The sequence below is a fragment of the Rhinopithecus roxellana genome, chromosome 12 (genome assembly GCF_007565055.1).
Source record: "Rhinopithecus roxellana isolate Shanxi Qingling chromosome 12, ASM756505v1, whole genome shotgun sequence".
Taxonomy (NCBI): domain Eukaryota; kingdom Metazoa; phylum Chordata; class Mammalia; order Primates; family Cercopithecidae; genus Rhinopithecus; species Rhinopithecus roxellana.
The window spans coordinates 105,261,215-105,539,612 of record NC_044560.1 but is presented as its reverse complement, the minus strand read 5'-3'; the positions used below and the strand labels follow the sequence as shown (position 1 = coordinate 105,539,612).

Genomic DNA, 278,398 nt, shown 5'->3' with positions numbered 1-278,398 from the left:
CAAGGCCGGGCGCGGTGGCTCAAGCCTGTAATCCCAGCACTTTGGGAGGCCGAGACGGGCGGATCATGAGGTCAGGAGATCGAGACCATCCTGGCTAACATGGTGAAACCCCGTCTCTACTAAAAATACAAAAAACTAGCCGGGCGAGGTGGCGGGCGCCTGTAGTCCCAGCTACTCGGGAGGCTGAGGCAAGAGAATGGTGTAAACCCGGGAGGCGGAGCTTGCAGTGAGCTGAGATCCGGCCACTGCACTCCAGCCTGGGCGACAGAGCGAGACTCCGTCTCAACAAAAAAAAAAAAAAAAAAAAAAAAAAAAAAATTAGCCAGGCAGGCTGGGTGCAGTGGCTCATGCCTATAATCCCAGCACTTTAGGAGGCCAAGACGAGTGGATTGCTTGAGCCCAGGAGTTTGAGACCAGCCTGGGCAACATGGCGAGACTGCATCTTTACAAAAAATATATAAAAAATTAGCTGGGCATGGTGGTGCATGCCTGTAGTCTCAGCTATTTGGGAAGCGGAAGCAGGAGGATCACTTAAGCCCAGGAGATTGAGGTTGCCTCTTCTGTTGTTTATAAGGACACTTGTGATCGGATTTAGGGGTCACTCTGATAATCCAGGATGATCTCATCTTGAGATCTATAATTATATCTGCAAAGACCCATTTTCCTTGTAAGGTCACATTTGCAAGTTGAGGGGATTAAGAAACAGACATAGGCTGGGCTCAGTAGCTTACACCTAGAATCCCAGCACTTTGGGAGGCCAAGGCGGGCGGATCACCTGAGGTCGGGAGTTTAAGACCAGCCTGACCAATATGGAGAAATCCTGTCTCTACTAAAAATACAAAATTAGGCGGGCATGGTGGCGCATACCTGTAATCCCAGCTACTTGGGAGGCTGAGGCAGGAGAATCTCTTGAACCCAGGAGGCGGAGGTTGCCATGAGCCGAGATCACGCCATTGCACTCCAGGCTGGGCAACAAGAGCGAAACTCCATATCAAAAAAAAACAAAAAACAAAGGAAACAGACATGTTTTTTTTGGAGTGGGAGGGAACCATCAGCCCACTACAGGGGTGAGAGTGGAAACAGAAAAACCTCATTCCAATGAGCTTGTTGAGTCTGGTCCTCAGCCAGTGTGTGTGATGCAAAATACATTCCTTGGCTGGGCGCCAGTGGCTCATGCCTCTAATCCCAGCACTTTGGGAAACCAAGATGGGTGGATCACCTGAGGTCAGGAGTTGGAGACCACCCTGACCAATATGGTGAAACTCCATCTCTATTAAAAATATAAAAATTAGCCTGGCATGGTGGCATGTGCCTGTAGTCCCAGCTACTTGGGAGGCTGAGACAGGAAAATTGCTTGAACCCGGGAGGCGGAGGTTGCAGTGAGCTGGGATTATGCCACTGCACTCCAGCCTGGGCGACAGACTCCATCTTAAATAATCAAAACAGGCCGGGTGTGGTGGTGCACACCTGTAATCCCAGAACTTTGGGAGGCCGAGGCGGGTGCATCATGAGGTCAGGAGATCAAAACCATCCTGGCCAACATGGGGAAATCCCGTCTCTACTAAAAATATAAAAATTAGCTGGGCTTGGTGGCGTGTGTCTGTAATCCCAGATACTCAGGAGGCTGAGGCAGGAGAATCGCTTGAACCAGGGAGTCGGAGGTTGCAATGAGCTGAGACTGTGCCACTTTTCAAAACAAAAGAAAAAATAAATAAATAAACAGAAAACAAACAACAACAAAAAGACACATTCCTTAACCGGCCCCTGGGTGGCTCCAGCTATGGCTACCGTGGCCGAGACTGCCGGGCCAACCTTTATTTGCTGCCCACCGGGGAGATAGTGTACTTTGTGGCCTCCGTGGCTGTGCTATACAGCGTGGAGGAGCAGAGGCAGCGACACTACCTGGGACACAACGATGACATCAAATGGTGAGATGTGGGAGGGAGGGGACGGGAGGGGGCTGTGGCCGGAGGTGGAGCTCCAGCCCCTGCCCCTCTAGGCCTCTTTTCACATTGCTGCCCTGTGGGGTTTGGGGCGAGGCCAAGACTTGGCTCCCAGCTGCCCTCCAAAGCCACCAGCTGCCCTCAGGCTGAATTCAGTGGCAAAATGGATTGAATATCAATATTTCAATATTTCAGATGTTTTAGTTGGGTGTGGTGGTGAGCCCCTGTGGTCCCAGCTACTCGGGAGGCTGAAGCGAGAGGATTGCTTGAACTCAGGAGGTTTGCTTGCACTCCAGCCTGGGTGAAAGAGCCAGCCTTGTCTCAGAAAAAATTCAGACAGTGAATTCACTCAATTCCTGGATCTTTCCCTTCTTTTGAAAATCTGGGGCCGGGTACAGTGGCTCAAGCCTGTAATCCCAGCACTTTGGGAGGCCAAGACGGGTGGATCACTAGGTCAGGAGATGGAGACCATCCTGGCTAACATGGTGAAACCCCGTCTCTACTAAAAAAATTACAAAAAACTAGCCGGAGGTGGTGGCGGGCGCCTGTAGTCCCAGCTACTCCAGAGGCTGAGGCAGGAGAATGGCAGAAACCCAGGAGGCGGAGCTTGCAGTGAGCTGAGATCCGGCCACTGCACTCCAGTCTGGGTGACAGAGCGAGACTCTGTATGAAAAAAAAAAAAAGAAAAAGAAAAGAAAATCTGGGCAGCGAGGTGGCTCACACCTGTAAAACCAGCACTTTGGGAGGCCAAGGCGGAAGGATCGCTGAAGCCCAGGAGTTGGAGGCTGCAGTCAGCTTATGATCCTGCCACTGCACTCTAGCCTGGGGGACAGAGCGAGACTCCATCTTTTATTTTTTTATTTTTTATTTTTTTGAGAACTAGTCTCACTCCGTCTCCCAGGCTGGAGTCTAGTGGCACTATCTCCACTCACTGCAACCTCCGCCTTCTCGGTTCAAGCGATTCTCCTGCCTCAGCCTCCTGAGTAGCTGGAACTACAGATGCCCGCCACCACGCCGAGCTAATTTTTGTACTTTTAGTAGAGACAGGGTTTCCCCATGTTGGCCAGGCAGATCTCGAAGTCCTGACCTCAGGTAATCCGCCCGCCTTGGCCTCCCAAAGTGCTGGGAGACTCCGTCTCTTAAAAAACAAAAACAACAACAAACTGAATAGGCATTCCAGACAATTCCTGGTGGTTGGAGCAGGGTGGTGTAAGCCCCCTTAAATCAGTGTGCTCTCCTGGCCGCTATTTGAAGTACAGACCTGCGTCCTGCTGGCAGTTGAGTTAGAGACCCCAGGCCTGAGTCTTGCTTCTGAGCCAGCGTACCCGGAGGGCATCCGCTTACGGCTATTAATGGACTAAATAGATGTTTATTGACTAAACTGAACCAGTCAATTTGTGGAATGAATGTCCTGGGTAGCTGGGAGCCTCCTCTTTCCCACTGAGCCTTGGTCTGTCTGTCCCTTTCTGCAGCTTGGCCATCCACCCGGATATGGTCACCATCGCCACGGGACAGGTGGCGGGCACCACTAAGGAAGGGAAGGTAATGGAAGGGAGGGGAAAGCAGAAAAGAGTGCAGGACGCAGTTGTGGGGGACAGGCAGCTGGCCCCCTCAAGGTAACAAGCCTCTCTTCCCTGCAGCCGCTGCCACCCCACGTGCGCATCTGGGACTCAGTTTCCCTCTCCACCTTACACGTGCTGGGCTTGGGGGTGTTTGACAGAGCCGTGTGCTGTGTGGGCTTCTCCAAATCTGTAAGTCCTTCGCCCACCCTAACCCCGCCCCCTCACCCCCAAAAGGAGGGCAAGTGCCCGCACCGCAACGTTTCACCCGTCACTTGGGTTGAGAGCTAGGAATTCTGCTGGAGGCGTGGCCCGCCTCTGTGACGTCACAATGAGGGCGTGGCCTCATGCCAAGGGGCGGGTGAGTTACCGCGCCTGGCCAGCTCTCTCAGGCATTTTTAAACCCAGTACCTAGGGCCCAGCTGCTCCTTGCCCATGTGCAGGCGGGTTTTGGCATGTCCGGGCAGAGATAAGTACAGAAAGCGAGAGTAAGCCTTTAGGAATTTGGAGAGCAATTTGACAGCAGCACAACATCCAAGTGTGTGATTGTGGGCTTTTTTTAAAAAAATTGTATTTTGGCTGGGCATGGTGGCTTATGCCTGTAATCCCAGCACTTTGGGAGGCTGAGGTGGGAGGATCATTTGAAGTCAGGAGTTTGAGACCAGCCTAGCCAACACAGTGAAACCCGTCTCTACCAAAAAAATACAAAAATTAGCCTGATGTGGTGGCGGGCGCCTGTAGTCCCAGCTACTCGGGAGGCTGAGGCAGGAGAACCGCTTGAACCCGGGAGAGGGAGGTTGCAGTGAGCCGACATCACGCCACTGAACTCCAGCCTGGGCGACAGCGCGAGACTCCATCTTTAAAAAAAAAAAAAAAATTCTAATTAGCTGGGTGTACTAGTGTGGGCCTGTACTCCCAGCTACTTGGGAGGCTGAGGTGGGAGGATTGAATGAGCCCAGGCTGCAGTGAACTGTGATCACACCACTACACTCCAACCTGGGCAATATGGCAGGACCCTGACTTTAAAAAGTAAAAAATGAATAAAAATTGGTCAGATGCGGTTCATGCCTGTAATCCCAGCGCTTTGGCAGGCCAAGATGGGTGGATCATTTGAGGTCGGTGGATCATTTGAGGTCAGGAGTTCAAGACCAGCCTGGTCAACATGGTGAAGCTCCATCTCTACTAAAAATACACAAAAATTTTTATGTGTGATGGGCATCTGTAATCCCAGCTACTCAGGAAGCAGAGGCAGGAGAATCACTTGAACCTGGGAGGCAGAGGTTGCAGTGAGCTCAGATCCCACCACTGCACTCCCGCCTGGGGGACAGAGTGAGACTCTATCTAAAAATATATATGTATATATATATAAATCATGTTTTACATTTGTATCATTTTTGATTAAAATATTGGTCTTCAATGGATTAGGGAGTAAAAAATAGCCAGTCTCCTGCACAGATAACTTAAGAAGCACTGGATTGGAGCCTCACGGGTTTTCTGAGGCCTAAAGAAATGTTTAAGAGCTTGGGGTGGGGGTAAGCTATATTGTTACCAAAGGTGTGGGGAAAATAAAACCTTGCCAAATCAAAATTAACCTGTATTTAATGAAGGGTATAAAAACCCAACACTTGGCCGGGCGCGGTGGCTCAAGCCTGTAATCCCAGCACTTTGGGAGGCCGAGACGGGCGGATCACGAGGTCAGGAGATCGAGACCATCCTGGCTAACACGGTGAAACCCCGTCTCTACTAAAAATACAAAAACTAGCCGGGCAAGGTGGCGAGCGCCTGTAGTCCCAGCTACTTGGGAGGCTGAGGCAGGAGAATGGCGTGAACCCGGGAGGCGGAGCTTGCAGTGAGCTGAGATCCGGCCACTGCACTCCAGCCTGGGCGACAGAGCGAGACTCCGCCTCAAAAAAATAAAAAAATAAAAAATAAAAATAAAAAAATAAAAACCCAACACTGGCCGGGCGAGGTGGCTCATGACTGTAATCCCAGCACTTTGGGAGGTGGAAGTGGGTGTATCACCAGAGGTTAAGAGTTCAAGACCAGCCTGACCAACATGGTGAAACCCTGTCTCCACTAAAAATACAAAAATTAGCGGGGCATGAGGTGGCATATGCCAACTACTTGAGAGGCTGAGACAGGAGAATCACTTGAACCAGGGAGGTGGAGCTTGCAGTGAACCAAGATCGTGCAACTGCACTCCAGCCTGGGCAATAGAGTGAGACTCAGTCTCAAACAAAAAACAAACAAAAATAAAATTAAAATCAAAAACCCAACATAATACCAACTTGGTTAATTGCTGAATTTCACCTACATCAGTCATTCTATATATATGTAAACGCAAATGAAATGATGTCAGCAAGAATTCCTGGCTAGGGGTGCTGGCTGCAGAGAAACAATAGCTGAAGGCAAATGAGATGAGTTTCTTAGGGATGAGTCATTTCAAGGCATAGTATGAAAACCATTTCAGATGTCTTCACAGCTTCTAATGGAGGGTGTATTTTAATGTGTTTCCTGCGAAATGGCAGGGCCTTTGAAGGTCTTTTTTTTTTTTTTTTGAGACTGAGTCTCTCACTGTCGCCCAGGCTGGAGTGCAATGGCATGATCTTGGCTCACTGCATCCTCTGCTTCCCAGCTCAAGCGATTCTCCTGCCTCAGCCTCCTGAGTAGCTGGGATTACAGGCACCTGCCACCACGCCTGGCTAATTTTTTGTATTTTTAGTACAGACGGGGTTTTACTATGTTGGCCAGGCTGGTCTTGATCTCCTGCCCTTGTGATCCGCCTGCCTCGGCCTCCCAAAGTGCTGGGATTATAGGCGTGAGCCGCCATGCTCAGCTTTTTTTTTTTTTTTTTAATATTTAAATTTGTTTTAATTTAAGAGACAGGGTCTCCCTATGTTGCCCAGACTGGCCTCAAACTCCTGGGCTCAAGCGATCTTCCCACCTAGACACCTAGACCTCCCAAAGTGCTATGATTACAGGCATGAGCCACTGTGCCCAGCCTGAAGGTTTTAAAACAGGCCTGTGTGGTGAATGCCTTGATAGGCATGGGGGGGAGGATGGGTCCTGACTCCCCTTGCCTCTGTCCCCCTCCTCTCTCCTGCTCTTTAGAATGGGGGCAACCTGCTGTGCGCAGTGGACGAATCCAATGATCACATGCTCTCGGTGTGGGACTGGGCCAAGGAGACCAAGGTGGTGGATGTTAAGGTGAGGTGACTTTTCTCATCCTCTCCCCCTGGGTGCTACTGTGGGACTTGCCCAATCTCAGTGGTTAGGAATCTGCAATCAGATAGACCCGTGTTTAAGCCCTGGCTTTACTCCTTGCTGGCTACGTGACTTTGAGCAAGCTGCTTGCCATCTCAGAGCCTCGGTGGCCTCATCTGTAATATGGGGATAATAGGCTGGGCAAGGTGACTCGCACCTGTAATCCTAGCACTTTGGGAGGCCGACATGAGAGGATTGCTTCAGCTCAGAAGTTTGAGATCAGCCTGGGCAACATAAGGAGACCTATCTCTACTTAAAAAAAAAAAAAAAAAAAAGGCCAGGTGCAGTGGCTCATGCCTGTAATCCCAGCACTTTGGGAGGCCAAGGCATGCGGATCACCTGAGGTTGGGAGTTCGAGACCAGCCTGACCAACATGGAGAAACCCTGTCTCTACTAAAAATACAAAATTAGCCAGGCATGGTGGCGCATGCCTGTAATCCCAGCTACTTGGGAGGCTGAGGCAGGAGAATCTCTTAAACCCGGAGGTGGAGGTTGCGGTGAGCCAAGATCTCACCGTTGCACTCCAGCCTGGGCAACAAGAGCTAAACTCCGTCTCAAAAACAAAAAACAAAAAAACAAAAAAAACCCCTGGCACTTAAAAAAAAAATTAGCTGGATGTGGCGTGCACCTGTAGTCCCAGCTACTTGGGAGGCTAAGGTGGAAGGATCGCTTGAACCTGGTAGTTTGAGGCTGCAGTGAGCCATGATTGCACCATTACACTCCAGCCTGGGCAACAGAGTGAGATCCTGTCTCAAAAAAAATAAATAAATAGATAAAATAAAATGGGGATAATGGTAGCATCTTCCTCGTAGGGCCTTGGTGAGTAGCATCTTCCGCGTAGGGCCTTAGTGAGGATGTGGGGATATGCGGTGCGGTGGACCAGGCCCAACAGAAGGGTGGGTTTGAGGTGGCTGCTGACTCTGCAGTCCTGTGGTGTCTCGATTTGCCTCTCTGGAAGGTGACCTATTTTATGGATGAGGCATGGTGAGGGGAAGACATACTTGCCTCGGGTTGCACACTTATCCTGGCTGGGGGCAGGAAACCTGGGTTTTGTTCTATTTATTTACTAAAAAAAAAAAAAAAAAAAAGCCGGGCGCGGTGGCTCACACCTGTAATCACAACACTTTGGGAGGCTGAGGCAGGTGGACCACAAGGTCAAGAGTTCGAGACCAGCCTGGCCAACATGGTGAAATCCATCTCTACTAAGAATACAAAAATTAGTTGGGTGTGGTGGCACGTGCCTATAATCCCAGCTACTCGGGAGGCTGAGGCAGGAGAATTGCTTGAACTCAGGAGGCGGAGGTTGCATTGAGCCAAGATCATGCCACTGCATTCCAGTCTGGGTGACAGAGCAAGACTCCTTCTCGAAAAAAAAAAAGGAAAAGTTCACGTGTGCAGCATACAACCCAAACAGCTGTATAGGGCAGTCCTGTGAGGGGCGGGTATAGTAGCCTTGGGGACTTTGAGATCTTCATTCAGAATCTCCCCCACCCCCAAAGTGCTCCAACGAGGCTGTATTGGTGGCCACCTTCCACCCCACGGACCCTACTGTGCTTATCACCTGCGGGAAATCTCACATCTACTTCTGGACCTTGGAGGGGGGCAGCTTGAGCAAGCGGCAAGGCCTCTTTGAGGTGAGTGCCAGGGATTTGGGGGACAGGCTGGCCCTGAGAGAGGTAGTCAGGGACAGGCAGGGAGGTAGTAAGATCCCCCACAGGGTGGCAGGGGTTTGGGGTTACAGGGACGCTGAGATGTTGCCTGCTGGGGCCTCAGTTTCTTTCTCCATACCATGGTGATGATCCGCCTTAACTCTGGATTTAAGAGGTGGCCGGGCACCATGAGGTGGAAGGATCACCTGAGTTTGCGGCTGCAGTGAGCCGTGATCACTCCAGCCTGGGTGATAGAACGAGACCCTGTCTCAGAAAAAAAAAAAAAAAAGTCGTGAGAATTCAAAGGGATGAAGAGTATAGCAGCTCCTAGCAGATAGTAAATGCTCAACAAATGGGTACTGTGGCGAGGTGGCTCTCGCCTGTAATCCCAGCATTTTGGGAGGCTGAGGTGGGAGGATCCCTTGAGCCCAGGAGTTCAAGACCAAACTGGGAAACATGGTGAGACCTCATATCTACAAAAAATACAAAAATTAACCGGCATGGTGGTGCGCACCTGTAATCCCAGCTACCTGGGAGGCTGAGGTGGGAGGATTGCTTGAGTCAGGGAGGTTGACACTGCAATGAGCCATAATGGTGCCACCGCACTCCAGTCTGGGTAACAAAGCGAGACCCTGTCTCCAAAAAAAAACAAAAACAAAAAAAACTGGGGTGCTGCGGTTGTCAATATGAGGGATAATCAGGGAACTCAGAGGCTGCTGGCTGAGGGAGCCACAAGCTGAGGCAGACAAATTGAGTGGCAAGCAGAGGGTGGGAAGACACGGGGCTTCCTCCTATAGGGCTCATTGCCTTTGGTGAGAGATGGGGCTTCCACCCCACAAAGGGAAGCCCAGAGAACACTGGGCATGGGGATGAAACAGAGACACTGAGAAGGAGGACTGAGGCAGGGAAGAGGACGTAGAGAGACAGACTGAAGATGAGGAAGGAGGAGGAGAGACAGGACGAATGATGCGCCGACAGGAGTGGAGAAGTCAGGGGGACCAGGCCGGCCGCGGTGACTCACGCCTGTAATCCCAGCACTTTGGGAGGTGGAGGCAGGTGGATCACAAAGTCAGGAGTTCGAGACCAGCCTAGTCAACATGGTGAAACCCCCGTCTCTACTAAAAAAAAGTACAAAATTTAGCCGGGTGTGGTGGCGGGCGCCTGTAATCCCAGCTACTTGGGAGGCTATGGCAGGAGAATCGCTTGAACCCAGGAGGCGGAGGTTGCAGTGAGCCGAGATTGTGCCACTGCACTCCAGCCTGGCGACAGAGTGAGACTCCATCTCAAAAACAAAAACAAAAACAAAACAAAATTAGCCGGCCGTAATGGTGCAGGCCTGTAATCCCAGCTACTTGGGAGGCTGAAGCAGGAGAATTATTTGAACCCGGGAGGTGGAGGTTGCTGTGAGCCGATATGTACCACTGCATTCCAGTCTGGATGACAGGTGAGACTATGTCTCAAAAGAAAGAGTCAGGGGGACCAGAGAGAGGGCAGGAAGTGGGCCCAGGGGTAGGAAAGTGAGACAGTTGTGGTCAGAACCTCTAGGCCACCAGAGCACTGCAGGCGGGATGGAGGCAGGTGGGAGAAGTGATGCTCCACGCAGAGGCTTACACCCAAATGCATACAGGGGATTCCCTGGCCACGGTCCTGGGTGACAGATGACCTCTGGGAGGCTACCTGCTTCAGTGACGCTCTGAAACCTTCCTTTCCTCTCCCACCTTAGAAACATGAGAAACCGAAGTATGTGCTGTGTGTGACCTTTTTGGAAGGTGGCGACGTGGTCACGGGGGACTCTGGGGGGAACCTCTATGTTTGGGGCAAAGGTCAGTGTCACCCTATTTGTTTGGTCCCCAATCCAGTCTTCCTAAACACTCCTGGCTCTGCCTCCCTTCGTGGAATGCTGCTTGTGTGGAATGAGTGTAAACGGATGTCCAATTCTAACACCCCCGTCAAGGCTCAGCTCAAATATCCCCATCTCCAGGAAATCTTTATTGACTCCCCTCCGCCTTGACCTCTGGAAATCCCCTGTTAGGGATCAAGTCTAGATTATCAATGAATGGGTTAGTTCAGTTGTGGTTAGATGATGAATGGATGGATGGGCGGATGGAAGGAAGGACGGATGGGCAGATGAATGGATACATGGACAAGTGCTTTGTCCCAGAGTGTGGATCAATGAATGAGTGAATGAAGGAATGAATGAAGGTGTGATCCTAGGAAATGGATGGAAGAATAAGTAAATGAATGTGTCATCCTCCTTAAAGGGAGAGTGACTGGGTAAAGGAACAAATGAGTGGGTTGTTACCACTAATGGCTATGTTAGTGAATAGGTTTTGTCTCAGGCAGTGGATCTATACAGCAATGAATGAATGAGTGAATGAGTGAGTGAAGGAATGGATGGTTGTTTCAGCCAATGGAGTAATGTGTTATGAAGAACAGATTGTTCCAAGAAGTTAATCAATGATTGGATGAATAAATGACTTCATTGTCTTAGCCAATGGTTGGGTAAAGAAATGCTTGTTCCAACCAATGGATGACTTTATTAATAAACTAATGGATTGAGGCTAGGAGAGTGGCTCATGCCTGTAATGCTAGTACTTTGGGAGGCCGAGGCAGGAAGATTGCTTGAGCCCAGGAGTTCTAGACCAGCCTAGGCAACACAGTGAGACCCCATATCTACAAAAAATAAAAAAATAATAATAACATGCTGGGCGCAGTGGTTCATGCCTGTAATCCCAGCATTTTGGGAGGCCAAGACAGGTGGATCATCTGAGGTCAGGAGTTCGAGACCAGCCTGGCCAACATGGTGAAACCCTGTCTCTACTAAAAATACAAAAGAATTACCCAGGTGTGGTGGCATGTGCCTGTAATCCCAGCTAGTTGGGAGGCTGAGGCATGAGAATTGCTTGGACCTGGGAAGTGGAGGTTGTAGTGAGCTGAGATTGCACCACTGCACTCCAGCCTGGGTTACAGAACAAGACTCTGCTTAAAAAAAAAAAAAAATTAGCCAGACATGGTGGTGGGTGCCTGTAATCCTAGCTACACGGGGGCGGGGGGGTTGAAGTAGGAGAATCGCTTGAACCCTGGAGGCAGAGGTTGCAGTGAGCTGAGACACTGGCACTGCACTCCAGCCTGGGCAACAGGGCAAGACTTCATCTCAAAAAATAAAAAAATAAAAATAAAAAAGAGAGCCCAGCTCACCTGGAGGAAGTGAAACCACATTTGAGTCTTGAAGGATGGGAATTAAAGAGAATTATTGTTTCTTCCTCTCCTATCTCCGTCTCCTTCCTGACCTCACAGTCTTCAGCCTCGCCACCTCCAATTAGGTTTGTTCCCAGAAGCAAATGTAAATCTGACCCAATCCCTCCCCTTCCATTGCTCCCAGGTTCCCTTATGACAAGTCCATGCTCCTCACTGAGGCCTCCAGGACTCTGCCTGATCTGGCCCTGCTGTCTCCTGCCTCGACATGCATGCCCTTGTATGTTACACTTAATCACACCAAATCTCTATTAGTTCCCTCAGTTATCCATATTCTCACCTACTCTCTGCTTTTTGCAACAGAAACTTGTTCCTTCCACTTGGAGCATTTTCCCGTCCTCTCTTGTCCCAGCTGACTCCTACTCCACCTCCAGATCCTTGCTCAGCTATCTCCTCCTCCAGAAAGCCCTCCCTGACTCACCTGGCTGGGTGGAGCCCTCTATGGGATCTCACAGTCTCCTGGGTGTGCACCTGAGTCTTCTGGGCCTGAACACCTGGGGTTGGCGCTGATTTACAATGAGCCCTGCAAGGGTAGGGTGTGTGGTTGCCTTGGTCACCACTGTGTCCCCATATGAACCTGGGCCCAGAGCAAATACTGGTTAAAGAATTATTGATTGAATGGGTTAATGGATGAAAGAATGGATAGGCAGATTGCCAGATGGGTAGATAGAGGGGTGAATGGGTAGATAGATGGGAAAACAGAAAATGGGTGGATGTTTGTTTTTTGTGTTTTTTTGTTTGTTTGTTTTTGTTGTGTTTGTTTGCTTGTTTTTGAGATGGAGTCTTACTCTGTTGTGCAGGCTGGAATGCAGTGGCGCAATCTCAGCTCACTGTAATCTCCGCCTCCCGGATTCAAGCAATTCTCCTGCCTTAGCCTCCTGAGTAGCTGGGACTACAGGCCCGTGCCACCACACCCAACTAATTTTTGTATTTTTAGTAGAGAGGGGATTTCACCATGTTGCTCAGGCTGGTCTTGAACTCCTGACCTCAAGTGATCCACCCGCCTCGGCCTCCCAAAGTTCTGGGATTACAGACGTGAGCCACCGCACCTTGCCTAAAATGGGTAGATAGAAGCACGCATTAACTGGTGAATGGTAGTTGACTGAAAGAGAGGATGGGCTGGTTGAGGTGGCTAGCGCCTGTAATCCTAGCACTTTGAGGGGCTGAGGCAGGAGGACTGGTTGAGCCCAGGAGTTTGAGACCAGCCAGGGCAACATAGTGAGACCTCATCTTTACTTTTAAAAGTTTTTAGGCCAGGCACGGTGGCTCACACCTGTAATCCCAGCACTTTGGGAAGCCGAAGCAGGCAGATCACATGAGGTCAGAAGTTCAAGACCAGCCCGGCCAACATAGCAAAACCCCATCTCTACTAAAAATACAAAAATTCGCCTGGCATGGTGGCAAGCACCTGTAATCCCAGCTAGTCGGGAGGCTGAGGTGGGAGAATCGCTTGAACCCAGGAGGTGGAGGTTGCAGTGAGCAGAGATGGTACTATTGCACTCCAGCCTAGGGGCTAGAGTGACACCCTGTCTCAAACAAAAAAAAAATTTTTTTTAATAATTTTTTTTTTTTAAGACAGGGTCTCACTCTAGCGCCCAGGCTGGAGTGCAGTGGTGCCATCACAGCTCACTGCAACCTCTGCCTCCCAGTCTCAAGTGATCCTTCTCCCTCCCAAGTACCTGGGACTACAGGTGCCCACCACCAGGCCCAGGTAATTTTTGTATTTGTTATAGAGATGAGGTTTCGCTATGTGGTCCAGGCTGGTCTCGAACCCTTGAGCTCAAGTGATCCAACTGCCTCAGCCTGCCCTCTTTTTTTTTTTCTTTTTGAGATGGAGTCTCGCTCTGTGCCCAGGCTGGAGTGCAGTGGCATCATCTCGGCTCACTGCAAGCTCTGCCTCCTGGGTTCATGCCATTCTCCTGCCTCAGCCTCCCAAGTAGCTGGGACTACAGGCACCTGCCACCACACCCAGCTAATTTTTTGTATTTTTAGTAGAGACGGGGTTTCACCATGTTAGCCAGGATGGTCTCAATCTCCTGACCTCGTGATCTGCCCGCCTCTGCCTCCCAAAGTGCTGCGATTACCGGCATCAGCCACCGTGCTCAGCCAGCCTGCCCTCTCTTTTTAAAAAATTGTCTTTATTAGGTTGGGTGCCATAGTTCATGCCTGTAATCTTGGCACTTTGGGAGACTGAAGCGGGCAGATCACTTGAGTCAAAGAGTTTGAGACCAGCCCGGCCAACAGAGTGAAACCCTGTCTCTACTAAAAATATAAAAATTAGCCGGGTGTGGTGGCACATGCCTGTAATCCCAGCTACTCCAGAGGCTGAGACATGAGAATCACTTAAACCCAGGAGGCAGAGGTTGCAGTGAGCCAAGATCGTGCCACTACACTCCAGCCTGGTCAACAGAGCAAGACTTTGTCTCAAAAAACAAAACAAAAAACAAGAGAGGGCAAATGATTGGATGAGAGGTGGGTTGATGGATCGATGGCAGGGTGGCTGACTGGATGGATCAGTAGAGAGATGGGTGGATGAATGGGTAGGGTGATGAATGGATAGTCTGGTGGATGGATGGGTGATGAATGGATGAGTGGATAGTGTTCATCTAACAGACCAGTAGATAAGTGAGTGGATGGATGGATGGGTGGGTGTATGGGCCAAAGGGTGGATAGATGGATGGGTAGATGTTAGTTCAGATGGTTTAATGAATGGATGATAAGGTATTATATTTGAGTGGGTATGTGGCAGTCGCTTGGGTGGTTGGGTGGGTGGAAGAGCAGATAGAAAGGTGGAAAGGTGGGGCTGGGCATGGTGGCTCATGCCTGTAATCCCAGCACTTAGGGAGGCCGAGGAGGGTGGATCATTTGAGGTCAGGAGTTTGAGACCAGCCTGGCCAACATGGTGAAACCCATCTCTACTAGAAAAAAAATTAGCCAGGTGTGGTGGTGGGCACCTGTAATCCCAGCTACTTGGGAGGCTGAGGCAGGAGAGTCACTTGAACCTGGGAGGCAGAGGTTGAAGTGGTCTGAGGTAGCACCACTGCACTCCACTCCAGCCTGGGCGACAGAGACTCTGTCTCAAAAAAAAAAGAAAAGAAAAGAAAAGAAAAAGAAAGGTGGAAAGGTGGGTGAGAATGTATGGACATAGGCTTGAGAGTTCAAGATGCTTTCAGGGGTCAGCACAGGGGTCGCTTCTCCCTGTTGACCCTGCCCCTGGCCACCCTGCAGGTGGGAACCGTATCACACAGGCGGTGCTGGGCGCCCATGATGGTGGCGTGTTTGGGCTCTGCGCCCTGCGGGACGGGACGCTGGTGTCCGGAGGGGGCCGTGATCGGCGGGTGGTCCTCTGGGGTTCTGACTACAGCAAGCTGCAGGAAGTGGAGGTGAGGAGGGGCAGTGGGCTCAGATGGGGGTGAAGAGACCCCCCCATCTCACCAGGGCTGCCAACACCAGACCCCCCTCCCCACAGCATGTCACCCCACGCCCACCCCTGTGTGCATCCTACTCATCTTCCCTCTTATCTGCGCACCCAGGTCCCCGAGGACTTTGGCCCTGTGCGCACTGTGGCAGAGGGCCACGGTGACACACTGTACGTGGGGACCACCCGCAATTCCATCCTGCAGGGCTCCGTGCACACAGGCTTCTCGCTGCTGGTCCAGGTGCGCCTCCCTCCACTTCACCCCTCCCTCTTCCCAGCTCTTCCCCTTGTCTTCCCTGCATTATCCACTCCTCCTCCCCACTCCTAGTTCTCTTCACCTCCCTGCTCTGTCCCTTCTCTGACCTGGCCCTGACCCAGGACCCCTTCCCAGGATCCAGCAACCAAGAGTTTAACTCCGAGCACAGCAGAGGGGCCCCAGGCCCCTGCTCCAACTGTGCTGCCTCCTGCCACTCTGATTGGGGGTGGCATCCTTCAGGTTGGTGAGTGTCCCTACAGGTTGTCCCATGGCTGCAGACACCCTGGCCACACACCTCTCGGTCTCCAGCTCCACAGATTGGGGAAGGCCCTGCTGGAGTCTGCTTGCATTTCTTCTCGAAGCTCAAATGCCTGCTCCTCCCTTCCTGGCCTCCTCCCTCCCTCCCTTATCCCCGACCCAATTAAAGAACTCACCTACCAGGAAACACTATATTTATACTTTTTTTTTTTTTTTTTTTTTTTTAATTTTTGAGACAGAGTCTTACTCTGTCACCCAGGCTGGAGCACAGTGGTACAATCTTGGCACATTGCAACCTCTGCCTCCCAGGTTCAAGAGCTTCTCCTGCCTTAGCCTCCCGAGTAGCTGGAATTACAGGCATGTACCACCACACCCAGCTAATTTTTGTATTAGAAACAGGTTTTCACCATGTTGGCCAGGCTGTCTCAGACTCCTGACCTCAGGTGATCCACCCACGTCAGCCTCCCAAAGAGCTGGGATTACAGGCATGAACCACTGCACCCAGCCCACACTATTATATTGGCTATAATAATTATTAATTGTAATATTAATATTACTTTGGAACACCGAGGCAGGCAGATCACTTGACATCAGAAGTCGAGACCAGCCTGGGCAACATGGTGAAACACCATCTGTACTAAAAATACAAAACATTAGCTGGGCATGGTGGCGTGTGCCTGTAATCCCAGTTACTCAAGAGGCTGAGGCAGAAGAATTGCTTGAACCTGGGAGGTGGAGGTTGCAGTGAGCTGAGATCCTACCACTGCACTCCAGCCTGGGTAACAGAGTGAGATCCCGTCTCAAAAAAAAACTTGTTATAAATAATAATAGTTAGACATTTCCATTTTGTGACCACATTCTCTGAATTATCCTTATGTTTAGCATTTTATTTATTATATCACGCAGCCTGGAATGTAGTGGTGCCATTTCAGCTCACTGCAACCTCCATCTCCTGAGCTCAAGGGATCCTTCTGCCTCAGCTTCCGAAGTAGCTGGGACTACAGGTGTGCACCATCACACCTGGCAAATTTTTGTATTTTATGTAGAGATGGGGTTTTGCCATGTTGCCCAGGCTGGTCTCGAACTCCTGAGCTCAAACAATCTTCCTGCCTCAGCCTCCCAGAGTGCCGGGATTACCAGCCTGAGCCACCGCACCCGGCCAGCATTTTCCATCCATGATTTGCGTAAGCACAAGAATGCTATGAGGCACACACACCAATTGGCTCCATTTTACAGACAATCAAGCTGAGGTTCCAAGGAGATGTCACCTGCCTAGGTGACTGCCCTCGGTCAGTAATAGAAGGCCGAGGGTCAGAGCCATCAGGTTTAGTGCCCTCCATGAGGTCCCTCAGACCTCTGGGCTCTGTCTGGCTGCAGGCAGACTCCAGGAGGGCCTTCCCAGATCCTTGGAGCTGGAGACCTGGGAGATGTGTGGCCAGGGTGCAGCCTATTTGACACCTGAGATCAAGCTCTGAGCCACCATGCCCTCCTGCCTCCCATTGTGCAAAGAAGAAAGCAGAGGTCCCTGGAGAAGGGGCAGGGTTTGCCTTGAGTCACACACTAGGGCATGGGTTCAGATGCCCAATCGAGGCCCCCTTCAGACACACCGGGAAAGGTCTTCCCTGGGTCCCGCTGGGGCAGGGTGAGTTATCCAGCACTTGTTGGATTAGGGTTGGGTTGGATTAGGGTTGGGTGGGAAAAGGCCAGGGCTGCTGTCTCCATCCTGCTGTTCTCCCTTTCCACCAGGGCCACGTGGAAGAGCTGTGGGGCCTGGCCACACACCCCAGTCAGGCCCAGTTTGTGACCTGCGGGCAGGATAAGCTGGTGCATCTGTGGAGCTCAGAGTCCCACCAGCCCCTGTGGAGCAGGATCATTGAGGTGAGGGGCCCAGGGACTGGAAACGCACTGTTCTAACAGAACTACCTTTCTCCATGTATCAGAGCTCAGCACATTAGACTGAAACCAAACAAGGTCTTTTTTTTTTTTTTTTTTTTTCTCTTTGAGATGGAGTCTCACTCTGTCACCCAGGGTGGAAGGCAATGGCATGATTTTGGCCCACTGCAACCTCCGCCTCCCGGCTTCAAGCAATTCTTCTGCCTCAGCCTCCCGAGTAGCTGGGATTCCAGGCACACACCACCACACCCAGCTAATTTTTGTATTTTTAGTAGAGACGGGGGTTTCACCATGTTGGTGAGCCTGGTCTCGAACTGACCTCATGATCCGCCCACCTTGGCCTCCCAAAGTGCTGGGATTACAGACATGAGCCACCAAGCCTGGCCCAAACAAGGTCTTTTTAAGCAGGGTGGGGGTTTTGTCCAGGGAACTGGGTGCTTAGAAGCTCTCTCAGAAGGGTTGGAGGAGTAGGTTCCTGACTGGAAGGGAGCCCAGGATGACACAGAACCATCCTGTTGGGAGCTGCCATGAGGAGCGGGGAGTCAGGAGCCGCTGAGTTCAAGGAAGGTGTGACTACTGCAACAGTCAAGTGTAGAGCTACACTGTCCCATACGGTAACCACTGGCCACACATGGCTATTCACAATTAATTAAAATGTAAACAGAATAAAAATTTCAGCTGGGTGTGGTGGCTCACACCTGTAATCCCAGCACTTTAGGAGGCCGAGGCAGGTAGATTGTGTGAATCCAGGAGTTTGAGACCAACCTGGGCAACATGGCAAAACCCCATCTCTACAAAAGGTGAAAAAAAAAAAAAAAATCAGGCGGGCGTGGTGGTGGGTGCCTGTAATGTCAGCTACTTGGGAAGCTGAGGCAGGAGAATTGCTTGAACTTGGGAGGCAGAGGTTGTAGTGAGCTGAGACTGTGCCACTGCACTCCAGCCTGGGCGACAGAGCAAAACTCCATCTCAAAAAAATAAATAAAAATTAAAAAAATAAAAATAAAAATAAAAAGAGTCTTAAAATTCTGGATCCCCTTTGTCCCAGCATTCCCACATCTAGGAAATTATCTAAAGAAGTTGTCTTGGATGAATAAAGCTGTGGGAATTTAGGAGTAAGGAAGGATCCTGGGACAGTGGTGACAGGAGGAATGTTTTCTGTTCAGGCTAACATGTTACAGGAATGGAAAGAGGAATGGCTGCCATGGTGTCTCGGGTGGTGATGTCCCAAAGGGCAGCAGAGGGAGGGGAGAGCCCTCATCCCAAGATTAGACTTGGCCCTGAGGCAGGAGAATGGCCAGATGGACATGGGGCCCCAGCTCTGAGCCCTGCCTCTTCTCTCTCCCTTCTCAGGACCCTGCCCGCTCAGCCGGCTTCCACCCCAGTGGCTCTGTCCTAGCTGTGGGTACAGTGACTGGCAGGTAAAGCTGAGGAGGGCATTTCGGGAGGGCTTCTCTGCTCCCTGGCTAACTGGCCCTTCTTCCTTCTCTCCTATTTGCCCAAATCCCACTATTTAGTGAGCCCCGATCCCTCAATATTCCTCTGGCTCACTGCAGCCTCCGCCTCCCAGGTTCAAGGGATTCTCCTGCCTCAGCTTCCCAAGTAGCTGGGATTAGAGGTGGCCACCACTATGCCTGGCTAATTTTTTTGATTTTTAGTAGGGACGGGGTTTCACCATGTTGGCCAGGCTGGTCTCGAACTCCTGACCTCAAGTGATCCACCTGCCTCAGCCTCCCAAAGTGCTGGGATTACAGGCATGAGCCACTGCACCTGGCCTTGTTTTGTTTGGGATAGAATCTTGCTCTGTTGCCTAGGCTGGAGTCCTGTGGCACGATCCCAGCTCACGCCAACCTCTGCCTCCCAGGTTCAAGCAATTCTCGTGCCTCAGACCCCCGAGTAGCTGGGATTACAGGCACATGCGCCACCACGCCCGGCTAATTTTTGTATTTTTAGTAGAGACGGGGTTTCGCTATGTTGGCCAGACTGATTTTGAACTCTTGACCTCAAGTGATCCACCCGCCTCGGCCTCCCAAAGTGCTGGGATTATAGGCCTGAGCCACCGTGCCCAGCCCAGATCTTTTCTGGGGTCCTTCTGATCCCTCCCTCAGACCCCACAGATTGCGGCCCCTCTCTGTCAGATCATCTCACCCCTCCTCCCCCCACCACGCCCTCTCCTTCAAGATGGCTGCTGCTGGACACGGAGACCCATGACCTGGTGGCTATCCACACAGACGGCAATGAACAGATCTCAGTGGTCAAATTCTCCCCAGGTAAGCGGCAGGCCTGGGACACCCAAGCGGCAGGGTCAGGGGACAGAGGCTCAGAGTTCTTGGCAGGGGGAGGGGTGGAGCCTTCGAAGGGAGGCCTATGAGGGATGCAGTGGGGATGGAGCTGGGGACTGTTGAGGGGGCTGAGTCTGGGCGAGGAGGGGGCAGAGCCTGGGTGCCTCCTCATAGCCCCCCTCCCCCTCCCCCAGACGGGGCGTACCTGGCCGTGGGCTCCCACGACAACTTGGTGTACGTGTACACGGTGGACCAGGGCGGCCGCAAGGTCAGCCGCCTGGGCAAGTGCTCGGTGAGTGGGCAGTGGCCCCCAGCCCGCGCCGCCACCCCGCCCAGGGGGTGCAGAATTAACCAATTTTCTACCTCAAGGGAGCGCAGCTTTCAACACTCAACTGACTGCCCTGATCAGAGCAAGGAGTCTTGGCCCCGCCCACACATTCACCACCTCGTGTGTTCTAAGCCCGCCCCTTTGTGTAGCCCCGCCCCCACGTGCTAAGCTCCCCATCTGTGTAGCCCCGCCCCTCACGTTCCGAGACCGCCCCTCTGTGTAGCCCCGCCCCTCACATTCAAAGCCAGCTCCTCCGTGTCTAGCTCTGCCCACCTGTTCTAAACTCCCATTGTGTTCTAAGTGCTTTTTGTCTAGCCCTGCCCATCACAGTCTGGCCCCGCCCACAGTAGTCTGGCCCTGCCCCCACACTCCAAAGGCCTGTGGATCCTTCCTTTAGTCCCCTTGTGTTCTCGCCCTACCTCTGTATCTGACCTTCCACTTTCCTGATTTAATCCTGTCCCCCTCTCCTTGGTTCCGCCCTCTGCAGCTCTAACACCATCCCTTCCCTCCCCCGCAGGGCCATTCCAGTTTTATCACCCACCTGGATTGGGCCCAGGACAGCAGCTGCTTTGTCACCAACTCCGGGGACTATGAGATTCTGTACTGTGAGTTCTCCGGGACCCAGAGATATTTATTCCTCCGTCTCATTTGCAGACTTCCCTGAATTCTGGGACAGGAGGCAGGGGCTTCAGGTCTCGCTCCCTTAGTATTCAAGGCTGGTTCTGATTTGGAATTCAGGGACTGCTGGCTTATTTTCCCCCTGGTGTACCCCACTTTTAGTCAATTCCTCCGCTTTCTGGTTGGATGAGTAGGATGCAGGCATGCAGGTTTCTTTTTTACATTTTTTAATTTTTAATTTTTATTTATTATTATTATTGTTACATATTTTTTGAGACGGAGTCTTGCTCTGTCCCCCAGGCTGGAATGCAGTGGTGCGATCTCCGCTCACTGCAAGCTCCGCCTCCCGGGTTCAAGTGATTCTCCTGCTTCAGCCTCCCGAGTAGCTGAGATTATAGGCGCCTGCCACCACACCCGGCTAATTTTTTAGTAGAGACGGGGTTTCACCGTGTTAGCCAGGATGGTCTCAATCTCCTGACCTCGTGATCCGCCCACTTGGCCTCCCAAAGTGCTGGAATTACAGGTGTGAGCCACCGCGCCCAGCTGTTTAATTTTTATTTTTTGAGATGGAGTCTCACTGTGTTGCTCAGGCTGGAGGGCAGTGGCACCATTTTGGCTCACTGAAACCTCCACCTCCCAGGTTCAAACCATTCTCCTGCCTCAGCATCCCAAGTAGCTGGGATTACAGGAGCACACCACTATGCCCAGCTAATATTTCTGTTTGTATTTTTTTTTTTTTTCTGAGACGGAGTCTCGCTCTGTCGCCCAGGCTGGAGTGCAGTGGCCAGATCTCAGCTCACTGCAAGCTCCGCCTCCCGGGTTCACGCCATTCTCCTGCCTCAGCCTCCCGAGTAGCTGGGACTACAGGCGCCCGCCACCTCGCCCGGCTAGTTTTTTGTATTTTTTAGTAGAGACGGGGTTTCACCATGTTAGCCAGGATGGTCTCGATCTCCTGACCTCGTGATCCGCCTGTCTCGGCCTCCCAAAGTGCTGGGATTACAGGCTTGAGCCACCGCGCCCGGCCTGTATTTTTTTTTTTTTTTTTTTTTTTTGAAATGGAGTTTCCCTCTTGTCTCCCAGGCTGGAATGCAGTGGTGTGATCTCGGCTCACTGCAGCCACCATCTCCCAGGTTCAAGCGATTCTCCTGCCTCAGCCTCCTGAGTAGCTGGGATTACAGGTGTCTGCCACTACGCCCAGCTTTTTTTTTTTTTTTTTTTTTTTTGTATTTTTAGTAGAAATGGGGTTTCCCCATGTTGGCCAGGATGGTCTTAAACCCTGACCTCAGGTGATCTGCCTGCCTCGGCTTCCCAGAGTACTGGGATTACAGGCATGAGCCACCACACCCGGCCTAATTTTTGTATTTTTAGTAGAGATGGGATTTCAGCATCTAAGCCAGGCTGGTCTCGAACTCCTGACCTCAGGTGATCCAACGGGATGTGGTGGCTCATGCCGCCTCCTGGGATTACAGACATGAGCCACCACGCCCTGCCAGATGCAGCTTTCAAAGCAGATGCTCCCGCTTATGCTGCTGGCTGTGAAGACCCAGCATGCAGCCTTCTCAACCAGTCCTGACAGGTGGAATGAGCCCTGGGACCTTAGCCTCCTCTGTCTTGGACCTCAGCTCCCATTATCTAAGAAAGGGATGGGTTTACTGCATAGTTCTTCCAACTCTGAATGTCTCCTCCCATTTTCTGCCCCAGGGGACCCGGCTACCTGTAAGCAGATCACCAGTGCAGATGCTGTGAGGAACGTGGAATGGGCCACAGCTACTTGTGTCCTGGGGTTTGGGGTGTTTGGTGAGTTCTGGAATGAGAGAGGTCTCACTGAGGACAGGCGTTCTGAGAGACATCCCCGCTGGTGGTTTCCAGAGTCTTACTGCTTACCTCCAGTGTGGGAAGCTCACTCCTTTACTGCATGTGGGCTGTGTTTGTGTAAGAGGAAAGGGTAGGGTGAGATGACTGGTTAGAGCTGTAATAAAATGAAACCAAATGGGCGTGGTAACTGGCCAGGAGAGACCACACTGCCGGTGCCCTAGCCACCCATTCATTCAGGCACGAAATCAGCGAACACATACTCCCTGAGCAGTTCTGTGCCCGCCATGGGCTTGGCAGTGACCATGACTGAGGGCCCTGCTCTCCTGGGGCTCTCAGTCCAGTTGAGGAGGCAGACTTGTCCCCAGATGGTGATGACCCAGAGTGAGCAGGGCTGGGACAGGGAAACCCAGGGTAGGGCATCTGGCCTAGTCTTGGAGGGAATCAGGGAAGGCTTCCTGGAGGAAGAGACATCTGAGCTAGGACCTGGAGGATGAGCAGTTACTTTCCAGGGCAGTGAAGAAGGAAAGCAGTCTCTAGGCAAAGGGAATAGCACATACAAAAGCCCAGGCATAACACAGAGCTTGGCATTCGGAGAAATGCAGGGAGGCAGGGTGGCCATAACGGGAGCACTGATGAGGGATGAGGCTGGAGCAGTGCATGGAGCCCACTGAGGCTTAGAACCATAGACCTTTTTCTAAGGTCACCAGGGAGCCATGGAAGGGTTTTGAGCAGAGCAGGGGCAGGCTCAGATTCACATTTTAAGAAGGTCATTCTGAGTCGTATCCTTGGATAGATACAGGCTAGGTTGGAACAAATTAGGGTGGCTGGTGTGGCAGTCTGCTCCTCTTGGCAGTCCCTGGCTCCAGCTGACATCTTACAACTTACCTCCATCTCGCCCACAGGGATCTGGTCCGAGGGGGCGGACGGCACTGATATCAACGCTGTGGCCCGCTCCCATGATGGGAAGTTGCTGGCTTCAGCTGATGACTTTGGCAAAGTTCACCTGTTTAGCTACCCGTGCTGTCAGCCTCGAGTGAGTCCCTTGGGGAGATGGGGGTGGACAGGGGTCGCAAGCAGGGGTGGGGACAAGATTCAGGCAGCTCTGGTCCAACCCCACCCCTTCTCTAAGCCTCAGTTTCCCCATCTGTACAAGGAGGACAGTGGTCTTGATCCCAAGGGCCTTTCTTAATCCAAAGGTGGATGAATTTCAGAGTGTGCCATGCTGAAGACATGGTTCTCTTTTTTTTTTTTTTTTTGAGATGGAGTCTCGCGCTGTTGCCCAGGCTGGAGTGCAGTGGTGTGATCTCGGCTCCCTGCAAGCTCTGCCTCCCGGGTTCACGCCATTCTCCTGCCTCAGCCTCCCAAGTAGCTGGGACTACAGGCGCCCGCCACCACGCCTGGCTAATTTTTTGTATTTTTAGTAAAGACAGGGTTTCACCATGGTCTCGATCTCCTGACCTCGTGATCCACCCGCCTTGGCCTCCCAAAGTGCTGGGATTACAGGCGTGAGCCACTGTGCCCAGCCGAAGACGTGGTTCTCGAAAATTCAGAGCAACTGCAATTCTGAGCTCTTTGGTTCTTTTATCCTTGTTAACTCAGTAAATATTTATTGAGCACCTACTATGTACCTAGGGCACAGGATACACAACCAGATCTTACAAGTTTTTAAGGGAGGCCAAGGTCAGGTGCAGTGGCTCACACCTGTAATCGCAACACTTTGCAAGACTGAGGCAGGAGGATCGCTTGAGGCCAGGAGTTCAAGACCAGCCTGGGCAATAAAGTGAGACCCCCATCTCTATAAAACACACAAAATTAGCTGGGCATGGTGGTGCACGCCTGTAGTCCCAGCTACAAGAAAGTCTGAGGTGGGAGGATTGCTAGCCCAGGAGGTTGAGGCTGCAGTGAGCCATGATTGCACCACTGTACTCTAGCCTGGGCGACAGAGCAAGACTTTGTCTCAACACAAAGACGAAAACAAAACAAAAAAAGCTGGACGTTAATTTTACCATTCTCTGGTTCTAACAGAAGAGGGGTTGTTTCAGCATTTTCCTAGGAAATTTTCATGCATAAAAGCAGAAAGACTAGTACAGTGACCCCTCCTGTACCTGTTACCAATGTTCAACTATTACCAAATTTGGTATATTTATTTCATTTGTTTCTTCTTTCTTCTTTCTCTTCTTTTTTTATTTTTGAGACAGGGTCTCACTCTGTTGCCCAGGCTGGAGTGCAGTGGCATGGCACAATCTCGGCTCACTGCAGCCTTGACCTCCTGGACTCAAGTGGTCCTCCCACCTCAGCCTTTTGAGTACTTAGGACTACAGGCGTGCATCACCACACCTGGCCAATTTTTGTATTTTTGATAGAGATAGGGTCCCTGTTGCCCAGGCTGGTCTTGATCTCCTGGACTTGAGCAATCCTCCCCACCTTAGTTTCCCAAAGTGCTGGGATTACAGGAATGAGCCACAGCACCTGTCCTGGTCTGTAGTTTTAAGAAACTGCATATGTAGCTGGGTGTGGTGGCTCATGCCTGTAATCCCAGCATTTTGGGATGCCAAGGTGATGGACCACCTGAGGTCAGGAGTTTGAGACCAGCCTGACCAACATGGCGAAACCCCGTCTCTACTAAAAATACAAAAATTAGCTGGGCGTGGTGGCAGGTGCCTGTAATCCCAGCTACTCAGGAGGCTGAGGCAGGAGAATCGTTTGAACCCGGGAAGCGAAGGTTGCGGTGAGCCAGGATCACGCCACTGCTCTCCACTGAGCGACACTGCACTGAGCAACGGAGTGACAGAGTGAGACTCTGTCTCAAAAAAAAAAAAAAAAAAATACAAAAATTAGTCAAGCCTGGTGGTGCATGCCTGTAATCCCAGCTACTGGGGAGGGTGAGGCAGGAGAATTGCCTGAACCCAGGAGGCAGAAGCTGTAGTGAGCCAAGATCATGCCATTTTACTCTAGCCTGAGCGACAGCAAGGCTCTGTCTTAAAAAAAAAAAAAAAAAAAAAGACACCACACACACAAAAACACATAGATTATCTTTTTGCCCTCTGAATTGAGCATTCATGTCTAAAAAATTAAGGATAATTCTGGCCGGTCACGGTGGCTCATGCCTGAAATCCCAGCACTTTGGGAGGCCGAGGCAGGTGGATCATCTGAGGTCAAGAGTTCAAGACTAGCCTGGTCAACATGGTGAAACCCCGTCTCTACTAAAAATGCAAAAAAGGCCGGGCGCGGTGGCTCAAGCCTGTAATCCCAGCACTTTGGGAGGCCGAGACGGGCGGATCACGAGGTCAGGAGATCGAGACTATCCTGGCTAACACGGTGAAACCCCGTCTCTACTAAAAAATACAAAAAACTAGCCAGGCGAGGTGGCGGGCGCCTGTAGTCCCAGCTACTCGGGAGGCTGAGGCAGGAGAATGGCGTGAACCCAGGAGGCGGAGCTTGCAGTGAGCTGAGATCCGGTCACTGCACTCCAGCCCCGGCGACAGAGCGAGACTCCGTCTCAAAAAAAAAAAAAAAAAAAAAAAAAAGCAAAAAAATGAGTCGTGGGTGGTGGTGGGCGCCTGTGATCCCAGCTACACAGGAGGCTGAGGCATGAGAAATCACTTGAACTTGGGAGGCGGAGGTTGCAGTGAGCTGAGATTGCACCACTACACTCCAACCTGGGCAAAAGAGTGAGACTCTGTCTCAAAATAATAATAATAATAATAATAATAAAGAAGAAGAAGAAGAAGAAGAAGAAGAAGAAGAAGAAGAATTCTTACATATCCACAAGCCTCTGACCACTCCTACTCATTAACATTAATTTCTTCTTCTTCTTTTTTTTTTTTTTTTTGAGACAGAATTTCGCTCTTGTTGCCCAGGCTGGAGTGCAATGGCCCGATCTCAGCTTGCTGCAACCTCCGCCTCCCGGGTTCAAGCGATTCTCCTGCCTCAGCCTGCCAAGTAGCTGGGATTACAGGCTTGCGCCACCATGCCTGGCTAATTTTGTATTTTTTAAATAGAGACAGGGTTTCTCCACGTTGGTCAGGCTGGTCTTGAACTGCCAACCTCAGGCGATCCGCCTGTCTCGGCCTCCCAAAGTGCTGGGATTACAGGCGTGAGCCACCGCGCCCGGCAACATTAATTTCTTATATGCCTCATCCCTAGGGAGGCAAAAACAAAACATCAATTCCTAAATATGATCTCATAGCCAGTACATATTCACATGTCCCTGATGTGCCCCAGACTGGCCTTCTACGGTTGGTTTGTCTGAATCAGGGTCCAAACTGCATTTGCTTATGTCTCAAATCTCAGCATGTAGAACAGCCTTCCCTATGTGCATGCTGTTTCTTGCATTTATGCCATTAACTTGTTCAATAAACCAATTCAGTTGCCCTGCTGGGTTTTTTGTTGGTTTGTTTTTGTTTTTTTGACAGTCTCCCTCTGTCGCCCAGGCTGAAGTGCAGTGGCATGCTCTCGGCTCACTGCGACCTCCGCCGCCTGAGTTCAAGTGATTGTCATGCCTCAGCCTCCCAAGTAGTTGGGGCTACAGATGTGCGCCACCACACCCAGCTAATTTTTTGTATTTTTAGTAGAAACAGGGTTTCACCACATTGGCCAGGCTGGTCTCGAACTCATGACCTCAAGTAATCTACCTCCACCTCGGCCTCCCGAAGTGCTGGAATTGCAGGCGTGAGCCACCACACGCAGCTCTTCTGTTGGTTCTTTTTTTTTTTTTTTGAGATGGAGTCTGCCGCCAGGCTAGAGTGCAGTGTCACAATTTCGGCTCGCTGCAACCTCCGACTCCCTGGTTCAAGCGATTCTCCTGCCTCAGCCTCCGAAGTAGCTCAGATTACACCACGCCCAGCTAATTTTTATATTTTTAGTAGAGACGGGGTTTCACCATGTTGGCCAGGATGGTCTTGATCTCCTGACCTTGTGATCCTCCTGCCTCGGCCTCCCAAAGTGCTGGGATTACAGGCGTGAGCCACCGTGCCCGGCCTCCGTTGATTCTTCAAGGGCTTATTAGCCCTGGCAACATGGGGACACCCCATCGCTATGAAAGTGAAAAAAATTAGCCAGGTGTGGTGGCGCATATCTGTGATCCCAGCTACTCGGCAGACTGAGGTGGGAGGATCCCTTGAGCCCAGGAGGTCGAGGCTGCATTGAAGCTGTGCTCATGCCTCAGTGACTTCACTCTAACCTAAGTGATTTAAAAAAAAAAAAAAAAAAGGAAGAGCAGAGAAGAACTGGGTCAAGATAAGACGATCATGATGGAGTGGCATTGTCCTCACTGACCTTTCTTCACTTACTTCTTTCCTTGTAACAGGCCCTCAGCCACAAGTACGGTGGACACAGCAGCCACGTGACAAATGTGGCCTTCTTGTGGGATGACAGCATGGCCCTGACCACGGGGGGCAAGGACACCAGTGTGCTACAGTGGCGGGTGGTCTGATGAGGCCAGGGAAGAGTCAGGTGTCAGGGCAGGAATTCTATTTTCGGGAGATGTCTATTGCCGTGTAGAGTAATATATACCCAGAGTATGTCTATAGCAGAGGGGTTTATGGGGGCGGGAGGGTAGACTGACAGAAGTCTCTATTTATCCGGGTGGGATGAGGGAATCACATCGCTTTGGGGATCCACTGGTGTTTGGTTTGGGGTGTTTTTTAAGTTTTTTCTTTTATATCATCCAGAAATAAAGACACGTGCACTATGGTGTGTCCAGGTCTGTGTATTTGTATGGTGTGTGCCTACACAGTTGTGTATGTGTATGGATGTGTGTGTGTATTAGTGTATTAGCCCATTTTCATGCTGCTGATAAAGACACACCTGAGACTGGGTAATTTACAAAAAAAAAAAAAAAGAGGTCTATTGGACTTACAGTTCCATGTGCCTGGGGAGGCCTCACAATCATGGTGGACGATGAAAGGCACAGCTCACATGACGGCAGAGAAGAGAAGAGAAGAGATCTTGTGCAGAGAAACGCCACTCGTTTTTTGTTTTTTGTTTTTTTGAGACGGAATTTTGCTCTGTCACCCAGGCTGGAGTGCAGTAGTGCCATCTCGGCTCACTGCAGGCTCCGCCTCCCGGGTTTACTTATGCCATTCTCCTGCCTCAGCCTCCTGAGTAGCTGGGACTATAGGTGCCCACCACCACACCCAGCTAATTTTTTGTGTTTTTAGTAGAGACGGAATTTCACCATGTTAGCCAGAATGGTCTCAATCTCCTGACTTCGTGATCCGCCCACCTCGGCCTCCCAGAGTGCTGGGATTACAGGCATGAGCCACTGTGCCCGGCCAAAATGCCACTTTGTAAAACCATCAGATCTTGTGAGACTCATTCACTATCACAAGAACAGCATGTGAAAGACCGTCCCCAAGATTTAATTACCTCCCACCAGTTCCCTCCCACAACACCTGGGAATTCAAGATGAGATTTGGGTGGGGACCCCGCCAAACCATATCAGTGTGTTACAGTGCTTGTGATGAGGGACCATTGTTATTTAGGTCTTCATTGGAAGCAAGCAATAGAAACCATCTTGCTCTAACTTGGATTAAAATAAAACTTTCTGGCCTGGTGCGGTGGCCCACACCTGTAATCCCAGCACTCTGGGAAGACAAGGCAGGTGGATCACCTGAAGTTAGGAGTTCCAGACCAGCCTGGCCAACATGGTGAAACCCTATCTCTATTAAAAAATACAAAACAAGGCCGGGCGCGGTGGCTCAAGCCTGTAATCCCAGCACTTCGGGAGGCCGAGACGGGTGGATCACGAGGTCAGGAGATCGAGACCATCCTGGCTAACATGGTGAAACCCCGTCTCTACTAAAAAATACAAAAAACTAGCCGGGTGAGGTGGCGGGCGCCTGTAGTCCCAGCTACTCGGGAGGCTGAGGCAGGAGAATGGCGTGAACCCGGGAGGCGGAGCTTGTAGTGAGCTGAGATCTGGCCACTGCACTCCAGCCTGGGCCACAGAGCGAGACTCCGTCTCAAAAAAAAAAAAAAAAAAAAAAAAAAAAAAAAAAAAAACAATTATCCAGGTGTGGTGGCGGGCACCTGTAGTCCCAGCTATCCGGAGGCCGAGGCAGGAGAATTCCTTGAACCTGGGAGGCAGAGGTTGCAGTGAGCCGAGATCACGCCACTGCACTCCAGTCTGGGTAACAGAGTGAGACTCTGTCTCAAGAAAATTAAAATAACATAAAATGAAACTTTTTTTTTTTGAGATGGTGTTTTGCTCTGTCTCCCAGGGTGGGGTGCAGTGCCATGATCTCAGTTCACTGCAACTTCTGCCTCTCAGGTTCAAGTGATTCTTCTGCCTCAGCCTCCTGAGTAGCTGGGAACACAGGTGATTGCCACCACACCTGGCAAATTTTTGTATTTTTTTTTCTTTTTTTTTTTTCTTTTAGACAGAGTCTCACTCTGTCACCCAGGCTGGAGTGCAGTGGTGCGATCTCGGCTCTCTGCAAGGTCTGCTTCCTGGGTTCACGCCATTCTCCTGCCTCAGCCTCCGAAGTAGCTGAGACTACAGGCGCCTGCCACCGCGCCCGGCTAATTTTTTTTTTGTATTTTTAGACGAGGTTTCACTGTGTTAGTCAAGATGGTCTCGATCTCCTGACCTCGTGATCTGCCCACTTCGGCCTCCCAAAATGCTGGGATTACAAGCGCAAGCCACCATGCCCAGCCTGTGTTTTTTAATAAAGAGTTTTCACCATGTTGGCCAGGTTGGTCTCGAACTGACCTCAGGTGATCTGCCCGCCTTAGCCTCCCAGGGTGCTGGGAATACAGGTATGAGCCACCATACCCGGGCTGATCCTTCACTTTTTTTTAAAGCCAACACCCTCTACAGTCACATTGTCTTACATTTGAACCCTCCCTTTCTGAACTTGTCCACTGCGGAACTCCTATTCAGCCACCAGTGACCAGAGCTATGCTGGAGCTAGGACACCAGCCCCAGTGCGACCCAAGCCATCACAACCCTTAGGGCAGAAGGGACAGGGAGGGAATTTGTTACCCATCTCCAGGGACAGGCAGAGTTCCCAGAGGAGCTATGGTTCAGAGGAGGAGGCCACGGCCACTGTGGGACTAAGGGAAGCAGTAAGGGGCCCAGGAAGTGAACGTACCCTGACCTCTCTCCACCGACCCCGTGGATGGAGTTTGCACCAGCCTTATCCTATCACCCTTAGGTCTAGAAGACAGTTTTCTGCCGCTCTTGGGTCAAAGCCTCTTCTCCTCCTCCCTTCACTCCCTACCTTTCATCCCTTCACTACCTACCTTTCATCACTTCCCCATTGCCCAGGTTCTGGGAAAGTGGCCCAGCGCTGCGAAAGCGGCCCTTTCATTGGGAATCCGGGTGCTCTTTTGACCCCTCGTGGCCAGACTTGGACCTGCATGGAAAAATGCACCAAGAAAGTTCTGCTGGAAAAGTGCTGGTGATTCTCCACGTGACCCTCCTCCACCCCAGAGTCACTCTCAGCCTTCCCTCCCCAGCTCGGGGCCCTGGGAGAACGCCATGTGCAAACTCTATCCGCAGGGTCGGTGGAGAGAGGTCAGAGTATTTGCTTCCTGGGCCCCTCCCTGCATCCTGCACTCACAGTGGCTGTGGTTCCCCTCCTCTGAGCCGCAGCTCCTCTGGGAACTCGAGCAGTCCCTGGAGACAGTAATAGATTCCCTCCCTGTCCCTTCTGCCCTAGGCTGGCAATGGCTTCGTGCCCACTTCAGCTGGTCCCCTGGTGCCACCCCATCCTTTGTGGCTTTCTCCACTCTGCCCATCCCTCCATAAACTGCCCATAAACGCTCCCAGTTAAACTTGGGACTGGCCACTTGCTTCTCTCCAGGACCCTGATCAAGTCTCAGCATAAATTTAGGGTAAGCCAGAGAGAGAAGGGGACTGTAAGCCCACCAATGAACATTCAGAATTTATCTTTTTATTATTATTATTTTTTGAGTCATTCTCACTCTGTTGCCCAGGCTGTAGTGCAATGGCACGATCTTGGCTCACTGCAACCTCCACCTCCCAGGTTCAAGTGATTCTCCTGCCTCAGCCTGCCGAGTAGCTGGGATTACAGGCATGTGCCACCATGCTGGACTAATTTTGTATTTTTAGTAGAGATGGGGTTTCTTCATGTTGGTCAGGCTAGTCTCGAACTCCTGACCTCAGGTGATCCACCTGCCTTGGCCTTCCAAAGTGTTGGGATTACAGGCATGATCCACTGCACCCGGACTATTTATTTATTTATTGAGACGGAGTCTTGCTTTGTCGCTCAGGCTAGAGTGCAATGGCGCGATCTCGGCTCACTGCAACTTCCACCTCCTGGGTTCAAGCAATTCTCCTGCCTCAGCCTCCCAAGTAGCTGGGATTACCGGCATCCACCACCACACCCAACTAATTTTTATATTTCTACTAGAGACGGGGTTTTGCCATGTTGGCCAGTCTGGTTTGAACTCCTCGATTCAAGTGATCTGCCCACCTCAGCCTCCCAAAGTGCTGGGATTACAGATGTGAGCCACTGCACCTGGCCAATATCCTGCGTCTTGATTTGGGTGTTTAATTACATGGTGTATCCAATTTTCAGGATTCCTTATATTGTTCCCTTAAGATCTGAACATTTAAATTAAATTTTTTGAGACTAATTGTTAATTAAATGTAATTTTTAATTACATTTATATTTTAATCACGGTTAATTTTTAATTTTTTTTTTTTTTTTTTGTAGAGATGGGGGTCTCACTTTGTTGTCCAGGCTGGTCTCAAACTCCTGGGATCAAGTGATCCTCCCACCTCGGCCTCCCAAAGTGCTGGGATTATAAGCATGAGCCGCAGAGCTTGACTGCCCTTTTTTCCCTCTCTGTTTCCCAGGCTGTAGTGCAGTGGTGCGATCCTGGCTTACTGCAATCTCTGCCTCCTGGGTTCAGGTGATCCTCCCACCTTGGCCTGCGCAGTAGCTGGGACCACAGGCACGCACCACCACCCAGCTGGCTAGTTACATTTTTTTTCTGTAGAGACAGAGTCTTGCTATGTTGCCCAGGTTGATCTCAAACTCCTGGCTTCAAGTGATCCCCCTGCTTTGGCCTCCTAAAGTGATGGGATTACAGGCATGAACCACCATACCTGGCCTACATTTTAATTTTAATTTAAAAATAAACAAAAAAGAGCCAGGCATGATGGCTCACACCTGTAATCCCAGCACTTTGGGAGGCCAAGGCATGCTGATCACTTGAGGTCAGGAGTTCGAGACCAACCCGGCCAACATGGTGAAAACCTGTCTCTACTAAAAACACAAAAATTAGCCAGGTGTGGTGGCACGCACCTGTAGTCCCAGCTACTCAGGAGGCTGAGGCAGGATAATCACTTGAACCTGGGAGGTGGAGGTTGCAGTGAGCCGTGATGGCACAATGGCACTCCAGCCTGGGGGACAGAGCAAGACTCTGTCTCAAAAAAACAAAAAACAAGCTGGGCACCATGGCTCATGCATGTAATTCCAGCACTTTGGGAGGCCGAGGTGGGCAGATCACCTGAGGTCAGGAGTTCGAGACCAGCCTGGTCAACATGGTGAAACCCTGTCTCTACTAAAAAAAAAAAAAAAAAAAAGAAGCTGGGTGTGGTGGTACATGCTGATATTCCCAGCTGCCAGAGGCTGAGACAGGAGAATCACTTGTACCCGGGAGGAGGAGGTTGCAGTGAGCTGAGATCATGTCCTTGCACTCCAGCCTGGGCACAGCAAGACTGTCTCAAAAAAAAAAAAAAAAAAAAAAAAAATCAAACCCCGACAGCTATCATTTTTTAGTGTTGTATGCCACATCTATCTGCTGTCCCTTTACCAATAATGAATTCTCATGATTAGTTTATGAAAGATGTAATGTCAAAAATAAAAATAAGCTAATGTTTTAGGAGCACTTATCATTCATTTGTTCACTCCCTGAAAACAGTGTATTTTTTTCTTTTTTTTTTTTTCTTTGAGATGGAGTCTTGCTCTGTTGCCCAGGCTGCAGTGCAGTGGCGTGATCTCAGCTAACTGCAAGCTCCACCTCCTGGGTTCTTGCCATTCTCCTGCCTCGGCCTCTGGAGTAGCTGGGACTACAGGTGCCCACCACCACACCCGGCTAATTTTTTTTGTATTTTTAGTAGAGACGGGGTTTCACTGTTTAGCCAGGATGGTCTCGATCTCCTGACCTCGTGATCTGCCTGCCTTAGCCTCCCAAAGTGCTGGGATTATAGGCGTGAGCCACCGTGCCCAGCCCAAAAACAATGTATTTCACACCTGTCGCCTGCCCAGCTGTCTTGTAGGCAACAGACATGCAACAGTAAACAAGCCAGACACAAAAATGACACTCCTCCTAGTAGGAAGGCAGACAACTAGAAAAAAAAAAGGGAAACAGAGAATGTCACCTTCCCCAAAGGGTAGGGGGAAAATGAGGCAGAGAAAGATGGGGAGTGTTGAGGTTTGGCTGGCATATTTTACAGACTTGATAGCATTGACACAATGAAATGAAACCCCCACGAGAAAAGGACCATGATGACCAGCCTCGGTGGCTCAGTCTTATAATCCCAGCACTTTGGGAGGCCAAAGCAGGAGGATGGCTTGAGCCCAGGAGTTTGAGACCAGCCTAGACATACTGAGACCCCTGTCTGTAGAAAAATTTTTTTAAAAATTGGCCAGCTGTGGTGGCGCATGCCTGTGGTCCCAGCAACTCAGGAGGCTGAGGTGGGAGGATCACTTGAGCCTGGAAGGTTGAGGCTGCAGGGAACCATGATAGTGCCATTGCATTCCAGACTGGGCAACAGAGTGAAACTCTGTCTCAAAGAAAAAAAGACGTCAGGCACGGTGGCTCACACCTGTAATCCCAACACTTTTTGGAGGCTGAGGTGGGCAGATAGCTTGAGCTTAGGAGTTTGAGACCAACCTGGCCAACATGGTGAAACCCCATCTCTATTAAAAATACAAAAATTGGCCGGGCGCGGTGGCTCAAGCCTGTAATCCCAGCACTTTGGGAGGCCGAGACGGGTGGATCACGAGGTCAGGAGATCGAGACCATCCTGGCTAACACGGTGAAACCCCGTCTCTACTAAAAATACAAAAAAAAAAAAAAACTAGCCGGGCGAGGCGGCGGGCGCCTGTAGTCCCAGCTACTCCGGAGGCTGAGGCAGGAGAATGGCGTAAACCCGGGAGGCGGAGCTTGCAGTGAGCTGAGATCGGGCCACTGCACTCCAGACCGGGCGACAGAGCAAGACTCCGTCTCAAAAAAACAAAAAAAAACAAAAAAAACAAAAATTAGCCGGGCATGGTGGTGCACGCCTGTAATCCCAGCTACTCGGGAGGCCAAGGCAGGAGAATTGCTTGAACCTGGGAGGTGGAGATTGCAGTGAGCCAAGATTGTGCCACTGCACTCCAGTCCGGGCAACACAGCATGACTCCTTCTCAAAAGAAAGAAAAGAAAGAAAAAAGCAAAGCAAAGCAAAGCAAAGCAAAGAAAAGAAGGAAGGAAGCAAGCAGGCACCATGAGTGACCACCTTGATTCAAAGAGGAAACTGGGGCACGGAGATGTCACTAGCCTGAGGTCTGACCAAGAGGCAGGCTGGAAGTGCAACCCTAGAGCTCCTTCTAGGGGTGGCCCTGACTTTGGAGTTGGGGACCTAACAGAACCCTTTATCCTCCCCCTCCTAGCGGTGGAAGATGCAGAAGGTTAATGGCCAGAAGATGAATGACTGAGGCCTGGGGTCTCTAAGGGAGGAAATGGCTCAACTCAGGGAAGGTCAGTAGCGGGGGCCTCCTCTTCCCATAGCTGAGGGCCTGATAAAGTTGGGGGTGTGTGGTTCGAGAGAGGGGACCTTACAGCTGGGGACTTGGAAGGACTAGGGGGTGTTCCAGCAGCAGATGAGCCTCACCCGGGGCTGGAGGCGTTGAATGGGGTGAAGTCTGAAAGGGGTTAAGGGGCAGCGGCAGTGGTGGGGTTAATGGGGGCGGGCCTGGCCAGGGCGGGGCCTCAGCTTACGGCTCAGGCCCGGGGGCCGGGAGGAGTAGCCGCTGTTCTGCCCCGCGGGGGCATCCGCTGGGTCCCCGCGCCGTCGTTCAGACCGGAGATCCGGACGCAGCCGAGAGACGTGCCACCGCCCGCCCCGTCCAGCCGCCGCGCGCAGGTAAGTGCCGGGCCCTCCTCGGCCCCCGCGATGCTGCGAGGTCTCACTAGGTTGCCCTGTTCGCGGCGGGACCGCTCCTCCCCGCCCCTTCGGGGGCTGCCTCAGTCTCCCGCGCCATTTCGGTGCCCGCCCCCTCTGTTGCTCTCCCTGGCTCTGCGTCTGTCTCCAACTCCCGTCTGATGTCTCTGTGTCTGTGGTCCCTCTGCCTCTGGACGTGTCTTTCTTTCTGTGTCTCTGGATGTCTCTGTCAGTTTCTTGATCTCTGCCTCTCCAGTCTCCGTCTGTCTCTGTCTGTCTCTGTCTCTCTGTTTCTGGGTCCCACCTCCCTCTGCCCCTGCCTCTGCCTCTCCCCCATCTATTGTGGGACCTCTGTGGATGTCTCTGCCTCCATCTCCATCTCTCCCCGTCTCTGTGTATCTCTTTGCTCTCTCCCTTCATGTCTCTCTGTCTCTCTCTATTGCCCTGTCTCTGTCTCTCCATCTCTTATAACCCTGTTTTGGCACCTTCTGCTCTGTCTTCTCTCCTTCCAAATCCTCCGCATCCCGGAACTTTCCTCTGGACTGGGAAGCTGCTTGGGAGTCGGGTAGAGGGCAGGAGGCTTGTGACCTGGGGCAGGAGGACTCTAAGTGACACCATGACCCCAGCGCCCTCTTCCCGGAGCCACCCCACTGCCCCTGAAGTCGCACCCACCCCGCCCGCCAATTTCAGGAATTCCTGGCTGGGGGGTGAACTTCCTCCCCTACTTCCTCTCTTCCAGGATTTGGCTGGGTCACCGTTAACTCTTTCCTGCTTCCGCCTCACTCTCACCCCTGGAACTGGACAACCCCTCCTCCCAAACTAGGCTGAGGAACAACTCTAGAATGTCTGGGAGGCATCGGTTGTGGGATGTGTGTGTGCGCACTCGGGCTAGATGTGCATTGGGGAATTTGTTTGGGGCAGAAGTGGAGAAGATGGGGCCACACTCCCCAGTGCCCCCTCCAGAGCCCATCATCAGCCCCCCTCCTCCTGAACCCACCAAGGGGGCACCCGCCCCTAGATCTGTCTCTGTAGATGAACTTGACTTCAGATTTGGGGTGAGGATGAGGAGGTTTTCTTTTCTGGGGGAATCCCAGCTGAAGAGGATGAGAGACCCATGGGGGCCCCTGGAACCCTGGGAATCATATGATCAAGAACCTTGAACATGAACATCTTTTAATGGAAGGGCCCAGATGGAAGAAGGATCAGAGGGGAGGCCTGGAAATTCCAGATCCTTCCAATCAAAAGTCCTGGGGATACTGGAGTCCTTCAATCCAAAAAGAGGAGTGTTGAAATCTTGGTACATTTCAGTGATGGCAGTTGAGAGTTGGAAAGGGTTTGCAGAGCCACCTAGGCCAACTCCCCCTGCCCCCATTTTATAGATGGAGAAACTGAGGCCCAACAGCAGAAGTCCCCACAGTGAGTCAGTGCCAGGCTGGAGGGTTGGGACCCCAGTTTTCAACCAAAGCCCAAATCCGGAGAGCTGGCTGCTTCTTCTACCACTAAGTTGGATTAATTTGGGGAAAGAGGTCTTCTCAATGAGGAGGGAGAGATGCCAGGGTGAGTAGAAATGGCTGGAATCCAGAAGGGAGGGTTTTAGAAGCAGAGGAGAGAAAATATTTCTAAAACCATGGTGGTGGGGAGGGAGAGGGGCAAGAGTTGGTTTTGGTGGAAGGGGTGGAGTTTCGGGAAGAGAAGGAGGGAGGTGGAGGGGAACTGGGATTAACTCCAGCTTCAGTCTCCTGACCCTCCGCCTGGAGCCCACCGTTCCCTCGGGGACAGGGCCTATAATTTGGTTTGTGTCTAGACAAATAATAACTCAGCTGGTGTGAGCGGGGAGGGCTGAGGCTAGGCCCACTAGGGAAAGGGTAGAGAGGCGGCCTGGATATCTCATGTCACCCCCAGGTGGTGAGAATTTAGGAGCCAGGTGGAGGTGGTGACTAACACGCCCCTCTCTTCCCTCTGTGAATCCATAGTTTCTTAGAATTCTGCACAATCTTAGAAATTAGGCTGTTGGAATGTTCAAAAGCAGGCGAGAGAAGGGGGGAAAGAAACGGAAGTGGGGCTCACCGTATTTAGTGTACGTTCCCATTTCTGTAAAAGAGAAAAGGGAAATACGTATTCCTGTTTGCTGGGGAAAGATAAAAATCACTGACGGTTTAATAATAGATTATGAAAGTCATAGAATGCTTAAAAAAATCATAACGTGTTCTAACAATAGGACTTTCAAATCTTGGAATGTGACACTCCTAGAATATTGGAAACTTAGGGTAGGTACTTACAAAGCCACGATGTAATAAATAGAATGAAAGAAGAGTAACGCTCTAGAATGTTATAATAGAACATTCAACTGCGAAGTGAACTAAGGATAGAACCTGAAGATTGCAGAGCCGTAGGGACCTAGAACGTCAGAGAGACAGTCTAAGGACTGGTGTCCCTAATGGGCAGTGTGGGTGTGGGGGACACAGAGACCCCCTCGGTTGAAACGGGGATACTGAGGTGCAGTGGGGCGGTTAGGGTGGCCCGATTGCCCCCTGGTTTCCGCCGGCCGCCTGGGCACCAGGTGGGGAGCGAGGACCGGTGATCACATTTCGTCCCTAATGAGCAGACCGGAGCTGGCTGGTCCCCTGGGGCTGCTGGGGGAAGGCGGGGGAGCAGGAGCCCACAGAGGAGGAAAAGGGGGAGGTGAGATAGCCCTGGTGGCATCGGGGACAAGGCCGGTGAGTGAGCTGAGGGGTGCTGGGGGATGTCGGGGGCTGTAGCACTTCTCCCTCTTGTCCTGGAAATCCTCCAAGTTTTTCAGCTTTGCTGGGTTTTGGGGTGGCTGTCAGGATGCAGCAGCCGAGGCTGCTAAAGTGGGGCAGGGGGCTGGGTCTTCCTAGTCTTTCCTGTCCCACTATTGCTCCACTCGGGTATATTTCTCTTCCCCCCAACCCTCTGGAAGGGGCCAGCAGGGACCCAAGAAGTGGGGGCCTGTGGGACAGACAAGGGGAGCTTCTTGTGGACTGTGGGATTTGGGGGTTCACCCCCTCAACAGAGCCTAAGTAAGGGGCAGAACTTAGAACCAGAGAGGGTCCTGGAAGGGGAATGGGGTTATGGGGAGCAGGTGATGGAAGGTCGCTTGCTTTCTTTGTGGGGAGAAGGTCATACCTTCCAGTAGGTTCTCAGAGGGGCCAGAGATGCTCGGAAAGACTTGAGAAAAATTACAGAAGTTCAGAGAATGAAGAGAAAAACCTCAGGGGAAGGGAAGCTGTTTAGTTAAGAGCGACAGGAGGTGTGCCCAGTCTTGAGACATCAAGTGACTTAGACAACTGCCTTGCTACCGCGGGCCTCGGTTTCCCCATCTGTACCAGGAAGGGGTCAAAAATAGCCTCGCACCCCCAGCTGTCACATACACGTCGGCTGCACTGTGGCATTCTAAGAGTCTGACGTTCCATGTTGACTTTTGGGGTTTCCACGTTGGGCAGATCTCATGTGGGGAAGAAGAGAGGGCTGTCTGGGCACCCCTCCCCCCATGTCCACCGTCCCCAAGATGCCAGCAGGTTGGGGAGGAGGGGTGGGAGGAAGGAGTGGTGAGAGCTAGACCGGTTCCCCCTCGAGGAAATTAGCAATGGGAAGTGTATTTCCTCCGCTGGCTGGCGGAAATGTTTCCTGCCATGGTCCCCCAGTTAGGTCAGCAGAGCCCTGAGGGTTGACAGAAAGTAGGGCAAAGGGGACTTCTAGCCCTCGGTGGGTGCCTCCTGCCATGAAGAACTGGTTCATTTCTTGTCTCAACCCCCTAGTCCCGGTGGAATAATAATTGTTCAAATCCTGCACGCTATGGAGCTGATATCACATTCTTGCAAGGACGTTCCAGTCTGTGATGTGATGAGTATAAAGGCTGTGCCCCCTTTTACAGAAGGGGAAACTGAGGCTCCTAGAGACGTAATTCTCTAAATGTCACAGGAGGAAGGGAGAGACTAGGGGCAGAGAGATGGGGAGAGAGAGGGCAGAGGAGAGGGGAGGGAGATATTTTGAGTGACTTGGTCTGGGTGGGAGGTTTCTAATGGAAGGGAGGGACTGGATCGCACTGTTCCAGCCCAGAGTACGCCCCCACCCATTCCGTCTCCACAGGACCCACAAGCTTCTGCCCAGGAGTCTGAGGCGAGGGAGGCAGCTCGGCCGCTGAGGACCCCACAGGGGGCAGGAATTACTGAGCAGGACTCAGCCCTGACCTTTCAAAGTCAATTAAGAAGCGGATAGATCCTGCCCTTTCTAACTCTCCCCTGTCCACCTCTTCCCCTGGGAACTGACTCCTCCCCCTCCCTTCCCCCTCCTCCCCATGCCCTTGTTTGAGCCTGGGGTGGGGTGGGGCAGCCTCATGGGCAGAGAATGTGTTTTTACTCCATGCCTCTGGCCTCTACAAAGCTTCTGGAATGGTTTCTGCCATTGGCAAATGGCTCCGTGCTCCCTGACCATGACCTTGGTAATTTATTGAGCACCTACTGTATGCTGGGCCTATCCTGGGTGCTAGGGATACAACAGTCAACAAGACACACAGAGTCTCTGCTCTCCTGGAATACATATTCTAGACAGTCAGACACAAACAAGACACAAGGTGATGTGAGGAGAGGGTCCTGGGGCAGGGGAGATTCGGGGACTGAGTGGAGAGGCACTCCCAAGGAAGTGAAGGAGGGAACGGAGCTACTCAGGCTATCTGAAGGAAGAGGAGTGGCTCACATCTATAATCCTAGCACTTTGAGAGGCCAAGGTGGGTGGATCACTTGAGGCCAGGAGTTTGAGACCAGCCTGGCTAACATGGTAAAACCCCATCTCTACTAAAAACACAAAAATTAGCTGGGCATGCTGGTGCACACCTGTAATCCCAGCTACTCGAGAGGCCAAGGCAGGAGAATCACTTGAACTCAGGTGGCAGAGGTTGCAGTGAGCCGAGATTGTGCCACTGCGCTCCAGCCTGGGCAACAGAGGAAGACTCTGTTTCCAAAAAAAAAAAGCATTCCAGATGGAGAGTATGGTAAATGTGCAAAGGTTTGAGGCTGGAAAGAAGGTCAGTGGCCTTGAGCCTGCTGAGGCAGGAAGGAGAGGTGGGTGAGATGGCTAGGCTGCCCCAGCAGGTCAGACAGAGCCTTGTGACTCCAGATGAGGAGTCTAGATTTTACCCCAAGTCCATTTAGAAGCCACTGGAGGGTTCCAAGCAGGGAAGTAACAAGAACTAGGCCAGGTGCGGTGGCTCATGCCTGTAATCCCAGCAAGGCAGGAAGATCATTTGAGCCCAGGAGTTGTAGACTGGCTTGAGCAACATGGGGAAACCCCATCTCTATAAAAAATAGAAAAATTTGCCAGGTGTGGTGGCACACACCTGTAGTCCCAGCTACTTAGGAGCCTGAGGTAGGAGGACCACTTGAGCCCATGAAGTCAAGACTGCAATGAGTGAAGATTGCAACACTGCATGACAGAGTGAGACCCTGTCTCAAAAAAAAAAAAAAAAGAAAAAGAAAGAGCTGATTTTCATGTTAGAAAGATCTTGGCTGGGCGCGGTGGCTCACACCCGTAATCCCAGCACTTTGGGAGGCCAACACGGGCAGATTACCTGAGTTGGGAGTTGGAGACCAGCCTGACCAACATGGAGAAACCCTGTCTGCACTAAAAATACAAAATTAGCTCAGCGTGGTGGCTCATGCCTGTAATCCCACCTACTCTGGAGGAAGGGGCAGGAAAATCACTTGAACCCGGGAGGCAGAGGTTGCGGTGAGCCAAGATCAGGCCATTGCACTCCAGCCTGGGTGACAAGAGCGAAACTTCGTCTCAAAAAATAAAAAGAAAAGCTCTTTCTGGCTGCCATATGGGAAGTGATTTGAAGGAAGTCAGAGTAGCAGCCCAGAAAAGCAAGGGTAATGCTACTACAATGATCCCAGCGAGCGATGGCGCTGACACTGACGCAGAGTGGACAGTGGCAGGTGTTTGAGAGAGACACACACAGATTCAGGAAGCACTGGGGAGGTGGAGCCGAGAGGACTTTGCCATGGAAAGATGCTCTGGCATCTGGGAGGCTCCTATGGACCTCCTTCCTTCCCCTCTGTGGTGCTTGGTTTCCTCATCTGTCAATAGACTTCACCTTAAACTCCACTTTAAAAATGTTTTAAGGCCAGGTGTGGTGGCTCATGCCTGTAATCCCAGCACTTTGGGAGGCCGAGGCGGGTGGATCACGAGGTCAGGAGATCAAGACCATCCTGGCTAACAAGGTGAAATCCCGTCTCTACCAAAAATACAAAAAATTAGCCAGGCATGGTGGTGGGCGCCTGTAATCCCAGCTACTCAGGAGGCTGAGGCAGGAGAATGGCGTGAACCCGGGAGGCAGAGCTTTCAGTGAGCCAAGATCGCACCACTGCACTCCAGCCTGGGCGACTGAGCGAGACTCCATCTCAAAAAAAAAAAAAAAAAAATGTTTTAAAAGTGCATCCTGGGGATTCTTCAGAGGTGGCCACTCCACCCCCACCTCGTTTCACCAGAGCAGCTAGCAGCTCACCCTTTTCACTGTTTTAGATTGGTTTCTGGTTAAGATCTTGTTGGGAAAAAAAAAAAAAAACAGACTTCACATCCAAAATAACTAAACCAAATGATCCCTGGATGGAATGGCTCCTGAAGCTGCCTGTGACTCTGGACTTGGCTCCGCTTCTCTCTGGGGTTGATGACAGGGGCTTGGTCCATGAATATCCTTTACCCTGTGTGTGCAGATCTTCCCAGAACAAAGTGGGTGGCGGGCTCAAGGTTCTCACTCAGGAAAATTGGGGGGTGGAAGGGCAGAGACAGTGAAGGGAGTGGTCCCTGAGGGAGGAGTCTGCTGGCGCTAACCCCAGGGCTTCCCCATGCTCCCTGACCTTGACTGTTCCCAGCAACTCCTGACTCTCCCCTTTCCCTTACTCTTCTGCAGCTTTGGTTCCCAGTCCCCACTGGCAGCCCAGGACCCTTTTCTGTCCAGTTATTCTTTTTTTTTTTTTTTTGTGAGATGGAGTTCGCTCTTGTTGCCCAGGCTGCAGTGCAATGGCACCATCTCAGCACACTGCAACCTCCGCCTCCCAGGTTCAAGCAATTCTCCCACCTCCGCCTCCCAAGTAGCTGGGATTACAGGCATGCGCCACCACACCTGGCTAATTTTGTATTTTTAGTAGAGACAAGGCTTCTCCATGTTTCCATGTTGCTCAGGCTGGTCCTGAACTCCCGACCTCAGGTGATCCGCCTGCCTTGGCCTCCCAAAGGGCTGGGATTACAGGTGTGAGCCACCGTGCCAGGCCTTCTTTTTTTTTTTTTTTTTTTTTTTTTTTTTTTTTTTTTTATGAGACGGAGTCTCCTGTCTCCCAGGCTGGAGTGCAGTGGTGCTAGCTCACTGCAACCTCTACCTCCTGGGCCCAAGCAATCCTCTCGCCTCAGCGTCCCGAGTAGCTGGGATTACAAGCATGTGCCACCACACCCAGCTAGTTTTTGTATTTTTAGTAGAGACAGGGTTTCACCATGTTGGCCAGGCTGGTCTCGAACTCCTGACCTCAGGCGATCCTCCTGCCTTGGCCTCCCAAAGTGCTGGGATTACAGGCATGAGCCACTGTATCTAGCTAGTCCAGTTATTCTGGGGTGGAAACTGAAGCACAGGCTGGAGACGAGGACTGAGAGCGGCAATGGCCGCACTCTAGACATCAGGACCTTGGACAGGTCTCGGAACAGCTCTGTGCCTCAGTTTGTCAAAGAGGAAGAACAACTACTTTCCTCATGGGAGTCCTGAAAATTTCAGTGAAGTAATATCCATAAATCGGCCAGGCATGGTGGTTCACTGCTGTACTCCTAGCACTTTGGGAAGCCAAGGTGGGAGGATCTCTCTTTTCTTTTTTTTTTGAGATGGAGTCTGACTGTGTCACCCAGGCTGGAGTGCAGTGGTGTGATCTCGGCTCACTGCAACCTCCACCTCCCCCAGGTTCAAACGATTCTTCTGCCTCAGCCTACCAAGTAGCTGGGACTACAGGTGCGTGCCACCATGTTTAGCTAATTTTTGTATTTTTAGTAGAGACGGGGTTTCACCATTTTGGCCAGGATGGTTTCGATCTCTTGACCTCATGATCCACCCGCCTCGGCCTCCCAAAGTGCTGGGATTACAGGGGAGGATCTCTTGAGCTCAGGAGTTCAAGGCCTGCCTGGGCAACACAGGAAGACCTCTATCTACACTATGGTGGTGCATGCCTGTATTCCCAGCTACTTGGGAGGCTGAGGCAGGAGGATCACTGGGATCCCAGAAGGTCGAGGCTGCTGTGAGCTGTGATCATGCTATTGCATTCTAGTCTGGACAAAAGAGCAAGACCCTGTCTCAAAAAAATAAATAAATAAAAAGAAATAATATGCGTAAAAATGCCTGGAATGGGATCTGCTATGTAGTAGGGCTCGATTGACATTTGCTGTTATTATCCTTGTTGACAAGAATGGGATTCCTGGGTAAGGAGTGGGAGGCTGGCCCCAGCCCTGGTCCTATTGCTTCCATGCTGTGCATCCTTAGGAAGGTGACTCAGCCTCTCTGGGCCCCTTCTCTCTGTCTGTGACATGATAGAGTCAGACTAGTCTGGCATTTCCTGAAGCATGATGTGATACCTGTGCCAGTTTTACAGGGCTTCTGCAAGAAAGTGCTAAAATCTGAAATCTCTTTCTTTTTTTTTTTGAGACGGAGTCTCGCTCTATCACCGGGGCTGGAGTGCAGTGGCCGGATCTGAGCTCACTGCAAGCTCCGCCTCCCGGGTTCCCGCCATTCTCCTGCCTCAGCCTCCTGAGTAGCTGGGACTACAGGCGCCTGCCACCTCGCCCAGCTAGTTTTTTGTATTTTTTTAGTAGAGACAGGGTTTCACCGTGTTAGCCAGGATGGTCTCGATCTCCTGACCTCGTGATCCGCCCGTCTCGGCCTCCCAAAGTGCTGGGATTACAGGCTTGAGCCACCGCGCCCGGCCTCTCTCTCTTTCTTTCTTTCTTTTTTCTTTTTCTTTTTTTTCCTTTCTTTCTTTTTTTTTTTTTTTGACAGAGTTTCACTCTTTTGCCCAGGCTGGAGTGCAGTGGCATGATCTCGGCTCACTGCAACCTCCGCCTTTTGGTTTCAAGCAGTTCTTCTGCCTCAGCCTCCTGAGTAGCTGGGATTACAGGCACACACAACCACACCTGGCTAACTTTTGTATTTTTAGTGGAGACAGGGTTTCACCATGTTGGCCAGGCTGGTCTTGAACTCCTGACCTCGTGATCCACCCGCCTAGGCCTCCCAAAGTGCTGGGATTACAGGTGTGAGCCACTGCACCCAAACCTTTTTTTTTTTTTTTTTTTTTTTTTTTGAGACAGGGTCTCATTCTGTTGCCCAAGCTGGAGTGCAGTGGTGCGACTATAGCTCACTGCAGCCTGAATCCCCTGGGATCAAGTGATCCTCCTACCTCAGCCTCCCCAGTAGCTGAGACTACAGGTAAGCACCACCACGCCTGGCTAATATTTTTATTTTTCCTTTTTGTAGAGACTGGGTCTCACTGTGTTGCCCAGGCTGGTCTTGAACTCCTAGGCTCAAGCGATCCTCCCACCTCAGCCTCTCAAAGTGTTGAGATTACAGGCATGAGCCACTGTGCCTGGCCTGAGTTGAGTATTCTAACATCTATCAGGGGAAAAATATGCCTGATACCTCAAATCTGTGTTCTCAGAGAGTGGTTGCTTAGGGTGGGGCTCAAGTAGGCATTGTTGGGGTGTCCACTCTCTGCAGTCCACAGCAATTATGGTGAGGAGTGTGGGGAGAAGAAGGTCAGAGTGTCCGTAACTCCCTCACTGTTGTCCTCTCTCCCAACAGGCACTGCAAAGTCAGCGGTGAACCGACTTCATCCCAATCTCTCAGCCCCCACCAGGACCAATCTGGAGTCCCTCCCCCATTCAAATTTCCCTTCTGTCCCCAAACTCATCTCTGATCTAGACCTTACTCACCTGCTTCCTGTTTCCTAAGACTCCTTCCTGCAGTCCCCAAACTGAGCCTTTTGTCTTTGTCCACCCTGAGCCAGACATCTCCTTTTCCAGAACCTTCTCCTTACTAGTGACCTTGTCTCTGTTTCTTTCTGGGGTCCTAGGAAATGCCACCACTCCCACCCACATTGCCTGGACTTTTCAACACTCCCTAACTGCCCTGTGTCCTATCTCAACGCTGTCTCATGTATTTCCTGTGTCTTCTAGAACATCCCCCCGCCATTATTACTTCAGTATGGCTACACATACTTCCTAACTGCCCTGCAAACATCTCCTTCTCACTGTTGCCCAGCGATGCTTTCATCCCCTCCATAAACACTCCCCAAGACCAATTTTTGTGTCACCCCTATACTCCCTCATTGACACCCTGATTAACTCTATACATAACCTCCTTGACAAACCACTTTAGTAATCTCATCATCCTCCAGACTTCCTTCCTGTCATAATTCCATCCCTCCTCCAACTTTTCGCTCTCAAGCTCTGCCCTTCCCAGCCCAGCCCAGCCTGCCCAACCTCAACTCTTCCCTGTAGACTACATCCCACCATGTTCCCCTGAGCCTCCAAGGAAGGGGCTCGGGGGCCCCATGGCCTCCCGCTCCCCGTGGCCCCACAGCCCCCGTGGGCCAGGGGAAGCGCCCCAGAAGCCGAAGTGCCCACCATGGGCAACCACACGTGGGAGGGCTGCCACGTGGACTCACTTGTGGACCACCTCTTTCCGCCATCCCTCTACATCTTCGTCATCGGCGTGGGGCTGCCCACCAACTGCCTGGCTCTGTGGGCGGCCTACCGCCAGGTGCAACAGCGCAACGAGCTGGGCGTCTACCTGATGAACCTCAGCATCGCCGACCTGCTGTACATCTGCACCCTGCCGCTGTGGGTCGACTACTTCCTGCACCATGACAACTGGATCCACGGCCCCGGGTCCTGCAAGCTCTTCGGGTTCATCTTCTACACCAACATCTACATCAGCATCGCCTTCCTGTGCTGCATCTCGGTGGACCGCTACCTGGCCGTGGCCCACCCACTCCGCTTCGCCCGCCTGCGCCGCGTCAAGACCGCCGTGGCCGTGAGCTCCGTGGTCTGGGCCACCGAGCTGGGCGCCAACTCGGCGCCCCTGTTCCATGACGAGCTCTTCCGAGACCGCTACAATCACACCTTCTGCTTTGAGAAGTTCCCCATGGAAGGCTGGGTGGCCTGGATGAACCTCTATCGGGTCTTCGTGGGTTTCCTCTTCCCGTGGGCGCTCATGCTGCTGTCGTACCGGGGCATCCTGCGTGCAGTGCGAGGCAGCGTGTCCACCGAGCGCCAGGAGAAGGCCAAGATCAAGCGGCTGGCCCTCAGCCTCATCGCCATAGTGCTGGTCTGCTTTGCGCCCTATCACGTGCTCTTGCTGTCCCGCAGCGCCATCTACCTGGGCCGACCCTGGGACTGCGGCTTCGAGGAGCGCGTCTTTTCTGCATACCACAGCTCACTGGCTTTCACCAGCCTCAACTGTGTGGCGGACCCCATCCTCTACTGTCTGGTCAACGAGGGTGCCCGCAGCGACGTCGCCAAGGCTCTGCACAACCTGCTCCGCTTTCTGGCCAGCGACAAGCCCCAGGAGATGGCCAACGCCTCACTCACCCTGGAGACCCCACTCACCTCCAAGAGGAACAGCACAGCCAAGGCCATGACTGGCGGCTGGGCGGCCACTCCGCCCTCCCAGGGGGACCAGGTGCAGCTGAAGATGCTGCCACCAGCACAGTGAACCCCGCGTGGCACAGAACCCCCAGTTTTCCCCTCTCATCCTAGTCCCTTCTCTCCTGGTCTGGTGTATGCAAATTGTATGGAAAAAGGGCTGTGTTAATATAAGAATACAAGAACTTAGGAAGAGTGAGGTTGGTGTGTCGCTGGTCAACCTTTGTGCTCCCAGATGCCATCACAGTTTGGCAGTTGTGGAAGGCCTCCTGGATGAGGAGATGAGTAAATATTTTTTTTAGAGACAGGGTCTCGCTGTGTCGCCCAGGTTGGAGTGCAGTAGTGCAATCGTGGCTCACTGCAGCTTCCACCTCCTGGGCTCCAGAGATCCACATCAGCGTCCCAAGTAGCTGGGACCACAAATGTGCGCCAGCATGCCTGGCTAATTTTTGTACTTTTTGTAGAGACTGAGTCTCACTATGTTTCCCAGGCTGATCTTGAACTCCTGGGCTCAAGAGATCCTCCTGCCTTGGCCTCCCAAAGTGCTCGGAGTAGAGATGTGAGCCACCATGTCTGGCCAGATAAATTAAGTCAAACATTTGGTTTCCAGAAAATAAAGACAAATAGAGAAGGTTAGATTTTTTCTTTCCAACAAGTGGATAAAAGTCTGTGACTCCGGGAGAAAGTGGAAGGAGAAACACAGCGGATATAGAGTCATTATGTTTGTAAAGCCCCTGGTCATGCAGGGGAGAGAACGTAAGACAGCAATTCTCAGTTTCTGGATAAACAGCGATCTCCAAGTCAGGACTGAGGATGAAGACGGAGAATGTCAGAACTCAAGTGAAGGGCAATAAGGGCAGACTGCCTGGAGGAGTGATGCAGGAAGGTTTGGGAAGAAGGTTTGGGACAAGAGGAAAGGGTATTTATTTTATTTTATTTTATCTTATTTCTTGAGACGGAGTCTCGCTCTGTCGCCCAGGCTGGAGTGCAGTGGTGCGATCTCAGCTCACTGCAAGCACCGCCTCCCAGGTTCACACCATTCTCCTGCCTCAGCCTCCTGAGTAGCTGGGACTACAGGTGCCCGCCACCTCGCCCGGCTAATTTTTTTGTATTTTTAGTAGAAACATGGTTTCACCATGTTAGCCAGGATGGTCTCGATCTCCTGACGTCATGGTCCACCTGCCTCGGCCTCCCAAAGTGCTGGGATTACAAGCGTGAGTCACTGCGCCCGGCCGTGTATTTATTCATTCATTCAACAGAGGTTTATGTAGCGCACTGTGCTGGATGGGGCTGGGATACAGCAATGACTGAGGCAGCCTGGCCTTGCCTTCACAGGGCTCGCCATACACAAGTAAATAAAAAATATGTAATGTTTGGAATTGCTAAATGTGAAGGGGACATTTTTCTGTGTAAGGCCAGTTGAGGGGATAGAGGATGACTTGGAGTCTGATCTAAATAAGGAGGGCAGAGGAGGGCTTGTTGCGGTGGCTTTCCAGCAAAGACTTGAAGGATGTGCGGCACTCAGCCCTGTGGCTGTCGTGGGAAGAGCATTTCAGGCAGAGGGAACTGCAGGTGCAAGGGCCCTGGGGTTGGAGAGTGTCTGAATTTTCGGCCGGGCATGGTGGCTCACACCTATAATCCCAGCACTTTGGGAGGCCAAGGCTGGTGGATTACCTGAGGTCAGGAGTTTGAGACCAGCTGGTCAACATAGTGAAACCCTGTCTCTACTAAAATACAAAAAAAAAAAAAAAAAAAAAAAAATTAGCTGAGCATGGTGGTGGGTGCCTGTAATCCCAGCTACTCAGGAGGCTGAGGCAGGAGAATTGCTTGAACCCAGAAGGCAGAGGTTGCAGTGAGCTGAGATTGTGCCCCTGTACCCCAGCCTAAGCGACAAGAGCAAAACTCCAGCTCAAATAATAATAATAGACTGTCTGAATTTGAAAGATAGCAGGTATGGCAGTGTGGCTGCAGCGGAGGTGGGGAGGATAACAGGAAAGGAGAAATGAGACAGGAGAGGGGACAGCAGGTCATGTAGGGCCATGTAAGTCCCAGTGAGGACTCTGCCTTTTAATCTGAGATAAATGGGAGCTATGAGGGGTTTCTCAGTAGAGGATGAAGGTGATTTAACTTAAGTATTAACAGTATCCCATGGGCTGTTGAGTAGGGAATAGACTATGGGAGGTTGGCTGGACATGGTGGCTCAAGCTTGTAATCCCAGCACTTTGGGAGGCTGAGGCAGGAGGATTGCTTGAGGCCAGGAGTTTGGGACCAGCCTGGGCAACATAGGGAGACCCAGTTTCTACAAAAAATTTAAAAATTAGCCAGGCATGGTGGTGTGCGTCTACAGTCCCAGCTACTTGGGAGGCTGAGATGGGAGGATCACTTGAGTCAGGAGGTGGAGGCTGCGATGAGCAGTGATTGCACCACTGCACTCCAGCCTGGGCGACAGAGCAAAACCCTGTCTCAAAATGAAAAAGGAATATGGGAGACAAGGAGAGAAGCCGGGAGTTCAGTGAGGAGGTGACTGCAGGAGTCCAAGAGGGATGTGCTGTCAGTTGGGCCAGGTGGATTTAACAAGGAGCAGTGATCAGCTTTTGGAGTTTTATTTTTGTTCGTTTATTTTTTTTGAGACAGAATCTCACTCTGTCACCCAGGCTGGAGTGCAGTGTCAGGATCTCGGCTCACTGCAACCTCCGCCTCCTGGGATCAGGCAACTCTTGTGCCTCAGCTTCCTGAGTAGGTGGGATTACAGGTGCGCACCACCACGCCTGGCTAATTTTTGTATTTTTAGTAGAGACGGGGTTTTGCCATGTTGGCCAAGCTGGTCTTGAAATCCTGGCCTCAAGTGATCCTCCTACCTCAGCCTCTCAAAGTGCTGAGATTACAGGCTTCAGCCACCATGCCCAGCCTTGGATTTATTTTGAAGGATTCCTCTAATGGAAGAAGCACAGGGGCCAGCGGGATTATGAAACACAACTACCTCTCCCATTCCAGGAAAAGGGTGACTAGGGGGTCTGAGCAGAAAAAACTTCCAGGAAGGATCCCAGGCCCTAGTCTAGGGCGGTCACCAGAGAGGCCAGGCGACCAGTCCAAGGTCGCATGGCTGGTGAGTCAGCGCTGGAGCCAACTTGGGCTGCCTCTCCCCTCCCCATCTCTGCTTGTATTCCCACGCCCCAGGGTGGCCAAGGCTGCCCTCCCTCCCCTGGTCTCAGGGGTCACCAGGAATGGCCACTGTTCCGTAACTAGGCTGGAGGGCAGGAAGAAGCACCCAGCTCTGAACAGGCCTCGCCCTTCAGAGAAGGTCTCCTCTCCCTTTCCTCCTCACAGGTGTGTAAACAGACTCCTGAGGTGTGACGATCCACCCACAACCCTCCTACCCTCCCCCCTCCCGTGCCCTCCCCTCCCTCCACAGAGGTTCACAGAAGACTTTCCTGGGAACCATTCTCAGAGAAAGGAAGAAGGAGGAGAGAGAGGGGGAAAAAGTGCACTCAATGATTTTTCTGGGGTGGAGGGAGCACAGAGATGGGGGAAATCCAGGCTTTGGTGTTGGAGTGCTGGAGGGCTAGAGAAGAGAGGGAGGCCTGGGATCTGGGAGGCCTAGTAGTCTTCCCACCCTATCCCCCTGCCGTAGTAAAGCTACTGGAATGGAGATGTTGGGGCCAGAATATATATATATATATTTTGAGACCGAGTTTCGCTCTTGTCCCCCAGGCTGGAGTGCAATGGCACAATCTCGGCCCACCGCAACCTCTGCCTCCCGGGTTCAAGCAATTCTCCTGCCTCAGACTCTCGAGTAGCTGGGATTACAGACATGTACCACCACACTCTGCTAATTTTGTATTTTTGGTAGAGACCGGGTTTCTCCATGTTGGCCAGACTGGTCTCAAACTCCCGACCTCAGGTGATCCACCCGCCTCGGCCTCCCAAAGTGCTGGGATTACAGGCGTGAGCCACTGCACCCGGCTTGGGGACAGAAATTTTAATTTTTTTTTTTTGAGACAGGGTCTCGCTGTGTTGCCCAGGCTAGAGTGCAGTGGAGCTCATGGCTCACCACAGCTTCAACCTCCCAGGCTGAAACGATCCTTCCATCTCAGCCTCTTGAGTAGCAGGGACTACAGAAGCAAACCACCATGCCCGGCTAATTAAAAAAAATATATATATATTTTTGTAGAGATGGGGTCTCGTTATGTTCTCCAGGCTGGTCTCAAACTCCTGGCTTCAAGCAGTCCTCTTTCGTTGGCTTCCCATAGTGCTAGGATTACAGGTGCGAGCCACCATGGCCTGCCCCAGAAACTGAACACAGTTTCTTTGAAGAATCAGATGAAAACCTGCACACTACTCCTTCCCTCCAAATGCTCATTTGCATTCATTCAATAAAATTAATTAAGCACTAGGCCAGGCGTGGTGGCTCATGCCTGTAATCCCAACACTTTGGGAGGCCGAGGCAGGTGGATCGAGTAAGATCAGGAGTTCAAAACTAGCCTGTCCAACATGTTAAAATCCCATCTATACTGAAAACACAAAAATTAGCCAGGCGTGGTGGTGCGAACCTATAATCCCAACTACTCCAGAGGCTGAGGCAGGAGAATCACTTGAACCCGGGAGGCGGAGCTTGTAGTGAGCTGAGATCCCGCTACCTCACTCTAGCCTGGGCAACAGAGCCAGACTCCATCTCAAAAACGAAAACAAAAAAGGCCAGGCGCGGTGGCTCATGCTTGTAATCCCAGCACTCTGGGAGGCCGAGGAGGGTGAATCAGGAGGTCAGGAGGTCGAGACCATCCTGGCTAACATGGTGAAACTCCATCTCTACTAAAAATACAAAAAATTAGCCGGGCTTGGTGGCGGGTACCTGTAGTCCCAACTATTCGGGAGGCTGAGGCAGGCGAATGGTGTGAACCTGGGAGGAAGAGCTTGCAGTGAGCCAAGATCATGCCACTGCACTCCAACCTGGGCAGCAGAGCGAGACTCCATCTCAAAAAATAAAATAAAATAAATAAATCCCCATTTTAGCTCCACCCTGATTTCCTCTGGAACTGTGGGCAAATCCTTTTCATCCTCTGGCCTCACTTGACCAGTCTGTAAAATGGGAAGGGGGCTGGTCCCAAGTGAATGATGAACCTTAAGTAGTCCCAAGTTCCTGCATACCTTCAGTCTGGAAGGGACCCCGGGAAAGGTTGTTTTTATGGAATCGTGGCATTCTTTTTTTTTTTTTTTTTTTTTTGAGACGGAGTCTCGCTCTGTCGCCCGGGGCTGGAGTGCAGTGGCCGGTTCTCAACTCACTCCAAGCTCTGCCTCCCGGGTTTATGCCATTCTCCTGCCTCAGCCTCCGAGTAGCTGGGACTACAGGCGCCCGCCACCTCGCCCGGCTAGTTTTTTGTATTTTTTAGTAGAGACGGGGTTTCACCGTGTTAGCCAGGATGGTCTCGATCTCCTGACCTCGTGATCCGCCCGTCTCGGCCTCCCAAAGTGCTGGAATTACAGGCTTGAGCCACCGCGCCCGGCAGAATCGTGGCATTCTTAGCAATTCAGAATATCAGGGTTCACACACACCAGCACCATCATTACAGATGAGGAAACGCAGGTCCCTCAGTGCCAGGAGCTTGACAAAGGAAACTGAGAGAGTCAGAGTGGATACCAAGGAAGTCCAGAGCCCCCTGATTCTGTGTCCTGCATGTATGTTTCCTCCTGCACACCACTCCCCTGTTCCTGCTTTCTTTTTTTTTTTCTTTTTTTTTTTTTTGAGATGGAGTCTCACTCTGTCACCAACAAGACTGGAGTGCCGTGGCATGATCTCCACTCACTGCAACCTCCGCTTCCCAGGTTCAAGCAATTCTCCTGCCTCAGCCTCCGGAGTACCTGGGATTACAGGTGCCTGCCACCATGCCCGGCTAATTTTTTTTTTTTTTTTAGTAGAGATGGGATTTCACCGTGTTGGCCAGGGTGGTCTCAAACTCCTGACCTCAGGTGATCCACCCTCCTCAGCCTCCCAAAATGCAGAGATTACAGGCTTGAGCCATGGCGGCCAGTCCTGTTTCTGTTTTTCTTCTGTCCCTCTGCCTCCCAGAATCTCTCAATTACCCACCAGCACTCCATCATCCAGGAATTTCTCTCAACCCCTTCCTGACATTGTTTATATGATTTTACTCCCTGCTGGGTAAGAAAGGACAGTCTGGGACATGTCCTTAAACTTATTTCTGAACTAGCTCCCTGGGGACCCTACCTCCTAATGAAGGAAGTTGGGTTGCTTGAGAACGGGTATGGTTTTATTAGCCAAGATGCTAGGCTATCAACCTCTGCAGGAATCTTCTGCCACCCCCTGCCCCGCTGTGGGCCTCAGTTTCTTTGTCAGTTACTTGGGAAAGGGTTGTATTCGCTGCTTCTGGGGGCGAAATGCACCCTCACGCTGGAGTTAGGAATAATAATGCAATCATTACCTGTATAGTAAGACGGGCTATTTACTGAGTGCTTAACTATATGACTGGCACCATTCTAACCACTTCCCATGGTCTACTGTTTTACACTCAAGATTAGCGCAGAAGCCTCACAACAACCCAAAGAGGCAAGTGCTATTAGAATTCCCATTTGGTAGACGGTAATACTGAAGTCCAGAGAGGTTATGCTACTCATCTAATATTTCACAGCGAGGAAATGACAGAGCTGGGATCCCAACCAAGGTCTGTATGGCTACGTGGCTTCCTCTTAAACCCAATGAGAGCCCTAGCTTGCAGAGGACGATGTATTTGGGGCTCATAGGACTAATTAGGACTAATTAAGAGCCTCCTTTGGGTGGGGACGCCAACTCGTTACATGACATCACGAAGGAGCACAGTGACGTCGGCCAAGGCGGGCGTGGGAATCCACGCGCCTTCCAGCATCCGTTAACGGAACCGCCCCCCGACCCGTCTCATTTCCGTGTATATTTGCATATTCAGCGAAAGGACGTCGGTACGTCAGCGTCGACGGGGTGACGTCAGGGTGCGCCTCTGCAGTTTCCCCCCGAGCGTACGTACATACGTACTGACGCACGCATGGCCACGAGAGGGCGGGGGAGGAGTGAAGAGGTTGAGGCGCCCCGCCCAGTCAGCCGGGTTGCGCGTGCCCTGTGAGACCGCCAAGATGGTGGTGGGCGCGTTCCCTATGGCGAAGCTGCTATACTTGGGCATCCGGCAGGTCAGCAAGCCGCTTGCCAACCGCATTAAGGAGGCCGCCCGCCGAAGCGAGTTCTTCAAGACCTATATCTGCCTCCCGCCGGCTCAACGTGAGTCTGACCCGAATTCCCTCCAACCTTTTTCCTTTCTCCAACCCCTCTCAGGTGGTTGCTCAGGGGATGGACTTCTGTTTACGACCAATCACAGCCCGAACCGGCAAAGTCCAGTGGCCAATAGGGAGGGTTCCTGATAGAGGGGCGTGAGGGTGGCCCAATAGTGAGGGCGGGGCGTGGTGTAAGGGGCGGGTCAGGGCGCCGCCGCGTGGGTAGGAAATGCCAGCCAATAGCGGAAGAGAGCGCTTGGAGACTGATGCCCTGTTAAACCAATAGTGTGAGGGATGGGAGAAATTTGGACGAAGCTTTCCAGGGTAGAGGAACTAGGGGAGGGGCTGAGGAGAAACCTGACGGGGTCCTTTGCCCGGCCGTCCTTGAGCAACTTCGTTTCAAAAGTTGCACCCTGTGCCTCAGTTTCCCCTGATCTGGGAGGTGCTTGTATATCCTCCATTTAGGACGTCGACGTGCCTCAGTTTTACTGTAGGCAATAAGTCTGGATTAGGGGCATGGTTCGGGGGTGAAGTCTGGAGGCATGGCCTGGGAATCTGGAAAAGGACTTTGAACCAGAGAGGACATTCATCTGTGTACTCATTAATGCGCTCATACGCCGTCCTTTCATTCGGTAGACAGACTATGCGGCCTTTTTGCTCAGCACTGGGAGATACACTCCTGATCCATCACTGTCAACCCAGAGTGGTCGGGGAAGTGGGAGCCCCGGAGCTCAGAGGAGCTCCTGGCCCAAGGACCTGAGGCCAGCAGGGCTGCCTAGAGGGGGCCGCCTGAGCTCAGATCTAAAGGGCATAGTAAGGTCCGGCGCGGTGGCTCACACCTGTAATGCCAGCACTTTGGGAGGCCGAGGCGGGCGGATCACATGAGACCAGGAGTTCGAGACCAGCCTGGCTAACATAGTGAAATCCTGTATGTACAAAATATACTAAAATTAGCTGGGTGTGGTAGCGCACGCCTGTAGTTCCAGCTACTTGGGAGGCTGAAGCAGGAGAATCGCTTGAACCCGGTAGGTGGCGGCTGCAGTGAGCCTCGATTATGCCATTGCGTTCCAGCCTGGGCGACACAGCAAGACTGTCTCAAAAAATAATAAATAAATAGAAATAAAGGGCATAGTAAACACCCAAAATATAAACTACTTTAGAAAGGTGATCTGTGTGCTACGTGGGACATAACATAAGGGAATTTAGCATAATTGGCTGGGTCGGAGAACCACTGAAACCGCCTTTGCAAAATTATGACTGACACAGTGAAAGAGATTTAACTTAACTGGCTCCATCTTGCTTCTAACCTCCAAGCTGTCCTTGTTCATTCCTGGGCGAAGGCTGAACTCACTTTGAGAGAGATTTAGTTTCTAGTTTCTAGTTTAAACAAACATGGTAACAGCCCTTTCCCAAAGCAAACCTCCTTCTTGTCTGGGGACTAGATTGCCTTTGTAGGACTAACATTATCCACAAGATTAGAAATTATGGTTTAGGAGTCATGCAGTTGGAGGCTACAAGATTCTGACCCTCCCTAAACTGCTCCTAAGATCAGTGCTTGAGATATTCTGCAGACCCTGCACTTGATGGATCAGCTGGCCTTACCCAGATCAACAAACTGGCCCATCTGATCTTGTGGCCCCCACACACGGACTGACTGAGTGCTGGAAGACTGCTGGGACTCCCTATGATTTTATATCTGACCATATCCTGGCTCACTGGCTTCCCCCACCCACCAAGTTATTCTTAGAAACTCTGCTCCAGCTGGGCCCATGGGCTCAGGCCTGTAATCCCAGCACATTGGGAGGCTGATGCAGGTGGATCACCTGAGGTCAGGAGTTTGCGACCAGCCTGGCCAACATGGTGAAACCCCATCTCTACTAAAAATACAAAAGTTAGGCGGGCATGGTGGCAGGTGCCCATAATCCCAGCTACTTGGGAGGCTGGGGCATGAGAATCACTTGAACCCGGGGATGGAGGTTGCAGTTAGCCAAGATCACGTCGCTTCACTCCAGCCAAGGCGAAAGAGTGAAACTCCATCTAAAGAAAAAAATATATATGTATATACTCTCCGAATGCTCAGGGAGACTGATTTGAGTAGTAGTAAAACCCCTGACTGGGTGCAGTGGCTCACACCTGTAATTCCAGCACTTTGGGAGGCTAAGGTGGGCGGATCGCAAGGTCAGGAGTCCGAGACCAGCCTGACCAACTGGTGAAACCCCATCTCTACTAAAAATACAAAAATTAGCTGGTGTGGTGGCGCACATCTGTAATCTCATCTACTCAGGAGGCTGAGGCAGGAGAATTGCTGAACCTGGGAGGCAGAGGTCGCAGTGAGCCAAAATTGTGCCACTGCACTCCAGTCTGGGCAGCAGAGTGAGACTCTGTCTCAAACAAACAAAAAACCCTCCCGCACAGCCAACTCTTCGTGAATTACTCTTTGTCTTGCAGTTCTCCTGCCTTGATGAATCAGCTCTGTCTAGGCAGCGGGCAAGGTGAACCCTTTGGGCGGTTACACACCATTCATCCCTCCATCCATTCATTACTTCCTTTAGCTAGTATTTTGTGAGCTTCTGCCCTGTGCCAGGTCTTGTGCTGGCAATGCTGGCGAAACAGCAGGGACCAAGCCTGCTTGGTGCCCTCAAGGAATTCCTAGTCCAGCGGGGGCAGAGCTGAGATGGGGGAGCCCGCTGGGCACCTGATGTGGCATGGGGTTCAGGGAGGGCTTCCTGGCAGAGGAGACATCTGAACTGGGACCTGAAGGGTGAAGACAACACCAGGACAAGGAGCAAGGAAAGCACTGGGGCAGAGAGAGGAGCACATACAAGGCCCACATAGTTAAGGGAGTGCACCTTTTTTCCCCTCTGTAAGTTTGGATGCTTAAAGTTTGCTTTCCAGGGCCCAGAATTCTTGGTTCTTCAGTGTTTGGTGGGGTCATTGTTGGGTCTGCAGCTCTTAGAATGGGAAAGTATTAGATTTCACGGTTACCACAGTGCTTTCCTGTTAGCCATCTCATTTGACCCCCACAACTGTTTTGTCCCCATGTCCAGAAAGAGAAATGACTTCCTCTGGTTTATAGAAGGGAAAATGGAGGCCTTGAGGGCAGAAGTTAATTGCTCAGGTCATACGCAGAGATTTGTGCCAGAGGCAGGACTTTGGACACTGAATTCCTAGACCCAGTTTGTTTCCTGTCTCTGTCTGTCTTCCAAACACTGTGACATTCTTAGCATTGTGGTTTAGAAAATGGTTTCTGGAGGCCGGGCGCGGTGGCTCAAGCCTGTAATCCCAGCACTTTGGGAGGCCGAGACGGGCGGATCACGAGGTCAGGAGATCGAGACCATCCTGGCGAACACGGTGAAACCCCGTCTCTACTAAAAAATACAAAAAACTGGCGTGGTGGCGGGTGCCTGTAGTCCCAGCTACTCGGGAGGCTGAGGCAGGAGAATGGCGTGAACCTGGGAGGCGGAGCTTGCAGTGAGCTGAGATCCGGCCACTGCACTCCAGCCTGGGCGACAGGGCAAGACTCCGTCTCAAAAAATAAAGAAAGAAAGAAAGAGAGAGAGAGAGAGGGAGAGAGAGAGGAAGAGAGAGAGAAAAGAAAGAAAGAAAATGGTTTCTGGAGCCGAGCGCAGTGGCTCACACCTGTAATCCCAGCACTTTGGAAGGCGGAGGTGGGTGGATCATGAGATCAGGAGTTCAAGACCAGCCTGGCCAACATGGTGAAACCCCATCTCTACTAAAAATACAAAATTAGGCAGGCGTGGTGGCACACACCTGTAGTCCCAGCTACTTGGGAGACTGAGGCAGGAGAATTGCTTGATTCCGGGAGGCAGAGGTTGCAGTGAGCTGAGATCCGGCCACTGCACTCCAGCCTGGGCAACAGAGCGAGACTCTGTCTCAATAAATAAATAAATAAATAAATAAATAAATAAATAAATAAAAAGACTTCTGGGCGAGGCGCGGTGCCTCCCACCTATAATCCCAGCACTTTGGGAGGCCTAGGTGGGTGGGTCACCTGAGGTCAGGAGTTAGAGACCAGCCTGACCAATGTGGAGAAACCCCATCTCTGCTAAAAATACAAAATTTGCCAGGCGTGGTGGCGCATATCTGTAATCCCACTCGGGAGCCTGAGGCAGGAGAATCGCTTGCACCTGGGAGGCGGGCAGTGCAGTGAGCCGAGATCGTGCCACTGCACTCCAGCCTGGGCAACAAGAGTAAAACTCTGTCTCAAAAAAAAAAAGTCCAGGCATTCCTGTAATCCCAGCACTTTGGGAGGCCAAGGCGGGCGGATCACAATGTCAGGAGTTAGAGACCTGACTGACCAACATGGTGAAACCCCTTCTCTACTAAAAATACAAAAATTAGCCAGGCATGGTGGCGTGCGCCTGTAATCCCAGCTACTCAGGAGGCTGAGGCAGAAGAATCACTTGAACACAGGAGGCGGAGGTTGCAGTGAGCCGAGATCGCACCACTGCACTCCAGCCTGGGCGACAGAGCGAGACTCCATCTCAAAAAAAATAGAAAGAAAATGGCTTCTGGAGTCAGACTGACATAGGTTTGAATCCCTACCCAGTCTGGTGACTTTGGGTACGTCCTTTAGCCCCTCTTAGCTTCAATTTCCACTTCTGTACAGTGGGTGTTATGTAATAGTCACATTAACTGGGCTCGTATTTGGTGCCAAGGCTTGTCTTGAGCACCTCCCAGCCTCTACCATTGGGTCCTCACCAATTATGATGAGGTAGATGCTATTAATATTCTCATTTTGTGTATATACTATATATGCATTATGCTGTAAATAATATTTATTGTGTTGTTGTGAGGATTAAGTAAATGGATATAAAATGTTAAGTCAGTGCCTGGCATAGGGTCATAGCTGTCATGTAGATATTATAGATACAACAGGCAGGAAAAAGCAAAACATCTTGCCCTCAGGTACCTTACATTCTTGTGGAGGAAGCCAGACAGTAAATGAAATAAATAGTTGGCTGGGTCCAGTGGTTCACGCCTGTGATCCCAGCACTTTGGGAGGCTGAGGAGGGCGGATCACTTGAGGTCAGGAGTTTGAGACCAGCCTAGGCAACATGGCGAAACCCCATCTCTACTAAAACTACAAAACTTAGCCAGGCATGGTGGCGGGCACCTGTAATCCCAGCTACTCGGGAGGCTTAGGCAGGAGAATCGCTTGAACCCAAGAGGCAGAGTTTGCAGTGAGCCGAGATTGCACCACTGCACTCCAGCCTGGGTGACAGAGTGAGACTCCATCTCGAAAAAAAAAAGAAGTTAAAATATGAAATATATTAGCAATAGTTACTCTAGGAGAAAAAATCAGGGTTATAGAACAAGGAGTATTTAAAGGAAGGCTATAAGTGTAGATAGGATTATCAGGGAGAACTCACTGAAAATATGCAAAGGAGGGAGGGAACAAGCAGCGTTGGTATCTGGGGGAAGAGGCGTTCCAGCCCAGAGGATCCCGCATGCACACAGGACCTCAGGCATGAGCGTGCCTGGCACACAGTACAGAGGAAACTGATGACGGGAAAGGGGGACGGTTTGTATGGAGCCTGTGGGTCACTGCAAATGCCTTGGCTTTACTCTGAGTGGAACAGGACTCACTGGAGGGTTCTGTGCAGATGAGGGACAAGATCAGAGTTCTATTTTATTTTATTATTTATTTATTTATTTATTTACTTTTGAGACAGAGTCTCACTCCGACACCCAGGCTGGAGTGCAATGGTGCGATCTCAGCTCACTGCAACGTCTGTCTCCCAGGTTCAAGCGATTCTCCTGCCTCAGCCTCTCGAGTAGCTGGGATTACAGGCGCTTGCTACAGTGCCTGGCTAATTTTTGTATTTTTAGTAGAGGCTGGGTTTTGCCATGTCAGCTGGGCTGGTCTCAAACTCCTAGTCTCAAGTGATCCACCAGCCTCGGCCTCCCAAAGTGCTGGGATTACAGGTGTGAGCTGTCGCATGCCCAGCCCACAGTTCTATCCATTTATTTATTTATTTTTGAGACAGAGTCTCACTCTGTCACCCAGGCTGGAGTGCAGTGGTGTGATCTCTGCTCACTGCAACTCTGCCTCCCGGGTTCAAGCAGTTCTCTGCCTCAGCCTCCCAGTTAGCTGGGATTACAGGCGCCTCCACCACGCTCGACTAAGTTTTGTATTTTTAGTAAAAACGAGGTTTCACCATGTTGGCCAGGCTGGTCTTGAACTCCTGACCTAATGATCTGCCTGCCTCCGCCTCCCAAAGTGCTGGGATTATAGGTGTGAGCCCGGCCTCACAGTTCTATTTTAATAGGATCCTTTCGGTAATCCTAGGGTGAAGGAGGAGGTGACTATTATAGTTCAGAGAGGAAATGAGTGACAGGGGTCAGGTTCTGGAGATTTTTGTTTATTTTTTGAGACGGAGTCTTGCTCTGTTGCCCAGGCTGGAGTGCAGTGATCCAATCTTTGCTCACTGCAACCTCCCCCTCCTGGGTTCAAACTATTATCCTGCCTCAACCTCCCAAGCAGCTGCGATTACAGGCACCCATCACCATGCCCAGCTAATTTTTCTATTTTTAGTAGACGGGGTTTCACCATGTTGGCCAGACTGGTCTTAAATTCCTAACCTTGTGATCTGCCCACCTCGGCCTCCCAAAGTTCTGGGGTTACAGGCGTGAGCCACGGCACCCGGCCCGGAGATATTTCTTACCCAACCAATTTCTTCATATTTTCAAGCCCTCAGAAAAGTTGAAAAAATAATATAATCATCTATTTATCCTTTACCATCTAATTCATCATATATTAACTTTAAACAAGTTTGCTTTGTTTTTGCTCTCATCTGTGTATATCTATGTGTATATATACACACGATTTTTTTTTTGAGACGGAGTCTTGCTCTGTCACCCAGACTGGAGTGCAGTGGTGTGAGCTCGGCTCACTGCAAGCTCCGCCTCCCGTGTTCATGCCATTCTCCTGCCTCAGCCTCCCCAGCAGCTGGGACTACAGGTGCACGCCGCCCTGCCCGGCTAATTTTTTTGTATTTTGAGTAGAGACGGAGTTTCACTGTGTTAACCAGGATGATCTCGGTCTCCTGACCTTGTGATCCTCCTGCTTCGGCCTCCCAGAGTGCTGGGATTACAGGCATGAGCCGCCGTGCCCGGCCACACGTGATATTTTTTAACTATTTGAAAATGAATTGTGGACGTGACATTTCAATCCTAAATATTTCAACCTGTATCTCCTAAGAACAAAGACATTGCCCTGTATAACACAGTACCAGTATCACACCTGATTAATTTAACACTGATAATCATATTGATAATAATATTATTTAATATATGGCTCTTCAGTTGTACCCCAAAATGTCCTTTTTAGCTGTTTATTATTATTTTACATCTAGGGTCTGCCCAGGGATCATGTACTGCATTTAATATCTTGCCTTTTTAATTTCCTTTAATCTTCCTTTAATATCTTTCCGTGTTTGGCAATCCGGCCCACTGCCTGACTTTGTAAATAAAGTTTTATGGTATCACAGCTGCGCCCATTTGTTTATGTATTGTCTTTGGCTGCAGAATGGAGTTTGTATGGCCTGCAAAATCTAAACTATTATTTATTTATTTATTCTTGAGACAGAGTCACGTTCCATCTCCCAGGCTAGAGTGCAGTGTCGCAATCTCGGGATCTCGGCTCACTGCAACCTACATCTCCCAAGTGATTCTCCTGCCTCAGCCTCCGGAGTAGGTGGGACTACAGGTGCCCATCACCACTCCCAGCTAATTTTTGTATTTTTAGTAGAGATGGGGTTTCACCATGTTGGCCGGGATGGTCTCGAATTCCTGACCTCAAGTGATCCGCCCACCTTGGTCCCCCAAAGTGCTGAGATTGTAACCACCCAAGGGGTTCACCTTGCCTGCTGCCTAGACAGACCCTATTCATTAAGACAGGGGAACTGCAACAGAGAGAATAATTCACGCAGAGCCGGTTGTGTGGGAGACCGGAGTTTTATTATTACTGAAATCAGTCTCCATTCAGGGAGCAGAGGTTTTTTCTTATTGTTGTTGTTTTTAACACGGAGTCTCACTCTGTCACCCAGGCTGGAGTGCAATGGTGCGATCTCGGCTCACTACAACATCGGCCTCCTGGGTTCAAGTGATTCTCCTGCCTCGGCCTCCCGAGTAGCTAGGATTACAGGCATGCGCCACCATGCCTGGCTATTTTGTATTTTAAGTAGAGACGGGGTTTCTCCATGTTGGTCAGGCTGGTCTCTAACTCCCAACTGCAGGAGATCCACCCGCCTCGGCCTCTCAAAATGGTGGGATTACAGGCATGAGCCACCACGCCTGGCTGGGGGAGCAGAGTTTTTAAGCATAATTTGGTGGGTGAGGGGAAGCCAGTGAGCCAGGAGTGCTGATTGGTCAGAGATGAGGTCATAGGGAGTCAGCAGTCGTCTTGTGCTCAGTCAGTTCCTGGGTGGTGGAGGTTGGGGAGGGGGGCATAAGATCAGATGAGCCAATTTATTGATCTGGGTGGGGCCATCTGATCCATCAAGTGCAGGGTCTGCAGAATATCTCAAGCACTGATCTTTTTTTTTTTTTTTTTTTTTTTTTTTTTTTTTTTTTTGAGACGGAGTTTCTCTCTGTCACCCAGGCTGGAATGCAGTGGCCGGATCTCAGCTCACTGCAAGCTCCGCCTCCCGGGTTTAGGCCATACTCCTGCCTCAGTGTCCCCAGTAGCTGGGACTACCCCGGCTGGTTTTTTGTATTTTTTAGTAGAGATGGGGTTTCACCGTGTTAGCAAGGATGGTCTCGATCTCCTGACCTCGTGATCTGCCCGTCTCGGCCTCCCGAAGTGCTGGGATTACAGGCTTGAGCCACCGTGCCCGGCCTCAAGCAGTGATCTTAGGAGCAGTTTAGGGAGGGTCAGAATCTTGTAGCCTCCAGCTGCGTGACTCCTAAACCATAATTTCTAATCTTGTGACTGATGTTAGTCCTCCAAAGGCAATCTAGTCGCCAGGCAAGAAGGAGGTCTGCTTTGGAAAAGGGCTGTTACCATGTTTGTTTGTTTTATTTTTTTATTTTTTTTTGAGATGGAGTCTTGCTCTGTTGCCCAGACTGGAGTGCAGTGGTGCTGTCTTGGCTCACTGCAACCTCCACCTCCCGGGTTCAAGCAATTCTCCTGCCTCAGCCTCCTGAGTAGCTGGGATTACAGGCACCCACCACCATGCCCAGCTAATTTTTGTATTTTTAGTAGAGACGGGGTTTCACCATGTTGGTCAGGCTGGTCTCGAACCCCTGACCTCATGATCCACCTGCCTCGGCCTCCCAAAGTGCTGGGATTACAGATGTGAGCCACTGCGCCAGGCACTATGTTTGTTTAAACTATAAACGATAAGTTTCTCCCAAAGTTAGTTCAGCCTTTGCTCAGGAATGTACAAGGGCAGCTTAGAGGTTGGAAGCAAGATGAAGTCAGTCAAGTTAGATCTCTTTCACTGTGTCAGTCATCATTTTGCAAAGAGAGGTTTCAGGATTACAGGCGTGAGCCACCGCACCCGGCCTCAAATCTAAAATATTTACTCTCTGCCCCTTTACAGGAAGAGTTTGCTGACCCTGCTGTAGAATAGGATCCCTACCCTTGTTTTTTATGACACTGGCATCGGAGCCAGTCCTCTGATTGATAGTGTGTCCCGCTGTCTGGAGTCTCCTGATTGCTTCCCCTGATTGGATTCATGTTGAACATGTTTGGCGGGAGCACCACAGACTCGAGGTGCCTCTTAAGGCCATCCCTTCAGGGGGCTCCTGAGGTCTGTTTGTTCCGTCATTTGTGATGGTAATTTGGATCGCTTGGTTAAGGTGTAACCATGTGGAGAACCTTTCCTTTTCCTCTTCGTGATGAATAAACCAGTAGATTTGTTTACAAGGTAGAGCCGGCAGGATTTCCCATGGATTGGGTGTGAGACGGCCGACTGGAGAAGGGGCAGGTTGGACAGAAAGACCTGGAGCTCAGTTAGGGACAGGTCGAGTTGGAGATGCTACCGGATATTGCGATGTACTGGCTTCTTACATTTACACATTTTAATTACATCATTAGTGTCTTCACACTGCTAATTGCCCTTTGCTCTGGCCCCCAGCCATGGCAATTGGAATTTCCCAGGGTACACTGGTGGCCCTGCGTTCTCTCAGGTCAGGCGTCCCGAGCTGACCAATAAATCCAGTATCTGTACCTTGGCTGAGATACTTTTGACTCAGCGGGCTGGGCCCAGCTGTCTCACAGGAGAGGCTGCAGCAGTAGCTGTGGCTGCCTGAGGAAAGAATAGTACATGCTAGAAGCATAAATCATCGATGATGCACCCTGCTGGGGAGGCAGAGATCTTTTTTTTTTTTTTTTTTTTTTTGAGACGGAGTCTCGCTCTGTCGCCCAGGCTGGAGTGCAGTGGCCGCATTTCAGCTCACTGCAAGCTCCGCCTCCTGGGTTTCCGCCAGTCTCCTGCCTCAGCCTCCCAAGTAGCTGGAACTACAGGCGCCCGCCACCTCGCCCGGCTAGTTTTTTGTATTTTTTAGTAGAGACGGCGTTTCACCATGTTAGCCAGGATGGTCTCGATCTCCTGACCTCGTGATCCGCCTGTCTCGGCCTCCCAAAGTGCTGGGATGACAGGCTTGAGCCACCGCGCCCGGCCCAGAGATCTTTTTAAACACAGAATTCCTTTGTTTACATTATTTTAACCCAAAAGTAAAGGAGGTTGGTGATGCTAGGCAGGTTGAGGCCACGCCTGCAAAGTTCACTTTTGGTGCACCCAGGGAGGCTGTGAGATGTCTTTGGGCAGTGGGAAAATTCCAGCTCATCTCTGTTTATTCCTTTGGAGTGCACTGGTCCTTTTCCTGGTTTATCACACACAGTAGGCAGTAGAGTGACTGGTCCCCCAAAGATGTCCACATCCTAATCCCCAGAACCTGCTGAGTATGTTACCATGCACAGCAAAGGTGACTTTGCAGATGTGATCAAATTAAGGATTTGGGGATGCGGAGATGATCCTGAATTACGCAGGTGGGGTCAGCATGATCACAGGGGTCTTTATAAGGGAAAGAGGGAGGCAAGAGAGGGAATGATTTGAGGGATGTTGCCTTGCTGGCCTTGAAGATGGAGGAAGGAAGGCATGAGCCAAGGAATGTGGGCAGCCTCTGGAAGCTGGAAAAGCCAAGCCAAGGAGATGGATTCTCCACTGGAGACTCCAGAAAGGAACATAGCCCTGTGGACACCTTGAGATTAGCCTAGTGAAAGCCATTTTGGACTTTCTTTTTTTTTTTGAGATGGAGTTTCACTCTTGTTGCCCAGGCTGCAGTGCAGTGGCACGATCTCAACTCACTGCAACTTCTGCCTCCTGGGTTCAAGCGATTCTCCTGCCTCAGTCCCCTGAGTAGCTGGGATTACAGGCACCCGCTACCACACCTGGTTAATTTTTTGTATTTTTAGTAGAGATAGGGTTTCACCATGTTGGCTAGGCTGGTCTTGAACTCCTGACCTCAGGTGATCCACCCGCCTTGGCCTCCCAAAGTGCTGGGATTACAGGCATGAGCCACCATGCTTGGTTTTTTTGTTTTTTGTTTTTGAGACAGGGTCTCACACGGTCACCCAGGCTGGAGTACAGTAGTGTCATCTCAGCTCCCTGCAACCTCTGCATTCCGGGTTCAAGCGATTCTCCTGCCTCAGCCTCCTGAGTAGATGGGATTACAGGTGCATGTCACCACGCCCAGCTAATTTTTGTATTTTCAGTAGAGACGGGGGTTTTACCGTATTGGCCAGGCTGGTCTTGAACTCCTGACCTCAGGTAATCCACCCGCCTTGGCCTCCCAAGGTGCAGGGATTACAGGCGTGAGCCACCACACCTGGCCCCCATTTCAGACTTCTGACTTCTGGAACTGTAAAATAATAAATTTAGGACAGGTGTGGTGGCTCACGCCTGTTATCCCAGCATTTTAGAAGGCTGAGGCAGGAGGATCACTTGAACCCAGGGGTTCAAGACCAGCCTGGGCAACACAGCGAGACCTTGTCTCTACTAAAAATAAAAAAAAACTAGTGGGGCATGGTAATGCATGCCTATAGTTTTAGCCACTCAGGAAGCTGGGGCAGGATTGCTTGAGCCCAGGAGAATGAGGCTGCAGTGAGCTGTGACCGCACCACTGCACTCCAGCCTGGGTGATAGAGCAAGACCCTGTCTCAAATAATAATAATAAATTTGTGTTGTTTTAAGCCACTGCATTTGTGGTAGCTTGTTATAGTGGCCGTGGGAAACGGATACACCACAATCATTCGTTCAGGTTGCTGAGGTCATTTTTCCAGAAGTGCTCAGCTCTGTGGCCATTCTTATGAATTTAGCCCATGGACTTGGTTTCAGTTTTCTTTTTCTTCATAACCATCTGATCCAAAGCTTGGTGGCTTAACATAGTAACTCTTAGCTAGGTGCAATGGCTCATGCCTGTAATCTCAGCACTTTGGGAGGTTGAGATGGGTGGATCACTTCAGGCCAGGAATTCAAGATCAGCCTGGGCAACATGGCAAAACCCCTTCTCTATTAAAAATATAAAAATGTAGCGGATGCCTTTGGTCCCGGCTTCTCAGGAGGCTGAGGTAGGAGAATCGCTTGAACCCGAGAGAGGTGGAGATTGCAGTGAGCCAAGATCGTGCCATAGCACTCCAGCCTGGGCAACAGAGCAAGACCTTGTCTCAAAAAGACAAACAAAAAACCCAGTCACTCTTAGTTTCTGTTACCTTTGTGGCTTGCCTGGGCTCAGCCGGACAGTTCTTTTGCCGGTTGCTGCTTGGCGGGCTCTTATCCAGGTACAGGCGGAGGTGGCTGGGCTGGAGTCATCTGGAATTGGCACTGGGCAGTTGGTTCCCTCTCAGCATAGTCTCTGGGCCTCTCTTCTCCATGTGGTCTCTCCTGCAGCTACAGCCTCCCAAGTAGCTGAATATCTCCACGGCTGCTCAGGACTCCCCAATAGCCAGATTTTCATGCAGGAAGAAGCAGAAGCTGCAGGTTATTTAAGGGCAAGGCCTGGAACCTTCCAGCGTCATTTCCACCACACTCTATTGGTCAAAGCAGCCCTAGGCACAGACAACAGTGAGTGTGGGAAAGGGCTGCACAGGGTATGATACGAAGGGGTCCCCGGTGGCAGTCTGCCACAGAGTAGGCACTCTCGGCTTCGGATCTTGGCACTGCCTCTTATTAGCCGTGTGACTTTGAGCAGGCAGCTTGACCTCTATGAGCCTCCATTTCCATATTTATCAAATGGGATAATAATAGAACTTATCTTCCAGGATTCTTGTGAGGATGCAACAGCATAGTGGATAGGCGAGCCCAGGCCTGGGACATGCCCATCTGGTTACTACTACAGGATGGGGTATACATGGAATCCTTTTTTTTTTTTGAGACGGAGTCTAACTTTGTTGCTCAGGCTTTTGCCCTCCTGAGTAGCTGGGATTACAGGTGCCCGCCACCACGCCCAGCTAATTTTTGTATTTTTAGTAGAGATGTGATTTCACCATGTTGGTCAGGCTGGTCTCCAACTCCTGACCTCAAGTGATCCGCCCGCTGTGGCCTCCCAAAGTGCTGGGATTACAGGTGTGAGTCACCGCGCCCAGCCGGAATCCCTTCTTGTCATTACTGCCTAAGTACCAAAACCTCTGCTTCTGGATAAAGACTTGGTGCACTCACATCCTTGCCCCGCTGTTGACGTGGTGTGTGTCCTGCATGAGTCACTCTGACTTTCTGTACCATATAGCACTTAACCTCATAGGTCTGATGTTCCCTTAGCACCATTCAGTAAACAGTGTTTACTGTTTACTCTTTACAGCCTGGCCTTGAACCAGGCTGCCGGCTTATCCATCCCTGCTCTACCACTTTTTGTGTGACCCCAGGGAGAGTTATTTAACCTCTCTGGGCCTCAGTTTTATGCTTGTAATTGGGTTGTTATGTGGATGTTCATATCCATAAAACATAGAACTGTGCCTGGCCCTCAAATACTCTGTACATGTTTATTTACTTTTTATTTATTTATTTTATTTATTTATTTTTTGAGACAGAGTTTCACTCTTATTGCCCAGGCTGGAGTGCAATGGCATGATCTCAGCTCACCGCAACCTCTGCCTCCTGGGTTCTAGTGATTCTCCTGTCTCAGCCTCCCAAGTAGCTGAGATTACAGGCATGCACCACCATGCCCGGCTAATTTTTTGTATGAATGTAATTTTTTGTATGAATGTAATTTTTTGTGTGAATATAAGATGAGATTTGGGTGGGGGACATAGCCACACCATATCACTTGGCCTGGGGGATGGGGACTATGCTGTGGGGGAACTGGCCAGGAGACAGCCAGGTCTCTGCCAAGGTACCTGGTAAACTAGAAAAAAACCTCCTTCTTAAGGCACACAAGCCTTTGCCCTAGGTAGAGACTGATACATTCTCCTCTGAGAATTTGTAGCCACTGACTGTCCCTCATGTGGACTTGGGGCCTCTTTGAAAGGTCCTAGAAGTTGCACGCTGAGAATGAACCCCTGGGGTACCTAATTGTGTCTAAGCACCTGGCAAGGACAAACATAAACTCTTTCTGCCTGTGCTCTCTTTGCCTGGGCCTTGGAGAACTCCTTCAGACAGAATTCCAGCATACAAGCTCACAGTAAAAAAAAAAAAAAAAGTATATACTGTATGAAAAAAGCAGCCACCATGAGCGAGAGCCAGCAGAAAAACATGGCAGGTCACAACCTGCAAACATGTGAAATGATCAGATGTAGATATAAAATACCTAAGCTTATCTGTTAAAAGGATAAAAGAGAAGGATCTTAAAACACAAGTAAAATAAAAAATTCCAGGAAACTGGAAAAAGAATTAAACAGAACTTCTAGAAAGGACAGCTACAACAGTTGGTGTTCAGCTCTCAATAGAAGGGCTGACTAACCACCAGATTAAACACAAATGCCGAGAGGATTGGGGAGCTGAAAGGTGTACAATATGGAGGAAAACTAGTGAGCTTTGTGGGGTGCTTCCGGTAGATGCCCAGGAGTGCTACCTGCAGATCCTGATTTGGTAGACGTGGGGAAGGGGTGGACGTGTTTATTTTTAGCAGTCTCCGGAGTGCATTCTCACTGCGCACCAGTGTTTGAAAATCACTTTGCTGGAGTCTGTTTATAATCACCAGAGCATCACATCAGTTATATTATATGGCAGCCAGGCTGCTGCTGGTGACCTCCAAATGTTTGTTATTATATTCTCCTATCAAGGAAATATTTCTGAGGTTCCTTCCCTAGCATATATATATGCATGTGTGTACACATATGTAAAATTATTTAGCAGTCAGCCAGGCACATTGGCTCACGCCTGTAATCCCAGCACTTTGGGAGGCCAGGGCGGGTGGATCACCTAAACCAGGAGTTCAAGACCAACCTGGGCAACGTGGCAAAACCCCATCTCTACCAACAATAAAAAAAACTAGCTGGGCGTGATGGTGTGCGCCTATGGCCCCAGCTACTTGGGAGGCTGAAGTGGGAGGATCACTGGAGCGCATGAAGTCGTGGCTGCAACGAACCTTGGTCACACCACTGTACTCCAGCCTAGCTGACACAGTGAAACCCTGTCTCTCTAAAAAAAATAAATGCGGGGCACAGTGGCTCACGCCTGTAATCCCAGCACTTTGGGAGGCCAAGGTGGGTGGATCACCTGAGGTTGGGAGTTCGAGACCAAACTAACCAACCTAGAGAAACCCTGTCTCTACTAAAAATACAAAAAATTAGCCAGGCGTGGTGGTGCATGCCTGTAATCCCAGCTGCTTGGGAGGCTGAGGCAAGAGAATCGCTTGAACCCGGGAGGTGGAGGTTGCGGTCAGCCAAGATCGCACCATTGCACTCCAGCCTGGGTGACAGAGCGAGACTCTGTCTCAAAAATAAAATAAGGCCGGGCGCGGTGGCTCAAGCCTGTAATCCCAGCACTTTGGGAGGCCGAGACGGGTGGATCACGAGGTCAGGAGATCGAGACCATCCTGGCTAATACGGTGAAACCCCGTCTCTACTAAAAAATACAAAAAACTAGCCGGGCGACGAGGCGGGCGCCTGTAGTCCCAGCTACTCGGGAGGCTGAGACAGGAGAATGGCGTGAACCCGGGAGGCGGAGCTTGCAGTGAGCTGAGAGCCGGCCACTGCACTCCAGCCTGGGCGGCAGAGCAAGACTCCGTCTCAAAAAAAATAAATAAAATAAAATAAAATAAAATAAGTAAATAAAGTATTTAGCAGGTCATGTATAGCGCTAACATATAACAGTATGGCTGTTATATGCATTTAAAAACATACACAAAAATTAGAGGCATGAAATGAACATGTAAACATTTTAAAAATAAACTTATTCATGCCCCCGCACATATTTTTCCTGTCACTGAAAACATTCTCCTATACAGACATTATTAAGTAAATTTGGAAACTCTTGGTGAGACCCTCTGTGAGAGTCTGGCTTTGACTTTTTTTTTTTTTGAGATGGAGTCTCGCTTTGTCCCCCAGGATGGAGTGTAGTGGCACAGTCTTGGCTCACTGCAACCTCCACCTCCCAGGTTCAAGCGATTCTCCTGCCTCAGCCCTCCCGAGCAGCTGGGATTACAGGAGTGTGCCATTATGCTCAGCTCATTTTTAAAAATTTTTTATTTTTATTTTTAGTAGAGATGGGGTTTCACCATATTGGCCAGGCTGGTCTCGAACTCCTCACCTCCAGTGATCTGCCCGCCTCAGCCTCCCAAAGTGCTGTGATTACAGGCGTAAGCCACTGCTCCCGGCTGGCTTTGACATTCTTTGTGGCTGTCACAGCTGGCAAAGACCTAAGGCACACAGTCTCAGATGGAAGATGTGTGTCATTGGCTTCATTTAATCTCGCTGCTCCTTTTTTAGTCCCACCCTTCATTATGCAGAGGCATTTGCTGGAATTTGCTCATGTTCTCATGGCCAAATCTTCTGGCCGATTTCTGAATAGGAGGTTTTTTGTTTGTTTGTTTGTTTGTTTGTTTGTTTGTTTGTTTTGAGGCGGAGTCTCACTCTGTCGCCCAGGCTGGAGTGCAGTGGCCGGATCTCAGCTCACTGCAAGCTCCGCCTCCCGGGTTTACGCCATTCTCCTGCCTCAGCCTCCCGAGTAGCTGGGACTACAGGCGCCCGTCACCTCGCCCGGCTAGTTTTTTTTTTGTATTTTTTTTAGTAGAGACGGGGTTTCACCGTGTTAGCCAGGATGGTCTCGATCTCCTGACCTCGTGAATCCACCCGTCTCGGCCTTCCAAAGTGCTGGGATAACAGGCTTGAGCCACTGCGCCCGGCCAGGAGTGTTTTTCAGAAGCCCCTGTGTAGAGGGCTGACTGATTTGCATGCAACCTGAGTGCATCCCAGGGAATCTACTTGTCCTGGCCGCAAGCAATATGTCAAGTGGACAGGAGAGGGCGCCCCTGTCAGCCTGGGGATGGCGCCTGCCTGAGAAAGCACAGGAAGCCATCTGTAATTGACCCCGGTGTATCTCTGTATCAGTTTGTGCTCATCTGTAATTAATTGAAAACCCAGCCAGTAAATGTCAATGAAACCTTAAATCAAAAGGGTGTTTTTTGCTGGCTTTTCAGTAAGCCCTGAGGAAGGCCTCTTCGTGGTTGGTTTGGTGGCTCAGTGGTGTCATTAGGAACCTGAGGATTCTGTCTCTGCTGTGTTGGTGCTCAGGCAGTCCTCATGGCCTCAGTAGGGCTGCTGCGGCTCCAGGCATTGTGGCTTTATGTTTCCTAAGGGAGGAAGTCTGTGCGTGTGTGTATGGAGGGGCGGGTGGTCAGATAAGTGAGGATAGCGCCTCAAGGAGGAATATCCTTTTCCGGAAGTCCCTAGGAAACTCCCCTCACTGCCAGCTTACCACAGCCGGGTCACCTCCTGCCCCTTGGTGTATAGGAGGTTGCAGTGGTGAGTATCGGCTTCTAAACTCTAATGGAGGTGGGGAGGATGGAGTTACTAAGACAGTAGAGAATAATATAAAGTAGCACTGGTAATCAGAAACACTAAAGTTGTTCTGAAATCTTTTTTGTTTGTCTTGTGACGGAGTCTCACTCTGTCGCCCAGGCTGGAGTGCAGTGGCGCTCTCTCGGCTCACTGCAACCTCTGCCTCCCGGGTTCAAGCGATTCTCCTGCCTCAGCCTTCTGAGTAGCTGTGACTACAGGCACCCGCCACCACGCCCAGCTAATTTTTATATTTTTAGTAGAGACAGGGTTTCACCATGTTGGCCAGGGAGGTCTTGAATTCCTGACCTGAAGTAATCTGCCTGCCTTGGCCTCCCAAAGTGCTGGGATTACAGGCGTGAGCCACAGCGCTCAGCCCTAACCTCTCTGTTAATTGCTTCTAGAAACTCCTGAGTGTCCTCTATACCAAGTTGAGTTGGTCTCTCCAGGCCTGGGAGGAGAGTAGAGGTGGGGATCGTTTTCTGGGGTGTGGCTATGGTTCAGTCCGTTAGGAGGCTGAGTAATTCATTCACTCAACAAATCTTTATTTAGTGCCTGCTGTGTGCCAGGAACTGTTCTGAGAGGCATGACTCAGTAGTCAACAGAACAGAGATCCCTGCTTTCATGGGGCACATTTGAGGGTATTAGTTACCTGCCCGGTGACCCCAGGGTACAGAGGGGTGCTTCAACCGGGATTTCCCACCGAATTCCCAGGCTGAATCGAGTGGCCCACCCTGCGTCACATCCCCATCCCGGCACAGTCTCTGTGACCCAGGGAAAGCAGTGCCTTAATTGGCCAGACTCAGGAGTGGGGTTACCTCCTCCTGAATCCCTTGAGCCAAAAGTTGGGGAGATATGCTCCCCCAAGATGCTGGGCAGATGGAACCAGTCGTGCCCCTCTGGTAACTGGAGCACTGTGCATTACTGCAGTCTCAGTTGCTATAATGGAAAGATCAAGCCAGGTCTGTGGGAGGAAGCACTGCCCGGCTATTGTGGCCTGCACAATTCTGTTAAAACTTGGAGCACTGTTAGGGCAAGCTTAAAACTGGCTGGACTGGACGGGGCACAGTGGCTCACGCCTGTAATCCTAGCAATTTGGAAGGCCAAGGTGGGCGGGTTACCTGAGGTCAGGAGTTCGAGACCAGCCTGACCAACATGGTGAAACCCCATCTCTACTAAAAATACAAAAATTAGCCAGGTGTGGTGGGGCATGCCTGTAATTCCAGCTACTCAGGAGGTTGAGGTAGGAGGATGGCTTGATACCAGGAGGCGGAGGTTGCAGTGAGCCGAGATCGCACCACTGCACTCCAGCCTAGGTGACACAGCAAGACTCTGTCTCAATAAATAAATAAATAAATAAATAATAAAATACATAAATAAACTGGATTGCCAGGTGCGGTGGCAAACACCAGTAATTCCAGCATTTTGGGAGGCTGAAACTGGAGGATCACTTGACCTCTGGAGGCTGAGGTTGTAGTGGGCTGAGATCACACCACTGCACCCCAGCTTGGGTGATAGAGTGAGACCGTGTCTCACAATAATAATAATCATCATCGTCATCATCATCATCATCTGGCTGGATCACATCTGGGGAAGGGCAGCCACCGCAGAGACTGGCTTGAAGCTATGTTTACCCTGAATAATAATTTATTGACTGATAACAACAGCTTTTATTTAAAATGCTTTCCATTGTCTCAGCAAGTGATCTTAACCACCTTATTAGGGAGTTTATGACCATCTTGGTTTTATGAGTGAGGAAATCTCTCAAAGCGAGAGAAACAGGTTCCCTGAGGCAACACAGGATAAGAAGTTACATCCCACTGGCTCCCAAACTCCTCCTCTTATATTTAATTATTGGCACTTGATTTTTTGGTATATTCTTTGTTAGGATATAGTATCTATACAATCTAAAGGCTACAGTTCAATAAGTATTGGTAAATGCATATACCCATGTAACTAGTACCCAAGATATAAAACATCATCATCACTCTAAAAAGGTCCCTCCTCTGCTCTGTCTCCCTGACTTCTCTCCTTATTGATTAGTTCTGCCTGTTGTTCAACTTGATGTAAATGAAATCATACATTATGAAATTTATATTTAGCTTTTGTTCATTTGATACTTTTGAGATACTTCTTGCTGCATGTATCAGTAGTTCATTTCTTCTTTTTTTTTTTTTTTTTTGACACATAGTCTACCCCTGTCACCCAGGCTGTAGGGCAGGGGCACAAACACGGCTCACTGCAGCCTCAACCTCTTGGGCTCAAGCAATCCTCTTACCTCAGCCTCCCGAGTAGCTGAGACCACAGGCACATGCCACCATGCCCGGCTCCTTTATTTTATTTTTTGTAGAGATGGACCTCACAAGTTGCCGATAGTGGTCTTGAACTCATGGGCCCAGGTGATCCTCACCGCTTGGCCTCCCAAAGTGCTGGGATACAAGTGTGAGCCACCACGCCTGGCCAGTTTATTTTGTTTGCTACTCTTAATAAAAGTGTATTCTTTTATTTTATTCCAGTATATGAATATGCCATGCTTTGTTTGATAACTGTCCTAATGATGGACATTTGGGTTGTTTCCAAGTCGTTGCAAGTAAAGGTGCTATGAACATTTGTGTACAAGCCTTTATATGGATGTTTTCGTTTCTCTTGGTAGAAATGATATTCTCCCAGTAATTATCTAGGAGTAAAATTTCTGGGTTGTATGGTAAGGGTATATTTAATTTTATAAGAAACTGGCTGGGCACGGCAGCTCACACCTGTAATCCAGCACTTTGGGAGGCTGAGACGGGCAGATCACCCAAGGTCAGGAGCTCAAGACCAGCCTGGCCAGCATGGTGAAACCCGGCTCTACTAAAAATACAAACAGCTGGATGTGGTAGCGGGTGCCTGTAATCCCAGCTACTCAGGCAGCTGAGGCAAAAGAATCGCCTGAACCCGGGAGACAGAGGTTGCAGTGAGCTAAGATCCCGCAACTGCACTCCAGCGACAGCAAGACTCCGTCTCAGAAAAACGAAAACAACAACAACAACAACAACAACAAATTTATAGGAAACTACCAAAGAGTTTTGCCATGTGGTTCCAGTTGCCCCATATCCTTGCAATATTTAATATTTTCACAGTTTAATTTTAGCCATTCTGTTTGGTGTAAAATGGTAACTTATTTGCTTTTCTTTGGTGAATGGTGCTATTGAGTACTTTTCCATGTGATAATAAATAAACATTTATTATGTCATATAGTTCTTAAGAATCAGGAATTTAGGAACGGCTTTGTTGGGTGGCCCTGGCTGGGAGTCTGTGGACCTGAAGTCTTGCCCAGGGCTGGAGGATCTACTTCCAAGAAGGCTGACTCACTTGAATCAAGAATGAAAGTGACCAAGACTAAAGAGGCAGTGTCTTCATAAAATTTTGGAAGTGACATATTACTTCTACTATATTCTGTTGGTCATACAGACCAACCCTGGTACATGTGGGAGGGGAGAATACAGGGCTGTAAACACCAGGATACAGGGATTGTTGGGGAGGAGGGCATCTTGGAGGCTGGCAACCACAATTCTATTACTACAATCAGTTAAAAATAATTGATTTTTTAAAGAATATTAAATCAGGCGGGTGGATCACCTAAGGGAGTGGTGGCTCACCCCTGTAATCCCAGCACATTGGGAGGCCAAGGCGGGTATATCATCTGAGGTCAGGAGTTAGAGACCAGCCTGGCCAACATGGCAAAGCCCTGACTCTACTAAAAATACAAAAATTAGTGGGGCACAGTGGTCTGCGCCTGTAATCCCAGATCCTCGGAAGGCTGAGGCGGGAGAATCACTTGAACCCTGGCAGCAGAGGTTGCAGTGAGCTGAGATCACGCCTTTGCACTCCAGCCTGGGCGACAGAGCAAGACTCCGTCTCAAAAAAAATAATTAAATAAAGAATATTAAACCAATCTTATATTCCTGCAGAAACCGCACTTGATTATGCTGTATTATGTATTTTATATGTTGCTGGCATTGGTTTGCTAATATTTTCCTAAAGATTTCATCTGTGGTCATCAGTGACATATTCTATAATTTTATTTTCTTGTATGTATTTGTTAGATTTGATTGATTGATTGATTTGATTAAGACCACGTGTCACTCTGTCACCCAGGCTGGAGTACAGTGGCAGGATCATGGTTCACTGCAGCCTTGAACCTGGGGGCTCAAGTAATCCTCCTATCTCAGTCTTCCGAGAAGTTGGGGCCACAGGTATGCACCACCATGTATAGCTAATTTAAAAATCTTTTTGTGGCTGAGCACGGTGGCTCATGGCTGTAATCCCAGCCTTTGGGAGGTGAGACAGGTGGATCACCTAAGGTCAGGCGTTCAAGACCAGCCTGACCAATATGGTGAAACCCCGTTTCTACTAGAATTTCAAAAATTAGCCATAGACTAAATACAAAAGTTAATCTCACTCTGTTGCCCAGGCTGGAGTGCAGTGGCATGATCTCAGCTCACTGCAACCTCTGCCTCCCGGGTTCAAGCGATTCTCCTGCCTCAGCCTCCCGAGTAGCTGGGATTACAGGGGCATGCCACCACGCCTGGTTAATTTTTGTGTTTGTAATAGAGACGGGGTTTCACCATGTTGGCCAGGCTGGTCTCGAACTCCTGACCTCAGGTGATCCATCCGCCTCGGCCTCCCAGAGTGCTGGGATTATAGGCATGAGCCACCACGCCCAGCCACTAAACATCAAATTATGTAATGCATGCTGTTTCGGTCAGTGGCATACTAATAGCAATTGCATGATAATGCAATCCAAGAGAAAAGTTTTTTTTTTCTTTTTCTTTTTTTTTTTTTCTTGAGACGGAGTCTTGCTCTGTCGCCCAGGCTAGAGTGCAATGGTGCCATCTGGGCTCACTGCAGGCGCCGCCTCCCAGGTTCACGCCATTCTCCTGCCTCAGCTTCCCAAGTAGCTGGGACTACAAGCACCCGCCACCACACCCGGCTAATTTTTTGTGTTTTTAGTAGAGACGGAGTTTCACTGTGTTAGCCAGAATGGTCTCGATCTGACCTCGTGATCCGCCCGCCTTGGCCTCCCAAAGTGGTGGGATTACAGATGTGAGCCACGGTACCTGGCTGTTTTGTCTTTTTTTCTTTGTTTTTTTTTTTTTTTTTTTTTTTTTTTTTTTTGAGACAGAGTCTTGCTCTGTCACCAGGCTGGAGTGCAGTGGCACTCTCTCGGCTCACTGCAACCTCCGCCTCCCAGGTTCAAGCAATTCTCTTACCTCAGCCTCCCGAGTAGCTTGGGACTACAGGTGTGCGCCACCACGCCCAGCTAATTTTTTGTTTCTGTATTTTTAGTAGAGACAGGGTTTCATCATGTTAGCCAGGATGGTCTCAATCTCTTGACTTCATGATCCGCCCGCCTTGGTCCCCCAAAGTGCTGGGATTACAGGCGTGAGCCACCGCACCCAGCAGAGAAAAGTTTTAACTAAAATCACAAAGAATGAAATTTTTGGTTTTAATTTATAGATACGTTTTTGTTTCAGAGACATATGACAGGATATTGAGCATAAAAAGTCACATTAGGATAAAACTTTATAGAGAAAGTAAAATGTAGGTGGAACTTCAAAGACAGCAGGGAACAATGCAAACTCTTAAAAAAGAACTGGTTGGTGTATTTTTAAGTGGCTTTGGAGGGAGACAGAGGAGCAGGGGTCTGGGAGCCACTAGGATGTCTTTGACCCAGATCTTTCCCATGCTCATCACCCCATGGCCAGGCTCACAGCTAAGCAGAGCCCCTGTCTGGACCTCAGTGGCAGGTGTGGTTTTGTCCCCAGCAACAGTCGGCAGGGTCACTGGAGTTCAAGGCCAAGGCTGAGTGGGCTCTCAATGCCTGCATTGCCCACCAGCCCTATGCCAGAGGAACAGGCTTGTTTGCAGTGTGGCACTTGCCCCCTGGGCTGTTCTCAGAGTCCTCCTGGTTCACCCCCAGTCAAGGAGGGATTCTGGGCTTAACCCCACCCTCAGCCACCTGGCACGTGTGGTCCTAGTCTCCAATTCCTTCTGCTTCTTGCCACCGCTCTTTCCCCCTCTCCCCTTCCTCCCCCTGCCCGCCCCGTTCCATGAGTGCCTAGGTCTCAGCAGCCTCCCTGCTGGCTCAGTTACCTCTCAGCCATCTGCTCCCGCCTCAAGGCTTGCATCATTGATTCCCTCCCCTTCTGCCTAGTCGCATTACCACCCCCCTTACCTCCCCACCCCAGCCAGCTTCCCTTTGTTCTTGTGACTTCTGCTGTCTTTCCACCTAAGACTGCTGTTTTATTGGGTCTTGAGAAGGGAGCAGCAGAGGTGCAGAGGTAGAGGCTTAACCTGTGGAATCCTGGGGGCCAAGGTGGCTTGTTTGATTTTTTTGAAAAAAGTTTTAATTATCTGTTTTGGCCGGGCACAGTGGCGCACACTGGTAATCCCAACACTTTGGGAGGCCAAGGCAGGCGGATCGCTTGAGCTCAGGAGTTCAAGACCAGCCTGGGCAACGAGACGAAACCTCATCTCTATTTAAAAATAAAATAAAATAAAATAAAAGACCAGGCACAGTAGCTCACGCCTATAATCTCAGCACTTTGGGAGACCGAGGCAGGTAGATCATGAGGTCAGGAGTTTGAGACCAGCCTGTCCAACATGGTGAAACCCGGTCTCTACTAAAAGTACAAAAATTACCTGGACATGGTGGCGTGCGCCTGTAATCTCAGCTACTCGGGAGGCTGAGGCAGGAGAATCACTTGAACCCGGGGGGTGGAGGTTGCAGTGAGCCAAGATCACGCCACTGCACTCCAGCCGGGGCAACAAGAGGCTCTGTCCCAAAAACAAAATTCGCCAGGCGTGCTGGTTCTTGCCTGTAGTCCCAGCTACTTGGGAGGCTGAGGCAGGAGGATTGCTTGATCTCTGGGATTCCAGGCTGCAGTGAGCCATGATCCTGCCACTGTACTCCAGTCTGAGTGACAGAGTAAAACCCTGTCTCAAAACAAAAACAGAAAGCCGGACTTCCTTACTCTATTTCAATTGCTGACAGAAATGCTGGAATTTATGAGATTATAGTGTCGGAGGGTCTCTCTTGGCTTTTTAATTGTCATCATCCACTGTGCTGCAGGATTAACGGAGCCCAGCAAGGCCTTTCGCACCTGGACAGGTGAACCTGGCATAAATGCCCAGAAGCAGAATGACTGACTCCAGGGTGTGCACTGATTTACACTTACACCAGCAAATGGGTGAGAAGGTCCATTTCCTCACAGTCGAGCCACCTGGGGGCTGTGTCTGTTTTCGTTTTTTCTACTTTGAATTAATTTTAGACTCAGAGAAAAGTTACAATAATAGTACAGAGAGTTCCCGCATACCTTTCACCCAGAGTCTCCGGATGATAACATTTTACATAACCACAGTGCAATGAGGCGACCCAGGAAATGAACACTGGTATAAAGCCTGCAGGCCTCATTCCTATCTCAGCAGTGTTTCCACTGGTATCCTTTTCAGCCTGTTCCAGGATCTTCTCCAGAAACACACGTTCGTTTAGGTGTCATTTCTTTTTTTTTTTTTTTTTTTTTTTTTGAGACAGGAGTCTCGCTCTGTCGCCCAGGCTGGAGTGCAGTGGCCGGATCTCAGCTCACTGCAAGCTCCGCCTCCCGGGTTTAAGCCATTCTCCTGCCTCAGCCTCCCGAGTAGCTGGGACTACAGGCGCCTGCCACCTCGCCCGGCTAGTTTTTTGTATTTTTTAGTAGAGACGAGGTTTCACCGTGTTAGCCAGGAGGGTCTCGATCTCCTGACCTCGTGATCCGCCTGTCTCGGCCTCCCAAAGTGCTGGGATGACAGGCTTGAGCCACCGCGCCCGGCCCATTTCTTTTATTTATTTATTATTTTTTTTTGAGACTGAGTCTCAGTCTGTCACCCAGGCTGGGCAGTGGCGTGATCTCGGCTCACTGCAACCTCTGCCTCCTGGGTTCAAGTGATTCTCCTGCCTCAGCTTCCCGAGTAGCTGAGATTACAGGTGTGCGTCATCACACCCAGCTAATTTTTTTATTTTTAGTAAAGACGGGGTTTCACCCGGCTGATCTCAAACTCCTGACCTCAGGTAATCTGTCCACCTCAGCCTCCCAAAGTGTTGGGATTACAGGCGTGAGCCACTGCATCCGGCCTGTCCTATTTGTCCATAAGCTTCTGAGCCCCAGTCCCCCACCATGGAGGGAGCTGTTTTGTCTTAGCAGCACATTTCCTGAGGAAAGGATTGCATTCCAGCCACCTGCAGTTTCATGCTCAGAAAAATCTTGAACAATAGTTAACTGTGGCCAAGTACGTCACTTTACTTGACTCCGTGGGTTAAGATATCCCTCCTTTCTCTGGGAAATCTCCTCCCTGGGCCTGGTCAGCCATTGTGTTGTGACGTAGAGCGTCTGAAGTGCCTGTGACCTGGAGCTCTGGGGCTAAGAGAGATCTGAGCTCAGGAGTTTGGGTCCTGAAGTTCTGAGTGGCCCCTGGAAGTGGATGTGACAGTCGAGTAAGAAGAGGGCTTGGGAAATGGTACCCTGAGAAATGCCAGCCACTGAGGCCGAGGAAAGGGTCTATACCAGAGACAGACGGGTGGAGGGGGGCCTGGAGCCAAGAGAAGCACACGTCTCCAGGAGGAGGGGTGATGCACAGTGCCACATTCTCGAGGGGACAGATAACACCAAAAGCATCAGGAGAGAGAGAAGGGGGATGGGGAGCCAGAGACAGGGAGCCATACCCATTGTCCATGGCCACCTCCTGGGCACCTCCACAGATCAGCTTTTTCATTAAGTGCCTGCTCTGTGCCTATCTGGGGCTGGGGACAGTGCAGTGACCGAGTTAGGCTCAGGCCCTGCCTGCATCGGCCTCACAGTCCAGTTGGAGAGACAGACTTGTCACCATGCAGTGAGGACCCAGAGCAGTCAGAGCTCGGATGGAGGAGCCCAGCGGTCTGGAGGTCAGGGAAGGCTTCCTGGAGGAGGGGACATCTGAGTTGGGATTCTCTGTTATGTAAGACAGATGAAAGGGAGTGAGTCTGGAGGGAGAGAGTTCAGGGAGGAGACAGAAAACGATTCTATGTAACCCAAGAGTAGATTCAGACCAGTGGGTAGGACGTACTTCCAGGAATAAAATTCCTAATAGGAGTCAGGAAGAGGATATTAGGTTAACATTTACAAACAGCATTTTCTCCCTTACTCTGTCATTGCCATTCTCCCAGTCCTGCCAGTTGAGTATTTTGAGTCCTAGTATTGATGAGGAAACACCAGGGCTCAACTTGCATATCCAGAAAGTGACAAAACCAGGATTTGAGTCCAGGTCTATGTGACTCCAGAGTTCTTGCTGCCATTTATTAAGGCTGGCCTTGTGTTAAGCCCAGGGAGCTTTGAGAACCTTGAGAATATGTCTGACTCAGCTTGTGGTTCAGGGAGGGCGTCCTGGAGGAAGGGACAGTTCAGCTGCGATCTGAAAGAAGAATTGGGAAAAGACCGGAAAAGAGAAATGGAGGAGGCCGGCTGCGGTGGCTCACGCCTGTAATCCCAGCACTTTGGGAGGCCGAGGCGGGTGGATCACATGAGGTCACGAATTTGAGACCAGCCTGGTCAACATGGTGAAACCGTGTCTCTACCAAAAACTACAAAAATTAGCCAGGTGTGGTGGTGTGCATGTGTACTCCCAGCTACATGGGAGGCTGAGGTGAGAGAATCACTTGAACCCGGGAGGTAGAGGTTGCAGTGAGCTGAGGTCACGCCACTGCAGTCCACCTGGGACAGCATGGTGAGACTCAATCTCAAAAAAAAATAAATAAAAAAAATAAAAAAAATAAAATAAAATAAAAAAAAAAAAAGAAAGAAAGAAAGAGGGAAAGAAAGAAAGGAAGGAAAGGAAAGGGAAGAGAAGGGAAGGGGGAAGGGAAGAGGAGGGGGAGGGGGACAGAATGGGAAGGGGAAGGGGAAGGAGAGGGAAGGATACTATTGTCCAAGTTCTTTTAAGAGAGAAAGTAGGACCACTGACTTACTCATTTTATGAGTCCAATAGAATACTGATATCAAAGCCTGACAAAGCCATTACAGAAAAGGAAAATTATAGGTTAAGATCTCTCATGAAGTTGGAGTCAGGCCAGACATGGTGGCTCACACCTGTAGTCCCACTACTTTGGGAGGCTGCGGTGGGCAGATCACTTGAGGTCAGGAGTTCAAGACCAGCCTGGCCAACATGGAGAAATCCCGTCTCTACTAAAAATACAAAAGTTAGTTGGGCATGGTGGCCGGCGCCTGTAATCCCAGCTACTTGGGAGGTTCAGGCAGGAGAATCACTCGAACCCGGGAGGCAGAGGTTGCAGTGAGCCAAGATCAAGCCACTGCACTCCAACCTGGGCAACAAGAGCAAAACTCTATCAAAAAAAAAAAAAAAAAAAGCACTGAAGTCTCATGAAGCAGCACTCAAGAGGGTCTCCTCTCTGCCTTAGTCACACCACACTGGAGAGTGTTTCCATGGCCACTGCACCGTATAGCCGAGATCACGCCACTGCACTCCAACCTTGGGGACAAAGCGAGACTCCGTCTGAAAAAAAAACGGAACATAGAATAATAAAAACTGCACACAAATCCCCTGTAGAAATGGGGGAGTGGAGGAAGGGCAGGCCGTGTGGGGACAGAGTGCTCACCTTTCATAGTGGCGCTGGATTATGAGTAGCTAAAAAATGGTTTAGATCTGGACAAACCTCCATTTGAAGAGCTCAGAAATGAGTGAGGTGTGCTTACTACGGGCTGTCCAGGAGATGGCGCTAGGGGAAAACAGGCTGGCAACGGCAGTAGTTGAGGGTTCCTCTGAGGAGGGAACTTTGACTACGTTTTATAGTTTGAGTACTTTGTTTTCTTGCAATGTGTTACTTTTATTTGCGGCGGGGGTTGGTGGTGGGGGCGACGGGGAATGGTAGGTTGTTCTTTTCTTTCTTCTTTCTTTTTAATTTTTTTTTTGAGACAGAGTCTTGCTCTTGCTGCCCAGGCTGGAGTGCAGTGGCGTAGTCTTGGCTCACTGCAACCTCCGCCTCCCGGGTTCAAGCAATTCTCCTGCCTCAGCCTCCCGAGTAGCTGGGATTGCAGGGGCCTCCCACCACGTCCTGCTAATTTTTTGTATTTTTAGTAGAGATGGGGTTTCACCATGTTGGCCAGGCTGGTCTTGAACTCCTGACCTCATGATCCACCTGTCTCGGCCTCCCAAAGTGCTGGGATTAAAGGCCTGAGCTACCGCGCCTGGCCAGTTTGTTCTGTTCTTCTCACCAGTTCCTTCTGATTGCTGCGTGGAGCACAATTGCAGAGGGTGAGGCTGGGGCCGGCAGATGGGAAGGAGGCTGGAGGTGGGACCCACTTATGTGTTAAACTTAGATCTCATGAGCATCATGCGTGTGCCTGGCCTGGCACTGGGCAGTGCTGGGGACACAGCAGTGACTGTGACAGCCCTGGGCCCTGCCCTTGTGAGGCTTACAGGACAGTGGGGAGACTGATTGCAGACAAGTAACTGGATAGCCACTATTCCTGGTTGTGATAGGCACTCGGAAGTGGATAGACAGCCTGTATTCCTCCTATTCAGGAGGTCAGGGAGGGGAACGTTGGTCAGAGCTGGGATGGATCCTGGACCAGGACAGCAGAAGGGAATCCACTGGGAGAGATGTTCAGGATGCAGAATGGACCCGACACGCAGCTCAGAGGCCGTGGGAGGAGGGGAACAGCTGGGATGAGGCCCCGGTCTCTAGTGGGGGGACAAGTGTGGGCCGGGAGCTGGGTTCAGGTTTGGACATGCTGAGTGTGAGGTGTCTAGGAGACATCTGGAGCCTGTTGACCCCGCAAGTCTGGTGAGTCCTCCAGCTTACTCTGTCCTGGCCCCTTGCAGCTATCACTTCTAGAATCACAGCCCTGTTGTGATTCATTCCCACCTGGGCCTTGTTTCCTGAAGCCCACATCTGACCGCTGACCCGAGAGAGAATGCCGTCGGCCCCTGCTCTAAGAGCCCTGAAAGCCCATGCCTGCGTGCGCGCACACACACTCTCTTTGATTTGATTTCCTGTGGCCTGGGTACGTGCCCACTCCCACTGGCACACCCACACCCACCTGCTGGCCCAGATCCCCATGCGTGGTCTACGCTGAGACACTTGGAATTGCACGCTGGGAACCCTACCCAGGAAGGCCAGAGGAGCTGGAACCCTCAGCCCTCACCACTCTCTGGCCACCGTGCTAGGTGTCCCTGACATGAAGGAGGCAGTGACAGTTACGGGCCCAGCTCTGGGCCACCACCAGGGCTGGCGAGTGTCATTGTCAGGATGATGCTGTCCTTCCTGTGTTACAGAGGGGGGCTCGGGGCAGGCTGTCATTGACCAGAGAGCAGGTGGCGGAGCCCTAGGGGGACCCCAGGTCAGCCTGACCCTAAGACCTCGTGTGGGAGGGATCTCCACAGCCTGGACCCCAGGAACCCACAAGCCCAGGGCCTAAGCCACAGTCAGCTGTAACAGTAACTGCAGCAGCTGACAGTGACAGTGACAGTGACTGCTCGGGCCCTGGGCTGGTGCCTCAGGTCTTCCCTCCAGCTCCAGCAGAGCGCCCCCAAGCCTTCCTGCCGCCCCACCCCTTTGAAGATGAAAGATGTGTAGTGGCTGGGCGCAGTGGCTCTCTCCTGTCGTCCCAGTACTTTGGGAGGCTGAGGCAGGATGATTGCTTGAGCCCAGGAGTTCAAGACCAGCTTTGGCAACATAGCAAGACCCCATCTCTAAAAAAACAAAACAAAAAAAAATTGAAAACAGCCAGGCATGGTGCGGCATCTGTAGTTCCAGCTGCTCCAGAGGCTGAGGTGGGAGGATTGCTTGAGTCTAGGTGTTTGAGGTTGCAGTGAACTGTGATAGAGCCGCTGCCTTCCATCCTGGACCACAGAGTGAGATCCCGTCTGTTAAATACATAAATAAATATGATGGAATATGGCAAGAGCCCATCTCTACTCAAAAAAATAAAATTAGCCAGGCATGGTGGCATGCGCCTGTAGTCCCAGCTACTCAGGAGGCTGAGGCGGGAGGATGACTTGAACCTGGGAGGTGGAGATTGCCATAGCACTCCAGCCTGGGCAACAGAGCAAGACCCTGTCTCAGAAAAAGAAAAAAAAAGAATTGTGTGCCCTCTAGTGCATTTTCAAGTTGACAAGTAAAACTTTTTTCATAACCTTAAGTAGTTGTAAAGGATGGAATTTCTGGTTCTGGTGTGTTATGATACTGACATGTCCAGACGGCTGGTGTATCCTTCCCTTCATATTTATTGCAAATTACATACAATAATAATGATTTGATGCCTACCAATGTCTGGTTTAAGGAGATATATATATACATATATATATCTCAGGCATAGTGGCTCACACCTGCAATCCCAGCACTTTAGGAGGCCGAGGCAGCCAGATTGCTTGAGCCTAGGAGTTCGAGACCAGCCGGGCAACACTACTGATAACCCCCATCTCTATTTAAAAAAAAATACAAAAATGGCCGGGCGCAGTGGCTCACGCCTGTAATCCCAACCAACACTTTGGGAGGCTGAGGTGGGCGGATCACGAAGTCAGGAGATCGAGACCATCCTGGATAACATGGTGAAACCCCGTCTCTTAAAAGTACAAAAAAAATTATCCAGGCGTGGTAGCGGGCACCTGTAGTCCCAACTACTCGGGAGGCTGAGGCAGGAGAATGGTGTGAACCCGGGAGGCAGAGCTTGCAGTGAGCCAAGATCGCGCCACTGCACTCCAGCTTGGATGACAGAGCGAGACTCTGTCTCAAAAAAAAAAAAAAAAATTTTAGCCAGACATACCTGTAGTCCCAGCTACTCAAGGGACTGAGGTGGTGGGAGGATCACTTGAGCCTGGAAGGTCGAGGCTGCAGTGAGCCATGATTGCACCACTACACTCCAGCCTGGGTGACAAAGCAAGACCCCGTCTCGAAAATAATAAAAATAAAAACAAGCTCTTCTTTTTCAGTTAGAAATTTCACATGGTTTCTTTTCATTCGTGTACTTTTGTATTTACAGTCCATATACCCACAGAATTCCATCTAATGATTTATATGTCGGCAACCAAAATACATACAGAAATTTACATGTTAATTTCCTGTGACCATAAGGTTCTAAATGCTAAATTGTTTTCTTCTGGATTGAGTTAATTTTGAAATTATTATTAGTGTAGTTACTTTAAAATGTTCATCTTTTGGCTGGGAGCAGTGGCTCACAGCTGTAATCCCAGCACTTTGAGAGGCCAAGGCGAGTGGATCACAAGGTCAGACGATCGAGACCAGCCTGGCCATGGTGAAACCCCTTCTGTACTGAAAATACAAAAAATTAGCCAGGCATGGTGGTGCACGCCTGTAGTCCCAGCTACTCAGGAGGCTGAGGCAGGGAAATTGCTTGAACACGGGAGGCAGAGGTTGCTGTGAGCCAAGACTGTGCCACTGCACTCCAGCATGGCGACAGAGCGAAACTGCATCTCTAAAACAACGACAACAAAAGAGTTCATCTTTTATACATTTTCATTAATAATTACTAAACCTTTAAAGTAAAAGAAGATGTTGCAAATGAGTCTGCAAAAGCACCAGACAAGGGTTCCCTCTGTGGTTTCATGTGCCCTTGGATGAATATTAATTGTTGCAGGAGTGAGTCAGGTGCAGCATCAATTCTGCACTGGTTTTAAAGACTCAAATGCTGAGAATCTTCCTTCAGAAAGAAGCAGCTAGGCAAGGAAGGAGTTTTTGTTCCAGCAGCACCACTCACTTCTTGAGCTCCCACCAAGGTATGTGCCCAAATCCTCTCTGTGAAGAGCTCGCAGCTCTTAGCTGCACCTTCAGGGCTGATGAAATTCTAGGATTGGAGCCATCAGACTTGCAAAACTGATTGATTATTACAAGTGTATCTAAGTGTTCAGAGGCACTTAGCATCGATTGCCACCTTAAGCTGCCCTTTGGAGCCAGGAGCCCCCATTCCCCCCACCTATCTGCAGCCCCAACTTTGCACTTTGGGAAAATAAGGCAAGAAAGGGGGTTGGTCTTTCTCCTGGGAAGTGGGTGGGGTGACAGTGCCAGGGCAGGACAGCCTGGCTGGCGGTGGCTTAAGGGAGGAACACAGGGAGCTAAGCATCTGGCAACTGGACCTTTACACCGTCCATGAACTTTGCGCTGTGGAAGTCCCTGGTGTCCCTCTTGGGGCGTGGCCCCTCAAGTCTGAGGACCTCCTTTCTGGGGCAGTGTTTCTCATCCCTGGCTGCTCGCTAGAATATTCTGGTCTTTTAAAAGACCCCTGGGTTACCCAGGCTAGGTGACTGCATTCCCTGGGTGAGAGGGGTGGGGCTTGCAGGGGGCTCCCAGGGCGCAGCTTGACCCCTGTCTTCCCCCGCAGTGTACCACTGGGTGGAGATGCGGACCAAGATGCGCATCATGGGCTTCCGAGGCACGGTCATCAAGCCGCTGAACGAGGAGGCGGCAGCCGAGCTGGGCGCGGAGCTGCTGGGCGAAGCCACCATCTTCATCGTGGGCGGCGGCTGCCTGGTGCTGGAGTACTGGCGCCACCAGGCGCAGCAGCGCCACAAGGAGGAGGAGCAGCGCGCCGCCTGGAACGCGCTGCGGGACGAGGTGGGCCACCTGGCGCTGGCGCTAGAAGCGCTGCAGGCGCAGGTGCAGGCGGTGCCGCCACAGGGCGCCCTGGAGGAACTGCGCACAGAGCTGCAAGAGGTGCGCGCTCAGCTCTGCAACCCCGGCCGGTCCGCGTCCCAGGCAGTGTCTGCGTCCAAGAAATAGGAGCTTGCTGGACCCTGAATTTGGACATGGCCTATGTACCTAACGTGGCCTTCTTCCCACACCACCCCTGCCTGTGCTGGCCCAGTGGAAATCACCAGGATCTTGGTGCAACTTGGCATTTGGTTAGCCCTGCTGATAAGAGCAGCAATTACCTGCCACTGGTACCAGCAGGTGAAGCGTTGCAACATAGCCCCCTCCATCATCCTTCACTCCCTAGTCCCCACTCCAAACCAGGACGACCTGCAAGGTCCCAGCCAGCGGGACACCGCGGGCACTCTGGCAAATGAAAAAATGGAACCTGGTCTTGAGCTGAATCAATGTGTTATTGTTAACCCCCACACCGGGTTTACCTGATCAGTGTTAACCGTTACCGGGACACTCATCTGTTACACTGGAACACCCCCTTGTTTTTGTCAATCGGTACAGACCTCTGTAAGGAAATGCAGTGTGTTGCAGTGGCCTTTTCTCCCCGTTACCTTATAAGGTCAGCTCTAGCTGAGCATCACTGCTCTCTTTAGGAGAAAAAACAAAGGTGCGACTGGGAGCCATGGCTCACACCTCTAATCCCAGCACCTGGGGAGGCTGAGGCGGCCAGATCACTTGAGGTCAGGAGTTCCAGACCAGCCTGGCCAACACGGTGAAACCCCATCTCTACTAAAAATACAAAAATTAGCCAGGTGTGGTAGGGTGCGCTTGTAATCCCAGCTACTCGGGAGGCTGAGGCAGGAGAATCGCTTGAACCCACAAGGTGGAGATTGCAGTGAGCCAAGAGGGCACCATTGCACTCTAGCCTGGGCAACAGAGCATGACACTGTCTCAAAACGAAAAGTTAACCAGGCGTGGTGGTGGGTGCCCGTAATCCCAGCTGCTTGGGAGGCTGAGACAGGAGAATTGCTTGAACTTGGAAGGTGGAGGTTGCAGTGAGCCGAGATTGTACCGCTGTATTCCAGCCTGGGTGACAGAGTGAGACTGTGTCTCAAAAAAAAAAAAAAAAAAAAATCCTGGCCGGGCACGGTGGCTCACGCCTGTAATCCCAGCAGTTTGGAAGTCCAAGGTGGGCAGGTCACTTGATGTTGGGAGTTTGAGACCAGCCTGACCAATATGATAAAACCCCGTCTCTACTAAAAATACAAAAATTAGCCAGGCGTGGTGGCATATACCTGTAATCCCAGCTACTTGGAAGGCTGAGACAGGAGAATTGCTTGAACCCGGGAGGCAGAGGTTGTAGTGAGCCGAGATTGCACAATTGCACTCCAGCTCGGGCAACGAGCAAAACTCCATCTTAAAAAAAAAAAAAAAAAAAAAAACAAACCCTGGCTGGGCGCAGTGGCCCACGCCTGTGATCCCAGCACTTTGGGAGGCCGAGATGGGTGGATCACCTGAGGTCAGGAGTTCGAGACCAGCCTAACCAACATGACAAAACCCCGTCTCTACTAAAAAATACAAAATTAGCCAGCCGTGGTGGCGCATGCCTGTAATCTCGGCTACTCGGGAGGCTGAGGCAGAAGAATTGCTTGAACCTGGGAGGCGGAGGTTGCGGTGAGCCGAGATCGTGCCATTGCACTCCAGCCTGGGCAACAAGAGCGAAATTCTGTCTCAAAACAAACAAACACAAAAGGTCCTGGCCTGCAGTCAATCCATGGAATCATTGTACCTTCCCTTGCGGCCCCAAGTGAACTGTTCCAACAGAACACTCTCATCCTTGAGTCTGTGGCATGACCCACTGGAATGGCGCTACAGGATCTTTTCTGTGAATGTCCTCCAACCCCCTTTCCATGGTGGGAAATTTGAACCTAACTAGGGCTAATCCAGCCTGTCCTTCTGCCTCAGCCCCCTATTTTCCTGTCCTCCGAGTCCCTGGAGCTTGTACTGTGTGGCATGTCCTTTCTTGCCTTTCCCACCTTGCTCAGCATTTTTCAGGGCCCCAGTCGAATCCAAGCCCATGGATTCAGTTGTCACATCCTTCATCTTCCATCTGCGTCTCCTAATCTGTGTGTTCTTGCTTTCTTTCCTTGGAGCTCTGGACTGACCCTTCAGCCCGTCTTCATGTAGTGGTACCCTCCTGCCTCCATAGCCCCCAGTCCCACCCCCATCCTACCAATTAGGCCACCAGTTGGCCTTAACTCCTTGGTTAATTTCCTGGGGCTGCCGTAACAGGTCTCCAGTGGGTGGTGAACTTGATGGCTTCAGTCTAACAGGAATTTAATTCACACGGTTCTGGAGTCCAGAAGTCTGAAACCAAGGTGCTGACAGGGGCACTCTCCCTCTTCCAGCTCCTGGTGATTCCAGGCCTTCCTTGGCTCTGCCTCCAGCTTCACATGGCCTTTTCCCTCTTCTGTTTTGTCACTTACCAGAACACCTGTCATTGTATTTAGGGCCCATCTTGAGTTCAGGGTGATCCCACCTCAAGACCCTTAATTGCATCTAAAAAAAACACTTTTTCCAAATAAACTGTCTTAAGTACAGGTCCTGGGGGTTAGTATGTGGACCTGTCTGTTGGGGGTCCACCATTCAAGCCATTCAGCCCATACTCCTCCTCACCCCAAGAGTATGCTGGTGTCCAGGTGCAGTGGCTCACACCTGTAATCTTGGCACTTTGGGAGACCAAGGCAGGAGGGATCTCTTTGAGCCCAGGAGCTGAAGACCAGCCTGGGCAACATAGTGAGAACCCATCTCTACAAAAATAAAATAAAATTAGCCAGGTGCGGTGGTGCATGCCTGTAGTCCCAGCTACTTGGGAGGCTGAGGCAGGAGGATCACGTGAGCCCTGGAGGTTGAGGGTGCAGCGAGCTGTGATTGCGCCACTATACTACAGCCTGGATGAGAGAGCGAGACCCTTTCTTAGAAAAAAAGTACCCTGGGACTCCCGCCAACCCTGCGGGCCATTTAGCCTTCCCGCTAGCTGAGAGGAACAGTCCAGGAACCACCCTTTGCTACTGGGCTTCTCTTCCCGGATCTGCCACTGAAGCGGGGGGCGGGTGGGACCCACTAGCCTGCAGTCTGCCCTTCTGACTGTAGCTGTCTCCTAATTAGAGGAGCCGCAAGGTGATGAAGGCATCCTGAGGCTGTATGTGAGAACCATCATGTGGATCTCCACAATGGGTACAGAGCTTATTAAAATAAACTCTGATGGGAAGGGTTCTGACGGGGAGAGGCCCAAGAGTCACCCTATGAGGTGGGGAAACTAAGGCCGAGGTTAAGCAGCAAAGGGACTTGCCAGAAATGCCACAGCCAATGAGGGGCTGACTGCCCAGGGCAGTGAAGTAGTAGAGGCAGAGTGAGTGGCTTGGATTACCCTGACTGCAGAGTGAGGAGGGAGAGGCGATGGCTGAGCAGAGGCTGGGAGGGGTGGCGATCTCTACACAGAGGCCCAGGCCATCCTAGAGGTGGTGTTGATAGTGGGAGACCCTCTCTGTCCCCTCTCAGAGCAGCCCCGGATCATACCTGAGATCATAGCATTGTGTAAACGGAGCGACCATTCCACCTGGGCCTGCTCTCAGGAAACTGCAGGTGAAAGTGGGAGGGCCGGGCTTTCCCCCACTTCCGTCCTCACCTCCTTTCTCTAAGGGGGTAAAAATGGCCCGGACCAAGATCTGCCCAGATAGAAAGCCAAGAAACAGGTTCTGAAACAGCTTTTCTGTTCTTTTTTTTTTTTTTTTTGGAGACAGAGTCTAGCTCTGTCACCCAGGCTGGAGTGCAGTGCTGCGATCTCGGCTCACTGCAGCTTCCACCTGCCAGGCTCAACCAATTATCCCGCCTCAGCCTCCGGAGTAGCTGGGATTACATGCGCCCACCACCCACGGCTGGCTAATTTTTGTATTTTAGTGGAGATGGGGTTTCACCAGGTTGTCCAGGCTGGTCTTGAACTCCTCACCTCAGGTAATCCACCCGCCTCGGCCTCCCAAAGTGCTGGGATTACAGGTGTGAGCCACCGCACCTGACCTGAAACAGCATTTCCGTTCCTTCTGGAAAAGGGGGAGAAGTTGGAGCAGAGGGAACTGATCGAGTGGGTCCTGAGTGGGGCTGTGTTTAAAACTGGGAGTGACCCAGGCTGGGCATGGTTGGCTCATGCCTGTCATCCCAGCACTTTGAGAGGCCGAGGTGGACGGATTACATGATGTCAGGAGATAGAGACCAGTCTGGCCAATATGGCGAAACCCCATCTCTAATAAAACTACAAAAATTAGCCGGGCGTGGTGGCACATTCCTGAATCCCAGCTACTCGTGAGGCTGAGGCACGAGAATTGCTTGAACCCAGGAGGCGGAGGTTGCAGTGAGCTGAGATCACACCACTGCACTCCAGCCTGGGTGACAGAGTGAGACTCTGTCTTCTCACACACACACAAACACATACAAAAAGACAGAGGTGGGAATGTGAAGACAGGCAGGAGCTCCAATTCCTGACCCCAGCGCCGTCCTGACCCGGATGGAGTGCTGCTCTCACATCTCAGAGACTTCGTACTCAGTCCTGCCCTGCCCTGACAGGCGGCCAGTCCTCGTGGGCAGCAGGGCCATCTACTTCCCCCACTGCGGTGCCAGGGGTGGCCAGGGTGTGTGGAAATGGAAAGAACGTCCTCTCAAAATGCAGGAGGCCGGAGGATGATTCACTGCTCGTGTGCTCTACTAGCTAAAATTCTGTATACCTTGCAATGTGGGGAGAGGGGTTAGAATAAATTTGTAAATGAAGCTGATTGTCTTCAAGTTGATGCATTCTTTTTTCATATTTAAAAAGTCCTTGGGGCTGGGCGCGGTGGCTCACGCCTGTAATCCCAACACTTTGGGAGGCCAAGGCGGGTGGATCACCTGAGGTCAGGAGTTCAAGACCAGCTTGACCAACATGGTGAAACCTCGTCTCTACTAAAAATCCAAAAATTAGCCAGGCATGGTGGCGTGCACCTGTAGTCCCAGCTACTCGGGAGGCTGAGGCAGGAGAATCACTTGAACCTGGGAGGCCGAGGTTGCAGTGAGCTGAGATCATGCTACTGCACTGTAGCCTGGGCGACAGAGCGAGACTCCATCTCTCAATAAATAAATAAATAAAGTCGGTTGGCTGGGCGCGGTGGCTCAAGCCTGTAATCCCAGCAGTTTGGGAGGCCGAGACGGGCGGATCATGAGGTCAGGAGATCGAGACCATCCTGGCTAACACGGTGAAACCCTGTCTCTACTAAAAAAAAAAATACAAAAAACTAGCCAGGCAAGGTGGCGGGCGCCTGTAGTCCCAGCTACTCAGGAGGCTGAGGCAGGAGAATGGCGGGAACCCGGGAGGTGGAGCTTGCAGTGAGCTGAGATCTGGCCATTGCACTCCAGCCTGGGCGACAGAGCGAGACTCCGTCTCAAAATAAATAAATAAATAAATAAATAAATAAATTAATAAATAAATAAATAAATAAATAAATAAAGTCCATGTCAACCTTAGGAAAAAATATCCTTTATTTATTCTTTCACTCTGAAAACTCACTGAGGTGGTGCCGCACCCGGGCATGGACCCAGTGTCCTTGGTGGAGCATCTCCCGTAAAAAAAAAAAACTCACTGAGTTACCCACTCACTGCCCCACCCCGTGCTGGGGTCACAGCGGTGACAGAGACAACCTCAGCCCTGCCCTCACCCAGTCTTACTTACAGATGCTCACACATACATTTATTTTCCAGTGTTCCCTGCCCCACCCCATAGTTGTTTAGGAAGCAGGGGCTGGGCTGAATGCAGACTCCCCCCTCCGGAGTGACTCAGGACTATAAATCCATTCATCCCAGCTCACAAAACCCTGGGAGGTGCCCTGAGGGCTGTGCCTCTCCCATCTCCTGGTAGGCCGTGCTGTCCCCCTTGTTGGTTTCTCTGTAGGGCATGCCCTTGCCTGGAGGGGGGCAAGATGGCTGAGAGCCACCCCAGGAGAAAATGGACTTTACGTAAGCCCCAACCTGATCTATTGGCCCACGGAGCCACTCTTGGGCCGTTCACTGTGTTACTGAGTGGCGGGCTTGGGTCCCCCAGTGGCAATGGCTTGTAGCTGGAGTTGGTGTGGACAGAGAGAGGAGAAGCATGGCATCTCTGAGTGTATTGAGGATCGACTGCGCCAGGCTCCGTTCTAGTAGCTGGGAACCAGTTGGGAGCAAGCAGAGGCCCTCACTGGAGCCGACTTTCTAGTGCCAGAGAACGGCAATAAAGAAGGAAAGAGTGGTCGGGCACGGTGGCTCACGCCTGTAATCCCAGCTATTTGGGAGGCCAAGGCAGCCGATCACCTGAGGTCGGGAGTTCGAGACCAGCCTGACCAACATGGAGAAACCCCATCTCTACTAAAAATACAAAATTAGCAGGGTGTGGTGGTGCATGCCTGTAATCCCAGCTACTCAGGAGGCTGAGGCAGGAGAATCGCTTGAACCCGGGAGGCGGAGGTTGCAGTGAGCCAAGATTGCACCATTGCACTCCAGCCTGGGCAATAAGAATGAGACTCCGTCTCAAAAAAAAAAAAAAAAAAATCAAAAGGGAAAGATCTAATCCAGCATGGGGTGATGAGGACTAAGAGGAATGGGGGGCAGGGGAGGAGTTCCAGACTCATGGGCACCGCCGATCTGGACAGGTGGGCAGGGAGGAGGTAGCGCTTCAGATGGAGGGAGATAGAGGGCTGTGAGTATCTGTGAAATAGGACAGATGTGGCGTTGGCCTGTTCCTGGAACAGCAAGAGGTTCTGGCTGTCAGAATAGAGCAGTGGCTCGCTGACCAAGGCCTTCGGGCCAAATCAAGGGGACCCTTGCTACCTGTCTTTGTAAATAAAGACTTATTGGAACCCAGGCGCTCATTCGTTTCGTGTTTTCCGCGGTTGCTTTTGCAGTATAGTGACAGAGCTGAGTATTTGCACAGAGATCCTAGGGCCCTTGTACTCTCTGGCCCTTTACGGAAAAAGTTTACCCTCCCCTGGAATAGAGTAAGCGAGGGGAGAGGCTGGGTGAGGGGTCCAGGCAAGCAAAGGCTGCCCCTTGCCTTGATTGGCACAACTGTGGAGGTCATCCCAGCTCTGGAGCCCCCACAGGATCACTCAGGCCTCTGCTTCCACCTCATCTGGCTTCAGCTTCCCCCCCTGCGGAGTTCTCCCTCCCTCCCTCCTTCCCCACAGGAAATATCCCCAGCGCTCAGCAGTAACCCCCACTGCATGCAGATCTCAGAACCTCCACCTCAATCTACAGCCACGTGCCACAATAAGAAGCAGAGTTTTAGGCCAGGCGCGGTGGCTCACGCCTGTAATCTCAGTATTTTGGAAGACTGAGGTGGGAGGATCACTTGAAGTCAGGAGTTTGAGACCAGCCTGGCCAACATGGTGAAACCCCGTCTCTAATAAGAATACAAACATTAGCCGCGTGTGGTGGTGCACGTCTGTAATCCCAGCTACTTGGGAGGCTGACATAGGAGAATTGCTTGAGCCCGGGAGGTGGACGTTGCAGTGAGCCAAGATTGCACCACCTGCACTCCAGTCCAGGTGCCAGAGCAAGACTTGGTCTCAAAAAAACAAAAACAAAAAAAAATTAGTCCAGGCATGGTGGCACACACCTGTAGTCTCAGCTACTTGGGGAGCTGAGGCAGGAGGATCGCTTGAACCCGGGTGGTTGAGGCTGCAGTGAACTGAGATCATGCCCCAGCACTCCAGCCTGGGGGACAAAGTGAGACCCTGTCTCAAAATAAAAAAAGCAGAGTTTGTATAATCCATCGTGTGCATATTTATACAATAATTTATAATTGTATTTTAAAAGTATACAATTCATGTATTATGTGACATACAATGGAATATAAAATATGTATTTTATGTCATGTAACATAAATCATATATTATATGTAGTGTATATGCTTATGTACATATCATTCGAATGAAAGTTTCATTAAATAATTACCCTTAATATTTGCAGTTCCTATTTCCTATTTTCTTATATTCCATTTCATGAAGAATACATATATATGTGCATTGTATATACTTAATATATATTATAAACGTATGAAACCCATTATGTGTGTTCTATAACACATTGATGATATGTTAATATCATGCATTATATGTTATATGTCTTGTTAGAATAAGTTTCTCTGAATAATAATTGCTCTTATGTGTGATGGGCAACTGTTACTTTTTTTTTGAGACAGAGTCTCGCTCTGTTGCCCAGGCTGGAGTGCAGTGGCAAAATCTCAGCTCACTGCAAGCTCCGCCTCCCGGGTTCACGCCATTCTCCTGCCTCAGCCTCCCGAGTAGCTGAAACTACAGTCGCCTGCCACCATGCCTGGCTAATTTTTGTATTTTCAGTAGAGACGGGGTTTCACCGTGTTAGCCAGGATGGTCTCAATCTCCTGACCTCGTGATCCGCCCACCTCGGCCTCCCAAAGTGCTGGTATTACAGGCCAACTTTGTTACTTTATATTCTCCTTTATTTTGTTTCTTATAGAAAAGCATGGCCTGTCACACCTGTAATCCCAGCACTTAGTGAGGCCTAGGTGGGAAGATTTCCTAATCTCAGGAATTCGAGACCAGCCTGGGCAACATGGTGAAACCCCGTCTCTACTAAAAATACAAAAAAATTATCCGGGTGTGGTGGCGGGCGCCCCTGTAGTCCCAGCTACTTGGGAGGTCGAGGCAGGAGAATCGCTTGAACCCGAGAGGCAGAGGTTGCAGTGAGCCAAGATTGCACCACTGCACACCAGCCTGGGTGACAGAGTGAGACTCCGTCTCAAAAAAAAAAAAAAAAGAAAAGGAAGAAAGAAAAGCATGTACATATGATGTATGTGTTATACAAACCTGTATAACGTGGGCTGTGTTGGGCCAGCGTAAAGACTAAATTTTACTCTGGGAAGAGACTTTTAAGCTGGGATTATAGATGTGAGCCACTGTGCTCAGCCTCTGTTTTTTGTTTTGTTTTTGCTTGTTTTTTTGTTTTTGTTTTTGTTTTTTGTTTGTTTGTTTGTTTTGTTTTGGACAGTGTCTTGCTCTGTCACCCAGGCTGGAGTGCGGTGATATAATCACAGCTCACTGCAGCCTCAGCCTCCTAGGCTCAAGCAATCATCCCATGTCATCCTCCAGAGTAGCTGGGACTACAGGTGTGCCACAGCCACACTCAGCTAATTTCTTAATTTTTTGTAGAGATGGGTATCTCTATGTTGCCCAGGCTGGTCATGAACTCCTGGGCTCATGCCATCCACTCTTCTCAGCTCCCAAAGTGCTAGGATTACAGGTGTGAGCCACCACAAGCATCCCCTTTTTTCTCTGTTTTGAAGTAGACTCCCATCCTGCCTTGTCTTGATTTGATTTCCTTTATTTATTTATTTATTTTTTTGAGATGGAGTCTCCCTCTGTCACCCAGGCTGGAGTGCAGTGGTGCCATCTCGGCTCACTACAACCTCCGCCTCCCGGGTTCAAGTAATTCTCCTGCCTCAGCCTCCTGAGTAGCTGGGATTACAGGCGCCCGCCACCACACCTGGCTAATTTTTGTTTTTTTTGTTTGTTTGTTTTTGTTTTTTTGAGATGGAATTTTCCTCTTGTTGCCCAGGCTGGAGTGCAATGGCACGATCTTGGCTCACCACAACCTCCGCCTCCCGGGTTCAAGCGATTCTCCTGCCTCAGCCTCCCAAGTAGCTGGGATTACAGGCATGCACCACCATGCCCGGTTAATTTCCTTTATTTATTTATTTATTTATTTATTTATTTATTTATTTATTTATTTTGAGACAGAGTTTCACTCTTGTTGCCCAGGCTGGAGTGCAATGGCATGATCTCAGCTCACTGCAACCTCCACCTCCCAGGTTCAAGCGATTCTTCTGCCTCAGCCTCCTGAGTAGCTGGGATCACAGGCGTGCGCCACCACGCCCAGCTCATTTTGTATTTTTGGTAGAGATGGGGTTTCTCCATGTTGGTCAAGCTGGTCTTGAACTCCTGACCTCAGGTGATCGGCCTGCCTTGGCCTCCCAAAGTGCTGGGATTACAGGTGTGAGCCACTGCGCCTGGACAAATGTTGTATTTTTAGTGGAGACAGTGTTTCATCATGTTGGTCAGGCTGCTGTCGAACTCCCGACCTCAGATGATCCGCCTGCCTCGCCCTCCCAAAGTGCTGGGATTATAGGCGTGAGCCACCGCGCCTGGCCCCCATCATCCCTTTTTATGGCTGAATAATAGTCCATTGTAAGGCTAGAGCACAATTTGTTTCTTCATACCTCTGTTGAACGTTGGGGTTGTCTCCGCCGCGTGGTGGCTATGAATAGGGCTGCTATGAACGTGCATGGAGCGTGCAGTCTTTTTAGGCTTAGATTGTTTGTCTCGAGAGCAGTGAAGCATCATGGGAAGGGCATGGGCTCTGATCCCAAAATGCTTGGAGTCAGTCCCTAGCTATGCCTCAGTAGGGTGAGCTTGGGCCAGTCACTGGGTATCTTGTGCCTGATAACAGAACTTCCTTTGTGAGGTTATTATGAAAGTGAATCAATCAATACATGCAAAACACTTAGGAAGCTGCTTAGCCCAGAGTAAACAGTTGCAAAATGACTCTGCATTGCCAGCAACAGGAACCTTCCTGGGCTAACTGAAGCAGAAAAAGAACTTACTGGAAGGATATCAGGTAGCTCACTGGCTAAGAAAACCAGCAGGAACCTTGAGAGGTTTATAGTTACAGATGCCGATTCTGTAACAGAGACCCAAGATGTGTAATGATACTGAGTGAATGGAGTTTCCTTCTTGCTCTTAAAACAGTAACGTCGGCCAGTTGCAGTGCTCACACCTGTAATCCCAGCACTTTGGGAGGCTCAGGCAGGAGGATTGCTTGAGCTCAGGAGTTGGAGAACAGCCTGGGCAACATACCAAGACTCCTCCTCTACAAATAAAAATAAATCATAAAAATTAAAATACAGCTGGGCACAGTGGCTCACGCCTGTAATCCCAGTACTTTGGGAGGCCAAGGTGGGCAGATCACTTGAGGTCAGGAGTTCGAAACTGGCCTGACCAACATGGTGAAACTCCATCTCTGCTAAAAATACAAAAATTAAGCGTGGTGATGTGTGCCTGTAATCCCAGGTACTCAGGGGGCTGAGGCAGGAGAATCACTGAAACCCAGAAGTTGGAGGTTGCAGTGAGCCAAGATTGCATGACTGCACTCAAGCCTGGGCAACAGAGCGAGACTCTGTCTCAAAAAAAAGAAAAAAAAATTAAAATTAAAAATAAAAATAGGCCAGTCGTGGTAGCTCATGCTTGTAATCCCAGCACTTAGGGAGGCCAAAGCTGGAGGATCACTTGAGCACAGGAGTTTGAGACCAGCCCCTGGGCAATATACAGAGATGCTATCTCTACAAAAATACAAAAGTTAGTCACATGTGGTGGCTTGCTCCTCTAGTCCCAGATACTCAGGAGGCTGAGGTGGGACGGCTGCTCGAGCTGGAGAGTTGCAGCTTGCAGTGAGCTGAGATTCTGCCACTGCACTCCAGCCTGGGCAACAGAGTGAGACCCTGTCTCAAAAATAAATAAATAAATAAACAAACAAAATAAAACAGTGAAGTCATGGGCCAGGCATGGTGGCTCACACCTGTAATCCCAGCACTTTGAGAAGCCAAGGTGGGTGGATTGCGAGGTCAGGAGATCGAGACCATCCTGGCCAACATGGTGAAACTTGTCTCTACTAAAAATACTAAAATTAGCTGGGCTTGGTGGCGCGTGCCTGTAATCCCAGCTACTTGGGAGGCTGGGGCAGGAGAATCGCTTGAACCAGGGAGGTGGAGGTTGCAGTGAGCCGGGATCGCGTCACCGCACTCCAGCCTGGTGACAGAGCGAGACTCCATCTCAAAAAAAAAAAAAAAAAAAAAAAACCAAAACAGTGAAGTAATGTACCACATAATGAGGTTTCTGTCAACAACAAACCGCATATACAACAGTGGTCTCGTAAAATGATAATAGCGTATTTTTACTGTACCTCTTCTACGTTTAGATGTGTCTAGACATGCAAATACTTACCATTGTGTTATAACTCCCTGCAATTTTCAGTACAGTCACATGCTGTTTAGATTTATGGCCTAGGAGCAGAAAGCTCAACCACGTAGCCTAGGTGTGTAGCAGGCCACACTCTGTGTTTGTGTAAGCCCACTCTGTGATGTTTGCACAATGACGAAATCACCAAACAGTGCCTTTCTCAGACCGTGTCCCTGTCATTAAGCAATGCACAGCTGTACTAGCTGGGAACAGGTTGGCAGGGCAGCCCTCCTCCTCCACACAGTCATTCAGGGACTCAGGCTGTTGCAACTCTGCTATCTTCAGTGTGTTTATTTCAAGGTCAGCCTGGGGATGGTCTTCATGAGGATCACAGCATGGCTTGTATGGACCAGGGCTGGAAGTAACCCACTTCACTTGGCTGGCTTATTTTTCCTAGAACTTGGTGCCCTGACCACACCTAACTGCACCTAACTATAGTCCTTGGCTGGGCAGCCACTTCTCAGCAAGGAGTCTGTCTGTTGGGTTGCAGCAAGCATGAAGCACTGGGGGACTCCAAGGTCAGAGGGCTGTCAGCACCATGGGTACCACCCCCCCACCACTGCCCTGGACCTACCCCACACCCTAACATGGATCCTTGGGGTCTCTTTGTATCCTTGAAGCCTTCCCCAAGATTTCAGGTTCAGGCCAGGTATGGTGGTTCACACCTGTAATATCAGCACTTTGGGAGGCCAAGGTGGGAGGATCGCTTGAGCCTAGGAGTCCAAGACTAGCCTGAGAAACATAGTGAGACCCTATTTCTATAAAATGTTTTAAAATGCGCCAGGTGTGGTGGTGCGTGCCCATAGTCCCAGCTACTCAGGAGGCTGAGGCAGGAGGTTTGCTTGAGCCCAGGAGGTCGAGGCTTCAATGAGCCATCATTGCACCACTGCACTCCAGCCTGGCTAGCAGAGTGAGACTCTAAAAAAAATTTATCTTGCTCCTCCCGCCGCCCAAGATGCCGAAAGGAAAGAAGGCCAAGGGAAAGAAGGTGGCTCTGGCCCCTGCTGTCGTGAAAAAGCAGGAGGCCAAGAAAGTGGTGAATCCCGTTTGAGAAAAGTCCTAAGAATTTTGACATTGGACAGGACATCCAGCCCAAAAGAGACCTCACCGTCTTTGTGAAATGGCCCTGCTATATCAGGTTGCAGCGGCAGAGAGCCATCCTCTATAAGCGACTGGAAGTGCCTCCTGTGATTAACTAGTTCACCCAGGCCCTGGACCGCCAGACAGCTACTCAGCTGCTTAAGCTGGCCCACAAGTACAGACCAGAGATAAAGCAAGAGAAGAAGCAGAGGCTGTTGACCCGGGCCGAGAAGAAAGCTGCTGGCAAAGGGGATGTCCCCACTAAGAGACCACCTGTCCTTCGAGCAGGAGTTAACATCGTCACCACCTTGGTGGAGAACAAGAAAGCTCAGCTGGTGGTGATTGCACACGACGTGGATCCCATCGAGCTGGTTGTCTTCTTGCCTGCCCTGTGTCGTAAAATGGGGGTCCCTTACTGCATTATCAAGGGGAAGGCCAGACTGGGACGTCTAATCCACAAGAAGACCTGGACCACTCTCGCCTTTATACAAGTGAACTCGGAAGACAAAGGCACTTTGGCTAAGCCAGTGGAAATTATCAGGACCAATGACAACAACAGATACGATGAGATCCACCGTCACTGGGGCGGCAATGTCCTGGGTCCCAAGTCTGTGGCTCGTATCGCCAAGCTTGAAAAGGCAAAAGCTAAAGAACTTGCCACTAAACTGGGTTAAATGTACACTATTGAGTTTTCTGTACATAAAAATAATTAAAATACAAATTTTCCTTCAAAAAACTTTTATCTTATTTATTTTGTTTTATTTTTTAGTAGAGACCAGGTCTCCCTGTGTTGCCCAGGCTAGTCTCAAACTTCTGGACTCAGATGATCCTCCTGCCTCGGCCTCCCATAGTGCTGGGATTACAAGCCTGAGCCGCTACACAAGGCCCCAATTAAATGAAGGGTGACTACATATCCAGCCAAGAACAATGGACCTCTCAGACCCCCCTATAGTACAGGATGACTATGTGGCATGGGGGTTCTGTAAAATTCAGTGGCTTTTCCATAAAAAGTGACAGATTAGGCCAGGCGCGGTGGCTCAAGCCTGTAATCCCAGCACTTTGGGAGGCCGAGACAGGCGGATCACGAGGTCAGGAGATCGAGACCATCCTGGCTAACACGGTGAAACCCCGTCTCTACTAAAAAAAAAACAAAAAACTAGCCAGACGAGGTGGCGGGCGCCTGTAGTCCCAGCTACTCGGGAGGCTGAGGCAGGAGAATGGCTTAAACCCGGGAGGCGGAGCTTGCAGTGAGCTGAGATCCGGCCACTGCACTCCAGCCTGGGCGACAGAGCGAGACTCCGTCTCAAAAAAAAAAAAAAAAAAAAAAAAGTGACAGATTAGACATACACTTCCTCTTACACCCCCTGCCCCCACCTCCTGCCTGGAAGGAGGCTGTGATGCTGAGGGGCGGCAGGCATCTTTTGGGCTTGTGGCTAAGAGCCCCGTAATGAGGAGGGTAGGGCTGAACCAGGAGCCTGGGTTCCCAGTGACATCATATGGCAGCCTTCTGGTTGTGGGAGAATAGTCCCCATATGGGGAAGCCATGGGTTTCTCCAGTTTCTGTTGCAGGCTGTTCCTGACTTGGACTCACAGCAGTGGCGTGTCCCCAGTCCAATAGAGGGGTTTAGATTCTGGAAAATCAAAAACCTCAGAAATACAGACATTCATTCCTGAGGTCTCTGAGTTAGGTGAGATCCACTTGGGCCCAGCATAGAGACTGTGAACCTCACCCCCCCACCCACCCACCTACCATTCGGGACAGTATTTGCCAATTCCAGTGAGAGAGGTCCTGGACCCCGGTGTTCTGGCTTTTTTGCTTGTTTGTAGTTTTGAGACGGAGTCTCTCTCTGTCACCCGGGCTGGAGTGCAGTGGCGCCATCTTCGCTCACTGCAACCTCCACCTCCCAAGTTCAAGTGATTCTCCTGCCTCAGCCTCCCAAGTAGCTGGGATTACAGGCGCCTGTCACCACGCCCACCTGATCTCAGGTGATCCGCCTGCCTTGGCCTCCCAAAGTGCTGGGATTACACGTGTGAGACGCCGCGCCTGGCCTTTTTTTTTTCTGAGATTCAGTCACCCAGGCTGCAGTGCAGTAGTGCAGTCACAGCCCACTGCAGCCTCAACCTCCCAGGCTCAAGCAATCTTCCCACTTTAACCTCCCAAGTAGCTGGGACTACAGGTATGAGCCACCGTGCCCTGGCCTGTTTTGTTTTTTTAAACAGCTTTATCAAGGTATAATCTACACACCATGAAACTCACTCTTTGTTTTCTTTTATTTTTTTATTTTTTATTTTTTAATTTTTTTGAGACAGAGTCTCGCTCTGGCACCCAGGCTGGAGTGCAGTGGCATGATCTCAGCTCACTGCAACTTCTGCCTCCTGGGTTCAAGCGATTCTTCTGCCTCAGCCTCTCGAGTAGCTGGGACTACAGGTGCCTGCCACCACACCCGGCTAATATTTGTATTTTTAGTAGAGACGGGGTTTCACCATGTTGGCCACAATGGTCTCAATCTCCTGACCTCGTGATCCACCTGCCTTGTCCTCCCAAAGTGCTGGTATTACAGGCATGAGCCACTGCACCCGGCCAAAGCTCACCCATTTTAAGAGTACGATTTGATGATTTTCAGTAAACTGACATGGTTATGCAACCATCTCCACATTCCAATTTCAGAACATTTCCGTCATCTCCAAAAGATCCCTCACGTTCATTTGCAGTGACTCTCCATTCTCCTCCTTCCTTCATCCCCTAAAAATCACTGATCTCAATAGATTTCCGCCTCAATAGATTGCATTATTTGAGCATTTCATATAAATGAAATCATACAATGCATGGTCCATTTTATTGCATGAATAGCTCATTCCTTTTTTTTTTTTTTTGAGACAAGGTCTGGCTCTGTCGCCCAGGGTGGAGTGCAGTGACACACTTTCTGCTCACTGCAACCTCAACCCCACCCCCGTCCAGTAGCTGGGACTACAGGCATGCGCCACCATGCCCGGCTAATTTTTGTGTTTTTTGACTGGGTGCAGTGTTCATGCCTGTAATCCCAGCACTTTGGGAGACAGAAGTGGGTGGATAGTTTGAGGTCAGGAGTTTGAGACCAGTCTGGGCAACATAGTGAGACGTCATCTCTACTAAGTATACAAAAATTAGCTGAGCGTGGCAGAAAAAGTGAAAATATTAAAATTCTTCTGTGATGTTTTTGTAGAGAAGGGGTTTCACCGCGTTGCCCAGGTTGGTCTTGAACTCCTGGGTTCAAGCGATAAGTAGCCTCCCAGAGTTCTGGGAATACAGGTGTGTAAGCCACTGTACCTGGCCTATGTTTAACTTTTTAAGAAACTGCCCAGCCGGCCGGGCGTGGTGGCTCATGCCTGTAATCCCAGCACTTTGGGAGGCCAAGGCAGGCGGATCACGAGGTCAAGAGATTGAGACCATCCTGGCCAACATGGTGAAACCCCGTCTCTACTAAAAATACAAAAAATTAGCTGGGCGTGGTGGTGTGTGCCTGTAGTCCCAGCTACTCGAGAGGCTGAGGCAGGAGAATTGCTTGAAACCAGAGGGTGGAGGTTGCAGTGAGCCGAGATCACGCCACTGTACTCCAGCCTGGGCAACACGAGCAAAACTCCATCTCAAAAAGAAAAAGATACCGTCCTCTTTTGTGAGTCAAGTCCTTTTCCACTGGGTTCTCTACCTTTCCCCTTTTGATTGGCAGGAGGTCTCTGTATGTCCAGAATTTGAGTTATTTGTCGGATTGATGTATTGCAATCAATTTTCCACTGGGTTCTCTACCTTTCCCCTTTTGATTGGCAGGAGGGTTCTCTACCTTTCCCCTTTTGATTGGCAGGACGTCTCTGTATGTCCTGCATTTGAGTTATTTGTCAGATTGATGTATTGCAAATGGCTTCTTCCAGTCTATGATTTGCCTTTTCCCTCTCTTGGTGGTGTCTTTTGAAGAATGAAAGTTCTTTTTTTTTTTTTTTTGAGACAGAGTCTTGCTCTATTGTCCAGGCCTGCCTGAGTGCAGTGGCACCATCACAGTTCACTACAGTCTTCAACTCTCGGGCTTAAATGATCCTTGTAGCTCAGCCTGCTGAGTAGCTGGGAGGCGGAGGTTGCAGTGAGCCAAGGTTGCACCACTGCACTCCAGCCTGGGCGACACAGCGAGACTACATTTCAAAAAACAACAAACAAAAAAGAAGTTCGAGACAAGCTTGACCAACATGACGAAACCCCATCTCTAATAATTTTTTTTTTTTTAATTAGCCTGGCATGGTGGCAGGTGCCCCACCATACCTGGCTAATTTTTTTATTTTTTGTAGAGATGGGGTTTCACCATGTTGCCCAGTATGGTCTTGAACTCCTTCTCTGAAGCAATCCTCCCACCTTGGCCTCCCAAAGCACAGAGTTTATAGACATGAGCCACCCAGCCTCCTACTTTTTTTTTTTTATAAAAGTGTTATATTTGTGCCTCTCATATTTTGATCAATAATCCCTGTGGAATAAATTTTTGTGTATTATGTGAGGTAGATGTTAAGGTTTATTTTTTTCTCTGGCATATTCAGGTGATCCAAAAACATGTCTGGAAAAGGCCATTCTTTTTTTTTCTTTTTTTTTTTATTTGAGACAGAATCTCTCTCTGTCGCCCAGGCTGGAGTGCAGTGGCTGGATCTCAGCTCACTGCAAGCTCCACCTCCCGGGTTTGCCTCCTCCTGCCTCAGCCTCCTGAGTAGCTGGGACTACAGGCACCCCCCACCTCACCCGGCTAGTTTTTTGTATTTTTTTTTTTTTTTTTTTGAGACGGAGTCTCGCTCTGTTGCCCGGGCTGGAGTGCAGTGGCCGGTTCTCAGCTCACTGCAAGCTCCGCCTCCCGGGTTTATGCCATTCTCCTGCCTCAGCCTCCGAGTAGCTGGGACTACAGGCGCCCACCACCTCGCCCGGCTAGTTTTTTGTGTTTTTTAGTAGAGACGGGGTTTCACCGTGTTAGCCAGGATGGTCTCGATCTCCTGACCTCGTGATCCGCCCGTCTCGGCCTCCCAAAGTGCTGGGATTACAGGCTTGAGCCACCGCGCCCGGCCAGAAAAATAAAATAATTTTAAAGCCCAATGGACACTAAACTTCCCTGTATGTTTGGACATTTTATAATCAAATTTTAAATGAAGACTGTGAAAATCAGGGGGAAAAATAAGTTCTGAAAAGTCAACAAAACCTCCCACTGGTGTAACAAAAAGGAGCAATGAAAAACACAGGAAAGGAAAATGAGATCAGTGCAGGGTGGCATTCCAGACTGGGACAGGGTAGGAGAAAGGTAGGAGAAAATGGAGAGGAGGCAACGGATAAGACACAGTTAGGGGATCACCAAGACCACCCTCACTTCTGACATTGACTGCAAGCCCAGGAGTCTCCAAGGCCACCATCAGTTTCAGTAATTTGCTAGAAAGACTCACAGAACTCACTAGGATCAGTTATTCTCATGGTTGTGGCTCATTACAGTGAAAAGAATCAGATTACAATCAGCCCAGGGAAGAAGTCCATGGGTCCAGGAGAGTTCCAAGTGCCAGTTTAATACCTGGTGCAGTTGTGGACAGCACTAACTTCTCCCAGTAATGATGAGTGACATGATATCACCCATCAGGGAAGAATCCCTGAGCCTCGGTGTCTAGGGTTTTTAATAGGGATAGGCATGTGGATAAGGCTGACCTCTTGTGTGGCTCCCCTTAGATTCTAGCCCCTCTGAAGGTTAAGCTGATACCACATGGCCCAAAGCCCCTACCATAAATCACCACTATTAGCACAAACCATTTGGTGTGGCCCAAGTCCCCATGTAAACTCAGGCTGTACATTCCAAGAACTAAAAAATTACCTCCCAGGAGTAAAAGGCAAAAGTCAGACCTCTATTTGGGTGAGGTTAATCCTTTACTGAGCAGACAAGAAAAATTCAAAGGGCTAAAGAGAGAAACAGAATTTGGATAGAAGATAGTTTAAAGTAGTTTAAAGTAAGGGGAATGAGAAAAACATCCATCTTGGTGCAATGTAAGTGCCACAGGGATGACAACAAGCCCGTTTGCCTTTACACATCATGGAACCAGGCCACCAAACTGCTGAGGAATAGGATTTAGAACTAGTCATTCTACGCCGGGCGCGGTGGCTCACGCCTGTAATCCCAGCACTTTGGGAGGCGGAGGCGGGCGGATCACAAGATCAGGAGATCGAGACCATCTTGGCTAACACGGTGAAACCCCGTCTCTACTAAAAATGCAAAAAAAAATTAGCCGGGTGTGGTGGCGGGCACCTGTAGTCCCAGCTACTCGGGAGGCTGAGGCAGGAGAATGGCGTGAACCCGGGAGGCAGAGCTTGCAGTGAGCCGAGATTGTGCCACTGCCTCCAGCCTGGGTGACGGAGCGAGACTCCGTCTCAAAAAAAAAAAAAAAAAAAAAAAAAAAGAACTAGTCATTCTGGGGCTAGAATTTATCATCTAATCTAATGTGAAGGTGGAAAAAGATATTTCAGATATTCAAGGACTCAAAACACTGAGGTACTAAGCATCCTTTCTGCAAAATGTATTTAGGGATATACTCCAGGAAAACTAGAATGAAATTTAACAAAGAGGATGCAAGTTCCTCAAAACAGGAGGAGCAGTATGAAGGAGAACAGTCCTGCAGCAGCCCAGAGAACAGCCAGTGTGTCCATGACTATTTATTTAATAAACAGAATAGGACCAAACATCTGGATGATCTTAGTCCCATGGTGAATTTTTGTAGGTTGCATAGTTTGAGAATCATCATTCTAGGAAAAAGTAAAACCTTCATACAGTAACGTCCAAGTTGAAATAAAAGAAAACAAAAATGTGGCACGATATGAAGTAGTGAGTACAGCTGGCATTTAATGATAATGCTTCACACACCACTGGTTTAGTGAAATAAAAATACATCTTCATTATGGATCTACAGGATTAGTATTTCCATAACCTTCATATTTTACATGGTCTATATTTTCAATTTCAGGCAGCACAAAGCATTGCACAAAGCAATTACATAGGTTACCGATAAACAGTAAAAAAAATAGTCTGGGCGTGGTGGCTCATGCCTATAATCCCAGCACTTTGGGAGGCTGAGGCAGATGGATCACTTGAGGTCAGGAGTTCGAGACCAGCCTGACCATCATAGTGAAACCCTGTCGCTACTAAAAATACAAAAAAAAAAAAAAAGTAGCTGACATGATGTCGCACGCCATTGATCCAAGCTACTTGGGAGGTTAAGGCACCAGAATGGCTTGAATCTGGGAGGCAGAGGCTGCAGCGAGCTGAGATCACACCACTGCACTCCAGTCTGGGGGACAGAGTGAGACTCTGTCTCAAAACAAATAAATAAATAATAAATAAATAAATAAAGGCTGGGCGTGGTGGCTCACGTTTGTAATCCTAGCACTTTGGGAGGCTGAGGCAGATGGATTATTTGAGGTCAGAAGTTCGAGACCAGCCTGGCCAAGATTGTGAAAACCCGTCTCTACTGAAAATACAAAAATTAGCTGGAAATCGCTTGAACCTGGGAGGTGGAGGTTGCAGCAAGCTGAGATGGTGCCACTGCACTACAACCTGGGCAACAGAGCAAGACCCTGTCTCAATAAAAAAAAAAAAATACATAAATAAAAATAAACAGTAAAAGAATAAAAATAAAAACCACTTGTAAAAATTGGGAGGGGAGAGGGAAGGAGGTAGAATATGTGACGAATTCCATATAGTTCATGGGGTTGGGGGGGAATGCAGTGAAAAATCAAGTTACAATTTTATTTTTATTTTTGAAATGGAGTCTCGCTCTGTCTCCCAGATTGGAGTACAGTAACATGATCTCGGCTCACTGCAGCCTCTGCCTCCCGGTTTCAAGCGATTCTCCTGCCTCAGCCTCCAGAGTAGCTAGTATTAGAGGCACGCGCCATCACGCCCGGCTAATTTTTGTATTTTTAGTAGAGTCAGGGTTTCGCCATGTTGGCCAGGTTGGTCTCAAACTCCTGACCTCAACTGAGCCACCTGTCTCAGCCTTTCAAAGTGCTGGGAATACAGGTGTGAGCCACCGCGCCCAGCGAAGTATGAATTCTTGATGGAATTAAGAGTTAGCCTCAGGGCTGGGCACTGTGGCTCACACCTGTAGACCCAGCACTTCGGGAGGCTTTGGCAGGAAGATCACTTGAGTCCAGGAGTTCGAGACCAGCCTGGGCAACGCAAGGAAACCCCGTTTCTACAAAAAAAAAAAAAAAAAAAATATTAATAATTAGCCAGGTATGATGGCGCGCACACGTTGTCCCAGTTACTCTGGAGGCTGAGGCAGGAGGCGGATCGCTTGAGCCCAGGAATTTGAGGCTACAGTGAGCCGTGATATCGGCACTGCACTCCAGCCTGGACGATAGAGCGAAACCCTGGCTCAAAAGAAGAAAAATTAAAGAAATAAAACAAAAGAGCATCAGCATCTTCTGTGTTTATAAAGATGCAAAAGCTGACACTCCACGTTCACGTGAGTAAGTCATTAGTTAAGGAAGTTTTCCCTAGAGGATTCTGGGTGTGAGGCCTGCGCTTGTCTTCGTTAAGGCTCCTCCTCCAGCACGCGTCCGATTGTGGGGATCACATCCCCATTGCTACATCGGGGACATCGAGGTACAGAGTGGCTGAGCTTGCAGGAGGCTGCCCTGCAAAAGATCCCTGACTCCGGTCTTTCCCCGCAGTGTACCACTGGCTGGAGATGCGGACCAAAATGCGCATCATGGGCTTCAATGCCGCTGCCGTCAAGCCACTGAACGAGGGGGCAGCCGCCGAGCTGGGCGCGGAGCTGCTCGGCGAGGGCATCATCTTCATCACCGCCTGCAGCTGCCTGATGCTGGAGTACTGGCGCCACCAGTTGAAGCAGCGCCGCAAGGAAAAGGAGCGACGCATTGCCAGGGAGGAGCTGCGGGGCGAGATGGGCCACTTGGGACTGGCGCTCGAGGAGCTGCAGACGCAGGTGCAGGCCACGCAGATGCAGCTCGCCCTGGAGGAGCTGCGCGCTCAGCTGCAAGAGGTGCGAGCCCACCTCTGCCTCCCAGACCCGCCGCCTGCGCCCCCAGTTGTGCCGGCGTCGGAGAAATAGGAGGTCTCGGGGCCCTGGTCTTGGAGGTGACTACTGCCTGGACTGCGAATTCTCCGTATTGGCCTATTCTCCGCACTGTCCCATCCTGGACCGGCCCAGCTGACACCACCCAGTCCTTCGAGGGCGCCGGAGAGATCCTGGGCTGAAGCCGACCCAATCTCCCTACTAAACTGCTCCAGTGGTACCTTCCACTGGGACTCGCCTCCTGCAGGTGGAACGTTCCAAGAAGGAACCCGCCCTCTCCCACCCCGCCCCTGCCAGCGCATTGGTTGAGCACTTTGGAAAGACAGCGTCTTTTATCAGACCCCACCTCCATTCGGCTAGGTAGGCCAGCAGGACGTCCACCTCTTTTGGCAAAAGAAAATTGGATTCTGCACCTGGATTTAGCCACCTCTCATTCTGTCACCCGCACCCTCACTCACCTGAGTGGAGCCTTCCCCTTGGACGCTCATCCTTTGCACCAAACACCCCCTACCTCCACCTCATTGGTACAGACCATTGTAAAGATGCACAAAGTTCGTACGGACTTCCCGACCCGCCCCCTTCCATCTACCTCAATCTTAGGGGGAAGGGAGGTGGGGGTGAATCCTGCACAGTGTTAGCTCCAATGAGTCACCACCCTGTGGCTCCTGACCTTAATCCATCTTAGTACCTGCCATTGTCATCCTCCCCTCCCTGCGTGGATCGACCCAACAGAACCCCCCTCTTCTTCCGCCTATGGCGCACCCTACTGGCATGGCTATGCTGGGTCTTCCAGGGCGACGCCTCCATTCTGTAGTCTGTTCCAGCAGGACGTGGCCTTTTGGGAGGAAAAACCCATCTTGACCAGGGCTAGTCCATTCTAGCTCACCAGTCCCCAGTCCTGGACCTACTGCTACTGTCCTTTTATCCGGTCATCCCTCGCTGTCCTCTTCAGTTGCCTTTGCTAGGGACCGGCCTGTCCCTCTACTACCTAAGTCATCGTCAGTTCGCCCACCTTCCCTCCAAATCTGCCCCTCAGAGTACTCAGGAATCGCCCTTTCTTCCTACCTTTGGACTGGCCCAGGTCTCCCTCCGCCCTCCTTCTTGCACATGCCTCCTCCAGGGGGACTACCGGTCCCTCAGCCCTGAGGTCCCCCTGTCCAAGCGGGGTATTCCACCAGGGCATATGACCTACCCACCCGACAACTGAAGGGGGCGTGGGTGAGCTCTGTGACTCTGAATGCTACTTTTTACATAGACTGTCAGCGTGTTATAATTAAAGGAGCTCTGGGGTAAAGATCTTAAGAATGTGCCTGAGAATCATGATGTGCGTCTGCAAAATGTCACTGAAATTAGGAAAGAAGGTCGGACACAGTGGCTCACGCCTGCAGTTCCAGCACTTTAGGAGGCCAAAGCAAGAGGACTGCTCGAGGCCAGGAGTTAGAGACCAGTCTGGGCAACATAGCAAGACCACATCTCTACGAAAAATAAAAATATTAGCTGGAGGCCGGGCGCGGTGGCTCAAGCCTGTAATCCCAGCACTTTGGGAGGCCGAGACGGGCGGATCACGAGGTCAGGAGATCGAGACCATCCTGGCTAACATGGTGAAACCCCGTCTCTACTAAAAAAAATACAAAAAACTAGCCGGGCGAGGTGGCGGGCGCCTGTAGTCCCAGCTACTCGGGAGGCTGAGGCAGGAGAATGGCTTGAATCCGGGAGGCGGAGCTTGCAGTGAGCTGAGATCTGGCCACTGCACTCCAGCCCGGGCGACAGAGCGAGACTCCGTCTCAAAAAAAAAAAAAAAAAAAAAAAAAAAATTAGCTGGGCGTCGTAGCAAGCACCTGTAGTCCCAGCTACTTCGGAGGCTGAGGCAGGAGGATCCCTTGAGCCCAGGAGTTCAAGGCTGCAGTGAGCTGTGATCCGGCCACTACACTCTGGCCTGGGTGAAAGAGCAAGACCCCAACACATTAAAAAAAAAAAAAAAAAAAAAAAAGGAAAGAAGTTGGGAGAGTGGCAGAGTGGAGGAGGCAGAGAATCATCTTATGAGCCCTTTCCCAAATCAGAAACTGAGGCCGGGGTAAGTAAATGGACTTGCCCAAGGCCACACAAAGTGAGGCTTCTTCTGCCCCTCCTCCCCCCAGGGTGGTGAAGGGCAGGATGGGATGGGGAGGAAATGGCCTCCTAAGGGGCATGAGGAGGGAGGCTGGAGGGGCCAGAGATCATCCTGGCTGCAGGCCTGAGGATGTGGGAGCAGGTACAATGTGCAGGGTGGGAAGGAAGATGAGGGGAAGGTGGATTCCTGGGCGGAGGCAGGGGTTCTCAGTAGAGGACCAAACCTTCCTGGAGAGGCACCGGGGGCCGAGCACGCCTCCATCCCCATCAGAACAGCCCTTCAAATCACTCCAGAGATCTTAGCATTTATAAAAACTGGCAGATTTATTCTGCAGGGGCCCATTTTCAAGAAGCTAAAGGTGAAGGTGGGAGGGGAGAAGTTTCCTCCCCTTTTCCTTTCTCCCTCATCTTATTTTCTCCAAGGGGTAAAAATATGACCTGGACCCCAAAACCTACCCAAATAAAAAATCAAAAAACTGAGGTTCCAAAAAGTTACAGCATCTTAATTCCTCATAGAAAAGGGGGAGGAGCCAGAGAGAAGGGGAGTCCCTGGGGTGGGGGGAGGCACCCCCAGCCCGGTGAGACATCGCCTCCCCTTAAATAGCTGCCCCAAATGGGGTAAGCCCGGGGCTATAGCATTTAAAAACTCCCACACCCCATTTTATCAAAACCAAAGAGAAAAAAAAATTTCCCTTTTCCCCCAAAACCCAAATATATATATATTTTTTTTTCTTAAAAAAACAAAACTTTGAAGGCATTAAGCGTTAAAGTGAATCTAGAACAAGGGAATGTGAAATTCCCTCCTTCCTTCCCCCTTCCTGTGGGGTTCATTGGTGCATCCCCAGCAGAGGAACCGGCCCCAAGGGGATGGCAGAGGGGAAGGACCAAAGGGAGAAAAGGGCGGGAGCCTCCCCAGCCAATCAGCAGCCAGTGTGGGTGTGAGCAAGGAAGCCACGCCCCCTTGGAGTTTTCCAAGTGGGATGGGGAGTGGGAACGATGCATTCCTGTGTAGTCTTCAGCCAATTCCAAGTCAAGTAGAGGCAGGGAAAGCAGGGTGACAGGCGGGGTGTGCGGAAAGGAGAAGCGGGTCTTCTGGGTCCGTTCCTGTGGTCAGGGAGAACCCCGCTTCCTCAGCTCCTGGACAAAGGCTGGAAGGAAACAAGGAGCAGAGGTCAGGGGCAGAGTCTCTGCCTCCTCCCTTCCAAATCAGGGCTCTTGCCCAGGGACATGATGCCTCCGAAATAAGTAAATGTTTAAGAACCAAACCAAACCAAACCACCTCACCTTCAATGATTTCCTCTTTCACTTTCTGCAATTCCTTCTTCACCTCTTCCAGAAGCTCCTGAAATTAATGGGGTACAACTAATCAGGAGCAGGTACTGGGACTTGAAGGAACGAATACCCCTTCTTTTACTTTTTGAGACGGGGACTTGCTCTGTTGCCCAGGCTAGGGTGCAATGGCACGATCACAGCTCATTGCAGCCTCAACTTCCCAGGCTCAGGCAATCCTCCTGCCTTAGCCTCCCAAGTAGCTGGGACCACAGGCACCTGCCGCCACAATCAGGTAACTTTTTCTTTTTTTTGAGAGAGAGTCTCCCTGTCGCCCAGACTGGAGTGCAGTGGCCCAATCTCATCTCACTGCAACCTCTGGCTCCCGGGTTCAAGCAATTCTCCTGCCTCAGCCTCCCAAATAACTGGATTACAGGTGCCCCCGACCAGGCCCAGCTAATTTTTGTATTTTTAGTAGAGACAGGGTTTCGCCATGTTGGCCAGGCTGGTCTCGAACTTTTGACTTCAGGTGATCCTTTCCCATCAGCCTTCCAAACTGCTGGGATTATGGCTGTGAGCCACCACGCCCTGCCTAATTTTTGTATTTTTAGTAGAGATGGGGTTTCACCATGTTGGCCAGGCTGGTCTTCAACCTGACCTCACAGGTGATCCACTCACCTCGGCCTCCCAAAGTGCTGGGATTACAGGCATGCACCTGGCCTTCTCAGGAAATTTTTTTTTTTTTTTCCTGAGATGGAGTCTCGCTCTGTCGCCCAGGCTAGAGTGCATTGGCGCCATCTCGGCTCACTGCAAGCTCCGCCTCCTGGGTTCACGCCATTCTCCTGCCTCAGCCTCCTGAGAAGCTGAGACTACAGGCACCCACCACCGCGCCCGGCTAGTTTTTTTGTATTTTTAGTAGAGACGGGGTTTCACTGTGGTATCGATCTCCTGACCTCGTGATCTGCCCGCCTCCGCCTCCCAAAGTGCTGGGATTAAAGGCGTGAGCCACCGCGCCCGGCTGAGTCAGGTAATTTTTAAAAGTTATTTTTAGAGATGGGGTCTCCCGATGTTGTCCCAGGTTGGTCTCAAACTCTTGGCCTCAAGCAATGCTCCCACCTCAGCCTCTCAATGTGCTGAAATTACAGACATGAGCCACCGTGCCCTGCCAGAGTCCCCTCTTTCTTGTTGATGGAAAAGCCAGAGGGAGTAGTTTTGAGACCCACCCCTACCTGGACACCATGACATCGCTGTCAAGGTCACAGAGTGACTGGAGGATTCTAGGGGAGAATTCTGGATCCTTGGAGCCGGAAAAGTACTGGAGAACATCCAGTACCAAGGTTGGCAAGTGAGTTCCAGCCTCCTGCCAACTCCAATTGGTGACGGACAGCTGGGTCAATGTGTGGAAGGGATTCAAGGCACTCATCGGGAATGAGCGCGGTGACAGATTAATAATGTTTGTCACAGGTGCCAGAAAAGGGGGCATGGGGTCTGGGTCATCCTTGATCCAATCCAGCCTCTCCATTTGTCAGATTGGAAACCTGAGGTTTCTGAGATGTTATCTAGGATCATACGGCACGCCTGCGGCAGGGGCCAGACCTAGAACTCTCTTACTGTGGTTCCCAACCTCCCCTCCAAGTTACCTGTTTCACCCTCTGTAGGTCCGAGTCATCGCTGGAGCTGGGCGTGCAGGGGTGGGTCTCGGAAGTGGTCACCGAAGAAGATGACTTCATCCTGGGGGAGTTGGTGTGGTTTGGGAGAGCAATGAAATTAAAAAGAGGACCTGCTTCCCCACCTCCTATTCCAGGGATCACACTGAGTTGCGCCTTATAAATTGGGCAAGTCCAAGTATTTTGAGGTCCCCAGTTTTTGTTTTGTCTTGTTTTGAGACCGTCACATTCTGTCTCCCAGGCTGGAGTGCAGGCACGATGGCGGCTGGCTGTGGCCTCGACTTCCTGGGCTCAAGTGATCCTCCCACCTTAGCCTCCCGAGTAGCTGGGACCACAGGTAAGTGCCACCACGCTTGGCTAATTTTTGTAGAGTTGGGGTCTCGCCATGTTGCCCAGGCTGGTCTTGAACTCCTGGGCTCAAGCGATCTGCCCGTCTTGACCTCCCCAAGGGCCCCAGTACCAGTGGCCTACCTTGGCAAGGTTGTGCTGTTCTTCTCCCAGGGTCTCCGTACAGATTCTGGGGATAGGCAACAAATCAGAAAGATCAGGGACAAAAGACTGCCCCCCAATCAATCTTACTCCCCCAACCTCATCAGCCCCTGTTCAAAGCCCCATCTCAGGAGACTACAATCCCCAGCACCATCGCCCTGACTCTCCCGTGAAGGCACTTAAAATGTGAGAACAAGGCATTCTGGGATTTGTAGTTCCTGTGGCTGGACTGGGCACTCACTCACCACTCTGGGCCGGGACTCTGGCCTCTGGCTCCTCCTGCTGGTAGGAAATAAAACTGCCATGAGCCAGCCCCTGCCGCACCTCTGCGCATTTCCTCTTTCAGGTTCAAACCCCACACACCCCCACTATCCCTACCCTCATGGTCCGGCCTAAGAGGTGAAGGGCAAGAAGAGCCCCTGACTTACATTAACAGATTCATCCTTGGGGGTTTTCTCCCCAACCTGTGTGGCTTTCCTTCTGCAGGAGAGAAAAGCAAAAACACATGCTCCGTAACCCAACCCATCCCATTCCGAGGTGAGTTCTAGAAATGTAGATGCTAGGGCATAGAATTCTGGAACTCAGAAAACCTAAGGAAACTCTAGTTTTAGAAATTGAAGAGATTGTGGTGGGCGCAGTGGCTCTCGCCTGTAATCCCAGCACTTTGGGAGGCTGAAGCAGGCGGATCTCTTGAGGTCGAGAGTTCAAGACCAGCCTGGCCAACATGGTGAAACTCTGAGTCTACTAAAAATACAAAAATTAGCCAGGCGTGGTGGCTCATGCCTGTAATCCCAGCTACTCAGGAGGCTGAGGCAGGAGAATTGCTTGAACCCTGGAGGCAGAGGTTGCAGTGGGCTGAGATCTTACCACTGCACTCCAGCCTGGGTGACAGAACGAGACTCCATCTCAAAAAAAAAAAGAGAGAGAAAAAGAAAAAAAAATTCAAGAGATTGTGGTTCTAGAATCAGGGTGGAGAAGGTTCTATGATTCTTATATTAGGGAATAGTAAGATTCCGAGGGTGGAGTGCTGCTGTGTTAGAACACTGAGATTGCAGGAATCTGAGTTCCCAGAATTCCAAGGCAGGATCTCCTACGGTTCTAGAATTCTGGGTTTCAGAACATTCTACAGGCTACCTAGGTGGTTGTAAGCCTCAGCCATTTCAGGAAATGATAAACCCCACCATTCTATCCCAAACCTGGTTATCAGAGTGGGGAACATTCACCAAAAGAAACAAACCAAACAGGAATCGGAGCCCTCCCCTGACTGGGCCCTACTGAACTGGAATCTCCAGTTGACTCGGGGGTCCAGGCTCAGGCTCACCTCCGGGCCAGCATGGCGTTCATCTCTTCCATGAGTCCCCCACCTCCGCTTCGACCACTCTCAGCTTTGGGAGCTGTGGGCCCCCCTGAGGCCTCCTCCTGCTGGAGAAATTTAAAAGGGGCAGGAGCTTTAGGGGCAGGCCTATGACACCGCTGGCAGCCCTGGCCTCATCCCCCATAAAAGCCCTGTTGCCCCCTGCCCACCTCTCCCGGCCCCTCACCTTGCTGACTTTCCTGAGTTTGGCTCCAGCAATAGCTGCGGCCAGGCCTGGGGCCCCAGCTCCCCCACCACCAGGACCCTGTGCTGCCGGAAGAGGGGGTGCAGGGGGTGGCCCTCCCCCTGCTCCATGTGCTGCAGCTGGGACCCCCGAGGAGGGCAAACCTGGGGGTGGGGGGGGACCTGGAGGAGGGGGAGGTCCTGGTGGTGGGGGTGGACCCCCAGCTGGGGGAGCAGGTGGGCCTCCTGAAACAAACACAGAAAAGGGGGCAGCTGAAAGAGAAGCTTCATTCTTCACTGTCCAGCTAGCTGGTCTCTTCCTCCAGGGAGGCCCCCTCCCAACTCCCAAAGCCATTTGAGCATCACCTGCATTGGAGACCCGGCGCTCTAGGTGCTCCGACGGGCCAGACTGCTGCCTGTGGGGGGAGGCAAGGGAGCTGCCATCAATCAGGGCCCTAAGGATGGCCAGCGAAGGGGCCAGCGACCTCCATCCTCTCTCTCAGAGGTCTCCAGGGACGCTGGCTCCTAATCCTCACCCAAGCCTTCCTCCCCTAGGGAACCAAGAATGGGGCTGGGTGAGAGTGGGGGGAATGGAGGGCAGGGCAGCGACAGGGAGAGATCTGAATGCGAGATCTCAGTCACTAAACTGTCAGGAACACCCGAATTACAAAATGCCCAAGTTTTTTTTTTTTTGAGACAGAGTCTCACTCTGTCACCCAGGGTAGAGTGCAGTGGCTCGATCTTGGCTTACTGCAACCCCCACCTCCCAGGTTCAAGTGATTCTCCTGCTTCAGCCTCCCGAGCTAGGATTACAGGCACGGGCGCCACCATGCCCGGCTAATGTTTGTATCTGTAGTAGAGACGGGATTTCACCATGTTGGCCAGGCTGGTCTCAAACTCCTGACCTCAGGTGATCTGCCCACCTCAGCCTCCCAGAGTGCTAGGATTACAGGCGTGAGTCACCACGCCCAGCCACGAGATTCTTTCACCCACCATATTCTGATTTCCAGGAATCTGCAGGGACCAGGAGGTTCTGCAACTCTGAGTGTCAGAAATTTCTTGAACATTCTGAAAACTGCAAGTTGGCTGGGTTCTGACCTCTAGGAGTCAAGGGTTCCAGAACATATGGAACTCTGGCCATGGCTAAGGTTCCCCACCCAGGGCCCAGCCCCACCTTTTCTGCTGCTCCACCTCCTCTGGGGAAGGACCGTTCGGGACCGACCAGGTGGGAGGTGCTGGGGGTGGAGGGGGCCCACCTCCTAGAAGGTGAGAGAGAAAGGGCCAGGAGTCAGTCCCGGAACTCTGCCCAGCCCTTGGCGTTTCCCTTGCTCTCCCAGGCCTCCCAGGAATTCTGCCCAGGGCACTCACTTCCTCCTTCCTCAGGCCCTGAGGCTCCAGGCCCAGGAGGACCCACCTTGGGAGGTGAGGCAGCACCAGCCTCCCTGGCCTGAGTTGCCCTAAGGCAGGTGCTGTTGTGATGTCCCAGTGACAGGAGAAGCTAAGGCCCAGGGGACAGTCACTTGCCCCAAAGTTCTCCAGGTTGGAATGTGCAGGAACAAGACTTGAATTCAGGCTGATTCCAGCAGCCAGGCTCTTAACTACTGTTGGTTTGTTTCGAGACAGAGTCTCACTGTCACCCAGGCTGGAGTGCAGTGGCGCAATCACGGCTCACCACAGCCTCAGTCTCCCCAGGCTCAGGTGATCCTCCAACCTCAGCCTCCCGAGTAGCTGGGACTACATTTCACCACGCCTGGCTAATCATTTATTTTTTTGTACAGACGGGATTTTGCTATGTTACCCAGGCTAGTCTCAAATGCCTGAGCTCAAGCTATCCAACCACCTCGGCCTCTCAAAGTTCGGGGATTACAGACATGAGCCACTGCACCTGGCCAGCTCCTTTTTTTTTTGAGATGAAGTCTCGCTCTTGTCTCCCAGGCTGGAGTGCAATGGTGTGATCTCAGCTTGCCGCAACCTCCGCCTCCCGGGTTCAAGAGATTCTCCTGCCTCAGCCTCCTGAGAAGCTGGGATTACAGGCACCTGCCACCATGCCTGGCTAATTTTTCTATTTTTAGTAGAGACGAGGTTTCACCATATTGGCTAGGCTGGTCTTGAACTCCTGACCGCAAGTGATCCACTCGCCTCAGCCTCCCAAAGTGTTGGGATTACAGGCATGAGCCACTGCACCTGGGCCCTGGCCAGCTCTTAACAACTGTCACAGCCACTTGGACCTTACCTAAGAACCTGGAAAGGTAAAGAGCTTCTTCCTCACCTACCTCCAGGCCGCTGGCCCCAGCACTCACCTGAATTGAATTGGCTATGAATTAACAAGAATTAGCCCCATTTTACAGATGACTACACTGAAGCGCACTGTATTTTTCTGTGTGCCCCAGAGGAGCAAACCCCTTCTGCACTAGCACAGAAGTTGCCCCACAAAGCAAACACCGCTGCATTTGGTGACTTTCAGTTCCACAGCAGTGATTCCAGGCCAGATGCACGGCAGTCACCTAAAACCTCGCTACTCAGTCACGTCCGCGGACCAGCAGCCTCGGTATCACCATGTCCGCGGACCAGCAGCTTCGGTATCACCAGGGCACTTGTGAGAATGCAGAGTCTCAGTCTCCCTAGCCCACCTGCACCAGAGCCTGCACTGTAACCAGATCCCCAGGTGATTCATGTGCATGCTAAGGTTTAAGAAATAGCAACCGGGCTGGGCACGTGGCTTGCGCCTGTAATCTCAGCACTTTGGGAGGCCAAGGCGAGTGGATAACCTGAGGTCAGGAATTCGAGATCAGCCTGGCCAACATGGTGAAACCCCATCTCTACTAAAACTACAAAAATTAGCCAGGCATGGTGGTGTGCACCTGTGGTTCCATCTACTCGGGAGGCTGAGGCAGAATTGCTTAAACCCAGGAGGCGGAGGTTGCAGTGAACCGAGATCACACCACTGCACTCCAGCCTGAGACAGAGCGAGACTCCATATCAAAAAAAGAAAAAAAGAAAAAAAAAGAAAGAAAAGCAATTGGGCTGGGTGTAGTGGCTCATGCCTGTAATCCCAGCACTTTAGGAAGCTAAAGTGGGAGGATCACTTGAGCCCAGGAGTCTGAGACCAGCCTGTAGACCATCTCCACAAAAAGTATAAAAAAAATTTTGAAATGATCCAGGTGGCTGGGCGTGGTGGCTCACACTTATAATCCCAGCACTTTGGGAGGCAGAGGCAGGTGGATCACTTGAGGCCAGGAGTTCCAAAGCAGCCTGGCCAATATGGTGAAACCCCTTGTCTACTAAAAATACAAAGGCCGGGCGCGGTGGCTCACACCTGTAATCCCAACACTCTGGGAGGCCTAGGCGGGCAGATCACAAGGTCAAGAGATCGAGACCATCCTGGCTAACGTGGTGAAACCCTGTCTCTACTAAGGATACAAAAAATTACCCGGGTGTGGTGGCTCACGCCTGTAGTCCCAGCTATTCAGAAGGCTAGGGCAGGAGAATTGCTCGAACCCAGGAGGCGGCGGTTGCAGTGAGGCGAGATCACGCCACTGCACTCCAGCCTGGGCGACAGAGCGAGACTCTGTCTCAAAAAAATAAATAAATAAAAATAAAAACAAAATACAAAAAAATAGCTGGGAATGGTGGCGCATGCCTATAATCCCAGCTACCCAGGAGGCTCTTTTTTTTCTGGGATGAAGTCTCACTCTTGTCCCCCAGGAGAATCACTCAAAGCTAGGAAGTGGAGGTTGCAGTGAGCTGAGGTTACACCACTGCGCTCCAGCCTGGGCAACAGAGCAAGACTCTGTCTCAAAAAAAGAGCCAGGTATGGTGGTGCACACCTGTATTCCCAGCTACTTAGGAGGCTGAGGCAAGAGGATCACTTGAGCCCAGGAGGTAGAGGCTGCAGAGAGCCATGATTGTGCCAGTGCACACCAGCCTGGGCAACAGAGTGAGATCCTGTTTCTGGGGCGGTACCTACCTATGTCTTGATCTGGGAGGTGGTTTGCCGGGAGTGTGTAAAGTTCATGGAGTACTGATCCCTGAGTAATCGTGCATTTTTTTTGGTGTTTGTTTTCTTTTTGAGAAGGAGTCTTGCTTTGTCACCAGGCTGAAGTGCACAGTGGCACGATCTTGGCTCACTGCAACCTCCACCTCCTGGGTTCAAGTGCTTCTCGTGCCTCAGCCTCCCGAGTAGCCGGGATTTCAGGTGCCTGCCACCACGCCCAGCTAATTTTTGTATTTTAGTAGAGACGCAATTTCACCATGTTGGGCAGGCTGGTCTTGAACTCCTGACCTCAGGTAATCCACCTGCCTCGGCCTCCCAAAGTGCTGAGATTACAGGCATGAGCCACCACGCTGGGCCAATCATGCATTTTATACATAGGTGCGCACAGGCACACTGGAATGCACAAAATCCTCATGATAATTTTCCATGATAGCAATGAATTCGCTCCATTTTACTGATGAGTAAGCAAAGTCCCAGAGTGGTAAACCGGCAGCCTGAGGCCACACAGCCGCATTCAGTGGTCCCCTTTGCCCACCCACTGCCCACCGCTGTTTCTGACCTTCCAACGCCTCTAGGGCACTGGCCATGCCAGCGGCAAACTGGGCCGCATCCTCCTTGCTGCCAAAGTTGAGGCCCCAGACCTGGCGGGCATCGCGCCACTGATGGAAGTTGGGGGTGGCCTGATTATACTTGACTCCCCGGACGATGGAACAGTTGATGACCACCTGGTGGGAGGGGAAAGGGGGGGTGAGGGGTGGCAGGCGCAGGGGTGGGGCAGGTAGGGGCTGAGCCCGCAGAGAGGGGCCTGCGGGAAGCTGCACCTGCTGGTCGGGCTGCATCTTCCGGCCTACGACGCGAAAGGAATTGGCCGTGGGGTTGTGGTAGATCTGGACACGGCTGAAGGCCTGGGGACCTGTGCCAGCAGGGAGCCATCGCTTATTGCCGTCATCATAAAGCATCACAGTGGCCCGGCTGGAACAGATGACAGTTTCGCTGCAGGCAGAAGGAAAAGGGAGAGGGGCCGGTCACCTTCTCATCTGGGTCTCCCTGGGAGACTCCAAGGGACAAAGACAGAGTGTGGAAGGAAGATAGTGAGACACAGAGGGAGGCAGGAGCCGGGTGGACAGAAAGAGAGCGGGGAGGGAGATCACAAGAGAAAATCAGACCAGCAGAGACAGGCAAACACACAAATGAGACGTAAGACAGACACGGGGAGGGAGAAACTGGAAGTGGAAGAGACAGATGCAGAGAGAGGTGGGAAAGGGAGAGTTGGGTTGACAAAGGGGAGAGAGACAGACTGAAAGGCAGACAGACAGACAGATGAACAGATAGGGGAGGGGTGGGGAAAAAGGATGGGCAGACAGGGGACCTGGAGGAAAAGGCAGAAAGACACAGAAAGAGATCAAGATGGTCTTGGCATGGTGTCTCACACCTGTAATCCCAGCACTTCGGAGGCTGAGGCAGGAGGATCACTTGAGCCCAAGCATTTCAGACCAGCCTGGGCAACAGAGTGAGACCCCCATCTCTAATACTAATTATTTTTAGTTTTAGTTTTGTTTTTGAGACAGAGTCTTGCTCTGTCACCCAGGCTGGAATGTGGCCTCGATCTCCTGAGCTCAATTGATCCTCCCACCTCAGCCTCCCAAGTAGCTGGGACTACAAGCATGTACCACCACACCCAACGAATTTTTTTTTTTTTTTTTTTTTTTTTTTTTTGACAGCATCTCACTCTGTCACCCGGGCTGCAATGCAGTGGCATGATCTCGGCTCACCAAAACCTCTGCCTCCCAGGTTCAAGCCATTCTCTTGCCTCAGCCACGTGAGTAGCTGGGATCACAGGCATGCACCACCAAGCCCAGCTAATTTTTTGTATTTTTAGTAGAGACAGGGTTTCACCGTGTTGGCCAGGCTGGTCTCGAACTCCTGGGCTCAAGTGGTCCATTTGCCTCAGGCCCCCCAAAGTGCTGGGATTACAGGGGTGAACCACCATACCCAGACTACAAAAAAATTTAATGAAAAATAAAAAACACGACACAACAAAACTAACAAGAAGGAAAAGATAAAGATGGAGGCCGGGCGCGGTGGCTCATGCTTGTAATCCCAGCACTTTGGGAGGCCGAGGCGGGCGGATCACGAGGTCAGGAGACCATCCTGGCTAACAAGGTGAAACCCCATCTCTATAAAAATACAAAAAATTAGCCGGGCGTGGTGGTGGGCGCCTATAGTCTCAACTACTCGGGAGGCTGAGGCAGGAGAATGGCGTGAACCTGGGAGGTGGAGCTTGCAGTGAGCCAAGATCACACCACGGCACTCCAGCCTGGGCGACAAGCGAGACTGTCTCAAAAAATATATATATATATAAAGATGGAGAGACAGGCTGAGAGGTGTAAGAGGCTGAGGCCAACGCCGGCGGGGAGGGATGCAGGTTAGCAGAGCGAGGGCATGAGGGAAGACAGAGGGGCCAGAAGGAGGCCAAGAGCCCAGAGTTGCACTAGGGACCAGCCCCTGCCTGGCCTCAGTTTCCCTATCTCTACCAGGAGGCTTGGACACGCCCCCACGCCACCAATGCCTGCTCAGGAAGAAGCTGAGACTTGGAAGGGGAAGTGTGAGGCCTGCAGCAGGTTGGGGATCCATCCCAGACCTCTGAGCTCTTCCTCAAAAGGGACTTCCCGCTGCCCACCCATCGCCTGGCTCCCCAGGACACTAGCGGCCATTCCCCAGATACTCCCTGCTCTGTGTCTGGCCCTTGTTGGGTGGGGCTGGGGATGAAGACACAGAAGTGACCCAGACAGCCCCGGCACCACCCTCCTGGGGCTCACAGTCCAGTGTGGGAGACACAGCTGTTCCCCAGACAGTACCAACCCAGGGATAGGACCAAGGAGCCCAGGGTCTGGTGGTGCCCTGAAGGAACGCCTGCCCCAGCCTGGAGAGTCGGGCAGGACTTCCTGCAAAAGGCAGCGTCTGACTCAGCCTGGGGGGGAGGTGTCAGTAAACTGGTGCAGAGTTCAGGAGCTGATATCCCCAGACCTGGGTTCAAATCCCCACTGAGCCACCTACTTCATGTGACTCAGGCACGTGACCTTCCCACTCAAGAACGCTTCTTGCCTGTGAACTGGGAAAATGATAGTCCCCAGCTCCAGGGCAGTGGGGGAGGGGCACATGAACCTGGGCACCTAAAGTGCCTGGTATAGCCGGGTGTGGTGGCTCACGCCTGTAATCGCAGCACTTTGGGAAGCCGAGGCGAAGGGATCACTTGAGCTCAGGTGTTCGAGACCAGCCTGGGCAACACGGTGAAATCGTGTCTCTACAAAAACGTACAAAGATTAGCTGGGCATGGTGTATTCTGAGCTACTCAGGAGGCTGACTCAGGAGAATCGCTTGACCCCAAGAGGTGGAGGTTGCAGTGAGCTGAGATCACGCCATTGCACTCCAGCCTGGGCGACAGAGCGAAACTCCGTCTCAAAAAAAAAAAAAAAGCTAAGTGCTTGGTATAGCGCTCAGCACACAGCGAGAGCTCAGTAACTGTCAACCTCCATCTCATGGGCACCACTGGGGCCCAGGACAGCTACAACCCTCAGGACCCTCCCACCAGCCCCTCTGGAGGTTCTATCCCCTCTCCCCCAGTGAGGAACCGCAGGCCTACGCAGGAACTCAAACAGGAAGTGACTTGCCCAAGGTCACACAGGGGAAGGAGAAGCACTGGTCTCCCCCCACCCCACCCCCAATGGGCTTTTTCCTGAAATGGGGAAGTTGGTGGTCAGAGGTTTCCGGGGAGAGAAATTAGACCCCCCCGCAAAGCCTCTGTCTCCAGGAGGGCTGGGGGCTGGGTGTGACACTGACGCTGGGAAGTCAGGGCAGAGAAAGTCCCTAGACAGACTCAGCTGTGGATAGGAACCTGGGGTAGGGACCCTCGGATTTACATAATTGTGCCATCTCCCTCTTACCAGACATTTCGGGAGGATCAGGGGCCCTAAACCCTCCCCCAAAGTCACTCATTTAATTCTCACTGCAGCTTATCCAGAGAGCCACTCTTTCATCCTAATTTTGCAGGTGAGGACCAGAGGCCCAGACAGGTTGAGTGACTTGCCCACAGTCACACAGCTAGTGAGGAACAGAGTGAAGATGTGAATTCAGGCTCCCAAGCCCTAACCCCGGGGAACTGCGTGAGCCCCACCCAAACACCAGGTGCCCTTTCCAGACAAGCACAGCCTCGGGGGCTGTTTCCGGCTCCTGCTGCCCCTGGCAGGGCAGGGTTAAGGCCTCGGCCTCACCCACACCTGCCACCCACACCCAGGGCACACTCTGGCCGGGAGCCCGGGGCTGCCGCTGCCCCGCCCTGGCTGCACTTTGCTCTCCCAGGCGGCCCTGCCCTGCTGAGGCTCTGGACTGGCCGGAGAACGAGGCACCTGCTGGGTGACAAAGGGGTGGTCTTGCCCCTCTCCAGGGCACACTGTCCCCACTGTAACAGAAGGATCCTGTTAAAACACAAGGTGGGGCCAGGAACAGCGGCTCACACCAGTAATCTCAGCACTTTGAGAGGCCGAGGAGGGAGGATTGCTTGAGCCCAGAAGTTCAAGACCAGCCTGGGCAACATAGTGAGACCCCATCTCTAAAAAACAAAACAAACTAACAAAAACCCACAACGTGGAATGTCCCTTCCTCTTCTTGAAAGCTCCAGGCTCCTACAGAATCAACACCAAGTTCTCTCCAGGGCCTCCGTGATCTGTGTGTCCTCAGATCTCATTTCTTCCCGCTCCACTGTCCCTTGGGGACTCTGTTCCAGACCCTATGCCTCCTACCCCCATGCTGCTCTTCCCGCAGGCCAGACACATTCCTGCCTCAGGCCTGTGTGCTGCTTCTTCCTCAGGCCTAGCCTCTCCCCACTTTCAGGTCTCTCCTTAGATGTCACCCCTTCTGAGAAGCCATCCCTCACTCCCTTAGCTGGAAACACTTCTCTCCTTTTCATCCCCTGCTGCATAGCAGTGACTCCTGTCCAACACAATATTTGTCTGTCTCTGCTACCAAAAAGGCAGACATTTGTGTCCCAATTGTTCACTGCTGTGTCCCCAGAACCTAGAATGGCACCCAACACATAGCAGTGACTCAATAGTTACTAAACATCTGTAAAAAAGGGCAAACTTTGGCCAAGGGAGGTGGCTCATGCCTGTAATCCCAGCATTTTGGGAGGCCAAAGCAGGCGGCTCTCTTGAGGTCAAGAGTTCGAGACCAGCCTGGCCAACATGGTGAAACCCTATGCCTACTAAAAATACAAAACTTAGCCAGGCATGGTAGCTCATGCCTGTAATCCCAGCTATCCGGGAGGCTGAGGCAGGGGAATCGCTCGAACCCAGGAGGTGGTTGCAGTGAGCCGAGATTGGACCACTGTACTCCAGCCTGGGAGTCTCGGAGACAGATCGAGACTCTGTCTCAAAAAAAAAAAAAAAAAAAAAAAAGAGAGGAGAGAGACTGGCTTGGGCAAGATGGTGACCTCTGTCTGTACAAAAAATTTTAAAATTAACTGGATGTGGTGGCACTTGCCTGTAGTCCCAGCTATTCAGGAGGCTGAGGCAGGAGCATTGCTTGAGTCCAAGAGGATACGGCTGCAGTGAGCCATGTTCAGGCCACTTGCCCTCCAGCTTAGGCGACAGAGCGAGACTCTCTCTCAAAAAAAGGCAAACTTCTACCAAGGGCACCGAACATTTCTCAGTCAGCCTGGGTCCCAGACACTCTTCTTGGTGCTGGACACCAATTTCCCTGCTGCACGGCTCTACAACCTCATGGGATAGGCTCTGACGCTCACCCTTTTGACAAGAGGGAACTGCAGGCACAGAGGAGTGAAGGCACTTGCCCCAGATCACACAGCAAGTAAGCAGAGGGGCTCATAGTTGAAACCAAGTTCCCACAAGTTCTTATCTTCATTTAAAGATGAAGAAGCAGAGCTAAATTGAAATTTGTAAAAGCCAAAGTACAAGGTAGTGTTGATCAGATGCTTAAAAAAAAAAAAAAAAGAAAAGAAAAAAAGGGTCGGGCGCAGTGGCTCATGCCTATAATCCCAGCACTTTGGGAGGCTGAGGCGGGCAGATCACAAGGTCAGGAGTTTGAGACCAGTCTGGGCAACATAGTGAAACACTGTCTCTACCAAAAATACAAAAAGTTAGCCAGGCGCGGTGGCAGAGGCCTGTAATCCCAGCTACTTGGGAGGCTCAGGCAGGAGGATCATGTGATCCCGGGAGGCAAATGTTGCAGTGAGCCAAGATTGCACCACTGCACCCTAGCCTAGGGGACAGAGCCAGACTCTGTCTCAAAAAACAAACAAACAAACAAAAAGCAGGCTGGGCGTGGTGGCTCACGCCTGTAATCCCAGCACTTTGGGAGGCCAAGGCAGGTGGATCACGAGGTCAGGAGATCGAGACCATCCTGGCTAACATGGTGAAACCCCGTCTCTACTAAAAAAATACAAAAAAAATTAGCCAGGCGTGGTTGCAGGCGCCTGTAGTAGTCCCAGCAACTTCGGAGGCTGAGGCAGGAGAATGGCGTGAACCCAGGAGGCCGAGCTTACAGTGAGCCAAGATTGCGCCACTGCACTCCAGTCTGGGCAACAGAGACAGAGCAAGATTCCGTCTCAAAAGAAAGGTAGGCCAGGAGCAGTGGCTCACGCTGTAATCCCAGCACTTTGGGTGGCTGAAGCGGGCAGATGTCTTGAGGTCAGGAGTTTGAGACCAGCCTGAATAACATGGTGAAACCCTGTCTCTACTAAAAATACAAAAATTAGCTGGACGTGGTGGCGCATGCCTGTAATCCCAGCTACTCAGGAGGCTGAGGCAGGAAAATCGCTTGAACCTGGGAGGTGGAAGTTGCAGTGAGCTGAGATCGTGCCACTGCACTCCAGCCTGGGCGACAGACAGAGCAAGACTCCATCTCAAAAAAAAAACAACAACAGGCCGGGCGCGGTGGCTCAAGCCTGTAATCCCAGCACTTTGGGAGGCCGAGACAGGCGGATCATGAGGTCAGGAGATCGAGACCATCCTGGCTAACACGGTGAAACCCCGTCTCTACTAAAAAATACAAAAAACTAGCCGGGCGAGGTGGCGGGCGCCTGTAGTCCCAGCTACTGGGAGGCTGAGGCAGGAGAATGGCGTAAACCCGGGAGGTAGAGCTTGCAGTGAGCTGAGATCCGGCCACTGCACTCCAGCCCAGGCGACAGAGCGAGACTCCGTCTCAAAAAAAAAAAAAAAAAAAAAAAAACAACAACAACAGTGAGGAACATATAAATACATCTGTACCCAGAGGGGTGATATATGCAGAGGCTATTTCCCAAGACACTAACTGTGGCTGCCTCCATGGTGGGAAACTCAGGGACTGGGGAGGGAGGAAACAAATATTTTGCACCATTTATCTTTTGAGACAGAGTCTCACTCTGGGCCCAGGCTGGCAGTGGCGTAATCTCGGTTTACTGCAGCCTCCACCTCCCAGGTTCAAGCAATTCTCCTGCCTCAGCCTCCTGAGTATCTGGGATTATAAGCGTGTGCCACCACGCCAGGCTAATGTTTGTATTTTTAGTAGGGACGGGGTTTGGACTTTTGCCACATTGGCGAGGCTGATCTCAAACTCCTGACCTCAGGTGATCTGCCTGCCTTGACCTCCCAAAGTGCTGGGATTACAGGCATGAGCCACCAGGCCCAGCCACCATTTCAATAATTTCAATAAGTATTTCAAACTGCTTATTATTTCTTTTCTTATCATGGGTTGAAATTCCCTATAAAAACCTAATTCACTACTTAAGTTCAATAAATAAAACTGTAAACTACACAAAAGATGGAACAGAAAATCCCATAGCTATAAAACGGGAGTGCCGGGACTGTGAGATGGAAATGAGGTCTGCCTGTTTCCAGTGTTCTCCTGAAGTCTAGAACCCTCCATTGGACATGAGAGCGCCTTAATGTTCCAGTCAGCCCAGGACTCACTCCTCCCTGCAAGTCCCCACATTTTGGAAAACTCTAGCACATGGTAGATGAAAAGACCATTCAAGTTGCCTCCTTGTTGTGTGGGTTTGTCTCTTTGAAACTCAGTTGCCAGCCCTGGAAACAATAACTCACTGGGTTCATTGTAAGGATTAAAAGATATATTGGACAAAAAGCCCTAAACGCAGGACCTCTAACTTGGTACACGCTCCACATGAAAGAGACAGTTTCCCATCACCGGAGGTAATCAAGCACGGTGAATCCGGTTTTCACAAAACTTCCAGACCACAGTCTTACCCTTCCCTTCACTGCCCCCCGAACCCAAGACTTACCCCATGCCCTCCTTATACCATAAAACCTGTGAATACATATACACCACCCTTCCAAACGACAGATCTTCTTAGCAACCCTAAGTAAGGAACCAGGTCTTGACTCTCTGGGGCCTGTGCGGACTACTCTAGTCCCTTCCTCCTGGTGGGCCTCAGTTTCCCATAAGTGAACAGCAAGATAAATGTTGCAGCTTCCGTTTCATTTGGCTTATCTGAATTATCTTAAGTGTTTTCACAGTGAAAGCAAGTTTTTTTTTCTTTTTCTTCATTGAGAACACAGAAAGCATGTTATCTGTATTTTTTTTTTTTTTTTTTTTTGAGACAGGGTCTTACTTTGTCACCCAGGCTGGAGTGCAGTGGCAAGAATACGACTCATTGCGGCCTCAACCTCCAAGCGATCCTCTCACCTCAGCCTCCAGAGTAGCTGGAACTACAGGCGCATGCCACCACACCCAGCTAATTTTTGTATATTTTATAGAGACGGGGTCACACCATATTGCCCAGGCTGTTCTCAAACTCCTGGACTCAAGTGATCCTCCTGCCTTGGCCTCCCAAAGTGTTAGGATTATAGGCATGAGCCGCAGCACCTAGTCCTGTTTGACATTTTTTTTTTTGAGACGGAGTCTCGCTCTGTCGCCCAGGCTGGAGTGCAGTGGCGCGATCTTGGCTCACTGCAAGCTCCGCTTCCCGGGTTCACGCCATTCTCCTGTCTCCGCCTCCCCGAGTAGGTGGTACTACAGGTGCCCGCCACCATGCCCGGCTAAATTTTTTGTATTTTTAGTAGAGACGGGGTTTCACCATGTTAGCCAGGATGGTCTCCATCTTCAGACCTGGTGATCCGCCCGCCTCGGCCTCCCAAAGTGCTGAGATTACAGGCATGAGCCACTGTGCCCCGCCCCTGTTTGACTTTAATAGGCACCTTGCTTAACTTTCCTGTGCCTCAGTTTCCCCATCTATAAACTGAGTACTGGGGTGGGGAGGCCACAAGGCTGTAATAGTATCATTGTTAGAATTGCTGTGAGGGATCAGGTGTGGTAGCTGATGTATGTAATCATAGCACTTTAGGAGGGCGAGGCGGGTGGATCACCTGAAGTCAAGAGTTTGAGACCAGCCTGGCCATTATGGTGAAACCCCATCTCTACTAAAAATACAAAAATTGGCCGGGCGCGGTGGCTCAAGCCTGTAATCCCAGCACTTTGGGAGGCCGACACGGGCGGATCACAAGGTCAGGAGATCAAGACCATCCTGGCTAACACGGTGAAACCCCATCTCTACTAAAAAAATACAAAAAACTAGCCGGGCGAGGTGGCGGGCGCCTGTAGTCCCAGCTACTCGGGAGGCTGAGGCAGGAGAATGGCGTAAACCCGGGAGGCGGAGCTTACAGTGAGCTGAGATGCGGCCACTGCACTCCAGCCTGGGCGACAGAGCGAGACTCCGTCTCAAAAAAAAAAAAAAAAACAACAACAAAAATTAGCCGGGCATGGTGCATGGTGGCAGGCACCTGTAGTCCCAGCTACTCGGAAGGTTGAGGCAGGAGAATTGCTTCAACCCAGGAGGCGGAGGTTGCAGTGAACCGAGATCGCGCCATTTCACTCCAGCCTGGGCAACAAGAGCAAAAAAAAACCCAGAATTGCTGTCAGGCACAAAAATGCCCCACATAAAATAGATGCTTGATCGAATGGTCTCTTATTTTTTAAAAAATAAAAATAGCTATTATTAGAAGAAGAAAGAAATAGACCCCAGTTCTCCCCAAGTCCCTTCTGCCCTGAGATTCTAGACCTCTGCCTCGCTTCTCTGTCTTCCCAGCACCCCAGCTCCAGTCCGGGACACAGCCGACCTTCAACAAATATTTGTCAAATTGGGAGAAAAAGAACTATATCTTGTAATTTTCCATCTTAACCTCCTCTCTTCCAACTGCCCCCAGGACTGTCCCCCAGCCAAACCAGCCAGAAATCAGAGGATGCTAGGTTCCTCCACCCTCCAACATTGCCTAGGAATTTCTGAGGGATCTTGGCCATGTCTTTTCCTCTTTGAGCCTCAGTTTCCCCAGCTGGGTAATAGGGGCATGGATTTTGAATCCTGGCTGTCCTTGGAGAAGAGGCACAGCCCAGCAAGTCGGGTGTGAACACCTGCAGGGGAGACCCCTGGAAAGGTGGGAGTGGCCTTCTGGTGGGACAGGCATCTGGTCACTTCTGCACTGCACCCCACCCCAGCACCCCCACAAGGCGGGATGCTTCATCACCGCCCCAGCAAGAGGTGGGCCCTGTGGAGGGCCAGGGCTTCCAGGGCTGGTGGTGGTGGTGGTGGTGGGGAGGGCAGGGGGCCGGCCCAGACACCACTCCTGCCCTTTTACGGTTGCAGTGAGTGAGGCAGCACTAACTCGGACATCCGCCATCCGCCTTCCACCGAGCCTGGGACCGGAAACGCGAGGGGGGGTGGAGGGGCGGGGCAGGGGGGCGAGGGGAGAGAAGAGTCCCGGAGGAAGAGGGCGAAGGAAGAGAGCGACGCTCCCTAAACTGACCCCTCTCCAGGGCGGACTTGGAAGGGATGTTGCTATAATGGGCAGCGGATAGGCAGGAAGTCTTGAGGGTATCTGTGGGTGTCCTCCTTGCTCCAAATTTTCCAGCCATGCCTTTCACATCAGAAGGAAGAAATGCGGGAGGGGGATTCTCTAGTGGTCATAAAAAGGAATGTCACGCCACTCTGATGTCAAAGGGCAGGGGTTCAGGAAATGCGGGGGATGTGGGCACCACGGGGTTAATCCCCAGCCGTCCCCAGGGGCCTCCCTGCTAAGGCTGGGGGCTTTGGGGCAGGAAGTCCCAGAGAGAGTGGAGGAAGGGAGATAGTATTGTCAGGCTCTGGCCCCATGGGAGAGATTATAGGGGGCCAGGGGAGGGAGAATGGGAGGATGGTTGGGTCCCCCTGCCCACACTGGCCCCGCCCTCAGGTGAGTCCAGGAGTTCGGGGGAGACCCCGGCCAGACCAAATCCCTGGGTCCCTTGGGCCGCCGCCCCCAGGATTAAATTCCTGGGAAGATAGCTGGAATTATCTGGGAAGCCTGGGTCCCAAGGGAAGAGGGCTATGACCTTGAAGCTTTCCAGCTCCCCCTCCTCCAACCCCAAGGCTCCGGATGGATGGGGGGGGCGGTGAGCAATGGGGGAGGCGCCGTGGTGGGGAAGGCAGCCGGCCCACAGCCCTCGGTGCCCGCCCCCCACACCAGCTGTCTCGACAGGTGAGTCAGGAAGACAAAGGCCCCCTTCCCCCAGCTGCTGCGTCCCCTCCCTCCCCAGGGCCGCGCAGGTGGGGGAGCCGGGCCGCCCTTATGGCCCGGGGCAGGGAGCCGCCCTCTGCTCCGAGCGCCCGCTCTGTCCTAGGCACTGCCTGTTAAGCAGATTGCGTGCGGAGCGACGGGGGAGGGGAGTCCCATCAGACTCCGGAGGCTGCGTCCGGGTCCCTGGATCGGTTCACACCAGCCTCTTCCACAGGAAGACCTAAGTGCCCCCCAAAATTTAGGGGATTAAGAAGTACCCCCGAAGTTCAGGAGCGCGGTCTCACTTGGGGAGACTTTTTCCAGCACCACGTAAACGGGGTCCCTGCACACCAAGGGTCTGAGTCTCAGTCTCTCTTCCAAGTCCCAGGGTCTCTCAAACCAGTCCCCCACAATCCTTCCCCGACCGCGAGCTGAAGTTTGGGGGGAGGGGGAGGAAAGTCTGAGCCCTGCCTCAATCCTGGCATCCCTGCGGGAAGTCGCTGCCAACTTTTGAGGTCCTCTGAAAAAAAGTCTTAACAATTCGGGAGTCCTCCGAGCGTCCCCAAATCTTGAGGGCTCCCAGGGGAACCTCACCGCCACCACCCCCCGAGCTTGGGAAGTCAGTCGTGGAGAAGTGATCGACGGTTTTGGAGCTTGTCCTAGGGGATTCAGCCCAAATCCGAGGCTCCCAAGGCTCTGTCCCCAAATTCCAGCCCGGAGCGAGCTGGGGGGGAGGGGGACAAAGGCGGGGCGCGGAGCCCGCCCGGGTGGGGACGGGTCGGGGGCAGGTCCGGCTCACCTCATGGCTGATCGGCGGGCGGGCGGCGCGCCCACGGACTGGCTGCTCCCGGGGCGCCCCTGGCTGGAGGTTCAGGGGTTCGGGGCTGGCTCCGGGCTCGACTCAGGCTCCCCCAGGGTCCCGCCCCATAGAGTCCAGCTTCCTGGGTAGAACGTGGACCCGGCCGGGGCGGGTCTCCGGGCGCCGCTTCCCTCAGGCGGTCTGATGAGAGGTCCCTGCGGCAGAAAGGGGATGCGGCGTCCGCTCCCCGACGCGCCCCCCTTGCCGGCAGCGGCTACACTGTTACTCTTACTACTGTACTTCTCTTCGTTACATTTGGTTCCAAAATTCCACTCCCCGCACCCACAATGCCCCGCGCCTTAAAGGGGCCGCGCGCGCCTCCAGGCAAGGGGGTGGAGGGCGCTTAAAAGGACAACTAGGCACCCTCTGCTTCCGCGATCTTGCTCCTCTCCCCAACGTTGTCGTCCAGGGGTGCACCCTGGGAGTCACCACCGCATGGAGGGGCAAGCTTGGTGAAGGGGAAGGCGACCTCCCTTGCTCCCTAGTTCGCTTCCACTGTGGGAATTCTCAGGAGCGTCTCGGAAGGGGCTCGATTTCTTTCCCCATCGACTTCTCCATCTCGTACTCCGCTCAATTTTGGGGGTCGAAGAGGACCCTCCAGTTAAGCAAGTGGTCTCAGATTTTCTCCCTGAAATCCCATCTTCGGAACCCCGCCCCTCCCCAGCGTCTCTCTTCTGTCAATTTCGGAGGGGTTACTAAGGGGGCGAGCCCCCCACCCGCGCGGAAGGGGAGGTGGAGGGAGTAGGGCCCCACCCCTCTCACCCCACCCCGCCCGCCCCGGGAAGGTGAGGAGGAAGTGGGCCAAGGGGGCGCGGTCGGCCGCTGACTCACAGCCGCAGGGTCGGGGGTGGGGTGGGGGTGGAGGTGGGGACTGGCATGGAGTGCCGGAGTTGGGGGCCTGGCATTCGCCCGGGGAGGGGGGCAGGAGGCGCCGGCTTCTTGGGTATGTAAAGCCTCCGACCCACGTACGCCCCGCTCTGACTCAGTTTCGCCTGCGGAGGACAGCAGGATCATCCCAGCCCACAGGAGGGCCCAGAGGTGAGGAGACCCTCCCCGGAGCCCCCGCCCCCACACGCTGCCTCCAGGCTGAGCCCAGACACCCTGCGAGGCTTCCGCAGCGTGTCTTGCCGGCCACGCCCCGAGTGACGTCACTGATGTGGTCGCGCCCCTTGGGTAGAGCGCCACCTGGCCCGGGTGAGGCGCCCGAGCCCTGGGAAATCAGTTTCACGTTTACACATGGGTAAACTGAGGCCTGGAGACAGGGAATGAATCTGGCCTATGACCCTCTTGTCTGAGCCCCCAGAACCCGGAAAGCCACCAAGATCTGAGTGTAAAACCAACAATTCTCAGGGCCAGCTGACTAGGTGAGAGAATCCACTTTTCCAGCGTATTTCCAAGCCAAGTCCCATGTCTGGATGTTGTCCTGACCTCCTTTACCTGGAGAGCACTTCCTCCTTCCAGGCCAAGCTCTGACATTAATTCCCCTCCCCTTCTCCACCCCACTCTGGGAGATCTTGAACCCTGATCCCCAGACGTTATCTCTGTTTCTCAGTGTGTCTCCTGAGGCTGAGCTGTCTGGGAGAAGGGGTAGACTTAATTTCTTTTTTCTTTTTCTTTTTGAAATATAGTCTCCCTCTGTTGCCCAGGCTGGAGGGCACTGGCATGATCTCGGCTCACTGTAACCTCCCCCTCCTGGGTTCAAGCAATTCTCCTGCCTCAGCCTCCTAAGTAGCCGGGATTACAGGCACGGGCCACCAAGCCCAGCTAATTTTTATATTTTTAGTAGAGATGTGATTTCACCATGTTGGCCAGGCTGGTCTCCAGGTGATCCACCTTCCTCAGTCTCCCAAAGTGCTAGGATTACAGGTGTGAGCCACTGCACCCAGTTGACTTAATTTCCAGAGCTCACTCACCCCAGCCAGGCCCAGCTCAGCAACTCAACAAACTTATCTAGCTGAATGAGAACTCCAGTTCTGTGTGACCTTGGGTAACTACCTTCTCCTCTCTGGGTCTCAGCTTCCCCATCTGTGAAATAGGAGGGGTGGTATTTCTGGGTGCCACTTACACTACAGCAACAGTCAGCAAACGTGGTTTTTTGTCTGTTTGTTTGTTTGTTTGAGACAGGGTCTCTGTCGCCCATGCCGGAGCGCAGTAGCATAACCAGGGCTCACTGCAGCCTCCACCTCCAGGGCTCATTCAATCCTCCAACCTCTGCCCACTGAGTAGCTGGGACTATAGGTGCACACCACCATGCCGGGCTAATTTTTTGTAGAGACAGGGTTTCGCTATGTTGTGCAGACTGGTCTCAAACTCCTGGGCTAAAGTGATCCGCCTGGCTCAGCCTCCCAAAGTGCTGGGATTGGAGGTATGAGTCACCATGCCCAGCCAGCAAACTTTTTCTGTAAAAGTTCAAATACAAAATCTTTTAGACATGCTAGACATAGGGTCTGGTTTACACACTCTTCGGTTTTTCTTTTTACTTACAATCCTTAAAAAAATGTAAAAAAACTCTTCTTAGCTTAAGTGCTGTACAAAACAGGTAGCAAGACCCCTGCGTAAGAGAACGCTTGCATATGTACATAACAATCTTTATGGCAGCAGTGATGTGACAGCAAGAAATTGGAAATAGCTTAAATGTCCATCAAGAGGACAGGGGAGGCTGGGCGCGGTGGCTCACACCTGTAATCCCAGCACTTTGGGAGGCTGAGGCGGATGGATCACTTGAGTTCAAGACCAGCCTAGCCAACATGGTGAAACCCCATTTCTACTAAAAACAGAAAATTAACCAGGCATGGTGGTACACACCTGTAATCGCACCTACTTGGGTGGCTGAGGGGCTGAGGTGGGAGGATCACTAGAACTGGGGAGGCGGAGGTTGCAGTGAGCTGAGATCGTGACACTGCACTCCAGCCTGGGAGACAGAGCAAGACTCCTCGAAAAAAAAAAATTAAAACAAAACAAAAAGACAAGGGCAGGGAATAGTGAAACCCTTGGACATCCCTTTCGGAAGCACGGAGTGAGCAGCAACTAAAGGAGGTGTGGACTGGGCACGGTGTGTCATGCCTGTAATCCCAGTGCTTTGGTGCTTTGAGAAGCCAGGGCGGGAGGATCACTTGAGGTCAGAAGTTTGAGACCAGCCTGGACAACACAGTGAGGCCCCATCTCTCTCTCTCTCTTTTTTTTTTTTTTCAAGACAGAGTGTCATTCTTGTTTCCCAGACTGGAGTGCAATGGCGCAATCTTGGCTCACTGCAACCTCCGCCTCCTGGGTTCAAGTGATTCTCTTGCCTGAGCCTCCCGAGTAGCTGGGATTACAGGAATGCATCACCACCACGCCCGGCTAATTTTTGCATTTTTTAGTAGAGACGGGGTTTCTCCATGTTGGTCAGCCTGGTCTCCAACTCCTGACCTCAGATGATCCGCCCACCTCAGCCTCCCAAAGTGCTGAGATTACACATGTGAGCCACTGCGCCTGTCCGAGACCCCATCTCTAAAAAAAAAAAAAAGGCCGGGCGCGGTGGCTCAAGCCTGTAATCCCAGCACTTTGGGAGGCCGAGACGGGTGGATCACGAGGTCAGGAGATCGAGACCATCCTGGCTAACACCGTGAAACCCCGTCTCTACTAAAAAATAGAAAAAACTAGCCAGGCGAGGTGGCAGGCGCCTGTAGTCCCAGCTACTCGGGAGGCTGAGGCAGGAGAATGGCGTAAATCTGGGAGGCGGAGCTTGCAGTGAGCTGAGATCCAGCCACTGCACTCCAGCCTGGGCGATAGAGCCAGACTCCGTCTCAAAAAAAAAAAAAAAAAAAAAAAAGAAATTTACTGGGTGTGGTTTCATCCATCTGTGGTCCCAGCTACTTGGGAAGATGAGGTAGGAGGATTGCTTGAGTCCAGGAGTTCCAGCCTGTGGTGAGCAATTATTGTGCTATTATACTGCAGCTTGGGAAAGAGACTTAGACCTTGTCTCTTAAAAAAACGGGTGGCGGATGAGTTTGCGTCCTTTGTAGGGGCATGGATGCAGCTGGAAACCATCATTCTTAGCAAACTATCACAAGAACAGAAAACCAAACACTGCATGTTCTCACTCATAGGTGGGAACTGAACAATGAGATCACTTGGACTCGGGAAGGGGAACATCACACACTGGGGCCTATCATGGGGAGGGGATGGGGGGGAGGGATTGCATTGGGGAGTTATACATGATATAAATGATGAATTGATGGGTGCTGACGAGTTAATGGGTGCAGCACACCAACATGGCATAAGTTTACATATGTAACAAACCTGCACGTTAGGCACATGTACCCTAGAACTTAAAGTATAATAAAAACAAAAAACAAAACAAAAAAAAAACACGGGTGGCATGAAGTGTGTAAATGACTGGATGACACAGAATGAAAACATCCACTGAGTGGATAAAAAGTTGCCAAAGATACAAAGGGAATGAAAAAAATCAAGGAAACACCCAAAGTACCATATATTAATACATGTAAAAAGTCCACTTTAAACTCATTGCAAGAGTTACCAGTGAGATAGAGAGTGTGGGATTCTAGGGAATTTGGTCTCAGCCTCCCAAATTGCTGGGATTACAGGCATGAGCCACTACACTTGGGAGGTCTCAAGTCTGTCTTGAAAATGCCAAATTTGGCCAGACCTGGTGGCTCATGCCTGTAATCCCAGCACTTTGGGAGGCCGAGACGGGTGGATCACCTAAGGTCAGGAGTTCGAGACCAGCCTGACCAACATGGTGAAACCCAGTCTGTAGTAAATACAAAAAGTTAGCCGGGTGTGGTGGCACGTGCCTGTAATCCCAGCTACTTGGGAGGCTGAGACAGGAGAATAGCTTGACCCAGGAGGCGGAGGTGGCCGTGAGCCAAGATTGCACCATTACACTCCAGCCTGAGAAACAAGAGTGAAAACTCTGTTTTTTTTTTTTTTTAAAAAAAGGCCAAATTTTATTCTGCTTCTAAACTTTCATACTGGTTGTTCCCTCTGCCTTATAACACTTTCTGGGGTATTTGCAGAGCTGACTGTTCTGTCAGGTCCCTGCTCAATTGTCCCCTCCTCAGAGACCTTTCCTGATCCCCGTTTCTTTTTTTTTTTTTTTTTTTTTTTTTGAGATGGAGTCTCGCTCTGCCACCCAGGCTGGAGTGCAGTGGCTGGATCTCAGCTCACTGCAAGCTCCGCCTCCCGGGTTCACGCCATTCTCCTGCCTCAGCCTCCCGAGTAGCTGGGACTACAGGCGCCCGCCACCTCGCCCGGCTAGTTTTTTGTATTTTTTAGTAGAGACGGGGTTTCACCGTGTTAGCCAGGATGGTCTCAATCTCCTGACCTCGTGATCCGCCCGTCTCGGCCTCCCAAAGTGATCCCCCTGTTTCAAAAGCCACCTCCCCCACCAGGGAAAATTGAACGGCTGAAGTGTGAGAGGGATGGAGAAAGACTTCATTGTATGCCATGTCACACTCTTTGCATTTCAAACCAAGTGAATTTATTGCCCATTCAAAACTATGTAAATTAAATAAATTAAAATTTAAAAAATCGAAAAAAGTAAAAAACCCGAAGTAGCTCCCCTAGTCATTTTCTCAACATATCCTCGTGTTTTATTTTCTTCGTGACACTTGTCAGTGTGCGAGATGACTTTATTTTATTTTTTTATTATTAATTACAGATTGGGCAGGAGAATGGCGTGAACCCGGGAGTCGGAGACTGCAGTGAGCCGAGAGAGCGCCCTTGCACTCCAGCCAGAGTGACAGAGTGAGACTTAAGTCTCAAAAAAAAAAAAAAAAAATTACACATTGCGTCTTGCTATGTCGCCCAGGCTGGTCTCGAACTCTTGGGCTCAAGTGATCCTCCCACGTCAGCCTCCCCAAGTGCTGAGATTACAGGTGTGAGCCACTGCACCTGGCGAGATGACTTTGTTGGTTGATTCCCTTGTTTGCTGTGTCTCATGACCAAGATGTCAGCCCTACGGTGGCAAGGATCTTGGTGAAGTCAGGCTGGTTCATGGCTGTGAGGCTAAGGCCAGGCACACAGCAGCCCTATAACATATTTGCTAACAGATTAGGCAAACCATGTTTGTTTGTTTGTTTGTTTGTTTGTTTGAGATGGAGTCTCGCTCTGTCGCCCAGGCTGGAGTGCAGTGGCCGGATCTCAGCTCACTGCAAGCTCCGCCTCCCAGGTTTACGCCATTCTCCTGCCTCAGCCTCCCGAGTAGCTGGGACTACAGGCGCCCGTCACCTCGCCCGGCTAGTTTTTTGTATTTTTTAGTAGAGACGGGGTTTCCCTGTGTTATTCAGTGTTTGTTTTTTACAAGAAAATGTATTTGGAATCACTTACGTAAATAAAGTTTAATAATCAAAACTCTACTTCCCCTCAAAAACAGATGAATAATAAGAAGGAAAGAGGTTATTGAACTGGGTGATCTCCCAGAATCTGTTCGGCTCTGAATATTTCAAAGACATTTGGTTGGGGGTTTTTTGTTTTTTTTTTTGTTTTTTTTTTTCGTTTTGGGCTTTTTTCTTTTTGGTCTGGATGTTGGTGGAATTTCCCCTCTCGTAAGCCTTTTCTGTGAGAGGGAAGTAAGAGAGGAAGTAAGCATTTTGGGTTCCTACACTGGCCTTCCTCCCTTCCGCTGGTGCATGTAGTTGGGGAAAGGGTCGGCTTTCTTCTTTAGTTCTGTTGAGGCCCCAGTGGAGCAAAGGATCCCCAAAGGACAACAGCTGTCAGGTCTCCATGTCCAAGGCTGAGCCCAAATGCGTAGGGGTGGACTTCCCAGCACCATTCTGCCCCTTCTGTAACACAAAATGTGGGAGAAGGTAATTAGAAATCCTGTCTTGTCTCCTGGCACCTCTTCCTTTTCCTTTGAGGGACCAACATACCCCATCTCACAATCCATTAAGGTTTGAATGGAGTAGACCCCAACCCCAAATGCGACCCCAGCCTGGCCAATCAGAGACACAGTGACTGGTCAGGTATGTGACCTGGTGTGGCCAATGAAAACCAGCCCCCAAAGACCACTGCTGCACAACTCCTGGGAAATTGGCAGACTCTATCCACCGGGGAGGATAGGCTGCTGGGCTGTAAGCCTGGAGCTGCAAGTCTCTGCTATCTCAGGAGGAGACCCTGAAAGGGAATGAAGCCAACTCGGAGAAAATAAAAAGAGCCCATTCACGATGACATCATCTCTGACAACTGGATGCAGCCATGCCTTAAGACTCTGAACTCTTCAATTACATGGCCCAGTAAATTCCCTGTTGTGCTTTCCCAGCTTGAATTGGGCTTCCGCCTCTCACGACTCAAAGAAAACTGACAAATAACCTCCTTCAGCTACTGAGAAATTATCAACAGTCCTCCCTCATCAACACGATAATAACCAAACTCCCATCTCTGCCATGCAAAGGCCTTGGGGCTCGGCCAGGCGTGGTGGCTCACGTCTGTAATCCCAGCACTTTGGGAGGCCATGGCAGGCGAAGCACTTGAGGTCAGGAGTTTGCGAGCAGCCTGGCCAACATGGTGAAACCCAGTCTCTTCTAAAAATACAAAATTAGGCCAGGCACGGTGGCTGAAGCCTGTAATCCCAGCACTTTGGGAGGCCGAGACGGGCGGATCACGAGGTCAGGAGATCGAGACCATCCCGGCTAACATGGTGAAACGGCCTCTCTACTAAAAAATACAAAAAACTAGCCGGGCAAGGTGGCGGGCGCCTGTAGTCCCAGCTACTCGGGAGGCTGAGGCAGGAGAATGGCATAAACCTGGGAGGCGGAGCTTGCAGTGAGCTGAGATCGGGCCACTGCACTCCAGCCTGGGCGACAGAAAAAAAAAAAAAATTAGCTGGGCGTGATGGCGCGTGCCTGTAATCCCAGCTACTTGGGAGGCTGAGGTGAGAGTATCGCTTGAACCCAGGAAGTGGAGGTTGCAGTGAGCTGAGATTGCGCCATTGCACTCCAGCCTGGGCAACAAGAGCAAAACTCCATCTCAAAAAAAAAAAAAAAAAAAAAAAAAAAAGGCCTTGGGGCTCTAAACTCAGCTTTCTCCCTCCCATTTCTTCCCTGATCCCACTCCATGCCCTAGTCCACCACTACCTCTTTGGATATCTTCGAATTCTCCTTAGCTATCTGGGCCCCATTACAGCTTCTTTCGTCTAAGACCTGGACCATACTCATATATGTCCTGATGGTATCTGCTGTGCATCCAGGTCTTAGAATTAGTCATTAGCATTCCCTGAATGTTTCCATCTTATTCTTGGATGTGGGAAGCACTTGGGCTGATTGGGCAATGTAGAGCATTGCAGGTCCGCATTTCTTGGAGGGAAATCACAGTCTCTTCTTTGCATCTGCGTCTTCCTCATCATGCCTTGCACAATGCTTCAGGGCTGGGAGTAGGAATGTATTAATATAGCAAGCTGGCTGGGTTGCAGTGGCTCCCACCTGTAATCACAGCACTTTGGGAGGCCAAAGCAGGAGGATCCCTTGAGCCCAGGAGTTTGAGACCAGCCTAGGCAACATAGCAAGACCCAGTCTCAAAAAAAAGAGAAAGAGAAAAGAAAAAAAGAAAGGAAGGAAAGAAGAAAAAAAGAAGAAAAAGAAAGAAATAAAGAGAAGAGAAAAGAGGAATAAAATATATCAGGCAAATCCCTTATCCTCACTGGCTTCAATTTCCCTGTCACTAAGAGTGGTGGGGGGATCCTCTCCTAAGAGAAACATTGGAGAACACAGAATCCTTACCACTCTGCACTCTTCTGAGACCTGGCAGATCTGAGAATAAGCTTCAGCAATGACAGTGGCCCTGGAGAGCACAGGAAGGCCCTCAGGAGGGGACTCTCCTCCTTCCACCCCACCCCCACTCCACCCCACCCTTCCTCACCCCAACTCACTTGCAGTCCAGCCCTCCCCCAGGAGGTAAATCTGGGATGTCCTCTGAGGCCAGAGTCCTGAAAACTGTGTTCAGGCTGGGCGGCTCCTGAGCAGAGGCACACAGTTCTGAGAAAGGGTCAAGAGTTAGGCTGGGCACAGTGGCGCAAGCGTGTAATCCCAGCACTTTGGGAGGCCGAGGTGGGCGGATCACTTGAGGCCAGGAGTTTGAGACCAGCCTGGACAACATAGTGAAACCCTGTCTCTACTAAAAATACAAAAATTATCTGGGTGTGGTGGTGCACGCCTGTAATCCCAGCTACTCAGGAGGCTGAGGCAGGAGAATCCGCTTGAACCAGGAAGGTGGAGATTGCAGTGAGCCAAGATTGTGCCACTGCACTCCAGCCTGGGCAACAGAGCAAGACTCCATCTCAAAAAAAAAGAAAAAAAAGAAAAAGTTATGGCAGAGCCTTCGCTGGCCAACCACCCCTCCAGCTGGGCCCCCGGAGCCTGCTCACCAGCGATTCTGCGGCCCAGGGCTGCGTCCAGTGCGAGCTCCCTCCTGATCGCCTCCTCAGAAGGCCTAGGGGCCCCGGGGAAGCAGACCAGGATGCAGGTCATGTTGTCCAGGCTGCCCTGAAGCCGGTGGAGAAAACGGAGCCCGGTGGGGGAGAATCGAAGGCAGAGTTCCCAACAATCCCTAAGTTCAAGTCCCCCACTTCATTCTGGTTATACCCCTTTCTTTCATGTCCCACTCACCTGCCAGTCCTCTCCTACTGGGACCAAACCCGGTCCTAGGCCCTCCCTATTGAGAGAATAATGCCCTTTCCCTAGAGCTCCGCCCGCTCTGATGTTTACCTGCTCTTCCACCTTCCAGCACTAATCATACTTCAGGCCTGGCTCCTACGACCCAGAATCGCCCCATTCCAAAAGACCAAGCCCTTTCTCTTAAATCCCTTCCACTAACTCTCCCCTCCTGCCTCAAAGCATCCCTCAGGCTCCGCTCCTGTATTTTGGCCCTGCCCACTTCATGCCACGCCCTTCGCTTGAGCCCCATCCCCTCCTCTAGCTTTACTCTTGCCTCTGCATCAAAGCCCTCCTCCCCAAAACCCCGAGGCTTTCTCCCTTTGCTGCACCAGGCCTCAAAGATACCACGCCACGCCCCCAGGACCTTGCACAGGCACGTGTCCAACAGCTGCGCGCAGAGAAGCTCTGGGGCCAGACCCAAGCGGAGGCGCGAAGCCACCAGTCCCGCCAGGGCAGCACCAGACATAGTGTCCCAGACGCCATCAGAGGCCAGGAGCATGAACTCGTCCTCAGCCTGGCGTGCCAGTGCAGCCACCTCAGGCTCCGCAGAAACGAGCTGTAGCTCGGGGGGCCTCCCTGGAGCCTCTTTGTAGGCAAAGTCGCCCAACGCTCGCGACACGGCCAGAGAGCCCTCGACGCGGCGGCGGCGGATGGTGCCGCCAGCGGCGTGGATGCGCTCGCGTTCCCGGGGTCGAAGGGGCCGGTGGTCCTCTGTGCTGAAGGCCACGGCGCCAGCGCGGCTCAGCACCGCGCGGGAGTCACCGCAGTGCGCCAGGTACAGAAACCGCGGGGAGACCAGCAACGCCACGGCCGTGGAGCCGCCTGTTTCCACGCGGGGCCAGAGGGAGCGCAGGCGCTTGTCGGCGCTCAAGAAGGCTCTGCGCAGCGCCTCGCGCACGCCCTCGGGCTCGCTAGGCTCCGGGCCCAGCTCCTCGAGCACATGGTCTGGCAAATGGCGTGCACCGAAGCGGGCAGCTCGAGCCCCACCGTGGCCGTCGAGGACGGCAAACAAGGCCCAGCCCGGGGGCAGACCAGGTAACGAAAGCCAAGTGCAGTGAGCATCCTCCATGCGCGCGCGCCAGCCTTGCGCTGCGCTCGCCCCGAAGCGCAGGCCCCAAGACGCCTCGGCACCCCCGTGCGGCCGCTGGGCGCGGCGCGGCGCTGTCAACAGAGACCGAGGCCCATCGAGGGCCCCGCGCCCCTCCTCCTCATCCTCCTCTTCCTCTTCCCCCTCCTTCTCCCTCTCCTTTTTCTTGCAAGCGGTCCAGAGAAGACGCTGCAGCTGGCGGGCCAGGGCCGCCATCCTTCAGCCCTGGGATCAGGAAGGCTCCACCCTGTACACCTGCCCGCCCCCTCCATTAATCCCCTCCGCTATGAGATTTTAAACCATCTAAATCTCCTTCCTGTCCTTTGACCCTCTTTAGGCGGGTCACTAGAAGGAATTACACTTCTGGGTCTCCTCTCTCCTGCACCTAGAAAGCGGGGTTTGGGATCTGAATCAGGAAAAAAAGAAAAAAGATAATACTGTATCAGTAGCAAACTATCACATAGTACTAATGTGTCACACGCTGTTATACATCATCATCTCCAGCTTACAGATGAAAGAAGAAACAGAGTCACAGAAGTAACAGGTGTTACAGGGAAACTAATTCTAGAATCTGTGTTCTCAACACAACACCCAATCCAAGCTCCTCCCGCCTCGGTGGTACAGCCCCCAGCCTCAAAACCTGTAAATACCATACTTGGCCGGGCGCGGTGACTCCCGCCTGTAACCCCAGCACTTAGGGAGGCCATGGCAGGCGGATTGCTTAAGCCCAGGAGTTTGAGACCAGCCTGGGAAACATAGCGAGACCCCGTCTCTACAAAAATTAAAATTCAGTCAGGCGCGGTGGAACACACCTGTGATCCTAGCTACTCAGGAAGCTTAGATGGGAAGATTATCTGAACCCAGGAGGTCGAGGCAGCAGTGAGCCGTGATGGCATCACTGCACTCCAGTCAGGGCCACAGAGCGAGACCCTGTCTCAAAAACTATATATATATATATTTCTTTTTCTTTACTTTTTTTAGTTCGACCCCTCCCCTCTGGGGCTTCAGCTATTTTCTCTTCCAGGCCCCGCCCATCCAGGATTCACGCACACAGCTCCAGACCCTTCTAATTTTCGCAGACTTGGAATTGCCTGGAATCCGACCCCACCCAGTTATATTTGAATAATTCCCTGTTGCTTTAGCCCCGCCCATGTTTGAGCGCCTCTGCGTGCCGCAAAAGTTTCTGAATTGTTTCTTTCGGCCCCCTTTCTCGCTCCCTCTGCAAATCTAGGCTCGGACCCTACCTCAGAGCATTAGAATCTTTCCACCCCCTCTTCAATGGCACCTCTAGCTCCACCCCAACACACTCAGGGATCCACGCTCCCATCCTCTCTGCCAAGGCTCTTTCACCATCCTCTCCCATGTCCCTCGCCCGACTCCAAGCCTCGGCCCCTCTTCCCCTAAACGCTGCGCCCTCTGCGGTCTAGGCCCCGCCCTTCAGGCCGCTTTCCACTCCTTCCTGGCACTGTCGCCCACCCTCTTGGTTCCGCCCCTTTAGTAAGAAGGCCACGCCTCTCCGCCTGCTCCTCGGCGTTTCCCCGCCCCTCGCCCTCCCTCTGGTACCGCCCCGCCCATCCTCTGGCCCCGCCCCCGACCGCGCGCTGCAGTGCCTTTCCCACCGCGGCCCCGCCCGCCCCCGCCGAGCCGAGCACTGGGCGGCGGCGGCGGCGGCGGCGGCGGCTGCTGGAGCAGCCCGGGAGGAGGAGGCGGCGAGGATGGCACCGGCGTCGTGGGCGCGGCGGAGATGAGCGCCCGCGGCCCCGGGCCCAGGGCGGCGCAGCCGGAGTGGGCGGGGGTCCCGATGCAGGCCCGAGGGGGGCCATGGGGCAGGTCCTGCCGGTCTTCGCCCACTGCAGTGAGTAGAGCGAGGCTGGGGCCTCGGGTGGGTCCCAGACGTCCAGGTGGGGTACTCCCCGGTGTCCCCTCAGCGCTTGCCCGCAGGAGAGCCGGGGTGGGGGGAGGAGGCATAGGAGACAAAGGAAGCTCTCCCCTCCCCCGCTCTCTGGCGGCGACCGGGGCAGCCTGACCCGGAGGACCTGGACGAAACAGGGCGGAGGTGAGGGGCCACTGAGACAGCCGGCGGGGGGCGCGCTGCGCTCTGGGATGTGCCTCCCGGCCCCGCCCGGGAACGTGGACGCGCGCGGGGAGCTGTCCCCAGACTCTGGTGCTGGCCGCAGCTGGCGGGGAGGGGGTTGAACGGAGGGTAGAGCCAGGATGGAAAACAGGGGTCTGGCTCCTAATCTCTCGTCTTCGCATCCCACCCCCGTTTTCTGTCCAAGAGGCAGCCCCGACCTCGCCCAAACTGTCCAACCCCCTGTCCCGGGAAAACAGCCATCCGTGGTTTGGGGGCAAGGACTCATGGGTCCTTAGTGGCCTTTACCACTGGTTAATGGTAATCCTGGAGAAGACCCACACCACTCCAGGCCTCCCATTCCCCAGCTGAGAAAACAAGGTGAGGGCACAGGGCGTCAGATTTCAATTTCTAAACCGCATTGAGCATCATCTACGTGCAAAGCTCTGAACTAGCTCTAAGGGGCTGGATTCCCAGCTGAAAACGCCTAGCTTGATCCTCCCAATCTCTGAGCTCACAGCTGTAACAGTCCATGTCTACCGTTCTCTGTCCCGCACATGGGGGTTCTGACAGCTGGGGATTTCAACACCCTTAGATCTAGCCACTTCCATGTCTTGGGTGTCCCGATGCCAAAATTCTAAGAATTGGTGATTTCAGCATTTCCGAGTATCATCCCAACATTCTAAGATCTTGTTGTTAACTTCGGATTACAAAGGGAGGACCATCTCATCTGTCCCTCCCCACCCCCCTTACCTCTCTGTCCTCACCTCCCACCCTTCTCCTCCTCAGTCTCTCTTCTCCAGTCACATCTTCGCACCTCTCTATTCCTCAGATGCCAATCTTGGTACCTGGCTCAGGGCCTTTGCACTGGTTTCCTTCTGTACCTGGAAGTCTTCCCTGAACATCTGCTTGGCTTCCTCACTTCCTTCAGATCTCTGCTCAAACATCGTCTTATCAGAGAAGGCTTCTTGACCACCCTATGAGAAACAGCACCCCTTCACTTTCTTCACTTTCTCTTCCCCTACCTTTCTTTACTTTGCTCCATATGCTCATCTGCACCCGACATCATATATTCACTTGTTTATTGTTTGTCTCTCCCAAAGAGTGTCAGCTCTAGGAGGGCAGGGATTTTGTGTTTTCTTCACAGCTATATCCCCAGGACCTAGAACAGTGCCTGGCACATAGTAGGTGCTCAATAAATGGTTGTTGAACGAATGAATGACTTGAAACCTCCTGAGATTCCTACTTTGTTGGCCACCCAGCCCAGCTGAGTCTTGAAGACTCTAAGATTAAGATTCTTGGATTTGGACTTCTAAGACTCTGAGCTCCATCAGGCAGTGATGCTAGGTTTTAGAGTCTGTGTGCAGAATTTTCTAAAAGTCCCGTGATTCAAATATTCTAAGATTCCAGGACTGGCACACTTCTGTGATTCGGACAGTCTAAGCTTCTAAGAGTCTTCGATTCTTTCCCTCTCGCAGAAGAAGCTCCGTCTACAGCCTCCTCAACCCCTGATTCCACAGAAGGTAAGTGGAGGGGAGCAGGTGAAGGGGTTCAGGGCTGGGCAGCTCAGGGGCCTGCTGAGGGAAACAAGGCTCTCCTTCACCCGCTGCAGGAGGGAACGACGACTCTGATTTTCGGGAGCTGCACACAGCCCGGGAATTCTCAGAGGAGGACGAGGAGGAGACCACGTCGCAGGACTGGGGCACCCCCCGGGAGCTGACCTTCTCCTACATCGCCTTTGATGGCGTAGTGGGCTCCGGGGGCCGTAGGGATTCAACTGCCCGCCGCCCCCGCCCCCAGGGCCGCTCAGTCTCAGAACCACGAGACCAGCATCCTCAGCCCAGCCTGGGCGACAGCTTGGAGAGCATCCCCAGCCTGAGCCAATCCCCAGAGCCTGGACGCCGGGGTGATCCTGACACCGCCCCTCCATCCGAGCGCCCCCTGGAAGACCTGAGGCTTCGGTTGGACAAGCTGGGCTGGGTGGCCCGGGGAGTGGGATCCGGGGAGGACTCTTCCACCAGCAGCTCCACCCCGCTGGAAGACGAAGAACCCGAAGAACCCAACAGATTGGAGGCAGGAGAAGCTGGGGAAGGTGAGATGTCCGAGGTGCTGGGACCGAAGCCAAGAGGGGTGGGTGGTTTCTCCTCGGGCATCTCCAAGAAGAAAGCTCATGGCCTTCTCTCTCTACCCTGTCAGAACTGGACCTACGACTCCGACTTGCTCAGTCCTCACCGCCCGAGGTCTTGACTCCCCAGCTCAGTGCGGGCTCTGGGACACCCCAGGCCGGTACTCCGTCCCCATCCCAATCGCGAGATTCGAACTCTGGGCCCGAAGAGCCTTTGCTGGAAGAGGAAGAAAAGCAGCGGGGGCCACTGGAGCGAGAGCCAATAAGGGGACAGTGCTTCGATAGCACGGACCAATTAGAATTCACGGTGGAGCCACGCCTTCTAGGTAAGCAACGTGTGTGAAAATGCTGCCTTGGACCACACAAGGCAAAGGGTGAGAGGATTTTGAATTAAAGGGACCAGCCCCGCAAAGGAACAGCAGATAGTGGAAAAAGGAAGAGGTATTGCTACTGGCTAGACGTGATAAACTCCGCTCTTTTAAAAAAATTCCCCCCCCCGGGCGCGGTGGCTCACACCTGTAATCCCAGCACTTTGGGAGGCTGAGGCAGGCGGATCACTTGAGGTGAGGAGTTCGAGACCAGCCTGGCCAACATAGTGAAACCCTGTCTATAGTCGGGAGACTGAGGCAGGATAACCGCTTGAACCTGGAAGGCAGAGGTTGCAGTGAGCCAAGACCGCACCACTGCACTCCAGCCTGGGCGACGGAGCGAGACTCTGTCTCAAAAAATAAAAATAAAATAAAATAATCCTCCCTCTTCTGGAGTGCTCCTCCTAGTGGCTGATTTTGGACAGACCAAATTCCTGAAAAAATGCAGTTCTTTCCTTATTTAGATGTGGCCGTAGAATATTTATAAGTAAATTCTGTGCCTTTTAAAAACTCTTCTTTTTGGCCGGGCGCAGTGGCTCATGCCTGTAATCCTAACACTTTGGGAGACCGAGGTGGGAGGATCCTTTGAAGCCAGGAGTGCAACACCAGCCTGGGCAACATAGGGAGACTCGATCTCTATTTGAAAAAACAAACAAAAGCCGTCTTTTTCCTGGCCACATCTATTGACCAGTTGTAAAATGACCCAGCTTTACTTTAAAATATGCTCCACCTCCAGGAACAGCTATGCAATGGTTAAAGACATCATTGCTTTTGGCTGTTTACAAGACGGTTCCAATTTTGGAATTGTCCCCACCTCTATGGACAGCCATTGGCTGGGTCCAAAGGGGCCCCACCCCCCTACTCCTGTCCTCCGGGTTCTACTGAAGTGGGCAAAATCCCCGAGAAGCAGCGGTGTCCCCAGCCTCTCACTCGGAGCCGATATGGGGAGTAAAGGTGGGCTTGCGAAACGGGCTGGACGGGGGCTGAGGTCGGCGGAAGGGGGTCCAGACTCGCCCTTATCTCCTGCACCTCCAGAGCACGTTTGTTACTGGTCTGCTTCCCCAGCGTTGCAGGCTGGGGCTAGGGGGCCGAGGGGCAGTCTAGGGAGGACCTAGAAGGAGAATGGGGTCCCTTCTCCTTCGAGCCAGCACTTTGGGGCCCAGGAGCAGGGAGGACCCCCTCCCCCAGCCTCGTCCCAGGCAGCGCTGTCACTCAGGGGCCGGACGGGCCAGAACAGCTGCGGGGAGGCCCCCTCCCCCCAGCATGCCTAAACTTAGCCCCCGCCTCAGGCGACCTGGCCCCTCCCCCATCCACTGGCTCCGGCCACTAGGAGCCTGCCTGGGAGGGCCCTGCGACGGGGAGGGAGGGGGCTGGCCTATTTCGAGGTAAATGAGAGATGCATCGGAAGGATATAGAAGTGAGGGGTGAGCCTCTAAGAGGGACAGGTCGGAGGGGTCAGTTGGAGGGAGGGTGGGAGGATAGAGAGGATCTGGAAAGAAATAGAAAGGTATCGAGTTCCTGGTTTTCAGGACTCAAATGAAAGCAGACTACTAAAGTTTCTTTTTAAGCGACAGTCTGTCGCTCTTTCTGGAGTGCAGTGGTGGGATCATAGCTCATTGCAGCCTCGAACTCTTGGGCTCAAGTGATCCTCCCACCTCTGCCTCCTGAGCAGTTGGGACTACAGCCGCAGGCCACCACACCCAGCTAATTTTGTTATTTTGTTTGTAGAGACAGGGTCTCACTATGTTGTCCAGGCCTCAGGTGATCCTCCTGCCTCAGCCTCCCAAAGTGTTGGGATTACAGGAGTGAGCCTAAAGTTTAGACAGATGAGATGAAGGTTTGGGTACAAAGGTCACTGCTCAGGGCTGAGGTTGGGTTTAGGAGGTGTGTTTTAGGGTCTCAGAAAGGGGTCAGAAATTTGAGTTAGGCCCTGGAAAGGAGTATGGCGTTATTAATACATTTAGGACTTAGAAACATGTGTTGCTAAGGGCATCAAGGGGATATCACTTTACACCTGACAGATTGGCAAAAGTTAAAAAGAACTATAACCCATTGCAGGGCAGGATGCTGGGAAAAGATGTTTCTCTTGCTTCTTGTGGAAATAAGAACTGTTATGGTCTTACTAGTAAGCAGTGTTTCAAAATTTAAGACATTAAAAATTACATATGACTGGGCACGGTGGCTCATGCCTATAATACCAACACTTTGGGAGGCCGAGGCAGGAGGATCACTTGAAGCCAGGAATTCAACCTGGGCAACATAACGAGACCCTATCTCTACAAAATATTTAAAAATTAGTCGGCCGGGCGCGGTGGCTCAAGCCTGTAATCCCAGCACTTTGGGAGGCCGAGACGGGTGGATCACGAGGTCAGGAGATCGAGACCATCCTGGCTAACACGGTGAAACCCCGTCTCTACTAAAAATACAAAAAACTAGCCGGGCGAGGTGGCAGGCGCCTGTAGTCCCAGCTACTCGGGAGGCTGAGGCAGGAGAATGGCGTAAACCCGTGAGGCGGAGCTTGCAGTGAGCCGAGATCCGGCCACTGCACTCCAGCCTGCGCAACAGAGCGAGACTCGGTCTCAAAAAAAAAAAAAATTAGCCAGGCCAGGCATGGCAGCTCATGCCTGTAATCCCAGCTACTTGGGAGGCTGAGGCATGATAATCTCTTGAACCCAGGAGGCAGAGGCTGCAGTGAGCTGAGATCATGCTCACTGTACTCCAGTCTGGGTAACAGAGGAAGAATTTGTCCAAAAAAAAAAAAAAATTAGCAAGATATGGTGATGCCACCTATAGTCCCAGCTGCTAGGAGGCCGAGGTAGGAGGATTGCTTGACTCTGGGAGGTAGAGGCTGCAGTGAGCCATGATCATGCCACTGCACTCCAGCCAGGGTGACAGAGTGAGATCCTTTCTCCAAAACTAAAAATAAAAAATAAAAATAAAAAAATACGGCCGGGCGTGGTGGCTCACACCTGTAATCCCAGCACTTTTGGAGGCCAAGGCGGGTAGATCACCTGAGGTCAGGAGATCAAGACCATCCTGGCTAACACGATGAAACCCCATCTCTAACTAAAAATAACAAAAAATTAGCCAAGCATGGTGGCACATGCCTGTAATCCCAGCTACTCGGGAGGCTGAGGCAGGAGAATCGCTTGAACCCAGGAGGTGGAGGTTGCGGTGAGCCGAGATCGCATGCACAATTGCACTCCAGCCTGGGCAATAACAGCGAAACTCTGTCTCAAAAAAAAAAAAAAAAAAGAAAAGACAAAGCCAGGCGTGGTAGCTCACGTCTGTAATCCCAACACTTTGGGTAGAAGGATTATTTGTAGTCAGGATTTCGAGACCAGCCTGGCCAACATGGTGAAACCCCATCTCTACCAAAATATAAAAAATTAGCCAGGCATGGTGGCGCCATCCTGTAATCTCAGCTACTCAGGAGGCTGAGGCAGGAGAATTGCTTGAACCTGGGAAGCGGACGTTGCAGTGAGCCAAGACTGTGCCATTGTACTCCAGCCTGGGCAACAGAGCAAGACTCCATCTCAAATAAACAAAGAAACAAACAAACAAACAAACAAACACATAACCAGTCCACCCAGCAATTCCACCCTGGAGATCTATCTCAGAAATAGTCGCTCCAGGAAGTGAGAATATCTGTTGAAGGATATTGCTTGCAGCCCTGCTTGTGGTGAAGGGGTTAGGAAACAAACCGACCCAGCAATAGGTACATGGTTAAATAAAATGAATGATAGCACAGCCACAACACAGAATACTATGCAGCTCTTTAAAAGAATGAATTAAGGCCAGGCGCGGTGGCACATGCCTATAATCCCAGAACTTTGGGAGGCTAAGGCAGGTGGATTGCTTGAGGCCAGGTGTTTAAGACCAACCAAGCAAACATAGCAAAACCCCATCTCTACTGAAAATACAAAAATTAGCCAAGCATGGTGGCATGTGCCTGTAGTGCCAGCCACTCAGGAGGCTGAGGTGGGAGGATAGCTTGAACCCAGGAGGCTGAGGTTATAGTGAACCAAGATCACGCCACAGCACTCCAGTCATGGCAACAGAGTGAGACTCTGTCAAAAAAAAACAAAAAAGAATGAATGAATTAAAAGCTAATCGGGGATGGTGGTTCACATCTCTAATCCCAGTGCTTTGGGAGGCCAAAGGTGGAGGATCACTTGAGCCCAGAAGTTCGAGGCTGCAGTGAATTATGATTACACCACTGCACTCCAGCCTGGGCAACACAGTAAGACCCTGTCTTTGGGAAAAAAGTGGGAGAGGGAGCTATTTCAGTTGATTAGGAGGAAAAGTGGAGTGAAGTATGCATGATGCAGAAAAGTGTGTATATAATTCTATTTGTCTTCTTTCTTTTCTTTCTTTCTTTTTTTTTTTTTTTTTTTTTTTTGAGACAGAGTCTTACTCTGTCTCCCAGGCTGGAGTGCAGTGTCGTGATCTCAATTCACTGTAACCTCCACCTCCCAGGTTCAAGTGATTCTTGTGCTTCAGCCTCTCGAGTAGCTGGGATTACAGGCACCCGCGACCAAGCCCGGCTAAATTTTGTATTTTTAGTAGAGATGGGGTTTCACCGTGTTGGCCAGGTTGGTTTTGAACTCCTGACCTCAGGTGATCTGCCTGCCTCAGCCTCCCTAAGTGCTAGGATTACAGGTGTGAGCCACCACGCCCAGCATAATTCCGTTTTTCATAAGAAATGACCAAGAAGCATCAGTTTGTATTTCTGTGTCCACATATAATTATATGGGGAGGAGTACAATTAATAGGACTGGCTAGATGGTTAACTTGGGTTTTCTAGAGGGAAAAGAAGGGAGATAAGCATGGAAGAAAAGAGGCCACTAAAAATTTGAGGCCGAGCATGGTGGCTCACTCCTGTAATCCCAGCACTTTGGGAGGCCAAGGTGGGTGGACCACGAGGTCAGGAGTTCGAGACCAGCCTGACCAACATGGTGAAACCCCGTCTCTACTAAAAATACAAAAATTAGCCGGGAATTGTGGCACATTCCTGTAATCCCAGCTACTCAGGAGGCTGAGGCAGGAGAATCACTTGATCCAGGGAGGCGGAGGTTGCAGTGAGTGGAGATTGTGCCACTGCACTCCAGTCTGGGCAACAGAAGAAAAAAAAAATTTTGCAAATTGGGCTGGGTACTGTGCCTCACACCTCTAATCCCAGCATTTTGGAAGGCTGATGAAAAGGGATAACTTGAGGCCAGGAGTTCAACACCAGCCTAGACAACACAGCGAGACCTCCACCTCTAAAAACAAACAAGGCCAGGCGCAGTGGCTCATGACTGTAATCCCAGAACTTCGGGAGGCCGAGGCAGGCGGATCACGAAGTCAGGAGATCGAGACCATCCTGGCTAACATGGTGAAACGCCATCTCTACTAAAAATACAAAAAAATTAGCGAGGCATGGTGGCGGGCGCCTGTAGTCCCAGCGACTCAGGAGGCTGAGGCAGGAGAATGGCGTGAACCCGGGAGGTGGAGCTTGCAGTGAGCCAAGATAGGACCACTGCACTCCAGCGTGGGTGACAGAGCAATACTCTGTCTCAAAAATAAATAAATAAATAAATAAAATAAAATAAAAACAGAAGCAAAAAAAAAAAAAAAAAATTAGCTGAGTGGTGGTGCATGCCTGCAGTCCCAGCCACTGAGGAGGCTGAGGTGAGAGGATCACTTGAGCCCAGGAGGTCGAGACTGCAGTGAGCTATGATGGCACCACTGCCCTCCAGCCTGGGCGACAGAGTGAGACCCTGTCTCTCAAAAAAAAAAAAACACGGAAATCAGGTTATGCTCAAACAGGTGTGTCAAGAAGTCATTTTGGGGCCGGGCGCGGTGGCTCAAGCCTGTAATCCCAGCACTTTGGGAGGCCGAGACGGGCGGATCACGAGGTCAGGAGATCGAGACCATCCTGGCTAACACGGTGAAACCCCGTCTCTACTAAAAAAATACAAAAAACTAGCCGGGCAACGTGGCGGGCGCCTGTAGTCCCAGCTACTCGGGAGGCTGAGGCAGGAGAATGGCTTAAACCCAGGAGGCGGAGCTTACAGTGAGCTGAGATCCGGCCACTGCACTCCAGCCTGGGTGGCAGAGCGAGACTCCGTCTCAAAAAAAAAAAAAAAAAGAAGTCATTTTTCAGCTGTAGGACAGGGAGAGGGAGGTGAGGAGACCAGCCTGGTCAGGAACAAGCCCTAATACCCCCCACCCCTCCACAGTGGCGGACCTGCTGTACTGGAAGGACACGAGGACGTCAGGAGTGGTCTTCACAGGCCTCATGGTCTCCCTCCTCTGCCTCCTGCACTTTAGCATCGTGTCCGTGGCTGCGCACGTGGCTCTGTTGCTTCTCTGCGGCACCATCTCTCTCAGGGTTTACCGCAAAGTGCTGCAGGCCGTGCACCGGGGGGACGGAGCCAACCCTTTCCAGTGAGAACCCCTGGCCCCTGACCTGAGCCCCTGTCCTGACCTTAAAGCATGACCCATGACCTCAAATCAGGCACTTACTCCCACCCAGACCCCGACTTATCTTGATTGTTTTTCATCCCGATCCTCTAACCTACCCTCCAATCCTAATCTCCGATCCTAACCTAGTACCCTTCATCCTCCATCCCTGACCCTGACCCTGACCCCAGCCCTCTACACGTGGTTCCTCAGAGCTGCCCCTCAGTCCTAACTCTGGTCTTCTCGACCGCCATTCCTCGCCCTTGTTTCAGCTGCGCCTGCACCAGTCTGAGCTGGTCACCCACTGAGTCGCCCCATACTCCTTTGTCCCCGCAGGGCCTACCTGGATGTGGACCTCACCCTGACTCGCGAGCAGACAGAACGTTTGTCCCAGCAGATCGCCTCCCACGTGGTCTCGGCGGCCACGCAGCTGCGGCATTTCTTCCTGGTAGAAGACCTCGTGGATTCCCTCAAGGTGGCCTGGAGCTCTCAGCCCCTCCTGGGTTCCCCTCTCACCTCTGCACAGCTAGGGGGTGGGAGGGTGACTGTTGGGTAAACTCACAGGTGGAAGGGAACTCCCGGTGGGCTCTGCTGACCCTGACCTTCACCCCCAGCTGGCCCTCCTCTTCTACATCTTGACCTTCGTGGGTGCCATCTTCAATGGTTTGACGCTTCTCATTCTGGGTGAGCTGGGAAGGCTGTGAGGGGCAAGGTGGGGACTTGGAGTCTGGTGGGGGACAGGGTTCCAGATGGAACTGTTCATCTCTTGGGAACACCCTGACGCCCCCCGTCTCTGTACCCACAGGAGTGATCGGTCTATTCACCATCCCCCTGCTGTACCGGCAGCACCAGGTGAGTGTGACACCCTTAGTTGTCAGCACCCCAGCTGAACATGGGGGGACTGACCATCTCCTTCCAGAACCAGGGTCCCATTGACAGATGTCCCACCCAGACACAGGTGTCCTGGCTGTGGCACCTTCTTGATATAGCCAGAGTCTAACTAACATGTCTTATCAGCATCAGCCAGGGACAGGCTTTTGGTTTGTTTGTTTGTTTTTTTGTTTTTGTTTTGTTTTGGATTTTTTTGAGACAGAGTCTTGCTCTGCTGCCCAGGCTGGAGTGCAGTGGTGTGATCTTGGCTCACTGCAACCTCCGCTTCCTGAGCTCAAGTGAGTCTCCTGCCTCAACCTCTGAGTAGCTGGGATTACAGGCATACAGCTACCATGCCTGGCTAATTTTTGTATAAGCAGAGACAGAGTTTTGCCATGTTGGCCTGGCTGATCTCAGACTCCTGACCTCAAGTGCCACCACGCCCAGACTTCACTGCTTTTTTTTTTTTTTTTTTTTTTTTTGAGATGGAGTCTCACTCTGTTGCCCAGGCTGGAGTGCAATGGTATGATCTTGGTTCACTGCAGCTTCTGTCTCCCAGGTTCAGGCGATTCTCCTGCCTCAGCTTCCTGAATATCTGGGATTACAGGCGCCTGCCACCATGCCCGGCTAATTTTTTGTGTTTTTAGTAGAGACAGTGTTTCACCACACTGGCCAGGCTGGTCTCGAACTCCCAAACTCAAGTGATCCACCTGCCTTGGTCTCCCAAAGTGCTGGGATTAGGCCTTCACTCTTTTTTTTTTTTTTTTTTTTTTTTTTTTGAGGCGGAGTCTTGCTCTGTCGCCCGGGATGGAGTGCAGTGGCCGGATCTCAGCTCACTGCAAGCTCTGCCTCCTGGGTTCACGCCATTCTCCTGCCTCAACCTCCCGAGTAGCTGGGACTACAGGCGCCTGCCACCTCGCCCAGCTAGTTTTTAGTAGAGACGGGGTTTCACCGTGTTAGCCAGGATGGTCTCGATCTCCTGACCTCGTGATCCGCCCGTCTCGGCCTCCCAAAGTGCTGGGATTACAGGCTTGAGCCACCGCGCCCGGCCAGGGCCTTCACTCTTGATTTTAACTGGCATGTCAGTTAAATGCCACTGCATTCCGGCCTGGGTGACAGAGCAAGAGTCTGTTTCAAAAAAAAAAAAAAAAAAAAATAGCCGGGTGTGGTGGCTCACCCCTGTAATCCCAGCACTTTGGGAGGCTGAGGCGGGCGTATCATGAGGTCAGGAGATCGAGACCGTCCTGGCTAACACAGTGAAACCCCGTTTCTACTAAAAATACAAAAAATTAAGCCGGGCGTGGTGGCGGGCACCTGTAGTTCCAGCTCCTCGGGAGGCTGAGGCAGGAGAATGGCGTGAACCCAGGAGGCGGAGCTTGCAGTGAGCCGAGATAGGGCCACTGCACTCCAACCTGGGTGACAGAGGAAGTCTCCATCTCAAAAACAAAAAGCAAAAAACAAAAAACCCAAAAAATAAATAAATAAAATCAAAATAAAAGAGTGGGATGGCTGTTGCCCAGAAGACTGACATTAACAGGACCACTGACATCCATCCTATCCAGAGACGGGAGGATGGACTGACAGCCCCTTCTCCAGCACAGCTGGGAGCCACATGATAATATGCCCTGCCGGTTAGTCCTAACTCTGTCCTTCATAGGCTGGAATCACCAAGACTCACAATTAAACTGTATTTAAATCAGGCCAGCCACAGTGGCTTACAACTGTAATCTCGGCACTTTGGGAGGTTGAGACAGGAGAATTGCTTGAGGCCAGGAGTTCAAGACCAGCCTCAACAATGTAGTAAGACCCCCATCTCTACAAAAAGGCTAAAAATTAGCCAGGCATGGTGGCACACACCTATAGTCCCGGCTACTCTGAAAGTTGAGGCAAGAGGATGGGTTGAACCCTAGGAGGTCAAGGCAGCAGTGAGCTGTGATCATGCCACTGCACTCCAGCCTAGGCAATAGAGCAAGACCCTATCTTAAAAAAAAAAAAAAAACAGTCTGGGCATGGTGGCTCACGCTTGTGATCCCAGCTTTGGGAGGCGGAGGCAGGTGGATCACTTGAGGTCAGGAGTTTGAGACCATTCTGGCCAACATGGTGAAACCCTGTCTCTATTAAAAATCCAAAAATTAGCAAGGTGTGGTGGTGTGCACCTGTAATCCCAGCTACTTGGGAGGCTGAGGCAGGAGAATCGCTTGAACCCGGGAGGCAGAGGTTGCAGTGAGCCGAGACTGTGCCATTGCCCTCCTGCCTGGGTGATAGAGCAAGATTCCATCTCAGAAAAAAAAAAAAAAAAAGAAAAAAAAATCTAAAAATTAGCCTGGCATGTTGGTGCACACCTGTAATCCCAGCTATTCGGGAGGCAGGAGAATCGCTTGAACCCAGGAGGCGGAGGTTGCAGTGAACCAAGATCATGCCACTGCACTCCAGACTGGGTGACAGAGCGAGACCCTGTCTCAAATAAATAAATAAATAAATAAATAAATAAAATAAAAATAAATATTTTTTTTAAAAAAAACACTAGTATATAAATCAATCCACTCAAGGACTCGGTGACCAATACCAGTGCCGTCTGTTCTCACCCTACCCCACAACACACACATATGCAAACTCACTCAAAAGTTAACCATCGTGCCCAGGACACGGCCTCACTGCCAGATACTTGTGCGTTCCACCTGACATCACTCTCCATACAGAGTATGGCCCAACTGACTGACCCTACAACTGGCATCTCTGGCATCTGATGTATTCTATGAAGTTTAGAGCCGGGGGTGGTGTGGTGGGCCACTCCTCACAACTCCTGATTTGGAGGTTGGGGAGGAAGCAGCCTCCTATGTGACTAAAGAGAAGAAACCCCTCCAATCCCTTCTTTCACCTTTTTTTGGTCTCCCCAGGCTCAGATCGACCAGTATGTGGGGTTGGTGACCAATCAGTTGAGCCACATCAAAGCTAAGTAAGAGCATGGGGCAGAGGTCGATGGGAGGGGGAAGTGGGGGAGCTTGGGAACCTTTCCTTTCTACTCTCCTCGTCCGAAAACCTCCTGGTAATGTCCCCTTGAAAAGGATGAGGAGGCAATTCCAATGCAGGCCACTAGGTGGAGGGCAGGAGCTGGCTTCGGGCTCTTGGTCAGTTTCCCACCCAGCTTTCCCCGTAGTCCCCAGATGCCACCCCCCCGTCTTTTGCCCCACCTCGTGATTCCACCTGTTTCTTCTTCAGGATCCGAGCTAAAATCCCAGGGACCGGAGCCCTGGCCTCTGCAGCAGCCGCAGTCTCCGGATCCAAAGCCAAAGCCGAATGAGAACGGTGTCTCTGCCCGCAGGACGCCTGCCCCCCACCCCCAGCAGCCCTCAGCCCACCTCCATCTCCCGTCCGTTCCCACCCACTCCCCTCCTCGGCCTGAGCCTTTTCCCGGTGGGTGTCAGGATCACTCCCACTAGGGACTCTGCGCTAATTACCTGAGCGGTCAGGACTACAATTCCCAAGAGGCTCTGCTCCAGGAGTCCAGGAAAGACGAGGCACCTTGGCCGCGGGGCCTGCTGGGACTTGTAGTTGCCTAGACAGGGCACCACCCTGCACTTCCGGACCCGCCGCTGGAGGCGCCGTGAGGCGTTGGTGTCTCCTGGACGCTACTAGCCCCTACGCCGGGGCTTTGCATGGGGCCCAGGGGAGGCCTGAGCTTGGATTTACACTGTAATAAAGACTCCTGTGGAAAACTCAAGGCCTCCTGTGCTTCCAGAACCCTCCAGTATTCACTTTTCTGCACTGAAAAGCACTTGACACTCCAGGAGAACCTTCCCCATCTGTGGGGAAGAAGCTCCCTCTGCCATCTGTGTAGGTTATGAAATGATTGAAGGGAGGCCGGGCATGGTGGCTCACATCCCAGCACTTTGGGAGACCGAGGAGGGCGGATTACTTGAGGTTAGAAGTTCAAGAGCAGCCTGGCCAACATGGTGAAACCCCATCTCTACTAAAAATACAAAATTTAGCCGGGTGTGGTGGCACACACGTGTAACTCCAGCTACTCGGGAGGCTGAGGCAGGAGAATCGCCTGAACCCAGGAGGCAGAAGTTGCAGTGAGCCAGGATCATGCCACTGCACTCCAGCCTGGGCAACAGGGCGAGACTCCATTAAAAAAAAAAAAAAAAAAAAAAAAAATCTCAACTGAAAGGCGGAAGCAAAGGGACTCATGGGGAGACTGGAAGGAGACTGAGGTCTAAAGATCCACAGACCTGGGTTTGAATCCTGGCTCCACTACCCCTTGGTTGTGTGACCTTCAGCATATGACTTCACCTCTCAAAGCCTCACTTTCCTCAGATGTAAAACTCATTAGGCCGGGCACGATGGCTCACATCTGCAGTCCCAGCACTTTGGAAGGCCGAGGAGGGAGGATCACTTAAGGCCAGGAGTTCGAGACAAGTTTGGGCAACATAGCAAGACCTCATCTCTACAAAATATTAAATCAGAAAAAGGCCAGGCGCAGTGGCTCACACCTGTAATCCCAGCATTTTGGGAGGCCAAGGAGTGGTGATCACCTGAGGTCAGGAGTTCAAGACAAGCCTGGCCAACATGGTGAAACCCCCATCTCTATTAGAAATACAAAAATTAGCTGGGTTTGGTGGTGGGCGCCTGTAATCCTAGCTACTCAGAAGGCTGAGGCAGGAGAATCTCGTGAACTCGGGAGGTGGAGGTTCTAGTGAGCTGAGATTGTGCCACTGCACTCCAGACAGGGCGACAGAGCAAGACTCCGTTTCTAAAGGAAAAAAAAAGAAAAAGAAAAAGAAGAAAACTGTCAACCATGACCATACCTACATGTAAAGCCCTTGGCATGGGGCCTGGCGTATAATAAATGCACAGTAAACAGTTACACTATTGTTTCCCAAACCTCAGTCATTCCCCTTATGACCTTCATCATCTTTCTACTACCTGTTCTGCTATTTACCTTTTTTTTTTTTTTTGAGACGGAGTCTCACTCTGTCGCCCAGGCTGGAGTGCAGTGGCACGATCTCAGCTCACTGCAAGCTCCGCCTCCCGGGTTCATACCATTCTCCTGCCTCAGCCTCCCGAGTAGCTGGGACTGCAGGCGCCCGCCACCACGCCTGGCTAATTTTTTGTATTTTTAGTAGAGACGAGGTGTCAGCGTGTTAGCCAGGATGGTCTCGATCTCCTGACCTCGTGATCCTCCCGCCTCGGCCTCCCAAAGTGCTGGGATTACAGGTGTGAGCCACTGTGCCCGGCTGTTCTGCTATTTATCTAATATTTTTCTTGAAAATTGTTTTAATACTTAATAATATAATAATAAATGTATTTCAAGAAGAAAGCTTACTTTGCCACCAGAAACCAGTATTGCTTGCCAGAAATAGAAGATAATAGTAAAAATAAACACAAAAATATTGACATTTAAAATGTTTGTGCAGCCAGGCGCAGTGGTTCATGCCTATAATGTCAGCACTTTGGGAGGCCAAGGCAGGCGGATCACCTGAGGTCGGGAGTTTGAGACCAGCCTGACCAACATGGAGAAACCCCGTCTCTACTAAAAATACAAAATTAGCCAGGCGTGGTGGCACACACCTGTAATCCCAGCTGCTCGGGAGGCTGAGGCAGGAGAAACGCTTGAACCCGGGAGGCAGAAGTTGCGGTGAGCCAAGGTGATGCCACTGCACTCCAGCCTGGGCAACAAGAGCGAAATTCCATCTCAAAAAAAAAAAAAGAAAAAAGAAAAACTCACTTGTTTGTCATGACACATGTCACATATTAGGAGATAGATAATAGTGTTCCAAGGAGTCCTTACAGCCTCAGAAATTGTATACAGAGGTGCCTAGCAGTAACTATCTAATTAAAACAAAGAGGGTTTAGGGGACGTATCTTGAATCGGGATTTGCCAAGCAGAGGCAATCCTTTTTTTTTTTGAGACGGAGTCTCAGTCTGTTGCCCAGGCTTGTCTGGAACTCCTGAGCTCAAGCTATCCACTCATCTTGGCCTACCAAAGTGCTGGGATTACAAATGTGAACCATGGCGCCTGTCCAAAACTTTCTAAAGATGCTCTTAGTTAACACTTCCCATAAGGCAAAATGCTTATTTATCTATCACAAAGAGTGGTGGAAGAGGATCTGATTGAGAATTTGGGTCCAGTTACGACTAAAGCCTCCAAGCTCAAAACAGATTGAAGATTCAAACAGCCTTTACTGGCCAGGTACTGTGGCTCACGCCTGTTACTCAGCACTTTGGGAGGCTGAGGCAGGTGGATCACCTGAGGTCAGGAGTCCAAGACCAGCCTGGTGAATATGGTGAAACCCCGTCTCTTCTAAAAAAAACAAAAAACAAAAATTAGCCAGGTGTGGGGGCAGGTGCCTGTAATCCCTGCCAAAAAAAAAAGAGAAATAAACAACATATATATATGTATATAGTCTCATTCTGTCGACCAGGCTGGAGTGCAGTGGCACAATCTTGGCTCACTGCAACCTCAGCCTCCTGGGTTCAAGGGGTTCTCCTCCCTTAGCCTTCTGAGTAGCTGGGATCACAGGCGTGAGCCACCATGCCTGGCTAATTTTTGTATTTTTAGTAGAGATGGGGATTTACCATGTTTACCAGCTGGTCTGGAACTTCTAATCTCCTGTGATTCACTCATCTCAGCCTCCCAAAGTCCTGTGATTACAGGTGTGAGCCACCGCACCCAGCAGAAACAGCCTTTACTGAGCTCCTCCCAGTTGCCTCATCCAGTGTCAGACTTTTATATCATGATTTCTCCGGTGAGATCAGTTGTACTAGTCTGGTTATACAAATGAGAAAACAGGCTCAAAGAAAGATAGTGAGGCCAGGTGCTGTGGCTCAAGCATGAAATTCCAGCACTTTCGTAGCCCAAGGCAGAAGCATGGCTTGAGGCCAGGAGTTCGAGGCCAGTCTGGGTAACAAAGTGAGGCCCGTGTTTCTACAAAAAAAAAAAAAAAAAATTAAATTAAAATTAGCTGGACGTGGTGGCATATGCCTGTCATCCCAGGGAGGCTGAGGCAAGAGGATCACTTGAGCTTGGGAGGTCGAGGCTGCAGTGAGCTGTTTTTGAGCCACTGCATTCCAGCCTGGGTGACAAAGTAAGATCCTGTCTGGAAGAAGAAAAAAAAGACAGTGATAGTATTCTTTTATTCATTCCACAAACATTTACTGAACATCTACTATGTTCTCAAGCACTTTTCAGGCACTAGAGATACAGCAATGATCAAAAATAAAATGCAAAGTTTGATGGCGCTGATATTCTACAGAAGCAGACAGACAATAAGCAAATAGACACAGAAAATGGCAGGTAGTGATCAGAGTGATGGGGAAATGTCTAACAGGGTAAGGGGATAGAGTGACAGAGCTTGCTGTTTTTTTATTTTTATTTTATTTTATTTATTATTATTATTATTTGGAGAGGGAGTTTTGCTCTTTTCACCAAGGCTGGAGTAGGATATGCTGGAGTACAACGGCACCATCTCAGCTCACTGCAACCTCCGCCTCCAGAGTTCAAGCGATTCTCCTGTCTCAAACTCCCAAGTAGCTGGGATTACAGGCGTGAGTCACTATGCCTCGCTAATTTTTGTGTCATTAGTGGAGACAGGGTTTCACCATGTTGGCCAGGCTGCTCTCGAACTCCTGATTTCAGGTGATCACCCACCTCGGCATCCCAAAGTGCTGAGACTACATGGGTGAGCCACCGAGCCCATCCACTCGCTATTTTAAACTGGGTGGTCAGGGAAGGCCTCACTGAGTGCTGGTCACTCAGTGAGTTTTTGGTATTTGATATTTGATCAGATAACAGAGTGAAGGGAGGCGATGAGCCACGGAAACATGTGAGGAGGAGATCTAGGCTAGGGGATCAGCAAGCACAAAGTCCCTGCGGAGGTAGCATGATCCATGTGTGCAGCAAGACATCTGTTTGCCCAAAGCCAATAATATAAGGGAAGAGGAGTATGTGAGACAGGGTCAGAGGGGCCAAAGGGGTTGGATTACAGGGATTTTTTTGTTTGTTTGTTTGTTTTTTGGGGGGTACCAAATTTCTTTATTTGAAGGAATGGTACAAATCAAAGAACTTAAGTGGATGTTTTGGTATAACTTATAGACAAGGTAAAGGAAACCCCAACATGCATGCACTGCCTTGATGACCAGGGAAGTCACCTCATGGCTATGGGGAAATTAGCCTGAGGCTTAGCTTTCATTATCACTGTCTCCCAGGGTGTACTTGTCAAAGAGATACTCTGCCAAGCCAGATTTGGGTGCTCCCATCTTGCGCAAGTTGGTCACGTGGTCACCCAATTTTTTTGATGGCTTTCACCTGCTCATTCAGGTAATGTGTCTCAATGAAGTCACACAAATGGGGGTCATTTCTGTCAGTGGCCAGTTTGTGCAGTTCCAGTAGTGACTGATTCACATTTTTTTCCAAATGTAAAGCACACTCCATCGCATTCAGCCCGCTCTCCCAGTCGTCATAGTCTGGTTTCTTAATATCCTGAAGGAAGATTCGGCCACCTCCTTGGTTCTGCAGCTTCATCAGTTTCTCAGCATGTTCCCTTTCCTCGTGAGATTGGTGAAGAAAGTATTTGGCAAAGTTCTTCAAAGCCACATCATCGCGGTGAAAGTGGTAAGACATGGACAGGTAAACGTAGGAAGCGTAGAGCTCCAGGTTGATCTGGCGGTTGATGGCGGCCTCTGAGTCCTGGTGCTAGTTCTGGCGCACCTGTGAGGTGGACGCGGTCGTCATGGCGGAGGCTAAGGACAGGCGGCGGCGGCGGTGGCTGCGCGACGCTGGAGCGGCGGCGGGGGCCTTGGGACAGTCAGAGGACGCGGTGAAGAGGTGACGGAGGGCTGGCTATGGGCGGCCGGCCGGGATGGGGGACCAGCGCCGGGTTCCGTCCAAGCACTGTTGAAGCAGGAAACCCCGACGACTCTCGGCGAAGAACGTCTGGATTACGGGGATTTGTAAAGCAGGGTGAGAACTTTGACTTTTACTCTGAAACGGAAGTCATGGGAGAGTTTCATGCAGGAGAATGGTATTGTCAAAGAATCACTGACTCAGAATATTGAATAATTTTTCGTGATGAGTACACTAAAAGTCCAGATTTCACCACGACGCAATCAACATGTGCATGTGGAAATCGGCACCTGTACCTTCTAAATACATAAAAATTTAAGAAAAAAGAATCACCTTTTTTGTAATAAAAATTGTAACACAAGTTCGATTTCCCTAAGTGGATGGGCCGTTTTAACCGGGATATGGTACTATCCATTTCTGAGTCTGTCTCAGTTTCCCCAACCATAAAAAGCAAGTGCAGAAATTGGTTATGTCTAGTGTTTAAACTCAATCGGGACAGGATGTCTGTCGTCACCAGCACCGAGACAATCCCTGGGACTCAGTAGACGCTCAATAAACGTTTGAATGAACGCGGAGCTCCATCGGCCTACGCAATTCCACAAAAGAACAGCAGGTGTCGCACCAGCCTTGTAGCCGCCTGCTCAGAGCCTTTGGGGCCAGGGTGAATCAGACTCTAACAGGAACCCACTCACCACTCCTCCGCAGAAGGAGAATTCGGAATTTTCCGAGAAGGCGCTTCTGAATGCCGAATCCTGAATATCTCCTCTTAAAAAGCTGACTTTTCATTTTGGAAAAAGGGGGTCCTGGGCCCTTTAACAGCTTGCCAGGTGCTTAGGCGCTGCTTCCCAGAATGCGTGGCGCTATGTAAATGAGACGGTTTTGTGAGCGAGGATGATTCATACTATATGAAGTGAAGGCAACATTTTACAAGGACATCTTTCGTGATAAGTGAGTGGGGAGAATGTATAGCCCTTGAAGTCGACCATCTCACACCTGCCCAAAGGACGCGACCATAACTCTAAAAGGTAAGCCTTTGCGATCCTTATATAGCTGTGCGGGAAATTTGTTATTTCGCCCGGATGATCCTCAGTGGTCTGGGGTGCAGGCTTCAAACCTGTAGCTGTCTAGCGACAGAGTGGTTCAATTCCACCTTTCGGGCGGCAATCGGGAGCAGAGCGCCGTAACTTTTCTTTATTTTGTTGGTTGCTCGGGAGGCGCTTCTTCAGCCTGCACCTGGAGAGGTCGCTGCGGCCCTCCGCATCGCAAACTATTTTCTCTGCTACTGCGATCTCTGACTGTCGTTACTTATTTCCCCCTCCAGTGTATCAAAAACCACTCAAAAAGATGGAGAAAAAGTCATCTACACAGTTCTGGGATATTGGCAGTTTGGAAATTATCCTAGATCTCTCCCCTTCAATTGCTTACTCATTCAGTGATTTGCTCACTCATGTATTTAATCACGCATGCACTGATTAATCAGTCAAATACTTGCTCAGTTGTTCATCTGTCATTCACTCATCAAACAAGCATTTGCTCAGGACGCAGCGGTGGTGACAGCCCTGGCCTTGGTCTCCTGATGCACTCAGCCCAGTGGGGGAGACAAACATTAAGCCATCATGTAATTACACATTTAATTAACAACTGCAAAGGGGATAACGGCTGCAAAGGAAATAGAACAGTGAGGCACTCTCATAAGGAGAGCTGAGCTGGTAGGGTGTCACGGGAACATTAGGGCAGACACTTGAAGGATGAGAAGGGGGAGTATTATGGGATATCGAGGGATCAGGGTGACCCCAATAAAGATGATGGGGGTAATGATAATTGCACCGTCACTCTGCACTTAGCGCTGGCATGCACAAGCCATGCAACTCCTCATAACGACCCCCATTCTACAGATGAGGAAATGGAGGCTCAGGGAGATGAAGTTTCTTCTTCAAGGTAATCTAGCCTTTTTCCTTTCTTTCTTTTTGTTTAAATTTTACTTTAAAAACTGCTCCTTGTAGAGCAGAGTTAACTCATAGGCAGTGTCTGGGTTTTTTTGTTTTTGTTTTTGTTTTTTTTTTTTTGAGACAGGGTCTTGCTCTGTCACCCAAAGTGGAGTGCAGTGATATGATCATAGCTCACTGCAGCCTCAAACTCCCAAGCTCAAGCAATCCTCCCACCTCAGCCTCCTGAATAGCTGGGACCACAGGTGCGTGCCACCACTCCCAGCCTCACTCAGATCACTTGGCCCATGCTATTGATTACTGCCCTGTATTTTCCTTCCCAAGCCGGCTGCTCACCAAGCCCCAGCTGTCCTGCCTCCCGAATGTCTCCTGAATCCTTCCCCTCCTCTCTGTCCCATGTCCCCAACCCTATTCTGGGCTCCTCCTCATCCCACCCTGCAGGGTCCCCACCCCACTTCCCTCCCTGGTCTCCTGCTCAGTCTCACTCCTCTCCCTTCCAGTCACCCTCAGTCTGGAGCCAGAGGGGCCTTTCCTAAATCACAAACCTGCCCCTGCCCCTCTGGTGTTCAAAACCTGCAATAGCTTCCCAGTGCCCTGAAGAAAAGATCTAATCTCCTTAGCCTGAGAATGTCCTTATAATACCTGCAGAAACTGGTCTCTACTAACCCCTCTCTCCACACCTGTGGCTCCAGTCCCCATGAATCTCTAAGCTTTCTCTTTTTGTTTGTTTTTGTTTTTTGAGATGGAGTCTTGCTCTGTTGCCCAGGCTGGAGTGCAGTGGTGCAATCGCAGCTCACTGCAACGTCCACCTTCCAGGTTCAAGCAATTCTCCTGCCTCAACCTCCTGAGTAGCTGGGATCACAGGTGCCCACCACCATGCCTGGCTAATTTTTAGCGTTTTTTTTTGTTGTTGTTGTTTCAGTAGAGACAGGGTTTCACCACCTTAGCCAGGCTGGTCTTGAACTCCTGGCCTCAGGTGATCCACGCTCCTCAGCCTCCCAAAGTGAAGGGATTACAGGTGTGAGCCATCGCACCGGACCCTCTAAGCATTCTCAATGTATCAAGCCTTCTCCCCACCAACAGATCTTTGGCTGTGCTATTTTCTTGGCTTCAGTCTTTTTCTAGTTCTTTCTATACTCTATCCTCATCTAGGGCTCAGCTCAGCTGTCCCCTCCTCCAGGAATTTTTTCCTGACTCCCAGTCCAAGCTAGGTGTCCCTGCTCTGCTTCCCTAGCCCCATGGGCTCCCCCAACCCCATCCACTTTAGGTTGTCCCTGACTGGGAACTGGTGTGTGTCCCCTAATGGACTGTGAGCTCCACAAGGGCAGGACCTGAGGCTCAGTCCCTGTAGTACCCCCAAGTCCCAGCACTGTTGGGTAGGTGCTTAGCACATATTTTTTTGAATGAATTAATAAATGGATTCCACCATGACAACTTCCCTTGCTTATTCATTTACCAAAGCATCTGAGCGACTGCTGGACCCTCACCTCAATTCCCAGAGGACTTGCTGTTATGCAAATAAGACAGGGCTTGGATTTTGCAATGGAGATGGCTCCACTCTAAACAAAAAAAATGGTCATATATTTGCTTCTGTCAGTCTTGGGTTGGCCCCAGTCGTGATCATATGGAAAACAAAAGGAAACACATCTTCAGTGTAAAATAATCGCTTTTTTGTAGTTGTAGTTTGTAGAAAATCCAAGATGACTCCTCATTCCTAGCCTGAGTGGTCTTTAGCAGTTTGCTGTGCAAGTCTGTCAAGATCGTCTTTTTTTTTTTTTTTTTTTTCTCAACATAGTGATATGGGTCGGGGTAGGGAGGGGGGGGGTCTCACCATGTTGCCCCATGCTGGTCTCAAACTCCTAGCCTCCTACCTCGGCCTCCGAAAGAGCTGGGATTACAAGGGCAAGCCACTGTGTACAGCCTATTAGGCTTCTTGTGTGTATAGTTTATCTCCTTAGCGGCTGTCTTTAACCCATAGAGCATACAGGCTCCATCACTAAGAGACCTCTGTGACCCCATACCTGCAGGCTCAACTTCTGACCCATTACTTTTTTTTTTCTTTTGACAGAGTTTTACTCTGCCAGCCAGACTGGAGTGCAGTGGTGCAATCTTGGCTCACTGCAACCTCCATCTCCTAGGTTAAAGTGATTCTCCTGACTCAACCTCCCAAGTAGCTGGGATTACAGGCGTGCGCCACCACACCAGACTAATTTTTGTATTTTTTGTAGAGACAGGATTTCACCATCTTGGCCAGGCTGGTCTCAGACTCCTGACCTCAAGTGAGTCGCCCATCTTGGCCTCCCAAAACGCTGGGATTACAGGCGTGAGCCACCGCGACGGGCTGTGGCCCCTTACTTTTTCTAGTAGGAGGCACTGCCTGTGCGTACAGGAAGTTCTCATGACTGTCTTCCTTTTATCCTGCTGTAGACCCATTGACTAGAAGGAGTTCCTGCAAGGGTGTGTTTGTGTGTGTGTGTGTGTGTGTGTGTGTGTGTATGATCTCTGCGTGTGTGTAGTCCTTCGACAATCTAACTTCACCCTCTCTTACTAAAAGGAAGCCAGCCAATGGGTGTCAGGAGGAAATAAACACCGCAGCCTGGTGAATGCGTTTTTAAGAGCTTTTTATTGGCAACAGTGCAGAACCAGGGGAGAGGGGACGGCCCATCGCCAATCTGCCCCAGCCCCCCGAGGTCAGGTGCAAAATACAAAAAGAGAACCACAAATACAGCATGGGGTCGGGGGGTCGGGGATTCATTGAATTGTGGTTGGCAGGGGGAAGCCCTGCTCACACTCTCACACTTGCACCCAGAATTGTCAAAGATACAGATTGTAAAAATCTACGATCCCTCAGGCTTACTCACAAAAAATAAAATCTCATGTCCCCAATGAACCCAGAGTCAGACGACAGCTGGAGCATCGGCAGGGACAGTCAGAAAGGAGATAAGTGAAAACGGTCAGATGGACACAGGCAGGGGAGAAAAGACAGAGGGAGAGAGACCATCAGGAACAATCAGAGGGGCCGAGACGATCAGAAAAGAGTCAGCCTGAGACAGGCTGAGCCAGAGTTTCTAGAAGCAGTTTCCAATTCAACGGCTCGCTTTGAGGGCCAATGTGACCTAGGCTGAGGTTGCAGAAGCGCTCACACACTCACGCGCACGCACACACACACATCCATATATAATATATTTATTTATACATAATAGATATAATTGCCTTTCAGAAACCAGGAAAGGGATAAATAGCTACGGAATGGGTCTGGGATCAGGACAGGAGACGCGCGACAAGCGGCACGTGGAATGTTTCTCATGCAGCACGGATGGAAGGCGGCGTGGTCCACCCCCCGATATTAAAAAATATAAATTTGCCTCGTAAAGAAATCCTCATGAGATGAAGCGCAGGGAACGGCAGGGTGGGAGAGCCAAAACCAGCGTCAGGGCTGGGGGGACTTGGGCATGGAATCATGAGATTCCAGCCCCTTGAGTCTGGCAGTCCAAAAATATTGGGGGTTTGGGAGTACCAAAGCCTCAGCTCTGAAATCTTCTCCGGAAAAATGTCACACCCCCTCACTCCCTTCCTAGAGAGGATGTGGGGGACCAAGGTGTGGGAGAAGTTGGCGTCCTAGGCTGGGGATCCGTCGGGGGGCCTTAAAGAAAAAGGCCAGGGCTGAGGGTCCTGAGGAGAGAGAGGCCACGTGGATGGAGGACTGTCACCCCCTTCTCGGCTCTGTCACCCCCTTGAGTCTAACTCACTGTTGAGGGGAGGAAGAAGGGGGATGGACGGAAGGGAGACCAAGGAAAGGCTTTCGGGAGTGGGGGCATTATCCCTCTAGAGGGGTGCTGCCCCACCCAGCTGCACCCCACAATCTGGCCAACTCATTTCACAGTATAAATCACTCCAGCAGGACGGCATCACAGCACCCCCTGCTGCCTGAAAGCAGAGCGGCCCAACGAGGAAGGCCAGGAGGGCCGGCTGGCAGGGGGCAGGGTCTTGGGATAACACTGTCATGAGAAACAGGGCTGGGGGCTGATTTCGGGATGGGGAGCCTTAGGAGGCCAGAAATGCCAATCAGAGCCAGTTTTTCTGGGAGGGAGTGGCTAGACAGTGAAGGAAGGATGTTCACATTTCAAAAGAAGTCTGGTCGGGGGATGAGATTATTCTAGGGGGGCATCAAATTCCCTTTAAGGGGGGGCTCACTTCTGCCCATAGTAAAGAGGATCTAACCCCATGGAAATGTGGGATCAATAAGCTAAGGTCAGGAGTGCCGGGGAAACCAACCTAGGCACCCCAAAAAAAGGGTGGGTATGGGAGACATTGGGTGGGGGGTGGCATTTTTCCTTGTTGAGCCTCTCTGGAGAGGACTGCAGCCCACCCCACAGTCTACCTCCCACCCCCGTCCCTTCATCCTCACACAGGACTGCCCGAAGGTGGGCGTCACCCCACTCCTCCTCCCCACCCATCCCCAGAGCTTGGGTTGACGTCAGGGACCCAACAGACAGCTGGGGGTGTCCATCCCCTTCCCACCCCCTGTCCCCAAAGTCACCAGCTCTCTGGCCTCGCCGGGGCACAGAAACAAGAGGCAGGACAAAACACAAGGAATCCTCCTGTCCGATGGCAGTGGCGCAGTGGCCGCAGAGGGTCAGACGGAGGAGCCGGGGAGGCCACACGCCCACTTTGTCTCTTCCCCTCTCTCTCCTCCTCCTCCTCTTCCAAGTCTCTCTCCCTCGTGTGTTTGTTTGTTTTGTGTGTCTAAAGAGTTCACAGAGCAAGGAGGGAGGGCGAGTTCAGGGGATCGGAAGGCTGGTCACTGCCGCTGGTGCGTTGGGCGCCGGCGAACGCGGAGACCTCCGGGCAGGTGAGGACAAACGAAGAAGTGTACGAAGGGTTAACAACGGGGAAGGGGTCGCCGAGGACTTGAACTTCACTGTGTGTAAAGAGAGAAGCCGTCAGGTTGGGGGGTGCGTCTTGGCTGGTCTGGAAGGGCAGGGGCGGTGGTGGCGGGGGCGGCAGCAGCCAGCTGAAGCCATCTTCCTTAGCCGGTGCTGAGCCCGGCAAATCTCTCACCTCCGCCAGCGGGCCCGGCCCAGGCCCCTCTTCGTAGGGGATCTTGCAGCCCGGTTTGTGGGCCACCAGCACAAACTCCAGACGTTCCTTCTCCTTTTGGAGCTCGGCGATCTCCGACTCCAGCTCTGCTTTTTCTTCCTCCAACTGATCTGTCTCCTGAGGCCGGGGAGGCCAGGTCACAGAAGAGAGGGAGGAAGGAGAAAAAAGCTTGTCAGTGACAGGGAAACTTGGGTCATGGCTCCCCTGGACTTGCTGCTGGAAGGCAGCCCCAGGCTGAGAAAAAAACACCCCCTGAGATGGAGTCCTGGTGGCTATGGGAGTTGGGGCAAGGGTCTTGCCTTCTAGGAGCCTCAGTTTCCCCCGTCTGTCCAAAGGATGGTAGGGAAGGGGCCAGGTTTATGGGGAAGTCTCTGGTACACAGGAGGCACTCAGAGGTTTGTTGAATGAATGAACAATCGTTATGTGGTTGGTTTTGTTTTGTTTTTGAGACAGTCTCGCTCTGTCCCCCAGGCTGGAGTGCAGTGGTGCAATCATGGCTCACTGCAGCCTGGACCTCCTGGGCTCAAGCAATCCTCCCACCACAGCCTCCAGAGTAGCTGGGACCACAGTGGTGTGCACCACCATGCCCAGCTCCTTTTTTTTTTTTTTTTTTTTTTGTAGAGACAAGGCCTCCCTGTGTTGCCCAGGCTGGTATCAAACTCCTGGGCTCAAGCAATCCTCTTGCCTTGACCTCTCTCAAAGTGCTGGGATCACAGGCATGAGCCACTGTTATATGTTTTTAATGTGTTTCCTTCTATTACCCCTCCGTCTCTACCTCCCATGGAAGAGATCAAGCAGAGAAGGGAAGTTGACAATTCCCTTGTTCCCTCAAGGAGTAACAGCTTACCCTGCAGGCATACAGTAGGGAACTCTCAGACCAAGGGAGGACGTAGGAAGGGAGTGGGTTTTGGGGGATGCCACTAGCACCAGGAGAGTTGTGGGTGGCTAGGGCAGGAGGTGGAATAATTTCATTTCATAGGCTTTCCAGAGTGTTAAGGGTAGAAGGAGCCTGGGAGATTTGATGAGGGTTTGGAGAGATGGAGAAACTGAGGCAAAATGTGTTGTTACTTGCTGAAGACCAGATGGGAGAAATGATGGGAGCGCCCCTCTCTTCAAGGGCCCCATGTGGCCCCTCGGGATGAAATGAAGGCTAGGAGAGTAGTGCATGGGGTCAGGAAATGGGGGGGACCAGTAGTTGATTTAAGTACATGGTGGTCTGTGTTTGTGCCCTGGGCTACCCCATCTGGCCACACCAGTAACCTAGTTCCATATGCGGAACATCTAGTTCTCAACCCAGGACAAGGGTACAGGTGGAGAGGGGGCAGAGAATGGGGAGAGAGCTCCCCTCAGCATCCCCTCTCCCACCCTAGGGCCTGTCCTCACCGCCTGGAGTCGGTCAGTCAGCTCCCTCCGCCGGTTCCTGCATTTAGCTGCTGCTAGTTTATTTCGTTCCCGGCGCACCCTTCGCTTCTCCTCTTCCTCTGGGGTGAGCTGAGTCGGGGAGATAGAGGCCATGAGATTTGGGGATGCAGCACTCCTCCACCCATCCCAAACCTCTACTTCTTTCAGAACCCCCAGGAGCCAAAAAACAAGCCTCCAGTCCTCGCTCGTGTAGCAAGGATCTTGGGGTTTCTGTAACACTGAGGCCTTAGTGGAGTCCCCCTCCATTCATAAGAAACTTCCTGCCTCTCTTGCTTCCCCCGACCGAGGCCAAGTTCTGATGCCCCTTACTCACCGTCTCTTCTCGGGGTCTCCTTGGCCGGGCGCGGGCTGCGCGGGCAGGCCCAGGCCCACTGGTGGTTCCGCTGGTGGAAGGCCCACCACTGCCACTCGCTCCGCCACTGCTGTAGCCACTCATGCCTGGCGTGGAGTAGCTGGTTCCCGGCATGTCGTAGGGATCGACGACCGGGGGCTGGGAGGCCAGTGGCTGCCCCTGGGACTGGGCCATGGAAGAGATGAGGGTGGGTTGCACAAGCCACTGGAGGTCCTGGCTGGTTGTGATCGCGGTGACCGTGGGCACGAAGGAACCGGGCATTTCCCCGAGACCGGCGCACTCCTACGGGGTGACACATACACACACAGGCGTAGACACACAAACAAAGACACCAACACACACACACCCAACACACATAACACACACCGACCCCGTGAGTGAGCACAGGGTGAGCGAGTGTGGATGTGTGTGTCACAGGAAAAAAGCCACGACACCCACCCTTCCACTACACCGTGACGCAGTGGTTAATGAGAGGATTTCTGCTCAACTGGCTTCTACCTCCTCCTTCTTCCTCGGGGAAAGGTTGCACGGTTCCAGCGGGTGGTGAATCACACCCCGGGTTGGTGACTCTTAGGTGTAGGGGGTGGAGAGGAGGCTGGACACAGCCGGCTGACAGAACCCCCGGGACGGAGCCACAGCCACACACACAGCCACAACACCCCACCCCCACCCCAGAGGCAAGGGGAGGGAGAAGGAGAGGCCTTAGGCCAAGCCTTCCTCTACACTCACACACACACACACCCCTCTGCGCGAGGTCCCATGTAGGGGCGGGGGTCCCAGTCAAAAGGGTGTTTGGGGGACGGGCCTAGGAGTTTAGAACAACGTTTCAAGTTACTGTCTCTTTTCAGAGTGAGACTGACGAGTGACAGTTTAGGGTGAACGGACAGGTAGAGAAAAGTAACCACCGAGGCTCCCTTAGATTGTCGCGGTAGGGGAATGGTGCGGAACCCGAGCCCCCAAGCTTCAGCAGCGCTCATCTCCCCCCTCCCGTAAATGGACTCCTGGAACTGCTCTGAAGGCTTAACTACTCTCTCGGGGGGCGTGGTGAGGGAAGGGCTGGCTCTCCGGCCAATCAGCGTCCTGGGAACCCAGAGGGGGCGGAGCTCCTGGAGACCACCTGGCTGGTTGCCCTTCGGTTCGCGGTTCTAGTCCTGTCTTGGGACACACTGGAGGAACCGGGCATCCGGAGCAGAGGGAGTGGGAATCTGTCTGTGAGTGCCTGGAGAAGAGGGTGACAGCCACCGTATCTCTTCAAGAAACGCCGGCACACAAGCAGACACCCCCTGCTCCTGAGAGCCCAGGGACCAGATCCCCGCAAGGGTCTCGCAGATCCATTGGGTCGCAGAGAGCCGCTCTTGTCACGACAGGGATCCCCTCGCTCTGCCTCTAGAGGCGCGGAAAAGAGACCCAGCCGCCAAGGAACCACGGGTTCCGGGGACAGAGAGGGGGAAGGAAACTGCACCCTACAAATAGGAAGGGAAAGCTGATTGGCCAAGGCGTGCGCCCTGACGGCCAATCGAAACGCCGGGCTGCCCCCTCCCTTAGCAACGTGGCCCCGGCGTTCCAAAATAGAACGCTCCCGGGACGTCAGGGGCGGGGCGGACGAAGGGGGCGCCGCGCGCCGTGCGTGCCCCGCGTCAGACGGAGGATTCCAGCGCGTCAGCCGTTACGCACGGGTCCCCCGTTACGTCTCCGCGCAGGAGGCGGAGGCAGCGCGGCTGAGGGTTCGAGGCCCCTCTTCCCGATGGGTGGAGGGCTACCTGGCACCGAAGTGAGCGCTCCGAAGAAGGAGGAAAGGAAAAGAGACTACTGGAAGCTTCCTCGGGATTTCCCCCACCTGCCTAACTGCGCTAGCTTCAGGTCTGGAACCCGAGCAGGGGGCAGTCCCGGGGCCGGCTCAAAGTTCTCAGCCCCGCTACCGCATACACGTTGCACTGAGCGGCACATTCCCCACCCCACCCCCACCCACCCCAAAGCCTACCCTCCCTGCCGCGTTCCCTCCTTGCGCTCCACGCACGCAACCAATTGCAAACATCTCCCGACTCTTTGCAGTTTGCAAAGTGCGCTGTGAGCCTTTTCCATCTCAGATCTAGGGTTCTGATGCGTCTTTATGTGGGGGTTGGGGGTTATTCTTTTCACCCTTGACTTAAAAAATAAAACCTACAAAGCAGCACCCCTAATATCAAAAACTTACCTGGGAGGCGGTGGCGGTGGGTGGACTGCCGAAAGAGTCCACCGAAGACAGATATTGAGACTCGGCAGAGGGTGAGGAACTGCACCGGGAGCCGGAGTCGTAGTCTCCGGGGAAAGCTTGAAACATTTCCCTGGGCACAGGGGGGGCCCTGTGACCACGCTGAGGTCGCCGGGAAGCCAAGGCTATGGCCGGGTTGGGGAAGTAAGGTGCGAGTCCGGGGTGAGCCGTGGGAGTCCCGGGTGAGCTGAGCGAGTGCTCAAAGTACGCTGTCCGGGGAAGCTCGGGGAAGGAGCAACGTCCCGTTCCAACAACGGCAAAGTTTCTGTGCAGTCTCCCTGCGGTGCCCAGGACCCCACAGGATGCCGCTGTACCTCCTGAAAGTGCAGGCTCCGTAGGACCCAGGGGCGAAGGAGGGGTTGCTCCCCCAGGGGCAGAAAGCGCTGTCCCGCTGTACAGAATCAGCTTCAGCTACGGTCTCCTCCACGCGTCCGGCGGGTCCCACGGGGGGAGGGGAGTAATAAAGAAGACGAAAAAGTAAGTCGGTCCTCCAAAAGAAAATGAAGAAATATCTAGAAGAATCTTTCCAAAAACTTTCTCCCCGGAAAAAAAAAGATTAACGAAAATTCATAACCCCCAAGAAGAACCACAATAATCAAGTTTCCAAGTCCTGGTTCCGCGTGTCCCTGCAGTAGCGGTAGCTCTGAGTCTTATGAATGAAGCACAGACCCGCCAGCCTGTATTTATATGCCCGGGACCCGCCCCCCTGCTTACGTCACCCGCCCCTCGCTGAACAAACTTCCCCAAATCTCCGGACCCGCCAAATCGAGTCCCGCACCGTCCAGCAAGAGGTCTGTTCTAGACTCGATCTGGTCACTTGCATGACCCTCGGGGCCCTAGGGGTCTCGGGGGCTGCGTTCCGGGCCCCTCGGCGGGAGGGGATCCCGGCCCCGCCTCCCCGGAGTTCCTGTGACGCAATTAGCCATATAAGGAGCTCGGCCGGCGCGGCGGAGTGTTTGTTTGGTATCCTAGCAATGACGTCAGAGGGAATCCCTCGCTCGCTCGCGCGCGCGCCCGCGCTCCGCCCGCGCCTGCGCAGTGCCACGCCGCCCCGGGGGCTGGTATTAATAGGCGCTTACACTAGCCCCGCAGGGCCCGCGCTGACCCAGGCAGGGAAGACCCCAGCCTGCAGGTCCCCCTCACCTCTGGCGCCCCCACCCACCCTGTTCTACCGCTGGTGCAGCGCCCCCGTTCGAGAAGAAGAACAGATCTCTGAAAGGAGACCCTGATTAGTGTGGTGTGGTCACGTAGGTGGGGAAACTGAGTCCCGAGCGCGCTGTGATGCTCAGGTGAAGGTGGAGGTAATGGAGGGATTCCGAGGCTCGTCCTGGTTTCTGTCCTGATTCGCTGTGCGAGCGTGGGAAATATTTTCCCTCACTGAGCTTTAGCTTTAGGCTTCCCGGCTGGGCAAAGGATGTGTGTCTTGGACCCGGCTGGCCTTCCAGGTCTGGCGTTTGGGAGGGATGAGAGTTTGGAGGAGATGGGAAATGAAACTTAGGGAGAAAGTCTCTCTTCTGATGGTGTTGGTAGCCTCTCTTCCCACCTTTTAATCCAGCCGGAGTCAAAGAATGTGTAAGGGGGAGAGGATATTATTATTAATTTTAATAACAATAATTAATGCCTTGTATTTGGCACTTACCAAGCACAGCTTCTGTGCTATGCCTTTCAGTACAAGATTTGTTTTCCTTAAAACAGCTCTGGAAGGTTAAGAGAGAAAAATCTTCATTTTATAAAAGAAAAAATGATACTCAGAGAGGTTAAATGACTTGCCCAAGATCCCATCACAAGAAATTCAAACTTACAATTGGCAAACTCCAGATTTCCTACCCTTTCCATTCTTTCCATTTCTTTTCTGATTTCTGAGACCCGCCTGGTTGGATGAAACTCCCTGAAAAACCTGTGTCTGGGGTTTGTTTAAATGATAATGGCAGTATTAGTAGCTTCCACTTGTCAGGTTTTTTTTTTTGAGAGGGAGTCTTGCTCTGCTGGAGTGCAGTGGCGATCTCGGCTCACTGCAACCTCCGCCTCACCTTAGCTTCTCGAGTTGCTGGGACTACAGGCGCGGGTACAGGTGCGGGCCACCACGCCAAGCTAATTTTTATATGTTTAATAGAGACGGGGTTTCACCACATTGGTCAGATGGTCTTGAACTCCTGACCTCGTGATCCGCCCGCCTCGGCCTCCCAAAGTGTTGGGATTACAGGCGTGAGCCACTGCGGACAGGCTGTCAGGTCTTTCTAAGCTTTACAAACTCCCTCTTACTGCTGTTAGGGTGTACTGTTGCAATCTAGGCTCAGAAGGGTAGAGCTGACTACCTGAGAAAATCTACTTAGCAAATGGGGTTCAAGAGTCTGACGTGTTTTTTTTTTTTTTTTTTTTTTTTAAAGATAGAGTCTCACTCTGTTGCCCGGGCTGGAGTGCAGTGGCACGATCTCGACTCACCGCAGCCTCCACCTCCTGGGTTCAAGTGATTTTCCTGCCTCAGCCTCCCGAGTAGCTGGGATTACAGGTATGTGCCACCACACCTGGCTAATTTTTGTTTTGTTTTGTTTTGTTTTTTGAGACAAAGTTTTGCTCTCGTTGCCCAGGCTGGAGTGCAATGGCACGATTTTAGATCACCGCAACCTCCGCCTCCCGGAGCTATTCTCCTGCCTCAGCCTCCCAAGTAGCTGGGATTACAGGCATGTGCCACCATGCCCAACTAGTTTTTTGTATTTTTAGTAGAGACGGGGTTTCTCCATGTTGGTCAGGCTGCTCTCCCTCCCAACCTCAGGTGATCTGCCCACCTTGGCCTCCCGAAGTGCCAGGATTACAGGCGTGAGCTATGGCGCCCAGCCTGATTTTTGTATTTTTAATAGAGATGGGGATTTCACCATGTTGACCAGGCTGGTTTCAAACTCCCAACCTTGGGTGATCTGCCCACCTCAGTCTCCCAAAGTGCTGGGATTACAGGCATAAGCCACTGTGCCCAGACTGACTCAGGTATTTCTGATGCTACAGCTTAAGCTCTTAAGCTTAAGCACTCTTAAGCACCCCCTGGGAAGGCTGCCACCAGCTATTTCACAAACCTCAGAGAACCCAGCACTTACCCACCAGTGCACAGCCTGGCCCAGCCCTGGGTACAGAGGAAGAAGCACTTTTAAAACATTGGATTTCATAGGTTCAGAGAGGGGCAAGGCCTGTCTCAGGGCCACACAGCAAGCCTGTGGCAGAGCCAGGGCGATGGTTCTTAATTTCCAGGGAGTCCTGATTCCCTGTCCCAATAGTAGGGAGGGTGTAGGGAGATGTGGAAAGCTAGAGGGACGTGGGGGCATAGGCGGAGGTTCAAGTTTCCAGACAAAAGTCCAGCCTCAAGCCCACCCCCTGCCCTGTTCCCCCACACCCCCTCTGTCTGCCATCAGCCGGGAGGGAGGGACAGAGACTGGGAGATGACACAGCAGCCACTAGTAGTCAGTGACTCGGCCCCAGCATCAGACAGGGAGTGACCCCTCATTCTTCTGTCCCATCCAAGCCCCTCATCTCCTCCTCCATGGAATAAAGGAAACATACAAAGACCTACCCTGGCTGGCCAGAGACTCACACCCGACACAGACAACACAGGCATCCACACAGCCACCCACCAGATCACATGTGGACAGTCACCCACAGCCACATAGAAACAGCTTCACAGACCCATGCCAGCATGTGGAAACACACACTGTCGTATGGTTATCAATACACATGACACACATCCCTACACGCACAAGAAGATGTAGGGTTCAGTTGTACAGCCAAGGACAGGTACAGACCCCCAAAACACACAGAGACCCCTAGATCTTTACTAAAGATACACATATGATCTCACACACTGACACACACACAACACTCAAAGATCAAGAGAGCAACACACATATACACACATATATACACACACATATACACACATACATATATACACACACATATACACACATATATACACACACACATATATACACACACATATATACACACATACACATATACACACATATACACACATATATACACACACATATACACACATATACACACATATATACACACATATACACACACACGTATATACACACAAACACACAGACCAACAACCACACATCCTGCAGACGGACGCATGTAAAGCTCTTCACACAACCCTAGCAAGAGCTAATTCTTCCCAAGAGCTTATATTAACTTATTTAATTCTCACAACACTCCTGTGAGGTACAAATGATCATTTTACAGGAAGGGAAACGGAAGCCCAGAGAGGTGAAGTTATTCACCCAGAGTCACACAGCAAGTAAGTAGCAAAGCTGGAATAACACCATGCAGGGTGTCAGGCTTCAAAGTCTGTGCCTTGAACTATTATTATTATTTTGAGATAGGATCTTGCTCTGTCATTCAGGCTAGAGTGCAGTGATGCGATCATAGTTCACTGTAACCTCGACCTCCTGGCCTCAAGCAATCCTCCTGCCTCAGCCTCCCAAGTAACTAACACTACAGGTGTGTATCACCATGCTTGGCTACTTTTTTTTGGGGGGGGGGGGCGGGGGGACAGAGTATTGTTTCTTCACCCAGGCTGGAGTGCAATGGCATGATCTTGGCTCACTGCAACCTCCGCCTCCCAGATTCAAGCAATTTTCCTTGAATTTTGGGACAGTATTGCTCTGTCGCCCAGGCTGGAGTGCAGTGGCATGATCTCGGCTCACTGCAACCTCCACCTCCTGGGTTCAAGCAATTCTCCAATTCTCCTGCCTCAGCCTCCATTAGGTGGGATTACAGGCATGTGCCACCACGTCTGGCTAATTTTTGTATCTTTAGCAGAGAAGGGGTTTCACCTTGTTGGCCAGGCTGGTCTTGAACTCCTGACCTCAAGTGATCCACCCACCTTGGCCTCCCAAAGTGCTAGGATTACAGGCGTGAGCCACTGTGCCCAGCCTAATTTTTTATTCAAAAAAATTGTTTCAGAGTCAGGGTCTCACTTTGTTGCACAAGCTGATCTCAAACTCCCAGCCTCAAGTGATCCTCCCACTTCAGCCTCTCAGAGCGTTGAGATTGCAGAAGCAAGCCACGGCGCCTGGCTTTGAACTTTATTAAATGGGTTTATGTATGTCAATGTATTCACACACAGATGCTCATGTTCACGAAGACACTGGGCATTTTTCCCCACACCATCGCAGACCCAGAAGCTAGGTGGACTGGGCTTATGTTTTGCTTGTATCACCAAGTTAGCTTGGTGAACTTGAGCTAGGATATCTGGGGCCTCAGTTTCCCTACCTGACAAAGGAGAACAGGATACAGTACCCACCTCATGAGACTGGTGGGAAGATATCGTAAGGCTCCTGACAGATTGTAGGTGCTTGTTTTGTTTCTAAAACAAAGTCTTCCTGACCTTTATACATGTATACCCTCCTGACCCAAATCTGTGGGTCACTTAAATTTATCATGGGCCCTAGGCACTGTGCCCCTGGGCCTAAGGGAGAAATTGGCCCTGGAGACACACACACACACGTGCACACACACACACACACCCGCACTCACAGACATGACACACACATCTGCCCGCAGAGCATGGAGTGGGTAACTCAAGTTCTTCTCCACAAGGCTCATTCCTTGCCAGGCGCAGTGGCTCCTGCCTGTAACCCCAGCACTTTAGGAGGCCAAGGTGGGCAGATCACTTGAGCCCGGGAGTTCAAGACCAGCCTGGACAACAATGGCAAGACCCCATCTCTACTAAAAATACAAAAACTAGCCGGGTGTGGTGGCGTGTGCCTGTAGTCCCAGCTATTTGAGAGGCTGAGGTGAGAGGATCACTTGAGCCTGAGGAGGGCGAGGCTGCAGTGAGCCATGATCATGCCACTGCACTCCAGCCTGGGTGACAAAGTGAAACCTTGTCTCAAAAATAATAATAAATAGAATAAGAGGTTCCTCTTGGAAGGAGAGCTTCCAGGAGGAGGAGGACTTGAGCATAGGGGAGAGGGCTGGATCTCTGCTCTGGCTGCCAAGCGCTCAGCTCTGCTTGAGGTAGACGGGTGGGGGAGCCTTAGCCTTCTGCCTCCCACAGGGTGGAGGTGGGTGTCGGTGCCCATCCTGGCTTTCCTCAGAGTATCCTATAAACAGCCCCCTGGCAGAGACTGTGAAGGCCAGACACACCACGTCCTTCCCACCTTCATGTGGCCAAACCTCTGCTCCTCCGTTCCTCAGTTCCCTTATCTGTAGAGCAAGAAGGTTGAGTGACGGCGGTCTTCAAAATTCCTTTCCAGCTCTGAAATTTAATAATACAGAAGAGAAGGAGGGCTGGGTGTGGTGGTTCATGCCTGTGATCCCAGCACTTTGGGAGGCCTGGGGAAGAGGATCGCTGGAGGCCAGGAGTTCAAGACCAGCCTGGGCAGCATAGTGAGACCCCACCAATACAAGAAATTTATTTATTTATTTATTTATTTATTTATTTATTTATTTACTTATTTTTATTTTTTGAGATGGAGTATTGCTCTGTCGCCCAGGCTGGAGTGCAGTGGCATGATCTCGGCTCACTGCAACCTCCACCTCCTGGGTTCAAGCAATTCTCCAATTCTCCTGCCTCAGCCTCCTGAGTAGCCGGGATTACAGGTGCCTGCCACCACACCTGGCTAATTTTTGTATTTTTAGTAGAGACAGGGTTTCACCATGTTGGTTAGGCTGCTCTCACTCCCAACCTCAGGTGATCTGCCCACCTCGGCCTTCCAAAGTGCTGGGATTACAGGCATAAGCCACTGCGACCAGCAAAAAATTTAAAAATTAGCTGGGCATGGTGGCACACGCCTGTAGTCCCAGCTACTTGGGAGGCTGAGGCACGGGCATCACTTGAGCCCTGAGAGACTGAAGATACAGTGAGCTATGACTGTGCCACTGCACTCCAGCCTGGGCAACAGAGTGAGACCCTGTTCCTCCCAAAATAAAAAAATAGAAAGAAGGAAGAGGAGCTGTTGAAAACAAGTGGTTAGGAAGCTGTGCTTAGCACTTTCACACTCATTATCTCAGTTAAGCCTCATTCCACATCAGTCCTCTACATGGATTCTGTTTTGATCTCCTTGTACAGAAAAGGAAACTGAGATACAGGGAGGTTAAGCCTGAGAGCAGTGCTTCTCAATTCGTGGTGTTCACGAATTGCCTAGAGAGTCGGCAGAACTGCTGTGGTCATCTTCTTATTTTTATTATTTTATTTTATTTTGAGACAGAATTTCACTCTTGTTACCCAGGCTGGAGTGCAGTGGTATGATCTCAGCTCACTGTAATCTCCGCTTCCCAGGTTCAAGTGATTCTTCTGCCTCAGCCTCCCGAACAGCTGGGATTACAGGCATGCGCCACCAAGCCTGGCTAATTTTTGTATTTTTTTAAGTAGAGATAGGGTTTTACCGTGTTAGCCAGTCTGGTCTCGAACTCCTGACCTCAGGTGATCCACCCACCTTGGCCTCCCAAAGTGCTGGGATTACAGGCATGAGCCACCGTGCCCATTCTTTTTTTTTTTTTTTTTGAGACGGAGTCTCGCTCTGTCGCCCAGGTTGGAGTGCAGTGGCCGGATCTCAGCTCACGGCAAGCTCCGCCTCCCGGGTTTACGCCATTCTCCTGCCCCAGCCTCCCGAGTAGCTGGGACTACAGGCGCCTGCCACCTCGCCTGGCTAGTTTTTTGTATTTTTTAGTAGAGACGGGGTTTCACCATATTAGCCAGGATGGTCTCGATCTCCTGACCTCGTGATCCGCCCGTCTCAGCCTCCCAAAGTCCTGGGTGAAGCCGTCACCTCTTGGGTTCAAAAGATTCTCCTGTCTCAGCCTCCCAAGTAGCTGGGATTATAGGCGTGCGCTACCATGCCTGGCTAATTTTTTTGTGTTTTTAGTAGAGACAGAGTTTCGCTATGTTGGCCAAGCTGGTCTTGAACTCCTAACCTCAAATGAACTCCTGACCTCAAATGATCCGCCTGCCTCGGACTCCCAAACTGCTGGGATTACAGGCGTGAGCCACTGTACTGGGCCATCTTTTGCATTTCCAACAAGCCCCCTGGTGGTGCAGAAGCTTTGGCTCCAGGGACACCCCCTGGGAGGAACAAGGTCTGTGGGTTTCTGAGGCTCCAGAGGAGGGGAGGGGCATGTTCGTGAGTGTGCACGTGCGCGTGTGTGTTCCACTGTTGTGACTGTGACCTCTGGGAGGGCAGATCCAGGCTGATTTAGTAAGGGCTGCCTCCTCAGTGCTCAGCACTGAATAGTGAGTGTGACTGGATGGCTGAGCTGCTCCACACTGAGCAATCCTGAGGGCTTCCTAGAGGGGATGTCCCTGGAGTTTCAGGGAAGCAGAGTAACCCAGATTGGACAGTTAGCTTGCCCCTCCCAATACCCCTGCATCCTGCATTACACTCCTCCCCATGGCTCCTGAGGCCCTGCACAATCTGCTCTGAGGGTGCCCTGGTCTCATCTCTCCCCTCTCCTTTGTGTCTCGGATGCCTGGCCTCTCTCCCTGGACTTCAGGCCTTTGCATGTGCTTTTCCCTCGCTTGGGTCACTCTTCCCTTCGTTTCCTCTGGCTCATACTCTTTTCATCCAGGTCTGAACTCCTATAACCTCTCCTCCAGGAAGCCCTCTCTGATCTCCAGGCTGAGTCAAGGCCCCCTCTCCTGGGGTCCCTCCCTCCAACTCTGCCAATCTGGGCTCATCATTGTCTGGGGACAGGTTTGTCTCCCTCACTGAGCTGTGAGCTGGGTGAAAGCTGGGCCGAAACTGTCCCGGTCACTGCCTTGTCCCCAGCATACCATTTGGTACCCAATAGGTGGTTATTAAATATTTGTTCAAGCCAGGCACAGTGGCTCATGCCTGTAATCCCAGCACTTTGGGAGGCAGAGGCAGGAGAATCACTTGAGGCCAGAAGTTTGAGGCCAGCCCAGCCAACATAGTAAGACCCTGTCATTACAAAAAAGTTTAGAAATAAAAACAATATAATATAGGAATAAATGAGGCAGGGCTGGTGGCTCATGCCTGAAATCCCAGTAAATTGGGAGGCTGAGGCGAACGGATCGCTTCAGGTCAGGAGTTTGAGACCAGCCTGGGCAACATGGTGAAACCCCATCTCTACTAAATATACAAAAATTAGCTGGGCACAGTGGCACACACCTGTAATCCCAGCTACTTGGTGGCTGAGACACGAGCTTCTCTTAAACCCAGGAGGCAGAAGCTTCAGTGAGCTGAGATTGCGCCACTGCACTCCATCCTGGGTGACAGAGCAAGACTCTGTCTCAAAAAAAAAAAAAAGAAGAAGAAATGTTTGTTGTTGAGTAAATGGATATTCACCATTCATTCATTTACTAATTCCTAAACTCTGACAGACTCTCAGACAGAAACATATCTGAGCCTCTCTCTCTTTTTTTTTTTTTTTTTGAGACGGAGACTTGCTCTGTCACCCAGGCTGGAGTCCCTGGCGTGATCTCGGCTCACTGCAACCTCCACCTCCCCCCAGTTCAAGCAACTCTCATGCCTCAGCTCCCTGAGTAGCTGGGATTACAGGCATGTGCCACCACACCTGGTTAATTTTTTGTATTTTTAGAAGAGACAGAGTTTCGCCATGTTGACCAGGCTGGTTTTGAACTCCTGACCTCAGGTGATCCGCCAGCCTCGGCCTCCCAAAGTGCTGGGATTACAGGCGTGAGCCACTGCACACCCGGCCAACCTCTCTTTTGCCTTGAGGTCAGAGACAGATACACACATAGACAGGCTGAGATGTCCACGTACACACCCTAGTCACAAATCTCAACAGGCAGACACCTTCCACCTTTGTCTGTACAGGTACCTGATGACTATTTGTTTATTTTCATTTTGCCTTTTGTTTTGAGACAAGGTCCTGCTCTGTTGCCCAGGCTGGAGTGCAGTGGCACAATCTCGGCTCACTGCAGTCTGGACCTCCTGGGCTCAAGTGATCTTCCTGCCTAGGCCTCCCAAAGTGCTGGGATTATAGGCATGAGCCACCACGCCCGGCGACATGATGACTATTTGAACACATGATCAGACACACAGAGCAAAACACTTGCAGTTGTGCAGACACATCACATAGGTGTTCACACCCCAAACACACAGTAAATGACACACACCTTTGTCTACATAGACACGTATCTCCACACATACACAAAAAGGTAGAGCTAGGACCCCTGCTCTCACAGTGATACCCTCAGAGCTGTGGACTTGAAGAATGTCTTCATTTTTTCTTTTTTTTTTTTTTGAGACAGGGTCTCCCTCTGTTGCCCAGGCTGGAGTGTAGTGGCTCGATCTCAGCTCACTGCAGCCTGCACCTCCCAGGCTCAAGGGATCCTCCTGCCTCAGTCCCCCAAGTAGTAGCTGGGACTACAGGCACCCGCTGCCATGCCTGGCTAATTTTCATATTTTTTGTAGAGACGAAGTCTCACTATGTTGCCCAGGCTGTTCTCAAACTCCTGAGCTCAGGCAATCCACCCACCTGGGTCTCCCAAAGTGCTAGGGCTACAGGCCTGAACCACTGTGCCAGGCCTACTTGAAGAATTTAGTAGATATCCATACAAATATGTGTGCGAAGGTTCACTCACAGTCACACTGGTACGAAAGAGCTCCTAAAGACCCACTGACTTGGCTGGGCGCGGTGGCTCATGCCTGTAATCCCAGCACTTTGGGAGGCCGAGGTGGGCAAATCATGAGATTAGAAGTTTGAGATCAGCCTGGCCAACGTGGTGAAACCCCCATCTTTACTAAAAATACAAAAAATTACCTGGGTGTATTGGTGGGCACCTGTAATCCCAGCTACCTGGGAGGCTGAGGCAGGAGAATCACTTGAACCTGGGAGGTGGAGGTTGCAGTGAGCCAAGATGGTGTCACTGCACTCCGGCCTGGGCAGCAGAGTGAGATTCCATCTCAAAAAACAAAAACCAAAAAGACCCACTGACTTGCTTGGAGTAGCATAGAAATCTATAGAACAAGGCACTCCAGGCACACAGATACACAGAATCACACGCCTAGCTTCCACTGCCATGCAGCCTGTTCCACACACACTCAAAACTACACACACATATGGGTTCACATATATGGGTATGCACAGAGTGGGGCAGACACACCTAGGTACAAACACAGACCTAAGCAGAGAGCCACCCTTGGAAGCAGACTTGTCCCAGGCCCTGGCTGGGGGTGCCACTCACTGTGGGGGTTATCTCTCACCTACTCCCAACACAGGGGGCACACAACGTGCAGTGTATCACTCGCTGACTACAATCATTCCAGGCATTGGGTGGTGAGAGTGCTTAGTGAGGCTGGAGTAAGCCAGGAGGACTTCCTGGTAGAGGTGGATCTAGATAGTCATCATTGAGTTCTGAAGAGTTATGAATGAGGACGGAGTCCCTGAAGCACTCTGTCCCTATTACAGACATATATAACCAAAGAAGAGGCAGCAGGAAGGACTGCAGGGAGGGTAAGAAGTAGAACTGGACCAAGGCAGTGAGGGTGACTGTTTTGGAGGCCTTCCTAGTTGGACTTAGGAATAAAAATACTGTGCGTTTGGCCAGGCGCAGTGGCTCACGCCTGTAATCCCAACACTTTGGGAGGCCGAGGCGGGTGGATCACCTGAGGTCTGGAGTTCAAGACCAGCCTGACCAATATGGTGAAACCCCATCTGTACTAAAAACACAAAGATTAGCTAGGCATGGTGGTGGGGGCCTGTAATCCCTGCTACTTGGGAGGCTGAGACAGGAGAATCGCTTGAACCCGGGAGGTGGAGGTTGCAGTGCGCCAAGATTGCACCACTGCACTGCAGCCTGGGCGACAGAGCGAGACTCCATCTCAAAAAGAAAAGAGAAAGAGACAGAAAAAGAGAAAATAATATGCTTAGTACTAAGAATCATAACAGAGTCACTTGAGAAAGCTTACCGTGTACGCACCAAGTGCCACACATACAGATGCAGTTGACTCTTTTTTTCTTCTTCTTCTCTCTATTTTTTGTTTTGTTTTGTTTTGTTTTATTTTTTGTTTTGTTCTGTTACCCAGGCTGGAGTGCAGTGGCACAATCTCAGCTCACTGCAACTTCCATCTCCCAGGCTCAAGCGATCCTCCCACCTCAGCGTCCTGAGTAGCTGGGACTACAAGCATGAGCCACCATGCCCAGCTAATTTTTTGATTTTTTTGTAGAGATGGGATCTCACTATTTTCCCAGGCTGGTCTCAAACTCTTGGGCTCCAGCGATCCACCCACCTTGGCCTCCCAAAATGTCAGGGATTACAGGCATGAGCTACCAAAAAAGCAAGAGTATCGCTTAAGCTCAGGAGTTCAAGACCAGCCTGGGCAACATAGTGAGACGTCATCTCCATTATTTAAAAAAAAAAAAAAAAAAAAAAAAAATGTAAAATGCCTGGAACAGCACCTGGCAGAAAGTATGTTCCCCGTAAGCATAGCTATTATAATAATAGTGTTTTTTTTGTGTGTGTGTGATAGGATCTTGTTCTGTTGTCTAGGCTGGAGTACAGTGGTGCAATCAATAGCTCACTGCAGTCTCAAACGCCAACACTCCTGCCACAGCCTCCTGAGTAGCTGGGACTACAGGCGCACACCACCACATCCAGCTAATTTTTAAATTTGTTCTTTGTAGAGAAGGGGTCTTCCTATGATGTCCAGGCTGGTCTTGAACTTCTGGCCTCCAAGGGATCCTCCTACCTCTGCCTCATGAGTCACTGTGCCTGGCCTAATAATGATTGTTAATACCCCCACTCAACAGGTGAGGAAACTGTCCCTCAGGCCTCAGTCCCTTAGGGAATCTGCCCTGACCGGCAGGCTTGTGGGTAGTGAGGCCCCACAGGCCTGGGGTGGGTGGAGTTAGGGCCTCCCCAGGTCGGGTGTTGAGTGTGCGTGTGTGCCTCTGCGTGTGTAAGCACATTGGTGATTCCATTGTCCTCCTGACTGACTCTTACGACCAAGTCTCTTACGATTTGGTGATTCTCTGCGCAAACACTCAGACCCCATCCCACCCCTGTGGGTCACCCAGCTGCTGCCCACAAGCCGCAGCCTCCCCGTCACACCCACACGTGCTTCCTCCTCACCCGCCGGGGCCTCCCCACAGGCTCTCCTTCCCAAACTTTCTCCTTCCTGCCCCACGTGGACGCCTGCGGCTGGGTGGTCTCTGGCTGTAGCCACACTGTCCCTGACTCAGGCCCCATGCCCCCTCACTGACCCCTATGTGCCCGGCCTAACCCCCGCAGCCAGACGGCCACTCGGGGGTGTTGCAGGGGGTCACAGCAGGCCACGTGCCCAGGGTGGCTGAATTCTGCCTGTGATTCAGTCGACTTGTCTAGGCTGCCGGGGGTGCCCTGGCCGGGTGATGTCAGTGGCCAGGTATGTGGCTGGGGTTTCTCCCAGGGTGACTCAGGCTCCTGAACTACCCTCTCCCTCCTGCAGACACTCTGGGCTGCTGTCCAGGGCAGGCAGCCGGCTGGCTGCCTGACACTCCCTTCCCTGGCCCCCTCCACGCCCTCTTCAGCACAGAGCTGTGAGAACAGCAGGGCTGGGGGACTGACACAAGAGGGATCCTAGAGGCCAGGGCCCCAGCCCAGCCTTCCCCTAAGACCAGGACTCACAAGTGGTTGTAGGATGACATTCATTCATTCATTCATTCAATCAGCCATTCAAATATTTAATCAGCACACCTACACACATACACACACACACACCCTACCGTCACACACTCTAGGTGCTGGGGACAGAGCAGGAAACAAGACAGACAAAAATAAAAATTTCCTCAAATGGCCAGACATGGTGGCTCACTCCTGTAAACCCAGCACTTTGGGAAGCCAAGACAGGAGGATTACTTGAGCCCAGAAGTTTGAGACCAGCCTGGGCAACATAGTGAGACCCCATCTCCACAAAAAAATAAGCCTGTAGCCCCAGCGCTCAGGAGGCTGAGGCAAGATGATCACGTAAGCCCAGGAGGTCAAGGCTGCAGTGGGTTGTCATCACGCCACTGCACTCCAGCCTGGGTGACAGAGCCAGAGCCAGACCCTATCTAAAAAAAGAAGAAAATTAGACGGGTGTAGTGGCGGACGCCTGTTATCCCAGCCACTCGGGAGGCTAAGGCAGGAGGCAGGAGAATCGCTTGAACCTGGGAGGCGGAGGTTGCAGTGACCCCAGATCGCGCCACTGCACTCCAGCCGGAGAAAGAGAGTGAGACTCTGTCTCAAAAAAAAAAAAAAAAAAGAAAGAAAGAAAGAAAGAAAGAAAATTCCTCACAAAGCCCTTATTAGTATCTGTACCTAGTGCATTATTATTATTCTTATTATTGTTGTTGTTGTTGTTGTTGTTGTTGTTGTTTTTGACACAAAGTCTCACTCTGTTGCCCAGCCTGGAGTGCAGTGGCATGATCTCGGCTCACTGCAATCTACGTCTCTCAGGTTCAAGCTATTCTCCTGCCTCAACCTCCCGAGTAGCTGGAATTACAGGCATGCACCACCACACCTGGCTAATTTTTTTTTTTTTTTTTTTTTTTGTATTTTTAGTAGAGACAGCGTTTTGCCATGTTGGCCAGGCTGGTCTTGAACTCAAGACCTCAGGTGATCCACCCTTCTGGGATTACCGGCGTGAGCCACTGTGCCTGGCCTATTGTTATTGCTATTATTGCCCCCCTCCAAATTCCACTAGCCTGTGAAACTCGGGCTGGTTTCTTTTCCTCCAGGCAGCTCTCCAAACAGCTCATGTCTTTCTTTTTTTCTTTCTTTCTTTTTTTTTTTTTTTGAGAGGGAATCTTACTCTGTCACCAGGCTGGAGTACAGTGGCGTAATCTCGGCTCACTGCAACCTCCACCTCTCGAGTTCAAGTAATTCTCCTGCCTCTGCCTCCTATCTGGGATTACAGGCACGCGCCACCATGCCCAGCTAATTTTTGTATTTTTAGTAGAGATGGGATTTCACCAGGTTAACCAGGATGATCTCGATCTCTTGACCTTGCGATCCACCTGCCTTGGCCTTCCAAAGTGCTGGGATTACAGGCGTAAGCCACCAGGCCCAGCAAAACAGCTCATTTCTTATAGTCCCCAGCCCCAAAATAGTCCTAGGAGGAAGTCCTTTCTGGAGTCTGACCTTCAGTCTGTCTGCTTCAAATGTGCTCTTTCATCCCTCTTTGACTTCCCACTTTTCCAGTCCCATGGAGTGATCTGAACCTCAATTCCATCCCATCCCAACTTCACCCCTCATTTATCTTTCCTGAAACCAGACTACGGCTGGGCCTTGTAGCCATTGGAGTGTTCCAGATGCAGCTTCATTCAGTCCCAACTGGCCCTGGAGAAGGTCTGGAACATGCCCATGGTATAGGAGGGAAAGTAAGACTCAGGGCATCTGGGTACCCAGTAACACAGGACTACAGAGCTAAAGCCTGCATCTGCAACCCGGATTCTAGACACACACACGCATATCCAAGGACACACACAGAGGAAGTAATAATACTGACAACAATCAAAACTGGTGTTTTGTAAATGTTTGTTTTCTGCCAGGCATTTTCTAAATGCTTTCCATATGAACTCATTTACTTCCCCACAACAGTCCCATAAACTGGGTCTATTATTCTCCCCATTTAACAGATGAGGAAACCGAGTGCACAGAGGTCCTAATGCTAGTATGAGGAAGGCCACACAGTTCAGCCAGGCGCGGTGGCTCTCGCCTGTAATCCCAGCACTTTGGGAGGCCGAGGCAGGCAGATCACTTGAGGTTAGGAGTTTGAGATCAGCCTGGCCAACATGGTGAAACCTTGTGTCTGCTAAAAATACACAAAAATTAGCTGGGTGTGGTGCAGGCACCTGTAATCCCAGCTACTCAGGAGACTGAGGCAGGAGAATCCAGAAGGCAGAGGTTGCAGTGAGACAGACTCACACCTCTGCACTCCAGCCTGGGTGACAGAGTGAGACTCCATCTCAAAAAAAAAAAAAAAAAAAAAAAAAAAAAAAAAGACAACAGAGTTCAAATCCATAGTTTTTGGGGTTTTTTTTTAATTTTTGTTTTTGTTTTTTGTTTTTCTTTTGAGACAAGGTCTCACTCTGTCACACAGGCTCTGGAGTACAGTGGTGTAATCACAGCTCACTGCAGCCTTGACCTCCTGGTCTCTGATGATCCTCCCACAGCAGCCTGCCAAGTAGCTGGGACTACAGGTGTGCACCACCATGCCCAGCTAATTTTTGTTTTGTTTTTATTGTTGTTGTTGTTGTTTGAGACGGAGTTTCACTCTTGTTGCCCAGGCTGGAGTGCAATGACGCGTCTTGGATCACTGCAACATCCACCTCCCGGGTTTAAGCAATTCTTTTGCTTCAGCCTTCCAAATGACTGGGATTACAGGCACCTGCCACCATGCCTGGCTATTTTTTTGTATTTTTAGTAGAGATGGGGTTTCACCATGTTGGCCAGGCTGGTCTCAAACTCCTTTCCTCAGATGATTCACCCTCCTTGGCCTCCCAAATTGTTGGGATTACATGTATGAACCACTGCGCCTGGCCTAATTTTTGTATTATTTGTAGAGACAGGTCTCACCAGTTCAAGGCTGGTCTTGAACTCCAGGTCTCAAGTGATCCTCCTGCCTTAGCCTCCCAAAGTGCTGGGATTGCAGATGTGAGCCAGTGCACCTGGCCTCCTAGTCCACACGGCCCTGATATGTGCCATGAGGTTCTGATGTGTGCCATGCACTGTGGGGGATGCCAAAAATTAGAGCTACATAGCGAGACATGGCTACAGAGACCCTCCTGTGCTATGGCCCACGCAGCTGCTAGACACACACAGAAGACCCAGTACCAAAAAATCACTTGCAGGGTTACATGGATGTGTGTGTTTGACATGGACACTAGAGTCATTGATTCATTTACCCAACAAGGAATTACTGAGCACCTTCTTTGTGCAGGTTGGTGCTGGGGACCTGGTAGTGACCACAACAGCCCTGGGTCCTGCCCTCACAGGGCGCACAGTCCGGTGGGGGAGATGGACAGTAAACAAAGGAACAAATATATAATTAGACATTGCAATGAATGCTGTGGAGGGAGCTCTGAGAAATCGTCTGCCCGCAAACGCAGGTACCTGCATGGTTACACACAGAGATCCAGAAACACACATGGCTAGGCACAGTGGCTCACGCCTGTAATCCCAGCACAGTGGTGGGAGGCTGAAGTGGGAGGATCACTTGGGGCCAGGAATTAGAGACCAGCCTGGGCAACACAGCAAGATCCAATCTCTACAAAAAAATTAGAAAATTAGCCTAGTGTGGTGGGCTTGCCTGTATCCCCACTAGTCGGGAGGCTGAGGCGGGGGGATCGCTTGAGCCCAGGAGTTTAAGAGCAGCCTGCATAGCCAGACCCCATCTCTAAAAAACAAATGAAAAAACCAGAAACACACACACACACAGAGTCAGAAATGCACAGCTAGAGGCAAAACCGTGCACATCCACGGGTACTTACACAGGCATTGTTTCACACAGATGACCACATGCAAGACTCACAACTACACACACATGCACATCTACACAGTCAGCAGGGTTACACACTCCCATACACCCAGATACACAAGTGCAAACCGCAGAAACCACTCGCTGAGTCCTGCAGTTTTGCTCTCACACAGGAAATACCAGGTGTGCACATTGTCACTGGCTGTTCCTCACCTATAGTCACATCCATTCACACTGTCACACACTCAATTTCTTCTCTCTGCTCAGAGATTCGCCCCAGCCCTGGTCACATGAAGCTACTGGATAGGGGGGTGTTGGGAGTGTGTGTTGGGGATGAGTTGTTAGAACCTCCCAGCTGTGGACAGCTTCCCGGACACAGGATGGAAGGACCGCGGGCTGCCTGTCTCTTCAAAGAGGCTCAGGAAAGACAGGCAAGAGAACCCCAGGGGAGCGGGGAAAGGAACGGGAGGGAGCTCTGGGGCTGTGGCTTGAGTGTGAACAGGTTGTCTCCCCTTGTCTGTCTCCCCTGGTGGAGACCCCAACCGCAACAGCGCACCCGGAAATCCGGCAGTCCAAGGCAGAAAGGGCAGGCCAGCGGAGTGTGTGCTTGTCCCTATTTTGGTTGTGATGGTTTAGGGGGAGATATGAGACAGCCACAGCGCGGGAGGCGCTGGACAGACGGACATGCCAGGGAGGAGGGGGCGCAGACGGACATATACCCGAGCGGAGGCGGTCCCGGGGCAGACAGGAGGAGCGGGCGACAACAGACGGCGGCTGTCTAAAGGGAAACTGGTAATTTGGGAACCCGGTTCTCCCCCGCTTCCATCACCGCAATCCCCTCCACCCCCTGCCCCGGGCTCCCGGCGGGCCGGTCTGTCCGCCCGGGCCGGTCCTGGCTGCGCCCAGTGCGGCCGCGCCACCCAGCCCGGGACAAACAGCCCTCGCGTTGCTAGGAGACCGCGTTCCACAGTCTGTCGCGTCACCGCGTCTGCGCGGGCGTGGGGGGGCGCACGGAGACGGCGGCCGCGTCGTTTGTTGACGTTGCCCGGCAACTGGCGCAGCGCTGCCGGGCAACGCCGGCCGACTGTTCATTCACTCTCTTTTTTTCTTTTTTTCTTTTTTTTTTTTTTTTTGAGACGGAGTCTCGCTTTCTCTCTGTGGCCCAGGCTGGAGTGCAATGGCGCGATCTCGGCTCACTGCAACCTCTGCCTCCCAGGTTCAAGCGATTCTCCTGCCTCAGCCTCCACCGTAGTTGGGATTACAGGTGCGCACCATCACGCCCGGCTAATTTTTGTATTTTTAGTAGAGACGGGATTTTGCCATGTTGGTCAGTCTGGTCTCGAACTCCTGACCTAAGGTGATCCACCCGCCTAGGCCTCCCAAAGTGTTGGGATTACAGGCGTGAGCCACTGTGCCCGGCCTCCACTGTTCATTCTCTTAAAGGAGCAGGAGCATTTTACAGGTGCCGACCTCGGCCGGCCGCGCGGCAGAACTGAGGCGTTACAGGGAAAGAAGAGGGTTCCTTCCCTGGCGAATGGAGGTTTAGGGAATTGGAGGCTGGGTTAGCCTTCCTGGGGAAGAGAGAAGATATAAGGCGAGAGCGCTGGGTATTTCAACTATTGTTTGGAGATGTTAGTGCAATATTGATTGCACGTGTGCACAGGCGTGTTGTGGACCTGTATGCATGGGAGTAAGTGATAGAGATACAGGGCTAGCAAGACCTGGGTTTAGTTACCCACTCCGGAACCTTGACCTGTGACTTCCTCTGAGCCTCCTTCCTTCCTGAAATGGAGGTGATAACATCACCCACCTCTAGAATTGTGACCATGAAATCCGGTAAAGCACTTAGTACATAGTAAGTGCTCCGTATAAAATAGGTTTAATTATGTTATTTAATAACTGGATTCTGTCGCTAACTCGCTGGACTTTTTTTGTTTTGTTTGAGATAGAGTTTTAATCTTTTTGCCCAGGCTGGAGTGCAATGGCATGATCTCGGCTCCCTGCAACTTCTGCCTCCCGTGTTCAAGCGATTCTCCTGCCTCAGCCTTCCGAGTAGCTGGGATTACAGGCACCCGCCACCATGCCGGGCTAATTTTGTATTTTTAGTAGGGCCGAGGCGTCACTGTGTTGGCCAGGCTGGTCTTGAACTCCTGACTTCCAGTAATCCACTCACCTCGGCCTCCCAAAGTGCTGGAATTACAGGCGTGACCCACTGCGCCTGGCCATTTTGTTGGTTTTTTTGAGACAAGGTCTCATTCTGTTGCCCAGTGGTATGATCACAGCTCACTGCAGCCTCACTTCCTGGGTTCAAGCAATCCTCCCGCCTCAGCATACCAAGTAGCTGGGACTATAGGCACTGGCTAATTTTTTATTTTTTTTTTATTTTTATTTTTTTTTTTTTTGAGACGGAGTCTCGCTGTGTCGCCCAGGCTGGAGTGCAGTGGCGCGATCTCGGCTCACTGCAAGCTCCGCCTCCTGGGTTTCCGCCATTCTCCCGCCTCAGCCTCCGAGTAGCTGGGACTACAGGCGCCCGCCACCGCGCCAGGCTAGTTTTTTGTATTTTTAGTAGAGACGGGGTTTCACCGTGTTAGCCAGGAGGGTCTCGATCTCCTGACCTCGTGATCCACCCGCCTCGGCCTCCCAAAGTGCTGGGATTACAGGCTTGAGCCACCGCGCCCGGCGGCACTGGCTAATTTTTTAATTTTTAATGTGTATTTTTTTTGTTTTTAGAGATGGGGCCCTCACTATATTGCCCAGGCTGGTCTCGAACTCCTCCTGGACTCACGCAATCTTCCTGCCTCGGCCTCCCAAAGTGCTGAGGTTGTAGGCATGAGTCACAGCATCCAGCTCCTTACTGGGTTTTGGAATACATAAGATGGTGTTTGTAAAGTACTTACTGCAGCCGGGTGCACTCAATACACAGCGGTCATTGTATTACTAGAGATGTTTTTTATTATTGTTTCCTGCACTCTGTAAAGGAGCATGTGATAAGGCACTAGCAGATGTGGTTGGAATCCTTATTGTGCTGAATCCTGGCTGTGTGACCCCAAGCAAGTGCCTTACTCTCTCTGACCCTCTGCTTCCTCTTCAGTGAAATGCATGATCCCTTATCCTTCACAATCACTTCCAGGTAAAGGTCCTGGGCGAGGGGTCCCATCTCACTGGGCATGTCAGGTCAGTGTCCCGTGTCTGCCGCATGACTCACGGGGCTACGTTATGTAAAGCTCCTTGATTCTGCACAGAGGGCAGGTTATATAAACGTATTTAATGTGCATCCTACATATCAAGCCTGGGGAGGAGACCTGGCTTGGTAAGGCTGAGATTGCTAAACCGTGGCACTGGCTGTTTCTAGGAAGTAGGGCCTGTTAAAGCATGGACCAAGGAGACGGTATTGTCTCCTTGAAAAGAAAATACATCCCTCCTGGGGTGGGGGGTCTCTCTAGGCCCCCAAATAGCTTTTTGTCTTTCTCAGTCTCTGATCCTTAATGTGTGTTTATCTCTCTCTGCATTTTTTTAAATTAATAAAACTTTTTTTAATAAAGGTGGGGTCTTACTATGTTGTCCAGGCTGGTCTCAAACTCCTGGGCTCAAGAGATCCTCCCACCTCAGCCTCTCAAAGTTCTGGGATTACCGGCGTGAGTGACTGTGCCTGGCCTCTCTCTGCCTTTTTTCTGAATCCTATCTCTCTGATCTCTCTGTCTCTGTCTCATCATCTCTATGTATCTCTGTCACTTTCTGCTTTTATTCCCGTGAGTCCCTTTCTGGGTCTGTGTCTCTGTTTGTGATTTTCCTTTATTACTTAACTCTCCATCAACTTGTTTCCAAACATTCTTAGGAGAATCTGAGTAGCACCAAGCCCCTCGCAGCTGACTGCTGTGTGATGTTGGGGTGAGCCCTCCGCTCTCTGGGCCTCAGCTCTTCCCTGTCTGTAAAATCAGATGCAGTAACTAGTACAAGCAGGCAGGGGTCCCAATCACTAGGGAGCATTTTAAAGGTGAGTTTCTCCAGTTCCACACCCACAAGCTGTGGGTCAGAATCTCAGAGATAGACGACCCGGCGCGATGGCTCACGCCTGTAATCCCAACATTTTTGGGAGGCCGAGGTGGGTGGATCATCTGAGGTTATGAGTTCGAGACCAGCCTGGCCAGCATGGCGAAACTCAGTCTCTACTAAAAACACAAAAATTAGCCAGGCTTGGTGGCGCACACCTGTAGTCCCAGCTACTTGGGAGGCTGAGGCAGGAGAATCACTTGAACCTGGGAGGCAGAGGTTGCAGTGAGTCGAGATTGTGCCACCGCACTCCAGCCTGGGTGACAGAGCAAGACACTGTCTCAAAAAAAAAAAAAAAAAAAAGAAAGAAAGAAAGAAAGAAAGAATCTCAGAGAGAGAGGCCCAGAGGATTATGCTATGTGAGTTACTCCCCGGGTGATTCTGAGCAACCAGCCAGAATTGCCAACCTGGGGCTGGACACGCCTGTCTGGAGGCCAGGTTCTCATGGTACATAATAGGTGAGGTCCTATGGAAACACACAGCCAGGGACAAGAGTCCTTCTGTGGCAGTTAGAGGATCCTGAGTGTGGAGGCATGAGAGAGACAGAGCTGGGTCAGAGTGAGACAAAGGTCAGAGATAGAGACAAGAAAAGAAAACAGAGAGATACAGGGACATAAAGAGATAGAGGCCAGGCACAGTAGTTCACGCCTGTAATCCTATCACTACGGGAGGCAGAGGCAGGTAGACCACCTGAGGTCAGGAGTTCAAGACGAGCCTGACTAATATGGCGAAACCCTGTTTCTACTAAAAATACAAAATTAGCCGGGCGTGGTGGCACGTGCCTGTAGCCACTCAGGAGGCTGAGGCAGGAGAATCACTTGAACCTGAAAGGCAGAGGTTGCGGTGAGCCTAGATCACGCCACTGTACTCCAGCCTGGATGACGAGAGCGAATCTCCGTCTCAAAAAAAAAAAAAGATAGAGGCAAATCTGTGTTTTCTGCACACTGCCTGAAAATGCATTCCCAGAGCAGAAGACCACATCTCTGTGTTTATGCTTGACTGTGTTTAACATGTTGCTGCACGTAGCACTGGGGTGTGCCAGGCCTAGGCCGTGATTGGGTGTGGGAGCCAGATGCTGGGCTGGGAGGTTCTGGGTGGACCTTCTGTACCTGTGCCAACCTGCCTCTAAGCAAGTGTCCTGGGCCAGCATTCTCCCCGTCTGGCCCCTACTTTCTTTTCTTTTCTTTTCTTTTCTTTTTTCTTTTCTTTTCTTTTCTTTTCTTTTTCTTTTCTTTTCTTTTCGACGGAGTCTAGCCTGTCACTCAGCCTAGAGTGCAATGGCACGTTCTTGGCTCGCTGCAACCTCCACCTCCCGGGTTCAAACGATTCTCCTGCCCCAGCCTCCTGAGTAGCTAAGATTACAAGCACCTGCCACCGCACCCAGCTGATTTCTGTATTTTAGTAGAGACAGGGTTTTGCCATGTTGGCCAGGCTGGTCTCGAATTCCTGGCCTCATGATCTGCCTGCCCTGGCCTCCCAAAGTTCTGGGATTACAGTTGTGAGCCACCTCTTCTGGCCCAGCCCCTACTTTCTACACCAGCTCCGTGTGACTGATGAGGACATGGCTCCGGGAGTCCTGGGGCCCACATGGATGAGTATAGGTTTAGATGTAGCTCTAGGCGCTGAGAGTGTTATGTTCGGGTGTGTGGGCTTGGGAATAGCCATCCCAACAGAGGGGTACCGTCTTTGGAGCTAGACTGAGCCGTGAGACCTTGGGCAAGTTAAGTGACCTCTATGGGCCTCAGTTTGCACATCTGTAAAATAGGGATGATAACTTTTACGGGAATGTGGTGAGTACCACCTAACATAATGGTAAGTGCTGCCATCTACTGATGGCTTACTATGCATGTGCTTGTCACAGATTTTGCCTCTCTTGAGTTAAAGGCCTCCAGAATCGATCCCTGCTACCTCCAAGTCACCATTGGACTCAACTAGATCATGAGAGTGACTGGTCTGCCTGACTCCACACTTGTCCTCCAAAGTCTATTCCCCACCTACAGCCAGAAGAACCCTGTTAAAATAAAAAACAAGCCAGGCACCGTGGTTCACGCCTGTAATCCCAGCACTTTGGGAGGCTGAGGTGGGCGAATCACCTGCGGTCAAGGAGTTCGAGACCAGCCTGGCCAACGTTGGGTTGGGTTGAGTGAAACCCCATCTCTATAAAAATGCAAAAAAAAAAAAAAAAAAAAAAAAAAAAAATTAGCCAGGCGTGGTGGCATGCACCTGTAATCCTAGCTACTTGGGAGGCTGAGGCAGGAGAATCGCTTGAACCTGGGAGGCGGAGGTTGCAGTGAGCTGAGACGGTGCCATTGCACTCCAGCCTGGCAGCAAGAAAGAAACTGTCTCAAAATAAATAAATAAATAAAATAAAAAATAAGAAACAGTGAACATCCCTCTTTTACTCAAAACCCTCGCTCCCGACTCACTCTGTAAAGACCTCACCTTGGCCCATCAGGCCCTGCAGGATCAGCCCTTAGTCTCTCTGACCTCCTGTGCTCCAGTGCCCTCCCCACTTTCCCTCTGTCCACCCACACTGGCCTCCTCCCTATTCCTCCAACACGCCAGACATGTCCTTACCTTACACCCTTTGTATTTGCTGTTACTTCCCTCTAACTGGGTTGTGATGCTCTTAGGCCAGATGTCTGCATGGCTTCTCCCGAACAAACTTCTAGTCTCTGCTCAAACATTACCTTCTCATTTAGGCCTTCCCTGACCATTCCATTGAAAATAGCAACCCCAGCCCCCTGTCTCTGCTTTCCCAGCACTTATTACTTTCCAATGTACTCAATAATTTGCTAAATGTGCTCATTTGTTCATTTATTGTTGGTCATCCCCCTCCCAATTTCCAAAGACTAAACTCCCAGGACAGAGAGCTTTGTCTTGTTCAATACTGCATTCTCACAGTCCTTACCAGTGCCTGGCATATAGTAGATACTCAATAAATACCTGTTGATTGGGGCAGGCACAGTGGCTCACACCTGTAATCCCAGCACTTTGGGTGGCCAAGGTGGGTGGATCACTTGAGGTCAGGAGTTCAGACCAGCCTGGCCAACATGGTGAAACCCCATCTCTACTAAAAATACAAGAAATAGCTGGGCGTGGTGGCACAGGCTTGTAACCCTAGCTACGTGGGAGGCTGGGGTGGAAGTACTGCTTGAACTCGGGAGGCGAAGGTTGCAGTGAGCCGGGATGGCACCACTGCGCTCCAGCCTGGGCCACAGAGCGAAACTCCTCTCAGACAATAACAACAACAACAAAATCTGTTGAATGAATGAATGATGAGTGTACATGCCAGGAACTGCGCTACAAGCTCTGGGTCTGCGAATTCACTGAATCGTCAGAACAGCCCGATTTGCTAAGCGCTACGTATTAATGTCCCCATTTTACAAATACAGAAACTGAGAGTCAGAGAGGGGAAGTCCCTCGCTCGAACTGAGTGCAAAGGTCCTGAGGAGTAGAGATGGATTATTCTGCCATCAGGGGCGTCACTGCCCCCCTCGGTGTTGCCCATGTGTAACTGCGCTATCTCTGTGCTTATTTCTGGGCCCCGTCCTTGTTCGATCTGTCGCGTTGTCTCTCCTGATATCTCTGCGCCCCGACAGTTCCCTGTTGCTTCGGCCTCCAAGCATGTCTCCGAATTTCTTGCCCCGGGGCCCTGATCTCTGTATCTCCGCTTTGCTGCGCCTCAGTCTCCGGGTTTCTGCGCCCTGAGGCCTCTGGGGGCCAAGGCCGGGGTTTCGGCGCGCAGGCCTGGGTGCTACGTCCCGGCCCGGTGGCCTCCTGACCGCCCAGCCTCGGCTGGCGGCCCTGGGGCGGGGCGGGGCCTGTTGCCCGGAGACCAGTGTTTTGCCGCCGCAAACTGGGTCTCTGGGCCACCGCGGGGGGGCGGCCTGGGAACCCGCGCCCGGCGTGGGAGCGCGCCCGGGAGGGGCACGGGCCGGCCCTGGGCCTAGGGCCGGGGAGGGGCTCCGGCGTTGGGGGCGAAGCGGCTGGCTGGGGGAGGGGGGGAAATGAGGAACCGGATTTGGGGAGATCCCAAATGAGGTAGAGACATGGGGCAGTTCGAGGAGACAGGAGGGAACTTGGGGAGGCTGGGATTAGGACAAGAGAGTGTATTGGGGTCAGTTGGAGGGAAGCGGGTGAGTCGGGGGCTAGGGAGGACAGGGAGATATTGAGGAAAGCTTGGGGGAGCCCGGGGAGAGAATTGGGAGGGCGTGGACAGGATAGTGGGGGTAGTTGGGTGGGGGGAAGAGGGGCCCGGTATGGATGAGTGAAGGAAGGACCGGGGACACCTGGAAGTTTAGGGGATTCGGGAATTACAAGCGATGAGTGTGAGGGCAGAGAGTTTCGGGGGGCGTTGGGGAGGTCTGAAAGGACGGGGTGCGGGGTGTAGAGGAGAGAGGTTTGCCGGTTCAGAGAAAACCGAACTGCAGGGCCATAGGAGGGTAGAGTTGGGAGGAGATAAGATCCCCAGGGAGAAGGAGGCTAAACCGGGCCGGAAACAAGGGTGAATCAGAAGAGGGGGAGCCCCTGCCACTTCCAGGTTCCTACGGGAGGGGCGCTGCTAGCCCATTGTCCCCGGCCCGGCCAGGACATCCGGTGACTTCCCTCGGGACGCGACGACAGGTTGTGTAACCCTGCCAGGCCCGCCTGCTCCCGGGGGAGGGGCCTAAGTCCGGACTCCCGGGTTCCTCTCCGCCCCCATCCCAAGGGAGAGGCCTGGGTTGGGACCCTGGGGGAGCGGCTCGTGACGTCACAAGTGGGCGGAGTCCACCAAAGGCGCTAACCCGTTTTCTTATTCACTGGCGATCTGGGATCTGGGACCCAGGGTGGGAAGGGGTGTTCTTAGCGATCCCCTTGGTTGAAGCAGCCCAATGACCACAAGGGTAAATTGAGTCCCAGAGAGTGCTGACCCTTTTCATTCGACTCATTCATTCAGTAAAGATATATGGAGCGCCGGCTGTGTCCCAGTTACTGCCTTAGGTGATGGGGACACAGCAGTGACTGATTCTAGCAGCCCCTGAGCAGACCCCATCCTAAACTGACTGTGACTGACTACAGCTATACCTCCTTGGAGCCTGGCCTCCTTCACTAGACAAATCAATAAGATGGACCCTCACACCCAGGCAGCTGGGAGACTCTTCCCTAGTACAGAGGGCACCACACATCCCTCAGCGCCTGAGTCCCTGGTCTGTGTGTGACTGCATCTCCCCTTCCTCCCCACATGGCCTGTCACTTCCTCTTATCCTTATCCCCCCCCCCGCGGGGCATGACTAGGGATGCTGGTCTTAAGGCAGTTGGCAAATCACTCAGACGTCATAACTAAGCTGGCTGTGCTATCACACGAGATGTGTCCCTGAGATGTCATTAAGCAGCCTGCTTCTCCTCCTATACATACCCCTGGGGTCCTGTGGATCTGAGGAGGGGCCACACCCTGCTGCTGGTGGTTCCTCAGCCTCCCAAACAGAGTTATCTACTAACATCCAAGCCCTCCATCAGAAGGTTCTGGAAGGTGCCTTCCTGGCTACCCTTAGTCTTCTTCCAGGCAACCTTCCTTGACTCCCCATCCCTGTCACTGTCCCTGGGATGTGTATCCTGACCTGAACCTTGCCTCTCTGATCTCATCCACTTCCTTGCCTCAACTTTGAAAAGTCTTCAGAGCCCAGTCCTCAAAAGGACACATGCTTGCCCCTCTCCAAGCCTCAGTTTTCCCATCTCTAAAACAGGCGTAGCAATGGGGTACGGTCCACTCCCTGAGTGCTGAATGATTCCAGTCACTTCATTTCTGTGATGAGCTTTGCATAGGCCAGGGACATTGTGAGAGCTCAGTGAATCCTATTGGCCAAGATACATAAAAAGTAGTTAATATTGAGAAGTGGGGATAAGAGTGGGAGGGAAATTTACTTTTCCAAGGTATATCCTTTTGTAGTTACCAAAACTTTTTGGGTTTTTTAGACAGGGCCTCTGTTGCCCAGGCTGGAGTGTAGTGGTGCCATCTTGGTTCACTGCAACCTCCACCTCTGGGCTCAACTGATCCTCCCACCTCAGCCTCCTGAGCAGGTGGGACCACAGGTGCATGCCACCACATTTGGCTAATTAAAAAAAATTTTTTTTACAGAGATGAGATCTTACTATAATATCGAGGCTGGTCTTGAACTCCTGGGCTCAAGAAATCCTCCCACCTCGGCCTCCCAAAGTGCTGGGTGGGATTACAGGCGTGAGCCACTGCGCCTGGCCTCAAAACAGTTTTCAAAATTAAAAAAAAAAAAAAAAAAAAAAGTGCTGGGAGCAGTGGCTCATGCCTGTAATCCCACCCAGCACTTTGGGAGGCTGAGGCAGGCAGATCACAAGGTCAGGAGATCGAGACCATCCTGGCTAACACGGTGAAACCCCATCTCTAATAAAAATACAAAAAATTAGCCGGGCGCTAATTTTTACAGGTGGCATGCGCCTGGCCTGTAGTCCCAGCTACTCGGGAGGCTGAGGCAAGAGAATCACTTGAACCTGGGAGGCAGAGGTTGCAGTGAGCCGAGATCCCACCACTGCACTCCAGCCTGGGTGACAGAGCAAGACTCCGTCTCAAAAAAAAAAAAAAAAAAAAAAATTAGGTTGGGCACAGTGGCTTACACCTGTAATCCCAGCACTTCGGGAGGCCAAAGTGGGCAGATCACTTGAGGTCAGGAGTTTGAGACCAACCTGGCCAACATAGTGAAACCTCGTCTCTACAAAAAATACAAAAATTAGCCAGACTTGGTAGCAGGTGCCTGTAATCTCAGCTACTCGAGAATTTTAGAAGTTACTTAAAAATGACCATCTCTGCCCGGGCGCGGTGGCTCAAGCCTGTAATCCCAGCACTTTGGGAGGCCGAGACGGGTGGATCACGAGGTCAGGAGATCGAGACCATCCTGGCTAACACGGTGAAACCCCGTCTCTACTAAAAAAAAATACAAAAAACTAGCCGGGCGAGGTGGCGGCGCCTGTAGTCCCAGCTACTCGGGAGGCTGAGGCAGGAGAATGGCGTGAACCCAGGAGGCGGAGCTTGCAGTGAGCTGAGATCCGGCCACTGCACTCCAACCTGGGCGACAGAGCGAGAGTCCGTCTCCAAAAAAATAATAATAATAAAAAAATAAATAAATAAAATAAAAAAAATATATGACCATCTCTGGACTGACTCTGAAACTTATCTGGGTACCTTCCACCCACATTTCATCTCAGGGATGACCCCCCTGCCCCCATCCACCCTGCTACCTGGGTGGAGACCTGGGCCTCAACTGGGTGTCTTCCTCGCCCACTGCAGGGTCAGGGCCAGGCCCAAGACCTTAGTCACTCGTTCTGACCTCTGTCACCCTCAGGGAAGTCAGTGTGCTGCCTTTGAACCCCCAGAACATGCAGTGTAGGTCCTTGAGACCTGACACCGATTCTTGGAGTGGGCACTGAGAATCTCAGGATATGGAAATGGGGAGGCCCTTAGATGATCCAAGTCCAAAGGGAAGACCTAGACCCAGAGAACAGAGTTCTGACTGTTCCCACGGCCTGGAGCTGTTGTGTCCAATCACTGACTTGCAAGGGAGGAAAGAATCTTAGTGGAGGCGGGCTCTGTAGCTTATGCCTGTCATTTCAGTGTCTTCCTAGGAGGAGGCCAGAGGATCTCTTGAGGCCAGGAGCTCAAGACCAGCCTGGGCAAGGCGGGCAAGGCGTAGAGACTCTGTCTCTACAAAAAAAATAAAAATAAAAATTAGCCAGGTGTGGTGGTGCACATCTGTAGTCCCAGCTACTAGGAAGGCTGAGGTGGGAGGATGTCTTGAACCCAGGAGTTCAAGGCTGCAGTCAGCTAAGATTCCAGCACTGCATTCCAGCCTGGGCAACACTGCTCTCCAGCCTGGGCGACAGAGCAAGACCTTGTCTGAAATAAAACAATATTATGTGGAGGTGGGTAAATAAAGAAACGGCTCAAGGCTGCGCCCTAACTCTGGTGACACAGTGATCAAACTTGATGACAAAGACAGTCATCCTTCCCCAGCCTGAGCCCCGACCCTGGTCACACAATGAGCTGTGATGCTGGCCATGCCTCGCCTCAGCTCTGAGACTGGGCCAGACTAAAGTGTCCGATGCTCCAACCCCCAGATCTAAGCCTAACCCTGCCCACTGTAGAAACAAACCAAGAAATCAGATCCTCACCCCCAGCCCTCAGCCCTCAGCCCTCAGCCCGCAGGTATCCTGACTCCCTGTGACCCTCCCGCCCTGCCCTGCCCCCATAAAGGTTGGCCTTGAGGACACAGATGGGAAGGGGCAGATTCAGGAAGACAGGAGATTGGCGATGAGGGCGGAGAGGGGAAATAGGGACAGGAGTAGGGCAGGCTGGGGGATGGGTATGAGTACCAGTGGGGGACATCGCTGGGGGGAGGCAGGAGAAGGGGGAATTATGATTAGGAATGGAGGTGAAGCTGAGGATGGGGGGCAGGGGATGGGGATACCATGTAGGGGACGCAGGAAGGCAGCCAGGGTAGCGGCGGGGTGGAGGTCGCAGTCGGGGGCGAGTGTGACCGCCAGGACAGAGTGGGGGTGCGCTGGGGACAGCGGCGCCTGCTCGGCCGGGCTGCGCCCAGCACCGCTCCCCCCGCGCGCTCCCCCTTCCGCTCCCCGGAAGCGCTGAGTCGTCCTGCCTTATCTGGGGGCCGCTATTTCGGGCTCGGCTCGGAGCGCGGCGACTATTTTTAGCAGCGCTGGGGTAAAAATGGACGCGGCGCCGCGCGGGTTCCCGAGGCCGTGCGCGCCCCCTCGCGACCACTGAGGGCCCCAGGGAGGAGCGCGCGCCTGAGTCACCGCCGTCCCCTAGCCCCGCGGCACGGCGAGGGGGCCTGGATCGGGGGCGCCCTGGACACCCCGCGTGCGCACCTGCCTCCCGGGCTCCCAGGAGCCTGCGAGCCGGCAGGGCGCAGAATCTTCCAGGGGCGTCCGGACGCGTCCGCTGGGGTTCAGAGCCGTCGGAGGAGTTTTGGGTAAGGGTGCCGCGCCCCCTGGTGGCCCCCGCAGGGATCGCAGGCAGGAGCGGGACCTGAGTCCGTCTCAGCTTATCTATTCATTTATTTTTATTATGATTATGATTATTTCTTTGAGATAGAATCTCGCTAAATTGCCCCAGGGTGGTCTAGAACTCCTGGGCTCAAGCGATCCTGCTACCTTGGCCTCCCAAAGTGCTGTATTACAGGCCTGAGCCACCGCACCCGGCCAATTACCATTAACTACTATTATTATTTTTAAAAATCTGACCTTACTGAGTCGTCCACACCCATTTTATAAATGAGGAAACTGAGGTCCGGAGAGGAACTGGGTTGAGGCCTTGCAGCATGAGTCGCAATGTACCATCATTTCAACTTGAGCTTGGACACTTCCTAAATGGGGAACGTACTGACTCCCAGAAAACGCGGCGCTATTTTTTTTTGTTTGTTTGTTTTTGTTTTTTGAGAGAGTCTCGCTCTGTCGCCCAGGCTGGAGTGCAATGGTGCGATTTCAGCTCACTGCAACCCACATCTTCTGGGTTCAAGAAATTCTCCTGCCTTAGCCTCCCGAGTAGCTGGGATTACAGGCATGCGCCACAACGCCTGGTTAATTTTGTATTTTTAGTAGAGATGGGGTTGGGGGAGGAAGAACAGAGAGATGCCGGTTAAAAAATACCAAACTACAGTCAGATTAGAGGAATAACTTCGGGCCGGGCACGGTGGTACACACCTGTAATCCCAGCACTTCCGGAGGCCGAGTGGGGCGGATCACTTGAGATCGGGATTTTGAGACCAGCCTGACCAACAGGGAGAAATCCCGTCTCTACTAAAAATGCAAAATTAGCCGGGCGTGGTGGCGCATGCCTGTAATCCCAGTTACTTGGGAGGCTGAGGCAGGAGAATTTCTGGACCCAGGGAGGCGGAAGTTGCGGTGAGCCGAGATTGAGCCATTGCACTCCAGCCTGGGCAAAAAGAGCAAAACTCTGTCTCAAAAAATAATAATAACAAATAAATAAAAATAATTAGCCAGGCATGATGGTGCACACCTGTAGTCCCAGCTACTCAGAAGGCTGAAGTAGGAGGATTGCTTGAGCCAGGGAGGCAGAGGTTGCAGTGAACCAAGATTGTGTGCCACTGCACTCCAGCCTGGGCAACAGAGTGAGACTGTCTTAAAATAAACAAACAAATAAATAAACAAACACATAAAAAATAAAATTACACATGTGGATCCAGCAATCCCACTTCTGGGTGTATATCCAAAGAAATTGAAATCAAGATGTCAGGGCCAGGTACAGTGACTCACGCCTATAAATCCAGCAGTCTGGGAGGCTGAGGCAGGAGGCTGTCTTGATCCCAGGAGTTGCAACGTAGTGAGATGCCATCTCTACAAAAAGCACAAAAATAAAAACAAAAATAAATCAGATGAGAGTCCAGGCACAGTGGCTCACGCCTGTAATCCCAGCACTTTGGGAGATGGAGCGGGGCAGATCACAAGGTCAGGAGATCAACACCATCCTGGCTAACCCGGTGAAATCCCATCTCTACTAAAAATACAAAAAAAAAAAAAAAATTAGCTGGGCGTGGAGGTGGGCACCTGTGGTCCCAGCTACTCAGAAGGCCGAGGCAGGAGAACCACTTGAACCCAGGAGGCGGAGGTTGCAGTGAGCCGAGATTGCGCCACTGCACTCCAGCCTGGGCAACAGAGCAAGACTCCATCTCAAAAATAAATAAATAAATAAATAAAATAAAATAAAATAAAAAATTAAAAAATAAAAATCAGATGAGAATATGTACTGACAAAAATAAAAAATAATATTTACAAATTAAAAAATTTAAACTCTATTTTAGCAACTTTGAAATATACAGTACATTCTTATTAACCATGGTTACCATGCTGTGCAATAGATCAGTGAAATATGTTTCTCCAGTCTCGCTGAAGCTTCGCACCCTTTGATCAACATCTTCTCTTTTCCCAACCCTCTCCCACTTCCCCAGCCTCTAGTAGCCACCTTTATACTGTTTCTATGAGATCGGCATTTTAAGATTTCATATAAAAATGGGATCATGTGGTGTTTGTCTTTCTGTGCCTGGTTTATTTCACTTAGCATAATGTACTCTGGTTCCATCCATGTTGTCATGAATGGCAGAATTTCCTCCCTTTACAAGGCTGTATAGTATTCCATCGTGTGTATATGCAACATTTGCTTTATCCATTATGTCCTTTGATGGACACTTAGGTTGCCTCCATATCTTGGCTATTGTGACCAGTGCTGCAATGAACTTGGGAGAGCAGATATTCCTTCAACATCCTGATTTCAATTCCTTTGGAAATATAACCAGAGGTATATGAGTCTGCTGGATCCATATGTACAATTTTTTTAATTTAATTATTATACATATATATTTCTTTTCTTTTTTTTTTTTTTTTTTTTTGAGATGAAGTCTCGCTCCTGTTGCCCAGATTGGAGTGCAGTAGCGTAATCACAGCTCACTGCAAACTCCGCCTCCTGGATTCAAGCGATTCTCCTCCCTCAGCTTCCCAAGTAGCTGGGATTACAGGCATGTGTCACAACGCCTGGCTACTTTTGCATTTTTAGTGGAGATGGGGTTTCACCATGTTGGTCAGGCTGGTCTCGAACTCCTGACCTCAGGTGATTCACCCACTTTGGCCTCCCAAAGTGCTGGGATTACAGGCGTGAGCCACTGTGCCTGGCCCTTATTTTATATTTTAAAGTCTCACTATATTGGAATCCACTACATATGGAATCTCACTATGTTGCCCAAGCTGATCTCCAACTCTTGGTCTAAAGGGATCCTCCCACCTCAGCTTTCCAAGGAGCTGGGATTACAAGTGCAGGCTACCATGCCTGGCTGTCACACATGTCGTTTTAAGTGTTTAGGCCAGGGTGGCTCATGCTCATAATCTTAGCATTTTGGGAAGCCAAGGCAGGCGGACTGCAATGTCAAGCCCAGGAGTGTGAGATCAGCGTAGGCAACACAGCAAGACCCCCACCCCACCCCCAACCCCCCGCCACCCCGCACCCTGCTTCATCTCTACAAAACCTTTTTTTTTTTTTTTTTTGAAACAGTCTTGCTCTGTTGCCCAGGCTGGAGTGCAGTGGCATGATCTCGGCTCACTGCAACCTCCGCCTCCCAGGTTCATGACATTCTCCTGCCTTAGGCTCCCGAGTAGCTGGGACCACAGGAGCTTGCCACCACACCCGGCTAATTTTTTGTATAGTAGAGACAGGGTTTCACCGTGTTAGCTGCGATGGTCTCAATCTCCTGACCTCGTGATCTGCCTGCCTCGGCCTCCCAAAGTGCTGGGATTATAGGCGTGAGCCACCATGCCCAGCCTTTTTTTTTTTTTTTTTTTGTATTTTTAGTACAGACAGGGTTTCACCATATTAGCCAGGATGGTCTCCTCCTGACCTCGTGATCCAACTCGTGATCCACTTGGCCTCCCAAAGTGCTAGGATTATAGGAGTGAGCCACTGTGCCCGGCAATTTTTTTTTTTTTTTGAGACGGAATCTTGCCCTGTCACCCAGGGTGGAGTGCAATGGCTCAGTCTCAGCTCACTGCAACCTCTGCCTCCTGGGTTCAAATGATTCTCCTGCCTCAGCCTCCTGAGTAGCTGGGATTACAGGCGCCTGCCACCATACCCAGTTTAGTTCTGTATTTTTAGTAGAGACGGGGTTTCACCATGTTGGCCAGGCTGGTCCGAACTCCTGACCTCGTGATCTGCCCACCTCAGCCTCCCGAAGCGCTAGAATTACAGGCTGAGCCACCGCACCCAACCCAAAACATTTTTTTAAATTAAAAAATTAGCTGGGTGTGGTGGCAGGCCTCTACAGTCCCAGTTACTCAGGAGGCTGAGGTAGGACGATCCCTTGAGCCTAGGAGTTCAAGGTTGCAGTTAGCTATGATTGTACCACTTTACTCTACCTGGGACCATGATGACAGAGCCAGACCCTATTTCAAACAAACAAACAAATAGATAAGTGTTATAGTAGCCACACTAAAAAAAAGTAAAAAGAGCAAGTGAAGATAACTTTATGTACTTTATCTAACTGGATACATCCAAAATATTATTATTTCAACATGTATCCAGTTTCAGAATTATTATTGTTAATTTTCCTTGTGTTTTTAGATAGAGTCTAGCTCTGTCCCCCAGGCTGGAGTGCAATGGCGCGATTTCAGCTCATTGCAAACTCCACCTCCCGGGTTCTAGTGATTCTCCTGCCTCAGCCTCTCGAATAGCTGGAACTACAGGCACGCGCCACCACACCTGGCTAATTTTTGTATTTTTAGTAGAGACACGGGATTTCGCCATGTTGGCCAGGGTGGTCTCAAACTCCTGACCTCAGGTGATCTGCCCTCCTTGGCCTCCCGAAGTGTTGGGATTACACGCATGAGCCACTGCGCCCGGCCTCAGCATCAGAATTCTTCATGAGATACTTTACATTCCTTTCATCGCACTAAGCCTTCAAACTCCAGCGTGGATTTTACACTGCAGGCGAATCCCATTTTGGACCAGCCATGTTTCAAGCTCTTAAAGGCAACGTGTGGCCAGTGACTGCCCTATCTAACAGCACAGCGGTGAGCCCTGGCCTGAACACGGATCTCTACTGCAGCTTCCCTGAAGTCCAGATTTAACAGCATGTGAAGATGGACCTCTGGAAGGTAGTGTGGGGACTACAGGCTCTGGAGCCAAATTCCAGGGGTTCAAATATTGGCTGTACAATATCTTTTTTCTTTCTTTAAAAAACAAACAAACAAAAACAGGGTCTTGTCCTGTGGCCCAGGCTGGAGTACAGTGGCAAGATCTCAGCATACTGCAACCTCTGCCTCCCAGGCTGAAGCAATTCTCCTGCCTCAGCCTCCTGATGAGCTGGGACTACAGGCCCGCACCACCACGCCCAGCTAATTTTTTGTATTTTTAGTAGAGATGGGGTTTCACTATGTTGGTCAGGCTGATTTCAAAATCCTGGCCTCAAGGGATCTACCCACCTTGGCCTCCCAAAGGGCTGGGATTACAGGGGTGAGTCACCGCACCTGGCTGACACCCTGATTTTGACTTTTGGCCTCCAAAACTGTGAAAGAATGAATTTCTCTTGTTTTAAGTCACTGAATTGGTAGTAATTTGTTATAGTAGCAGTTAAGAAACTAATGCAATCTGTTTGGGCTTCTGTCTCCTCCTTACTAACGGCAGAGTTTCTGAGGCTTTTAGAGAACATCTTTTCCAACCCTTCCTCATAGGGAAGGAAACTGAGGCTCAGAGAGAGGATGGAGCCTGAACGAGATCTCAGGATTCCAGCTCTTCATCCAAGCTCTGTGGGTCACTGTGGAAATTTACAGGATATTTTTCTTTTTTTGAGACGGAGTCTTGTTCTGTCACCCCAGACTAGAGTGCAGTGGTATGATCTCGGCTCACTGCAACCCCTGCCTCCCGGGTTCAAGCAATTCTCCTGGCTCAGCCTCCCAAGTAGCTGGAATTACAGGTACACACCACCATGCCCGGTTAATTTTTTTTGTATTTTTAGTGGAGACGGGGTTTCACTATGTTGGCCACACTGGTCTTGAACTCCTGACCTCGTGATCTGCCCGCCTCAGCCTCCCAAAGTTCTGGGATTACAGGCGTGAGCCACCGTCCCCGGCCAGTTACAGGATATTTTTCCTGTTTAAAAAAAAATAGGCCGGGCGCAGTGGCTCATGTCTGTAACCTCAGCACTTTGGGAGGACGAGGTGGGTGGATCGCCTGAGGTCAGGAGTTCGAGACCAACCTGGCCAACATGGTGAAACCCCCCGTCTCTACTAAAAATACAAAAAAAATTAGCCGAGTGTGGTGGTGCATGCCTGTACTCCCAGCTACTTGGGAGGCTGAGACTTGAAACAGTCTCTCGAATCTGGGAGGCAGAGGTTGCAGTGAGCCGAGATTGCACCACTGCACTCCAGCTTGGGCGACAGAGTGAGACTCCATCTCAAAAAAAAAAAAAAAAAAAAAAAAAAGTACAGAATGTGGACTGAACATAGAGGCTCACACCTGTAATCCTAACACTTTGGGAGTCTGAAGCAGGAGGATCCCTTGAGGCCAGCAGTTTGAGATCAGCCTGGGCAATATAGTGAGACCCCCATCTCTACTAAATTAGCTGGGTGTGGTGGTGCACACCTATAGTCCCAGCTGCTTGTGAGACTGAGATAGGAAGTTTACTGGAGTCTAGGAGTTTGAGGCTGCCATGAGCTGTGATCACCACGCTGCACTCCAACCTGGGTCACCGAATAAAGGTCTCAAAACAGAAACAAAAAACCCAGAATATTTATTGAGTTTTCTTTTAAGGCTGAAACTGAGAGCACAAGGTTTGGTTGGAGTCCTAGTTTGCTTGTTTACTTGCTTTGTGGCCTTGGACAAGATTCTACCTTCCCTGTGCCTCAGTTTCTCCCTCTGTAAAATGGGCATGGTGAGATAAGTCATCTCAGAGGATTGTCATTTGGAGGGCTGTTGTGAGAATCAATGTTACTGTGCAGCATAGTCCTGGAAGTGTTTGTAAATGCTGTAAGAGGGGCCAGGCACAGTGGCTCATGCCTCTAATCCCAGCACTTTGGGAGGCTGAGGTGGGTGGATCACAAGGTCAGGAGTTTGAGACCAGCCTGGCCAACAATGGTGAAACCCCGTCTCTACTAAAAATACAAAAATTTGGCCAGGCGTGGTGGCTCACGCCTATAATTGCAGCACTTTGGGAGGTCGAGGCGGGTGGATCTCCTGAGGTCAGGAGTTTGAGACCAGCCTGACCAACATGGAGAAACCCCATTACTGAAAAAAAAAAAAAAAAAAAAAAAAAATTAGCCAGGTATGGTGGTGGATGCCTATAATCCCAGCTACTCGGGAGGCTGAGACAGGAGAATCGCTTGAACCCAGGAGGCAGAGGCTGCAGTGAGTCGAGATCGCACTTTGTACTCCAGCCTGGGCAACAAGAATGAAACTCTGTCTCAAAAAAAAAAAAAAAAAAAAAAAAGGCTGGGCGCAGGCGCAGTGGCTCACGCCTGTAATCCCAGCACGTTGGGAGGCCAAGGCAAGTGGATCACGAGGTCAGGAGTTCGAGGGCAGCCAGGCCAAGATGGTGAAACCCTGTCTCTACTAAAAACACAAAAATTAGCCAGGCACGGTGGCAGGTGCCTGTAATCCCAGCTACTCGGAAGGCTGAGGCAGGGGAATTGCTTGAACCAGGGAGGCAGAGCTTGTGGTGAGCCGAGAATGTGCCACTGCACTCCAGCCTGGGCGACAGAGCAAGACTCCATCTCAAAAAAAAAAAATAGCCGGGTGTGGTGGTGCGCACCTGTAGTCCCAGCTGCTCGGGAGGCTGAGGCAGGAGAATTGCTTGAACCCGGGAGGCGAAGGTGGCAGTGAGCTGAGGTCGCACCACTGTACTCCAGCCTGGGTGACAGAGCAAGACTCAGACTCGGAAAAAAAAAAAAAGCAAAAAAATGCTATAAGACAAGAAAAATAAATGAGATGCAACAATTGGAAGGCAAGAGAGAAAACTGCCAGATAGATTATCTTTTCTTTTCTTTTTTTGAGATGGGGGCCCTACTCAGCTGTCCAGCCTGGAGTGTATTGTCATGATCATGGCCCACTGCAGCCTTGACCTTCCTGGGCTCAAGTGATCCACTCACCTTAACCTTCCGAGTATGTGGGAATACAGGCACATGCCACCATGCCATGCAATTTTTTGTGTGTATTTTTTGGAAAGACACGGTGTTTGACTATGTTGCCCAGGCTGGTCTCGAACTCCTGGGCTCAAGCGATCTACCAGCCTTAGCCTTCCAAAGTACTGGGATTACAGGTGTGAACCAGGGCGCCTGGACAGGTCTCTTCTTGTCCTTTTTTTTTTTTTTTTTTTTTTGTGAGACAGAGTCTTGCTGTTGGCCAGGCTGGAGTGCAATGGCACAATCTCGGCTCACTGCAACCTCTGACTCTCAGGTTCAAGCGATTCTCCTGCTTCAGCCTCCTCCCGAGTAGCTGGGACTACAGGCGCGTACCACCAAGCCCGGCTAATTTTTTTTAGTAGATACGGGTTTCACCATGTTAGCCAGGATGGTCTTGATCTCCTGACCTCGTGATCCACCCACCTCAGCCTCCCAAAGTGCTGGGATTACAGGTGTGAGCCACTGTGCCCAGCCAGGTCTCTTTTTAAATGCTCCTTTGACAGAGAAACCTCCCCTACCCTCCCGTCCACTCCTCCTCTCCTTCACAGTTAAAATGATGTTCCACATTCTTGTCCTTCATGACACTTATCAGGTTTGTATGATTATTAGTTCATTGATTCTTTTTTTTTTTTTTTAAAGACAGAGTCTTGCTCTGTCACCCAGGTTGGAGTGCAGTGGTGCAATTTCGGCTCACTGCAACCTCTGTCTCCCGGGTTCAAGCGATTCTCCGACCTCAGTCTCCCCAGTAGCTGGGATTACATCCATGCACCACCACCCCCAGCTAATTTGTTTGTTTTTGAGATGGGACTCTCACTCTGTTGCCCAGGCTGGAGTACAATGGCACAATCTCGGCTCACTGCAATCTCTACCTCCCGGGTTCAAGAATTCTCATGCCTTGGCCTCCCAAGTAGCTGAGATTCCAGGCGCATGCCACCATGCCTGGCTAATTTTTATATTTTTAGTAGAGACGGGGTTTCACCATGTTGCTCAGGCTGGTCTTGAACTCCTGATCTCTGGTAATCCACCTGCCTTGGTCTCCCAAAGAGCTGGGATTACAGGCATGAGGCTGTGCCCGGCCTAATTTTTGTATTTTTAATAGAGACGGGGTTTCACCACGTTGCCTAGGACGGTCTCAAACTCCTGACCTCAAGTGATCTGCCTGCCTTGTTCTCCCAAAGTGCTGGGATTACAGGTGTGAGCCACCGCACCTGGCCTAATCCATTGAATTTTTTTTTTTTTTTTTTTTTTTTTTTTTTTTTTTTTTTTGAGACAGAGTTTCACTCTTGTTGCCCGGGCTGGAGTATAGTGGCGCGATCTCGGCTCACTGCAAACTCTGCCTCCTGGGATCAAGCGATTCTCCTGCCTCAGCCTTCCGAGTAGTTGGGATTAGAGGCATGTGCCACCATGCCCGGCTAATCTTGTATTTTTAGTAGAGACAAGGTTTATCCATGTTGGTCAGGTCATGTTGGTCAGGCTGGTCTCGAACTCCCAACCTCACATGATCCGCCCGCCTCAGCCTCCCAAAGTGCTGGGATTACAGGCGTGAGCCACTGCATCTGGCCCCCTTACACTCCTAACTATTGAAGGCCTCTGTCTGGGCAGCATAGCAAGACCCCGTCTCTACAAAAAAGTAAATAAAAGCAGCCAGGAGTGGTGGTGTGCACCTGTAGTCCTAACTATTTGGGAGGCTGAGGTGGGAGGACTCCTTTAGCCCAGGAGTTCAAAGATTGCAGTGAGTTATGACTGCACCATTGAACTCCAGCCTGGGCAACACAGTGAAACCTTGTCTAACATTTAAAAAATGTATTGAGGACCCCAAAGAGTTTTTGTTGATGTGTATGATTTCTATCAATATTTACTGTATTAGAAGTTAAAACTGAGAAATTTTAGAAATATTTGTTGATTCACTTAAAAGTAGCTGGGTGCAGTGGCACACACCTGTAATCCCAGCTACTTGGGAGACTGGGGTGGAAGTACTGCTTTAGTTTGAGACCAGCCTGGGCAGCACAACAAGACCCCCATCTCTAAAAATAAATAATAATAATAATAATAAATTAATTTTGTGTTGGCTGGCTGCAGTGACTCACACCTATAATCCCAGCACTTTGGGAGGCTGAGGCGGGTGGATCATGAGGTCAGGAGATCGAGACCAGCCTGGCTAACACGGTGAAACCCCGTCGCTACTAAACATATGAAAAATTCACCCGGCATGGTGGCACATCCCTGTAGTCCCAGCTACTCGGGAGGCTGAGGCAAGAGAATTGCTTGAACCCAGGAGGCGGAGGTTGCAGCGAGCTGAGATTGCGCCATTGCACTCCAGCCTGAGCGAAAGAGCGAGATTCCGTCTCAAAAAAAATAAAATAGGCTGGGCATGTGGCTCACGCCTGTAATCCCAGAACTTTGGGAGGCCGAGGCGGGTGGATCATGAGGTCAGGAGATTGAGACCATCTTGGCTAACACGGTGAAACCCCATCTCTACTAAAAATACAAAAAATTAGTCGGGCGTGGTGGCAGGCTCCTGTAGTCCCAGCTACTCGGGAGGCTGAGGCAGGAGAATCACTTGAACCCGGGAGGTGGAGGTTGCAGTGAGCCGAGATCGCGCCACTGCACTCCAGGCTGGGCGACAGAGCGAGACTCCATCTCAAAAATAAATAAATAAATAAATAAATAAATAAATAAATAAATAAATAAAATAAAAATACAAAATTAATTGTATGTTAATGTTAGTTATATCTTTTAAATGAAAATAACCATGTTTTCCAACTTTTTTTTTTTTTTTTTTACCAAGTGCAACTCATTTAAACATTTTTTTGTAGAGATTGGGGTCTTCCTATGTTGCCCAGGCTGGTCTTTTTATTTTTTTTATTTTTATTTATTTATTTATTTATTTTTTGAGACGGAAGTCTCGCTCTGTCGCCCAGGCTGGAGTGCAGTGGCGCGATCTCGGCTCACTGCAAGCTCCGCCTCCCGGGTTCACGCCATTCTCCTGCCTCAGCCTCCCGAGTAGCTGGGACTACAGGTGCCCGCCACCTCGCCCGGCTAGTTTTTTGTATTTTTTAGTAGAGACGGGGTTTCACCGTGTTCGCCAGGATGGTCTCGATCTCCTGACCTCGTGATCCGCCCGTCTCGGCCTCCCAAAGTGCTGGGATTACAGGCTTGAGCCACCGCGCCCGGCCTCTTTTTATTTTTTTTGAGATGGAGTTTCACTCTTGTTGTTCAGGCTGGAGTGCAATGGCACAATCTTGGCTCACTGAAGCCTCCACCTCCTGGATTCAAATGATTCTTCTGCCTCAGCCTCCCAAGTAGCTGGGATTACAGGTATGTGCCACCACGCCCAGCTAATTTTTGTACTTTTAGTAGAGATGGGGTTTCTCCATGTTGGTCGGGCTGGTCTTGAACTCCCGACATCAGGTGATCCACCGCCGTAATCTCCCAAAGTGCTGGGATTACAGGCGTGAGCCACTGCGCCCAGCCCTCCAGGCTGGTCTTGAACTCCTGGGCTCAAGCCATCCTCCCACCTTGACCTCCCAAAGTCCTGGAATTACAGGCACGTACCACCGTGTCCAGCCTGAAACAAAAATTTAGTGAGAAGAAGGGCATCATTTTAATTTTTGCAAATCACTTTCACATCAGGCTTAACAGAAGACAGCTGGGTCCTCACCTGCGTGTCTGCGTTTGATCTGTTGCAATATCGTGGAAACTGCACTGGCCAATATGGTGAAACCCCATCTCTACTAAAAATACAAAAAAATTAGCCAGGCGTGGTAGTGCATGACTGTAGTCTCAGCTACTTGGGAGGCTGAGGCGGGAGAATTGCTTGAACATGGGAGGTGGAGGTTGCAGTAGGCCGAGATCGTGCCACTGCACTCCAGCCTGGGGAAGGCTGAGAGCCCACGCCCACAACTATGTATTATTATTATGGTGTATCATATATAATGTCAATATTATTATGATAATAATTTTTTTGAGACGGGGTCTTGCTTTGTTGCCCGGGCTGGAGTGCAGTGGCCCCATCTCAGTTTACTGCAGACTTGCTCTCGGAATTCTCCTACCTCAGCCTCCCAAGTAGCTGGAATCACAGGCACACGCCACCACGCCCGGCTAATTTTTTGTATTTTTAGTAGAGATGGGGTTTTGCCATGTTTGCCAGGCTGGTCTCAAACTCCTGACCTCATGTGAACCACCTGCCTTAGCCTCTCAAAGTGCTGGAATTACAGGCGTGAGCCACCGTGCCCCACTTATGATAATAATTTTGAACTTGTAGACCCCCTGAAGGGGTGCTGGGGAACCCCCTAAGGTTCTTTGGGCTGCAGGCTGAGATTCACTCCCTAGCTTTTGGTTCCACAGGACCCAGATGTGTGTATCCTGGAAACTGAACACCTTTGGAACCAAGGTGACCTAGGTTTAAGAGCAAGCTGAGTGCAAGCAGTGAGCTCTGGTACTTTTAGCCCCCTTGAGCCTGGCGTCTTCACCTCTAACATAGGGATGGCGGTGATAAGATTAATAAAAGCACATCCCTGTAGGGCTGCAACGAAGCCCACAGGAGATAAGGCTCAGAATCATGCCTGCCGGTCACAAAGCATACAATCGACATTTGCTGTTATAACGTGGGAAATGTCATTTTATTTTATCACCGGCACCTTTTATTCATGCAGTTAATTTATCCCAAGGCCTGTCCTGTGCTGGGCAGTGCTGGGGACAAGGTGATGACTGAGATAGACTTGACCCTGCCCTTATGGGGCTCCCAGTTCAGTGGGCCACGGAGTTTTTATTTGAGGAATTGCTCTGGCTGGACACGGTGGCTCATGCCTATAAAATCCCACCACTTTGGGAGGCTTTGAAGGGTGGATCACCTGAGGTCAGGAATTCGAAACCAGCTTGGCCAACATGGTGAAACCCCATCGCTACTAAAAAAAAAATTAGCTGGGTGTGGTGGCATGCGCCTGTAGTCCCAGCTACTCAGGAGGCTGAGGCAGGAGAATCACTTGAACCCGGGAGGCGGAGGTTGCAGTGAGTCAAGATCATGCCACTGCACTACAGCCTGGGTGACAGAGCGAGACTCTGTCTCAATAATAATAATAATAATAATAATAGTAATAATAATAAAATAAAGGAATTGCCCTGGGCACCAGGTCCTGGAGGTACATGAGTTCTCAAGACTGAGAAGGCAAGGAAGAACATTCTAGGGAATGGGAACAGTGTGCAATAAATTGTGGCAAGTGGAGAACGGCACGTGCTCTGGAATGGCAACTACCCAGGGTCACTGAGTCCATTTCTTTGCCTCCAAAACATCACAGTTCTGTTGCTGGTGAGAAACAAGTGTGTGTATCTGGTTTACCTGTCCTCTTTCCCCCTTTCTCTTTCTGTATAAATAGGTCCTTGATTCTGTTTTTATTTTTCTTTCCTTCTTTCTTTCTTTTTTTGAGACGGAGTTGCACTCTTTTTGCCCTGACTGGAGTGTGGTGGCGCGATCTTGACTCACTGCAACATCCGTCTCCCGGGTTCAAGCGATCTCCTGCTTCAGCCTCCAGAGTAGCTGGGATTATAGGCATGCGCCACCAGGCCTGGCTAATTTTGTATTTTTAGTAGAGATGAGGTTTCATCATGTTGGCCAGGCTGATCTCGAACTCCTGACCTCACGTGATCTGCCCTCCTCAGCTTCCCAAAGTGCTGGGATTACAGGCGGGAGCCACCGTGCCCCGCCCTGTTCTGGTTGTGTGTGTGTGTGGAAGTCCCACTTCTGATCCAACCTCAGTCTCTCATGCTGCAGATCTTTTCTTTGCTGTACATCCATCCACAGCCTCTCCAGTGGAGACTTGGGATGTCCCAGCAAAAAAGATGCCCGGGAGGACGCGGAGTAGGGGCTAGGCGCCTCCACTGTCCCCCATCCGGGGGCCTTCGCTTGGGGCCGGGTGAGTCAGCCCCCGGCGGCTCCCGCGTCATCCCGGCCGCTCCGCTCCGCGCTATTTCGGGCTCCGGGCGCTATAAATAGAGGCTCGCCGAGCCGTGCCGCCCCCCTCCATTCGGGCCCCCCTGCGTCCCCGGCCCCGCCGCGATCACCGGGCCGCGCGTCACCGCGGCTAAGTTTAGAGGCGGGCGGGGACGGCAGCCTGGTCACTGCGCCCCCCGGCGGTGCCTGCTTCCAGAGCCTTCGGCCGGGCTGCTCTCCGCGCCCCCCATTCAGGTCCCCTCGGGCGGAATTGGAGGTGAGGGTCCGGTCCTCAAAGTCTCCGTCCCCACCCCAGCCGTTCCGGGGCGCACAAAGGGCTCGAAGTTGAGAGGAGGGGAAGGTTTGGGACGGGAGCATGGGCCGGAGCTGGGGAGTGGCCCAAACTGGAGTTGCGGCTGAATTCTGGAACTTGGGGCTTTTGGAATAAAGAGGCGGAATCGGAGCGTGGATACGGCTGGTGGATTCGAACGCTCAACTCTGGGAGCCGGGGAGATTCGAATCCGGGATTCCAAAGTTTAGTTTTGAAACAGCTTAGGCCGGGAGCAGCGGCTCACTCCAGTAATCACGACACTTTGGGAGGGCGAGAAGGGAGGATCGCTTGAGCCCAGGAGTTCGAGACCAGCCTGGGCTATAGTGAGACTCCCCCCCCACCCCGCCTCTACAAAAAAATACAAACGTTGGCTAGGCGTGGTGGCGCGCGCCTGTGGTCCAGCTACAAGGGGAGGTGATGTGGGAGCCCGGGAGGTTGAGGCTGCAGTGAGGTGTGATCGCACCACGGCACTCCAGCCTGGGTGACACAGAGAGACTCCCTCTCAAAAAAATAAAAAATAAAAAATAAAAGAAGAAGAAGAAGAAGGAAAAAAAAAAAAAAGAAACTGAGGGTAGAAATCCAATACCCAACTTGGAAATAACGTAGAACCCAGGGCAACTTTTTCCCCTCGCTCTTAACTAATGTTAACAGATTTAGAATTCCACTGATCGCACTTCTACTTCCAGGAATTCCTTTGCTGCACTTCTACTTCAAGGAAATGGGTCGGGAGCGGGGACGGGACCTCCTTCTAGGGGGTCTTGTCCCCGCTGGGTTCTGGCGGAGCGGAGCTGCCCCGGCTCCCCAACACTTCCAATTCTCTTGTGGTGCACCATCGCCCCCTGGCAGAAAACGCAGGAGTTGCAGGGTTAAGTCTGGCAATTCCATTCCCCAAGGGGATAACTGAGTAACAAGCCCTTCTACTTGGGATGACCTACTTCTAGAATTGCTGTATGGTCTTGGATACAGAGGTATATTTCTTTTTTCTTTTTTCGTTTTTTGAGACAGAGTCTTGCTCCATCGCCCAGGCTGGAGTGCAGTGTCTCGATCTCAGCTCACTACAACCTCTGCCTCCCAGGTTCAAGCGATTCTCCTGCCTCAGCCTCCCAAGAAGCTGGGATCACAGGCATGCGCCACCACGCCCAGCTAATCTTGTATTTTTAGCAGAGACGGGGTTTTGCCATGTTGGCGAGGCTGGTTTCGAACCCCTGACCATAGGTGATCCGCCCACCTCGGCCTCCCAAAGTGCTAGGATGACAGGCGCAAGTCACTGTGCCCGGCCTTTTTTCTTTCTTTTCTTTTTTTCTTTTTTTGTTCTCACTCTTTACAGGCATGAGCCACCATGCCCAGGAAAAAAAAAAAAAATAAGTAAAATGGGAAAATGTAGACACAGAGACAAACACCCATAGACGAAAGACTGATGTGAAGAAAGAAACAGAGGGATGGTCATGTACATGCAGGCAAGTACAGGTAAAAAGATCAATGAACATAACAGAAATGTCAGAAATAGACTTGTGTGTGTATGGGAATTTGGTATGTGATGAAGGTAGAATTTCAGAACAGTGGAGAAAAGATCTACGTTTGGTCAACTTGAGACAATTGGTTATATCACTCATAAACAACAATCTCGGTGCACTTTCAAAACTAAATCTTGGCCAGGCGTGGTGGCTCATGCTTATAATCCCAGCACTTTGGGAGGCAGAGGCGGGTGCATCACCTGAGGTAAGGAGTTCGACACCAGCCGGGCCAACATGGTGAAACTCCGTCTCTACTAAAAATACAAAAGTTAGCTGGGCGGGCGCCTGTAATCCCAGCTACTTGGGAGGCTGAGGCAGGAGAATCGCTTGAATCTGGGAAGCAGAGGTTGCAGTGAGCCTGTAGATTGCGCCATTGCACTCCAGCCTGGGCAACAAGAGCAAAACTCCATCTCAAAAAATAATAAATAAATAAATAAATCTTACATAGATTAAAGCCAGATGACCTGCTCATTCTAGGTCATCACTGTTTGGGAGGGTGTCTGTGTCCCTCACTGAAGCATAAGCTCTGGGAGGACAACACAACACGGAGCTTTTATCTTTTACACAGATAAAAGAAATGATAGAATGTATCATTATGGCCGTGCGCCGTGGCTCACGCCTGTAATCTCAGCACTTTGGGAGGCTGAGGCAGGTGGACCAACTGAAGTCAGGAGTTCGATACCAGCCTGGCCAAAATGGTGAAACCCTGTCTCTACTAAAAATACAAAAAAAAAAAAAAAAATAGCCAGGCATGGTGGCGCATGCCTGTAATCCCAGCTACTAAGGAGGCAGGAGAATCGCTTGAACCCGGGAGGTGGAGGTTGCAGTGAACTGAGATCGCACCATTGCACTCCAGCCTGGGTAATAAGAGCGAAACTCTGTCTCAAAAAAAAAAAAAAAGAATTTATCACTATGACCCTGGGTCATGGCAGGGCTCTTAACACACCAAAAGCAAAAGTCAGAACGGAACAGATTGATAAATAGTTGTACATAAACACAAATAACTTCTGTGCCAAAAATAACTAAAGTTAAAACCCAAAGTAGAAACTAGGAGGAAATGTTTGCAATATAGGTAACTAAGGATTAGAATCAGAATCCATAAAGTACCCCTAGAAATTAATAGTAATAAAAAAGCCATACAACCCATTTAAAAAATGGACAAGGAATATGAGCAAGCAATTCACAGAAGACAAAATTTATAAGACCAATACATTCACAAAAACCGTTCCATTTCCTTAGTAATCAGAGAGCTGCAAGTTAGAACAGTGTGATACTATCCTTTCAGGAAGTGACTAATACTAACTCATCAGCCAGGCCCCTGCTCAGATGTCCCTTCCTCCAGGAAGCCCTTCCGGACTCGGCGGCTGAGTCAGGCGCTCCCTCTGACCCCCACCCCACGGCTCTCCCGGGATCTCCCATCCCAGACCTGCCCATTCTAAGTCATCACTGTTTGGGAACGTGTCTGTGTCCCTTACTGAACCGTAAGCTCCGGGAGGACAACACGGGGCTGTCGTTGGTCACTGCTGTTTCACCAGCACGGACTCGCACAGGACCGGGAACAGAGGAAGCGCGTGGGGGGAATAGGTGTGGAATAAATGAATGAATGGGGAAACTGAGGCCAAGTCAATGTCTGAGTTGGGATTCAAACTTAAGCCTCTCCGTACTGAGAGGAGGGACCAAGTTGGATCTCCTGCGATCTCTTCTCCACTAAGCCCTGCCAGGATTCCCGGCACACAGAAGCGCTCAGTATGGGCTTTGGAACTGAACAATTTGGGAGCCAGATCCTCTGAGGCCACATGTCTCTCCTCCCACGAACTCCGCGGTCCTCCAGGACCATAGAGAGTTGCATAGAGATCGCCCTGCTCTATGCGCTACTCTCCTGGGGAGCGGGGCCAGAGAGGCCGGAAGTGCGGCGAGCCCTGGGCCGCGCTGGCCGTGCTGGCGGTGGACGGCCTGAGTCCCTCTCCAGTCTTTCCCTTGAGGCTCCAAGACCAGCAACTGAGCTCGCGGCTCTGAAACCGTGAGGCCGGGACCAGAGGGGCGGGAGGCGGAGACTGCAGGTGGAGATTGGCAACCGCGGAAGCCAATCATTGCCGAGTCTGAGAGATGGACAAGGCCAGGCGTGGGGAGGGCGTCCAGATGTAGCCCCGGGGGCTGGGCGAACGGAAGTCGGGGGACGGTGGGGGCGGAGCCAATAGAATCCAGTGGGGGCGAGGGGCGGAGCGATGGGACTTGTAAGGGGCGGGGCGAGCAGAAGGTGGAGGTCAAAGGGGCGGGGCGTTATAGAGCCTCGGGCCCTTGGTGTTTGGGACCTGACCATATGGGGCTCTGGGAGTTTTGTGGGGGACAGCTATGAGTAGCGGTTCCTGCTGGGGTATGAGAATGTAGACGCCGATGGCTCACTCGCTCCTGGCACCTTCCCTTTCAGGTTCCAGATGGACCCTGGGAAGGACAAAGAGGGGGTGCCCCAGCCCTCAGGGCCTCCAGCAAGGAAGAAATTTGTGATACCCCTCGACGAGGATGAGATTCCTCCTGGAGTGGTAGGACAAGGAGATGCGGGGCCCCTGGGAGGCTGGGGGGTGTTAGGAGGAGGAAGAGAATAGGATGGGGCCTGTGGGACCAGGGTGTGGGTTAGTGGATTTGGGGGCCACGGACAACTTGGGGAAACAGTCCTTGGTCCTCCACAGGTCCCAGTTTCCCCATCTGTGAAATGGATGATTGGTTCTAAGAGAGGGCTGAGGCAGAGGGCAGACACTGGCATTCAGCAGATAACCCCTGATGTGTTTTACGAGGCCAGCACCCTGATTTTTCAAGACATGAATTTATAGCTCATGTTTAAGAATTGCCAGGTTTTGCAATCTTAAAATCTATACTTTAGACATATTTTGGTAAATGGAAGGACCTGGTAACATTGAAATCTCCTTCCCAAGGGAAAACAATCGATTGGTGATTAACATTGGTTAGGAAGAAAAGGAAAGTGAGCTAAGGATATAGGGCGCGATGGGGAAGAGGACCTTCCTACTTTATTTAATTTATTTATTATTTTGAGACAGAGTCTGGCTCTGTCACCCAGGCTGGAGTGCACTGGCACCATCTCGGCTCACTGCAGCCTCCGCCTCCCGGATTCAAGAGATTCTCCTGCCTCAGCCTCCCGAGTAACTGGGATTACAGGAGCATGCCACCACATCCGGCTAATTTTTGTAGTTTTAATAGAGACAGAATTTCACCATGTTGGTCAGGCTGGTCTTGAACCTCAAGTGATCTGTCCATCTCGGCCTCCCAAGTGCTGAGATTACAGGCATGAGCCACCATGCCTGGCCCCTTCCTACTTTAGATAGGAAGTTCAAGGGAGGGCCTCTCTGAGGAGGTGACATCTTAGTAGAGACATGAAAGAGGTGAGGGAATGAGCCACAGAGACATCTGGGGTAGAGGGAACAGCCAGTGCCAAAGCCCTGAGGTCAGAGAGAGCCTGCCACATTCAAGGGCAGCACGAAGTCCAGTGGGGCAGTAGTTGAGAAAGCAAGGGAGAAGTGGTAGAAGGTGTAGTCTCTAAGGCAAGGATCAGGGACAGATCTAGAGCCTTGTGGGTGATGGTGACAGCTTTGACTTTCACTCTGAGGCAGGAGCCACCCACTAGCTCTGAGCAGAGGAAGGACATAAAGATTTAGTGTAGGGGACAGACTTCCAGGGGGTGAGAGTGTGGGCAAGGAGCTGGTGAGGAAGGGACTTCAGTGGTCCAAGGGTGAGACGCTGCTGGCTGGGACCAGAGTGGAGGCTGAGGAGTGGGGCAGAAGTGCCTGGATTCAGATTTTGAGCTCTCAGCTTTCTAGAAGGGACATTAGAGGAAGGAGGATGGGCAGCCCTAAAGAGGGGAGAGGGGTCAAGTGCTGTGGCTCACACCTGTAATCCCAACACTTTGGGAGGCCGAGGCAGGCGGATCACCTGAGGTTAGGAGTTCGAGATCAGCCTGGACAACATGTTGAAACCCTGTCTCTAATAAAAATACAAAAATTAGCCAGCATGGTGGTATGCGCCTGTAGTCCCAGCTATTCGGGAGGCTGAGACAGGAGAATCGCTTGAACCTGGGAGGCGGAGATTGCAGTGAGCTGAGATCATGCCACTGCACTCCAGCCTGGGTGACAGAGCAAGACTCCATCTCAAAAAAAAAAGAAAATTAGCTGGGCGTGGTGGCGGGCACCTGGAATCCCAGCTACTCGGGAAGCTGAGGCAGGATAATTGCTTGAACCCGGGAGGTGGAGGTTGCAGTGAGCCAAGATTGTGCCACTGCACTCCAGCCTGGGTGACAGAATGAGACTCTGTCTCAAAAAAAAAAAAAAAAAAAAAGAAAGAAAAAGAAAGGGGAGAGGAACTCACAGGGCCTCAGATGTCCCCTGCTCACCCCAACCGGTCCCCTGCAAACTCCCTTTCTCCCCACAGGCCAAGCCCTTATTCAAATCCACACAGAGCCTTCCCACTGTGGACACCTCGGCCCAGGCGGCCCCTCAGACCTACGCTGAATATGCCATCTCACAGCCTCTGGGAGGGGCTGGGGCCACATGCCCCACAGGGTCAGAGCCCCTGGCAGGAGAGACCCCCAACCAGGCCCTGAAACCCGGGGCAAAATCCAACAGCATCATTGTGAGCCCTCGGCAGGTGAGGAGGGAGACGGAGAAGAGGAGCCTTGAGGTTTTCAGTGGGAAACGCTGTTCTAGGGATGACTCCAGTGGAAGGAGGTCTGAGTTCCAGCCACTTTGTTCTCATCATTCATTTATTCATTCATTCAACGGCAGTGTGTGGGTTGAGAGTGCCCCAGCTCTTGCTGGGGCTTTGGCTGTGTTGGTGCAGCTCTGTTTCCTGACCCCAGGTTTGTTAATTTACTTAAAATGTACTGAATGAGGCCAGGTGCGGTGGTTCACACCTGTAATCCCAGCACTTTGGGAGGCTGAGGCAGGCGGATCACCTGAGGTCAAGAGTTTGAGACCAGCCTGGCCAACATGGTGAAACCTCGTCTCTACTAAAAATACAAAAATTAGCCGGGCGTAGGGGCAGGAGGTGTTCAGGGCCACATGACTCGCAGACTGGGGCTGGGGGAGAGGGTTGAGCTGGAGACAGACCCGGGGACCCTTTAGGAAAGGCCTGGTGCCAGTGGAAGTGGAGGGGAGGAACCTGGATCAGAGGACCAGGGACTGTCCAGGGTTGGGAGGAGGAGAGAGAAGCTGGAAAAGACCCAGGCACAGGTGGGAGGAGGGAGGAGGTGTGGGAAGAGGTGGGAGGAGGGAGGTGTGGGAAGAGGTGGGAGGAGGGAGGAGGTGTGGGAAGAGGTGGGAGGAGGGAGGAGGTGTGGGAAGAGGTGGGAGGAGGGAGGAGGTGTGGGAAGAGGTGGGAGGAGGGAGGAGGTATGGGAAGAGGTGGGAGGAGGGAGATGTGGGAAGAGGTGGGAGGAGGGAGGAGGTGTGGGAAGAGGTGGGAGGAGGGAGGAGGTGCGAGAAGAGGTAGAGGAGGGCCCTGTGGTTGCCAAGGGTCATCCCTATTGATGGCTTCTGCCCTTCCTCCCTCCCCAGAGGGGCAATCCCGTACTGAAGTTCGTGCGCAACGTGCCCTGGGAATTTGGCGATGTAATCCCCGACTATGTGCTGGGCCAGAGCACCTGTGCCCTGTTCCTCAGGTGAGCTCTGCGGTGCCACCCCAGCCTTCAGGAAGGACACCCCACTGGCCTGGGAGGGTCATGTCCCAGTGTTCTGGACCGTTCTATGGGCATGGTCCTGCAGGCTCTGGGCCTTGGTGGGACCCTGTGTTGGAGGAAGGGGGTCTTGGCCTAGAGGTGCCCAGTACAACAACAGCTGGGGCCCAGACTCCTGGGTCTGAGGAAGGAGGGGCTGGGGGGGGCCAGACTCCTAGGTCTGAGCGAGGAGGGGCTGGGGGCTTGGACTCCTGGGTCTGAGTGAGGAGGGGCTGGGGGCCTGGACTCCTGGGTCTGAGGGAGGAGGAGATGGGGGACTGGACTCCTGGGTCTCAGGGAGGAGGGGCTGGGGGCCTGGACTCCTGGGTCTGAGGGAGGAAGGCATGGGGGCCAGACTCCTGGGTCTGAGGGAGGAGGGCCTGAGGGCCAGACTCCTGGATCTGAGGGAGGAGGGACTGGGTCACTCATGTCCCCGACATCTTTGACTGGAGTTGAGGAGAGGCAGGATTTCTCCCATCTCCACCCTAAACAACTTCCTCCCCCAACCCAGGGGCTCCTCTGCAGACAGGGCCAGACAGAGGAAGTGAAACCTGTGAGTTCCTGTGCTCCCCGCAGGCTGTGAGAGCTGCAGACTGCTGGGCAGCGCCAGTCCTAGTTCCCTGGGTCGTGAAGCCCTCACCATAGCCCTCCGAGGCCAGAGCAGATGGGCTGGCGGTGGGCCCTGCTTCCCACTGTGAGCCATGCAACGTCCCCGCGCTCACACTCTCCAGGGCCCCTGGCACCTGTTCTCCCCTTGAAGCCCAAGTCTCTTCCCCTCTTCATGAAGAAGCCACGGGTCTGGGCTTCTGGGTAACCACAGCCATGTGGCCCTGGCTGCCAATCCCCGCAGAGCATCTTCTTGGAAGAGAGACCTGTGGCAAGTGACTTACTCTCTGTGAGCCTCAGGACCCCTCTGTCCCCTGTGCCGCACTCTGAGCCCTTAGTATTCCAGTGAGAGGGCAGAAGGGCTTTGGGGGTCTCGAACAGACAGACTTCTCAACTCCTACTCCCTGCCCCCCCCAGCCTCCGCTACCACAACCTGCACCCGGACTACATCCATGGGCGGCTGCAGAGCCTGGGGAAGAACTTCGCCCTGCGGGTCCTGCTCATCCAGGTGGATGTGGTAAGCAGGGGTCGCTCCCCAGCTGGCCTCACTGGCCCCATCTCGGAAATGGGGAGTGCTGGGCCTCGAGGTTGTGCAGCATACTGTTGAATCCCTTCCAAGAGGAAATGCAGCTAAAACCTCAGCGAGGAAGGTTTTTCACATCCGAGATTGACATGGGTCACCAAGACACTGTGTTGGCAAGGAGAGGGGAGGGCAAAATTATCCATTTCCTCTTTCCCCACATCCCCTTCAATTAGTCCCAGATCTCTGCCCCCTAAATATCTCTTTTGTGTGTGTGGTTTTTGTTTGTTTATTTGTTTGAGATGGAGTTTCGCTCTTGTTGCCCAGGCTGGAGTGCAATGACTCGATCTCGGCTCACTGCAACCTTAGCCTCCGGGGTTCAAGCGATTCTCCTGCCTCAGCCTCCTGAGTAGCTGGGATTATAGGCATGCACCACCACACCTGGCTGATTTTTGTATTTTTAGTAGAGACTGGTTTTCACCATGTTGGCCAGGCTGGTCTTGAACTCCTGACCTGAGGTGATCCACCCGCCTTAGCCTCCCAAAGTGCCAGGATTATAGGCATGAGCCACCACGCCCGTTCATATCTCTCTCTCTCTCTCTCTTTTTTTAAGATGGAGTCTCCTCTGTCTCCCAGGCTGGAGTGCAATGGCGAGATCTTGGCTCACTGCAACCTCCGCCTCCTGGGTTGAAATAATTCTCCTGCCTCAGCCTCCTGAGCAACTGGGATTACAGGCACACTACACCATGCCTGGCTTATTTATTTATTTGTTGTTTTGAGACAGAGTCTCGCTCTTTTGCCCATGCTGGAGTGTAATGGTGCAATCTTGGCTCACTGCAACCTCCGCCTCCTGGGTTCAGGTGATTCTCCTGACTCAGCCTCTCAAGTAGCTGGGATTACAGGCACGTATCACCATGACTGGCTAATTTTTTGTTTTTTTAGTAGAGATGGGGTTTGACCATGCTGGCCAGGCTGGGCTCGATCTCCTGACCTCATGATCCACTCGCCTCAGCCTCCCAAAGTGCTGGGATTACAGACGTGAGCCACCGCGCCCAGCCAATTTTTGTAGTTTTAGTAGAGACGGGTTTCACCATGTTGGCCAGGCTGGTCTGAAACTCCTGACCTCAAGTGATCTGCCTACCTCGGCCTCCCAAACTGTTGGGATTCCAGGTGTGAGCCACCACGCCCAGCTTATCTCTTTGTTTGTTTGTTTGTTTGTTTTGACACAGGGTCTTGCTCTGTTGCCCAGGCTGGAGTGCAGTGGCCCAATCATAGGCCAGTGCGGCCTTGACCTCCTGGGCTCAAGTGATCCTCCCACCTCAGCCTCCTAAGTAGCTGGGACTATAGGTGCACACCACCATATTTTTTTGTATTTTGTAGACATGGGGTCTTCACTCTGTTGCCTAGACTAGTCTCGAACTCTTGGCCTCAAGTGATCCTCCTGCCTCAACCTCTCAAAGAGCTAGGATTACAGGCATGAGCCACTGCACCCAACCCAGTGGAAAAGGATTGCTTGAGGCCAGGAGTTGGAGACCAGACTGGGTAACACAGCAAGACCCTGTATCTAAAAATCTTTTAAAAATCACCCACTGGGGGTGGCTCACGCCTGTAATCCCAGCACTTTGGGATTACCTGAGATCAGAAGTTCAAGACCAGCCTGGCCAACATGGTGAAACCCCATCTCTACTAAAAATACAAAATTCAGCTGAGCGTGGTGGCGTGCGCCTGTAATCCCAGCTACATGGGAGGCTGAGGCAGAACTGCTTGAACCCGGCAGGCAGAGGTTGTAGTGAGTCAAGATCATGTCACTGCACTCCAGCCTGGGCAACAGAACAAGACTCTGTCTCAAAAAAAAAAAAAAAAAAAAAATTATAAAACTCCCATGGCTCCTAAGTACCCTAGAAGAAAGTTCTGCTCCCTTCCATGACCTATGGGGCCCTGTGTGACCTCTGACCTCGACCTAGTTTTCCAGGCCCGTCTCTAAGAGTCTGTGCTTCTCATGGAATTTCACATCCTCTCTCCCATAGGGAGTGAATTATAATTCTTGAAGCCCTCTTTCCCCTCCCATCCTTTGCCCATGCTGGTCTCTATGTCTGGAATTCCCTTTTCTGGTCTCCTTTTCATCCTTTCCTCCTCCTCCTCCTCCTCCTCCTTTGGGTCTCAGCTCAGATGTCCCCTCCTCCAAGAAGCCCTCTCTGATCCCCCAGGCAGGCTCGGTCCCTCCTCTGGCTCCCACATTGCAGCCCTGGCCACTCCAGATCATCAATGTCTGGGGACAGGTCTGTCCTGCTCATCAGACTGTGAGTCCTGGGAGGGCAGAGTCAGGGCTGTTTCGGTCACTGCTGGGTCCTAGCATTGGTTAGCACGGGCCAGGCACAGTAGGAGCTTAGAGAGTGACAATTGGGTGAGAGGCTCTTGGCTTCCTGAGCTACTGTGTTTTCAGGCTTTAATTCCTTTTTTGTTATTTGTTTCTTTTTTTTTAAGACGGAGTCTCGCTCTGTCGCCCAGGTTGGAGTGCAGTGGCGCGATCTCGGCTCACTGCAATCTCCACCTCCCGGGTTCAAGCAATTCTCCACCTCAGCTTTCCTAGTAGCCGGGATTACAGGCGCCTGCCACCACGCCTGGCTAATTTTTGTAATTCCTGGCTTCTAGGTTTCTAATTCTGATTTTCTCCTCCAGAAAGATCCCCAGCAGGCCCTGAAGGAGCTGGCTAAGATGTGTATCCTGGCTGATTGCACACTGATCCTCGCCTGGAGGTGAGATGGAGGCTTCCCTGCCTCATTCAGGCTCTACCTGCTCCCCCATCCCACCCTGCCCAGCCCTTCCCTTCTCCTTCCTGTGTGGGCCTGGTGCAGGCAGCGCCTCTCTCTGGCCTTCAGTTTCCTCATCTATGAAACAAGGTCTTAATATCTTTTTTTTTTTTTTGATACAGAGCCTCACTCTGTCCCCCAGGCTGGAGTGCAGTGGTGCAATCTCAGCTCTGCCTTGGGGGTTCAAGCACTTCTCCTGGCTTCTCCAGTAGCTGGGATTACAGGTGCGCACCACCACACCCAGCTAATTTTTTTGTATTTTTAGTAGAGACAGGGTTTTGCCATGTTGGCCAGGCTGGTCTTGAACTCCTGACCTCAGGTGATCCTCCCGCCTCGCCCTCCCAAAGTGCTGGGATTACAGGCGTGAGCCACTGTGCCTGGCTGGAAGCTGAACATTTCATGAGGTTGGCTTCTTGCTGCAGTGGGAAAATAAGCAGTGTTTCTGGTTTTCCTCCTGTCAAACCCAATACAAACACTTTGTGTGCTGACTTCGCTTCCAAAATAGCTAACATTTCTTCAGCAGTGCCAGGGGCAGCTTTTGGTACTTACAGAGCATTCCAGAGTATTCTCTGATCTTCACAGTCATACCATCCTCCCCACTTTTTTATTAATTTTTGAGACAGGGTCTTGCTCTGTTGCCAAGGCTGGAGTGCAGTGGCGCTATCACAGGTTACCGAAGCCTCAACTTACCAGGCTCAGGCAGTTCTCCTGCCTCAGCCTCCCAAGCAGTTGAACTGAAGGTGCGCACCACCACACCTGGCTAATTTTTAATTTTTTGTAGAGACAACATCTTGCTATGTTATCCTGGCTGGTCTCAAACTCCTGAGCTCAAGTGACCCTCCTGCCTCAGCCTCCCAAAGTGCTGGGATTACAAGCATGAGCCACTATGCCTGACCACCCCACTTTACAGTGAGGAAACTGAGGCCCAGAGAGCAAACCACTGGCCCAGGATTACCCAGGCAGAGGTGGGGTCAGGCTCCCAAGAGCTGGCCCATAGCCAGAAAAGATACCAAGATGCGCCCAGCAGTGGTCACTACCAGGTTGTATTTGGCATGGGGATGGGCTGGAATTTTGATTTTTAGCATCAAAAATTCTTTTTTTTTGAGACAGAGTCTTGCTCTGTCGCCCAGGCTGGAGTGCAGTGGAGCGATCTCGGCTCACTGCAAGCTTCGCCTCCTGGATTCACGCCATTCTCCTGCCTCAGCCTCCTGAGTAGCTGGGACTACAGGCACCCGCCACGACACCCGGCTAATTTTTTTGTATTTTTAGTAGAGACGGGGTTTCACCATGTTAGCCAGGACGGTCTCGATCTCCTGGCCTCGTGATCCACCCGCCTCGGCCGCCCAAAGTGCTGGGATTACAGACATGAGCCACTCGCCCGGCCTTTTTTTTTTTTTTTTTTGAGACGGAGTTTCACTCTTGTTGCCCAAGCAGCAGTGCAATGGCGTGATCTCAGCTTACTGCAAACTCCACTTCCCTGGTTCAGGCGATTCTCCTGCCTCAGCCTCCTGAGTAGCTGGGACTACAGGCACATGCCACCAAGCCCAGCTACTTTTTTGTATTTTTAGTAGAAATGGGGTTTCACCATGTTGGCCAGGCTGGTCTCGAACTCCTGACCTCAGATGATCTGCCTGCCTCATCATCCCAAAGTGCTGGGATTACAGGCATGAGCCACTGCGCCCGGCCTAGTATTGGTAATTCTTACGACTGACCATAATGAAGCAAATCTACAATCTGATACCTCACTTCCCGCTGCCCTGTATCCTGTTATCCTAGTCCCGAGGAAGCTGGGCGGTACCTGGAGACCTACAAGGCCTATGAGCAGAAACCAGCGGACCTCCTGATGGAGAAGCTAGAGCAGGACTTCGTCTCCCGGGTGAGGCCACCTCACCTTCCATCCCTGCCTGGGCCTCCCCGCAGCCCCTGGGTGGTTGAGCTTCAGTTCCAATCTTAAGGCACTGTGCATTCATCCCTGAGCCTCGTCTTCCCTGCCCCATCCCACCCAAATTGCAGCTAGAGGGATTTTCCTGAGCACAAATCTGCTGCTACCCTCTCCAGCTCAAAATCCTCCCATGGCTCCCTAGTACCCCGAGGGGGAAAGCCCAGGCTTCTGGCCAGGCTCAACAAGGGCCCGTCAGGCTCAGAAGCCCGGTGGCCCCCACTTTCCACTTCACTTCTCCCAGGCCTAGCTCGCTTCTCCAAGCACTTGCCCCTTCTTTTTTTTTTTTTTTTTTTTTTTTTTTTTTTTTTGAGGTGGAGTCTCGCTCTGTCGCCCGGACTGGAGTGCAGTGGCCAGATCTCAGCTCACTGCAAGCTCCGCCTCCCGGGTTTACGCCATTCTCCTGCCTCAGCCTCCCGAGTAGCTGGGACTACAGGCGCCCGCCACCTCGCCCGGCTAGTTTTTTGTATTTTTAGTAGAGACGGGGTTTCACCATGTTAGCCAGGATGGTCTCGATCTCCTGACCTCGTGATCCGCCCGTCTCGGCCTCCCAAAGTGCTGGGATTACAGGCTTGAGCCACCGCGCCCGGCCGCACTTGCCCCTTCTATTCCCTCTGCCCAATTACCTGCCTAATTCCTTTTTTTTTTTTTTTTTTTTTTTGAGATGGAGTCTCACTGTGTTGCCCAGGGTGGAGTGTAATAGCATGATCTCAGCTCACTGCAACCTCCGCCTCCTGGGTTCAAGCGATTCTCCTGCCTGAGCCTCCCGAGTAGCTGGGACTACAAGTGCCCGCAACCATGCCCATCTAATTTTTATATTTTTTAGTGAAGATGGGTTTCACTATGTTGGCCAGGCTGGTCTCAAACTCCTGGCCTCAGGTGATCCACCCTCCTCAGCCTCCCAAAGTGCTGGGATTACAGGCATGAGTCATCGTGCCCAGCCTTACCTGCCTAATCCCATCTTTCATATCTCAGCTTTGATACTACCTCCTCCAGGAAGCCCTCCCTGATCCCTAGGCCAAGTTAAGTGTTCCTGCTGGGTTCCCCCATCCAGCCCTGTCCCTTTGGGCCATCATTGTTTGGAACTGACTTATCTCCCCAACCAGTCTGGGAGCCCCAGAAGGGCAGCTTGGGGGCTCTCTTGGTCCCCACTGTGTCTCTAGCACCACCCAGCCCTCAGTGTTTACTGAATGCATTGTTGCTTCTGGACTCCAGCAATGGAGGGATGGTGAGGGGTCTGCCATATAGGCCTGTCCTGGGGACTCTGGGAAAAGATCACACAGCCAGGGGACCCCATTAGACAGTCAGGGCCTAGTATCAACAGTTCCTGCATCTGAAGCTCTTACTTCTGCCAGAGATATCACCCTGACAACCTGGTTTACAATCACTCTCCCGAGAAGAGGCTCTGAAAACCCCCATCTCAATCATGAAGGAGAAAGGGAGTGCAGTGATTTGCCCGTCAGATGGGGTGGGGGTTTAAACCGAGGCAGCCAACACCCAGGCCACATGGGTCAGCATTCAGGAATCTGTTATCACCCAGTGGAGCTGGAGAGCATTCCCAGGTACATCCCAGTGATGTCCACAGCCACCCTCGACTTTTAGGATCCTCATTTGCCCAAAAATTGAGCCCCTTACCCAGGCTCTTGTTATTGTTTTTTTTTTGCTTGTTTGTTTTGAGACAGAGCCTTGCTCTGTTGCCAGGCTGGAGTGCAGTGGCATGATCTCAGCTCACTGCAATATCCATCTCCTGGGTTCAAGCGATTCTCCTGCCTCAGCCTCCCGAGCAGCTGGGATTAGAGGTGCACCACCACACCTGGCTAATTTTTGTATTTTTAGTAGAGACAGGGTTTCACCATATTGGCCAGGCTGGTCTTGAACTCCTGACTTTGTGATCCACCCGCCTCAGCCTCACAATGTGCTGGGATTACAGGTGTGAGCCACCGTGCCTGGCCGCCTCCCCCCCCCGCCTTTTTTTTTTTTTAAATGAGAGAGTTTTGCTCTGTCACCCACTCTGGAGTGCAGTGGTATAACCTTGGCTCAGTGAAACCTCCACCTGCCAGGTTCAAGCGATTCTCCCAGCTCAGCCTCCCTAGCAGCTGGAATTACAGGCGTGCTCCACCATGCCTGGCTAATTCTTGTTTGTTGTTGTTGTTGTTGTTTGCTTGTTTTTTGAGACAGAGTCTTGTTCTGTCGCCCAGGCTGGAGTGCAGTGGTACAGTCTCCACTCACCACATCCTCTGCATCCCAGGTTCAAGTGATTGTCCTGCCTCAGCCTCCCGAGTGGCTGGGACTACAGGTGTGTTGCCACCACGCCTGGGTAATTTTTTGTATTTTTAGTAGAGATGGGGTTTCACTATGTTGACCAGGCTAGTCTCAAACTCCTGACCTCAGGTGATCCTCCCACCTTGGCCTCCCAAAGTACTGGGATTACTAGGTATGAGCCACCATGCCCAGCCTGAGATGACTTTTTAATCATAGGGGAAAAAACCATTTGAGTGCTTCCTGCATGCCAGGCAGTCTGGGGACACAGCTGTGACCCAGCCCTGCCCTCTAGGCTCAGTCTCCCTGGCCTTTCTTCTCCCCTCACACTCCTGCCTCCTCCTCTTCCAGGTGACTGAATGTCTGACCACCGTGAAGTCAGTCAACAAAACGGACAGTCAGACCCTCCTGGCCACGTTTGGAGTAAGGAAAGGCTCCCTGCCCCTAGGCATTTCTGTCCCCTTGCCTTTTTTAGAAAGCCTTTCACCCATTTCCTTCCATCTCCCTGCCCACCCCTTGGCCCGTCCTGCCTTCCCACAGGCCCTCACCTCCCCCGGGGAATATCTGAGGCCCCTCCTCAGCTGGGACAGGGAGGCTTTTGTGCTCAGCTACCCTGACCCCTTGCTTTCACCTTTCAGTCTCTGGAACAGCTCATCGCTGCATCGAGAGAAGATCTGGCCTTATGCCCAGGCCTGGGCCCTCAGAAGGTAAGAGCTCTGGGAAAGAACCCAAGGAGTTAGGGAAAGGAGGGAGCCCCAAGTAAACACAACCTGAGACCCCAAAGTTTTAAGGTGAAAAAAGAACCAAAGGCTGGACACAGTGGCTACCACCTGTAATCCCAACACTTTGGGAGGCCGAGACAGGAGGACTGCTTGAGGCCAGAAGTTGGAGACCAGCCTGGGCAAGTGGATACCTCGCCTTTATTAAAAAAAAAAAAACTAGCTGGGCATGGTGGTGTGAGCTTGCTACATGCCTGTAGTCTCAGCTACTAAGGAGACTGAGGTGGGAGGATCGCTTGAGCCCAGGAGGTTGAGGCTGCAGTGAGCTATAATCACGTTACTACACTCCAGCCTGGGTGACAGAGCGATCCTGTCTCAAAGCAGAAGCAATCCAATGCAGAAGAATGAAACTAGACACCTACCTCTCGCCATATACAAAAATCAAATCAAAATGGATTAAAGACTTAAATCTAAGACCTCAATGCATGAAATTTCTACAAGAAAACATAGGGAAGCTCTCCAGGACATTGAACTGGGCAGAGATTTCTTGAATAATGCTCCAGAAGCACAGGAAACCAAAGCAAAATGGAGAAATGGGATCACGTCAAGTTAAAAAGCTTCTAAGCCAGGCATGGTGGCTCGCGCCTGTAATCCCAGCCCTTTGGGAGGCTGAGGCAGCTGGATCACCTGAGGTCAGGAGTTTGGGATCAGCCTGGCCAATGTGGAGAAACCCCATCTTTACTAAAAATACAAAAACTTAGCCTGGTGTGGTGGCACATGCCTGTATTCCCAGCTGCTTGGAAGGCTAAGGCAGGACAATCATTTGAACCTGGGAGGTGGAGGTTGCGGTGAGCCGAGATCGCGCCATTGCACTCCAGCTTGGGCAACAAGAGTGAAACTCTGTTTCAAAAAATTAAAAGGCCGGGTGCGGTGGCTCACGCCTGTAATCCCAGCACTTTGGGAGGCCGAGGTGGGCAGATCACGAGATAAGGAGATCGAGACCACGCTAACACAGTGAAACCCCGTCTCTACTAAAAATACAAAAATTAGCCAGGTGTGGTGGCGGGTGCCTGTAGTCCCAGCTACTCGCGAGGCTGAGGCAGGAGAAGTGCATGAACCTGGGAGGCGGAGCTTGCAGTGAGCTGAGATCGCGCCACTGCACTCCAGCCTGCGCAACAGAGGGAGACTCCGTCTCAAAAAAAAAAAAAAAAAGAAGAGGCCGGGCGCGGTGGCTCAAGCCTGTAATCCCAGCACTTTGGGAGGCCGAGACGGGCGGATCACGAGGTCAGGAGATCGAGACCATCCTGGCTAACCCGGTGAAACCCCGTCTCTACTAAAAAATACAAAAAGCTAGCCGGGCGAGGTGGCAGGGCGCCTGTAGTCCCAGCTACTCGGAGGCTGAGGCAGGAGAATGGCGTAAACCCGGGAGGCGGAGCTTGCAGTGAGCTGAGATCAGGCCACTGCACTCCAGCCTGAGCGACAGAGCGAGACTCCATCTCAAAAAAAAAAAAAAAAAGAAGAATAAAAAGCTTCTGCACAGCAAAGGAAGCAATCCACAAAGTGAAGAGACAACACACAGAATGGGAGAAAATATTTGCAAACTGGCCGGGCGCGGTGGCTCAAGCCTGTAATCCCAGCACTTTGGGAGGCCGAGACAGGCGGATCACGAGGTCAGGAGATCGAGACCATCCTGGCTAACATGGTGAAACCCCGTCTCTACTAAAAAATACAAAAAACTAGCCGGGCGAGGTGGCGGGCGTCTGTAGTCCCAGCTACTCGGGAGGCTGAGGCAGGAGAATGGCGTAAACCCGGGAGGCGGAGCTTGCAGCGAGCTGAGATCCGGCCACTGCACTCCAGCCTGGGCGACAGAGCAAGACTCCGTCTCAAAAAAAAAAAAATATATATATATATATTTGCAAACTAACCATCTGACCAGGAATCAATAACCAGAAGATATGAGTTCTAACAACTCTATAGGATAAAATATAATAATCCAATCAAAAAGTGGGCAAAATATTTGAATTAACATTTCTCAAAAGACATACAAATGGCAAGCAGGCATATGAAGAGGTGCTCAACATCACTGATCATCAGAAAAATGTGAATCAAAACTACAATGAGGCCGGGCGCGGTGGCTCACGCCTGTAATCCCAGCACTTTGGGAGGCTGAGGCAGGCAGATCACTTGAGCCCAGGACTTCAAGATCAGCCTGGCCAACATGGCGAAATCCCATCTCTACTAAAAATACAAAAATTAGCTGGGTGTGGTGGTGCATGCCTGTAATCCCAGCTACTTGGGTGGCTGAGGCAGGAGAATCGCTTGAACCCAGGAGATGGAGGTTGCAGTGAGCTGAGATTACACCACTGCACTCCAACCTGGGCAACAAAAGTGAAACTTGGTCTCAAAAAAACCCAAAAATAGGCCAGGTGTGGTGGCTCACACCTGTAATCCCAGCACTTGTGGGAGGCTGAGGTGGGCAGATCATGAGGTCAGGAGATCTAGACCATGATGGCTAACACAGTGAAACCCCGTCTCTACTAAAAATACCAAAAAAAGTTAGCCGGGCGTGGTGGTAGACACCTGTAGTCCCAGCTACTCGGGAGGCTGAGGCAGGAGAAAGGCATGAACCTGGGAGGCAGAGGTTGCAGTGAGCTGAGATCACACCACTGCACTCCAGCCTGGGTGGCAGAGCCAGACTCCATCTCAAAAAAAAAAAAAAAAAAAAAGCCAAAATACACTATAATGAGATACCATCTCAGCTCCATTAAAATGGCTTTTTTTTTTTTTTTTTTTTTTGAGATGGAGTCTCACTCTGTTGCACAGGCTGGAGTGCAATGGTGCGATCTCAGCTCACTGCAACCTTCGTCTCCCGGGTTCAAGCGATTCTCCTACGTCAGCCTCCTGAGTAGATGGGATTACAGGCACCTGCTACCATGCCCCACTAGTTTTTCATTTTTAGTAGAGACGGAGTTTCCCCAGGTTGGTCAGGCTGGTCTTGAACTCCTGACCTCAGGTGATCCACCCACCTTGGTCTCCCAAAGTGCTGAGATTATAGGTGTGAGCCACTGCGCCTGGCTTTGAAATGGCTTTTATCCAAAGGGCAGGCAATAACAAATGGTGGTGAGGATGTGAAGAAAAGGGAACCCTCGCATACTTTTGGTGAGAATGTAAATTAGTACAACCACTATGGAAAACAGTTTGGAGACTCCTCTAAAAACTGAAAGTTCAGCTTCCACATGATCCAGCAATCCCACTGCTGGGTATATCCCCAAAGAAAGGAAATCAGTGTATGGTACAGGTATCTGCACTCCTGTTTGTTACAGCACAGTTCACATTGCCAAGATTTGGAACCAACCTGTGTCCATGAGCAGATGACCAGGCAAAGAAAATGTGGTACTTATACACAATGGAGTACTCTTCAGCCATAAAAAAAGTATGAGATCCTGGCTAGGCGTGGTGGCTCACACCTCTAATCCCAGCATTTTGGGAGGCCGAGGCGGGCAGATCACTTGAGGTCAGGAGTTCGAGACCAGCTTGGCCAACATGGTGAAACCTCGTCTCTACTAAAAATACAAAAATTAGCCGGGTGTGGTGGCGCGTGCCTGTAATCTCAACTACTCAGGAGGCTGAGGCAGGAGAATCACTTGAATCCGGGAGGTGAAGACTGCAGTGAGCCAAGATCATGCCACTGCACTCCAGCCTGGGCAACAGAGAGAGACCCTTTTCAAAAAAAAAAAAAAAAGAGATCCTATCGTTTACAACATAATTAACTGGGGAGCATTCTGTTAAGTGAAATAAGCCAGGCACAGAAAGACAAACATCACATGTTCTCACTTATTTGTGTATCGAAAAATCAAAACAGTTGAACTCATGGAGATAGAGTAGATGGATGGTTCCTGGAGGCTGGGGACGGTAGTGAGGGGCTGGCAGGGAGATCGGGAAGGTTAATGGGTACCACACACAAACAAAAAAAAAAAAAAAGAGAGAGAAAGAATGAATAAGACATACTATTTGATAGCACAACCAGGTGACTATAGTCAATAATAACTATACATTTTAAAATAACTTGGCCAGGTGCAGTGGCTCACACCTGTTACCCCAGCACTTTGGGAGGTCAAGGCAGGCGGATCATGAGGTCAGGAGTTCGAGACCAGCCTGGCCGATATGGTGAAACCCCATCTCTACTAAAAATACAAAAATTAGCCGGGCATGGTGGCGGGCACCTGTAGGCCCAGAGACTTGGGAGGCTGAGGCAGAAGAATTGCTGGAACCCAGGAGGTGGAGGTTGCAGTGAGCCAAGATCACACCACTGCACTCCAGCCTGGGTGACACCGCGAGACTCCATCTCAAAAAAAAAAAAAAAAGTAAGCCAGGCACGGTGGCTCATGCCTATAATCCCAGCACTTTGGGAGGCTGAGGCGGGTGGATCACGAGGTCAGGAGATTGAGACCATCCTGGCTAACACGGTGAAACCCCGTCTGTACTTTAAAAAAAAAAAAAAAAAAAAAATTAGCCGGGCGTGGTGGCAGGCACCTGTAGTCCCAGCTACTCGGGAGGCTGAGGCAGGAGAATGGCGTGAACCCGGGAGGCGGAGCTTGCAGTGAGCTGAGATCCCGCCAGTGCACTCCAGCCTGGGCGACAGAGCAAGTCTCCGTCTCAAAATAAATAAATAAATAATAACTTAAAAAGATTGTAACTGGATTGTTTGTAATTCAATGGATAAATGCTTGAGTGTTTAGGGGAAAAAAAAGAACGAAAACCCCACTCTAGATTTACCCAGGAAACAGCTCCTTTAATGACTGGTTCCTCATTTTTTTCTCCCTCCCATCCAGGCCCGGAGGCTGTTTGATGTCCTGCATGAGCCCTTCTTGAAAGTACCTCGATGACCCCAGCTGCCAAGGAGACCCTCAGGGTAAAAATAAAGCATCCTCCCAGGCCAGGCTCCTGTTGGCTATGCTGGTGCAGTCTCTGGGGAGGGGTTCTTGAGGTGTCACTTTTGGATGGCCTAGGTGGGCACCTTCAGCTTTCTTTAGTTCCTCACTTTCCCTGGGGCAGATTACACAGGCTGCTGCTGCTTCCTCCGCTTCTTGTCCCGGCCTGTGGGAGCCTCCTCCCCAGACTCTGAATTCAGCGGTGGCCCCTGCATCTCCTCTTGGGGCACTGTTTCCGGCATCCAGCTTTCCTGACTCCGCTTCTTCCTCTTCTTGGTGGATCCTGGAGTTGCCCTGGCCTCAGGCTGTCCCTCCCCTGGCAGCTCAGGCTCTAGTGGCTGAATCAGCTCAGTCCTCAGCTCAGTCATTGTGTGACCTCTCTCTTTCTTCTTCTTCTTCTTGGTGGACGTGGGCGCTACCTGAGGCTCAAGGTCATCCGGCAGCTCAGGCTCCACCACCTCTGTCTCTGGCTCCACTGTGGCATTTTGCTGTTTGTCTTTCTTCCTCTTCTTTTTGGGAGCTGCCAGGGCTGCCTGGGCCTGAGGCTCAGCTCCATCTGGCTGTTGAGGCTCCATCATCCCCCCTGGGAACTCCAGAGGCTTCATCTCTGGCTCCACTGGCTCCATCGCCTCCGTCCCTGACTCCATCATTGCAATCTGTTCCTTTTGTTTTTTCTTCTTCTTTGTAGGGGGAAGAGGGATGCCTTCCTCCAGTGGCTCCACCTTCACCTGTGGCTGACACTCAACTGTCATCCCCTCCTCTGGCTCCATCCCTTCCATCCCCTTTTGCCTCTTTCTCTTTTTGGTCGGGGACAGGACTGTGTCTTCTAGAGGCTCAGTGTTAATCTGTCCCTGCTTCACTGTCTTGTCTTCTGGCTCGAAGGTTTCTGTCCCTTTGGGCTTCTTCCTCTTCTTGGTGGTGGACGGGAGCAGCACTTCCAGAGGCTCCAGTGTCTCCACTGTGGGCTCTGTCCCCACAGGCCCTGACACCTCTGGTTCTTTCAGGGGCTGATTTTTCTTCTTCTTCTTCTTCCTCACATCCATTTCTGGGGACCCCAAAGCCATGTCCACCTCCAGGACCCCGTGCCCATTCACTGCCTCCAGAGTGACTGGGGCCTCTGTCACCTGCATCTCCTTTTTCTTCTTCCCTGAGGTGAGCAGGTTGGGGGCCAAGGCTGACCTAGGCCCTGTGACTGGTGGGTTGCCCCCAAAGGCATAGAACCGAGGCCGCAGGCCAGGGGGGATCTGTGGTGGGGGACTTGCTGGGATGAGCTGCAGAGGGCTCCCCGACAGGGATTGCTGGGGACCCTCAAGGATCCTTAGGGTGCCCTGGGGGGCTGAGGCACAGGTGAGTCCACCTCCTGCCTCCGTTGAGGGGGCCAGCAGGGTTGCTTCTGCAGCCTGGGGACAGCTGCTGAGGACTCGATAGCGGTGCCGCTTGCCTGCCAACTTGCCCTTGACGATCTGCGAGCCAGAGAGAGGCACATGGCGCCCATTGAAGCTATCGAGAGAAACAGGGAGGGCAGAGGCTTAAGTGGAACAGGAGAGGGAAGCTTTTCTTTTTATTGAGACAGACTCTTGCTCTGTCACCCAGGCTGGAGTACAGTGGCATAATCTCAGATCACTGCAACCTCCACCTCCTGGGTTCAAGCGAGTCTCCTGCCTCAGCCTCCCAAGTATCTGGGATTACAGGCACCTGCCACCATGCCTGGCTAATTTTTGTATTTTTAGTAGAGACAGAGTTTCACCATGTTGGCCAGGCTGGTCTTGAACTCCTGACCTCAAGTGATCTGCCCGCCTCGGCCCCCCAAAGTGATGGGATTACAGGCACGAGCCACTGCGCCCAGTGGCCTCTGCTTTTTAATAAAACATGACTAGAGTGACTCCATCTTAAAGTGAGTAGCTAGGCACTTAAAAGGTTCATGCTTATGGCCTGAACATAACCACATCCCAAGCTGACCACCAATTATAATTACAGAATATTTATGGCCATACAGGACATGTCCCACCAAGCCTGCAGAATGTCCAAATGTCCTAAGAATGCAGCCCCCGTTGCTTAAATATAATATGAATGAGCAAGCTTAGGTTGCAGGATTAATAGTCATGGATAACACCAATAGCCCCTACGTTTAGTGAGCTTATCTGCACACTCCAAGTTTAATTATAGTTTCTTATAAATAGAGATACTAACAAAGGGTTGTGGGTTTCTCCTTCTTTTTGAGGACACTTTACTCTGTAAAGGAGTAGTTTCCAATAAAGTTGCTTCTTTCATTGTGCTCTGTAACTCGCCTCGAATTCTTTCCTGTGACAAATTCAAGAACCCGCTCCTGAGGTCTGGATCGGGACCCTCTTTTCTGTCAACAAGACCACTCACCAGTCTGGGGCAAAGTCTGCAGGGGCCTGAATAAGCCACAGCTCCGTATCTGGACCCATCAGCGCCTCCAAGGAGAAACGAGGGGACTCTGACGCTGGGGGCTTCGCGATAAAGTTAGGAGGACAAGAGAACCGAGCAGCACCTGCAGCAGAAGGGGAAATGGGGTCTACTGACACCTCCTTGCCGGTCCAATCTTGCAGGGCGCGCCTATCGGTCCGTTGGTCTTAACCTCGTGAGCACTCCAGTCCCCTCAACCTGGTTCCTCCTTTCTGCCCACCTTTTCCCCAGAGGCGACCTCAACTTCACCGATCCGACCCCTGGGGGCGCCTTGCTCTCCACGGATAGCCCCCCACAAGATAACCCTCTCTCCGTTCGTATTCTCGTTCGCCCACTGGGAATGCACGCTCTCCCCAAGTCCTGCTTCCAGGGACGCCTCCTTTTCGGCCCGAACCTTCCCGGGCGCCCCTTTCTCCTCCCACCAGCGCACCCTCCGCACCCCGTCAACACGCACGCTCACCGCCGGCCTGGGGCTCCTCCATCCCGGGACCCACACCACAGGCGACCCAGTAGCCCGGGCTGCTCACACCCAGTTGCAGACCACGTGGATCCAAAGGGGTACGGCCTCATCCGGGAGCGCCCAACTGGTGCGGGAGCGCGGGGGTAGGTATCGCTCGACTCCCATTCTGCAGGAAGAACTGGGGGAAATTTCCACGTGTGCAGATCAGAAAACCGAGGAAGAAGTCTTTTTCGGATAAATGTATTCCCGAAAGCCGCTGATTCGTTGTTGTGCTGGAGTCAGAGGCCCATCGGGTCCCGATGGGTCGCCCCCATCGTCTGTCCAATATGGTTTGTTGCAAAGCCTCCTTAAAGGGGCAGCCACACTGCTCTTCCTAAGTCTTAAAGAGACAGGACGGTCGATTGGTCTGAAATTCTTAAAGAGATAGGTAAGAATCCTAGTTAGCAGGGCTGTGCTTTCTGTGTTAAATGCCTTCCGGGGAGGTCCAGATGCCTCGGAAGTTCAGAACTTGACTGGGAGAAGCGGGAAAATGGAGAAATAGGGGCAATCCGTCCGGAGGGCTTCAGTGAAGTTCCAGCCAGGGGGCGGGGCTTCTGAACTCCGGGGGAGCGGGAAACATAGGGGGAGGAGCTTGTGGTTCTTGAGGGAGGAGCCTCGGACCCAGGAGCGTGACACGCGTGGAGTGGTGCTGAGCACGGTGTAGCGCTTGTGGATCAAATGGGACTTGTAGATGCCCTCGGGGGTTTAGTCTCATGCATGGGAAGCCTCGATGACTTTCAGGAAGGGACCTGATCGGCCACTCCTCCCTGCCCCAGGGCGCGTGTAAACAGCCGCACGTGGACGCAGATTTGGGGGACGCACCCACGTCCCTTCCCAGTGGGACCGCCCCGCGTTGGGCGGCGGTTGGAGCCGCGGGAAGGTGGCTAGACAGGGTGACCCGACTGCATTCCTGGCCGGTGTGTCAGCGCCACTTCCCGCCCCCTCTGCCAAGATTTAGGATCCTACTCCAGAATTGGGGCACCACTTCTATCCAGGTGGGAGAGGCTTTCCAGAGCGGAGGGAGGGTCAAGGGAAAGGGGAAATATTTCCCCTCCCCGGGATCTCCAGACGGTTCCCTTCGCGTGGGCGAGAGAGACTACGGGGTGCTGCCCCTGCGGGCTCCAGGACTACAATTCCCAGAGGACCCGAGGAAAAGAGTCGCCCGAGGTCGGTCGCGGAGGCTGCTGGGGGTTGTAGTCCAAACTAAGATTTTGAACTCTTGCTAGGACATCCTTTAAAGATCCAATCCGCACTTTTTATCGACGGGGAGATTCGGGCTCAGAGAGACCCGGGGGGATACTGATCAGGAAAAGGGAAACTGCGCCTGAAGGGGTGGAGCAAGGGCTCAGGAGTCAGTCTCCCGCAGCCACAGCGAGGCAGGCCTCTCGGCTCTGCTGTATCTCCCCGGCCAGGTCGCTCTCGGCTTCTGGGCCTCGCCCTTCCTGTCTGTGAAATGGACTCTGGGTGAATCCAAATGGTATCGTCTCGGGCTACGTCCTATCACTCCCGGACTACAAGTCCCAAGGTGCTCGAGACGACCTCGGCTCCCCCTCCCCTCCGGGACCCGCCTCCCTCCAGCCCAAGTCACGTCGTCTAACCTGTTCCCAGCTCCTGCCCCGCCCCGTTCTCCGCTCCCCGAAGCCGAAGCCCGAGCCGGAGGAAGCCCCCCGGTGCCAGGATCTGCCCAGATCCGTGAGTTTCACCCTCCTGGGGACCAGAGGCCCTGAAAGAGCCCAACACCCGCGTTCCTGGGAGGATTGGGAGGGGACTTGGACGCCAGGTCCCAGGGCGGAATTTGGGGCGCGCCGACACCTGGATCCTTAGAAGGAAACTCTGATACCTATTTTACTGGAGGGAAGGAAAGCGGGTTCGGATGCCTGAATTCTTGGAATGGAGGGATTCGACCCCTTCATCCCGGGGAGACTTTGGAGCTGGAATTCCTGAGTCTCTCGAACTGGGAGGGCTCTAGGAAGCCGAGTCTTTGGGTAGTATAGGGATTCGAATCCCCGAGTGTTGGTGAGAAATGAGAGGCTCAAACTGGTGGGACTCAGGGTGGAATGGGTGACCCCCTGCCACCCTCAAGCTACTGTCTCCACCGATCTTCTAGGTCTCTGAGCAGAATTAAGGGTGGGGCAGGGATAGTGGAGCCTGGGTTCCTGAAGTGGAGCATGACAGGTACCCGGAGTCCCTCCAGAGGCTGTGTCCCGGCTCTCCCCCGACTTTTCGACTCGGGGATGGGGGCGGGGGAGGAGAGAAAACACCGAGGCAGATCGCCAACCTCCTCTGTGCCGCTGAGCGAACCCAACATGTCATTAACCTGGGCGTCAGACCTGCCTAACCAGAGAAGGGACATCCGCCCTAGGGCACCCCCTGGCGGAGGTGGGCTCCCCTATTGCTTTATGGGGTGGGAAACAGCTGGGTTTATATAGGTAGTTCTAGAACCCAGGGCAGAATTCCGGAAAGCGGCTGTTGGATTCTGGGAGGTTTGCGTAGCCGAGCATTTAACCATTACACGGAGAGGAAGGGGTAAACTGAGGCTTGGAGCTCACACAGGCAGCAGTTTGTGGGGTCAGGATTCTGCCTCCTCCTTCTGCAGCTCTCTGGAGGACCGGATTCTCTCCGCCCCAGCCAGATTTTCTGACTAACCTTCTGCCTCAGGGCTCCTTGCCCTGACCCTGAGGTGAGAAATGTCACCTCTACACCCATCTGTCTGACCTGAGGTATTGTGGGAGATAAGGGAGGGACAGAGGCTAATTCTGGAGGTGTCTGTCTGTCCTTGAGGCCGGGGGGAGGGCAGGACCAGGCACCTCCCTCTGTCTGTCTCCCCCTTCTCTCCACCCCCATGCGTCCTAAGAGGGGGGATTAAAAACAGAATGGGGGAGGCGGGCATCTGATGAGATGGGTGTTTCCCAATGTCTGGGCTTGAAGGACATTTGATGATAGCCTGAAATGAAATTAAAAATAATAACCGTGGCTGCCAAGACAGGGCTCTGGTGTGCCAAGCCCAGAGCTGGTAGGTAGGTAGGAAAGCTCTCATTGTCTAGAGGAGTCTTGGGTGGCAGAGGGGTTTCCCTTTGAATAAGGTTTGCTGACCCCAAGGAAGGACTCCTCTTTACAAATGGAGAAACGGAGGCTGGAGGGTGGATATTGCTCACACCCTGGGCTTTTGCCAGCTTCTGTCTGGAATCTCCCAGGGCTCTCCCAGCCCCCTATCCCTAAGTGACTGAGAGTGATCACTGGCCAGACTAAGGAATGTACAGGTGGAATTGAGGACTCTGAGAGGCAAGCGCTCAGGAAGTTGAGACCCTGGGTGTCAAAACTCAGGGCTTGTATGATCTCAGAAAGAGTTGAAAGGACCCTTTTAGGGGGAAAAAAATTACATTGAGTCTTGACCCCTCACTCTGTTGCCAGACCCTGTGTTATAATAGACAGCCAAAGACATCTGGTAATTATGAATCCTGTATATGTGAACTTTATTTCGCGCACTGCATTGTTTTAATCACGGCTTATAAATGTCACTCAATCCTCATACCCCTTTGAGGTGAAGGTATTAATTCCTCCCACGGTCCACACGAGGAAACAGGCACAGAGAAGCTAAATAACAAGCCCCAGTAGAGGCTTAGAGCAGGAAAGGCCGTAGCCCATTCTACAGACGTCCACAAAGGAGGAAACCGAGTCCCAGAGACAGTGGAGCCTCTCCCAGATTCAGTGTGACCCGACAGGGATGTAGGAGTCCACCCTGGCTGTTCCCAGCTCAGTCTGGCTCTCTGACCCGGTTCCTACTGAAGATGACTCCTCCAGGAAGTCCACAGGATCCTTAGCCCTAAAGAACCTGGCTGGGGTGCAGAGGAGGCCAGGGAAGGAGAGCCAGGGGTGGAGCGGAGAGAGGAGCCCAGGGGAGAGTACCTGCGGCTGGACGGGAGCCCGCGGGAGAGCCTGGAGCTAGAGCTGGAGGGGAGCCCAGGGGAGAGGACTCGGAGGCGGAGGTCAGGGGCAGAGGCCTGGGAACAGATACACCGCCCGCGCCACCCCCGCGCCCCGCCCTTGTATCCCGCCCGGCCCCGCTCCCTCGCCGCGGGATGTACAGCACCTGCCTGGACCCGCTGCGCATTCCCCCGGCCTGAGCTCAGGCGCAGTCCGCCCTCCTGGCGGGGGTTGGGGTGTGACCGCCCCCTGGTGGCTCCGACGTCCCCATCGCCTGTCCCAGCCACAGCCCCACACCCAGGGTTGGCATTTCTTTAGACCCAGAGGATGTCAGCATGGAATCTGAGAATCTTGGAAATTTGGGGATCATGGCGCCGTGGCTCACGACTGTAATCCCAATACTTTGGGAGATCGAGCCGGGGAGGATCCCATGAGGCTAGGAGTTCGAGACCAGCCTAAGCACAGGCGCAAGAGAGACCAAGTCTCTACGGAAAAAAAAGAAAAAAAGAGTAACTTACTGCGGGAATGCTGGCATTGGAGGCTGCACAGACTTGCTCATTTATCTATTTTAACAGACAGTTAACAAAGTATTGTTTGTGTATCTCTGAAATTCTAAATGCCTGAGTTTTGATTCCTGTAGTCTCTTCTTCCTAAGGTCTGAATTCTCAGAGCCCTGAATTCTTCCTGCACCTTCTGACCAGGTGGATTCTTACAATAGTCCTATGAGGTGAACTGTTATTTATCCCCATTTTACAGATTAGGAAACTGAGGTACTCTGGTCAGGGTTGGATGGTGGTGCTGCCAGATTTGATTATTTGATTCTTTTTTTAAAAAATTTTTTAAGAAATGGGGTCTCACTGTGTTGCCCAGGTTGGTCTTGAACTCCTGGCCTTAAGCAGTCCTCCCACCTCAGCCTCCCACAGTGCAAGCATTACAGGTGGAAGCTACCATGCCCGGCCCTCAGATTTGAATTCTTGAAGTCTGACTTCTTACTCGTGCTTTTACCAGCCCCACTATACCATCCATCTAGACTTCCAGGGCAGTGCAATCCTGGGTTAGGTAGAATGTGGTACAGAAAGACTCAGAATTCTGGGTTAGACAAATGGGAGAATTCTAGAATGTTCCAAACATAGAATCTTGGACTCAGAGCTTTCCAACAATAGGCTCTTTAGCTGAGGGGTTTAGGCTCTGTAGAACTTTAGTTACAGTCGGGCTGGGTGTGGTGGTTCACGCCTGTAATCCCAGCACTTTGGTAGGCTGAGGAGGGTGGATCACGAGGTCAGGAGATGGAGACCGTCCTGGCTAACATGGTGAAACCCCGTCTCTAAAATACAAAAAATTAGCCCGGCGAGGTGGTGGTCTCCTGTAGTCCCAGCTACTGGGGAGGCTGAGGCAGGAGAATGATGTGAACCCGGAAGGCGGAGCTTGCAGTGAGCCGAGGTTGTGCCACTGCATTCCAGGCTGGGCGACAGAGCAAGGCTCTGTTTCAAAAGAACTTTAGTTACAGTCCTAAGGTTCTTACAGTTTCAGAGTCTAGGGCTCATAGAGATTAAAGGGGCCTTTCAGAATAGCTGGTTTGGCCAGGTGTGGTGGCTCATGCCTGTAATCTCAGCACTTTGGGAGGCTGAGGCGGGAGGATTGCTTGAGCCCAGGAGTTCAAAACCAGCCTGAGCAACAAAGTGAGACCCCTGTCTCTACAAAATTTTTTTAAAAAATTGGCTAGCTGTGGTAGCGCGAGCCTGTACCTATAGTCTCAGCTACTTAGGAGGCTGAAGTGGGAGGACCACTTGAGCTGGGAGGTCAAGAGGCTGCAGTGAGTCACAGTTGCAGCCTGGGTGACAGAGTGAGACCCTGTCTCAAAAAAAAAAAAAAAAGTGATTTGCCTCCTTTCACTGTTGGGGAGACTGAGGCCCAGTGAGTGGAGAGGACTCAGTGCCCAAATTCACACACTCCCTGTTCATCCAAATGAGCCACCAGCTTGAACAGGTTCTGTTCCTTCGACTTTCCAGACAGAGGCAGGTATCAGCATGACCCAGCCTGCCCTGCTGCCTGTACCGCCAGAGCTAAGCGGTGGATGCAGCAGGGTGGTTGCAGAGCTGGTGGGCGTGGTGGCTAGCATGGGGATAGAGAAGGTGCTGGCCTGACCGGTTCCTAGTGGCCTAGCTCCCTCCCACTGGGCCAGTGACCACAGCTACCCCTCCGCCCCTGGCCACCTCCCTGTTCCTCTTGCTAACAATGGGTCAGTGAGAGCCAGACCTCCCACTGGATGGGGACCCCAAGGAAAGGAAGCTGAGCAGTCGCTTCCCTCTGGGACCCGTCTAATCTGGTGGAGATGACCCAGAATAAGTTAGATCTGGGTGTGAAACCCATAACTACCAACTTCTTGCAGGGTGACCTTGAACATATGTTTCTGAGCCATGCTTTCTTGCCTGCTAGGGTGGTTTTGACTATTGAATGAAGCTTTGAGTGCACATCATTTCTTACCACTCTAGAAGGGAGTGGCCTCTCAATAATAATAATTATTATTTTTTAATAGAGCCTCGCTCTGTCACCCAGGCTGGAGTGCAGTGGCACAATCTATACTCACTGCAACCTGTGCCTCCCAGGTTCAAGTGAGTCTTGTGCCTCAGCCTCCTGAGTAGCTGGGATTACAGGCAAATGCCACCATGCCCAGCTAACGTTTGTATTTTTGGTAGAGACGGGGTTTCACCATATTGGCCAGGCTGGTCTCAAACTCCTGGCCTCAAGCGATCCATCCACCTCATCCTCCCAAAGTGCTGGGGTTACAGGCACGAGCCACTGAGCCTGGCTGGTTATTGTTGTGTATTTTTTTTTAATCCTTCCTTCCTTCCTTCCTTCCTTCCTTCCTTCCTTCCTTCCTTCCTTCCTTCCTTCCTTCCTCTCTCTCTCTCTGTCTCTTTCTTTCTTTCTTTTCTTTTCTTTCTAGACAGAGTCTCGCACTGTCGCCAAGGCTCTGTGCAAGCTCCGCCTCCCGGGTTCACGCCATTCTCCTGCCTCAGCCTCCTGACTAGCTAGGACTACAGGCTTGGGTCACCACGCCCGGCTACTTTTTTGTCTTTTTAGTAGAGACTGGGTTTCACTGTGTTAGCCAGGATGGTCTCAATCTCCTGACCTCGTGATCTGCCCACCTGGGCCTCCCAAAGTACTGGGATTACAGGCGTGAGCCACCGCGCCCGGCGGTTGTTGTTTTTACTACATTTACTACATTATATCCCAAGCAGTAGGCATGGGTTCTAGTACACAGCAGACAGCAGTATTATTATTAAAACAGAAAACAAAAAGCAAACAAACAAACAAAAAAAAAACAGGATCTAGCACAGTGCTGGTCCCTTGTAAACATTCAGTAATTCATAGTTATTTCATCCTGTTTACCGGCACATTGTAGGCGATCAATAGATAATTGTTCAAAGAGCGATTCAGGTCTTCTTAGGACTGAGATAAAGAGATAGATGGACACCGCCGGGCGCGGTGACTCACTCCTATAATCCCAGAACTACAAAAATTAGCCGGGCGTAATGGCACGCGCTTGTAGTCCCAGCTAGGCAGGAGAATCGCTTGAACCTGGGAGGTGGAGGTTGCAGTGAGCCGAGATCGCGTCATTGCCCGGGTGACAGAGCGAGAGTCCGTCTTAAAAAAAAGAAGAGAGAAAGTGAATTATCCGGAGCCTTTAGACTGGGTTTGGACTTCTCCGTGGCGCATGGACTTGGCTTTGGAGGAGTTGGCATTTCCCAGCTGGGGAGGTGAAAGGGTAAAGGGCTTCCGGGGGAAGGAACTGAGTTAAGGCGTTGTCCCGCTCCTGACGGCCCCTGGCTCCCTGAGGGCGGAGTCTAGAGGGGCGGGGTCTTAGCCGGCTCCCTCTCTCCCCACCATGCAGGCGCCCGCTCCGGCCGGCACCATGGACAGCGAGGCATTCCAGAGCGCGCGGGACTTTCTGGACATGAACTTCCAGTGTGAGCTGGAGTAGGAGGGGGGCTGGCGGGGCGGGGTCCTCGGCAGCGGGGGGTGGGGGGGTGGGGGGGTGGTGCTGAGGCCGGCCCCTGCCAGGAGGCCTGGTCCTTACCTCCACTCCTGCCTCCCCAGCGCTGGCCATGAAACACATGGATCTGAAGCAGATGGAGCTGGACACGGCGGCGGCCAAGGTGGATGAACTGACCAAGCAGCTGGAGTCGCTGTGGTCAGACTCTCCCGCGCCTCCTGGCCCGCAAGCCGGACCCCCTTCTAGGGTAAGCCTGGTTCCCGTCTTGATCTCCAAAGCCAGCTTCTCTCCAGACCCCAGACCAGAGGCCTGGATTTCAGGCAAGATTGCCCCATAGTTACGCAGGTTGTGGGCTCTTCAAGGGAACTTGAAAAAAGGGGACCAGGCCAGGCGCGATGGCTCAGGCCTGGAATCCCAACATTTTGGAAGGCCGAGGCGAGAGAATTGCTTGAGCCTAAGAGTTCGAGACCAGCCTCTACAAATAATTTTTTAAAAATCTGGCCGGGCACGGTGGCTCACGCCTGTAATCTCAGCACTTTGGGAGGCAGGCGGATCACTTGAGGTCAGGAGTTCAAGACCAACCTGGCTAACATGGCGAAACCCTGTAGCTACTAAAAATACAAAAGTTAGCCTGGTGTGGTGGTGCGTGCCTGTAATCCCAGCTACTCAGGAGGCTGAGGTGGGAGGATCACACTAAGTCAGGGAGGTCGAGGCTGCAGTGAGCCAAGGAAAGAAAAAAAAAAGAGAGAGAGAGAGAGAGAGGAAGGAAGGAAGGAATAAAGAGAAAGAAAGAAAGAAAGAAAGAAAGAAAGAAAGAAAGAAAGAAAGAAAGAAAGAAAGAAAGAAAGAAAGAAAGAAAGAAAGAAAGAAAGAAAGAAAGAAAAGAAAGAAAAGAAAAGAAAGAAACCAGTGGAGGTGGACATGTAACAGGACCATCGGAAGGAAACAGACGTTTACCTAAGCGGCATAAAGGCGACATAGCGTAATGGGCTAGCCACGGCTGTCTCCCCACCACTCCTCACCTGAGCTCTCTGTGCCTGAATTTCCATCGTCGGTCGGCCTCCTCTGGGTTGACCTCCAGTGATCCCTCTTGACACCCCCTCAGACACACCAACCCTTCCACTAATGTCTTCTTTGATCCATCCCTCAATGTTCTGGCCTCCCCACAGCCGCCCCGGTACAGCTCCAGCTCGATCCCTGAGCCCTTTGGCAGCCGAGGGTCCCCCCGGAAGGCGGCCGCCGATGGCGCAGACACCCCGTTCGGACGATCAGAGAGTGCCCCAACCCTGCACCCCTACAGCCCGCTGTCCCCCAAGGGCCGGCCGTCGTCACCACGCACTCCGCTCTACCTGCAGCCGGACGCCTACGGCAGCTTGGACCGCGCGCCCTCGCCCCGACCCCGCGCCTTCGATGGCTCAGGCAGCTCCCTTGGCCGTGCGCCCTCCCCGCGGCCCGGGCCAGGCCCGCTCCGCCAGCAGGGTCCTCCCACGCCTTTCGACTTCCTGGGCCGCGCAGGCTCCCCCCGTGGCAGCCCCCTGGCGGAGGGGCCCCAGGCCTTCTTCCCAGAGCGCGGGCCTTCACCGCGCCCCCCTGCCACCGCCTACGACGCGCCAGCGTCCGCCTTCGGGAGCTCCCTGCTAGGCTCGGGCGGTAGCGCCTTCGCCCCGCCTCTGCGCGCACAAGGTGAACCCGGGGGCCCGACTTCGACCTGGGGTCGAAGCGGGAGGAGGGATCCGGGGCTCGCCACCCCTCCCATCTCATCCTCACTGGAAACTTCTCCCCAGACGACCTGACACTGCGCCGGCGGCCCCCGAAAGCCTGGAACGAGTCTGACCTGGACGTGGCGTACGAGAAGAAGCCTTCGCAGACAGCGAGCTATGAACGTGAGTGGTGGAGGCCCGGGGAGTGGAGGACCTAGAGGAGAGGCAGCCCCCCAGACCCTGACGATTCTCGCCCCATAGGCCTGGATGTCTTCGCCCGGCCCGCCTCGCCGAGCCTGCAGTTGTTGCCTTGGAGGGAGAGCAGCCTGGATGGACTGGGGGCCACCGGCAAGGTGAGGAGGCGACGCCTGGGGAGGAGAGGCGGGGGAAGGTCGAGGAGGAGCCGGGTCGGGGAGCGGGGTCACTGCCAGTCTCTCTCTGGTGGCTGCGATCTGGGTCTCGGCGCCCTTTCCCACGCTCTCCCTTCACTGAGCCGGGTTTCTGCCCCTTCCTCACCCTTTCTTCTCCCTCACTCCCAGGGCTTCCCTCACCTCCTCTCCCTCCCTCCCCTCCACCTTCCCTCTCTCAACCGATCCCCTTCTCCCTTCCCTCTTCCCCAGGACAACCTCACCAGCGCCACCCTGCCGCGCAATTACAAGGTCTCTCCTCTGGCCAGCGACCGGCGTTCCGACACGGGCAGCTACCGCCGCTCGCTGGGCTCCGCGGGGCCGTCAGGCACTTTGCCTCGCAGCTGGCAGCCCGTCAGCCGCATCCCCATGCCCCCCTCCAGTCCCCAGCCCCGCGGGGCCCCGCGCCAGCGTCCCATTCCCCTCAGCATGATCTTCAAGCTGCAGAATGCCTTCTGGGAGCACGGAGCCAGCCGCGCCATGCTCCCTGGGTCCCCCCTCTTCACCAGAGCACCCCTGCCTAAGCTGCCTCCCCAGCCCCAGCCACAACCACAGCCCCAGCCACAACCACAGCCCCAGCTGCCCCCACAGCCCCAGCCACAACCCCAACCCCCTACCCCAGCCCCCCAGCCTCCCCAACAGACATGGCCCCCTGTGAACGAAGGTGAGTCAGCAATGAGGGCCCTAGAGGACTGGGTAAAGGGAGAACAAATTGGCAGGGGGACCAGACCAGCCCTGGGGAGGCGGGGAGATCACAGCCAAATGCCCCTTTACAAGCACTGTCCCTGCAGAGAGCTAGGCCAGGTGAGCTTGGGAATTTGAGTAGGAGTCAGGGACAGTGCAAAGTAAGTGTGGACCCTGAAGCCAGACTGCCCTGTTCTACACTGTGTGACCTTGGGCAAGTCACTTAACCTCTCTGGGCCTCAATTTTCTTAAGTGTAAAAGGCAAATAATGGGCCGGGCGCAGTATCTCACGCCTGTAATCCCAGCACTTAGTGAGGCCAAGGCGGGTGGATCACAAAGTCAGAAGTTTGAGACCAGCCTGGCCAATATGATGAAACCCCGTCTCTACTAAAAATACAAAAATTATCTGGGTGTGGTTGCAGGTGCCTGTAGTCGCAGCTACTCAGGAGGCTGAGGCAGTAGAATCACTTGGGAGGTGGAAGTTGCAGTGAACTGAGATTGCACCACTGCACTCCAGCCTGGGTGACAGAGCGAGACTCTGTCTCAAAAAAAAAAAAGGCAAATAGTGATAGAATCTATCTTATTGACATATGTTACTAAATTCCTATAAAGTCCTTAAAACAGCACCTGATGGGCCAGGTGCTGTTGCTCACACCTGTAATCCCAACACTTTGGGAGGCTGAAGTGGGCAGATCACTTGAGGTCAGGAGTTCGAGATTAGCCTGGCCAACATGACGAAATCCCATCTCTATCAAAAACACAAAAGAAGGCTGGGCGCGGTGGCTCCCGCCTGTAATCCCAGCACTTTGGGAGGCCGAGGCGGGCGGATCACAAGATCAGGAGATCGAGACCATCCTGGCGAACACGGTGAAACCCTGTCTCTACTAAAAAATACAAAAAAATACAAAAAAAAAAAAAAAAAAAAAAGCCTGGGCGCAGTGGCTCACACCCGTAATCCCAGCATTTTGGGAGGCCGAGACAGGTGGATCACAAGATCAGGAGATCAAGACCATCCTGGCTAACACTGCTGACTTGCTGTGTGACTGAGGATAAATTACTTGTCTGAACCTCTGTTTCCCATCTGTGAAGAGAGATTAATAGTATCTACCCTATAGAATTGTGATGGGGATTCAATGAAATAATGTGTATGTGTGTGTGTGTGTGTGTTTTTTTTTTTTTTTTTTGAGATGGCGTTTCACTCTTGTTGCCCAGGCTGGAGTGCAATGGCGAGATTTCAGCTCACTGCAACCTCCACCTCCCAGGTTCAAGTGATTCTCCTGCCTCAGCTTCCCAAGTAGCTGGGATTACAGGCATGCACCACCACACCCAACTAATTTTTTGTATTTTTAGTAGCGACGAGGTTTTGCCATGTTGGCCAGGCTGGACTTGAATCCCTGACCTCAGGTGATCCACCCACCTCGGCCTCCTAAAGTGCTGGGATTACAGGCTTGAGCTACCACGCCCAGACATGTGTGTGTGTGTGTGTGTGTGTGTATTATTTATATATATATACATACTATACATAAATATATATACATTATATACATAATGTTGTGTGTGTGTGTGTGTGTGTGTGTGTATAGAGAGAGAGAGAGATGGAATCTCACTCTGTCACCCAGGTTGGAGTGTAGTGGTGCAATCTCAGCTCACTGCAACCTCCGCCTCCTGGGTTCAAGTGATTCCTGTGCCTCAGCCTCCCGAGTAGCTGGAATTACAGGCATGTGCCACCACGCCCAGCAAATTTTCTTTTTCTTTTTCTTTTTTTTTTTGGAGACGGAGTCTTGCTCTGTCACCCAGGCTGGAGTACAGTGGCCGGATCTCAGCTCACTGCAAGCTCCGCCTCCCGGGTTTATGCCATTCTCCTGCCTCAGCCTCCGGAGTAGCTGGGACTACAGGCGCCTGCCACCTCGCCTGGCTAGTTTTTTGTATTTTTTAGTAGAGACAGGGTTTCACCATGTTAGCCAGGATGGTCTCGATCTCCTGACCTCGTGATCCGCCCATCTCGGCCTCCCAAAGTGCTGGGATTACAGGCTTGAGCCACCGCGCCTGGCCTCTTTTTCTTTTTTTTCTTTGTATTTTTAGTAGAGACGGGGTTTCACCATGTTGGCCAGGCTGGTCTCAAACTCCTGACCTCAAGAGATCTGTCTGCCTCGGCCTCCCAAAGTTCTGGGATTACAGGCATGAGCCACTCCACTCAGCCAATAATGCATATTTTTATTTCCACTTGCTTTACTGCCAGAGTGAGTAAGACAGAGAAGAAATCATTAAACACCAGGATTCTACTTCCTGCTGGAGTTTTCTGCCTGAGATGTTAGGAGAGGAAGTTCTTAGGATCTCAGAAAGTCACATCTATCATGGTTGGTAGTAGTGGATTCTAGAGTCAGCCAGAACTGAGTTCAAGTCCCAACTGCATGGCTTTGGGCAACTGACTTGTCCTCTCTGAGGTCCAGATTCCCTTTCAGTAATAAAGGGAGATGGCAGTCTGTCTACCTCATAAGGCAGTGGTGAGATTACAGTAAGGTAGGCATGTAAAGTGCCAGGCATATAGTAACTGCTCAATAAATGGGAGGCTTCATAACTGTATATTATTCACAGCCCAAAGAAAGTGTAGCCCAGAGAGGGCAAGGAACTTCCTTGAGGTCACACAGAAAATCATGTGCTGGTTGTATGTCCTGGAAGTTGTGGAGAGGGAGTCTTGGCTGTCTCCTGGGGACGTGTCCTCTGATGGGGCTCTTGTTCCGGCTAGGATCCCCCAAACCCCCCACCGAGCTGGAGCCTGAGCCGGAGATAGAGGGGCTGCTGACCCCAGTGCTGGAGGCTGGCGATGTGGATGAAGGCACTGTAGCAAGGCCTCTCAGCCCCACGAGGCTGCAGCCAGCACTGCCACCGGAGGCACAGTCAGTGCCCGAGCTGGAGGAGGTGGCACGGGTGCTGGCAGAAATTCCCCGGCCCCTCAAACGCAGGGGCTCCATGGAGCAGGCCCCTGCCGTGGCCCTGCCCCCTACCCACAAGAAACAGTACCAGCAGATCATCAGCCGCCTCTTCCATCGCCATGGGGCGCCAGGGCCCGGGGGGCTGGAGCCAGAGCTGTCCACCATCACTGAGGGATCTGAGGCCAGGGCAGGGCCTCCTGCTCCTGCCCCACCAGCTCCCATTCCACCCCCGGCCCCGTCCCAGAGCAGCCCACCAGAGCAGCCGCAGAGCATGGTAAGTAATACAGGAGGAAACTGGGGTATGTTTGCTACGTGGATCCAAGGGCTGTAGCAAAGAGCCCCCCAAATACAGTGACTTAGATGAGATCGAAGTTTTCTCCTCTTTTGAGTAAAAGTCCAGGAGTTTGCAGCTCAGGACTGTAGGCAGCTCACTGGAGTTAGGACTCAGGCTCCATCTACCTGGGGCTCTGCCATCCATCGGGGGGTGAGCCTGCCCTCATGGTCCTAGATGGCTGTCACCAAGTCTGCCCTCCAGCCAGGAAGAGAGAAGAAGAGAAAGTGTGCTTTCCCCTTTCAGGCAGAACCTGGGAGTTCACACATCACTCCGCCTGCTCCCACTGGCCAGGAGCCCCATTGCAATGGGATGCTGGGAAATGTAGTCTTTAGGCATAGCTGTGTGTGAGCATATGGAGGGCCATCTGGGAGTTGTGGCTACATAGAGATGTACTCTGCTCCTTCTCTCCAATAACCTGTGCCTGTGCCCTGCCCTGGGCATTCCTTCAGCAATCTTGAGTCTTACACCTGGACATGACTGAGTCTTGGCACAACAGTGAGTTCATTCTGGGACTGAGAAGTCTTGCCTGAATCAAAGCAGTCACCCTCTCTTCTCTCCCTTTTTGTCTCTGTGTCTCTTGTGTTTGCTCTGCTCTCTCCTCTATTTTTTTTTTTTTTTTTTTTTTCAAGCAGAGTCTTGCTCCATCACTCGGGCTGGAGTGCAGTGGCTTGATCTCGGCTCACTGCAACCTCCACCTCCCAGGTTCAAGCCATCCTCCCGCCTTAGCTTCCCAAGTAACTGGGATTATAAGCCTGTGCTACCACGCCTTGCTAATTTTTGTATTTTTAGTAGAGATGAGGTTTCACCGTGTTGGCCACCCTGGTCTCAAACTCCTGACCTCAAGTGATCTGCCTCTCAGCCTTCCAAAGTGCTGAGATTAGAGACGTGAGCCACTGTGCCTGGCTTGGCTCTCTAGTGAGTCTCAGCGGTGCAGTGGCTCATGCCTGTAATCCCAGCACTTTGGGAGGCTAAGGTGGGCGGATCATGAGGTCAGAGGTTCGAGTCCAGCCTGACCAACATGGTGAAACCCCGTCTCTAGTAAAAAAAAATACAAAAATTAGCCAGGAGTGTTGGCGCTTGCCCGTAATCCCAGCTACTCAGGAGGCTGAGGCAGGAGAATCGCTTAAACCCAGAGGCGGAGGTTGTAGTGAGCCGAGATCGCGCCACTGCACTCCAGCCTGGGTGACACAGCAAGACTCCATCTCTAAATAAATAAATAAACAAAAAGTGAGTCTTGGCTGAGTGCGGGACTCCACCTCCTGGGTTCAAGCGATTCTCCTGCGTCAGTCTCCCAAGTAGCTGGGATTACAGGCATATGCCACCACGCCTGGCTATTTTTTGTATTTTTGGTAGAGATGGGGTTTCACCATGTTGGCTTGAACTCCTGACCTCAAGTGATCTGCCTGCCCTGGCTTCCCAAAGTGCTGGGATTTCAGGCATGAGCCACCACACCCAGCCAAGATGAAATACATTAACGTAGTGCTTAGTATAATACCTGGCACATAACTGTTAACTGCTCTTACTGTTGTCACCATTGGACCAGGGGATGGTCTCCTGCTGATCTTGGTCCCTGCATCTTGACCGGGAAGAGAGTTTAAGCCACATGGAACAGACCTGAATAATCCGTGTGGGTAAACAGAGGGAAGAGATAACTTCTCAGAGAAGTAGGGGTCAGGTGGACACCCCAAAATGCCTATTCCCAGGCCCTCCTGAGAGTAAAAGCAAGGAACCTTGAGGCTGAGGATTTTGAAATCAAGAGGGGAAGAATGACAGCATGTTGAAATGGCTGAGCATCCCGTTGTAGAATCACAAAGTCCTGGCCACAGAGAAACTTAAAAAGTCATAGAATGTAAGAATCAAACGCTAGTGTCACCATCTTAGAATAGTAACATTTTACAGCCCTACAGCATTTAAAGGATTGGACAGGATCTTAGAATTATAAAGTTAGGCCAGGCACGGTGGCTCATGCCTGTAATCCCAGCACTTCAGGAGGCCAAGGCGAGTGGATCACTTGAGGTCAGGAGTTCAAGACCAGCCTGGCCAACATGGTGAAATCCCGTCTCTACCAAAAATACAAAAATTAGCTGGGCCTGGTGGTGCATGCCTATAATCCCAGCTACTCGGGAGGCTCAGGCAGGAGAATTGCTTGAACCTAGGAGGCAGAGACTGTAGTGAGCCGAGATCACGCCACTGCACTCCAGCCTGGGCAACAGAGAGAAACTCTGTCTCAAAATAAAATAAAAGGAACCTCTTCTCTTAAAAAAAAAAAAAAAAAAAAAAGTTAGTATCGTGGACTGATTATTACCGATTCTTGAAGTCACCAAATCTGACAATTAAAGATGCTCATATTTTGAATTATAAAATCACAAATTCATGCACTGATATGTTTGATATGTTGTAATAGAGGGTTATTACTATTATTATTGAGACAGAGTCTCACTCTGTTGCCCAGGCTGGAGTGCAGTGGCAAGATCATGGCTCACTGCGGCCTCCACCTACTGGACTCAATCAATCCTCATGCCTCAGCCTCCCCCGTGGCTGGGACTACAGGCATGCACCACCACTCCTGGATAATGTTTAACATTTTTTGTAGAGACAGTTCTCACTATGTTGTCCAGGCTGGTCTCAAACCAGGCATGAGCCACTGTGCCCAGCTGAGATTTATATTTTAAATTAACACTTTCCACTATAAAGAAATAACACCAACACATAGAGAGCTTGGGGAAAATAAATAAAAGTAGAAGAAGGAGGACAAAATCACACCACTCACAGAGAACCATCATTAACATTTTGAATATTTCCTTCTAGTGTTTTTTTTTTTTTTTTTGAGATGGAGTCTCACTCTGTCACCCAGGCTGGAGTGCAATAGCGCCATCTCAGCTCACTATAACTCTGCCTCCCGGGTTCAAGTGATTCTCGTGCCACGGCCTCCTGAATAGCTGGGATTACAGGCGTGTACCACCATGCCCAGCTAATTTTTGTATTTTTAGTAGAGACGGGGTTTCACCATGTTGGCTGGGCTGGTCTTGAACTCCTGCCTGACCTCAGGTGATCTACTCTCCTCAGCCTCCCAAAGTGCTGGGATTACACACATGAGCCACCACACCCAGGCATTTCCTTCTAGTCTTTTAAAATGAAATTCTGGGCCAGGCATGGTGGCTCACACCTGTAATCCCAGCACCTTGGGAGGCCGAGGTGGGTGGATCACGAGGTCAGGAGATCAAGACCGTCCTGGTTAACACGGTGAAACCCCCATCTCTACTAAAAATACAAAATAGCCAGGTGTAGTGGCGGGCACCTGTAGTCCCAGCTACTTGGGAGGCTGAGGCAGGAGAATGGCATGAACCTGGGAGGCGGAGCTTGCTGTGAACCAAGATCGCGCCACTGCACTCCAGCCTGGGCGACAGAGTGAGACTCTATCTCCAAAAAAATAAAAATAAAATTCTAATGGAAGAATATTAAAGTTCTCAACCATAGAATCTTGGGATTGCAAAGTCCTGGCCCCTCAGCCATTTGAAATAGCACAACGTAGCATTTCTGCAATCACAACATATTGGAAAACTTGAAATAACTGAGCATCTGGGAATTTTGGTTTCCATGGCTGTTGGGATCTCTGAATTCCAGAATCTTAAAATCACTGACAGCAAAGACCAGAATCACAAATGCCACGGACTCACACACTTGGAATAAATAAATGCATTGTTTTTCTTTTGAGACTGGGTCTCACTGTGTTGCCCAGGCTAGAGTGCAGTGGCATGATCATGACTCACTGCAGCCTCCATCTCTTCCATTCAAACAATCCTCCTGCCTCAGCCTCCCAAGTAGCTGGGACCACGGGTGTGCGCTGGCCCAGCCCAGAATAAAGGAATCTTACAGGAAGAAAATTAAAAATAAGAAAGCACATGAGGCCGGGCGCAGTGGCTCAGACCTGTAATCCTAGCACTTTTGGGCCGGGCGTGGTGGCTCAAGCCTGTAATCCCAGCACTTTGGGAGGCCGAGGCGGGCGGATCACGAGGTCAGGAGATCGAGACCATCCTGGCTAACACGGTGAAACCCCGTCTCTACTAAGAAATACAAAAAACTAGCCGGGCGAGGTGGCGGGCGCCTGTAGTCCCAGCTACTGGGGAGGCTGAGGCAGGAGAATGGCGTAAACCCGGGAGGCGGAGTTTGCAGTGAGCCGAGATCCGGCCACTGAACTCCAGTCTGGGTGATAGAGCGAGACTCCGCCTTAAAAAAAAAAAAAAAAAAAAAAAAAAATCCCAGCACTTTTGAGTGGATCACCTGAAGTCAGGAGTTCCAGACCATCCTGGACTACATGGCGAAACCCTGTGTCTACTAAAAATATGAAAATTAGCCGGGCGTGGTGGCCCATGCCTGTAATCCCAGCTGCTCAGGAGGCTGAGGCAGGAGAATTGCTTGAACCTGGGGGGCGGAGGTTGCAGTGAGCTGAGATCACACCACTGCACTGCACTCCAGCCTGGGGACAGTGCAAGACTCCGTATCAAAAAAATAAAAAAATAAAAAAGAAAGAAAGAAAGAAAAGAAAAAGAAAGCACAAAGAATAATAAAATACTCAAATTCCAAACATCTGGAATGAACACACCTGGTAAGATTTTGTCACGTGTGCCTCATTGCATTCATTAACAAAAGAAATGTGAGACTGTGTGTGAATTGAATAACTGGGTTCCACAATCATTGTTTTGAAATGATAGAATTACTTTGCCACCAATCCCATGGCCCCCAGCTTTCTCTCACGTTTCAAGGCCCAAGATTCTCAAATCACGGGATTCCCTGTCTATGGCAGGGAACTGGAGGCTCTAGGAGGTGATGGAAGGCACCCCAGCACCCCACCCCGAGGGAATCCCAGTCCTACCCCTGTCTAGATGGGTGCCACAGGTCCCTGGACCTCTGTTTCCTACTCTGGGTCGTGGATATACTAACAATCCCTCCAAGTCACTAACCTCTGCGCCCTGTCCCCCAGGAGATGCGCTCCGTGCTGCGGAAGGCGGGCTCCCCGCGCAAGGCTCGCCGCGCGCGCCTCAACCCTCTGGTGCTCCTCCTGGACGCGGCGCTGACCGGAGAGCTGGAGGTGGTGCAGCAGGCGGTGAAGGAGGTGAGCGCTGCTGAGCGGGAGGTGGGCGCGGCGGGGGCGGCGCAGATGCCAACCGCGGGACTGAGCCTTTCCTCTCCCCTGCTGCACTCAGATGAACGACCCGAGCCAGCCCAACGAGGAGGGCATCACTGCCCTGCACAACGCCATCTGCGGCGCCAACTACTCCATCGTGGACTTCCTCATCACCGCGGGCGCCAATGTCAACTCCCCCGACAGCCACGGCTGGTGAGCCCCGACCCGCGCGGTGGGCTGGGTCCCCTGTGGGCGGACGCGCAGCCTCTCATGCATCGCTCCCTGCAACCCCCACCCCCACGCCTAGGACACCCTTGCACTGCGCGGCGTCGTGCAACGACACAGTCATCTGCATGGCGCTGGTGCAGCATGGCGCTGCAATCTTCGCCACCACGCTCAGCGACGGCGCCACTGCCTTCGAGAAGTGCGACCCTTACCGCGAGGGTTATGCTGACTGCGCCACCTACCTGGCAGGTGCGAGGCAGGGCTGCTGGCGCCTGGGTACCGGCGGGTGTACAGGAGCGGGGAGGGGCGCAACTACCCCCTATTAGGGAGAGGAGGGTGTGTGGGCTGCACCAACCACTTGGCAGGATTGCGGAGGAGGAGGGATGGACCGCCTGCGGGGGTGGGCGACTGTGCCCTCCTAAGGGAAAAGGGGACTTGGAGACTGTGCTATGCGAGCGAGCTGGACACCTTTGGGGAGGAGAATGGCTGTGAAGATTGGTCTGTTCACCTTTCCCGTCTTCAGGGGTGAGGAGCTGAACGTTTCAACCCTGCCATCCACCTGGCATAGGGCTGTGGGCAGGTGGGCTCTGCCACTTGTGGGAGAGGCATTGCCACACTCCTGGCAGGTGAGCAGGCTGCAGCTGCCGGAAAGGGGCTTGTAGGAAGACACAAGGCTATACCCTATCTCTCCAGGGGGCAGGCTGCATCACCTAGTTCCCCGACGGGTGGGGCGAAGTAGGCTGTGCCACGGGGATTGTGCACAGGGTCATTTCACACCTGGAGGAGCCAGTTGTGTCTCGGTGTGGGTGAGGAACTTAATGGAGAATCGGAGTGAGGCAGGTCCTAGGACTTATGGGTGAGACAGAGGATTATATATTTGAAAGTTGAGCCTGATCGGGCTACAGGACATTGTAGAGACCCCCCGTCTCTACAAAATATTTATTTATTAATTATTATTATTATTTTTGAGACTGAGTCTCACTCTGTCGCCCAGGCTGGAGTGCAGTAGCTCAATCTCGGCTCACTGCAACCTCCACCTCCTGGATTCAAGCAATTCTTCTGCCTCAGCCTCTCGAGTAGCTGGGACTACAGGTACTCACCACCATGCCCAAGTCATTTTTTGTATTTTTAGTACAGATGGGGTTTCGCCACGTTGCCCAGGCTGGTCCCGAAATCTTGAGCTCAGGCAATCTGCCCGCCTTCGCCTCCCAAAGTGCTAAGATTCAGGTGTGAGCCACCACGCCTGACCTCTACAAAATATTTTATTTTTATTTTTATTTATTTATTTATTGAGACAAGAGTCTTGCTCTATCACCCAAGCTAGAGTGCAATGGCACCATAGCTCACTGCAGCCTCTGCCTCCTGGGTGAAAGCAATTCTCCTGCCTCAGGCTCCTTGGTAACTGGGATTACAGGCACTTGCCACCACATCCCGCTAACTTTTTTGCATTTTCATTTGTTTTGTATTTGTAGTAGAGATGGGGTTTTGCCGTGTTGGCAGGTTGGTCTCGAACCCCTGACCTCAGGTGATCTGCCCGCCTTGGCCTCCCAAAGTGCTGTGATTATAGATGTGAGCCACTGTGCCCGGCCTACAAAATATTTAATAATAATATAAAGAATCAGGAGGAGGCTGAGGCAGGAGGATTTCTTGAATCTGGAAGTTCGAGGCTGCAGTGAGTTTGATTTCACCACTGCACTACTGCAGCCTGGGTGGCAGAGTGAGACCTTGTCTCAAAATAAAATTAAAAAAAAAAAAGAAATAAAAGAAAAAAAAAAGAAAGAAAGAAAAGAAAGCCAGGCGCGGTGACTCATGCCTGTAATCCTAGCACTTTGGGAGGCTTGAGACAGGCGGATTGACTGAGCTCAGGATTTCCAAACCAGCCTGGGCAACAGGGTGAAACCCCATCTCTACTAAAAATATTTTAAAAATTAGCCGGGTGTGGCAGCGTGCACCTGTAGTCCCAGCTACTTGGGAGGCTGAGGCCGGAGAACCGCTGGAACCCGGAGGTGGAGGTTGCAGTGAGCCAAAATCGCCCGACTGCACTCCAGCCTGGGCGACAGAGCTATACTCCGTCTCCAAAAAGAAAAGAAAACAAAGAAAGAGGCAGTCCATGAGCCAATTTAAAGGACCCTATCATTCAAGGAAGGTGTGAATCTTCCTTAGAGACTGTGCCATTTAAGCTAAGTGCCAGGGTAGGGCAAAAGACTGGACCGCTAGGGTTGACACGGGGATTCAGCAATGTACAAGAAGGAAATGGAGGGCCGGGCCAGGTGGCTCACGCCTGTAATCCCAACATTTTGGGAGGCCGAGGCAGGTGGATCACTTGAGGTCAGGAGTTTGATACCAGCCTGACCAACATGGTGAAACTCTGTCTCTACTAAAGATACAAAAATTGGCCGGACGCGGTGGCTCACGCCTGTAATCCCAGCACTTTGGGAGGCCGAGACGGGCGGATCATGGGGTCAGGAGATCGAGACCATCCTGGCTAACACGGTGAAACCCCGTCTCTACTAAAAATACAAAAACTAGCCGGGCGTGTGGTGGGCGCCTGTAATCCCAGCTGCTCGGGAGGCTGGGGCGAGAGAATGGCGTGAACCCAGGAGGCGGAGCTTGCAGTGAGCTGAGATCGCGCCACTGCACTCCAGCCTGGGCAACAGAGCAAGACTCCGTCTCAAAAAAAAAAAAAAAAAAAAATACAAAAATTGGCCAGGCGTGGTGGTGCACGCCTGTAATCCCAGCTACTTGGAAGGCTGAGGTGGGAGAATCGCTCGAACTCGGGAGGTGGAGGTTGCAATGAGGCCACACCATTGCACTCCTGCTGGGTGACAAGAGTGAAACTCCATCTCAAAAAAAAAAGAAAAAAGAAAAAAAAACAAAAAGGAAATGGGAGCCTCTGACCCTGCCTCAGGAATGGGTGGCCCATGGCATGCCTCCCCCAGTTTCCTCGAATGCTCAAAGACGGCCAGTCCCGGCATCTGACTCCAGCTCCTGTTCCCATCCGCAGCCGTGGGCACACACAAGATTTCAGGTGGTTGCTGGGACAGGTGCCAAATTCCAGGGCCTCTCCTGGTCCCCACGTGGCCCGTTCTTGGACCCCCTGGGCCAGGTTCTCACCTTCCCCTCCGTGGCATGTTTCAGACGTTGAGCAGAGTATGGGGCTGATGAACAGCGGGGCGGTGTACGCTCTCTGGGACTACAGCGCCGAGTTCGGGGACGAGCTGTCCTTCCGCGAGGGCGAGTCGGTCACCGTGCTGCGGAGGGACGGGCCAGAGGAGACCGACTGGTGGTGGGCCGCGCTGCACGGCCAGGAGGGCTACGTGCCGCGGAACTACTTCGGGGTAAGCCCAGGGGGGATGTCATGGGGACGTCCCAACGGTTGGGGAAAAGGGGGATCCCACAGAAAAAAGAAGAGGTGACAGGGACAAACTGTTATATTGGGCGAGGGAGGTCAGAAAAGCTCATTATTGTTCATGGAGAGGAGAGGAAGAGTCCATTCTATTTGATAGTAATGTCGGGGGTAAGGGTCCCTTATAGTTAGGGGAGTAGACTGAGGAAGAGCCCTTTATTTTATTTTTAAATTTCTATTATTTCTTTATTTATTTTTAAATTTTGTTTATTTATTTCTGAGACGGAGTCTCGCTCTGTCGCCCAGGCTGGAGTGCAGTGGCGCCATCTCTGCTCACTGTAACCTCCACCTCCTGGGCTCAACCAGTTCTCCTGCCTGGGATTACAGGCGCCCACCACCACCACACCCGGCTACTTTTTGTATTTTTAGTAGAGACGTGGTTTCACCATGTGGGCCAGGCTGGTTTTGATCTCCTGACTTCAGATGATCCTCCCGCCTCGGTCTCCCAAAGTGCTGGGATTACAGGCATGAGCCACCGTGCCCAGTCAATTTTTTTTTTTCTTGAGATGGAGTCTTGCTCTGTCGCCCAGGCTGGAGTGCAGTGGCTGATCTCGGCTCACTGCAAGCTCCGCTTCCTGGGTTCACGCTATTCTCCTGCTTCAGCCTCCCAAGTAGCTGGGACTACAGGCGCCCACCACCACACCTGGCTAATTTTTTGTATTTTTAGTAGAGACAGGGTTTCACCGTGTTAGCTGGGATGGTCTCGATCTCCTGACCTCGTGATCCACCCACCTCTGCCTCCCAAAGTGCTGGGATTACAAGGCTTGAGTCATCGTGCCCGGCCAGCCAATTTTTATTTATTTATTTGAGATGGAGTCTTGCTTTGTCACCCAGACTGGGGTGCAGTGATAAGATGTGGGCTCACTGCAACCTCTGCCTCCAGGGCTCAAGTGATTCTCCTTCCTTGGCCTCAACAGTAGCTGGGATGACAGGCGCGTGCCACCAAACACAGCTAATTTTTTTTTTTTTTTTTTTTTGTATTTTTAGTAGACAGGATTTTGGCACGTTGGCCAGATTGGTCTTGAACTCCTGACCTCAGGTGACCTGTCCGCCCCAGACTCCCAAAGTCCTGGGATTGCAGGCATGATCCACCGCATCTGGCTGGAAGAGCCCTTTATAGAGCTATCAGGATGTAGGGTGCTGGCCAGTGCTGCCTTACTAGTTATTTGACTGGTTTATGCTTAATCCAATGTTTTTATTATCATCCCTGATTGTATTGGTGGAGAGGTTAAAGAATAATCCATTTTAGCCAAGGGAAGTGACGAAGAAGAATCTCATTTGAATGATGGTGGGTTGAGTTAAAGAACTGTAGATTAAGGCTGGGAGAGGGCAAAAGACTGGACCTCTAGGGCTGACATGGGGATTCAGCAATGTACGAGAAGGAAATGGAGGGCTGGGCCAGGTGGCTCACACCTGTAATCCCAGCACTTTGGGAGGCCGAGGCAGGTGGATCTCCTGAGGTCAGGAGTTTGAGACCAGCCTGACCAACATGGTGAAACTCCATCTCTACTAAAAATACCAAAAAAAAAAAAAAAAAAAATTAGCTGGACGTGGTGGTGGGCACCTGTAATCCCAGCTAATCAGGAGGCTGATGCAGTGAGCCCTGATGGTGCCACTGCAGTCCAGCCTGGGTGACAGAGTGAGATTGTGTCTTAAAATACATATAATTAAGGCCGGGCGCGGTGGCTCAAGCCTGTAATCCCAGCACTTTGGGAGGCCGAGACGGGCGGATCACGAGGTCAGGAGATCAAGACCATCCTGGCTAACCCGGTGAAACCCCGTCTCTACTAAAAATACAAAAAACTAGCCGGGTGAGGTGGCGGGCGCCTGTAGTCCCAGCTACTCCGGAGGCTGAGGCAGGAGAATGGCGTGAACCCGGGAGGCAGAGCTTGCAGTGAGCTGAGATCCGGCCACTGCACTCCAGCCCGGGCGACAGAGCAAGACTCCGTCTCAAAAAAAAAAAAAAAAAAATACATATAATTATATGTATTTATAAAAATTTTATAAAAATATTTTTATAAAAATATATATTATATATAAATATATATTTATATATATAACAGGTGGAGAGGAAGCTTTTATTACACTGTACTGGGCAGAATGAGGAAAAATCCATTAGCAAAATTATAGTATAACTGAGGAAAATTGTCTATTAGGATTAGGGGAGAAGACAAGGAAGATTTCGTTACATTCCTGAGAGGGGAGATTTATTTATTTGTGTGTGTGTGTGTGTGTGTGTGTGTGTTTTGTTTTTTGAGACACAACCTGGGCCCTGTCACCCAGGCTGGAGTGCAGTGGCATGATCTCGGCTCACTGCAACCTCCGCCTCCCGGATTCAAGTGATTCTCATGCCTCAGCCTCCTGAGTAGCTAGGATTACAGGCATGCACCACCACGCCCAGCTAATTTTTTGTATTTTTAGTAGAGACGGGTTTTCTCCGTGTTGCCCAGGCTTGTCTTGAACTCCTGAGCTCAGGTCATCCACCCACTTCAGCTTCCCAAAGTGCTGGGATTACAGGCGTGAGCCACCGCGCCCGGCCCTGAGAGGGGAGTCTTTTTGTTTTTTTGTTGTTTTTTTTTAAGACAGAGTCTCGGTCTGTCGCCCAGGCTGGAGTGCAGTGGCGGGATCTCAGCTCACTGCAAGTTCCACCTCCCGGGTTTACGCCATTCTCCTGCCTCAGCCTCCCTAGTAGCTGGGACTACAGGCGCCCGCCACCTCGCCTGGCTAGTTTTTTTTGTGTTTTTTTAGTAGAGACGGGGTTTCACTGTGTTAGCCAGGATGGTCTCGATTTCCTGACCTCGTGATCCGCCTGTCTCAGCCTCCCAAAGCCCTGGGATTACAGGCTTGAGCTACCGCTCCTGGCTGAGACTTTTTTAAATATGGAAGTGGGACCCAAAAAGACAGCCAAGGTGTTAGAGAGAGGTGGGCTTCTCCTTGTGGCAGTTAGGAGAGACTGGAAATATTCCATTTTATCAATGGAGGCTCTGATTGGAAGCTTCCCTCTGGTTCTTGGAGGTGACACAGAACTTGGATTCTGGAGCAGTTTGGGAAGTGCTGAGAGGTTCCCTTAGGAAGGGGTGGGAGGATGGAGACAGGCAGCGAATTTGCGTGTGGGATGAGGAGGTGGGAGCTCCTGATGTCTGAAGATCCTGTCTCTCCCCAGCTCTTCCCCAGGGTGAAGCCTCAAAGGAGTAAAGTCTAGCAGGATAGAAGGAGGTTTCTGAGGCCGACAGAAACAAGCAATCCGCCTTCCCTGCAGACCACCCCCTGTGTTTTGCTGCCTTTATCTGCACCCCTCACCCTGCTGGTGGTGGTCCTCGCCACCGGTTCTCTGTTCTCCCGGACGTTCAGGGGAGAAGGAGGACCCCAGCCTTAAGTTTAGGAATCTGCCTTAGCCTTGGGAGGTCCGGGAGGGGCTGGAAATCACTGGGGAGAGGAAACCACTTCCTTTTGCCAAATCAGATCCCGTCCAAAGTGCCTCCCATGCCTACTGCCACCATCACATCCCCCAGCAAGCCACCCACCTGCCCAGCAGAGCCTGGGATGGGCGACCACACCACTGGATATTTCCGGAGGTCACCACTGACTCCATCTCTCCCAGCAGTCTTGGGGTCTGGGTGGGAAACATTGGTCTCTACCAGGATCCCTGCCCCTCCTCTCCCCAATTAAGTGCCTTCACACAGCACTGGTTTAATGTTTATAAACAAAACAGGGAAACTTTACTTATAAATAAAAGTAGTTTGCACAGAAATTGGCTTTCTTTTCTTTTGGTTCTGTTTTGACTCAATACGTGCTCATCATTGTGGTTAGGATTTTTGGCAAAGCAATATGAAAGTAGCCCTTTCTTCTTCTTCTTCTTCTAATTCTTCTTTTTTTTTTTTTAATCTTGCTCTGTCGCCCAGGCTGGGGTACAATAGCGCAATCTCAGCTCACTGCAACCTCTGCCTCCTGAGTTCAAGCAATTCTCCTGCCTCAGCCTCCCGAGTAGCTGGGATTACGGGCATCCGCCACTACACCTGGCTAATTTTTGTATTTTTAGTAGAGACAGAGTCTCACCATGTTGGCCAGGCTGGTCTCAAACTCTTGACCTCAGGTGATCCACACACCTCGGCCTTCAAAAGTGCTGGGATTATAGGCCATTAGCCACTGTGCCCAGCCTGAAAGTAGCCCTTTCTAAGGGATTCTTTTCACACAAGTCCAATCCTTTGTTTTATGTTTGGATTCTTTTGTGTCCTTTAGTTTCAAATATATGCCTGATAATTATATCACCTGAAGTTTGGAGGCAGCTAATCCTACAGTTTGTTGTGTCTGCTGGTTCTCACTCATGGTGGGATGTTTCCTTGTGTGTTGAAATTGTAGGTTGAGGCCGGGCGTGGTGGCTCAAGCCTGTAATCCCAGCACTTTGGGAGGCCGAGACGGGCGGATCACGAGGTCAGGAGATCAAGACCATCCTGGCTAACACAGTGAAACCCCGTCTCTACTAAAAACACAAAAACTAGCCGGGCGAGGTGGCGGGAGCCTGTAGTCCCAGCTACTCGGGAGGCTGAGGCGGGAGAATGGCGCAAACCCGGGAGGCGGGGTTTGCAGTGAGCTGAGATCCGGCCACTGCACTCCAGTCCGGGCGACAGAGCGAGACTCCGCCTCAAAAAAAAAAAAAAAAAGAAAGAAAGAAATTGTAGGTTGAGAGGCCAGGCACGGTGGCTCACGCCTGTAATCTCAGCACTTTGGGAGGTCAAGGCGGGTGGATTGCTGGAGGCCAGGAGTTTGAAACCAGCCTGGCCAACATGATGAAACCTCATCTCTACTAAAAAACACAAAAATTAGCCTGGTGGGCACCTGTAGTCCCAGCTGCTTGGGAGGCTGAGGCAGGAGAATTGCTTAAACCCAGGAGGCGGAAGTTGCGGTGAGCTGAGATCGCACCATTGTACTCCAGCCTGGGCAACAAGAGCAAAACTCCCTCTCAAACATACAAACAACCAACCAAAAATCTCTGCCAGCTTGGACAACATAGGGAGACCCTGTCTCTATCAACAATAAAAAAATTAAGCTGGGTGCATGGCTCAGGTCTGTAATCCCAGCACTTTGGGAGGCTGAGGCAGATGGATCACCCGAGGTCAGGAATTCGAGACCAGCCTGACCAATATGGTGAAACCCCATCTCTACTAAAAATACAAAAATTAGCCCGGCGTGGTGGTGTGCACCTGTAATCCCAGCTACATGGGAGGCTGAGAAAGGAGAATCACTTGAACCTGGGAGGTGGAGGTTGCAGTAAACCGAGATCACGCTACTGCACTCCAGCCTGGGCGACAAAGCAAGACTCTGTCTAAAAAAAAATTCCCGGGTGTGGTGGCTCACGCCTGTAATCCCAGCACTTTGGGAGGCCGAGGCGGGCGGATCACCTGAGGTCAGGAGTTTGAGACCAGCCTGACCAATGTGATGAAACCCCGTCTCTACTAAAAATACAAAAATTACCTGGGAGCGATGGCATGTGCCTGTAATCCCAGCTACTCAGGAAGCTGAGACAGGAGAATCGCTTGAACCCAGGAGGCAGAGGTTGCAGTGAGCCGAGATAGCACCATTGCACTCCAGCCCAGGCAACAAGAGTGAAACTCTGTCACAAAAATATAATAAATAAATAAATAAATAAATATTTAAACAAAATTAGCTGGGAGTGGTGAGGTACACCTAAGGTCCCAGCTCCTCAGGAAGCCAAGGTGGAAGGATCTCTTGAGCTCAGGAGGTAGAAGCTGTAGTGAGCTGTGATCACGCCACTGCATTCCAGCCTGGGCCACAGAATAGACTTTGTCTCAAAATAATTTTAAAAAATGAAAAATAAATAAAGGCCAGGCGCCATAGCTCATGCCTGTAATCCCAGCACTTTGGGAGGCCGAGGCGAGTGGATCACAAGGTCAGGAGATCGAGACCATCCTGGCCAACATGGTGAAACCCCGTCTCTACTAAAAATACAAAAAATCAGCCAGGCGTGGTGGCGGGCGCCTGTATTCCCAGTTACTCGGGAGGCTGAGGCAGGAGAATGGCATGAACCTAGGAGACGGAGCTTGCAGTGAGCCGAGATCGCGCCACTGCACTCCAGCCTGGGCTACAGAGGGAGACTCCGTCTCAAAAAAAAAAAAAAAACAAAGATGGTGAAACCCGTCTCTACTACTAAAAATACAAAAAATTAGCCGGGCGTGGTGACGGTCGTCTGTAATCTCAGCTACTCCGGAAGCCGAGGCAGGACAATTGCTTGAACCCGGGAGGCGGAGGTTGCAGTGAGCTATTGTGCCGCTGCACTCCAGCCTGGGTGACAGAGTGAGACTCCGTCTCAAAAAAAAGAAAAAGAAAAAGAAATAAAACCAAACCTCTGCACTCTGTGATTCACCATGAGAGAGATAAAATGATTCAAATAAAATATATTGCTGTGATGACTGGTTCCAAATTGCTAACATTGTTTATGACCAATTTTTGGTTTGTCAAATCCATAATCCTGTGAATGTGACCTTATATGGTAAAGGGAGGTTGCAAGTGTGCTCACCTTAAGGATCTGAAAATGGGAGGATAATCCTAGAGTATAGGAGTAAGTCCTAAACCTGGTCTCCAATGTTCTTTCTTTTTTTTTTTGAGATGGAGTCTTGCATTGTCACCCAGGCTGGAGTGCAATGGCTTGATCTTGGCTCACTGCAACCTCCACCTCCCACGTTCAAGTGATTCTCCTGCCTCAGCCTCCCAAGTAGCTGAGATTATAGGCGCCCGCCACCATGCCTGGCTACTTTTTTGTATTTTTAGTAGAGACAGCGTTTCACTGTGTTGGCCAGCCTGGTCTTGAACTCCTGACCTCGTGATCCGCCTGCCTTGGCCTCCCAAAGTGCTGGAATTACAGGCATGAGCCACCGTGCCTGGCTCCAATGTTCTTATAAAAGGAAGCTTGGATAGGAAGACAGAGATGGGCCATGTGACGCGCCATGCGACGCTCAAGCCAGAGGCTAGCTGCCAGCTTTGAAGGTTAGGGAAGGGGTTCCGAGCCAAGGAATGCAAGGAATGCAAAGAATTCAGCTCTAGAAACTGAAAAAGACGAGGAAATGACTCTCCCGTGGTGCCTTCCAGGAGAACATAGTGCAACCTAGCAGGATGGGACCTCCTACTCCCCCCAAACCCCGCTTTAGGTATTTTTCCTCTAGTGATCACCGTTTTTTTTTTTTTGAGAGGAGTCTCACTCATGGCTCACTGCTGCCTCAACTTCTCGGGCTTTAATGATCCTCCTTCTTCAGCCTCCCAAGTAGCTGGGACTACAGGCACCATATCACACTAATTTTTTATTTATTTATTTTATTTTCTGTAGAGACAGGGTCTCACTGTGTTGCCCAGGCTGGCCTTGAACTCCTGGGCTCAAGTGATCCTCCTGCCTTGGCCTCCCAAAGTGCTGGGAATATAGACATGAGCCACTGCACCCAACCAGCATTGGGTTGATATTCTCTTAATTCTCCAACTTTTTTCTCCCATTAAGGGACATAGTACTGTTTATTAGATGGGTAATATCACAGGTAATTCGACATGGACCATGGAGTTCATTCAAATGGTGTATCTTGACAATTTTAGTATTGGCTGATGTAGCATGAAAATCTAGGACAGTATTTCCTTGGTATTTAATTCTTGTTCTGCTTAGTTTAGCAGTTTTATAAACCAGCCTAGGCCGGGCGCAGTGGCTCACGCTTGTAATCCCAGCACTTTGGGAGGCCAAGGCAGGTGGATCACCTGAGGTCAGGAGTTTGAGACCAGCCTGGCCAACATGGTGAAACCTCGTCTCTACTAAAAATACAAATAAAAAAAAAATTAGCCAAGCATGGTGGTGGGCACCTGTAATCCCAGCTACTGGGGAGGCTGAGGCACGAGAATTGCTTGAAACCGGGAAGCAGAGGTTGTGGTGAGCCAAGATCGTGCCACTGCAATCCAGCTTGGGCAACAACAGTGAAAATCCTCTCAAAAAAAATAATAATAAAATAAAATAAAATAAAATATAAACCAGTCAGTTTCTTCATTAGAGTTCTGGGAATTCTTACCCAGTCCAAACAATATGATGCTAAAGTTATCAGAAACCTATATTCAGGCTGAGTACAGTGGCTCACATTGGTAATCCCAGCACTTTGGGAGGCCAAGGGGGGCAGATTCCTTAAGCTCAGGAGTTCAAGATCAGCCTGGGCAACGTGGCGGAACCCCATCTCTACTAAAAATACAAAAAATTAGCTGGTCATGCTGGTGTGCACCTACAGTCCCAGCTACTCAGGAGACTGAGGTGGGAGGATCACTTAAGCCTGGGAAGTTGAGGCTGCACTGAGCTGTGATCTTACCACTGCACTCCAGCTGGAGCAATAGAAGTGAGACCCTGTCTCAAAATAATAATAATAATAATAAATTTAAAAAAAAAAGAGAGAGAGAGAGAAAAAAGAAACCTTTATGCCACAGTGCTTGTCAGGGTCCTTTCCATCCTTTTTTCTTTCTTGCTTGCTTGCTTGCTTTTTGAGACGGAGTCTGTTGCCCAGGCTGGAGAGTAATGGCGCGATCTTGGCTAACTGCAACCTCTACCTCCCAGGTTCAAGCCACTCTCCTGCCTCAGCCTCCCAAGTAGCTGGGACTACAGACATGTGCCACCACGCACGGCTAATTTTTGTATTTTTAGTAGAGATGGGGTTTCACCATGTTGGCCAGGCTGGTCTCAATCTTCAAGTGATCCACCCACCTCGGCCTCACAAAGTGCTGGGATTATAGGCATGAGCCATCACTCCTGCCATGGAGCTGACTTTTTTTTTTTTTTCCGAGACAGAGTTTCACTTTTGTTGCCCAGGCTGGAGTGCAATTGCGCAATCTCGTCTCATGGTTAACCTCTGCCTCCCGGATTCAAGCGATTCTCCTGCTTCAGCCTCCTGAGTAGTTGGGATTACAGGCACGTGACACCACACGTGGCTAATTTTTGCATTTTTAATAGAGACGAGGTTTCACTATGTTGGTCAGGCTGGTCTTGAACTCCCGACCTCAGGTGATCCACCTGCTCCAGCCTCCCAAAGTGCTGGGATTACAGGCATGAGTCCCCACATCCAGCCAGGAGTTGACTTTCTAAACAAAATAAATAAGTAAAATATTCAGTATGTCACATGGTTAAATGAGCTCTGAAGAACAATAAAGCAGGGAAGGGGGAGATATAATGTGTGTGTGTGCATGCACGTGTGTGCATGTGTGTGTGTGTCTAGGAGGCAGATTTAATTTGGAGGTCAGGAAGCCTTCATTTGGGTGACTTTTTTTTTTTTTTTTGAGATGAGGTCTTGCTCTGTCACCCAGGCTGGAGTACAGTGGCACAATCTTGGCTCACTGCAGCCTCTGCCTCCCAGGTTCCAGTGATTCTCCTGCCTCAGCCTCCCCGGTAGCTGGGATTACTGGTATGTGCTGCCACACCTTGCCAATTTTTCTATTTTTAGTAGAGACGGGACTTCATCATCTTGGCCATGCTGCTCTCGGAATCCTGACCTTGGGTGATCTGCCCGCTTTGGATTACAGGTGTGACCCACTGTGCCGGGCCGAGAAGGTGACAACTGAGCAAACTGCTGAGGGAGGCGAGTATATCAGCCACCTGGTTCTCAGGGGAAATAGCGTTCCAGGCACACAAAATAGCTGGTGCAAAGGCGCTGAGGTGGAATGTGCTTGTTGTGTTTTAGAGACAGCAAGGAGGCCAGCATAGCTGAAACAAAATGAGCTGGGGGAGAGGGAGGAGGAGATTAGAGCAGTAAGGTGGGTTGGTATCGGGGTGATGAGCGGTAAGCTAGTTAGAGAAGACTCTGTAGGTGACAGTAAAGATTTTGGATCTGGGCCGATGCAGTGGCTCACGCCTGTAAATCCCAGCATGTTGGGAGGCTGAGGCAGCAGGATGGCTTGAGCCCAAGACCAGCCTGGGCAACATAGCGAGACCCTGTAACAAATTATATTTTCTTCCTGTAGGAGATAGAAAAGTAACAAAAAAATATATCGGCCGGGCGCCGGGCGCGGTGGCTCAAGCCTGTAATCCCAGCACTTTGGGAGGCCGAGATGGGCGGATCACAAGGTCAGGAGATCGAGACCATCCTGGCTAACATGGTGAAACCCCGTCTCTACTAAAAATTACAAAAACTAGCCAGGTGAGGTGGCGGGCGCCTGTAGTCCCAGCTACTCGGGAGGCTGAGGCAGGAGAATGGCGTGAGCCCGGGAGGCGGAGCTTGCAGTGAGCCAGGATCTGGCCACTACACTCCAGCCTGGGCGACAGAGCGAGACTCCATCTCAAAAAAAAAAAAAAAAAAAAAAAATATATATATATATATATATATATATATATATATAAATTAAGCTGGGCACAGTGGCTCATGTCTATAATCCCAGCACTTTGGGAGGCTGAGATGGGAGAATTGATTGAGCTCAGGAGTTTGACCAGCCTGGACAACAGAGTGAGAAACCCCCATCTCTACAAAAAAGTTTAAAAAATTAAGCGGGTATGGTGTCTTGCACCTGCAGTCCCAGCTACTCAGGAGGCTGAAGTGGGAGGATCACTTGAGCCCTGGAGGTCAAGGTGGCAGTAAGCCAAATTCAAATCACCACACTCCAGGCTGAGATAGAGCAAGACGCTGTCTCCAAACATACAGCCAGATGGGGTGGCTCACGTCTCTAATCCCAGCACTTTGGGAGGTTGAGGTGGGTGGATCTTTTGAGGTCAGGAGTTTGAGGCCAGCCTGGCCAACGTGGTGAAACCCCATTTCTACTAGA

General features: G+C 51.5%; 10 protein-coding genes and 2 pseudogenes across 34 annotated transcripts in view; 7 read left to right on the top strand and 5 right to left on the bottom strand.

The window, feature by feature from the left end:
- EML2 (EMAP like 2) overlaps nucleotides 1-28,227 on the top strand; it is a 34,463-nt gene extending 6,236 nt beyond the window's left edge. For 5 of the 8 annotated variants that reach the window (XM_030912937.1, XM_030912936.1, XM_030912935.1 and 2 more), the window contains 16 exons: nucleotides 1,779-1,928; nucleotides 3,416-3,485; nucleotides 3,584-3,694; nucleotides 6,614-6,709; nucleotides 8,266-8,400; nucleotides 10,139-10,238; nucleotides 14,899-15,053; nucleotides 15,204-15,329; nucleotides 17,349-17,480; nucleotides 18,846-18,913; nucleotides 19,674-19,762; nucleotides 19,969-20,066; nucleotides 20,620-20,707; nucleotides 22,422-22,517; nucleotides 23,438-23,568; nucleotides 27,844-28,227. In XM_030912937.1, coding sequence (XP_030768797.1) covers nucleotides 1,779-1,928; nucleotides 3,416-3,485; nucleotides 3,584-3,694; nucleotides 6,614-6,709; nucleotides 8,266-8,400; nucleotides 10,139-10,238; nucleotides 14,899-15,053; nucleotides 15,204-15,329; nucleotides 17,349-17,480; nucleotides 18,846-18,913; nucleotides 19,674-19,762; nucleotides 19,969-20,066; nucleotides 20,620-20,707; nucleotides 22,422-22,517; nucleotides 23,438-23,568; nucleotides 27,844-27,969 — 1,771 coding nt within the window. In that variant the 3' untranslated portion in view covers nucleotides 27,970-28,227. The remainder of the gene's footprint in view (nucleotides 1-1,778; nucleotides 1,929-3,415; nucleotides 3,486-3,583; nucleotides 3,695-6,613; nucleotides 6,710-8,265; nucleotides 8,401-10,138; nucleotides 10,239-14,898; nucleotides 15,054-15,203; nucleotides 15,330-17,348; nucleotides 17,481-18,845; nucleotides 18,914-19,673; nucleotides 19,763-19,968; nucleotides 20,067-20,619; nucleotides 20,708-22,421; nucleotides 22,518-23,437; nucleotides 23,569-27,843) is intronic. The other 3 variants (XR_004052056.1, XR_004052055.1, XM_030912939.1) reach the window with 2 other exon arrangements.
- Nucleotides 28,228-35,125: 6,898 nt separating this feature from the next.
- GPR4 (G protein-coupled receptor 4) lies at nucleotides 35,126-47,549 on the top strand. The gene is made up of 3 exons (XM_010377471.2): nucleotides 35,126-35,258; nucleotides 35,580-35,643; nucleotides 45,506-47,549. The coding sequence occupies exon 3, from the start codon at nucleotides 46,331-46,333 to the stop codon at nucleotides 47,417-47,419; it is 1,089 nt and encodes a 362-aa protein (XP_010375773.1). The 5' UTR covers nucleotides 35,126-35,258; nucleotides 35,580-35,643; nucleotides 45,506-46,330; the 3' UTR covers nucleotides 47,420-47,549.
- A 6,822-nt stretch (nucleotides 47,550-54,371) lies between these two features.
- Nucleotides 54,372-111,796, top strand: OPA3 (outer mitochondrial membrane lipid metabolism regulator OPA3). 2 transcript variants are annotated; one of them, XM_010377472.2, is made up of 2 exons: nucleotides 54,372-54,607; nucleotides 110,130-111,796. In XM_010377472.2, the coding sequence occupies exons 1-2, from the start codon at nucleotides 54,466-54,468 to the stop codon at nucleotides 110,528-110,530; spliced, it is 543 nt and encodes a 180-aa protein (XP_010375774.1). In that variant the 5' UTR covers nucleotides 54,372-54,465; the 3' UTR covers nucleotides 110,531-111,796. The 2 variants fall into 2 exon arrangements, with proteins under 2 accessions (XP_010375774.1, XP_010375775.1); XM_010377473.1 differs by lacking the exon at nucleotides 110,130-111,796 and adding an exon at nucleotides 87,970-89,028 and having other exon boundaries at nucleotides 54,386-54,607.
- On the top strand, nucleotides 101,297-102,096 carry LOC115900715 (annotated as a pseudogene). Its single transcript, XR_004060391.1, has one exon. The product of XR_004060391.1 is annotated as a 60S ribosomal protein L7a pseudogene (transcript).
- A 1,106-nt stretch (nucleotides 111,797-112,902) lies between the features above and the next one.
- On the bottom strand, nucleotides 112,903-134,391 carry VASP (vasodilator stimulated phosphoprotein). 3 transcript variants are annotated; one of them, XM_010377474.2, is made up of 13 exons: nucleotides 133,899-134,391; nucleotides 122,381-122,552; nucleotides 122,119-122,284; nucleotides 118,740-118,824; nucleotides 117,932-117,981; nucleotides 117,570-117,811; nucleotides 117,350-117,450; nucleotides 116,457-116,508; nucleotides 116,274-116,310; nucleotides 116,011-116,056; nucleotides 115,513-115,603; nucleotides 113,888-113,945; nucleotides 112,903-113,751 (listed from the first exon to the last, which is right to left on the bottom strand). In XM_010377474.2, exons 1-13 carry the CDS (start codon nucleotides 133,901-133,903, stop codon nucleotides 113,714-113,716), a joined length of 1,143 nt encoding a protein of 380 aa, XP_010375776.1. In that variant the 5' UTR covers nucleotides 133,904-134,391; the 3' UTR covers nucleotides 112,903-113,713. The 3 variants fall into 3 exon arrangements, with proteins under 3 accessions (XP_010375776.1, XP_030798131.1, XP_030798130.1); XM_030942271.1 differs by having other exon boundaries at nucleotides 116,274-116,307; XM_030942270.1 differs by having other exon boundaries at nucleotides 117,350-117,447.
- A 6,083-nt stretch (nucleotides 134,392-140,474) lies between these two features.
- Nucleotides 140,475-144,914, bottom strand: PPM1N (protein phosphatase, Mg2+/Mn2+ dependent 1N (putative)). The gene is made up of 5 exons (XM_010377475.2): nucleotides 143,976-144,914; nucleotides 143,323-143,440; nucleotides 142,828-142,933; nucleotides 142,679-142,739; nucleotides 140,475-140,746 (listed from the first exon to the last, which is right to left on the bottom strand). The coding sequence occupies exons 1-5, from the start codon at nucleotides 144,912-144,914 to the stop codon at nucleotides 140,678-140,680; spliced, it is 1,293 nt and encodes a 430-aa protein (XP_010375777.1). The 3' UTR covers nucleotides 140,475-140,677.
- A 1,385-nt stretch (nucleotides 144,915-146,299) lies between these two features.
- On the top strand, nucleotides 146,300-160,296 carry RTN2 (reticulon 2). Of its 2 annotated transcripts, XM_010377476.2 has the most exons (10): nucleotides 146,300-146,553; nucleotides 148,248-148,292; nucleotides 148,382-148,861; nucleotides 148,966-149,220; nucleotides 155,487-155,694; nucleotides 156,046-156,184; nucleotides 156,324-156,393; nucleotides 156,515-156,561; nucleotides 159,477-159,535; nucleotides 159,799-160,296. In XM_010377476.2, the coding sequence occupies exons 1-10, from the start codon at nucleotides 146,520-146,522 to the stop codon at nucleotides 159,878-159,880; spliced, it is 1,419 nt and encodes a 472-aa protein (XP_010375778.1). In that variant the 5' UTR covers nucleotides 146,300-146,519; the 3' UTR covers nucleotides 159,881-160,296. The 2 variants fall into 2 exon arrangements, with proteins under 2 accessions (XP_010375778.1, XP_010375779.1); XM_010377477.1 differs by lacking the exons at nucleotides 146,300-146,553; nucleotides 148,248-148,292; nucleotides 148,382-148,861; nucleotides 148,966-149,220 and adding an exon at nucleotides 150,056-150,216.
- Nucleotides 160,297-164,605: 4,309 nt separating this feature from the next.
- LOC104673441 lies at nucleotides 164,606-165,328 on the bottom strand (annotated as a pseudogene). The gene has a single exon (XR_004052012.1). The product of XR_004052012.1 is annotated as a ferritin heavy chain pseudogene (transcript).
- Nucleotides 165,329-166,361: 1,033 nt separating this feature from the next.
- On the top strand, nucleotides 166,362-244,230 carry ERCC1 (ERCC excision repair 1, endonuclease non-catalytic subunit). Of its 6 annotated transcripts, XM_010377484.2 has the most exons (11): nucleotides 223,911-224,472; nucleotides 224,881-224,992; nucleotides 226,890-227,105; nucleotides 228,014-228,117; nucleotides 229,195-229,294; nucleotides 231,977-232,053; nucleotides 233,884-233,983; nucleotides 236,657-236,728; nucleotides 236,944-237,012; nucleotides 241,857-241,936; nucleotides 242,644-242,778. In XM_010377484.2, exons 1-10 carry the CDS (start codon nucleotides 224,249-224,251, stop codon nucleotides 241,908-241,910), a joined length of 1,128 nt encoding a protein of 375 aa, XP_010375786.2. In that variant the 5' UTR covers nucleotides 223,911-224,248; the 3' UTR covers nucleotides 241,911-241,936; nucleotides 242,644-242,778. The 6 variants fall into 6 exon arrangements, with proteins under 6 accessions (XP_030797832.1, XP_030797831.1, XP_010375786.2 ...); XM_030941971.1 differs by lacking the exon at nucleotides 223,911-224,472 and adding an exon at nucleotides 166,384-166,449 and having other exon boundaries at nucleotides 241,857-244,230; XM_010377483.2 differs by having other exon boundaries at nucleotides 241,857-244,230.
- FOSB (FosB proto-oncogene, AP-1 transcription factor subunit) lies at nucleotides 169,975-177,150 on the bottom strand. 2 transcript variants are annotated; one of them, XM_010377479.1, is made up of 4 exons: nucleotides 176,439-177,150; nucleotides 174,206-174,526; nucleotides 173,854-173,961; nucleotides 169,975-172,587 (listed from the first exon to the last, which is right to left on the bottom strand). In XM_010377479.1, exons 1-4 carry the CDS (start codon nucleotides 176,562-176,564, stop codon nucleotides 172,126-172,128), a joined length of 1,017 nt encoding a protein of 338 aa, XP_010375781.1. In that variant the 5' UTR covers nucleotides 176,565-177,150; the 3' UTR covers nucleotides 169,975-172,125. The 2 variants fall into 2 exon arrangements, with proteins under 2 accessions (XP_010375781.1, XP_030797833.1); XM_030941973.1 differs by having other exon boundaries at nucleotides 174,206-175,463; nucleotides 176,439-176,571.
- Nucleotides 240,841-245,355, bottom strand: CD3EAP (CD3e molecule associated protein). 2 transcript variants are annotated; one of them, XM_010377482.2, is made up of 3 exons: nucleotides 244,846-245,355; nucleotides 244,329-244,470; nucleotides 240,841-243,455 (listed from the first exon to the last, which is right to left on the bottom strand). In XM_010377482.2, the coding sequence occupies exons 1-3, from the start codon at nucleotides 244,865-244,867 to the stop codon at nucleotides 242,081-242,083; spliced, it is 1,539 nt and encodes a 512-aa protein (XP_010375784.1). In that variant the 5' UTR covers nucleotides 244,868-245,355; the 3' UTR covers nucleotides 240,841-242,080. The 2 variants fall into 2 exon arrangements, with proteins under 2 accessions (XP_010375784.1, XP_010375783.1); XM_010377481.2 differs by having other exon boundaries at nucleotides 241,796-243,455; nucleotides 244,840-244,965.
- Nucleotides 245,203-271,370, top strand: PPP1R13L (protein phosphatase 1 regulatory subunit 13 like). Of its 5 annotated transcripts, XM_030941965.1 has the most exons (14): nucleotides 245,581-245,879; nucleotides 246,493-246,576; nucleotides 252,704-252,779; nucleotides 252,910-253,052; nucleotides 253,975-254,488; nucleotides 254,590-254,688; nucleotides 254,767-254,858; nucleotides 255,126-255,576; nucleotides 258,343-258,803; nucleotides 263,845-263,976; nucleotides 264,068-264,201; nucleotides 264,296-264,462; nucleotides 267,352-267,551; nucleotides 270,783-271,370. In XM_030941965.1, exons 3-14 carry the CDS (start codon nucleotides 252,725-252,727, stop codon nucleotides 270,819-270,821), a joined length of 2,487 nt encoding a protein of 828 aa, XP_030797825.1. In that variant the 5' UTR covers nucleotides 245,581-245,879; nucleotides 246,493-246,576; nucleotides 252,704-252,724; the 3' UTR covers nucleotides 270,822-271,370. The 5 variants fall into 5 exon arrangements, with proteins under 5 accessions (XP_030797826.1, XP_030797827.1, XP_030797825.1 ...); XM_030941966.1 differs by lacking the exons at nucleotides 245,581-245,879; nucleotides 246,493-246,576 and adding an exon at nucleotides 245,203-245,272; XM_030941967.1 differs by lacking the exon at nucleotides 246,493-246,576 and having other exon boundaries at nucleotides 245,580-245,879.
- The last annotated feature ends 7,028 nt before the right edge of the window (nucleotides 271,371-278,398 follow it).

Excerpts from the sequence above, each read along its gene's own strand:
- VASP (XM_010377474.2), bottom strand. Across the intron at positions 113,946-115,512 it reads ACCTACAGAGGGTGAAACAG|GAGCTTCTGGAAGAGGTGAA; the intron begins GTAACTTGGAGG and ends CATTAATTTCAG. Across the intron at positions 113,752-113,887 it reads GAAAGAGGAAATCATTGAAG|CCTTTGTCCAGGAGCTGAGG; the intron begins GTGAGGTGGTTT and ends GTTTCCTTCCAG.
- PPP1R13L (XM_030941963.1), top strand. The coding sequence starts at position 252,527 with ATGGACTTGGCTTTGGAGGAGTTGGCATTTCCCAGCTGGGGAGGTGAA. Across the intron at positions 263,977-264,067 it reads TGCAGCAGGCGGTGAAGGAG|ATGAACGACCCGAGCCAGCC; the intron begins GTGAGCGCTGCT and ends TGCTGCACTCAG. Across the intron at positions 267,552-270,782 it reads TGCCGCGGAACTACTTCGGG|CTCTTCCCCAGGGTGAAGCC; the intron begins GTAAGCCCAGGG and ends GTCTCTCCCCAG.
- OPA3 (XM_010377472.2), top strand. The coding sequence starts at position 54,466 with ATGGTGGTGGGCGCGTTCCCTATGGCGAAGCTGCTATACTTGGGCATC. Across the intron at positions 54,608-110,129 it reads CTGCCTCCCGCCGGCTCAAC|TGTACCACTGGCTGGAGATG; the intron begins GTGAGTCTGACC and ends CTTTCCCCGCAG.
- GPR4 (XM_010377471.2), top strand. The coding sequence starts at position 46,331 with ATGGGCAACCACACGTGGGAGGGCTGCCACGTGGACTCACTTGTGGAC.
- FOSB (XM_010377479.1), bottom strand. The coding sequence starts at position 176,564 with ATGTTTCAAGCTTTCCCCGGAGACTACGACTCCGGCTCCCGGTGCAGT. Across the intron at positions 174,527-176,438 it reads CCACCGCCACCGCCTCCCAG|GAGTGCGCCGGTCTCGGGGA; the intron begins GTAAGTTTTTGA and ends GTCACCCCGTAG. Across the intron at positions 172,588-173,853 it reads TGACTGACCGACTCCAGGCG|GAGACAGATCAGTTGGAGGA; the intron begins GTGAGGACAGGC and ends CCCCGGCCTCAG.
- PPM1N (XM_010377475.2), bottom strand. The coding sequence starts at position 144,914 with ATGGCGGCCCTGGCCCGCCAGCTGCAGCGTCTTCTCTGGACCGCTTGC. Across the intron at positions 143,441-143,975 it reads TGGACACGTGCCTGTGCAAG|GGCAGCCTGGACAACATGAC; the intron begins GTCCTGGGGGCG and ends CACCGGCTTCAG. Across the intron at positions 142,934-143,322 it reads CCTGGGCCGCAGAATCGCTG|AACTGTGTGCCTCTGCTCAG; the intron begins GTGAGCAGGCTC and ends ACCCTTTCTCAG.
- ERCC1 (XM_010377483.2), top strand. The coding sequence starts at position 224,249 with ATGTCTCTCCTCCCACGAACTCCGCGGTCCTCCAGGACCATAGAGAGT. Across the intron at positions 227,106-228,013 it reads TCATTGTGAGCCCTCGGCAG|AGGGGCAATCCCGTACTGAA; the intron begins GTGAGGAGGGAG and ends CTCCCTCCCCAG. Across the intron at positions 233,984-236,656 it reads AGCAGGACTTCGTCTCCCGG|GTGACTGAATGTCTGACCAC; the intron begins GTGAGGCCACCT and ends CTCCTCTTCCAG.
- RTN2 (XM_010377476.2), top strand. The coding sequence starts at position 146,520 with ATGGGGCAGGTCCTGCCGGTCTTCGCCCACTGCA. Across the intron at positions 155,695-156,045 it reads GACGGAGCCAACCCTTTCCA|GGCCTACCTGGATGTGGACC; the intron begins GTGAGAACCCCT and ends TTGTCCCCGCAG. Across the intron at positions 159,536-159,798 it reads TTGAGCCACATCAAAGCTAA|GATCCGAGCTAAAATCCCAG; the intron begins GTAAGAGCATGG and ends TTTCTTCTTCAG.
- CD3EAP (XM_010377481.2), bottom strand. The coding sequence starts at position 244,867 with ATGGAGGAGCCCCAGGCCGGCGGTGAGC. Across the intron at positions 244,471-244,839 it reads GCCCCAGGCCGGCGGTGAGC|GTGCTGCTCGGTTCTCTTGT; the intron begins GTGCGTGTTGAC and ends CTTCTGCTGCAG. Across the intron at positions 243,456-244,328 it reads GCAGACTTTGCCCCAGACTG|CTTCAATGGGCGCCATGTGC; the intron begins GTGAGTGGTCTT and ends TTCTCTCGATAG.